Source organism: Neolamprologus multifasciatus, chromosome 4 (assembly GCF_963576455.1).
Source record: "Neolamprologus multifasciatus chromosome 4, fNeoMul1.2, whole genome shotgun sequence".
Lineage (NCBI taxonomy): Eukaryota > Metazoa > Chordata > Actinopteri > Cichliformes > Cichlidae > Neolamprologus > Neolamprologus multifasciatus.
In genome coordinates this window covers 21,751,805-22,011,202 of record NC_140442.1, presented here as the reverse complement: position 1 = coordinate 22,011,202, position 259,398 = coordinate 21,751,805, and the positions used below count along the sequence as shown (strand labels likewise).

General features: G+C 40.8%; 13 protein-coding genes and 2 long non-coding RNA genes across 28 annotated transcripts; 6 read left to right on the top strand and 9 right to left on the bottom strand.

Annotated features, from left to right (window-relative positions):
• Positions 1-33,527: 33,527 nt before the first annotated feature.
• desi1a (desumoylating isopeptidase 1a) lies at positions 33,528-40,165 on the bottom strand. Of its 4 annotated transcripts, XR_014873625.1 has the most exons (8): positions 39,965-40,165; positions 39,645-39,666; positions 39,112-39,181; positions 37,788-37,897; positions 37,542-37,664; positions 36,735-36,852; positions 36,054-36,123; positions 33,528-34,082 (listed from the first exon to the last, which is right to left on the bottom strand). XR_014873625.1 is itself a non-coding variant. In XM_085156276.1 (7 exons), exons 1-6 carry the CDS (start codon positions 40,053-40,055, stop codon positions 36,762-36,764), a joined length of 507 nt encoding a protein of 168 aa, XP_085012402.1. In that variant the 5' UTR covers positions 40,056-40,165; the 3' UTR covers positions 33,528-36,123; positions 36,735-36,761. The 4 variants fall into 4 exon arrangements, 2 of the variants coding, with proteins under 2 accessions (XP_085012402.1, XP_085012401.1); XR_014873624.1 differs by having other exon boundaries at positions 36,054-36,852; positions 39,965-40,164; XM_085156276.1 differs by having other exon boundaries at positions 33,528-36,123.
• A 1,370-nt stretch (positions 40,166-41,535) lies between these two features.
• On the top strand, positions 41,536-54,815 carry flii (FLII actin remodeling protein). Of its 2 annotated transcripts, none has more exons than XM_085156264.1 (31): positions 41,536-41,689; positions 42,746-42,856; positions 43,362-43,433; positions 43,591-43,671; positions 43,802-44,049; positions 44,203-44,306; positions 44,390-44,565; positions 44,755-44,912; positions 45,044-45,128; positions 45,432-45,579; positions 45,707-45,837; positions 46,849-46,956; positions 47,391-47,495; positions 47,634-47,813; positions 47,902-47,984; positions 48,172-48,246; positions 48,427-48,510; positions 48,606-48,777; positions 49,091-49,198; positions 49,314-49,505; positions 49,631-49,729; positions 49,817-49,906; positions 49,994-50,133; positions 50,226-50,445; positions 50,573-50,727; positions 50,865-50,925; positions 51,023-51,151; positions 52,258-52,364; positions 52,487-52,592; positions 52,671-52,736; positions 52,815-54,815. In XM_085156264.1, exons 1-31 carry the CDS (start codon positions 41,627-41,629, stop codon positions 52,947-52,949), a joined length of 3,792 nt encoding a protein of 1,263 aa, XP_085012390.1. In that variant the 5' UTR covers positions 41,536-41,626; the 3' UTR covers positions 52,950-54,815. The 2 variants fall into 2 exon arrangements, with proteins under 2 accessions (XP_085012390.1, XP_085012391.1); XM_085156265.1 differs by lacking the exon at positions 41,536-41,689 and adding an exon at positions 41,718-42,230.
• llgl1 (LLGL scribble cell polarity complex component 1) lies at positions 54,406-88,927 on the bottom strand. 2 transcript variants are annotated; one of them, XM_085156266.1, is made up of 24 exons: positions 88,641-88,927; positions 84,658-84,755; positions 72,155-72,236; positions 71,862-72,022; positions 71,558-71,704; positions 68,584-68,746; positions 68,334-68,469; positions 67,522-67,576; positions 66,983-67,137; positions 66,667-66,887; positions 65,944-66,011; positions 62,669-62,846; positions 61,228-61,332; positions 60,684-60,976; positions 60,384-60,534; positions 60,161-60,299; positions 59,679-59,992; positions 59,338-59,529; positions 59,173-59,245; positions 58,779-58,893; positions 58,198-58,262; positions 57,279-57,414; positions 57,125-57,207; positions 54,406-56,254 (listed from the first exon to the last, which is right to left on the bottom strand). In XM_085156266.1, exons 1-23 carry the CDS (start codon positions 88,719-88,721, stop codon positions 57,129-57,131), a joined length of 3,207 nt encoding a protein of 1,068 aa, XP_085012392.1. In that variant the 5' UTR covers positions 88,722-88,927; the 3' UTR covers positions 54,406-56,254; positions 57,125-57,128. The 2 variants fall into 2 exon arrangements, with proteins under 2 accessions (XP_085012392.1, XP_085012393.1); XM_085156267.1 differs by having other exon boundaries at positions 57,125-57,204.
• A 1,347-nt stretch (positions 88,928-90,274) lies between these two features.
• On the bottom strand, positions 90,275-147,127 carry myo15aa (myosin XVAa). 4 transcript variants are annotated; one of them, XM_085156260.1, is made up of 64 exons: positions 146,693-147,127; positions 127,826-127,908; positions 127,404-127,467; positions 126,087-126,196; positions 125,807-125,881; positions 123,932-124,022; positions 123,424-123,527; positions 123,235-123,298; positions 123,035-123,148; positions 122,763-122,924; positions 122,407-122,520; positions 117,822-117,880; positions 117,420-117,543; positions 116,239-116,334; positions 115,680-115,811; positions 115,465-115,590; positions 115,269-115,346; positions 115,020-115,174; positions 114,884-114,929; positions 114,676-114,800; positions 113,296-113,413; positions 112,898-113,073; positions 112,452-112,536; positions 112,164-112,217; positions 111,925-112,006; positions 111,482-111,612; positions 111,202-111,297; positions 110,209-110,444; positions 109,880-110,070; positions 109,362-109,434; positions 109,042-109,233; positions 108,836-108,948; positions 107,011-107,102; positions 105,752-105,887; positions 102,549-102,613; positions 101,180-101,317; positions 101,009-101,069; positions 100,575-100,722; positions 100,389-100,482; positions 100,145-100,265; positions 99,924-100,039; positions 99,742-99,801; positions 99,402-99,477; positions 99,171-99,286; positions 98,954-99,072; positions 98,599-98,740; positions 96,707-96,818; positions 96,525-96,599; positions 96,192-96,394; positions 95,801-95,925; positions 95,614-95,677; positions 95,413-95,485; positions 95,148-95,221; positions 94,963-95,045; positions 94,737-94,867; positions 94,562-94,656; positions 94,219-94,296; positions 93,994-94,090; positions 93,716-93,876; positions 93,320-93,453; positions 91,999-92,132; positions 91,493-91,626; positions 91,060-91,200; positions 90,275-90,388 (listed from the first exon to the last, which is right to left on the bottom strand). In XM_085156260.1, exons 1-64 carry the CDS (start codon positions 146,768-146,770, stop codon positions 90,287-90,289), a joined length of 7,047 nt encoding a protein of 2,348 aa, XP_085012386.1. In that variant the 5' UTR covers positions 146,771-147,127; the 3' UTR covers positions 90,275-90,286. The 4 variants fall into 4 exon arrangements, with proteins under 4 accessions (XP_085012386.1, XP_085012388.1, XP_085012385.1 ...); XM_085156262.1 differs by lacking the exon at positions 146,693-147,127 and adding an exon at positions 142,434-144,340; XM_085156259.1 differs by lacking the exon at positions 146,693-147,127 and adding an exon at positions 128,267-141,263.
• LOC146520408 (uncharacterized) lies at positions 90,368-98,303 on the top strand. Its single transcript, XR_014873626.1, has 3 exons — positions 90,368-90,470; positions 91,511-91,683; positions 94,241-98,303. It is a non-coding gene; the product is annotated as an uncharacterized LOC146520408 (long non-coding RNA).
• Positions 147,128-149,186: 2,059 nt separating the features above from the next.
• On the bottom strand, positions 149,187-156,360 carry drg2 (developmentally regulated GTP binding protein 2). Of its 3 annotated transcripts, none has more exons than XM_085156269.1 (14): positions 156,248-156,360; positions 155,818-155,913; positions 155,414-155,574; positions 153,974-154,063; positions 153,826-153,886; positions 153,438-153,528; positions 153,260-153,332; positions 152,288-152,378; positions 152,078-152,175; positions 151,816-151,892; positions 150,175-150,263; positions 150,000-150,058; positions 149,841-149,894; positions 149,187-149,549 (listed from the first exon to the last, which is right to left on the bottom strand). In XM_085156269.1, the coding sequence occupies exons 2-14, from the start codon at positions 155,879-155,881 to the stop codon at positions 149,463-149,465; spliced, it is 1,095 nt and encodes a 364-aa protein (XP_085012395.1). In that variant the 5' UTR covers positions 155,882-155,913; positions 156,248-156,360; the 3' UTR covers positions 149,187-149,462. The 3 variants fall into 3 exon arrangements, with proteins under 3 accessions (XP_085012395.1, XP_085012394.1, XP_085012396.1); XM_085156268.1 differs by lacking the exon at positions 156,248-156,360 and adding an exon at positions 156,131-156,230; XM_085156270.1 differs by lacking the exon at positions 156,248-156,360 and adding an exon at positions 156,184-156,202.
• A 74-nt stretch (positions 156,361-156,434) lies between these two features.
• On the top strand, positions 156,435-158,336 carry gfer (growth factor, augmenter of liver regeneration (ERV1 homolog, S. cerevisiae)). Of its 2 annotated transcripts, none has more exons than XM_085156273.1 (3): positions 156,435-156,623; positions 156,897-157,108; positions 157,303-158,336. In XM_085156273.1, the coding sequence occupies exons 1-3, from the start codon at positions 156,435-156,437 to the stop codon at positions 157,463-157,465; spliced, it is 564 nt and encodes a 187-aa protein (XP_085012399.1). In that variant the 3' UTR covers positions 157,466-158,336. The 2 variants fall into 2 exon arrangements, with proteins under 2 accessions (XP_085012399.1, XP_085012398.1); XM_085156272.1 differs by having other exon boundaries at positions 156,435-156,656.
• A 3,640-nt stretch (positions 158,337-161,976) lies between these two features.
• On the top strand, positions 161,977-170,579 carry syngr3a (synaptogyrin 3a). Its single transcript, XM_085156271.1, has 4 exons — positions 161,977-162,198; positions 164,056-164,290; positions 165,750-165,895; positions 166,525-170,579. Exons 1-4 carry the CDS (start codon positions 162,097-162,099, stop codon positions 166,738-166,740), a joined length of 699 nt encoding a protein of 232 aa, XP_085012397.1. The 5' UTR covers positions 161,977-162,096; the 3' UTR covers positions 166,741-170,579.
• Positions 170,580-176,744: 6,165 nt separating this feature from the next.
• Positions 176,745-185,873, bottom strand: znf598 (zinc finger protein 598). The gene is made up of 12 exons (XM_085157761.1): positions 185,483-185,873; positions 184,041-184,153; positions 183,355-183,484; positions 182,463-182,674; positions 182,137-182,354; positions 181,952-182,045; positions 181,385-181,572; positions 181,204-181,282; positions 180,211-181,097; positions 179,161-179,326; positions 178,915-179,062; positions 176,745-177,933 (listed from the first exon to the last, which is right to left on the bottom strand). Exons 1-12 carry the CDS (start codon positions 185,654-185,656, stop codon positions 177,559-177,561), a joined length of 2,784 nt encoding a protein of 927 aa, XP_085013887.1. The 5' UTR covers positions 185,657-185,873; the 3' UTR covers positions 176,745-177,558.
• Positions 185,874-186,922: 1,049 nt separating this feature from the next.
• slc25a17 (solute carrier family 25 member 17) lies at positions 186,923-190,373 on the bottom strand. Its single transcript, XM_085155901.1, has 9 exons — positions 190,162-190,373; positions 189,678-189,738; positions 189,517-189,583; positions 189,213-189,364; positions 188,899-189,015; positions 188,636-188,784; positions 188,229-188,324; positions 188,004-188,092; positions 186,923-187,258 (listed from the first exon to the last, which is right to left on the bottom strand). Exons 1-9 carry the CDS (start codon positions 190,213-190,215, stop codon positions 187,105-187,107), a joined length of 939 nt encoding a protein of 312 aa, XP_085012027.1. The 5' UTR covers positions 190,216-190,373; the 3' UTR covers positions 186,923-187,104.
• A 3,725-nt stretch (positions 190,374-194,098) lies between these two features.
• On the bottom strand, positions 194,099-199,440 carry litafd (LITAF domain containing). 2 transcript variants are annotated; one of them, XM_085157541.1, is made up of 5 exons: positions 199,289-199,440; positions 195,700-195,749; positions 195,510-195,599; positions 195,214-195,415; positions 194,099-194,983 (listed from the first exon to the last, which is right to left on the bottom strand). In XM_085157541.1, the coding sequence occupies exons 2-5, from the start codon at positions 195,743-195,745 to the stop codon at positions 194,866-194,868; spliced, it is 456 nt and encodes a 151-aa protein (XP_085013667.1). In that variant the 5' UTR covers positions 195,746-195,749; positions 199,289-199,440; the 3' UTR covers positions 194,099-194,865. The 2 variants fall into 2 exon arrangements, with proteins under 2 accessions (XP_085013667.1, XP_085013668.1); XM_085157542.1 differs by having other exon boundaries at positions 195,510-195,596.
• A 2,798-nt stretch (positions 199,441-202,238) lies between these two features.
• Positions 202,239-203,892, bottom strand: LOC146520400 (uncharacterized). Its single transcript, XR_014873781.1, has 2 exons — positions 203,479-203,892; positions 202,239-203,389 (listed from the first exon to the last, which is right to left on the bottom strand). It is a non-coding gene; the product is annotated as an uncharacterized LOC146520400 (long non-coding RNA).
• Positions 203,893-204,969: 1,077 nt separating this feature from the next.
• On the bottom strand, positions 204,970-215,580 carry slc2a6 (solute carrier family 2 member 6). The gene is made up of 8 exons (XM_085157539.1): positions 215,028-215,580; positions 213,234-213,505; positions 211,595-211,691; positions 210,589-210,688; positions 210,196-210,389; positions 209,902-210,077; positions 209,430-209,725; positions 204,970-208,347 (listed from the first exon to the last, which is right to left on the bottom strand). The coding sequence occupies exons 1-8, from the start codon at positions 215,070-215,072 to the stop codon at positions 208,037-208,039; spliced, it is 1,491 nt and encodes a 496-aa protein (XP_085013665.1). The 5' UTR covers positions 215,073-215,580; the 3' UTR covers positions 204,970-208,036.
• A 496-nt stretch (positions 215,581-216,076) lies between these two features.
• Positions 216,077-220,655, top strand: ptx4 (pentraxin 4, long). Its single transcript, XM_085157538.1, has 4 exons — positions 216,077-216,426; positions 217,405-217,583; positions 217,811-218,814; positions 219,107-220,655. The coding sequence occupies exons 1-4, from the start codon at positions 216,301-216,303 to the stop codon at positions 219,784-219,786; spliced, it is 1,989 nt and encodes a 662-aa protein (XP_085013664.1). The 5' UTR covers positions 216,077-216,300; the 3' UTR covers positions 219,787-220,655.
• A 521-nt stretch (positions 220,656-221,176) lies between these two features.
• On the top strand, positions 221,177-238,653 carry clcn7 (Cl-/H+ antiporter 7). Of its 2 annotated transcripts, XM_085157480.1 has the most exons (25): positions 221,177-221,426; positions 223,710-223,787; positions 226,497-226,562; positions 227,019-227,084; positions 227,226-227,358; positions 227,504-227,613; positions 228,002-228,082; positions 228,169-228,231; positions 228,359-228,442; positions 228,615-228,708; positions 229,646-229,710; positions 229,929-230,045; positions 230,140-230,194; positions 230,693-230,753; positions 232,497-232,638; positions 233,395-233,488; positions 233,569-233,741; positions 234,029-234,080; positions 234,167-234,294; positions 234,938-235,023; positions 235,136-235,268; positions 235,550-235,609; positions 235,695-235,871; positions 236,905-236,985; positions 237,124-238,653. In XM_085157480.1, exons 1-25 carry the CDS (start codon positions 221,313-221,315, stop codon positions 237,208-237,210), a joined length of 2,400 nt encoding a protein of 799 aa, XP_085013606.1. In that variant the 5' UTR covers positions 221,177-221,312; the 3' UTR covers positions 237,211-238,653. The 2 variants fall into 2 exon arrangements, with proteins under 2 accessions (XP_085013606.1, XP_085013607.1); XM_085157481.1 differs by lacking the exon at positions 223,710-223,787.
• The last annotated feature ends 20,745 nt before the right edge of the window (positions 238,654-259,398 follow it).

Below are 259,398 nucleotides of genomic sequence, written 5' to 3'. Positions count from 1 at the left end.
TTTTGCCGCTTCACTGCTAGTTTATCTACTATTACACCAAAGGACTACTGTATTAAAGGCAGAGTTAAAGTCAACAAATATCTTTAAGAATGATTCTCTCAAAGCACTTCATAATGTTCAGGGTCAGTGCAACAGACACAGACTGTGGCACGCTGAAGGGACAGCTCTAAAATGTTCAGAAAAACTCCTGCCGGTTGGTCGGCACATGACTTAAGAGCCAGAGCTAGCACAACATTGCTCTGATCCTGCAGCCTTTTTGGTGTTGATTTTCCTCTCTGTAGAGCAGGGGCACCTCCAGAATTTTTTCATAAGGGTGGCACTACACAGCAAATTCAAAAGTGTTAAATGTTTTGGTGTTAGTAGTCTTAGAGTTAATTTTACTCTAAGTAGAGTCAAATTCTTTTAATGTAACTCTGAGGTGTAAAATGCTAGTAGTTAAAATTGAGTGTTAAAAATGAGTGCTTCTATGTCAAATCTGGAGGTGTTACAATGGAAACATTAACTCTTGACCTCTTAACTCTGAACTCCTACAGGGGCTATGACACCAATAGAGTAAATTCACAGACTCTGCCCCCAGCACCATAGGCTCCAATCGAAGCTGAAGTGAAGCCGTTTCAGAACATTTTGCTCTACATATTTGAGTTGTTTGCCATGCTTGGTAAGTCATTTTTTCAAAGATTGTTTCAATTATTATTATTAGCTTTTACTTCTGTGGCTCTTTGGAGTTGAGACAAAGCTGTGTGAAAGGCATTAGCCATGTTGCTCGCTGATAGCATAATATTCTGTTTTAGCTAGCTGAAAGGTATTGTTTGCGGGCAAATACCACAGCCTTGAAAAAAAGCTTGCATGTGAATTTTCAGTCAAATGTTTTGGTCAAATACACCTAAAACAATGTCTAGAATGCGAAATGTTGGTATAATGGTGCTACTTGAAGCCTGAAAATGATCTCCCATAAAAAAAACGAGCAGACAGCAGTAGCAGACATCCTGACTGGGTTCTACGTTAGCATTTAGAACCCTCCAGAGTTTTGTGCACACGGTTTAGGTAAAAATGAAAAAGATTGAAGGTTTACATTTAGTTCAGTATTACCTGTTGCCTGTGTCCTTTACACAAGTAATGGCTCAAAAAGGATTCCTTTTTTTTTTTTTTTACTGTGCTGCAATTGATTTGTGCCATTAATTAGTGTCAACTAATTTTTATTCAATCTCCACACAGGATGCTTGTGAAGATGGAATATGGGGGAGAGCAGAAGTGCGTTGAAGTTCCACAAAGTGATGAATGAAGGACATGCATATTGTATTGAAGAAATAAGTGATGAGAATGCTGTTATTTGCATTTACCAGCTCACCTATGTCTGACCTTTTGATAAACAAAATTCTAATGAAAGTGAGAACATGTACACTGTTACATCTTTCAGAAAATGTTTTGAAATTGTGGTGCACAGTTCAGAATAAATGTTTTTCAAAAACCATTGCGTCTTTTTAGTAAGTGTTTATTTCCAAAAGAAATTTCTAGAAGTTCAGAACAGTAAAATTCCCGCTTTTTAGAATTAATTAGAAGATAACTCTTACGTAGTTAAACTAAAATACTCTTTGAGAGTTTATATATAAACTCTTAACACCAAGTGTTAAATTATCAACTCCAGACAGATTTGGTGTTTAACACTAAATCAGAGTTAACGTACCAACTCTCCAAAAAGAGTTAAATTAACACTCTCTGGTGTCGACCCATATAGACACTTTAATAGTGTTGAAATCAAATCTGACAGTGTTAATTTGGACATGCTGGATTTGCTGTGTATGAGGGCCACAAAAAATATTGGGGTGGTACTCCAGTAACATTTTCAGTTTTATTAAGCTGTTGTGAAATATAGGTTACTTAAAAAATATGGGGGGGAAAAGAGAGAGAGAAAAAATATCTACTTGCGTAGTTAATTTTCTGCTATTACAGTCGATATCATTGAAAATAGGTACATATGAAAACCTAATAAATTTTAAACAGGAAGACATAACAAGATAATGTTTGAGCTCATTGTCGGGTGTCTTCCTGTCTCTTGCGCTCATGTTTATTAAAATTATTACCAACACAGGACAGTCGTGTCAGGGAGGGGCCACTGAGAGGGACAGCAAATTTTGGCGGATGGCCAGTGCCCCCCCTGGCCACCCCTTGGTGGTGCCCCTGCTGTAGAGGTCACCTGGTGAAACTCCAGGGCAAGAGGCCGCTGCTGCTCCTCAAGCTGGGTGGATCGACTCGCTGGTGACAGATGTGTCGAAGCATGCAAAGAAATGGCTTAACTGTTTGTCACACTTATAGTCACTTATTGTTATTATTCATTGAGCTTTTGTTGTCAGTGTTCCTGAATGTGCTGTTTGTATTTGTGTTTAAATGAATAATTCAGTGGGAATAACTGATGAGAGGAAAGATAAAATTAGGAAAAGAGCAAATATTTATTTAACTAATGACCACTGAAGATGGTTTTCCCTAGACAAGACAGTGTGTGTGTGTGTGTGAGTGAGAGAGAGAGAAAGAGAGAGAACGCCACTGATGAAGGCTCTAACAGGAAAGGTCAAAACCCTGTGTTCTTCACATCTGCCACCCACCTACTACTACTGAGCCACTGGACCAAAGGTAATAAACAGGTCAGCACAAATACACTGAAAAGTTTTGTTTTCACTGTTACTTATTGAATTTTGGTTTGAGTGTTTGTAAGTATTACACATTTTGGTGTACAGAGCCGATACTCTTTGTTTATTTTTAGATTAGGCAATGTCTTGAAATCAGAATGACACAAAACTGTTACTCTGACAGTTTCACATGGTTCGACTGTTTGGTGGGCAGCATAAAGAAGCAGGGGAGGACAAGCCAGTCATGGTAACAGACAATCACTGTAATCGACACATAAATGGCAGTAAATACAGTACTTCATATGGGGTTATTAAATTATCACTTGTAAGAATTCAGTGTTTGAAACGGGTCCATTATGTTGACACACGTGTAAACCTTATGTCCCTTGTAATAGATTTTTCACATCAAAGCAATTGCTTTGTATCACTAATAAACACTAATGCTATAATATCCATACAATATAGAATCTACTTTCTGGGCATAGCATGCCAGGAAAATGAATGTCATGCCAGAGGAACAGCTCCAAAGGCGATGAGGGAGTAAGACAAGGAGAGAAAGGTCGCTTACTGTAGCTGCCTGGTTGTGGAACTAGTGCCTTTCTAGTGCCTTACTAGTGCCTTTAAGATCTTTTCTGATTGTCTGGGGTTAGAGTTTGGTTAAGGGCTGAGGCTGACACTAATGATGACTCACAGCTCAGGGGGTGCTGATATATTCTAGCATACCTGTGTTTATGTGACCACCATTTATATATGTCCAAATTGCATTAATGGAATATGGTGGTGATTAATTCTTATGATGTTATAGCCATGTCAAAATTGAGCAACTGTATAAGCTGCCTTTATTTATTTGTGGTACCTTAGAGACATTATGACTTTACACATTTTCAGTAGCCTGCATGCATTCTATCAGATATCGATCAAAACATTAGACACACGCTGCAGCTCTGTCACATTCAGCAGGCACGTTAGGGAGGATTCCACCTTTCATGGTAGGCTGCCTGATGCTTCTGCGAGGAATGGTTTTACCGTGTCCGTCACAGTGACATCAACCAATCACTCACAGGACAAGCTAACCGAATTTCAATTAGCAATTTGCATGAACTGTCTGTTAGCTATGGTCAAATAAAACAGAATGATTCTGCACTCCAATAACCAATTTTTTCTTCATTTTGAAGAACAAAATCGCCATGAATACATAACGTGCACGAGATTATAAGGAGCATTAAGCGAAACAAAACAGTCAGATAAGTCAAACTTTACTCAACTCATTCTTCTTGCTTCCTCCACTTCCGAACCATTGATTCCTTAATGCTGATTTCTCTCATAGCTGCTCTATTCCCATGTTGTTGCAGTATATTAATGACTAACCTCGTATTGTGGATGGATTATCTCAGTTGTTCTCCTGACTGAAGTTTGGTCCGTTTACAGCATCCTGCCATGTGATTACATTTGTCCCTAACCATTGGGAACCCTCACGTTAACTTTTATCGAGTGGAAAAAAGTTAGCACTCATCCTCCAGCTTCACTGTGTTTATGTTATGCTAACATAGCGGTGTTGCTAGCGATCATGTAGCACATCATTATATACCAGCTAGCCCAACTTCAGTAACCCTACAAAAGTCACTGCTGTTTAGTTTTCTGTCTTTATTTATGTTGGAAGTGATAGCAGAGCTTTATGTTTTAAATTTTTCAGAAATCTCTCAGTCAGAACATGCTATATCATGTTTAGGTGGAAACTAGCGAGCTAACTTAAATTTAGTAAATTCTGTTTTCATGGATTCCTGGATGTTAAACTTAATTGTTACACCTGGTAAAGCAGCAACGCTGATCATTTTATTAAAGATGAAAGAATTTAGACAGTTTTTAACTCTCAGTGATGCCGCAGTGTCCGTTTAACTTTGGGACCTGAAGCGGATGGCGTTTTGGACCCAGATTACTCCGTGAGCCATAACACTCTGACAATCCATCAAGCGGTGGGACTTCGTAGCTTACCAACATTGTAGTAAAACATTTTTTGACAGCTTTTTGAGCACCATGTGCTACATAAAATCAGTTCGAGGTCAGTAAGCACAACCAGAATTCATTCATAAGGCGCACCGGATTATAAGGCGCACTGTCGATTGTTGAGAAAAAGGATTTTAAGTGCGCCCTACAGTGTGGAAAATACGGTATTTTCACAACTTGGTTTGACCGCTCAGTGAATCGCTACATTATTGTGGTGGAGGGGCTTGTGTGTCCCGGGGATCTCAGGGGCTATGTTGTCGGGGGACTTCCACCCCCTGGTAGGGTCTCCCATGGAAAATTGGTACCTGGGTGAGGGACCCAGGGACCTTGGGTGGGGAAGGAGCCAGAGCTAGTGCGTGAGATTGAGAGGTACAATAGGCAAGGCAAGGCAAGGCAAGTTTATTTGTATAGCACAATTCAACAACAAGGTGATTCAAAGTGCTTTACAGAGACATTAGAAACAAAAATAAATAAAAAGCATGATTTAAAATTGATTAAAACAAGAAAACAAACTAACTAATTAACAAACAAACAAACAAACAAACAAAACAGTATATAAAATCAAAACAGATAAAATCAGAACAGTAGATAAAATCAGTAGTTAAAATGTAAGTTTTGAAGAAAAAACATAATTACAGATTCAACAGCACTTCTTCCTATAGTTACTTGGATTCAGTCCTCACTATATTTAACTGAAAAACTGTAACTAATTGCTTCTACAGTAGGTTATGTCCTTACATCCTCAAATCCAGTTAAGAATGTCTGATTCAATTTATTTTCAACCCAAAGCACCCACTGAACATCTTTTAAATTAACAACTTAATTAATTTTGACAGTGATAATACGATCGCACATTTATCCTGGGAAAAAAGGACATAATGTAGATTAAACCTTTCATTATTTTCGACCTGAAGAAATGTGTTACGGTACATAAAGAGGATTAAAGTGACTTTGAGAAAAACACGATTATGACGACATATGGTGGGCAATACTCTAACAAGATTTTGTATTCATAATGTTGCCCCGTGTGCATACAAACATTCAGCTAATGTGGTCCTTTATGTTCAAGGCCAAAAGAAATGGAGGAAAATCAGCATATCAAATGTGCAAGTAGCAAAACAGACAATCAATTCCTACACCAAGTAACCCAGCCGAGAGGTACAGCAGGATGTAGATAAGTTACTGAGGGACAGGTTGTCTTATAAAATAAATGAAGTTTTAACAAAGCACTCTCCACAGAAATAAATGACTTCCTCCTCCTGCTATTCCAAAAGGCTTAAAAAATTTAGTCGTAATTTATTTACATTAAGTGCTGTTAACCCTTGTGTGGTGTTTGGGTGCAATGAACTCTTTGTTTAGTAAGCAAAAATGGCTGGTTTGTTCAGATACACAAACCAAGCATACCTAATAATCTACATTCCAATAAAGGTAAATATTTGGTGCACTTGGGAAAAAGTCAAGTGTTTGATGAGGGCATTTCTTCTGTGCAGCCCTCAGTCTTGGCGTGTGAAACTGGAACCCAGTCCTCAAAACTGACACTCCCTGTTTAAATCTTCATTTGTCACATCATTTTTTTAATGTTTGTCCCTGTATGTATATAATCACGTAAACTCAATCCCCCTTTGACTGATTTTACGTGACTATAATGTTTTTTTCCCTTACAAATATAACAAATCAAACAAATCTGACTTTTATCTATACATGTGAAAAAATGGAAGTTATAGGAAACTTTCATATTAATGAAATCAGAGACACCACATCTGTGAATATGACAACACAATAATAATCTGTCATCGATATTGCTACTAAATAAAGATAAACATTAGAAACATTAAAAACACCACTGTCACATGGCCAAGTTAAACTTGGGGCTTTGAATTAGTCTTAGAAATTGAAAACAGCTGTCCAGAGATAAAATATTGTGTGTGTGTGTGTGTGTGTGTGTGTGTGTGTGTGTGTGTGTGTGTGTGTGTGTGTGTGTGTGTGTGTGTGTGTGTGTGTGTGTGAGTGAGCTGGCAGGGCAGTGGGCATCATCTCCAGCTGTCATAGGTGTCACAGTTCATTTGTGTGTCTCAAGGGTTTGGACCAAATCCATCACAGAGAGCAAAAAGCCAAATGCCACAAACCATGTCCACAATCTTTCTCTCTCTCTCTCTCTCACCTCTCCTGCTCTTTCTTTCGGCCTCTCTTGCCCCCGGCAGTCATCCTGGGGCTCAGTACCAGTGTATAAATGTTCTTATTCAGGTCAGAGGATGCTGGAATATTACATTACCATTACTTATTCAGCCGCACTGCTAATGCTAATGCAGGGACTCTGCACTCTAGCAGCAAAAGCGAAACTGTGCAGCGACCCTTTTTCCACAGCAGACGTTCAGAGCGGTCACAGTCGGTAAAAGTACGGGTGTTACAAATATTCTGCTCGGTTCAAGTGTCCCATGTAAGCCACAGTGAGGCAGCATGCACAGCGTAAGGACAGCAAAGCAGAAGCTATCGTTAATTTTATCGTTGAAAGCTTTGCTTTTCCTGGTGTGATGTGTCAGTTTGTTTTCTGTGAAAAAGGACACTTATTTTAAGTTTAGTTACAGAGGTTGTTGGCCACGTTTGTAAAGAAAGGTGCATTGCACTTGCTACCAGGTGCTCCAAAAGCAAAGATTGCTAGCTCAACACCAAGCAACCATAAGTATCTCAGTAACATGGTTAACAGCTTTTCAAGCTGAACGAGTAAGTACTGTTAGGCTATATTATTTATACATCTCTCAGCTTATTGTTTTTACCTTTACACTCCAGAGCAGCACTGTTTTGGCTGTTAATCTTGCTACTGTCATCGATTAGCAGGCAGTAAGCAAAATGTTAGCAACAACATGATGATTATCTTTGAACATTTGGAGACCAAAGTTTCAGGGACTTACATTTGTCATATATTTACCAGAGACATGGCTGAGAAGCAATGCAAATATTCTTAAGACCCAGCAAAAATATGTTGTGTTACCCTTGCATTTTGTCAACAAACTATTAGTTCGTGCTGGTTAGCTGCTAGTTAGCTGCTGTAGCGCGTTCACACTGATTGGTTTTATTTAGGAAAGCCAATGTAGCATTCATATTTTTACATTTATGGGTAAACTTAAAATAAAGGAATGCCTAAGAGCACATCAGCAGGGATACAGTAACAGTCTAAGAATCGATAGTCAAATAAAAAAGACTGGAACTGAAATAGAAAAAATAAAGGCACGTTTAGTGCAGTATGTCCAGCCAAAATAGTCTTCCCATTGCAATATGGAGGCGGCACATGGCATTTTACCAGCTCACCTTTGTGCATCCCAGCAGAGAATGGATTTTAACCAGCACCTGAAAGAATGTGATAAGACAGGAACTGTCACTCACCACAGCTGATAATGACTGGACAGAAAACCAAATGAATGAAGGAGGAGAAAAAAACATCAAAAGGGCAGAGGAGGTGGAGAGAAGGGTGGGAGGAGGAAGTAGAATGGGTGGAAATACTCCCTCTCTGGAGAAATATTGTTAAAAAAGAGAATGATCTCAGGAATGAAACTGCGTCGGATAATAGCAGGAGACGAAAGGAAGGACAAAAGAAATGTGAGAGAAAAGGGAGATGACATTTCCAGCTCTGTAGAGGGGGAAAAGGCAAAGAGGTATGCAGAACTAACAGAATGTAACATTAGAAAGGCAGACATGAGAAGAACCAGAGGAAAGATTTAAGTCTGGTGCTGCAGGAGAGAGACAGACAGCAGGAGTGTGTAGGTTAATCCAGCTAATGCTGTGGTTTAGTGGGGAGTACGCAGCTGGAAATAGGGCCATGGAGATCTGAGGAAGTGCTGAGCCTGGTGATTCAGTAGGCTAAGTGAGAGCCAAAAGCATGTGGGTTTTAGTGCCTTTCATTTCCAATCAGTGGGCAGTCAACAAAGCTGTTTCATAACACCTTCAGACCCATACTACTTATTTCATTTTTTTACTCCCACTGTTCTGTTTTATCATTAGGAGCATAATTATGATAATTTTGCCTTTTTTGTTTTGACTGCTCTTCACTGTTTTGTAAGACCCAATGAAACAAAGTTTAGGTTTGAATGAATGCATATTGGCAACTGCTTTATCAAAGCAAATGTATGCAGTGCGGGGCCCTATAATCACATGAGCAGCAGTGGGATACTGTATGTCATCATCTGTCAATTCATGTGCACAAACAAAAAGAAAGACACTCAGGGCAGAAACGTTGGCATTTCACACATACATACACACATTTGCAGCTCTTTTATTCATGCAATATGCACTCATTAGCATATCATTTTCCCTCTTTCTGGCCCAAACATACATTTCTTTTTCCTTCTTTTTCTTAAGTCAATCCATTTTTCTCTTGTAAAAGCCCACACACAGCCCAATCAGTCACACACACACACACACACAAGCATCTGCAGCTCTGCAGGCCTGTCCAGTAAGTGCTCCGTCAATCTGGTGTGTCTGCAACCAGCTGTCAACACACAGTCTGGAGGGTAACAAGCTGACAAAATAAGTTCAAGTGTGCGTGGGTGTTGCATGGATTTGTAATATTACTGCAAAACAATACAGAATAAAATATGGAAGTTATTCAGTGCATGTGTTAAACAATACAGTAATGAAAATACCTAATGGAGACCTATACCGGAAAAAGAAAGAGGAGGCATTTATGTATTTAAAAATTACTTTGAAATTTCCCTGTAAGTGGACTGTTAATTATTGACTAGCTATTTTATAATTACTATAATTAAGTATAGTAAGACCAGATCAGACAATATTGTAATGGGTTGAGATAGCTAATTTTGCTTTGGACTAATTAAAAAACAATAAGATATTTCTGATTTTTGAGCAGACGTAATGGCACAGCATTTTAGTGAGAACCTAAACCTAAAAAGACAAATTAGTACAGCTTCAGCTTTACTGAATCATTGTTATAAGGTTGTTGTTTTTTTTGTTTTAAATCTCTTATTAATGGTTTTGAATAACATAAGAATGTCTGTTTGATAGTACTTAAGGAAGGGAAGGAGGGAGAAAATGCTGATGTATGCTAAATGACACGAGAACTGAAGTGAAAATCAGCAGCAACAGATAAATCCAAATGTAAAATTTTTAAACAAATTAATGTCGATTTAGGTTCAAATCATCATCAGCATGTATGGGAGAGGTCAGGAGAGAGGTACAAGAGTAAGTTTCTACAGCCATCTGTGAAGACGGAGGCTTCGGAGGCGGAGAACAAAACAAAATGTAATTACAAATATATGGAATATGTAGCTCTGGTTAATCTGCTGTATTTACACAGATGTAAATATAATCAAGGAAATCTTTTCCTTGATGATATATAACCATGATGTAAGTTTCACAGTACATCATGGTTAAAAAAAAATATATATATATATATATTAAAAAATCTCTTCTTTTTATTCCTTTAATCCTCAAATCTAATCAGAATACGCATTTTTTGTTTGGAAATTATTTTTGCCATGTCTTGGCGATCAGGTAACACGGGGGAAATTCTGATTTTTTAGGAAAATCTTTTTAGCCTTTCTCTAAACTATAAGCTTTGCTTCTGTATTAGGAATAAGGTTTCCAGCTATAATGACTGAGACCTCGGGGCGTTGAGTGTCATTATACGTGATAATAAAAATGGTAAACTTCTGTAATATCATGTGTATAATCAAATACTAAGACTGTTACTTTACCATGAAAATTGTATACCTATAAAAAAAAAAGATTACTTTTATTATAGATTATAAAGAGAGGACCTTTGATAGTACAGCTGGTTGAAAAAGTATAAAAATCTAATGCACTGTTATGTGTATCTGAATCCATACAAAGGACACGAATAGAGCTTGACAGATATACACAAAACTTCAAAATCTGCACTAAAAAAAGGCAGGACAGTAAATGAGATGAATAGTGCTAGAAAAGGGAAAGTTAGCAAAAAAAAAAAGATCAGGTGAAAGATGGAAAGTGAGGGATCAGAGGTCTCTTAGATAGATGTCCCCCATCAATCTGCTCCATCCACTGCTTCATAAACTCAATTAAACTGCAGGCCTCCTGAGGTGGAACGATCTCTTACTCCATCTATCTATCTAAATCTCACTCTCCAGCCATCGCTCCGCTCTAACGGGGAAATCTACCGTGCTTTGCCACTAATTCGCTGCCCTATCCCTCTTCAATGCCACACCATGCTTAAATTGTCAGAGGGACTATAAGATAAGGGATTAAAAACATCACTAGATCATCTGTTTGATACTAATTATCAAATATTAGATCCTGTTTGTGCAGCAGTTCAGTTCTGATGTATGACCGTTTCATGTCTTTAATTGTCACATTAAGGAGTTTATATTAAGGAAGCTGGATTTTTATTTCCACTATGAAAGGTCAGATTAAATTTGTATTCAGGAGCTGATTAAAAGCAATATAAAAGAAAAATAGAGACAAGCTCTCATGACGACTGCATAAAAGGTTTAAAAAAGAAGAAGAAGCTAGAATCTATACATGTCCTTTAAAGGAGAAATGATAGGAGATGGAGAGGTGGGCAAAGGCAGCACATAAAACCTGATGGATTGATAGAGTCAAGACTTACTGCACAAAATTAATTAAACTTAAGGAAATTCATGGCGATTGGACACATCCATAATTGCTCTGGCTGGATCAGCGCATGAGCCAGCAATGGTGGAGGCTTTATCACAGATACAGTGTAAGAGGGTTTGTGTGTGTTTTTGTGTGTCTCTCTGATGGATGCTCTTTTAAATCAGCTCTCCAAAGTGCCTTATTTCCAGTCAGTCAGTAAACCACCAGGGAACAGCCCACTCTCTGTGACCCGATTGTCAGCTGGAGGGGTTCTTCCCATATGTTACCGGTTATTCTTCCAGTAAGTGGCTTTTTTGCTAGCCACTCTTACTTCACGCTCGTATTGTGTGACTTCCTGCTGACTGGCTGGGAGTTCTGTCCTGGCATCCTTGAAGTTGCTGGTAAATCTCCAGCTTCTACTTGACCATCATGACTTGCTTTGCGGCAGCGTGGCTTTAAGGATGTGAGTCTGGTCCCAGAGGATGAATCCTATTCATTTCTGATTCTTCTAGTATCCGCATTATGTCCACTTTTTTTCCTCTAGATCAAGCTGCCCGGACAGAATTTTATTTTGCCGTATGTACCCAACTACCTGCCATGCCTCATTATATGCCGGTGTGCATAAGTACAGCATCAGCCACAAAAACAGCTGTATCCTCATGTATTCTCTTATTTCTTGCCTCGGTACAAAACGTACAGCATAAAAATGTATTTGATACATCTCATTTACTTTACTGCTAATCCTTAAGTAAAGAAAAAATAAGGAAAAGGCCGGAAAAGTTCATTATGACATCACCGCCTGACTGCAGAGGTTCTTATTACTAATGTTAGCAAAAACTGGAAACTGGAAACAGAAAGAATCTCTCAGATTTAATCTGAAGATTTAATCTAAATGTTTTACTTCCTTAGATTTAATTTAAAGAGAGACCCAATGCTCTTACTCTCGTCTAACCGACAGAGCAATTCAATACATTCAACAACAAGTAAAGACAATGCAATCATAATTGAATCCTGCCAATCTCCGCAGTCTCTTTAGTCTCCTGGTGAACTGATATACCACCACTACAGCTCCTCAGTAATGCAGGAGCAGTGACTTTTCCACTCAATTGCCACCATTTATCAGCCTCATCTGAAGCTTTTATGTTCCTTCTCCACAACAGCTAACCTGTCTCCTATAGTGATTAGTTAAAACTGCTCTTTTTAAAGACTAAAGTGCAAATTACAATTGACTGAATAAATACATTTAAAAAAACAAGTAAGTTTACAAGTCAGGGGTCAAAAACACACACAGTTTTTCTTTTCTCTCACTAATGATTTGCTGAGACCACCAGTTTCAGCATATCAAGGTTGTAATTAAATGAAGTGAAAATAAGTTTGCGCATATAATGTTAATTATCTTTTTAACTACCAATGAAATGTACAATATCATACATTTACCTTGTTTTCCTTTGATCTTAAAAGGTATTTAATGAATGTCATTTAATGTCACATTTAGAGACATAGCCATATTCTCTATTCCTATTTGTACTTTAAAGATAATTAAAATTCAACATATACAAATCAATATTTCCATAAATACCAATTCTATCACTGTTTATTACTTACATTTGTGTTAACACAAAAAAACATAATTTATACACTTAAAAAACCAATTTTTTCAATATTCTTCACAATATTAGTTATTTCCATTTATGTTCAATAAAGAAAACAAAGAAAAATAAACACAGTCAACTTTGTGCAAGTTAAAAAAAAAAACATATGTTATCAAAGCCCAAAAGTGTGGAAAAATGTCTAATTTTAACAGCTAAAGAAACTGATCAAGACAAAACACAGTTGTAAGAGTTTGTAATTGTGACATCAAGTGGTCAAAAACCTCAACTGGAATAAGTTTAACTTCATATTTTGTCTTGGAGTATGTCTCTTTCGTGGTCTTGTGTTTGTATAACGCAGAGGTTTGGTTTCTGCTTTGATTTTATCGTTTTACCTTATTGTGTTTCTAGTTCTGTCAGTGTTTCGAGTCACTCAGTTTAAGATTAGAGGTACGAAATCACAGACTCCTGGAACATTCACTTTCTTTCTGCACTTCATACATTACAATAACTTGTGAATTGGAATTGATTATGAGCCAGATGAACATTCAGGCGCTCAACCTGACTCTGTGCCTAAGTTCTTGCATTAGACTTCATGACCATTGTTCACCAAACAATGGTCTAAAGCAGCAACTACAACCCACTGCAACAAGTTTCAAAAGCCAACAGGGAAGTCACAAAAGCTAAGGGTCATCCATATTGGCTCAAATAGTCGAGGAAAAAGGTCTGCTTGGTAAATAGAAAGGCCAAAGTATGTGGAGGCGGACTCAGCAGGTTCGTAAACCATCCCATGCATTTGTAGTGGTTTTGTTTTTAACAGTTAGCAAGTAAGTTAACTATAACGTGGTATTTAGCAGTACAAATACCACACTCTAAGCATTATTGAAAAGACATATCCTAGAAGGACATTACAATTGCTTTCACATCTACTCTTCCCTACTACACCAGCACAAACACGCAATAAAAACGTCTGCATGAACATCAGAAATCAGTAACTTCAGTAAAGAAGCAAAAAAAATCAACTAATCAAGAGTTCTGAACACCGGGCTGAGAGACTGTAGGCTCATAATAAACCATCTGTCACGTTTCTTCCACACATTTTTCATTCAGAGCGCTATCTGTTTTTAATGGTACGTCAGATTAGATTTACATTTAGATTTACAAAGTGCCGTTGCTCTGATTTCCCATGCAGGTCCCACCTTTTAATCAGCCACACCTGACAATACATGTGGCACCTGTGAACAGCTGAATTCATTTATTACACTCAGCGTTGCCATTAGTTGGCCTGCCGCTCCCTCTGTGACACAATGAACAACCCAATCCAATTCACCAGACTTTAAATCAATTCAGGCCAACTGTCTTTGTGATTGCTAAATGGGAAACAATATTGCCAAGGCTTTCAAGCACATAATTATCATTGTTTTAGAAAATAAATGGATGCCATCCCCTCTCATAGTTGTGGATTGGGGCTCAGAACACTTTAATACTTGATGCTTTAGAAAATGGATGGATGAATGGATGGAACATGCCATTATATAAGTCGAAGTCGGGCCAATACTATTGGAGCAGTCATCTAAAACACGGAGAGCTAGCAGTGAGTGGAGTGAAGGTAACGAATGTAGCCATCAAATGTAGCCATCATCTTATCAGCTGGTAAATCCTGCAATACGTTTGAGTTTTTTCCAACTTTCTCTCTTCGTCTCCATCTTTCCTGACTTCTCCGCCTCTTCTGGAGCGCGTGAGTGCAGGAGTGTGGGGGCGGCTACGTGTACAGGCTGAGAGAGTGAGTGTCTGCTGTTTTGGGGTCAGATTGAGAAGAGCCGGCTGCTGCGTTTGGCTGAGTTCAGTTCCAATTAAAACAGCAGCATTTGACAGCAGCAGAATACAAAGTCAGAGATACTGCAGCTCACTGCCAGTCGTATTAACCCTGCCATCAGATTCTCTGTTTGTTTGTTTTTCTTCTCCACCCTCTGTCCCTGTAGGAAGATCGGTCTTTCATGATCTTGGCTTTGGCGAGGGGGGAGAACGCCACAATGCAGCAGCAACGAGGAAATGACTAACGCGACTAAAGCGTGAACATTGTTAGAAACGTTTAAAGCAGGGAGCCACGTTGATTAAGTCTTTGGGAAAAATAGCAAAATAACAAAGAAATGTGAAGATGTGCGGGGCAATGACAGAGCCATGCAGCGTGCGGGAAGCCTTGCATAAATACAGACAGCCAAACATAGCATGAAGACTTGAATCTGTGCAACACTGGCTGTGTTTTTTACATATGCATCTGCCCCCTCAAGTCTGTTTGTATGTGCGCCTCTCTTAAATTCTGTTTGTGTGTCCCCCTCTTCTTGTTCTCTTGAGTCAGCTCCCTTTTTGCCTCTCTCTCTCACTCCCTGTGTGTGGCTCTGTATCTTTTGCTTGCTGGGCTGACACTTAGTTGCTCAGGGCTACTTGTTACAGCTCATAAGGAAAATCAACTTTACAGCACAGGCGCGCTCTCTGTGGCTCCCTGGCTCTTTGCTCACATTTGAGAAAACATCACACATCTCCATGGAGCCGGTTTAAAGTTTCATACATTCTGGGTAACCACACCACAGTTTCAATTACCTTGCTCAGCTGTCTAAAGTGATGGCTTTCAAATCCCTTTCCTTAACCAGTGATTCTGCAGTCATGGATCGGTAATTTAGAGATGCTTCATTTTTACCAGTGCATAGTGCAGTGTGGTCTTGGATGCTTCTACAGGGATAATGTTCAGGATTCTAACCTTGCAAAATGTTCTCTGTAGCTTATCTAAAGGTGGCAGATATCCTAACCGTAACAAAACATTGGAGATATTCCTGAACAATCATATTTTGGTGATTAAAACTGTTTGAGAGGAATAATTAATGGAGGATTCAATAAAAGCATATGCAATTTGATCTGCATTGTTCATATAATGATATTCCTAATATGATTTGTGAGGAAATTTTGAGTAACTACCCGATTTGCACTCCTCTTTCATTGATAGTTTATGTGAGAAAAAATGCTTTTTAGGCCATCGTACATCTTGAGATGAATGCAGTCAGCAGCCACTGCCCTTAAATCACTTCAAAGCCCAGTTTTATTCCTTGGGGCTTTGTTGTCATGCAAGAATGAGAAGCTAAAGATGCCAAACAGAGTAAGCAAAAGGTGGTTAGAACAGGGTCAGTTGTCTGACTGAAAATATCTTTTGGCTTCATAACAAAACTTTTCTCTTGTCAGTTGAAAAGTGTCATAACGTTGTCAGTGTGGAAATGCATTCGTCTTGACTAAAGGAGAATACCTTCAAAAAGATCAAAGTGGTTGCGAGATCATCATCACTCATTCATGACTGCTGGAAGCCTGTCTGAGACTTTTTCAAATGATATACTTTGGATTAACGCCTGTGCGGTTTCCTGTGGTAAGACGATTGTGGCTTGTAGCACAAGAAGATACATATGAGACTCCAACTTTTCTAACCATATTGTTTTGGAGTTTATACTCAAGAAATCTAGGATTCAGAAGAATGTCGACTATCCATTGGGAACAGATGTTCTCAAAAGTTGTTTTTTTAATATTACAACTTGTCTTTACACTATTTTGGGAACATACTTTGCCTCCAACAGCCAGGACTTCTCCTGCTTCTCACTTTTGCTTTTTTGTGCATTCTTTTTTTTCTTGTCATAAGGACATTTCTTTATTATGAATTGTTTTCAGGTGATCTTTTTAATGTTCTTGTGATCAGTCTCTACTGCTTTTTAGAATTAGTTGCCTACCACTGCAACCCATGTGGCACCCATTTTTGCTCATTTGCTCATTGTCTTCTTTGCTTTTTCATTTTTTCTTCCATATTGTTTAACCTTTGAACTCAACACCAGGACTCGCTACTGTAATTGTTTCTCAAAGGTCAGAAAACGTAGTTTGCTTGAGTAGTCAAATGCTGCACTTATAATCCAGCAGTTCTTCTTTCAGTTCTCTGTTGACCCGGTGAAACGAATTCTGTCAGGATGTTGTTGCGTGTCATGCCCTCATCTCTCCAATGGACAGGCTCCAAAATGCTCCACTGCCCACCTGCCCATGCAAATGATTACCTTTGGTCCTAACTCGACCTGCCTGTAACAGAAATTGTGTGTTACCTCTGAGTGAGAGCGTGTTCAATGGCTATAACACTTCAGTTAGCAATGATGTTATTGTCTTTGTCGGGTTGACACTTTCTCTGTGTGTATGTGTGTACTCGTACACTCTACTAGACTTGTAGTGAAGCCCACCTAAACCAAGACCAAGACAATACCAAGACCAGAGGGTATCGAGACCAAGACAAGACCAAGTTGAGACAAAAAAGTCTTTAAACTGCAGGGTGTCAGGTATATTTATGTGTTTTTGCTTTCGCACAGCCCTCCTCACCGCTGTCTACTGTCTCACTCACTTACTGAGAGGACAGATGCACGCTCCACTTGACTTTTGCGTCTCTCACCCTCTCTGTTTTTCACATAATGATGTTATCCTATATCCTCGCATGTGATTGGCCACAATATGGAGGGATTGGAGCATAGCTGAGCCACTGTGTGAGAGCTGAGCAGCGAAAGAAATTAAGTGAGGAGCCGGCTCTCGCTCAATAGGCGTCGACTCTTCTGATTCACCACAAAGCACTCTGTAAGCACGGCTCTTAGAGCTGATGCTTTTGAAATGAATGAAAGATTTATTGGGCTGTGTTTAGAGTTTTATTCAAAAAAGAATGACTTCATATAGGAAAAAAATAAATATCACATATGCAGGACACCTTAAACTAGTTGTTTTAATTAAGCAGCAAGGCAGAACAAAATCAGGGCTGGATCAAGACACGAGGACTAAACCCCAACTCAACCAGACCCAGAACTGATCCGGAATTAAAACAGGACTACAACAGTTCAAAAGCAGGACTTCTTAGGACTTAACCAAGACAGAACCAGAATCAAAACTCATTCTGTCATCATAGACCATCATAGACCTGCACTACACTTATTTTTTGATTCTAAAAGTCCACTATTTAGATTCTGAAAGGTTTATATAATTATTTAGCCTTGTTGTGCAAACAAGCCTGCATAACTTAATAAATATAGAATTTGAAAAGTAACAAATGCTATCTAAAAAGATATGCTAGGTACTAGATACATGTTCTGATGAGTTTTGGCAAACAACCATTTGACTAACATGTCTGTCTCATCTGTTCTTGTTCCATCTCTGTTCTGTCCTCATTCTCCATCTCCCTCTCTGCCCCTCTCTCTCCCTCTCTGCCCCTCTCTCTCCCTCTCTCTCCCTCTCTGTTCCTCTCTCTCCCTCTCTCTCCCTCTCTCTCCCTCTCTGTTCCTCTCTCTCTCTCTCTGTTCCTCTCTCTCCCTCTTTGGGTTGACAATCAAGCCAAACACCAACATCATCAAATATACAGTTGAAACCAGATATTTACGTACTCTTTAGATAAAAACACAAACACTTTTTTAATTGTAACTTTAAATCAGACTAAATGTTTATTTTTTTAGATTGATAAATATAAAAAACATATTTGTTAACTTTAAGAGTAAAGAGATAAACTATCTGTATTTCTTAATTGCAAATGGACCCAAATTGTATTCAAAATTGAGCCACACTTATGGAGCTCCACAATTCTTTTCCTGGTGTTTTGGTTGACTTGATTCTCCCATGTTAAAGAAACAGGCTCTGTGTTTTGCCTTATATGCATCCACAGCTGTGCCACCAATTTACTCACATGGACTCTACTAACCAATCAGAAGCTTCTTCAGCTCAGAATAGAATCGTCTGGAGTTTTCTTATTAATTAACAATAAACTTAGTGTATATGTACTCCTAAATTTGATGAAAGTGATAAAAAAAAAATAGACAGCTCTCTCTCTCTATTCTGACATTTAACTAATTCAAAAGATATTTCAATATTTATTTATCCAAAACAAAACAAGTTTACTCTAAATTGATGTTGTACAGTAAAAAAAGTGTTCTTGTTTTTTCCCTAAAGTGTATGTAAATATCTGGTTTAAACTGTGAATATACTGCTGTGTATTGAAATTCCTCTTGTTTTGCATAGAAATATATTGAACAACATTCAAAGCATAATATATAAAATAACATCTACCAGAGTTTTTTCTTTGAAAGAAGCTCCTTATGTCCATTGTTGTGTTCATCAGTACATAACTGAAACCGATTTAGAGTGCTTTGTTTAGCCGTGGAGGGTAACAACTGAAAATATGAAATAAACACACGTGTAAGCTAAGACTCTCTAAAAAAACAGCATTGTTGTTGTTCAGCTTTTCATTTCGCATTTGTTGATTCACTTGAAGAGCAAGTAACATAATATGGGTCAAGTGATCAGATTGATATCAATCTTTTGTGATACACTGTCATATTTACATTATTTGTACAGTATGAATGATTTGCTTTGGTACCTGGTCAAACTTATGCTCTCCTCTGTCTGCCTGGCTGCGTTTCTCCTACAGCAAACTCGCAGGCAGCAGCTTCTCCTCCCCTCGCTCGCTCACATGCACAGTGTTGCCAACTCCTTAGTAAGGAAAATCTGTCCTAAAAGTCGCTAGAAGTCGCCAAATGACGTCATCACCTAATTTGCATAATTTGTCATGCTAATGTAATTGTAACCTATGTTGTTGGAGAGAGAAATAACATCGTGGAAGAAACATAAAGTGAGTAATAAACGTCCTAAATGCAGTTAGAATTTATATTTAGAACTACAAATTAAATTTCTTTTAGCAATTATTGTTTTTTAATGTCACAATTCCAACCCTGCTCCTTTACCCGGGCCTGGACAGGCAAAAGTGACCCGAAATTGGCACTCTGGTGAAGTTAATTTGTGTGTGAAAGTGTGTGTTTATAAGTAGTTTTTAACCTTGTGATCCACAAAACAGCATAACAGTAAAGGAAGAACTGTTACAGTCAGTGCGGGAGCAGCGGCTTCGCTCATGTGCGATTCATTTGCAGTTTGGACGCACAGGGGTGAACGTCTGCTGCCCTGATAGCAGCTGGGGGAGGACTATCCTCCGCCTGGGAGTGCTTTGGCACAGGTGAGGTGCCCACGGCAGCACCGCTGCTTGTTGAGAGTAAGAGCGATACCCGCTTTCACGTCAAAAAGTCGTCATAAATAAGTCTCCAATAATACCAGAAAAATACCAGATTTTAGTCGCTTTTTAGAAAAAAAGTTGCTAAGGGGGTCTGAAAACTTGCTAAATATAGCAACAAAGTCGCTAAGTTGGCAACACTGCATATGCTAAGTGCTGTGCTCAGTCGCCTAGTGCCTGAGCTCGGATCATACCAAAATTAGGGAGAATTTACGACTGTGCGCTATGTGCTTCGAATAATGTGTGCAGTTTTTGTTTTATACAGTTGTCAGCAGTGTTGGTCAAGTTACTTGAAAAAAGTAATCAGTAACTAATTACTGATTACTTCCCCAAAAAAGTAATCCCGTTACTTTACTGATTACTTATTTTCAAAAGTAATTAATTACTTAGTTACTTTGTTACTTTTTAAAACACGATTTACAACCTGAACAGGTGATAAAGCGATAGATCTTTCAGCCCAATTCTACTTTTTCTGCATAATCCATCATACAAAATGTAATCAAATGGAAAAGTCCCTTTTTAAAACTTGTTTTATTAGTTTTAATACTTTAACTTTATGCATCAAGCAAAAAAATATTATATGTAACATTCTCTGACTGGAAGAAATTTATTTAACATTTAAACCTATTTTCTGCACATTCCAGCACATAAAATATATATTTTTTTGTGTGTTTACACTCACTCTTTCAAATAGATGCAAGTAAAACACAGCAGAAAATAAATAAAGTCCTTTGGTCTAGTGGTCCTTTTGCTCTATTTTCACCTGTAAAGCAGGAGCAGGATGGCGGAGGTTTACCCTGGTGCAGGTGTGCCGCAGCGGTCAGTGGAAGAATCCGCGAGTTTCTCTGTGAATTTCCCATTACGTCGTAGCGCACTCGGTGCTTGCTTGGAAGTTTAGGGGTGTTTTTTTGCTGTAAAAAGTTTTCTTCCCACGCACAACGGACACTAATATTTTTGTCATTTTTTATGGAATCAAACTTAAAGTAAGGTCAGTACTTCCACGCTTTAAACGCTGCACGCTCATACTCTCTCCGCACTCGATATATTATCCATTGTTGATCTGCACACAGCTGTTGTCACTAACGTCACACTTGCTTATGTCACTGTCATGAGACATTCTCGCAAAAAAAGTCACGGTTTTAGTAACGCAGTAACGCAGCATTCCTACGGGAAAGTAACGGTAATCTAATTACCGTTTTTGCAATAGTAATCCCTTACTTTACTCGTTACTTGAAAAAAGTAATCAGATTACAGTAACGCGTTACAAGAAACGCATTACTGCCCATCTCTGGTTGTCAGTAAGGCATCTAACTATGAAACAAATTACACTCCAAAAGACCCCGAGCTTCTAAAAAAATGACCCTGCCTTAAGCCCAGTAAGCCTGAATCCAGGACCTTCTTGTTATGAGGCAACAGCACTAACCACCACGCCACCAATCCAGGCTGAATGAAAGTAGGAAAGCTATGATTTCTGTATGTTTTTGTCGTTGACAGGTTAAACCACAATAAATACCAATAGCATACATTTGGTGTGTGTGTAGTTGTCTGCGTCTTGACTTCAGTGATTTCCTTACAGTTTAAAATCTCATGTGATCTTTTGAGTTTCATGAGTCCAGCAGCTAACCACTCTTACTAGATTGTATCACGTTATCTCAACAAGAACAAATTAAGTTGTTGAATTTCTTACAGATCCTACATGATTAAATTACGTTCACCATAGAAACATGAAATTATTTTATTCAAATTACAAGTTAGACTTTTGTAAATGAAACAACCACCCAATGTCCTTTTTCGGTGTACCGAAAAAAAAGTAGAGATGGCTGCTCGACTTGACTGAGATGGAAGCCTTCCTCAAACCACGATCCAAAGCGCGCGAGATGAAATCACATGCAGTGTCGCGAGATTTAAGATTGCTATATTATTGACTTACTTCACTCGAACATGAAAAATTTAATATACCCTCTCTGCATATCATGTAGGTTCTACACTATATAGTTAAACTTAACTTTAAAGCATGAGGCAATTGTGTTAAATACACACAAGATCGTTACATGAATCCAAGAGATGACCAATCCATTTTTTTCAGTGTACAGAATAAAGTACCTTAAGGAGACTTGTTGTGATTTGGCTCTAGTCCATTCTTTAATGGCTGTTTTCTCTTTTTTGGACCATTCGACTCTAGAGATGGTTGTGTGGGAAAATTACATCTAGTCAGTCCATTATGTGATTGGCTGATTAGATATTTGCATTAACAGTTGTAATTACACCATGTGAACTCACCCTCAGTTTCTGACATCTGCAAAGTTCTGATTGAGAGGTTAAGACGGTCATCCTTTTGACCCAGCGTTTTGTGTTTTCCATTAGTGTGATTGTTGGTTCTGTTCTTCCTCTGTTTAGTGTTTACTCTGTTCTGCTCATGTATTCCTGTGTTTAGTCCGCGTTTCTTAGTCTGTGTCCTTGCATGTTTAAGTTCCTGTTTTGTTGTGAAAGTCTGTGTCTTATGTAAGTGTGTTCTGTTTACGTTTCCCCTGCCTCGTCAGCTGTGATGTCTTCCAGGTGTGTTCCCCTCCTGTTTCCCATCCCCTGATTCCTGCCGTGTGTATTTATAGTGTGTGTTACCTCGTCCTCGTTGCTGGTTCGTCTGTGTTGTTCCCCTCGGTCTTCCTGCGTCTCTCCGTCCGTCTCTCTGTGTATTTCGCCGTACCTCCCTGCATCTTCGTTTCTGGTTTGTTTTGTTAGTTTTACCCAGTTTAGGTTTTCCAGTTTCATGTTCACCCACCATTGCTGTTTGTACCCACTCCTGTAAATAAATACTCACCTGCACCAGAGCTGCCGCCTTTTGGGTCCTTTCTACAAACTCCACACGTCTGCCACACCGGACGTGACAAAGACTTTGTAGGTCAAGGTGTCCACTGTACCAACAAGTGTGCCAACACAGACAGGAAAAAGTTGAAACACTGACAAGGTATATTTATTATCATTTATTGATGTAGTAGACTAACACTGACTATAAAACATGACTGAGGCCACATTAGATCCAGCAGTGTTTGATCTATCAACGTTATGAATGCAGTTTCAACACAGTTAGATGTGCAGATTTCAAATAACGTAGGCGTTCAGCATGAGCAGATACTCTGAGCTGAGGCATTAGGGTTGGCTCTGTATGTTCCCATTTGGGTTCATGATATGAATGATGCTACGGGTCATCAAGAGCAGTGAAGTCCCAGAATCAACCCCTCGAGAGTTAATTAGAAGACCACTGGGTTGTGTCATGTTGTGATGTGGATGAAAAATCCTCTCAGCTAAATGTAATGGAGGGAAAACTTGTGATATCATCTTTTAATGTTTTACAGCAATAACATAGTGACTCCCATTCATATATATATATATATATATATATATATATATATATATATATATATATATATATATATATATATATATACATGCATACACACAAACAGTTGGTACAAAGTTTGTTTGAAAAGTTTCCATTACCCGTAGCCGTTTCTGTCTTTGATTGTTTTGACAGTTCGGCATGACAGTGATATCTTTTGTTACTGAGGCTGCAACTCACACTACCACTTACAGAAGAAAGAAGAGCAGCGAAAAAGTGTCAGCGTGGATGGTTTTTATTTGCTACTTTTCTGCTTTTTTTAGTTGGTGATGACAAGCACAATTACATATCTGAAGTTGCAGCGTATATGAAAAAAGTGTCTTTGTATTCTTCATAGAGGATCTGAAATGTAAATGCGCTCTATCACTGACAGCGACAGACAGTCTATCTTTCATTCTGTTTCCAGCCTCGGTGCTGAGGTGTATTATGTGAGCTGTCAGATTCTGTGACCTCATTTTGGAATTAAAGCTTTATTGCCTCCAAAATATCTTTACAATCGTCACACACCGGCGAATCGACTCTGACGCAGCGATGCATAATTTATTCCTTAAAAGTGCGTGCTAATCTGTACGCCTGTGTTGGCACCTTCCATAAAGTGTGGTAATTACAGGTTGGGGACTTCTACGCATTTGTAGGCAGTATTTATGTAGCGGATGCTGCAGGACAAAAGGAAACACAGTGTGCAATTTTTCATCCTTATTCTATTTTCAGTGACAATCTTTTCCAACCCTTCTTAAGGTTTTTTCATATGCGGGGTTGCAGAGATTGTCCTCAAGAGGACTCCTACCCTACTGAACAGCTCATCGTGTCTCCAAAATCTTGTAAATTCTGTCTTTTTGACTCTGGGATGTTCTTCCTGTCAGAGATTCACTTGTCTTCAGCTGTTTTTCAAACCTCAGGGCTCAGGGAACATTTTCTACAGCTCCTTCACTGTATTTCATATATTTTTACCAGTCATTACAGGATGACTCATCAAACTCTCTACATGTTTTTGTGGTAATCCACCAGTCCACAGCTAACTGTGGAGAGACAGCTGGATCAGGTGGCCAAGTATACCATAAGTAAACCATGCTACTTAATGTCCTGCATTAGTTACTGGTTCTTATTTGCACATTAGCCTTCCCTGTGTGGTATGATTCAGTTCAACTTTGCATGTTTATGGTAGTAATGGCAGCAATTTTCTCTATATTCCTTCTGCTGCAGACACTACCCCCTCAGTGTAGGTGGGAATCTTAGCTGATCGTCACTGCAGCGCTGTTTGAAAATGTCGTGACATAAACACAATCCAGACAGGAAAAATGAAGGTCATTGAACAGGTGGTGTTCCTGATTCGCGGTCTATGGCTGTTTATCACAGTAAACAAACAAGAAAGGGTAAAGGCAGGAAAACACAAACACTGGAATTTGATTTCGCATATCACACATCCCACACATTTAACAGCAGTCCACTTCTGAATGACGATTCTTTTTGTCCTGCCGATGGTCTGCAGCTGCACCTAAAAGCTGAACTATAGTGGTGCCAAAAAACAAGAACAAAAATGAGGGAGGAAGCAAGCCAGCAAGTAGATATAAGGCAAAAATATGTAAGCTACAATGCTACAAATGTGATTATTTTATAGCAAAGTTCCTGTCAAATTTCTCCTTTTTTGCCTTCTCTGGCCCAACCTAACATCATGTTTTACCAGGACTACTTCTACATTCAGAGTGCTGCTTCTTCTTCTCCCAACATCTTCACAGCTGACTCTCCAGTGTGCATTCATCCGATGCATTCAAGTTGAGGGTACATGTGTCACATCTTTTCACGGGGTCTAAAATTTGTACTGACATCCCTAGTTACAGGTTGCATGAGTGCAAAGAGATCTTTCTCAGCCTCTCTGGCTGCGTCCACATCAGTGAGCACAAGGCATGAATGCTGTTGATGTGTCAGGTTATGGCGTTGCTTTAGAATGTAAGTAAGAAAGTCGGACGACTTAAATGAATAAATACTGTGCTCTTCCAAATTTAAAGCACACATGTATAGAACTGTTGTACTGTCCTCTCATAAAAGAACAGGTTGGCATTTCTGGAGACCTTTTCCCCTTTTTGCCAAGAATTAGACAATAATGTTCAAATTACATTTAGGTCTATGGGAAAAGTGTTTTCAATTTCAGGCTCCAGCTGTAATACAAACATTACCCTGCCGGGTTGTTCTGTCCTTTAAATCTGCCTCCAAAAGCATTCAGTGGCCCTTATCAAAGTAGAGATTTTACAAATCCCGAGGACACATCGCATCTTATAATGATGCCATAAAAGCACAACCCTGTTCTAATGTAACGATGACTATAGCAGCTGCAACGTCTGTGCCCAGAACATTACATGTGGGAGCTACTGCTCTGAGCTGGTGCCATCAAGTGGAAAAGGAGAGTAATGAAAAATGATCTGCTGCTCTAATCCTACAAAGTTACTCTGTGGATTAAAGCACATTATTACTGGGTCAACATGGCTGATACAGTCTTGTTATTTTTTATTTTTTCAATCTCTGTTTAACTACATAAAACAAGTTGTTATGTATTGTTGGTTAATTACAAAGCAAGTTTCAGATACTGTTATACTTTCTTTTTTGAACTGCATTGGAAGTTACACTGTATATTTTCAAAATAAATTTTTCTTTTCTTTTCAAAATAAAATTAGCTACATACTGTATTTAAGTATAGACTGCACATAAAAAACTGACCCAAAGTTTGTGGATTTTACTCTAAATGATAACTGAGGTTATAAATTAAGTGAGCAGTAGGGTCATTTAACTTCCATTTTTTAAATGTTTCCAGCCTTTTGTAGCCAACAGTCACCTCTTGCTGGATGTGCAGAAGCATGCAAGTTTAAAGCAAAGTATATCCATCTTTTATATGCAGTCGATGACTGACTGAGTGTTTATTCTGCCCTGGAGCATTTCCCCCTTGCTCTCTGTCTACTTTCCTACTATTCTGCCAAATAGAGGCAATGAATATCTTTGACATAGTGGGAAATTGGTGCAGAGCTACATGAGGACATGCTTGCCCATTTATTAGGAAGTTTGTTGGGGTAGCTTAGCATAAATAGTGGAAACAAATAGTGCTCAAATGTATCAAGCTTCACTAACCATCATATCCAATGCCCTCTTATTAACACGTTTATGTTTTATCTGTAGAAGTACGGAGCAGCAGCTGACTGGCTCCTGGCTGAAGCACGTTATCAATGATTGCATCAGTGTTATTTCTTAAAGCAAGATTATGATGATCAAATTTCAAGATGGCAAAATAGGACACAAAGCACACAGAATTAATCTCTTGCACACACAGATGGGTATACAGGTAAAAACACCTGAGTTCATACCCATTTTCCACTTGGGACCAACCAAGGGCGTTCAAGGAACCTGACTGATGCAGCAGAAGGCCTTGAGGACACTTCACGTGTCCACGTCTTTATGCATCTATGTATTTATGCGAGGACATGGCACTTATCCTGGCCTTGGTTTTACATAGACAAGGAGCACACAGATGCTGTTGACCCAAGTGATTTCAAATCCGTGACCTGGCCAGCTGGTGGGCCTCCCCCCTTTGGCTGCCCTCAGAGGGAGATGACAAGGTGGTTAAGGAAATAGAGAAGGTGGATAGAGGTGGATTCAAGAAAACCTAGAGACAAACAGCATCAGAGCATGATGGGTAAAAAGCAAAAAGGTCACACGTGTTATTTGGCTTTCCTGTGGAACACTGTGTCAAACTCTGGCAACATGCTTTCATTTCAGTGTTATTCTAACAGAAAAAATTAATGTCTTAGCGCATTATGCAAACACATAAGACGCAATTTTGTGCAGGACTCAGAAATGAGCTAACTCTGCATTTGACCATGCGACAGCCATAAACCCAATGACATTCAGAAACTCTCGACCTTAAATGCTTGCACTTTTCATAACTGCACTTCTCAGAGTTTTCTTTTAAAAATGGTGTACTCCAGTACTTCATAATAGCTGAAAAGTCTTAGGCCATTAGAGCTACAAACCAAAATGGATAATGGAAAATGATACAGGTTAAGGAACAAGGTCAAGGAATTTAAAGGAGGAGAAGGAGGCATGTAGAGAAATGAGAGGAGGCTCAGAAAGCGAAGGAGGTGCAGCGAGGCAGAAACTCACGGGTAATTAAGGATTTTGAGAAAAAGTCAACTAGGATGGAAAAAGAATGGAGTTGGGGAAACAAAGCAAAGGAAGGGAAGGAAGGTCTGAAGAGAAACAGGCAAGAAATAAAGACTAAGAAGGTAAGTAATCCACTGTTTGCTAAAGGTAGGAGAGGTTATTTAAAAAAAGATGCCGGTAATAAATAGATGACTGATGAGATGCTGAAGAGCGAATTCAGAGGGAGACTGTTGTAAACACAGGGATGTATGGTAGAAAGAAAAGAATTGGAGAAGTGGAAAGAGGGATATCCAGTTTTTGTATATGCCAACAGGGGCTGCTGCGACAAACTGACAGTCATTTAAAGTGACACTTACAGCAAAGATGAAACCATGTCTGGTCAAGCGTGGCCAGACTAGAATAATCATCGCACTTACTGATGTGGCTACAGCATTTAGCCTGATCCCTCTGAGAACAGGCTAATAAATGTGGAGAAAGCTGTTGTAACCACACAATAAAGTACCTACAAGCAATACACATTTTAATGAATAATTTCAACACCAGACATATTTTTTCTACTGCCTCAGCTGTGTAGAAGTAATTTGGTCCAGTAATGCAATATTTTGTTGTAGGTGTCCGGAAATACTTGAGCCTGTCGCTGGAATGTGGTGAGTCAGAGATTCAAAGCTGCGCTGTGCAGACGATTTTGCAACACGTTGTGTTTTTTAAGTGCTCCAGATAAGATTTGGATTGCCTTCCTGCAAAATACCACATTCAGTTACCCCCAAAACCAGGAACTTGGTATTCCGCTGCTCTGTTCATTAATTATTTCTTGTAGGGTAACCTTCAAAAATGGTACATGAATCCCTTAATTATGCATACCCATGCTAAATGAAACATTAGGCCATGGGGATCTCCCCTGCACAACCTTCAGGAGAGCTTTTACAGACTTGTTCCCTGTCTCTTACTTTTGCTCACACCCTGATGCAGACATCAGCTCTCGTGTATACTTGGTAGAGCAAATCAGGGCCCTGTACTACAGAGTGAGTTCACCATATCCAGTTATGGATAAGCAGTCACAACTCCCAACTTTGATTAGAGATCTGATCTAGATTGTCATATTAATTTTTTTAGTTTTCTACAGTTTATTTTCTTCTATCTATTCACTGCAACTGAGAAGTAATACGTACCTCTTTAACATTCATGGAGCCTCACTTCTTCAAAGGGATAGAATAGATGATAGAGAGAAGTAAGACAAAAGGGACACGATAGGAGAGAGCAGAGAGGAGAGCCGGATCTGGCTTCCCACACCTCCCCCTGGATCGGGCTGTACGCCCTACCTCCCCACTGCCTCCCAGAAAAGGGAAGAAGAACAGAGGGGAGAAGAGCGGAACATTTTTCTTTTCTTTTCTTTCATTCCTCCTTTTAGTTTCACTACCATGAGGTTAACTGCACAGTCCCCAGGAGGCCCTGATACAGCTGTATCAGTCAACCAGCAAAACTTCTAATGTTATGTTTTACCCTTTCGACGCCCCCTGTTGAGGCAGACCAGCCACGGGTTGATCAATCCTGGGCGTGTGTCTCGCGGTTAGCTGACTGCCTTAGCTGCCCAAGTGATGTCAGCCCTTTTTAGCCATAGCCAGTGACTGGTCCTCTCAGCAGTGTTAGCTAATTCTCTTATAGCCTGCCGTTGCACCTGTCCTCTGATCCCAATCTCTCTAAGCTTAAACATCACAGATCTGTAATGATCTGTGATGTTTAAGTCTATGCAAAATCAGTTCGTGTAGTTTTACATCTTACATGTTTCATTTGCACTTTACACCTCAAACTGTCAAAAAAGCAATTGAGAAAATAGCGTCATTATATCTAAATAACTTTATTTTTGCAGTGTTTGATCAGCGAGATTAAACACTGTCCTCCTCTCATTGTCATGCGGAAAAAGAAAGCCATTACCAATCAGACATTTCAAATCTAATGGAACTACAATTTAAAATCAGTATTCTGCTAGGTTTTCTGTTATATGACATAACATTGGTTCATCCCTTGAGTTAGGTGCCTTTTTTTAATGCATGAATCATTCATAGATTGCTGTTAAGCGGCAACCAGAAAATGATCAGGTACAAAGATTGGACTGAAAATGAGTGAAAAAGAAAATTAACCGATGTTCAAAGGAAAACTTTGAAAGAGCTTCAGAAAGCCTGGAGAACTATTGCTGAAGACGACTTTAAAAAGTGACAAAGTTTTGATCCTTGGATGCATATTCTGACAAAAGGAGGGGTGGCTCAGGTCTTTTGTGCAGTACTATATAATGTGTTACTTTATTATAAGTCATATTTTCTTTCTTTTTTTAAATTTTATCAGCCACATTAAACATATTAGCTTTTTGGGCTTAAAATCTTCAGCCTTATCATTTCATATTTTAATGGTAATGGTAAAATGAACAACTCACAGTTAGAAGAGACCCTAAAGAAAGAAAAGCTAAGTCACCCTTGTATGCCATGGAAGGATGTGTCACCACAGCAGGAGGTTTGGTGTGACTCACCAGCTTTTATCACACAGGTGCCATGCTTACAACTTTGGCCTGGCCTGAGAGTATCCTTGAAGTAAAAGAGAAGGTTAACGTTTGTCAAATGTCACACGCTCTCTTATAATTGTGTCACTAACTCAACTGATTCAGCTACTCAGCCGCAGGGAGCAAGGACGGGCTAGGTCTGCATGCATTTATTTTCCTCTCACTTAGGAGGGATGCTGGTCGAAAGGCCATAGAGAAAGTCTGCTGCACATCTGTTTGCACAACAGTTTCGCTCCACAGCGAGAAGTCGGCCATCTGGAAAAGTGATATCTTTTTTTGCGATCGTAACACACAGCACAGGGGTTAGCTGACAAACTGACAGCACAGTACAGAGGTCTTGTATATTTTTGTGCTGATGGTTAAATTGCTGAAGAATGATGAACTTTAATTGTTGCATATGAGTTTTGTTTAAAAGTTAAAAGTAAATTACCGTAGCGCTTTAGGTGTATAAAGCTCACACATTACACTTGAATTTAGAGAGAAAAGCAGTGTTCTGTGCATTTTCCCGTTTTCCAAGAAATGACCCACAATTGCTGAGGATTCACTGACCTTCAAAGCTCACACTTATGATGGAGAGCTTGCTCAGTAGGACATCAGTCATTTGTTAGTGGTTGAGGGCCTTTTACGGCAATTAGCAGTTTAATTGCCATGCTCACCCCAACGCTAATTCACTTGGCAGATGCTTGCATAACTGCAATGAATTGCAAGAAAGCAATTTACTTTAAAAGTCAGTTCATTTGTTAAATATATAATATGTCCAAAAATCATTAGCATCACACCTGGGAGCTTTAGGAAATAAGTGTATAGCGATATCTCGCAGTACTGTTAGCTCAGTGGGGGTCCAGTAACTGCTGGGGGGTCTCCATGGAAGTTGATCCCGCCATGATGATGATTGTGGGTGAAGAGAAATGGACAGGAATCCAATGAAATATTTAGATGAACTCAAACATTTTAATAATAATAATAATGGATTGCATTTATATAGTGCTTTTCTAGGCACCCAAAGCACTTTACAGTTCTACTCTCACATTCACACACTGGTGCAGGCAAACCACAGCCACACCAGTAGGCGGTAGGGTAAAGTGTCTAGCTGGGGGATCGGACCGACAACCTTCCGGTTACAGATGAGCTTCCCAACCCCCTGAATCACGGTCGCCCCAATTTTACAACACAAACTGAACCATCACTGAATGACTTTGATAAGCACTGACATAGATGGTTTTAAAATAACTGAAACTCGGGTTGCTTAATCTAAACAAATACACTTGATTCTTTTAACTCATGATTAGGGTTTCTACAAAAATATTTCCTCTAAATCTTGTGGGTGGCTGTCCAAGTGCAGCTACACCTGCTTGGGATCAGCTCCTCCTCTGTCTCAACAGCAAGTTCCACTCATGGTTGCTCCCATCACTATGCTGCCATCTCACATGTACAGTCAGGCAGGCACAGATAGCCAGGGACAGGTGAGACACTTGGAGGTAGTGACAGGTGTAATTAGACTTTTATTGATAAAGGTGCTTGAAACTGTTGGATGCTTCAGGCCAAATGAAAGAAAAACTTCTTTTTGAGTCTAAAAATCAATCTGCTGTTACCTTCTTTGTAGTTTACCTTTGTGTAACTGTGCTGTGAAGCTTTGCTGATCAGTGAACTTAATCACTTCCAGTGAATCGTAATTCCAAAGACTCAGGCGAGCAAAGTCCAAGTAAAGACCAAATGCTTCATAGGGAAATTATCTCCAGAGGAACTGTTAGTGTTTGTTCATGCCATTATACACTATATTAGTATTTGCTCCTGTACCGTCACACGTATATGAACTTGAGTCACACCCCATTCTTATTCCCTAGGGTTTAATATGCCAGCTCAGCTCTTCTGGGAAGGCTTTCCACAAGGTTTAGGAATTTCTTCCAGAAGCACATTTTGATGTTAGACAATGACGTTGGACTAGAAGCCTGGCTCGCATGTACAGTCAGGTTCCCAAACTGTTCCCACAAAGTTGGGAGCATGAAATTGTCTAAAATGGTATGCTGAAGCATTAAGAGTTCATTTCACTGGAACTAAGGGCCTGAGCCCAACTCTTGAAAAACAAACCGACACCACAATCCTCCCTCCACCAAACTTTACACTTGGTACGATGCAGTCAGACAAGTACTGTTCTCCTGGCAACCACCAGAGCTTCGTCCCTCCAGTGAACGCATGTCCCCTGCTCTACTGTCCAGTGGTAGCGTGCTTTGCCAACAATGATAGGCAGTGAGGAAATTTCCTGACTGGACTTGTTGCACAGGTGGTCCTATCCTGGTATCATCCTGGATTTCAATGATCTCCTGAAAGCGACCCATTCTTTCACAAAATGTTTGTAGAAGCAGTCTGCATGCCTGATTTTATACACCTGTGGCCATTAAAGTAATTGGAACACCTGAATTTAATGATTTGGATGGGTGAGTGAATACTTTAGGCAATATAGTACATCTTTGCTGTGAAGCATCTAAAGTACATGAAAGCAAACTGAACAGTCGGTGTAGCACGTCTTAATAGAAACTTAAATGAATGTAGTTTCTGCACATGTTCTTCTCCCACTGATCACTCTACTTTGCGTAGTTCATGCAAAGAGATTACCGAAGGTTTAATCACTCCACACTTTCATGTTTGTGCTGTTTATCATTATTAGTCTTTGAAATGCCGGCCTAAGTGTCAGTATTACGGATTTATGCACAGCGGCATCAACAGCAACTGTTCTTTCTGCTACTCCTTCAAACCCAGTAAGCTCTTGTTCGCACACTGTAGTCTCCCAGCATTCACGTGAATGTATATTATTGCCGCACACATTCAATTTTTATATGTAAAAGAGGGTAAATTCTACCACCTAGTGAATAGATGATAGCATTGCAGCTTGTCTGATAGCCATCATCATCATTTCAAGCGTAATGTGTTGAAGATTGCTGACGACATGGTCCAGTACCTGCATCCTGTTTACTGTACGTAAAACACAAACACACGAGCAAACACAGCTGCTGAACATCTGTATATTCATAAACTCTTTGTTATCTTCTCCCATCTGTGTCTCTGCATGTCTGATGCTGTCTGATTTTGCCACTCTGGCTCCTCCACCCAACAGTTTGCTCTGCTGCTTCTTCTCACTAATCTGCAGGTATCTGTCATTCATCTGCAGATGTGTGTGTCAATTATTGTAATAAGCCTCCTTTAATGGTGCCTCCTTACATTCAGTTTTACAGCGTTAATCATGTTTTTTAAAGCACTTTCCTCACAGATGTACACAGTGGTACCACGTGCTCTCACTCTGGGTTTTATTCCTGTTGAAACAGAAAGCATCAAACTGAATAGGGTAAAGACCAGGCTTACATTAAGCCCCCAGAGGCCAAAGGTCAAAGCTGAAATGAACATCAGCAGCAGTGCAGCTGTGGGAGAGAAAGGTCCTATGAATCTATGTATGCCTATGAAAAAGTATAAAAAAGGCAAAATGCTACATTTATGGGGTAAAATTAAAAAAAAAAAAATACAACTAGTATTTTCAGTCAATGGCTTTATGTATAGGTAGAATTACAAAAAACAATCACACAAACAATACAAACAATATGCATAAATATATCTATCATAGTCATTAGTTAAATCAGGAAATAATATCCATAAACATCTGTTGCAAGTTCACATTACAGGTAGCAGCCAGCAACAACAAAAATCAGAGCAACGAAGGGTGACTTTTAAAAACATTTCAGCAGTCGGGTTATTATATGAGTTAGTTGGTTAGCAGAAGGCAGATTTACAGAACCCAGAATCACCTGAGTTTTCAAAAGTTTGCTGAAGAGAAATATTCCAAACGTGTACGGTTAAAGCTTTGCAAAGGTCAGCTTAAATTTTAAAAGAAACTTTTAAAAAGCCTGCAGGTCCGGTTAGCTTGTGCGCGTGCAACAAAGAAAGAGTCGAGCCACAGGTGCCGTGCCAAAGTGATGGAGATAGTGTGTGCAGGGTTTGTTTATCACAGGAACACGTGAGCAGAGTTAATGCTGGTTTAATCACTCGGTGAGAATTTCTTGTTTTTTCTGTGCTTCTTTCACCCGTCACTCTGTTTAAGCAGAGAAAAGTTAGTAAGTTCAAATGTGGGTTACGTGTTTAACATCGGCTTAACAGATTGACACCTACTAAATGCATTATATTGAAGTTAGCTGTGTGTGCACTTACTGATATTAAATCTGAATATTTCTGATAGTTTACGGTAAATGTTCTGAGTGTTGCTTCTTACTACTTTTAGTTCTTTTCTCTTCACGTAGGATCAGATGCTTATAACGCAGCCTGCACGGGGCATTACCTTGCGTGCTATATGGAAACCACGCCAACTGCCAACAGTGTAACTACAGCCAAGCAGAGGGGAATGAAGGCACAGAGGTGTATTGTATTTTTAAACACACTCTGGTGGTTGTTAAAGGACTCGAGCGGGAAGTTATTAAGAGTACAGGTCAACTTTGCCTGCAAATGTGGATGTGCTATTGTTTGGAATTACTGTCATGGCATCTGGATCACAGGCAGTTGTAAAAATATATCTATATAAGAAAATGTATCTATGATCAGCATCTATTTCTAGAGTTAATTCAGACCATGAAGCACCTATGACAACTTTCTGTCAAAGCGGGACTGAGACGCGCATCGCTTTCAGTAGACTCGACACCAAAACAAGGTTGTTTCTCAAAATGTTTCGGCCTAATCGGAAACAGCCAAATGCACTGCTTTGTTCTTTGTTTTTAAGAAAACAGAGAGAGACTGTGTGGAAAGTTAGTTTACAGCACTGTGGAACTCCGCAGCCTGTAATCATCTCTGCAATTAACTATTGAAAGCCAGAGATTACTTGCATATACAGAGAATTTACAGTCCTGCTGTAGATAACATAAGAACAAGTTTAAGCAGTAGTCAACTCCATAGACTGTATATAAAAACAGATGTAGCCTCCAGATCTGACGAGTGAAGCAGACCTGCATTTCTTTTCTAATCGCCAGCAGGAGGCGACTCATAGGCTACGTTCACACTGCAGGTGAAAGCGCATCAAATCCGATTTTTTTGACCCTATGCGACCCATATCCGATCATGGTATGACAGTGTTAACGGCACAAATCCGATATTTTCAAATCCAATCTGGGTCACTTTCGTATGTGGTACTGAATCCGATACATATCCGATATTTTAGAAAGCGACTGCTGTTTGAACGGTCAAGTCGCATTAAATCCGTCTTTTACGTCACTGACACAAGACAGACGCTAATTATCAGCTCCGGTGAAGCTCCCGCAAAGACATCGTGAACGCTTCCTGGCCATCCAGTGTAGATGTTAGTGAAACTGTTGTGAAGACAATGTGAACATTTTATTTGTACTGTATAATCTGCAGATTCTGACAGAAATCTGCAACTATCCTTTGAAGCACCGCTCCTCTAAAACAGCAATAAGGATAATTATTAGGTTATCTACATTATTATGTAAATAACAAAATAACTTAAAGCAAAAGTTGGGAAACGTAAAGTCCAAAGTCTTTATATTAAGGGCCATCAGTCAAACAATACTGTTTGCTCTGGGTCTAAACAGAGCGCGTTGTGTGTGACGTCTTCTTTTGCGCATGCGGGCCGCTTTGAGCGTTCACACTAGAGCGCGTTTGCTGTCGCATTTTATTTGTAGTGTGAACAAGCAGACAAAAAAAAATTGGATTTGATCAAAAAATTGGAATTGAGCATTAAGACCTGCAGTGTGAACGTAGCCATAGTCAGGTAAAAGAAGCCTGACTGTGTAGAATTATAGTACTGATCACATCATCTATTATCACAGTAAACACTGTCTGAGGAGTTTATAGTCTCATTTACGGTCTTTTTAAAAAACACCAGGAATTTAACTGTTAACAAGTCTGGGTACAAAAAAGGGCGTGGCCAAAATGCTCAATTGGAGGCTTCTACTGGTGACCTCTCAAGCCAATCCACCACCATGGCTACATTCACATTTTATATACAGTCTATACACTCTAGTCTTACAACCTTGGCGTGGTATAGACAATCAATCACCTGCTGTATGTTACATCGCACTCTGTGACAAATGGAGCGATCATGTAAGTAGGCATCCACATTAGTTGACCTAAATACAAACAAAGACAAAGATTACAGGTACAAAAGAACAGAAGATGGAAAATTAACAACATAAAAGTGCAAAATCAAAACATGATTGACCAAAATGAAAAAAATAAAAACCCTCTCCATTAATCAGCCATTGTGTTCATGTCAGTCTTTATCCACTGGAAATTGATATGCTGAGATTTAAATCCACTGTAGTCAGCAGCAGAAGATCCTCAGAGGTGAGTGTTATTAAAAATATTAGTGTGGCAAACGGAGTGAGAAAATTGTGATCAAACATGTGACCAAATGAATTTCAGCTTTAAGATAAAAGAGCATTTTGTACCTCAGTACAAAACTAAGTTATGTCGTAGGTGGATTAGTTACAGCTACCACATGAGCTGTTCTTAATACTACAAAGTCTTCTTCAAGTCAAAACAATGTTTCAGTGCTTCAAACCTCTACTGTACAAAACATGACTCAACATACTCGACGGCTTTTCACTCCTGAAAAGCTAAAGTGTCAAATAATACCCCCCCAATCCCAAGTCATTCATTATATTATATATTAGTGATGTATATGAAGAAAGAAAAAAGAACGATTGAGACTTCACACTGACTGACTACACTGGAATACCTCGAGATTACTCTGCACTCTCTCAGGTTACATGTTTCGTCCCCCGTTGATGACGTTTCCTCCCGGAGGGGCGATGTGAATAGAGTCCAGGATGGGCCGCAGTATTTGGCCAAATGGTCTAAAGATGGAGAGATTTCATTTAACATTTTAAAAACACATATGCACAATGACTGCCCCATTTTTAACCCAATAACTCCCTCCAACATATTTACTTTTATGCATCAGCAGATGTGAAGCAAATCTCTGCAGGGATGTTTAAAGTATAGGAGCAATAGCAACAGCATAAGGTAGTGCTGCCTGTTCCCTTTTCATGCAGTCACACTTAATTTGTGGTAAAAGCTTGTGACTCTGCTATGACTGCCCTTGTTGTTGGCTAAAAAAGGCTCAAACTGAGCTTTCATAACAGTTAAATACCACAAAAAGTTCAACCAGGGCAAAGTACAAACAACTCCACTGCAGGCTGCACTATATTAACATTTAGTGGCCAAATTTAAAATTTCTTCCTCTTCATCCAAGACTGTATGGCAACATATCAAAGCTACACTGTATTTTATAATTAATGATTAATAATAAACACAACATTTCATAATTTAGCTGCGATCATGACTAATAGTACGTAACTTCACTGCAATTGGAGGTCTAGACGACTAATGTGGCGTTCAAAGACTTGCCGCTGAACCGGAGCCTTGTTCAGATTTCAATGGGACACATTCACAGTCATGGGGTGAGCAGTGGTAAGCAGGGACATTATTAATACCACAGACTCAAATGAAGCGAATGTAAGCTGACAGCCCGAGTTTCACTCACGTAGAGAGGACTTCAGATGGAAGGTCGGTAATGTAGGACGGGATAGACCTGCCTGTCAGGAACTGAGCCACCTCGTTGGTGAAAGTGTTGCAGTTGTGCTCAAACAGACGATACCTGTCACCTCTGAACAACAACAAAAAGACTCAGTAACATGCAAAGTTCAAATAATAAACCTGACTATCTCCTGATTATACATTACTTATGTAAGGAGCTTGGAGGTTTTCTGTATGCGGGAAAGAAACTAACCTGTATGTGCTTTCTCCCAGGGAAGAGAGGTAATCCATGAAGATCTCCTCAGAGACTTCAGTCTCACCGAGCTCCACCACTGTGTCAGGAGGCCCCAGCATAGTCCCACCCTGCCAAAAACCAAGAAAATGTGTCATAAAACAGAAACATAATTAAAGAGTAAATCAGTGATGGTCTGAGGAACTGCTGCACTATTAGCTTCTATTGTTTTAATTTTATTATGCATGTCTGAAACAAGTCTTGCTAGTAAGTGAGACATTGAGCATAAAATGGGATTACCTGCATAAAGAAATGTTAGATAAATAATAAATAAAGAGGTCTTCTTGAGTCAATTTTCTGTATTTGTGATACACGCTTAAGTTAGTTAGCATTGGCTCTGTGGCTTGCTAACTTGGCCAACTTTACTAGCTACTTTACCGTGTTACCTTACTTCCAAGGTGGGAAAAAATGCTAAGCTAATTGTTGTGACTGAGGGTTTTTTTTATTTTTCTTTTTGGAAAAAGAAATCAGGAAAAGATGATTGAATTCACATCATTTATTTGGTCTTGGAAAAAAGTAAAATACTTCAACTTACATGTAAGAATATGCAACCAGCTAAAACATTAAAACAACCCATTTATATTATTTTTAACTAATTTATTATTATTTTTAATAGGTGGACTTTTGTCATGATAATAAAGCTGTGGTAGCAGACCATAGATGTATGAAATGTATATGATACGATATACTATGATCTAAATTATTAGGCAAATTTGAACATTTCTTTACTGATAGTAGTATATATAATGGTATGTACTACTTTCATATGTACGAGTAGTACATATAGATATAGTTAAATTCTATGTAGGTATGAAGCGTCTCTCTGTGTTAGCATTGTGCAGGCTGGTGACCTGCTTCTCCCCCAACAGCAGCTGGTATAGGTTCCTCAACCCATCACCCCACTTTTGTAGAATATCACCTACCCAATTGTACTTTCTCTTTCTTGATAAGTGTCACACTGGTCTCCGGTGTTATGATTTGCCTTCTTTGCACAGCTTTTGTTTGTTTGTTTCCCCCTGCTCACTATCATGACATCACAAACATCTGGCCGATTCATTTGTGGCCCCAAGGAACAAACATACAAATGTTTGTTTCGGGACAAGAACCATTTCAAAACTCAGGGTATACTTTGTAAGTCCTGCAAAAACGAAAGGTACTGCAGAAATGAGAGGCAGCCGACACACGTCTAAAACACCTTCAAAACTTATTTTCCACATGTGTGCAGCAGTCTGGGAGAAGGCTGAGGTGTTTGGTGATATAAGTGAAATGGGCGTTACATCCTTACCGGAGAACAGCTGGAGATCCCCTCCCCTCCAAAGAAGAACTCATCACCATATGCCACTATAGCTGTGTGCCTGCAAAATTATTACATTGGTAAATCCAGGTCAGAGCATCTCAGTGGCATAACAGCATATTTAAAATTACATTAGCACCATTCATGACGCTTAATCCACTTTGGCACACCAAATAACACAACTAATACAGTCACGGTGCATTTTACAATCTACCGAATTCAACAATTATAAGGATTAAAAATCCATCCATAGACAGATGAGTGAGCAACTAGCTGTTTATTTAGTGTTAAAACATCATATGTATCTGACAAATCTTTTTAATTATAGCTCACTTGGTCAGTTCACATACATCCCCAGACGCCTTCATCAATAAATACAAACAGGCAGACCACCAGGAGGTGTTTTGACAATTTTTAATGCCACTGCTGTCTTCCCTGGGACCAGAATTAGGTCAGTGGCCTACACCACACCTGATGTATCTACAGTAAAAGCTGTGTTTTCGTGATAAGGAGGTTACACTTACCAAATACCATCCAGCTGCTTTCCTGCAATAGAAAAGGGGGGGAATTAATGCATGCAAGGCAGGAGATGGTCGCTAATGCAAGAAGCCGGTAAAACAAGAGATGAGCCATTTCTAATGATGTACGAGTGCAAGTCGGTTAAGTTCGCCATTTATTTTAAACCAAACAATATTTATAAAAGTCCCTTGACCTTGATATTTTAACCAGAGAACAGCAACATCTGCTTTAGACGACCGTCAAAGAAGGCTTCTCCAGCCGGTTATCATCACTTATTTGTCCCCCAAGGCCAGACTGCATCAGTATTTGTCTGCAGGCTACTTACCCAACATTATAGGACTAAGGCTCCGAGCCATTCCTCTGGACAAATCATAAATATACAGTTGTACATTGTATCGCGTAGGATTCTTGTCCATAACTCAAACTCAGAAATTTTATTTTTCTATTTTTTCGTTAGCTAGCTAAGCCACAGAGCTTTCTCAACATACGCTCCTGCGAGGTTCTAAACGAAAGGAATGATGTCAGGCCTTTAAATAGCCCAAGCACTTCCGCCTTCACTGCTTTCAAAATAAGAACGGCTGGCGAGAATCTTTAATGAAAGGTTGACTGTTTTCTTGTGAGATTGCTTTATTTTGAAGGATCTCTGTGGCTCTTCCGATTTTAGTTCGCGGTCTGTGAATGACTTGATAGAATTTTAATTTGATAACACAAAGCTTGTGTTTTTATTTCGAATAGAAAATAATTACAAGGCTTATCAAGATGAAATAAACGCTTCGGTAGCCTGATAGCTGACACTAATATCACCCAGAAAAGGGAGCCATTTTTAAAAAGGATGTTTTTTTCCAATTCGTTTATTTATTTAAACAAAAATAAAGACCACAATATATAAATATATCACCTGTATACAGAGGTTTCTACAGGTTACAGGCTCGTTAGCGAGAAAAATGTGGAAAAAGTGGGACACAAGTGAGTCTGGATTTGTTATGATCAGTGGTGACCACTGGAGGGCGCTGTATTCCGAGACAAGATATGAGACGATGGGCATGTGTGCAAAGGAAATGATGATAAATAAGAAGTTTAGCCCCGAGGGAGCTGTAATTTGTTTACATTCTTTAGCTGACCACGTTAGTTTAAATCCAGCAGAAATAAAAGGAGATGACTGACTGGTGGATATTTTTCTCTATAATGTAGAGAATATAGCTTGTTGGAGGTTGCTGCGTCCTTGCCCCTTTTTTTCGAGAAAGCAGGTGAAATTATACAAAAAAAAGTGCTGCAGTTTGGAGGAAGGTTGAAATTATGAAGGTTCTCTGTAGAAAATTCGACCTGGTTAAGAAGAGAGGCAGTGTGGGATTCCTGGCAGAAGAAGTGGGACCCAGATATTAAACAAGGGCAACAAACAGCAGGAACTGGGATGAAGGGTCTAAAAAGGAAATTAGATTAGAGCAAATGTTTTATTTTCACTCTGCAATAAAGACTGTAAAGAAAAAAAAGTACTTTTGTGGGTTACAGTGAGCCATTTTTATGTTGACTGATATTTGCCTTGCTTGGTTTTAATTGAATACACCAAGTATTATATTTAATTTATTGAGCTATTTCACTTTATAATATACAACTTAGTTTTTGCATATTATTGTTTTTAGATTTTCACTTTTTAATTGTTGACCTTCTTATGTATTTATTGAGGTTGTGTTTGACTTTTTTTTTTTTTTTTGACTGTTTTTGCAGCAATTTCACAATTTTGGGGATTTAATCATTTGATGATCCGCGTATTAGATTTGGCGAAGATTTTTTCCTGGATGCCCTTCCTGGTGCTCCACTCATCCAGGCTTGGGACAGCTGTTACTCAGTGGGTGTACGTTAGGTGGCGACATGCCACTCATCGCGTTGGTTTGCGACACGGAAAAAGAATAAGAAAAAGAAACAGTAGTCTTTTCAGCCACAACCCTCTTTTGACCAAAATAGAGCAGCAGACATCAAATAGTTAGAAATGGCTGCCACCGGAGTTCTTCCCTTTATACGGGGGGTAGACCTCAGTGGAAACGACTTTAAAGTAAGGATTTTTAAACAGCATTCGCTGATTTTCACACCCTCCGATGTTTAGTAAATACGACGTTAGCGTAGCTGGAGCGACTTCAGTCATTCTCAGAGCAACAAACGGCAGGGCTAGCTATAAACTAGCTTAGCTTAACGTTACTAGCATTGGGCGTTAGCCAGTTGTCAGAGTGACACAGTCTGCTCTCAGCCACCACTGCCCAGTTTGGTGGTTAACACTGTTCTTATTTGACGTGTTGGTTTGCGAATGGTATATATTTTTTAGCTCGTCAGCTAGCGTTAATATTATTTTTGTGAAGTTGTTGATGAGCCAGGTCTTATTTTCACCGTCATGTTAGCTAAGTAATCTAGCCACACTTATGGCTAACTAAATGTTACAGAAGCCCAAGCTCCGTGTTGTAACTTGTCAGAAAGCGAAGTGGACAAACAGCGTCAGCTAACTAATAGAGCTTGCTGTTGATTTTAGGTTGTGACACCCTTTTGTGAGCTTATTTTGGGAGAGTGGAAAAAGCAGCCCAAATGACAGCTGCGATCACCTGGCATGTATTTGTCCTCACACAACTATTTACGTATCCCCGTCAAAGTATTGGAAATATGCTGTTTAAACAACTGAGTTATCTGTTAGTCGATCAGTAGCTTTTGATTGAAATCTGCCAGTACATGAAGAGATCATTTCCTTATATTCCAAATGCTTTAGCATATGTAGCCTTAGCATTTCTCTTCCTTGATGTGTGCACTTTTCATCTGTTAAAAAAAAAAATCAAGATTAATGCTATCTGCCCATTTGTATGCAAATGTACTACTGTCACTCTTTATGCAACCTGAACATTAAAGTGCAGTTCGTTCCTATAATTGGCAATGAAATTGTTAGAGTATCTTTTGGGGGAAGTTGTTTAAAAATATAATCTGTCTCTGGTAGCATATGTGGGATTTTGTTTCAGGTGTTTCAGTACTTTGGTAAATGCTGACAAATTCAGCCCCCCTGCACTATAACAAAGTTAGTTCTTGCATCGTTGCTGTCAAAAGTCATGTATTTTTGTGTCATCTCACTCAGGGTGGATACTTCCCAGAGCACGTTAAGTGTATGAGCAGCCTGCGATGGCTGAAACTGAACAGGACAGGACTGTGTTACCTCCCAGAGGAGCTGGCCTCTCTGCAGAAGCTGGTGAGACATCCTGACTAGTTAGGAGCATCTTCATACATAAAGTCATTTATGTCATTATGTGTGTGTATGTGCATCTAAAATTCCATTTAAATAAGAATTTGTGAGTAGACCTCATTGTAATGGCCACAGTCTTTTTGTTTTACATCTGTACTGTGCAGTTTTCCAAAGATAAAAGGATCAAGGAACTGTTTATTTTATCAAGTGAGGTAGATATTCGTGCAAGAAAATTATTTATACAGGAGATGAGACATAGATCAAAGCTCAAATATATTTTCATTTTGTCCTTGCTGGATTCACTTTGTATTTGTGGTCACATGAACAAGTTTAAACTGTGTTTGAAGTCAAAACATAGAAGTGTTTAATCTGATAGGAGCAGGTAACTACAAGGGTGCAATCAGCAGATGGATTTACTTGTGAAACACACACACATACCCTGTATTCTCATGACTTGTGAAGACCAAAGTATAGCAGTGACATGTGTCTGTGTGTATTTTCCCTTTTTTAGGAGCACCTTTCAGTGAGTCACAACAACCTGACCACTTTACATGGGGAACTGTCCAGCTTACCGAATCTACGGGTAACTAAAAAAAACATAAAAACCGCATGCCTTTAAAAAAAATAAAAAAATGGAAATGATGTTCCACCCATACATTAAAAAACAGAGCTCCTGCCACATGATTGCTTCTTTCTTTGTACACCAGTGTGTAATCTAGTATTCTAAATTCTGTCTGCAGGCGGTGGTAGCCAGAGCCAACAATCTGAAAAATTCTGGAGTCCCAGATGACATCTTTCAGCTCGATGACCTCTCTGTGCTGGTACACAAACGTCTCTTAACTATCTCACACTTTCAACACACCCTTAAATTTAACACTAACATTTTGAGCATGAATCATTTGCTTCCAGTCCACTACTTTTGCTTTATTTATTCACTTTCTCCTCCACCAGGACCTGAGCTACAATCAGCTGACAGAGATCCCCAGGGACCTGGAGAACAGCAAGAACATGCTGGTGCTCAATCTGAGCCACAACAGCATCGACTCCATCCCCAACCAGTTGTTCATCAATCTGACAGACCTGCTGTATCTGGACCTGAGTGACAACAAGCTGGACAGCTTGCCACCCCAGATGAGACGCCTGGTGCACCTGCAGACTCTGATTCTAAACAACAACCCGCTGATGCATGCCCAGTTGCGGTAAAAAAAATTTTTAATATTGCATCATTTTTTGCCAACCTCTGTTTCATTTACCAGTCACCTTATGCCTTTAAACAAACATCCAGAAAGGATGATTTTATCTTTTAAACCTCCTTACTGATTTTAGTGCTTCTTCTTTTATTATCTGAGCAGTCAGCTCCCAGCAATGGTGGCATTACAGACTCTGCACCTGAGGAACACCCAGAGAACACAGAGCAACATGCCCACCAGCCTGGAGGGACTAACACAATTAGCAGGTAACACCATAAACACACACACCTATCGGCGTTTTGCAAACATGTGTTCTCTGTTTCATATTCTATTCTTTTCTCCCTCCAAGATGTTGACCTTTCATGTAACGACCTGACTCGAGTACCAGAGTGCCTGTATTCACTGAGCAGTCTGAAGAGGCTGAACCTGAGCAGTAATCAGATTTCTGAGCTCTCGCTCTGCATCGACCAGTGGACCCAGCTGGAGACGCTTAACCTAAGCCGCAACCAGCTCACCTCACTGCCTGTAAGGACCATGAGCAGACAGCTGCCATTTTTCTATTCTGTTCTGTTAACTAACATTAGAAGCACAAGCAGAAACAAATTTGTTGCTTTAGTATCCTGCAGAGGGGAAGCGGAGACACAGGAAAAAGAAATGTATTTCATGTGGAATTTCCCATAATATAAAGGGTTTTGTTTTGTTTTCTCCAACCAGTCTGCCATCTGTAAGCTGTCCAAACTGAAGAAGCTGTACCTCAACTCCAACAAACTGGACTTTGATGGGGTTCCACCCGGAGTGGGCAAACTGTCCAACCTCACTGAATTCATGGCTGCTAACAACAACCTGGAACTCATCCCTGAGGGACTCTGCAGGTCAGTTTAACCCATAAACAAACACACAGTTTTTGGGCAATCAGCTGACACTTAAAATAATTTAGTTTACATTGCTCATTCCAATTTACACCAAGAAATGTTAAAGCTTCTTGTGTTTTTGTGTTGTCCAGGTGTGGCAAGCTGAAGAAGCTGGTGCTGAATAAAAACCGTCTGGTTACATTACCTGAGGCTATCCACTTCTTGACAGACTTAGAGGTACAGTACTCTAAAGTAATCAGATTATATTAGAATTAAGTACCATTAAGTTTTAAAGTACCTTTACACACAATGTTTGTAATAGTTGGCTAAATGGAGCATAACAGTGGTTGTGATCCTTTTATTGGCGGACTATGTATGTAACTATGTAATGATATTTTGCAACAAATTAGAATTATGATTGACCTTGTAACAAACAAATGGTTCATTAAATATGCCTTATTTTTTTTCCCCTGCTGTAATTTAGGAAAAGAATCTCTCCCTGAAACGCACTCACAAACACACTCCCGTCTCTCTCTGTAGGTGCTTGATGTGCGTGAGAACCCCAACCTTGTGATGCCTCCTAAACCAGTCGACCGCGCAGCAGAGTGGTACAACATTGACTTCTCCCTACAGAACCAGCTCCGTCTGGCCGGAGCCTCCCCTGCTACCGTTGCAGCCGCAGGAGGAGGTAAGACAGCTTCTAAATATGAATGAATGTATTGGTAACAACAGTATGTTTTGTTGTTTCCTTCTTTGCATACATCTTGATTATTTCCTGGAGGCTCAGATCTGCATCTTTGTACACATTTGTCCAGGTGCCAGCCCCCGGGATCCCATGGCAAGGAGGATGCGACTGAGGAGGAGGAAAGACTGTTCTCAGGATGATCAGGCAAAGCAAGTGCTGAAGGGCATGAGTGATGTCGCACATGAGAAGAAGAATTTGGAGGTAAGGCAAAAGACAAGTTAAGGACATCAAACAGATCCTGGAACTTCACAAAGAAGAAATAGGGATTTAAGTTCTGCATGACAGTTATTATTCATGTTAGTGGAAGCTGTTGGAATTAAATTTACTAGTAATGCTTCAGGATTATTTGGCCTGTGAGTTTAGTCATTAATCATCAGTTGTTAGGTGGTTGCTAGGCAACATGATGGCGTCTTAATATATTATGTAACATGCAAGTATTGTGGATATAAATTAATTTCATTTGTTAAATATGTGTAAAATGTGCTATTTAGGTTAGCAATAAATGTTTTGCAGGTCCATAAATATTATAAATGAGTTGTTTTAGCCCTTTGGTAGGTTGTTACTAAGCAACATGATTGCATCAGAATAACGTTAGGTGGTTATGACTTAGATTTTATTGTTGGAAGGTAATACGGGATAAGTAAATACAACAGAAGGGTATTTTAAACCTATTGATAGGTGGTTGTTAGGTAACGTGATGACATCATGATTTGTGATATAGATAACAACCCGCAGTGGTTCCCTCAGATTACTGCAGCCCTGTGGTGTAAACACACCTAAAGCTGGGGTTATGCTTCACACGTCCACAGGTCCACTCAGAGCCACGTGATTTAAATGTAATCATCAGACAGGGAGCTCAATGGTCAGTATGGATGTCTGTTTTTTTGGACTTATCTGCCAAGAATTTAATGACTCTGTACCAACTATACATGTGGTCCAGGCGGTGGACTTTGTATGGTAGGAGTGAATGCTCAGCTGTTGGGTCTCCAACTGTTTGTCTGTGTCCACAGCAGAGTATAATCAAGGCCTAAGGTTTACAGTAATCTGCTAAGTGAGTAAGATCAGCCTACTCCAACTTAAAGTCATGTTATTCGGCTCTATTAAGTAATTGTTGTCGTGTGAATGTCTTTATATTATGTTTAGATGAAATATAAACGACTGGTAGAAGAAATGGCTGCGTAATCCTTACAAAGAAATCCTTTAATTTTGCAGGAAAACGGGGATTTGAAATATGGTGATTTAAAAGTCCGGCGCTGGGACAAGAGCCTAGAGAAGCCTCAGCTGGACTACTCGGAGTTCTATATGGAGGATGTGGGGCAGGTAATGTGTGTGTGTGTGCGCTCAACTACACCCAGTCAAAATGGCCTTAAAAAAACACCTAACTCCAACAATCAGCAACTCTTACTTCCTATTCGTGTTTAAATGACTGTGTTTACAGTCTGCATCACATGGAGTCCTGCTGGCTCCTCAGAGTGCTGCATGCTGCACTTCACATTCTCTCAGAAGGCTTTCTCTCCACACTCCGACACAGCTGGGGGCAGTTTTAGGCTGGGTTTCTTGCCAAGGACATGCAGACTGGGCGAACTGGGGATCAAAAACCCCCTGTTGAGCCACATCCTCCTTTAATGTTTACACATAATAAAATCCTTTTCTGTCCAATTTTCCCTCCAGAAATGGGACAGAAAAGTGGTCAGTCGACAGTTTAGAGGTCTAAACTAAATGTAACCTTACATGTTTCTGTTGTTCTTCTCCAGATTCCAGGTGTGACAGTGTGGCAGATAGAGAACTTCATTCCCCTACAAGTGGACGAAGCTTTGCACGGCAAGTTCTACGAGGCTGACTGTTACATCATCCTCAAGGTAACGTGTCATTTAAGTGTGTTTGCCTCAGAGGAGTCTGATCAGCGAAACAAAGCGGGAAAAACTCGTCTGTTTGGTCATGGTAATGTGCAGTATAAACAATATCCCAGTCATTAATCTTACAATTTTCAATTACAGACATATCTGGATGATAATGGGGCATTAAACTGGCAGATCTTCTACTGGATTGGTCAGGAAGCCACTCTGGACAAGAAGGCCGGCTCTGCCATCCATGCAGTCAACCTCAGAAATTTCCTGGGAGCAGAGTGCAGGACGATAAGGGAAGAAATGGGAGACGAGAGCGACGAGTTTACTGCCGTATGTAGAAACATTAAAACAACTACACGTACCTGTGTGAGCAGTTATTTGCTTTGTGCTGTTATAAAGGACCTTCTCTTGTGTTCAGGTTTTTAACAATGACATCTCCTACATCGAGGGAGGAACAGCCAGTGGATTTTACACTGTGGAAGAGACACAGTATCCACTAAGGTAGGCTGGAGCACCTTTTTACTTAGAAAATGACTCATTGCAATGTGCAGAAACACGTTAGCTTTAAACAGCTGCTCACATCTTTATGTTGAGTCTAATTTTGTGTGTCAGCTGTAAATTCAAAGTACTGCGTCTGCTCAGGCTCAGAGCACTTTAACAGGCTCGAATGCTTTCATGTGTTTATCAGGTTGTACAGAGTCTACGGCAAGAAAAACATCAAACTGGAGTCTGTTCCTGTAAAGGCCTCGTCCCTCGATCCACGGTGACTTTGAACACACTCTTACTGCTACACTGTCTGACACCCACCAGCTCTCTACACATTTCAGCACAGTTGACACACAATCATCATCCTCTTTATATCCTTATCTTCAAGCTTTAATTACTCCTATTGGAACTTCGGAGCATTGTGTCCATAACATCATGCATTTTTCCTTATCGGCAGCTTCGTCTTCCTGTTGGATTCAGGCCTGGAAATCTTTATCTGGAGAGGAGCCAACGCTACTCTCAGCGCCACCACGAAGGCCAGGTGAGACGCTAACCGACGATGTTAAGAGACACTGTACCAATTATTACAGCCCAGAAAGTTGGTGAAATGTCATGTGATTTGTTGTCATCCTCCAGGTTATTTGCTGAAAAGATAAATAAGAACGAACGTAAGGGGAAGGCAGAGATCATCACCCTCATGCACAACCAGGAGCCTCCAGGATTCTGGGAGACGCTGGGAGGGCAGCCGGAGGAGATCAAGAAACACGTGCCAGATGACTTCACTCCAATAAGACCTAAACTATATAAAGTAAATATTTATTGATGTTTACATGCTGTGTATATCTTTTAGTTGAACTTCACATTAAGTTTTAAGGTGGCACAGGTGTAAAGTGTGTTGGTCAGTGTTGTAGGGGATGCAGACCTGAAGCTGCATGTGTTTTTTTTTTTTTTTTTGGTTTGTTTGTTTGTTTACGTCAGGTAACCGTAACCCTTCTGTAGCCTGAAAAATCATCTGCATGACAGCCCATATTTAATTTACAGCTCTTAGACATTACTCAGATATGAGAAAGACTCAAAGCAAAGATTCATCAGTGGTTTTTACTTTTTAATCTCTCTTCTAGGTGGGCTTGGGTCTTGGCTACCTGGAGCTGCCTCAGATTAACTACAAGCTCTCAGTCGAGCACAAAGATCACAAGGTCAAACTGGACGTCCTGCCAGAGCTCAGACTGGTACGTCCATCTGCTGCAAATGAGCAGCATTAAAGTCCTGTTTCACCTTTCTTCCCTTCATGTTGCACTCCATAAATTCACCCTCCTTTCCTTCTATCTCTGCCCCTTTCCTCAGTTGCAGTCCCTGCTGGACACAAAGTGCGTTTACATCCTGGACTGCTGGTCTGACGTCTTCATCTGGATCGGGAGGAAGTCTCCCCGTCTCGTCCGAGCCGCCGCCTTAAAGCTTGGCCAGGAGCTGTGCTCCATGCTGCACCGGCCCAAACACGCATGTGTCACCCGCAACCTGGAGGGCACAGAGTGCCAGGTAAACATCTACTGAAGCCACTGCAGTTGAATACTGTTTAAATATCATTGTAACTTTTTATTCTACACTCTTTAAAACTATTTTCTTCCTGCTTAACCTCTCCTCTGCTTCATCCTCTTCCTCAGGTTTTCAAGTCCAAGTTTAAGAATTGGGATGATGTGCTTAAGGTGGACTATACCAGAGCAGCGGAGACTGTGCAACAGAAGGACAATCTGCAGGGCAAGGTCAGTGACACATGCTGACCAGGATCAGACTGTTTTTGGTTTGGTTTGTTTTTTTGATGCACAAGTTAAACTGTGCTCTTCTTTCAGGTGAAGAAGGATGCAGAGCAGAAAGACCAGATGAAAGCTGACCTCACAGCTCTCTTCCTTCCCAGGCAGCCACCCATGCCCCTCACTGAGGTAACAACGCAGTGCAGTTGATTTCTACCTTTGATTGTTGTTGACTTTGTATTTACATCTCACATATTTACGGTATTACCTGTGTAGGCTGAACAGCTGATGGAGGAGTGGAACGAGGACCTGGATGGCATGGAAGGATTTGTGTTGGAGGGAAAGAAGTTTGCTCGCCTCCCTGAGGAGGAGTTTGGGCACTTCTACACCCAAGATTGTTATGTCTTCCTCTGCAGGTAGACAAGTCTTTCTGGGGCTGTAATGCTGGAATTGATTTCAAAGATAAAGAAAAAACTCATTTTACTGGTGACTTTCTGTGCTTTGTTAGATACTGGGTGCCTGTGGAGTACGAGGATGAAGAGAAGGAAAAGAAGGAGGGTGAGCAGGGAGCAGGGGGAGATGGGGAGGAGGAGGACAAACAGCCTGAGGAGGACTTCCAGTGTGTAGTTTATTTCTGGCAGGGCAGGCAGGCCTCCAACATGGGCTGGCTCACCTTCACCTTCTCCCTGCAGAAGAAGTTTGAGAGTCTTTTCCCTGGAAAACTGCAAGTACGAGCAAAGAGTTTAATCTAGTTTCTGGAATTTTGTTTTTCTAAAATAAGAAAGAAATGTTTATCACACTACATCCGTTTACATCAGCATCACAATGACAGTCACGTCCTGTTTTGTTGTTTAGGTGGTGCGTATGACTCAGCAGCAGGAGAACCTCAAGTTCCTGTCCCACTTCAAGAGGAAGTTCATCATCCACAAAGGGAAGAGGAAACAGAACACCGACTCTGCCCAGCCCTCCCTCTACCACATACGCACCAATGGCAGCGCACTTTGCACCAGGCATGCAAAACCTGCTTCTTTTGTCCTCAGAAAAGTTTGAATGTTGTGATGCATGCCAGCTTTCACTCCCCCAGAAAGATCTTTTTTTTTTTTTTTTTTTTTTAAAGCTAAACATGTACCCTCCATCTCTCTCTTAGAACCATCCAGATTGGTACAGATTCCAGCAATCTCAACTCTGAGTTCTGCTACATACTCAAGGTTTGGATATAAAAAAAGAACTTCTCTCATTCAAGCAACTTAATAAAGACAAAGCATGATTTCATGTGGATCCAATCGCAAAATGTGCTTTCTGCAGGTACCGTTTGAGAGCACAGATAATCAGGGCATCGTTTACACCTGGGTGGGCAGAGCCGCCGATCCCGATGAAGGAAAGCTGGCCGAGGACATTATGAACAGCATGTTCGACGACACGTACAGCAAGCAGGTGAGATCATGTGCAAGCATGGATCTTCACGGGTATTGTCGTCACCCTTCCAGACAGACAGACAGGCGGTGTAGGCACCCAAGTTTGTGACTGCGGTAACTCAAGAGAAAGGCAAAATAGGAGTTTGAAATTGACAATGTAGGTGTGTCTACTGGGAGGCTGAGGGGGACCACTGGTACCCGCCAGTGTTTATTTATTTATTCTGCACACAGCAAATACAGTCAAGTAGAAACCTCTCTGCACACTTAACCTTTGATTTCAAGTGCTTTCATCCTTTACTACAGCTGCTCAGTGCTTTCACAGCAGATACCTTTTTATAAATTCTTGATTTATTACATGTTCCATTACATTATATAACATGATTTAATTTCAATTTAGTCTTTAATTCTTCGTAACCTGGCTGATATTTGTTATTTATCTGTATCAGCATCTGTAGAAGTGAGAAAGACGCAGGAGGAACACCCTTCAGCCATGTTACAGGTGCTGATGTTGCAGTTTGTCCACCAGAGGGCACTCTATAACTTCCCGTGTTGGCAAAATCTGTATACTATATACTGTAACATTATCTTATTAAGGACTCACAAATAACTACACCCAGCAGTTGCTATGGAAACCTATTTGTGTGTCGTGTGTTTGACAGAGGAAAACAAAAAGTTTGTGTGAAACAGTTTTTGTATAATGGGTCATAGCAGTCAGACAAATCAGCAAGTTCTGAAAGTAGGCTACCAAACAGCCAACTCACAGGCCCCTGTGAAAAGCTGGGACGAGTCATTCGATAAAACAAAATCCATCCTCGCTGAAAAGCAAGATAATGAATCTTTAATTTTTCTGAGACTGCTTCATACGTCTCCTCGGCAGTGATGAAACTTCACAGCATCGTCACTTTGAGATTTAGCTCCAAAAACTTGTTTGTAGCAGCTTTTGACAGTCCACCCCCCCCTCAGCAGCTCGGCAGGTGTGTTGGTAAAAATGATTATACAGGAAATGAGAGACTCACTTGTGACTAATGGAAGCATTGGCCTCTCTTTTAAACTCTCTAAAGAAGATTGTGTGCCTTCAGCAGTGAAAAAAGCAGTCACAGCACCATCGATTAATGTGTCTCCTAGGTGATTAATGAAGGGGAGGAGCCAGAGAACTTCTTCTGGGTCGGCATTGGTTCTCAGAAACCTTATGATGAAGACGCAGAGTACATGAAACACGCTCGTCTCTTCCGGTGAGTAACTGTTCGTGTTTTTACACATTACAGTATGAAACAGCTGCTTTTCTCTTTCATTCATCACATTGGTTCTATCTTTGTGGCGTTTTCCTCCTTTCCCCTCTACTCTTCTGCTTCAGGTGTTCAAACGAGAAAGGTTATTTCTCTGTGTCAGAGAAGTGCTCAGACTTCTGCCAGGATGACTTGGCTGATGATGACATCATGTTGCTGGATAACGGCAAAGAGGTAGAAACGGTTAAGGATTGGTGTGTTGATGGACTTTGTTAGATTTTATCATAATACTTGATATCATTTTTCCTTCAGGTGTACATGTGGGTTGGTACCCAGACTAGCCAAGTGGAGATCAAACTCAGTCTCAAAGCCTGCCAGGTGAGTAGGGGGAGTGCACTTTCTGTGTGCGTGCTTTGTGTTATCCACATCTTTGTAACTCCTCCTCCTCCCTCTCAGGTTTACATCCAGCACATGCGCTCCAAGGAAACCGAACAACCGAGGAAGCTTCGGCTGGTGAGGAAGGGCAACGAGCCTCACTGCTTCACGCGCTGCTTCCACGCCTGGGGACCCTTCAAAACTCCCCCTGCATAGGCCAAACACTATCCCAATCGCACACACACACTGCCAGATCAGTTCGCTACAGAAATCTATCCCAGCTTTACCCGAGACCCTTCCCCTCCATCCATGCTCAGCAGCCTTTTTGGTCAAGCGGCTGCTGGCTGCTAAGTATCTGATATAGACTGCAAATTACCCCCTCCCCTTTTTTCCCCCCCAAGCTTTTTTATTTTCTTAGTAAGTCTGAATTAAAGAATTATGTTTTGAGATAAAAATGGGCTTTATGAAAACCTAAGGGAGCTGCACCATCTAACATATCGATCTGTTCTGCTGCTTTCACGTGGCTCGTGCTGCATGGTCGACAGTCGTCAGCGGGGGAAGGCTAGGCGCTCATTGCTACAGGAGGCGCTCCTTCACGCAGCTTAAGGCAGGGACTAGTGTGTATTCTCGTCGTCATTGAGGGACTGAACACGAAACAGCACTATAATAGTTTTTCTGAGGAATGTCATTTTATATATTATATATTTTTCATGAAGTGTGAGTGTCTACCCTGTGCGCCTTGGCTGAAATGGGGTCATCCCCTTTCCTCTCATCATATTGTATACTTTTGCTCTCACCTCCTGATCCTGTTAAGAGCATGATGGACAGTAATTTAAGTAAAGTAACACAGTCACGTTTATTTGGCCAAAGAAATCTTGTCAAGGTCAAAGTAAAGGTTTTTTTTTTTTCTTTTTTTTTGTAATGTTTGAGGACGGATGTTTGTGCAATTGATGAACATTGATGAATACTGTATTCTTCATCACAGGCTGCATTTAACTTGTCAAATGTTTATTTTCTGGAGAGAATCAGAAGAAAGAAGATATTTCTTTCCAAAATAAAAAATAGAGAATGTGTACCTACATTTGAAAAAGTAAATGCATGATATTTAAAATGCTACAGGTTTAAAACTTTAGGCGCACGTTTGCTTTTCAAATAGATTCCTTATTGGGACAGAACTCTGAAATGGGAGAGCTCGAGCATTGTATCGTGACTTCTGGTTCTGCTAATCTTTGAGTTGTTAAAGCACTTTTTTAAAATCATTGCAGCCGGCGCCGTCAAACTAAACTGCTGCGGTGCTTCTAGTGATCATGTGACCTGTGTTGGATGTTGGCACTGGTGCAGGCCCAATCAAGTCTGTGTTCCCAGATGGCTGCAACTTCCATCATTTTGGTTAATATTATGTGGGGTGTATGCCTGTTGGTGTGTTTGAGTCCTGCACACATGTGTGTATCTGAAAATGTGCACATGCTCCTGATACCACCTGCAGATGCTTTATTTATGTATTTTATATAAAAATAAAATTTCACATCACATCTTTTTGTCCATCTGGTCTTTTTTTTCTTCTTTTTTAAAGCATCAGATCTTCAAACTGAGGCATTTTTAAGCAAGGTGTCAAACCTCTTAAGCTCTCTAATAAAGCAACGGTGATTTGTTAGCACAAACCAAACTCGAGTTTGAGTGTAAATAATTTTATTAACATTCAATTCTTCATCAGCCAAACTGCTAAATGACCCGATTAATAAATTCCTACACACGAAACTGACAAAAATAGAAACTGATTCATCTTAAATGTGGGATTAAGAAGGTAAATCGTGCCAGCTGTAGCATGAAAGGGTTAATTATGTGCATCAACCAGTACGCCGAGAGGGGAAAAAGCTAACATTTTAAAAAGGCATTAACATGACTCCTACCTGCTGAGCTAAATTAGTTAGTGGTGACTTGTGTTAAAGTGAGGGAACACAGAGTGGTTTTAAGGTTATGACAGTTTCAAATACTTCCCTCTTTTCTTGTGTGAACCCAGATATAGATGCTGTATACATTTGTTTCTATATACAGTAAAACGTCTTTTAAAAAAAAACACAAGGGGGGTAAAAATACTAGCAATCAAAGCTCTGTGTGTAACCAACACTACGTAGAATGCACCAACTCAGAGACCCCCCTCCAAAAAAGTAGTCCCACTCCACTTCCACGCTAACTTTGCTTAGCTTGCAACACTTCCCTGAGTCCCGTCCGAAGGTTTCTGCATGCTGCGATGAAGGAGGAGAGTTCAGGAGAGAGACCCACTTTCCACCTTCATCCACATGTTTGAATTATTGACAAAATATATTTTAAATTTCAAACAGGCTGACACTGCACAGTGACCTCACATCACGTGGCCCACTGTAGTCGAGGACAGTGATGCCACAGGGGTCCTTTATAAGAGGTGTTAGCATGGGAGGGAGAGCAGATGTTCTGCCACAGTCACTGAACACGAGGATGGTAATTCTGTGTTTATTACCCCTGTGACATCACTGCATCACTTTAGCAATAAAGATATTTCAAAAGTTAAAAACTAATTAACAAAATCTTCCCTCTGCCCCAGCTGGTTCCCTTTGTAGTCACAGTATGAATTTTTAATATTTCCTCACTCCATTCATCAATGAAAATATCTTCACTTTCTCCAAAAGCCATAGAAAAGTTTGCAATACAAAAACACCTCCACTGTCCCACACTCAGCTTCCTCTTCAGTACCCACAGAGTGGGGAGAGCTTCTCAGAGCCTGCTGCCGATTTCAGCGCTGCCTCGACCCCCACAGGAGAAAAAGTCAGCTGCCTTTGTTGGCACCTATAGAGAAATGCTACAACTTTAAGACTCATACTCAAAATACTTCATTTGCTAGTCTGTCTTCAACACTACAGTGCTCTCCTTCAGGCTCTGCTGGACAATCTCGGTTCTTTTTAAACGGGTTATTCACAGGACGCGTCAGGAAGAGCGGTCCATCGCATCCGCTCGTGTGCTGAAGAGATCAAGAAGGGAATTTGGCAACTGCAAAACCTCAGGCCGAGCCTGGCGCGCCACAGGCTGCAGGTGGAGGGAAAAAAAGTGACCATCGAGTCTCCGTTGTAGACTGTGACGGCTCTTTCCTCGAATGCTGAGCTGAAGGGGCGATAACAGATGAACACAAAGAGCTCAAAGACGGACGTTTCAGTTTGAGCTCTTGAAATCAGAACCATCAGCTCCAAGGCCGACCCCACGCCACACTGTGCCCACTTTGTGTCTCCACATCGGAGGAAACGTCATGTTTCCAAAGGGGTTCCAGAAGAAGACAATAGAGAATTTGTTCTTCCAGCAGGAGGAACCACAACAAGTGTTTTTAACGTTGGATTCTATGTCTGGAGTAAGACTTTCATCCCAGCTTGTGCCAGGTAAACGAGAGAGTGCAGAGTGCTGGCAGGGGGCTCCACTGTGGGCTGATGGGAGATGTTTGTGGTCCAGCACTGAAATCCAATCCATCACGACCACCTGAGCCCCTCCCTGTAATACTGAAATAAACAAATACATAATTACAAGCAAATTCACAATAAATCAGCTCAACTAACAAACCAAACACACAACACATTGAGCTCCATGAAGCTATGTCTTATGGCAACATTTACAGCAGTTTTCAGTCACACTGTTAGTACGACTGACAATCTTGCTTTGCACAAAAAAAAAAAAAAAAAAAAAAAAAAAAAAAAAAAAAAACTGAAGTCATATTTATTTATTTTGGGAGGGGTGACGACAGATATTGAGTTTCCTTTGTCAAATCTGTGTAAAGATTTTTTTTTGAGCACCACAAGAGGGAAGCAGAGACTTAAAATAAATACTATCCTGTCATAAATAATAACCTTATAATCTAAATTAAGTAAACAAGCTCTTATTTGTGAAACCCCAGTGTGTCAAGGAAACCCTCTGAGGACACTCGTGTTGGTCACAGCTGCAGAAAATCTGATTGATGTGAAGTAAAAGTTGCAAATGTTTGAAATAATAACCAGAACAGTGAGGAGAAAAAAAAGAAGAAAAAAGTTCATGAGCCCGTTCCGTGTACTTTATAATGACAGTAACCAAAAATACTGAGCTACAGCTTGAAGCTTCAGTGCGCCTCAGTGCAAAGGTTTTCAGCTCGACTGGCTTTCAGAGACACATAGTTTGGGTGGAAACAGTGTGGACGGCTCGTTATTGGAATGCAGCGCTCAGACAAAGCGGCTCTTTGAAGTTTGCACAGTCTGGATGCGCTCCATTAGAAACAGGTGTGTGTGTGTGTGTGTGTGTGTGTGTGTGTGTGTGTGTGTGTGTCCACTCGCTCTGATACCCTCACCATAGAGGTGGACGGGCTTCAAGGACTTTCAGGTTAATAAACCAATGTTTCTCACCTGTTCAGTTGATGAGGATGCCAGTCGATCGTCCTTCCTCTTCTTTGATATTCTTCAGGTTATTTTCTGCCTCGTCCACACTTCTGTAGCACAGACACGCAAATTATTTATCGTCTTTGCCGATAATACATTTAATAAGTGTGTGTGTACCTACGTTAGGAAATCCCTGACATCTTCCACGGTGAGTTCTGCTGTCGAGTCGAGGGTGAGGTCAGCACAGCTAAGGGGGGAGTCCAGTGGGGTGTCCAGGATTGGCGAGGACAAGCAGCTGGGAGGCTCTTCTGTTTGCCCTGCAAGGGACAAATCCAGAGATTCATCTACGTCTGATAGAGAGTGACAGATTGGTCCCCCCAGAAAACAAATGATTTAATATGGCTAACAGATATTTATAAAGCACTTTACTGTACTCTGTAGACTTGTAACCACAAGCCACATCTGAACAGCCGGAAACAAACCACCACCACTCCCTCCTCCAGTAACTTGCTCATTATTGTGTGTTGAGCTGGATTATACTGTTTTCTCCTCATTAGAAATATTTGCATGTGATCAAAACATTTAAACATCTGCGCCCTGCTACACTGTCTCAAGACACCGGAGCTGCTCTGACGTGCCAAAATTTTTACTGTCTTTGTACAAGACAATAGTGTGTCATAATCCAGGATGTGACCTTTTTATTTTAATATTTTCACATTTTTGAAAGAAAGATAATGTTTTGGTGCCTGCGTGTAAAGTTCTTAATGACCTAGTCCCAGGTGAAAGGCCTGCTGGTCTCCACAGCAACCACAGTTTCCTGCTGTGGAAGGTGGTTTTGGATAGGAGAGGCGAGTGGGGCATACTGAATGGTTACCGTGGAGACCAGAGGGGGGGGTACCCCTGCCAAGGCATGGTCAGGGTTGTAAGAGGTTTACAGAAAGAAGAGAGAGTGATGAAGAGGAAGAATAAGCGAGAGGAGAAAGAAAAAAAAAAAAGGAGAGAAGGGCAGGAGGAAGAAGTGTAAGTGTGTGTGTGTGTGTGTGTGTGTGTGTGTGTGTGTGTGTGTGTGTGTGTGTGTGTGTGTGTCCGTCCAGACCTACCCTCAGCCTGACCCATCTGGTTCTTGTGGGTTCCGTTGGCCTGAGGCTGCACTGTCGTACCATCGCTGTGGACACACACACAAGCATGCACCATTTACTTTGGCAGTCGATGGAATAAAAAAGCAATAACAATAAAATTATAATTTCTTTGGTTTCACATGAGAAATCATAATCAAACAGTCACAGCTTAGTGGTTTTCAGTGCGGTGTCCAGAGACCTCCCAGGGACTTAACACTGGTCCTGGGAAATGTTGCAAATCAGTAACAATGACACTGAATTTTTTAATTTCTTTTATTATTTATGATATATTTATTAGCACGTATATTCTGATAAAGGATTCATCCATATAGCCAACCCTAGTTTAACTGGATCCTCAGATCTAGAACCAAATTTCAGCAAAGGAGGATCTGCTTCCCTTTCACCTTTTCATAACACACCTGTTAAAGTTTTGAACACACTCGCTCATAATCACAGAGTAAAAGCAGCCTGAGATTTAATGATGCTTACAATCGGAGTGTGTGTGTGTGTGTGTGTGTGTGTGTGTGTGTGTGTGTGTGTGTGTGTGTGTGTGTGTTTGTTACCTGGTGGGTGTGGGCTCTAATGGTCGGTCGAGCTGAACGAAGCAGAGCGGTTCAGTGAGGACCTTGGCGGAGAGAGAGAACCTCTCGTATTCTGAAGGAGAGATCAGGTAAAACCCTGCAGAGAAGAATATTTCTTTATATCAGTGAGTGAAACCATCCTTTTAGTCATTCGCTGACCTTTCTGAACATACATAGCTTTCATTTTATGTTGCCTCCACATTTAATTTCATTTTTTTCTGCACTACCTCAGAGACAAGGAGGCAAATGTTATCGTGATGAAAATCTAAAAGCAAAAAATAAAAAATAAATAATAATAACGAAAGAAATCCCACTGTGCTCTTTAGGTGTCTTGAAATAACTTCTTTCACTTTAAATTCAAGCATATTCTTCTCACCCTGTCCATTCCTGGTAAAGACACATGATGCAATGCCACTGATGTCTTCCTTACGGATGCAGTCATAACGCACCTGAGGACACATAAAACACAGTTATGACTCACAAAAACACATTTGAAAGCACACGCTGCTGTCAAGCTCTTGATCAAACCCTAAGGCTGCACCTGTGGTCGGAGGGCAGGAATACTAAAGAGGTGCATGTCCCCGAGGTTGGTCAGACAGACGAGTGTGTGTTCGCTGTAATCCTCCTGAGCTGTGGAGCTGAAGACCACCATGGCAACCTTCCTCACCCGACAGCCTTCATGTGCAGTCAGCTTAAACTTCGTCTTAGCACTGACTTTGGGAAGAGAGAACACCTGGAATTGAGCAGAGGAGGAAGAAAGGTAAGATTTAAAACGATATACGAGTAACAGACCGCTTTTTAAGCCCAGATCCATTACAAACTTAAAAAAATGACAACAAAAAATGCAAATACAGACTTTGTGATGTTGTTTCCAGACGATACCTTGAGCTGCTCCTCCGAGGCGATCAGGACAGAGTGAGCGTTGGTCATATCAGGCGCGATGGCGAGGTCTTGAGAGGCTTCGTACGGGTCTGGTAAAGGTTTCCCCCGACCGTCCAGCACGCAGATTGACACCACAGGCGCTCTGTGCATCAGCTGAATCTCTTTACCCAACACTGCCTCCACGCACACACTGCTCTCACTCGCACCGCCACGCTCACACACTCGCCCCGAACCCACACCGGGCACCTCCAGAGCGTAGGCGTACACACTGCCCGAGTTGGTGCCTGCCCATAGCGTGGGGCCGTGGTGCGTACCTAAGCAAGACCGAGCGTGTTGTTAGCGCGGCAGAAACGATAAACGACAACCTTCCTTATCTCAATCCTGACATTTTCTCCAACAAACAAATGCAGTTCAAACAGTTTAAGAAAAAGTGAATGAAGTAAAGACAGAGTGGAAATATGTTGAAAAGTAAGTAAACGCACCATCACGTAGAAATGTGTCTGCAAAGCAGACACACCGGACCACTCCAGAGAGCGAGTCATCTGCTGACCGCGGCTCTATCCGCCTCTGCACCGGAGCTACTTCCTCCTGCTCCGCTAGAGCAGCATTTGCCTCTTGAACCTATACACACATACAATACATAGTATAAATAGTATAAACAGTGTTCTCTTTGGACAGTTTACTCTCAGACACACAGTCTCTCACCTTGCTGGTGGGCGTAGTGATGGTGCGTTTCTTTCCTGAAACCCTGCTTTTGCGGATGCGTCTGAAGCTCTGTCGTAGGGACTTCTTCAAGGACTTGACTCTTGACAGGGGACCCTCCATTGCTAAGGAGTCATTAGGGTGTAAGGTACACCTAGGAGAGCATAAAGAGCACCAGAATGAATGTAAAGTCAGTGGGAAAATGGGTTAAGCGGGGACTAAGTATATCTTCATTATCCCAAAAATACTCAGGCTTTGCCCGATAACCAAAGAATACAAATCACATGACTGTGTGCGCCTAACCTTGCCAGCACAGCATTTCGTCTGTGGTAGTCAAAAAGGCCAAATCCATGACTCGTCCCAAAGGCGATCAGGTTCCACTCGGCATGCAGTGCCACTGCCGTCACAGAGGCCGGGGGCAAGCACTGCACCACCACCAGCGGCTGAAAGCCCGGGGGGAAAGGTGCGGGTTTAGAGCGCGGTTCCAGCCTGTCGTGGCCCTTCCAGGTGAAGCCCTCCCTGTCGTACAGCAGATCAACCACTGACACGTCGACCAAGTGGTCCGAACGCTCATCACTCAGACCCAACACGATCACCTAGAAACAGTACAGAAACACAGTGGCTCATTTTGGGGTTTTTTTCAAGCAATTCAATTTTATTTACATATATCCCCAATTCACAATAATAAAAAGAAATAAACCAACAATCACACAACGCCCTATAAGCAAACACTTGGAAAATGGCTAAAATTTCAGTTTTTCTATGATATAATTAATGAAACAAACTTACTTAATGTTGGTTTTATTTTTTTTTTAATAACTTGTGACAGTGTGTTTTTGATCTTCACCTGTCCGGCGGTTCCGGCCACCACCAGCTTGTTGCTGTACTTGCACAGACTTATCTTCTGGATGCCAAGCCTGGGGTCGTCACTGTAGGGGTCAAAACAGCCCACCTAAACACACACACATTGGATTTAATTCATTTGAATATAAAACCACTTTCTTGCAAGTTGTTAACATTAAACCATTTTGAATACTGTGCCTTTCTAGACGATCAAAGCAAAACTGAACTATGCAGTGAGTGACACTAAGCCACGCAAGGTTACACTGAAGATTACTTCCCACACCCTTCAAGTTCATCATAAATATCCCCATGGAAAAGTGCTAGGTAGTGAGCTGCAAATCAGTTAATGAAATGTACCCATGTCAGAAATTATCTTATAAACTCGACCTGACTTCACAAGCAGACCTTTTTTGGAAGCTGGTAAAAACTGCATCATCAGTGTAAAACATTTTGTCTAAATGGCCCAATTACAAATTTAGTTTAATGCCAAACTGCCCTCCTGATGGTTTCCTCCTCCTTTAAAGGCCTCTCTCCTCTTACTATCAACCAAATGCCAGGACAGTCCCTACTTTACCCTGATACAGTCTCTGCAAATGCGCATTAATCTGTCCGTCACACACGCACACAGTAGGAATCCCTCTCACATTGGAGTTTTGTCTTAGCAAAACAAGGAGTAAGAGAAGCTTGTCACACACACACAGCAGAAAGAGTGGGATGATGGGTCTGGTTTTCATTACAGAGGAGAAAAAAGGGAAAGGCTCTTCATCCCATATGAGGGCCACATTCCTGAACATGCAGCTCTGTTACCACAGGATACACGAGGAGATGTGTTTGTAAGGCAGTTAAAGAGCGAAGAGGAAGAAAAGAAGTGAGCAGAAGGAACTTGCCATTCTGTCTATCTGCATGTACAAATACTTCATCTCTTTTCTACTGGTGTGATGCCTCTATTTTTTTTCTCCATTCATATCAAATCCCAGATATAATGTACTCTTATCCTGATCACATGCCCGAGCACTGAGAAACATTTCTGACTGTAGAAACCGTTCCTTTAAAATCTCCCGTCTCCGTTTCCTGACTAATGAAGCCAAACAGCTCAGCTAGATTCCCCTTGACACAAAATTCTGCCTCCAGACTGTGAATCACTTCATTTGAATGTATTTCTGCACAGAAAACTGTCCATTAAACCAGAAACAGACTGCGGTTTACGCTGGAGTCGAGTTTTAATAAGAGTAACAATTGGGTGGGTCAGTCTCAAATCCAAACATATGAAAACAATCAGAAAATTAGGGCCACAGATGCAGCATTACAGGGCTGCATGTGTGCGAAAGACAGATTGCTTTTATTCCCCCAGCTTGTAAAACCAGATCCTGTGTCTGAACTCTGAGGAGAGACTTATATTTACATCCATTTCACCTCCTTTCGTGAAAAGCCTCGTTGCTTCTCACCTTCCTGAACGGAGGCCATTCTTCCTCCTCTTGCTGCATATCGGGGTCGTTGCTGGGGTCCTGCGGGTCATCGCTAGGGTCGCAGTCGGTGTGGAAGACGTTGGCTGTGCTGAGTTTGTACAGCGGAGTGAGGGCGACACCCGAAGCATCCCAGAATCGCACCGTGCCATCCTCATGGCTGTAATCACAACAGATTTAAAATAAATAACAATCACAGAAAATTCAACAACTGCTCCCTTTAACAGCCATCTATAACAGCTAGTGACCAGTTTAAACTATTAGTCTATTATGTCCAGCTAGTCAGGTGCCATGTTCAAAGTGATGTTGTTGCATCAAGACAGCAGTAAAAAGGCAATAAGATAGCATATTCATCTGATTCCATCAGTTTATGACTAGGGATGGGTACCGGTATCCGGTGCCATGATGGCACCGGTTCTGACATAAACGGTAGTAACCAGACCGAAAAGCAGCGCACATTTCGGTGCTTTATTTCGGTGCTTTTTTTTCCTGAGCTGTGATACACTTTGAATTCTAGCCAATCATTTTACGTTTCCGAGGATAGTAGGCGGGTCCAGGTACGTACGTTCTTTTAGAGCAGAGCTACAGATTAAAAATGCCCAAGGCGAAGCGGTCAAAAGTCTGGCTGTACTTCACAGCAAAATATGCAAACTCAGCAGCCTGCAACAAGTGCTTTAAGCTTATACTGTGCAAAGGAAGTAACACCTCAAATCCGATGAAACACCTGGCGACAGATAGCGTTTTTTTTAAAGCCGAAAAATGCGCCGTATTTGATAGCTTGCTGCAAGACCTCACACCAGCGCATCTACTGCGGGTGTGGTGCCTGTTATCGGACCCGGAGTTAGCAACATCCCCCGAAAACCCGAAGAGTAGAGTCCTGGCCCCTAGCCCTGCCACTGTAGCAGAAATGATGACGGATGATGATGGCAGCAGCAGCCGTTCTTCTCTGCGTGAGTAGCTTAATGTTGTTCGTGTGTAATTTACGTTGTGTAAGCTAACCACGTTATTAAATTAATGCATGTAAGGTGAACTAGCAAACACCGTCGTAGTTACATGCAGCTGTCTTCTTGTTTGATGGCAGATACTCCCTTCACCCTGGCCAAAAAGGCTAAAAGAAAAAGTGGAAAACAGCTAAACATGAGAGGTTTTTGGACAAAGTTTGTGGTTTTTTCCATTGTTTAAGCTCTGCTTCCAGCCAAGAGTGATACCATATATGCCCCATAGCTGCAGAAAAGGCTAACATTGTTATCTTTTTACAAAAAAAAAATAGCTGAACATGAGAGGTTTTTGGACCAATTTTGTGTTCTCCATTCTTTAAGCACCGGTTTGAGCACCGTTTAAGCACCGGCACTGTTTTAAAAGTACCGGTTTGATACCGATACCCATCCCTATTTATGACTGAATGGGATCACATGATAATGTGGCGATTGACTGGGAAAAACTGGCATAGAAATGACTACATAAGGTGCCGTGTTCATACAGAGACATTCAAATTATGGGTCAGTCACACTGCAGTAAAAATTAGATGGCAACCTCATTATAACTAGTGAAAAAAATAAATTAAAAAAAGAAAAATCAGTGTCTGCTCAATGACTGAATTTGTTCCACTTTTACTGGCTGGATACGTAGTTGCTACTTTTCAGGTTGCCTGCTGTGGCAGTTAAAGCACTCGTGGTCTGACTTGAATCGATTGGAATCACTCTCAGACTGACTGGCAAAAGTTTGCAAATAATCACCATCTAATTTATAAATGCAGACAGCCTGCCAACACATTGCAGTCAGTCAGAGAAAATCCTCCACACATAGTGGTACAGTTGTTGCAGAATAACACAAGCACTCAGCAACTTTTATATAGGAACATAACCAAAATACAACCAGCTGGCAACTGGCTGAGTCGAGTACCCTGCAGCAAAGCAGCGCAGCCCAGACGAGTTGCGCTCATTAATGCAGAATCAAATTGATCGCGACATGTTGGCAATCCTTCCATGCTTGTAAATTGGCCAGCATTTATTTGATTGCCTTCACCAAACTGTATGAGAGTGACTGCAGTCAGTCCCAGTGTGAGCATGATGGTTTGCAGACATGTTATTTCTCAACGACCTGTGCAACCACGTTGCAATCCAAAAAAGTCACCCAGAGGTTGCTCAACCTCTGAGTGACCAGCTGGTCACTATGCTAAACAAACTTGTACGTAATAATTTCCTTTTTAATTCTGAATTTTAGGTCGCTATATAAAATGTTTAATAGATACACTAACCAATTTATCCACTACCCACTTCAACAGTTAGTTATACTCTTAGCTAGATATTCAAACCTGTCACTTTCTGACCCTCAAGTTTTTAAAATCATATAAGTGTTTATCTGCTGCAATCCATCTCAGAAGCTACCCTGCAGCTTCACAAGTACTCTGTTTAATCTGCACTGGTCACTTCACTTTATTGTTATTGATATTTATATTTAAAAGTGCAATACTGTAATTTTCTGCTGCTCATTCCTGTGCAATATCCCATCTGCCCTCCCATCATATTTCTTTTCAAGATTTTCTTATTTAATCACTAGTGTACATATATTTATAGATACATATATTTAGTCATCTTTTCTCTTTTACCATGTCTCTCTAATATTTTGCTCCTTACTATTTTTCTATTTTTTTTTTATTATATTATATTTTATTATATTTTCTCCTACTGTATCATGCTGCTGAGTGACTGCTGCTCGTCAAACACATTTCATTGCAATGTTGACCCTGTGCTAACTTGCATATGACAAATAAAACTGAAAACTGAAACTGAAAACATTGTTTTTAGTTAACTCATCTTTGGTGATGGAAACAAGCTCCTGTACTTTAAACAATGGAGAGAAACACAAAGGACAAAGACAGAGAAAAACAAGGATAACATCAGCCAGTTTGTTGCTAACAAAACTAACAGCGGCATCAAAATTCTCCTCCTGCTTTCACGCTATTCTCAGTTTTCAAATTGTCTTTAAACCACTTACTTCTATTACATAATTCTTTTTATTGCACTTTAGGCCAATGCAAGCTCTGCCAAGTGTGCGGTTGGCAACACCAACAGTTTCACGGGATTTCCCCTTCACCATTTTTTTGAATGCAGGATATCCTTTCTTCACACTGCTTTTAGTGACCTAATCTTACTAGAAGGCATCAGATTTACGTTGTGGGAAAAAACAAGAGACCTGAATTCACTTGCAGGGTAGACATGTGCAAAGAGTGTGTGTGTGTGTGTGTGTGTAAATACCCTGTCAATAGCAGCTCTTGTTGTTTAGGTGGAGGTGCCAGATTTTTCCCCCCACATATCGGCCAGCTCTGTACAAACAAACAAACAATAAATAAATAAATAATCATTCTGAACCAAGCTAGGACTCATCATTTTTCACATCAACATATTTTCTCATGAACTTGTCTTAAAAGTTAGAGCAGAAAACTGTACCACAGAGATTCACACTCTGATAAAGCGTCTGCCAATCTGATTTGTCCTCACATAGACAAACAAAGAGCCATGATGAAGAGCGTAACAGCTGTGTGTCCGTGTGTGTTGCTAATCTCCCACTGATCGCACAACCGATCTAAGCCACAAAGCTTTTGAAAAGCCTTTAACTGTCTACACCTGCTCTTAAAGCTCACACACTACCAGTGGCTCATGGTTACATTCCTGTTTGTTTCCTCTTCTCATTGCTGGGCTGAGAGCCTGTTACTTATTACTTCCATTTACATGCAAATAGCCTCATCTGATCAACTTACAACTGTTCTTTCATATAGACGCCTTTGAGATTTGAAGCAAGCAATTTTAATATAAATCCAAATAAAACGTCAGCTGATGGGTCAGACTTTGTCTAAGGTGTTTTCAGGTTAAGCCTCTTATGAGGATCTCGGATTTCCTGCGACTGAATATCCCGTACTGCCATGTATAAACCAATTTGCTAAATAATCCTGTCATTCACAGTGCCAATGAGCTCCTTACCCTGTGTGTGTGCTGCCGGCTTTGCTGTGCTTTGCCAGCGTTGACCAGCCTTTCCCAGAGTTTAGGAGGGACGCTGGAGATGTGGCAGGAGCAGGTGATGGCTGACGAGTGAAGAGGAGCAAGATAGGGAGTGGGCATAGAGGGCCATCCGGGGGTCTGGAGGTCAATTACAACCAGTTCTTCTTCTAGTAACACCACTAAAGCAGATGGCTCATCAAACTCTATAAGAAGAAAAGATCACACAGGGGATAAAGGATTGATACTCGTGAAAACGTTACGTTACATACACCATCTTTAACACAGGTCAGATTCTGACCTCTCTCTTGCTCCACACTGTGGACGGTGAAGAAATCAATCACTCGAGATGTGAAGTCAAGGGTGACGTGATCTTTGTCCTGTTGGATCGTTAGACAGTGCCGGTCACCATAACTGGCTCTGGGCATCCCTCCACTGTATAAAAGCACTGGAGAACTACAGAGAAACACAGATTAGCTACTTTTCTACCTCACAATTTTCTGTCTGGTTTCTATTTTCACTCTGCATCACTGCATTCTTTTACAATAACTTGCAAACAAAAAGTTAACTTCTCTCTTTATTATGTTTTAATAGTATTTTTCTCACCACAGATAATAGTTACATGCGGTAAATTATACCTTTTAGATTTACAAAACTAGGAAAATAATCAGCAATTGCATAAATATAGGGATGCAAAAGAAAAGACCAATAAAATGAAAATGAATCTGAGAAAACAGTCATAAGTGAAAATTCGCCAGTGCTGATTCCTAATGACCTGTTTGATAGAAGGACTCAAACATACTTTAACAGGAAGGTTGCAAAACGAGGTTTAACACTCACCCTGCTTGTGTTGTCCTCCACAGGATTTTACTGATGGCTTTACAGGGAAATGGACCTGTGATAGACAATCACAAAAGAAAGAAGACTATTAAAAGCTACCAGAGATCCTTTTTAGTCCAAGAGAGGGCAAATGAAAGGGGCCGTCTGTTAGACAGCACTCAGGGTACTCCACGGGAATATTAAATAATTTACAGCCAACACAGACAGAAACCGTGTACGCACTAGTAGTGGTCTGTTCTTAACATAGTATCAAATCTTAAGCAGCAAAACCATTACAGAATCCACCACAACTCGAGGAAGCTGTAACACTTTCCAGGAAGGGTTCTTCCGAGTTCATAACTGTAATAGAAGTACGGGTTCAGCATTCACACCCAAAGTAATTTAGTAAAAAAAAAAAGGGTAAGCATGAAAAGTCTCTATATGGTTTGTGGCTCTTCATCTATTCTCTACACGTCTGCAGCGTGGTAGAGAGAATTAACTAAGATGCAGAACAGAGTTTTATCACGTTAGAGCTCATTACTGAATAAAAGTTAAATGCTTTAGAAATGTATATGATCATGAAAGAAATGTAAAATGACAGGTAAAAAGATTCTGAAAACAATTTGCATGACTGGGAAAAATGCATTAACACAGCCTCTGTGTGGAGCCACAGCAAGCTCTCAGCTGAAGCACTTATTCTCATCACTGTGGAGTCCACTGTCCGTCACTGGTTCCACTCTGTCCTCCGGACCTGAGAATGTTTCACTCCTACACTTGAAATGCAAATGTGTGGAGTGTGTGACATGTGATGTATGCATGTGTGTATTTCTCACCGTAGGGGATAGTGGAGGACACTGGCTGGTGATTGCAGGTGTTGCCACTGGTAACAGCCCAAACTGAATAGCCTCCATCGTTATGGGAACAGACAAATAAGTTTCCAGAGCGTTCCCATACCAGACTCTCCAGTTGCTGGGGGAAGGGTCATAGACACAAAGACACACGGTCATCACTGCAGGTCATCTAGCTATAACATCACCCTGAAAACTGGGAGCAAGAACAATGAGCACCAACTGTAACAGGTACCTGTTTGCCCAGGAAGAGCTGCTCAGCGTGACGAATGCTCAGATCCCACAGGACCACCAGGCCTCGGCTGTAGCCAATCAGAATCTTCCCTGACTGTTGAGGGTGTTCCTGAAGAGCTTCCACCGGCCCCAGAGATTTCCCACATCTGTAGTCATCTGGCAGACTGGGAAAATGAAAACAAACATTATCCCACATCTGTAGCTTCCTGCTTTACTGTGATCCACAAGGCTGTAAATTACATTTATCTACACATCCTGACGAAGTCAGACATCTGTCTGATGAAACAATTATCCAATGATACGAGAGATACAAGAGGACAGAGTCACCTGGTTCCATGCGAGAGAAATTCTGTGTTTTGGTCACACTGTACAGACACAGTAAACAGCTGAGTTTGAAAAACAAAACAACAACTACATCCTCAGACTGGTTTAGTGTTTGTTATCATCTGAAATTATGGTGTGTGGAGGGAGAGGGTAAATAATGCAGCACACATACGGCGCAACAGAGTTTCAGAAACAGTGCAAGATTATACAAAATGTTGAAGTTACTGCTGCAAATACACAAAGCTGTTCTTTGCACCGAAACACCCCAAAGCACAAGTGCTAAAACATGTATAATCAGCACAGAGCAAAGACCCAAGTTGCTGAAGTTTGAGAACAAGACATTCCTCTGAGCCAGAGCAGGAATGTAGAGCAGGACACACCCTTGAGATGTCAGAGGATTCCCCCAGCGAAGGAAGAAGAAAGGAGACGAAACAGCCAAGACAGAGAGAGAAAATGAAGTGATAAAGAAAGAAAGTACTGCAGCTTTATGGACTTTAATGCATATGAAACACAAGGATCAATGAACAGCAGCGCCAGGTGAAGCGCACGCACACACACACACATATAACTTCTGTCTGCTGTTGTAGGCTTCACTGAGGAAGATCCTCTCCGGAAGCACAGCGGCAGAAACATTCCCAACAAAGCATTCCATTGTCTCTGTCGCCCTGTTCATAAGTATTTTTAGGGAATCCAGCATCCTGCCATAGAGTCCTAGAGATGATCCTGTGTACGCATGTGTGCGTGTGTTTGTGTGTGTTGAAACACTTCCCCAACCGGAATACTGCGTTTTGGCATTTGGTACAAAGCTTTACTGTCTAAAACCTCCCCTCCTTTGCGCACAAACACACTCACACACACACGCACACGCCTGCCTTATCAGCGCCCTCGTTAGGCTTCAGTTCTGCTTACTTCCCTCGACAAGCCTGGTTAATGAGGGGTTTGGCCAAGCAGTCACACAGTCACAGCAGAATGAAAAAGAAACAACAGTAGCACTGATACACAGCCAGTGTGGCAGCACAGCAAAGCTCAAGCACGAACCACAAAGCAGTCTGTGGTATGTAGGGAGGCAAAAAAATCACGTTTGTTTTCTGTCAGTTATCCTACAAAATTCTGCATTTCCTTTCTTCTATGATAACAATTGAATTCCTTTACGTCCGTGATGATCTGTGTTTGTACTCCACTCTCACTGTGTTTTGTTCTAGTTCACTGCTGAGCTCTCACATCACTGCTTGCCACAGTGAGGCTCCACCATCATTAAGGGGGAGGGGGTAAAAACACCTTACAAATAACAGCCCTGAAGTAACATAGCCATCTATCAAGTGTCTGTATATCTAGTTAACACTGCTTTGTTAGCAAGTTCCTTTGCAGCCTTTACAACTGATATCATGGTGCAACCCCTAGTCTGAAACAAGGCGTTTTTAACTTTTCTTTAAGGCCACCCTTCCTCTAAACCTTTCTAATTCTAATGGTTGGCTGCTATTAGCATAAAGAAGGTTTTCATCAGCAGGTGGTTGGAGCTACTGTGCTCACGGCCACAGCCTGAGAGGACCAATATTAACGTTATTCCCCTCACTATGATATCTTAGACAAAAGAGAGAAAAAAAACACAAAAATGAGGCTCAACTTTGGCCATATTTAATACCACTGTAATAATATTTATATGGCAGAAAATGAAGAATTAAAGCTGAAAAACCCTCACACATAATTAAAGAAGGTTTTCTAATCTGCACTGGTTTAAAACAAACAAACAAACAAAAAATCCATTATGTGACATTACCTTTGTTCAAATGAACTCTACACACTTGAGGCGAGAGAAAACACACAGAAACTTCCTATGTGAAAACAAAAGCGCTGAAGGGAAAAAACACAAGTACATTTTTAATAAGCTTCACAGAACATGTCTGTCAAAAACTGTGCAAGTGAGTTACCGGAACAAAGCCAAAATTAGGTAATAGGCTGCTTTGTTAGGTCAACTTTACTGTCACGACTGATTTGATCATTTTATTCTGCAAGTAAAAGCAGCACCTACAACACCCACCGAAAAGCAGCCATATCTTAATTTTTAGTGCTCCTCACTCACACTACGGTGTGTAATTATTTTTGACTTGTCGTTTTTTTTGTTTTTTTTAAAAAAAAAGATAAATAAATTAATATATAAAACATCTGACAGCGTTTAATGGAGCCTGAACCCAGTGAACCTGACCTGCCTGCTGATGCTAGGGTCAGTGGGGATATTTGTATTTGCACGCATGTGTGTGAGCTGCTCAGCTGGAGCTGTGAGTGGAGGAAGCTGAAGTGTTTACAGGAACGCTCACTGTGATTGAGGACGGAGAAGAGTGGAGAACAAGGATGGTGAAGAAAAGTCAATAAAAGATTTAAGCATGTGAATCTATTTACAAGGATAATTTGATATTCTCCAATAAAATATCTGCAATATAAAAAAATATAACCCTTCCACATGTGTTGACAGTTAGACAATATGGCTATGTATTCCATTCCAATATCAGCTTAGCTGCTGTATCCACCAGATCCTGTAGTTTAACAGTGTAAGTTAACGAAAAAGACACAGATTTATTGCTCGATCTGTACTTGGGTTGTCTCTTTGTTCATGTTTTTTTGTATTAATTCCTTCTTTTGTGTAACAATCTCACCTGTGTGTGATCTGATCCTGGAGCAGTGTCTGGTTATCTTTCAGCGAGAGGCTGGGCACCTCAAGGAAGTAGACGCCTCCTCCCTCTGTTCCAACGCAGAGGAGGTCACATGACTTCAGCAAGAGGAGGACAGTCACCCGAGTGGCACTGAGAGAAAGGAAATTAGGAAAACTTTATGATACTCAAAATTCTAACAGGCACAACCAACAACAAGTTGGGGTGTGAAAGAAGGTGAGACATGATTACAGACTTTCAAAAGTTCCCAATTTTCATTCAGGTTTCTGTAAAGAGGACTCTTGTGTACCTGCAGCTCTCGATGCCAGGTCTGCCGGGCAGACTGTAGGTGTTCACTTCCTGTAGAGAAACCACGCCCTCTTTCTTAACCCCACCGACCTCTCTCAGGGGTCCGGCCACCAGCTCCCACAGGTGGATTGTGTTGTCATCCAACAGTGACAGCAGACGACCCTTGGGAGAAAAGAATTAATATATGATGTGTGCCATGACTCACTGCTGAAACCTTAACTTAATTTTTAATGTTTTGGAGGGGTTTTTTGGGGTTTTAACATTTTTAAACATTCAGGAGAAAATTGACCTCACCTGTCCAGGCAGGAAGTGGATTTGTGTGACAGCAGTGGTGTCATTGTGCAGACCTGTGAACTCCACACCAGGCGCCCCATAGCTGCAGGTATCCCGTTAAAGAAATGCACAACTTGGCATTCAGACATTTAGACTGTGCAACGGCAAGAGCGGTGGGCTAAAGTTAAGATGTCACGAGCAGCAGGCATACTTACTGTCTAGAGCTACAGACATGTGATAAAAGGAGGGGAAAAAAACAAAGACTGGAAGGAAGGAATCTCTGTTCTTCTGTATAATTTGTGTCCACTACTCCCTTTAAAGAGAAGATTCACTGCAAATCAATAAATGTTTGGAACAATGGTCCTTCAACCCTCCAGAGACGTGCACTGAGGCTGTTCTGGCTGCACACCTTACCAAGACACTTTATATGTTTTGATTAAAGTTTCCACATTAATCAAAACTGAATGACAAAAACCTCTTTGTCATTCCACGCTTGGCTTTTTCCATGTATAATGTTTTTCTTTTAGACCAGGAGAGTCAAACATATTGCCAGAGGGTCCCGGCTGCTCCCTGGTCTTTCAAAAATATGGTCATTTCAAACAGAGGAGGATAAAATTTGAACCTTTAACTGCAATTTCACCAGTCTTACAATCATCTTGCTGACAAAGACATAACCCATGGCGTGTCATTGCATAAAAGACAAATTGCCATCATTTTATTTTTCGTGTTCAAACTCACAGAAAATCAGAAAAGTACATTTTTTTCAGTATCCTGAGATATCACATTATAGAGAAGATGCCTCTGGCCACAGCTGGTGCAGCAAGAAGACATAATATAATTTCTGCAGGCAACAAACTTACATGAATTATTAGACAGTGAGTGGTCTCAGCAGAGAGACGGGCAAAAGCACATTTTATTTTTTAAGTCAATGGCTAGTTATACACACGAAGAACACTCCTAAAACAAAGCTTGAGAGGTTTAAAAACATAAACCTGGATATATCTGCCTCTCTGTCACATGCCGTGTTTTCCATTTAATGCAGTTACCAACAATCCCTTCCCAAATTAACATTCCTGTTTAAAATACCATTCTTTTACTCCTTCCCATTTCCCTGCACATCAGTATAACACTGTGCACCAAGCGTGGCGCCAACTCTGCCAGGGCAAGCAATTAGACTCCCATCATGGTTTAAAAATATGCATGACTGGTACGGAACACCAGTGCTGTTAAAAGCAGATAACCAAACTGGATATTTTTAGTTTTTCAGAAAGGTCACGAGATAGAGGGGACCATAACATAGCCGTCCGTGTCCTCCTGTCTGTTTAGATGCATATGTTCTGTAGCAAAATTCAGCGTCCTCAGATACTACAAGACAACGTGAATACACAAAACAAACACGGCGCCAAAAAAAGATGCACGTACACACCAGCAGGCAGAGGGGAGTACCTTAAAGTATCTCACTTTACTTTTAAAAAACAAAAAAACCCCAAACAAACTGTATTTTAAAAGCATAAAAACAAAAACACAAAGAAACCAAACAAACAAAACTAGTGAGTAAGAGGACAGAGTGCTATAATTCTGAGCTGTAAACTAGACGCACACAGTTTAGGTGTAATAGAGGGGAGGAATTAGAACACTATAACAAAGCTCATAGCAATTATCAAAACCAGATGACGCAGATGCCTGAAACCACCACTGTGTACATATATGTATGTCTGAGCGTGTGTGTAATCAGCGGCAATCTCCGCAGTCACCCCTTTGTTAGCCCAGGAAATGAAGCCGAGCTGATAAAATAAAGATTACTCTCAAGATCTGTGACGATAACTGCACTAAATAGGGCTAAATTGTGAGTTAGCGCGCATACACACACCCCCCTCACTAGAAGCTGCACACATATACACACACACACGCGCGCGTGCTTGGAAGCAATATCGACACACTTCAGCACACTGCTTACATAAGCCTGTAGGAATGTGGATTAAAAATGCAGAAAAATAAGAGGAAATCTGGGGAGTGCATGTTTGTATTCTACTGTGTGCACAGCGGGTTTTCTACATTCCTGTTTTATCTGAGGAAAAAGAAAAGATCAATATTATAATTACATTAATTTATACGTTTTTTCCCCTCACTTCCTATTCCCAGGACTCCAAATCCCCATAGTCAGGAATTTGTTAAGAAAGTCACAGATATTCAATCATCATTCTCTCTGCTTTACTGCTCTACTGTCAGACGAGGGGGTGCAAAAAACAAACAAAAAAAAAATCCTCCTACAGCTTTCATAACTGTAAGTTCCATCCTCTGGTTTATGGAAGCCGTCTTCTTCCATCAGGAAGAACTTAAATCCCTCTTTTTCATTCCCTCACGACGCCGATCCCCTGCAGGCCAAGCTGGGTGTTATACTGGCATTCCTGAGTGCTGTCACTTCCTGTCCCTGTGTTTTATACACGGCAGTAACAAGTCTCAGACAGCTGGAGGTGGAGGTGTGAGGAGGGCTTTTATTTGTGGGTCATGAACTGCCAGTGCAGATTTTTGTTTTTTTTTTAAAGCCAAAGCTGTGAGTCAATTTGTGCGAGGCACAACAGCATGTGTGCTAAAATATTAAAAGGACTGAATTGCTGCATTACAACATCTGTGTTAAAAGCAGATTCAATGAGCAGAGTAGGCATCACGATCTGAAGAGGAGCAATAATGGCAAAAAGGTACAGAACCGTATTACTGCCAACGGGGAGAGGAAAAGAAATAATAACTTGAAATTTAAAGTTAGCTCTCCCAATCAGGAAGGTCTATGAAGATATGTCATCTCCTTGTCATCTGGAAGCAGGTAACAAGGAGGTGGCTGACAGTATTCGCTGCCCAACAGTTTGACATGAACACACTCATCCTGGTCTTTGTTCACGTTCACTGGTAGCTCTCTGATGCTTTTGGGTGTGCATGCGTCTGCTCAATCTGTTTTCCTTCGTGAAGCTTCCGGATTGAATTTTGTGTTAGCTCTGTCAATCTTACCAACTTAAACTTTTGAGATACCCAAATTTTAAGTTATGGATGGCATTTTGTTCCCCTCCAGCAGCAGAAATAAGCTTCCACAGAAAGGTAAGAGTTAAATTACCGAGAGACAAATTAAAAAGTGCTCTGTTGTAACTTAAAGGTAAAAGTGAAAAAGCCGACAGGAGAATAAGTGAACGGAGAAAAATCACAGCTGTGTGGGAAAGATGAGAAGGACTGAAAAAACAGACGGACAGCAGCGGTTTGTGCATATATTCCAGCTATGTCATGGTGACCACAGCTCATTCATCACAAATCTCGCCGCTCCCACACATTTAGGTTGGCTACGCAAAAATGAGTGCAAAGAAAGCTGTCAGCACATTGAGGGGAAAAAAAAAAAGAAGACCACTAATGAATATTTAGGAATCTGTCAGAGACTTGACTTTTGGCTGGTCTGTAGCAGCTCAGACAGAAACCAGCCCACCACCACATAACCAGGAATGAAAACGTTTATCAATCAGGAGCTGTTAGAAAAATTAATAAGTAAAAATGTGTACACACACACACACACACACTTCCTGCTCCTTGTGTGTCAGCAGACAGCTGGTAGAGGGATTCCCAGGGATGACGTTACCCTGTTGCATTGACCTCATTAAAAGTTTATGTGCATGTCTGAATTAAGCTCCTTCCCCCAAGAGGTCTGCTCATTGGCCAATAATACAAGCCCCCAAAAGCTGTGGGGTCATAATAAGTGAGTAAATGTGTCACCCTTCCTGCCTCTACAACTATGTGCCTGTGCTCACAGCTTTGTCATCTTCATTCCAGTAAACTCTGATTAATGACGAAACTTAAAATAAACATTAAGAAGTTTTACCATAAGAGTCTACAGGCATGGTGGCACCTCTGAGTACTAGCCAAAAGCTAACAGGCTCACAATTTCTGATGTCTAGCAGGTATAATGTTCACCATGATCATGGTCTTCGTTTAGCCTGTTAACATGCAAATGTTTGTCAAGAAGCACAAACCACAAGTGTGACTAAGGCTGATGGGAATGTCATTAGATTATTATTCAGGGCTGGACCATTAAAATGTTGAGAAATCGCACTAAAAAAAACACAAAGCACTGAGGGTAAAAGCAAAAAAACAGGTGAGCTGAAAAGAAAATATTAAAAACCTACATATATTATTGATTTCAATAAAAGGTTCTTTAAAATGTGTTTGAATTCAATTTCCCAATCAACTCTAGTCCTGCTCCCTTCAGAAGCATCAGGTAATTTGATATCCAATACCTTCATTTCCAGCAAGACAAAAGATAAAGCAATGTCAACAGGAATAAAGTGATCAGAGGGGAACTGATTAAACATTTATAGGAATAATGCACACACACACACACACACACACACACACACACACACACACACACACACACACACACACACACACACACACACACACACACACACACACACACACACACACACACACACACACACACACACACACACACACACACACACACACACACACACACACACACACACACACACTGAAGGCTCACTAGATATCCCTGGAGCTGCAGTGTTGATCCTCAAATGGTTTTGTATTCTGGGAAGTTCAAATGTGCTCAACAGATCAAAGACATGGCAATCTACCCATTATACACACATTTTATTTTTATATCTATGACTTGATATTGATGCTGATACACAAATAAGTAGGATTGTAATAAAATATGTAAGGATTTATCCTCTGGGGACCAGGAACATGTGCTGTAAAAGGTCATTTGGAAAGTGCTTCCTTTATCATGTACAGAATACCCTTCTGAGGCTCAGCTCTTTACCTCATGAAAGCTCTTTTTTGAACTGAGCAGCATCAGAAGTTGGTGAGGGTGGTCTCTGCTTATGGAGGTACCCTTGTGTGTGTGTGTGTGTGTGTGTGTGTGTGTGTGTGTGTGTGTGTGTGTATATATATATATATATATATATATATATATTTTACTGAGGTGTCAAAGCTTGTCATTAAGAGTACAGGGGGAGGACATCAAACGGCATCTTTATGGAGGAAAGAGTTAAACTATGTGCCTACCAAATGCAGGATAAGGTAAAGAGGAACGCCTGCAAAGTCTCAGGGCGCCTCACCAGATAAGGCAGAAGTTTCATTGACAGTTCGAACACACACAAGGCTCTAACAGCAAAAACTAAAAGGCAGTCAGACTTTAATACTCGTAAACAGAATGAAATGCTGACTAAAAGCAGAAACTTAAAGTCCTCCTCCATCCAGTCTGGAAAAAGAGTATAAACAGACACTCCAGCTGTGTAAAACCACTCCTAAACAGCATGCCAAGGGTTTAGAGAAAATTTTAAAGAAAAAAAGAACGACACCTGTTGAATGACAGACTGGTTGAACTGATCTATATGTTCTGTTTGTAGCATGCAAAGGTTTGCTTCACTGCTCACCAGAGGACAGAAAAGCACACAATGGAGGCCTACAGTAACTTATAATCACTGAATCACTGTCTCGTCCTCACACACACACGCGCGCGCGCGCACGCACGCACGCACAATTGCCCGCTGATGCAGAGAGAGTGCGTTAGCAAGGATAAAGCGATTTCACGGTCTGAATACAGACAAACAGAAGGCATTGTCTTCCATGTGGACACACAGGCAGCAGCAAACACACACCCACACCCACCCACCAACAGTGACAGAAGATATGTTCTTACTTCCTGCCTGACCCCATCACTACACCTAAAGATGAAGTACAAATTAATCACACACAGAAAGAGAATGAAGGCCCTAAAAAGGTTTAAAATATATATTCCTAAAAGGTTCAGACTTTCAGGGAAGTTGAACTGATGAAAGACATCATTTATGTGCATTTTCTAACTCCTTCACCTCCCTACATGCATAGCAACACATGCACAAACTCTTCAGACGTCTGGCAAAAAGTCTACAACAAGACAAGCCAAACAACTCCACCCACCCACTAGAGAAACAATCTTGTCTCATTTGCATCCTTTCCCTCTGCTAGTACCTCTCCACCTCCCACACTCCCCTTTCTGTGCAGCCCCCTCAGTGCACGTTCTGTCACATCGAGGCAGTCAAACCTGAAGGAGTGGATGTACATGTACATTGGAGAATCACTACAAAACAGTACACGGTTTATTTTAACACTGCAAACATTAATGGTCCCAAGAAGATCAGCTGAACAAAATAACATCATTAGCAGGAACAAACAGCACAAGTCTAGCAATTCGAGTAGAGTATTTCTACCTAAGCCACGTCTAGCTAGAGAAAACCCTCTACTAAAAGTAACATCAAAGAGAAATAGAAAAGGATGTTATTTATATGTACAACATATTGAGGGGTTTTGTTTTGCAACAATCCCACCACCACCTTTAAAAAGAACACAAGTTTAAGGCAAAAGCCAACAAGATACATTAGCAAAGCTAACGTACAGAAAACCTAAAATAAACTTAACTAAAAATTGTACAATTCCTGATGTTTAGGTGATGCAGGTCACCAGGTTTGCAGTACACTGACTGAAACTTTACACTACTCTGTTGTAAATAACACCTGATTTCGGACATAGTGACTATGGGCATGTTAACGTTATCATTAGTCTTTTTTTTTTTTTTTTTTTGCTGAAATTACAGCCTCAAACCCAGAAGCATAGCTGCCGATTAATTCACAAAAAAAGAAAAAACAAAAAAGAAAAGGAAATTTTAAAAAATTAATAAAAATTGTGCTTTGAGTGTTACTTATGTAAAGATGTAAACATAGCTTTAACAGGTTTATTATCTGCAATGCCAGAGACAGTAACACTGGGAGGTAATGGCTAACAAATACAACTCAAAGTAAAGCTACCAAGTAGCTAATGCTGCCATAATGCTCTCTTTAATTCAGTCACCTTACCCTGCTCATTCAGCAAATCAGACAACTTTGATTTGTCAGTTCAGATAAATGTTTTCTTTTTCATGCCTCAACTCTCTTATTATACAACCCATCCAATCTGCTCTACTTGGTAAGCCCGCACAGTCTTTATCCCCGCAGACAGACTCCTGCAACTTGTTGCCAACTGGGCGAGCAAGTGTGTGCACATTAATTCATGTGTGTGGGTGTAAAAGGGGTGAAGGAGGCAGGCAGGGACTAAAAGCAGAGAATGAGGCGTGAGGAGGGTGAAGGCAGAGAGAGCAGAAGGGGTGGGGTTAAAAGGTCCTGCAATTCTTCAGGAATATCAATGAGGAGCTAGGAATAGTCGGGAAACCAAGTGACACAGAAAGTGAAAAAGAAAAAAAGACAAAAGTATGATAGGAGGAGGGAGAAACTAAAAATATTGTAGAGAGAAAAGTACTTTATAAGACATCCGTATAAGCAAGCGGAGAGTAGGCTGTGTGTGGGTGATTGGGGGAGGAGAAGGTAGGAGGTAAAGGATAGGAGGAGTGTTCCAGATTAAATCAAAGTCTAACTTGATCTCAACTATACCAATGAATACTTGCATTGATTTGTTCAACAAACAAAAATAATGCAGCTTACATAAAATGGTATACCCTCTCTGCAGACTCCCCTGCAACACAGACCACACAGTTGTGCATGAAAACACAAATGCATATAACTTGATCAAAAGCTGGAGACTGATGACGGGGAAATGGCAGGAGAAGCTGAAGCTGTACTACAATTAGAAGGCAAACTGATGGCACCAACAAGCACAAAGGAAATGCACCGTTTTCACCGCCAACTACACAGACGTGAGCACTCGCATTAAACTAAAACAGCTGTCAAAATAAAATCAACTCATCATGAGAAGAAATTAAGAAAACAGGGATTTTTTTTTAAATCCAGTCATACATTTCAGTGCTTGGCGTCAGTGTGACATTGCAACAGCGCATGACTCATGGTGTTAAAGACAGATTTCTCTTGAATTCCTGAAAAAAGAAAAATCAGTGAACAACCCTGTGGTCTAAACTAAGCTGGACTATGGTGACTTCAGTACAGATAAAAATACTGAATAAAGATGCAAATATAAAGTGTCAGATAGGACTGAGGAATCAGAACAACAACAGGCAATTGACCAGCAGGATGCCAGCGAGACAGACGTAGAGCCATCAGCTGGAGCACACTCACAAACACACAGATCAAAGCTCTGCTGCCCGAGTGTGTAAATATTAGCTCGTCCTGGCTGCTGGATGGCCGGTCCTTTTGATTAATGGTCAGAGTGTCTGTGCGACTGAGCACGTACCACATTGTCTAGAAGTAATCAGAGCCCCGACTTGTCATTCTGAAATAAATGTGTTCATCGCAAAGAGGTTCTGTAATACTGTAGGCAGCATTTTCTGACCTTTTTACCCTTAACCGATGCATTTCTTACCACCAAACTCTAATGTCTGATGCGCTTAGCTGCAGACTTTTAAACCCCTCCAGTGTGCAAGTACTTCTCATCCCAGGCAACTGCAATGGTCGTCTTGGAAACCATTTCAAAAGCGCCCTTTATTAAGACTCGACTCAGCAACAAAGCTCTTACTCACCCGATCTGCACACACGCACACACACAATGAGGGAGGGTTAACCCAGGGCAACGCGACATGCATTCCATGACAGGAGACAGACTCCTAAGTCGCCCCACCACCCCCACAGATGATAGGGGAAAAAAAACCAACCAAAAAAAACCCCTCCACACTACATTGTCCCCTTCCCTCTGCTGAGCCCCAGTCTGTGGTCGAAGCAGAAACTCTCAGGGTGTAATATGACCCTGCCTTTATAAACACAGAGAACGAGAGAAGGAGAAAAGGAGAGGGAGCAAGTGAGAAACTTGAACGAGAGGCTGAATGTGAACAAGAGGAGAGGAGGAGACGTGGTGCCAGGACGGAGAGCATGAGTTCAAATGAAACGAGTACCTCAAATTTAGCAGTTTTCTACTCTTCTTTTGTGAATACTCTCTAGTCCTACTACTCAGCACGCTCTCCGCACAGTTCAGGCATCAGCGTCAGAAAGCAGGACTGCACATCTGGCTCTACAGGGCTGTGAATGTGTACTACAGTACAGGTATGCTGGCAACTACTTCTAGGTCAAACCAAAGTCAGTGAGCCTGTCAGATTAACAAGGAATGTGGACACACAGTCACATACACAAACCTGAAACTCATTCTCAGTGCTTGTCTGTCTAGTTTACCCCCAACCTTGAATTCAGAAGTGGAATAAAACTGTGTTGCTTTCTTCAAGTTTACAGTGACATACAACAAATAATAAAGGTTAAAACAAACAAGTAGTAGGCTTTGAGAGATTAAAGGGAAATTCCAATGAATTTCCCACTAAAGTGGCTGTTGTGGCTCAACGTGTCATGCAGATCCCTGTAGTGTCTACAGAGATTTGGGGAAATGAAGAGTTTCTGGGGAAACCCATAAGATGACCTTAACACCAGTGTATTCATTAGTAAACAGCAGTTAGTTTCACTCATAATTCTCAGAAGAAACCAGACCTCAGACACGCTGTTAAAATCAAACAGAAAACAAGATGCAGATGACCGGAGGCTGAGACTCAAAGACAACAGGACACTCATGAAAAACAACAAACCTAAGAAAACTGGTGCTGCTGCTCTCACATTGTTCTTATTGATACCAAATGTGGTGGATCTACAGATAGGAACACCACCAGATGGAAATCTACAAATAATTAACCTGCCACTTTGTTAAAAAATACCAGCTGGACATGGTGTTTCACCTCCACAAAAAAAAAAAAAAAAAAAAAAGCTCCTGCTCAGCTTCTCACGGTCTAAATAAAAGCATTTACCTACACTATTAAAACACCACGCTCAAATTCAGCGAGCTCTTAAGAACCACCCATTCTTTCACAAATGTTTGTAAAGCCAGACTGCATGACTTGGGTGACTGAATTTATACACCTGTGGCAATGAAACTGAAAACACCTGAATTCAAAGACTGAGGTGTGGCCCAATACTTTTGTCCTTATAGTGTATGGTTTGGCTCTTTTTTTCTCTTGCTTGAATGGAAAGCAGTGATTAGCCAGCGGGTTGGCCAAGTTTTCTGTGACCCCTCTTTTCTAAGAATCACAGCTGCCACATTACTGTAACTCCATCAGGTTAATATAAAAACCCTTAATCAGTGAAAATCATTAGCTGCAGCTCTTTGTGACAAACATTCTTCCAAGGAAAAAAAAAAACATCTCACTGTTATCAAGTGTTTAGTTTTATTACATTTAGGAGAACTCTCAGATTTGGGCACCATAAAACTTTTTTTAAACAACTTACAACTTTAGCTCAGGGGTCTGCAATTAATTCGCCCAAGGGGCCACATGAGAAACTGGGATGTTGTAGAGGACTGCACCAAAAAAGCTGAGCTCAATATTAACTTTATCTCTTTATTAGCTTATTGGTCCAGCCCTCCAAAACAGTGTCTCGTGTAACTACCTGGGAAAGTTAACCAGCTTTAGGTGGTCCTGAGCCACAGGCTGAAGTTCTAATGCAATGTAGGTAAATGTTCTCCAGCAGCTGGAATCTTGTTAAAAGGCAGGGTGATGGCGGGTTAGTTTTGCTAGATACAGACATTTAGCCGTGGAGTGGAGTTATTTTTGCCTCCCCCCACTGTCTGTTTCACACTCCCTTGTCTTCACTGCTGCCGTTTATCTCCATCTCACCATTCCCCCCTCGATCCATCCCTCTCTGCAGTGCAAGTGCCTGGTACCACCAGTCTCTCTCTCTCTCCTCCCATCTGAATGTGAAAGAGTCGATTCTCCAGCATAATGCACACACAGCCAGCAGCCTCCCTTCACACACACATCCATGCAGTTACTATAATCTGTGCAGAAACACCTTTAATGCAAGTTTTAACATATCCCAGCGTTTTGTTTTCAACCTAAGGTCTTACTCTGGTGAAGTTCACCTGTCTGATCGATGAAAGGGAGGAAAGCCCAACTCTGGGCAATCCTGAATACAACACCACAGCAGCAGACTGCTACTCACTCTAGAAGCTGCGGCGTAAATACGGCAGAGTTGAATGCCACAGAGATAACAGACATCAACAACACGTCACGGAGCTGCTGGTGTGGATGAAGCACTAGCCTCAGAGCTGCTGGAATTTCTGACACAACCGACACACTGAGCCAGATTATGGCTTTGTCATAATGCATATCATGAGCCAAACCCGATACAGATTCCCAGCACAGCTTCACTCTGCTCATCCGGCATTACTCAAACAGAGTGAACGTCGCACTGCCACTCCCTGAGTCGGGGGGTTAAGATTCCCCCACTGACCGCACACCAAGAAATGCATTTAAGGTATTCTAAGCCTCTGAGGATGAAATCCTCTTCAACGCCAGCATTTAAATTCTGTTGCAACAAAGATGTTGTTTATCAGTTTTTCTTTTCCAGGCTTTGTGTCATTCTCATACTTCTGGTTGACCATCCTTTTGGCTGTGATGACATTTTTCGCCAGCAACTTACTTGGGGATGCAAGTACATGTGACCGGATGATGCTACTGATGGTAAATAACCCCCCCCCCCCCCCCCCCCCCATTTCAATCATATCTTCTAACCCACTTGTCAGAATGTGTCAGTTAATTAGAAAAATAATTATAGTAAAATTGAGGGTTTCTTCACAACCTCTCTGGTCACAGACTGTGTCACATGGTAGGCTTCTTTCTAGAAACACAGTTGGCGTGGTAAAAATGTGACTAATGTCACAAATTTAAAAAAAAAAACAAAAACATGGAACATGAAAATCTAGAGACACACTGGTCCACCCACCCACCCACCCACACACACACACACCCACACACACACACACACACACACTTCTACCAAACTGATGTTATATAAACAGCTCTTCTGCAAATCCTGACTGATCAGACATTCCTCAACATTAAAAAAAAAAGCCAAAAAGTGGAGCTTGAGAAAGACAGACCATAAGATATAGTTCTATTGAAAAGCAATGAAGAGTATGATCACTGTAGACCTGGTGTAATAACAGCAGCTGAAGGAATGACTAGCTGTCATCCTACAACATGTGCATTTTCACTAAAGAGCATGAAAAAAAAAGACACATCCATGAAACACTTCTGCCACAAACCCACAGCAAAAGCACAACGGTATCTGCACTGCAGCGAGATAAGCATAGCAGCACTTCAAAAGATGGAAACTGACAGCAGTGAAAGAGAAACAGTCTCTGTAATCTTATCTGAGGTACTCCTAGATCTTTTCCTGTCCCCAAAATCTTTATCAGCTTCATGACACAACCTAAAATATGATAAATTATAATCTGTTTGACACAAACACAAGTCAGTCACCTCAGCTTTGTGTTAGCTCACTTGTAGTATGCATGCCTTGACTAATACAGCATGACCACTATGAGACTTGGACTGCAATATGATCTGTTAATCTAGTCTAAGCGATGTATTCATTTAAAAAGTGTGATGCTGTTGTGAGATTTCTTCATTTCTTGCCCTTCTGAGGTTTCTTATTTGAAAATGTCAACCCTTACCAAGCCCCCAAAACAACTTCTGCAGATGCATGAGCTCACTGACAGAAGGATACATTTTGATGGCTCCTGACTTTGTCCCGATGGCCATGAGCTGCAACTTGGGGTCAAAGGCCAAAGCACTGGGCTGATGGGGGAACCCATGCTCCACAGTCTGTGAGAGAAAGCCAGGCAGAGAAAGGGTAGAGAAGACAAACTGATGAGACAGATTTATCAAATGCCACAAGAAATACAACAACAAGTACACTTGCATTTATTTTTCCAGACTTTCCTCCATAAATGCACCCAGTTCTGTCTGAGAGTTTGCGTGTCGTTTTCTGCTCGTCAGACTCGCTGAATATAGTCAGCGAGGCGACTAAAAGGGAGGACTCCCTTAATAAAGTTACAGGAAAGTAGTTTAAAAAGTACTGATGGCAGCAGCATTGCTTTATTGTAATGCGCTGCAGACCTTGTTAAATTGGGTTGAAATAAAATCTCAGCTTTTTTCTCTCCCAGCCCATGTCAGGAGATGGTGAGACAGCTGGAGAAGTGTTTATGTCAACAAAGAAAACGGGAACAGAAACCAGTAGAGAGACACCTAAAACTGGTTTAAAAACAGGTTGTGGAGGTCTTCGAGGTTTCGGCATGGCTAACTGAAAAAACTGAGCCTGGCTGTTTGCTTGAACTCAGACATAACGTAAAACATTAACTCCTCCTGTCTTTAAAGTGCCGGTGCAGTGCGATCTGTCTCTATCACATAAACACACATTACAAAAGTGTGTGTGTGTGTGTGTGTGTGTGTGTGTGTGTGTGTGTGTGTGTATTTGTTACAGCAAAACAAACAGTCCATGGACTTTCATCAGAGATTCAGACAAAGAATCATCATTCGGCTAACATGAACATAAGCTGTTTAAGTGTCTCCCCACCTAAAAACTGTGAGGTCTGTAAGTATTTGAACAAAGACAATTTTTTTGCAGCTTTGGCCTCTTTACAACTCAAAGAAGATATGATTCAAGTGTAGACTTTCAGTTTTATTTTCAAGGCGTTTAACAAAAGTGTTGCATTAACTGTTTATGGATTACAGTCAGTTTTATACACAGTCCCTCATTTTCAGAGAGTCCAAATTAATTGGATGGCCAGGTGAAGCCTGTTCCCTCATTATTCCATAACAAAATATCAGTTAAAAGATCAGTAGTTTATGTCCCATTTGGTATCTGTTTATTGGAATTATGGGTAAGAGATAAATAGAGATGTCAGTGCAAGCGAGGGAGAAAGCTGAAAAAGTCAAATAAACCAATTAGAGAAACAGCAAAAACTTTAGAAGTGACCAAACAATCTGACACATACTTAGAAAAGCCAAAATGCCTCAAAGACCACAGAAGACAACTAAAATGTTTCATGACAGAACTACTTTCAACATCTAACCGAGCAACAAGAACACTCCTTTGGAAGGGAGGTGCATCATCGCCACAGTCTAGTCTGACAGAAACAGCAGGATGAACTGTGACATGTACAGGACCAGAGCCTCTGCTCAGATCTAGCTGAAAACTGACCAGATGGTACTTCACAGTGAAGACAGTTAATGACTCAAAGCAGACTGCAAAAGCATCCCAAGAGTTTGTCAAGGAAAATAAATATCAACTGATCTCATCCCAACAGAGCATGTCATTTTAGTTACTGAAGGAAGAGAGACCCTCGAACAAGCAGGAACTGAAGCTGGGTGCAGCAGAGGCTGAGGAGAGCATCTCATAGTGGGAAACGTAGCATTTCATGATCTCCATGGATTCCTTAAATCCTTCTTTTTTTTCCAATTTATTTCCAGTCTCTAAAAATGGATGACTGTGAATAAATATGGCTGTGAATTCTAAATAGTTAACGCAGCACTTTTGTTGAACCTATTAAAATGACCCTGAAAGTCTGCACTTCAATCACATCCCGGTTGTTTGATTTTAAATCCTCTGTGATGGTGTATGGAAGCAAAACGACAACAGAAAACGATGTCTTTGTCCAACAAATAATGGCCCTAACTGTACTCTCCTACCACAAAGGCATTTATCTAGTGGGAGATTCTCTCAGATGTCTCGTTTGATTAAACATAATACAAAATATATTTGTCAGATATGACTCGGCACTACACCAACTCTCGTTAAATCACTCTCGTCAACACATTTCTGATAGCTTTGTAATGGCAACAATGATGTCAAACTGATTGCTCTGGAGTTTTTGCCCACCTGAGTCACATTCACACAAAAGCTTACTTCCACATAGGATATCATCAGGAATAAGTAACAGAAAAACAAAGAAAAAAAACCAATAACTGATCACACCTCATTTTTGAGAAGTTAACAAGAGCAATTACTTTCAAATTTGTGAGTTGTTTTATTCCATAACTAAATTAAATGAACAAAACAAACACCTGATCATTCTATTACCAAAAGAGATGCTGATTAATTTTCAGTCAGATCCACCAGCTGACCAATCGACTATTTGCTGTGGCTCTAAGGAAAGCCACAATCTAAAACCGTTCAATGGCAAACTCAATGAGGGCCTCGACTGGAATGCAGATACTGAAGCGGGATGGTGTAAGGACAGTTTGTCAAAGCGCTCATGTCACTGTGCTGGCCACAGTGAGCCATCTCATTCATGCTACTCAGACAACTTAGGTTACCCAAGTCTGCAAGGTCATGCAAGTACGACTCTAGGAGCCACGAAAGGCTGATTAATATTTTCCAGGACATGCGCTGGTTCATGTTTTTTTATATTACTTATTCTTTCATTTGCTAAAATGGCTTAAAAGAGGACTCTTTTTACTTCAGAGTGCAAGTCAACTTGAAGTACTTAATTCTGGAGAAATAAATCTACTGTAGTGCTGATTCTTAAGGATCATCAGTCATCATCGTGTTGTTTGCACCACAGTCCTAAACAATCCTGCTGAGAAGGGTTAATGTCATTATCACATCCAGTGTGCAGGACGAACTTGATTCTTTTAACATTTAAAAGGTTCAGACAGCCCGGCTCTCTGGGACACTTTCTTAGACACAGCATGCAGACCGTGCCTTCATCTAACCTGAGTTCAAGGCCACTGCAGTGCTCAGTATGAGCTTAGAAACACCCTGTTAGGCAAGTTACTACAGCTGACACTGGATATGCAGAATTATCAGTACAATCCACAGATCTGGGTGGTGCAAGCTGCTTTTATGTCCCCACCAGCATAGCAACAGTGATCTGGGTGACGAGATTCATCTTATACTGAAAGTGGAACTGAAATGAGCTCTTACATTGACTGTCCAGAGGGGAAACCCACCATCACCACCACTGAATGTTACCACAGGACGCTCAGATTTACTGTACATGAACTGGTTCATATCCATGTGGATGTGATGCCAGCATGAAACCTGACACTCGTGGCTGCACCCAAAGACCCCCAAGAACTGGAACAAGGGGTATGAGGACTCTGCATAACAAAAATCAGCAGAGATTTATAAAAAAAAAACCTGCTCGCAGAGTTCTGGCAGCTTCTACTAAAACCAGACGAGAGGAGTAAAAAGTGCCATCACGCTGAGAGACACTCCTGCTCATTGCATGACAGATGGGTCACACCACACGAAGCATCAAACTGCTGGAAAAGCATGTATTGTAATTTAATCCCGTTAATCTGCATGCTGATAATCCCCAACACCCACACAATCCTCTGTTGCTGGTTAATTACAGCAATATTAGCGCTACAGTTTTCCTTGATTGCTGCTCGGTGCTCACTTTGAGCGAGGTCCTGGTTTGGGTGAGGGGTAATTAACACGCCGTGAAAACAACTCAACAGCCACTAAACACACATCAACAAAGCGCCCTGCAAACACACCACCCGCACTTCACAGCTAATCTGTTTTTCTGCCCGCGAAGTTGGACAGAAAACAGCAAGCGCAAGAGGAGTGGCCGGACTTCAGCTGCAAAGTACTGTCTTTTTTATATATCCATACTTAGAAAATAAGTCTTTTAGTTTACGGGAACCAGGCGAGAGGAGGAATACCATCTCCCTCTCTTTCCTCTTGTCCCGTTACTTTACCTTGTTGAAGGCGAAAAGCTCCTGTTTTATCTTCTCTCTCTGCGGGTCGGTGCCCTGCCGACGAAACCTAAACTTCATCATCCTCAAACCGGTCACGGGGGAGGCAGGACCGAGGGGACAGAGAGGGTAACACGGAGGTATCAACCCGAGCTTCTCGGCGGGACTAGAGGCGGTTCGGCGCAGTCGGAAGATGCTAAGCTAGCTAACGGACTAGCCCATGCAGGCTGAAAGCGGGGGTACAACACTACTGCCTCTGCTGCGGCTCTCCTCCCTCCTGGTGCTGTTTAGGTCCTGGTGGGTTTGACCACAGCAGCCCCCCTCCCTCTTCACAGTTCACACGGATCCCGTTATTGGTAACCAATAGGGACGAGGAAATCTGCGAGCAATTACTCAGCAACGCCTACACAACCAAGGGCTCGCGAGACGGATGCTCGGTTTGTAGCACAGGGTACACCGGCGGTATGTCCCAGCTGCTTGAGTTTGTACACTGCGGCAACTGGGAGTTCCTTTAAACAAAATGGAACGGCCAGAGATTAAATAGCCAATAACGGCTAACTTTTCTCACTCGAAACTGTGGAGAAAATGTAAATATTTTACCTTAACTATTGCAAATTTGTTTTTTTAAGATGTCAAAAACTGGGTTTAAGATAAATAATGGAAGCAGACAGATTCAATCATGTTTGAAGGACTACTTCAAACATGATTATACGTCCTGTTTAGGAAGAAAAACATGAAAAGAATGGTAACTCTGACCATGAATTGAAGGTTATATTTAGCATATATTTTATTTTAATTATATTTTACTAGTTGTTTTCTTTTAGTAGTATTGTATTCACCAATGATTTTCCATACTCTTCCACCTAACTTATTTACATTGCTGTGGATTTGCTAAAAAATAAGAAAGTACTCACACACCACTACTGTTATACTAAAGCTTTAATTTATTATTCACATGCAATAGTTATGTAAAACTGCTATTTGCAAAAAATTAATTGTAAAAATAAAATATTTAAGTTAGTGCAAACTCTTAGTGATGTGGCCTCAAAGCTTATGTGCCAAAAAGACTTTGCACCTTGGCAAAGCAGAGAATAAGAGATGTGTCAGAAAAAGTTCTTTATCCTATCAAACCAAAAGTTTCCATTAATGTCAAAACCAAGATGAGGTTATAAGGGTTTGTTTGTTATACAGCAATAAAGTGGCGCCACCATTACACTAAATTAATGTTGTCCCAAGAACAAAGCAAATCATACTATTCTTCTAAAGAAGGGGCATGAAAACAAGGAGACATTAACCCTTATAGTTATATTGGACAAGATCTTAAACATCTCTGGATGATTATGTAAAACTATAAACATTAAAGATTAAGGCATTCATTCAAGTTTCTCAAAAACTAGAATGTGACTGACATGAATGACATTTTATGTGCCAAATCATTCATTAAGAAAACAGCTGATCAATTAAGAAAAAATAAAATTTTCATGGCCATAATGGAAAAGCACTTTTTCAAAATCATCACAATAAACAAGTTATCAACTTACATAACAGTGCCTTTACATACAAAAATAACCTGTCTTACGAATAGAGGTAGAGTACATTTTTAAGGCATAAACTGGGATTTCTATGTATATGTCATCCTCGTGTTTGTGCTATAGCAGGGTGATTTCACTTGGCGGCAATGTGAGTCTCTTCTCTCTGACTGACAGCATGTTCTCCACGTGCATGGCGATGACTCGGCACAGCTCCAGGCCCTGGAAAACATCATATAGACCATCATATATAGAAGAAACAACACTGGACTTAAGATGAAGAGTGAATATAGACTGCACAGTGGTACAGTTAGGGGCGAAAGGGGCAAAAGTTTGTGGACACCTTTTCCTTTTGTAATTTTGCTTGTGTACACCATCAGAGTGAATTTTAAATGAATCAATATTTCATTGAAGTCCAGACTTTCAGATTGATGCAGATTCAAACTGCAGATTATAACACATTCACTGCAAAAGCAACCCAAAAGTTTCTCAAGGCAAAGAAATGGGATATCTTTCTGAAACCAATAAAGCATGCTCTTCAGTTTTCAAATGCAAAACTGAAGGCAGAGACCCACAAATAAGCATCAACTGAATGTGGTTGGAGTAAAAGCCTGGGGGAGCATCTCAAGATAGAAAACTAAGCATTTGGTGATGACCCTGGGTTGTAGACTTCAAGCTGTCGTTGACTGCGAAAGATTTTCGCAAATGGGGTACTGCGTATAAAAATCACTTTAATTCCTTAAAAGTTGATGCAACACTTTCATTAAACACCTTGAATTAAAGCTTAAAGTCTGCACCTCAGTCACATGTTGATTGCAGAAATGTGTCACTGTAAATACAGACACTGTTACACACACACATCTAAATCTTCCATCTATTTCTTATACACCCACCTGCTCCAGCTGCAGCTGTGTGACACGCTGGTTAAGCAAGTCTCCTATCATGATCTCCACATATGGGTAACTGGAGCCAGATGTTGGCCTCTGAGTGCGAGTTGATTGAATCTCCTTCAGAGGAAAACGCACCATAGTCTCCTAATCACACACAAACACACCAATGTGCATATAAATAGACATTAAGGGGACACACAGACATAAAATATAAAATTAAATATCTCAAGTTTTAAAGGTTATATTTTCTCTTGCATAGATTGTTTTTTCTTTGTAATTTAGATTTTATTAAAAAATGATGGATGGGAGAGCCAGTAAACACCATAACCAAGAGAGGGAGCCAAAAGCTTTGTTTAAATATAATAAAATTCTTGCCTTTTTTGTATTTTTAAATCACAATAGATCAGTAAAAGGGTAAAATGCTTATTTGACTCACATGTGTGTCCTTGTTAAGAAAATGAAGCCCGTTCAGATTAACAGCCAGGATGCATGGGGCGTGGACGGAGGAAGAGCCAGAACTCTGGATGTAGAAGAAGGAGGAGCCAAACATGGGGAAGGCACTGACCAGACCTGGGCAAAAACACACCAAAGCTCACTTCTGATAAGCTGCCGCATTCAAATTGCGAGGTAAAGATGTTTACAGAAAATGTCGTGACAAATCAGCGTGCTTTTGAACATTTTCTTTCCCACTGGTCCCACAAAAATGCTCTAAGAAGACACCTTGCTGCACTCATATCAACTTAGAACTGCTATTTGGGATCAGAATAAGCCTTTTTTTGTTTACCAGTTGTTTCAGATGTTTATCCTAATAGAATTGTGAGAGAATATGCAATGGGCTTTGCTATTAACAATACAAAAGTTATTAATATTATAGGACATATGTAAAAGTTAAATGGCCAAATTGTGAGTATCTTTCACACTCACAAAGAACTGTTGTCTTACCAAGGAACTGCGCACGGGCCTGGTGTGGGTTTAAGGGCTGGACCTGCTGCATGTGTTGTGTTGTCATGTTCAGCCACTGCTGTGAACCCTGTTTGCTGTAGAACTGCGGAGGGATACACTCCTGCACCTCACGGCTAACACACACGCACACACAAAGAGTGAACAAGGTGTAATTGAGAGACAGCAGATCAAATTATACATGTGCACGTTAGGTGTATTTTTCTGTGCAAGTCGACAATGTGCAAAGCAGAGTATGGTGGCCCTGAGAGGTCACAAAGACTGCAGCATAAGAAAAGGCCAGAAAAATACAAAAATGCTACAAAAGCACATAAAAAACACAAAAATACACAATGGAATTTAAACAGAAACACACAACAGATGTAAAGCAAAAATAAAAAATAAAAAGATAAATAGCACAGTGGAAGTTGGAAAAAAAAGCTCCCAAAACACAACAGAAGTGTTTTTTTAGCAGAAAATCTTACAGAACAGCTGTGGAAATGAGAGAAACAGAGACATCCAAAGGATTCGACTGAGACACAGAACCTGAGGATTTGTAGCTGTTGTGAGGAAGTAAAGGTGTAATTGGATGATACATATAACGCTGTAGATGAATGTTTTATATTAGTTGTTCAACATACCATCTAATGGTCTAACCTGATGAATTTTCATTGTGTTTTGTGTGCTTTTGGAACATTTTTCTATTTGTGTTCTTTTACGTTGCAGTACGTTTGACCTCTCAGGGATACTGTACATTCTCTTCTACCACTGCTTCTCCAATCTGTAGGTTTCCCCAAGGTTCAGCGCTGGGTCTACTATAATTGTCTTACTACATTTTAAAGAGCGTTGTTATATAAAACCCTTAGCTAACTAACTTAGTCCCTGGATGCAGCAGCAACCTTCTCAGCCCTTTATGATATAGCCACAATATCAGAAATAGTAGAAAAGGGATATCTGGGCAAAACATGCTCTTCTGTAAGTCAGCCATGTCTTACTGTTTGGAAAAAATTAAGCTACTAAAAGTCTCAATCACTGGTTTCTTTAGATAACTTTAATTTAAATCACTTTGAATCAATTTAATTCCTAAAAAGTGAATGGAACACTTTCATTAAACCGTTCAAATTAAAGCTAAAAGTCTGCACTTCAGTCACATGTTGATTGCATAGATATGATTAGATATGATGGGTGACAAAAAAATCAACATAAACCTACCTTTAATTTGTCCCTTGTATCACTAGTAACTTGCCCAAAAGTAATTGATATGCAAGTGTGAGTTGGTACATTAGCATGCAAAAGATTTCCAACAACAAATGGATATATTTACAGGGTGGGGAGGTAGATGGTGTCTTTGGCACGATGCTGTAGGGCAGCCAGCCTGGTAATCTGCTGCAGATGCTGTTCACTGGGCTTACCCTGAGGAACCACACTCAGCAAGGCCTTCAGGTAGTCTGGCAACACCTTCAAACGAGATGCACAATGTGCATTAGTCCATCTTGTTTCTATGACAAATATCAACTGATGAGAAGACAAAACAAGATATACTTCTATGCACACCGCCACCACAAAAAAAAACCCTCATCAGGTGGTGATGACGTATGTGGCCACAAAAAAAAAAAGGGTCAGCTATCCAATGAAATATTAGGATGTGACATATATTTAGCACGTGCGCTAAAATTTCAAGACTGCTTCAATCTACAGCTCTGTGAAATGAGATTTATACCTGGTTATAGTGCATGGTGACATAGAGTTCATTGTCAAGTTTGAGAGCTAGACTCCATATAACCCTTCTGAACCAAAGACTGTAGTTGGCATCCACAGGCTCGGCCTCTGTAGCGATGTCCAGGATGTACTCTCGCTTGTTCAGGGGACGTACATTCTGACCTACACAGAAAGACACTTTAGTAACCATCTATTATCCAAAACGTGTCACAAAATCTAACTCGGCAAAAGGAAATGTTAGCCTTTTAGAGCTCCACTAAAACAAGAGATCCTTGTTACCCTTGTGTGTGACCAGAAAGACGGCATGTTCATCCAGTGCCTCCATTCTTTGGAGTCCCATCTCAAAGCAAAGCTCCTCGATCACATCCAAAGCAACCTGATAAGGAAAAAGCAAATCTGCCACTACAGGCTACAAATTCGGCATCTGTGTTTTACATTTAGAGACTGCAGCCATTCTGTGTGTGTGTGTGTGTGTGTGTGCATGTGTATGTGTTTTCCACTCACAGAGCATGTCTTGATTTTTAAGTGCCTTTCGATGCCACCTGGGAGCAGGAACAGCTGTCTCTTGGAGCTACGCCCGGCCTGTACACGGACAACAAATCAGAGGGAAACGTCACACACTGCTATCCACAGCTGTTACTGAGAAGTCATGTAGCAAAGTCACATCTGAACATGACAGACAGACACCACAGTATGAAAGATATCGCTGTAGATTAATTAGCACGCCCTGATCTACCTGATAAAGGAGACTATACAGGACTTTCAGTCAATAAATGTTAGCAATCCCTACAATTTTGACATATTTCAAGCCACAAAGGAACACCGTGTATCTTATTTACAAACTAACCATCATTGCTTTGAGTTCCATGTTGTTGGGATACTGCACACGCCCGCCATACTGAAATGTCCTCCTCAGATTCTGCTCGCATGCCTTGGCAATACCTGTCAATTGGAAGAGCAGCTAGTAAACACTTTAGACCAGTGAAGATCAAAAGAGATGGACTGATGAACACGATGCCCACCTTGGTATTGCAAACCAGGGCTGGCACATGCATCCTGGAGAAACGTCAACAGAAACGGCTTCATAACATCAGAGCAGCGATGGAAAGATGTGAGAATATACATCAGCCGCCATCCTCTCTGACAGCTGTCCCTGCACACAGAGAAACGCGCACACAGCCACAGGTTAAAGCCTCTCCACGATCATGTCACCGCTCTTTAAGAACAAGCGAGTGCTGGAAGCCTTACGGTTTGGAGCTGGTGTTGACAGTAACTTGTTTCATCACTTGGCAGTAGGCTTCATCCTTCATCAGGCCATGGTCACCACTTAACTAGATTTATTTAAGCACATGCATGAAGAAAAACATAAAATCACACACACAGACCTCGTCTTAGTATTACGATGGATAGACAATTTGCTGATGTAAGCATACCTTTAATATAGTGGTGACCAGGTCCTGCTCGGTCTGGCCTTTCATTGGGAAGTCTCCCATAAACTTCATTATAGCTGGGCAAAAGAAACAGAAGGAGCTGGACCACATCTTTTCGGATGTATTTCGTTTAAAGCACATTAATGCTTTTATACTAAAAATAAACTAAAAATAAACACAAAGAAACACGAAATATATGCATATTTTATGCTACTATCTTCTGCTTCAACCTCCTATGTTTCTTTTCGTTTCCACACTCTGCTCTCACCTAAGAAGATGTCAGCAGCCACTCGGTTCATCCCACTGTCTGAGAAGTCAATCAGTGACTCCTGGATTGGAGACTAGAAGAGAAACAATATGTTAAACCAGAACACGATGGCAAGAAAAACATTTTAAATGTCTGTGCACAGGCACAGAGACACATATCCTACATATTTGAACACAGAGACGTGATTGTGATTTGAATTACCTTGGAGAATTTGACCATGTCAGCAGGGTCCCTGGGCTCCTTCCCCTTTTTCGCTTTCTGATCACTGTGGGGAAAAGCAGACAATCAACTCTTGGTTATTTATTTATCACTGTAAGTGCAAATTTTAGCTTTACACTGAACCCTTCTAACTCTTTTTTGTTTTTGACACTACACATGTGTGTCTGACCTCCTGTTCCTCTGTGCTTCTCTGAAGTATTTCTTGGCAAACTCAACCATGTGGTACTGGCTGCTGTGCAGAGGCAGGTCGTCCAGTTCGACACCCAGGCTGTCTCCATAGATCTCATTCACTACCTGAGATGCACACAAATCCACAGCATGAAGAGCAAAAGCAAGAGTGCCACTTACTGGGAGCACCAACAGTGTAATTATCTAAAAAATATTTCCATTTCTGCTAACCAAAGCATTCCAATGTATGCTGTATAAACACTGGCTAATACCATAATGTAAGGGTGCTATTCATGTTGAGCCCTGTAGGTTACACTAGCCTTTAACCTATTATTCTGACAGTGGGAAGCTTGAAAAAGCAGAAAAAAAGAGTAAAAAAATGCAGTTAGCACCTCGGTAGAGAGGTCGAGCTCATGAGCAGCTACAGCTGAGCCCATCGCAACAGCAACAGCAGCAGAGGCGGCGACTCGTCCCTGCCGGTCTCGGGGCTCCACGCGTTCAGGAGGCAGGACCAAGAAGTCCGGAGCAGCCACAGGACGGATGAACTCGCTGGGAAACACTCCAGACTTTCCATACACGGCGCCGAACCGCCAGCCTACACGCATGCACACACAAAATAAGTAAAAGGTTGCACACAAAATAAAGACTCTTCAATGTCTTCAATATTTTGCGTCACACAACCAACATAAATAAATTCCAAAATGTTAGAAGAAAGCCACACGCACCAAACTCAGCGGTGTTTCTCTTTAGCTCCTCCAGAAGCATGACCTTCTTCCTCACAATGCAGCCATAACGTTTACCTGAGATACAACCACACAATGAAATGGGCACTGTGAAATAATTCAGAGGCAGAACACAGATCTATCACTGTGACAATTTTCAGTGTTGGATTGTTCCTGTATCTCACCGGCCTCCAGTCCATCCATGTGCTGCAGTCTGATGATGTCGCCTTTGTGGAAGTTGAGCTGAGTCCTGTCCTCAGTGATGTAGTTCCTCACTGCCACCACGTACTCTGAGTCCTGACAAAGACAGGGCATGCTGACATCCAGCAGAGAGCCAAAGAACATTTGTGCCAAGAAAATCACTTTCCTCACTCACTGCTTAATGTCCACTTTGAATTCATGGGTTTGTCAGCGCTACTCACTTGTTTGTTTTAAAGTTTATAAACTTAAATAGTTATTCCTGCGTACTGATCACATCTCCATAAGTAAAAAATAAAGAAATAAAGGTAGTGATATTTTATAGTTAAAGTGCCATATAATACAGTACTGTATAAAAGTCTTAAGCCACACTTCATGGCTTTGTATTTTACAAGGAATCATCAGGCGAGCTTTGTTTAAGTAGTCTGCAGCTCCAAACCATGACGGAGCCTCCACCATGCTTTAGACGGCTGGAGACGCTCAGTGTTGTACATCTCTCCCGACCTCCTCCTCCGTACATACTGATGATGATTTGAACCGATCATTTGAAATGTGGATTCATCAGTGCATAACATCTGTTGTCACTGACTTTTAGTCCACTTCTTGGGTTATTTGGCACACTTCAGTCTTTTCTCCCCGTTTCCGTTCCTTAAGAATGGCTTCCACTCGGACCGTTTTTGATGAGGTCATGTGTCAGGACACACTGCACACCATACACCCAGGTTTCAGCTAGCAGCTCTTTGGGAAGGACCTGTTTGGTGTAAAATTGCTAATTGCTATTTCATGTCTTTTGTCTTTGGAATTTTTTGAAGATTCAGCTCCAGAAATGGGGATTTTTTTTTACAGGCTGCTAGAAACAAAGTGCCTGTTTTTTGTTTTTTTGTTGTTGTTGTTGTTGTTGTTTTTGCTAAGTTTTGTGTCACATGTAGACAAAATACGGGCTTATCCTTTGACTCAGGCGCCTGTTTTGGTGCTCGAATGATTCAGAGGTCAGTTTTAAGTGGCTTAACAAACAAAACAAAAATTCCTCTGAAAATGGTCAGATATAAGGACTGAAAATGAGGGAAAAAGAAGAAAATGTCCAAAGAAAAACTGTAAAATAGAAAGAAAGAAAAGTAATGCTCAAAACCACTTTAAAAAATACAAGAAAGTCTGGCTTCTTGGAAGCAAAATATAAAAAAAAAGATTTTTGCACATAATTTTAAGACACTGAAAACTGAGCCAATTTCACACGTGGATAAAGAGCATTACACACCCTGTGAACGCGCTTAGATGTCAATGTTATGGCATCAGTTTAAATTTGGATTACACCTAAAATTTCATCTTTTTAAAGTAAAAAAAAAATTAGAAAGTTAATAAAAAAAACACTTGTTACCCTCAAAACACAACAAATTCCGATTGTAATCAAAGAGGACATGCATACATATATTAAAAAAGGATTATATGAGACTTTTTTTACACAGTAATGTTATCTAATTTAATTGTGCCTATCATGGACTGATTGGACTGATTCTTATATAGCGCTTTTCTACTCTCCCGGAGTACTCAAAGCGCTCTATACAACATGCCACATTCACCCAATCACACCCATTCTCACCAGCACTTTATCTATACTTAGTGCTATCTAACTACATTCACATACATTCATACTCCGATGGACACATCGGAGAGCAACTTGGGGTTAGTATCTTGCCCAAGGATATTTGACATGCAAACTGGAGGAGCCAAGGATCGAACCACCAACCTTCCGATCAGTAGGTGACCTGCTCTACCTCCTGAGCTACAGCCACCCCACCCCACTATCAGTGTGCATTATAAAAACTCATCCATTCATAATTCACACTTCGTCACACGCAGACACTGACAACATTCCTCTGACCTTCTTAAGCTCTGTGAGGAAGTAGTCGATCATATGCTTGACGTGCGGGGCTTTGGCGGAGAACAAGATCAGCTTCTCATTAGTCAGGTTGAACTCAAGCATGTTCTTAGATGGAATAGACACAAACAGGATGTCTGAATAGCTGCAAAGGAAGTGATATGCCAAACCAGGAAGTCAACTTAAAGTCATAGTTCAAAGCAATCAGGCATTTGACATGTATACCCAGAAAGTTAAATAAGATCTATGGCCAGATCTTCTTTTTAGCATCTGATTTGTGTTTTTAAAACAAGAAAATGCATTTAAAACAATCTAGCTTACAGGGTTTTTTAACAGGAATATGTTGTATGAGACTCACCTGTAAGGCCTCAGCACTCTGAAGTAGTCTGAAGCAGAAGAGCTGCTCTTCACCATCTTCAGCAGCTTGATACCTTTATGAGACACGGACAACACCTGTACACCTGTCCCGACACTGCCCTGGAAAACACACACAACCATATACACACACCACAATATAAACACATGAAACTATTTATTAATTCAGTTTATCTATGCCAAGCAAAACAACAGCTCACAGAGGCTGGAAAGAGGCGAGAGAAGTAGATCTCCCATTCGTCTCTAGCCACGGTGACCACCTTCTTCTTCACGTTCTCATTGTATGTTCCTGAAACCTGATCCACCTTGTTCTCCGCTGTCACAGAAACAGAGGATCAGTAAAGGTTTGAACTCCTGAGAGCCAACAGAGAGCATCACATAGATGCAAGTAAGTCATAAACCTTAAAGCATGCATGCTAGTTTCATCATACCCAACAGGTCTTTCATCTTCTGTCTCTCCTCCTGCGTGATTCGTATGCAAGCCTCAGAAAAGGTGTCATGTACAATCTGGGAAGACACAGCCAGGAATAGGAATGTGCTAATGGGAAACACTTGGAGTGAAAAATAACTACATCATAGACACTATTTTAGCATTTTAATATTAATGAATGATGACCATCTGAACTACTGCCATAATTACTGTTAACTAGACCAGCTGGAAGACACCCTGAGGTCTCTATGATAATTTACACAAGTTTACACAAAGAATCGCATAAAAGCGAAATAAATAAAGATGATGAATATTGACAGTTATTGGATTTATAAACCAACCTGTCTAAAGATCAGATCCAGGATCAGTGGATTGTTCAAGTTCTCTTTAGGATAAAAAACCTGTAAATGGAGGACAGACATAAATAAACTGTATTTCTATGTAAATTATTATATTGACGTTGGGGTTTACAGCTCCATTTGTTTGTACTTAGCTAAAAAAAAAAACTGAGGTAAAAACATACCTCTTTCCTCATGTAGAGTTTCCACGGGACGTTGGAATAAGTGTAATATTCATCACTGGTTCTGCTGTGGAGCTGAGTCTGAATGATCTCCTCCTCAACTGGCAACTCTCTGGAGACTGGAAGCAAGAACATTCATTTATTTATTTATATCATGAACAATACACACCTGTATCAGTCTAATCTGGAGCTTATTCACAGGTATTTCTACAGTGTAAATTTACCTGGAGGAGGGGCGGGGCTTATGTTGGAGCTAGATGGCCCTTGGGGGCGAGGCTTGGCTTTCTGGCTAGTCTTGTGTCCCCTGTCTTCTTTAGATTGGGCGGACGAAGTCTTTCTGTGAGTCTGAGATATGGAAAATGGTTAGATATTGTTTTGCCGTGTGTGTGTGTGTGTGTGTGTGTGTGTGTGTGTGTGTGTGTGTGTGTGTGTGTGTGTGTGTGTGTGGCAGGTGTGGAGTTAGGATACCGGTTGTGGTGGGTTTGCCATTTGATCTTTAAGGATCTCCATCGCTTCATCATGAGGGTCTGACTTCTTTCCAAACAACTTTCCATCACTTCTCCTACACACACCACAGTAGTCAGAACAGATTAAATACCACAGAGTATGACAATCATCAATATCTCACATCATCGTGTGTGTGTGTGTGTTAACCTTTGCGTGGGAGATCCAGAGGAAGATGTTGTGCCTGCAGGCTGGTGCTGTTTGATAATGTCTTTGATATCATGGCTAGGGTCCAAGTGCTCAGTGTTACTCACAGTGGAGCGGACCACATCCTCGGAAGGGGGGCCACGTGATGGACCTGGAATAAAAAGTTTGATTACACACAAACCCGGTTTGTTCAGGGTTCATCCCTTACCCCTGTAGCCACAGGGGGAAACCCTTAAAGTGATAATCATATACTTATTTAAGGGCAGTTACTCAATTCCACATTTTCAATTATTGCAGTGGGCTTTCCAACCACAAATCACTATCCTGCAATGCATCAATATTTTTATTTCCACTCCTTTTTGATTCAGAGACTAAGGCATCCTGATCCCTGACTGAAATCACTGACGTTTAAACCGCACAGCAAGTGTACCACATACTCGTTTTCCGTTGAACAGCGGCAGCGCTCGGCTTGTGCGGAGACGCCTCACTCTCTTTGGTCTGCAGGAAAAACAACAATAAGTGATACGGCTTCAAGATTATATTTCAGATTTGCATGCATAAAGTGTATTGAACGTTATATCAACACAGCAGCATGTGTGTTTACTCACAGGACTGGCTGTGCGTGAGTGCTGTTGTGAGTGCGCGTGATAGTATGAGGGTGGTGACTGGGGGGCTGGAGCAGCTGGGGGGAAAGAAGATAACATTTGCTGCTGGATTGCTATGGCCTGCATCGTCATCTGCTGGGCCTGCAACACAAACAATCCAACATATATTCAATATTTAGTAAACAACAGTTTATACCTATGTTTAAAACATATTCATCTTTTATGGTTTAACTTAATGTTTAGGTTAACTGTGTCAATTTGTAACTTGATATCATTTGTTTAGGCAAGATAATTGATGTCAGGAGTCAGTAAAGTAATGTGGTACATTTGTAAAGTTGTCAATTTTCACTCAATAAATGAATTAACTGCTTAGATTATCCAAGTATTTTGGTAGTACAGCCTTTAGCTGTACTAAAGTGGTACTGATTATGGTATCTTTCACTTAAACATAGTTTTAGGGCTCAGAGTGCAGCATTATCTTTTTAGCATTTGACTGCATAAAGACAGTTTCATCATACTTCATTTGCTTGTACAGCCATGTGAAAAAGACTGTGCAGTCTAATGTTTCCATAGAAACTGAGAGGGTAAGTAGCAGCAAATCAAATGTAATGGATTAGCTGATCATCAGCAAGTGTGAGCACATCTATAAAATCAGATGTTTTGGCGCTTTGCTGCTCTGGTGCATTCACGAGTTAATTCAATGCCACAATCTCCCCTAGAGTGAACGACCCAGCAAATTCACCCCAAGGTCAGACAGTGCAATACTCAGAGGAACTGCAAAACACCCATGAGCTACATGTAAGCCTCTGCAGCCATCAGTTAGCATGTTAAATATGAAAATTAGGTAAGTTGGAAAGTTGGAAATATACTGAACAAGTCTAAAAAACAAACAAACAAAAATCTAGATTGTTGTGTCATATTTTTGGTGCAGAAAAAAAAATACAATGTGATGCCTGTCTACATGAGGCAGCTAAAACTTGGCCTAAACTGGGTCATTCAACAGGACATTGATCCCCAGCATAGCAGCACATCTACAACAGAATGGCTGAAAAAGAAAAGAATCAATGTGTTGCAATGGTCCAGTGAAATCTGACTGAAAAGCTGTGATGTGACCTTAAGAGAAAGCATAAACAAACCCCAGTGAACTGAAACAATACTGTAAAAAAGAGTGGGCCAAAATTCCTCCACAACTATGTGACAAACCGGTCACACAGAAAATGATTACTTCAAGTTATTGCTGCTAGATGTGATCCTACAAACTACTGAATCATTAGGTGTAAGTGTTGCACAGTCTCTCTTTTACACAGAACTGTATCACCCAGTACGAACAGTGGTTTTAATATCAGAGTTGTTCAGAGAAATGATGTCAGACCAGAATGATGGCTTGCTGGTTGATGATGGCTTGTTGCTGCTGAGTCAGTACAGCTTGCTCCGATCCTGGAGAAGCACAAACATGTAACTGTTATGTTGTTGCTGCACTAAGAGCACAAGAAACAGAATTATCTGTTTAAAACAAACCACACGAATGAACTTTGCAACCCCACATAAAAAACAAACACAAAAAAACTTGAAACTGGCTTTAATTAAAGAAAAAAGAAAAAAAGGAGTCCATCATGCCCAAACACTTCAGGCCAAACATGCTGGAAAACCTAACGCACATCCTTTTATTCTACCTGGCACACCTGTCATCACAGGCAAGCCTGGAACCACAGGCGTGGCTGGGAGTGAGGGCGCCGCAGGCAGACCCGGGACAACAGACACATTGGAAGCGACATCGGTGTCAACAGCAGGAGTAGCTGCGGGGGCAGCAGCGGGGGTGCGAGTGGGTGATTGCGTGGGTGCTACACGACTAGAAGGAGTGGTGGCAGAAAACGATTGCTGACGTTGGTAGGGGTGTTGGGGTCTGTTGTATTGGTGGTATTGTTGTTGTTGCTGCTGTTGTTGATGTTGCTCGTGATGATGGTGGTGGGAGGGGATTGGCATAGCAGGGATTGGGGGCATCATTCCTCCTGCTACTGGAAGCACTGGCACAGCTTGAGGAGTAGCAGGCAGGGAAAAGGAAGATAGACAGGTCTTAAGTGGCAGTTAGTCCACACATTGTTAGTGACTAGGAAATATTTCACATTTTACGACAAACAAGGTATGATCAACTTCAGATTCAGAAATAAAATATGTCAGAGTGGTCGTTATTAGCCACACTGATGCCGTGGTTCATAGAACATCAATATTAATGTGTTTATTACTCCCCAACTTTGACCCAGACAAATCCTGCTGAGTGTGTAATGGAAAACCTGTTTCAGCTTTTCTAATCTCTGTGTTCTACGACTGTAACATCCTGTACAGAGAGTACAAAGTGTGTGAGTGTGTGCGTGTGTGAAGATGGGAAGCAACAGGTTCAAATCTAACTGTAAACTCTGTTCAAGGCCATGAGGCACTTTCCGTGTCTTTGTTATCAGGCAGGTGCTGACATGACTACGACAAGAAAAGTCCTTAAAGCTGAGCAAACAACGTCTGTATTCATACAATTTGTATGAAGAAGCTGTTATGTTTTTCTGTTCTGTATCAGTGCTGGTGTGAAGATGTTTGTGCTGTATTTATCGCTTTGAAAAACCGTGTTAATTATGTTGAAAAATAATTTTAATTATAGTTTTCATCAACAACCTTGTTTTTTCGAATGAGAACAATAACTTAATAAAAACGTATGCAGGACAACAAAAGCTATGATAAAATGTATTGATGCATTCAACAAATAAAAAACAAGATGAAAACATTCTGGAGAGACGAGATCCAATCAGAACTAATTAAGTTGTACAGAAAAGAGAGTTTGGAAGTGATCCAAGCAGAACTAATCTTGTGCTGTGAGGTTGGACACGCACGTCTGAGCCGCCCCAGGGAAACTACAACCAGCTCCCATGCTCCCTGATTCTCATGAAAACACGACAAAATGTCAACGCTTGGCAGGAAGAGAAGAGTAGACACATGTACACATTTTACATTTGATGTCAAGGAAAATAAGACACTTTGTAAATCGTGTTGAGCAAATCTCATCAGTGAAAACACAACCAACTTCCCCAATTTGCTGGGCAGCTTTTGACTTCATCATGAGATATTTAGTCGACTAAAACTAAATGACATTATAGTCAAGTCTGTGACTACAAATTAACACTATTGCAAAGGGTCTTTCTACAAATCTCAGAAATTAGTTTCATGTCAATGCTCGGTTTATTTTTCAGCTTTACGCTGGAACCATCGTAAAATTAACATTTTTACTATTGAGTAAAGTAGTAGTAACTGTTAGAGCACATCAGTGGAATGATATTACTGGCCAATATCAGCTATTTGTCACACTTATAACATAACGGCTGACAAATGAGAATGTAACAAAAAAGTAAAGACAGGTGAAACCTGCTTCAATCGTGTCCTGGGAGTTGACGTTGTTTAGGTCGTCCAGCAGAGGGCAACACACATGTTTGAAACACCACAAGCATAACAACCAGTTTATCCAATCAGACTCAGGAAATATGTAAATAAGCAAGCGCTAGGGAAATCTGTTTGTTTCATGTGTCTGAAAGGGGGGAAAAAAGCATTGGTGATATATCAGGATATCATATTTTTAAATCACCAAATATTGTTATCAGTGTTGGTCTTAAACGTCCAATATTTCTCTACGGTATATGCTGTTTGATACTGTATGGTTTCCCCTTTTTAGATTTGCATTTTGAACACATGTCAGGTCAAAATCTCAATTTGTACAATACCCTGCTTTAGAAGTAAAGCAAACATGCTTGCTGATGATAAACATCAAACCAGTATAACATCAGCATGTTGGCACTGTCACTATGTGAGTTTTGCTCAGTGCCGTAAGCCTGGCATCAGTACATTAGAGGGGAAAAAAGAGGAAACTGTGAAGGTAAAATAATAAATAAAAAGTCTGGAATTTTACAGTCGAGCACACAAGAGCCAGTAAAAATAGTACCAGGTACTAAACATTACTAGATGTGTGGAAAGTGATCAATTTGTAATGACTGGTGTTTAAGAGAAATAACAGTCACCTGTTAGAGTGAATGGCTTTTAATGTATTGTCTATGAGGACAGTCAATACAGCCAACTGCTCAAAGTTAAACTTTTAAAGTTCAGGTCTGTTCATTGCCTTTAAGATACCAATAAAGAAATACTTACTATGGGAATGAAAGTAGGTTGATAATAAAGCATCACCAAAACATTTTAAATGCGTTATTATTAATTTATTGAGGAGGAGCTTACAAAGGAGAAACAAAGGGAAACTCTATTAGCCTGAGACAAACGCCAATGATTTAGGAGCGCTTAGGTTAAGCTGAATTATTAATGTCAGTGCAGAGAGAGTGAGCTGTGAGGACAAAAGAAATGTCTGAAAATGAAAAGTCCAGCAAAATATTCACAGACAAAAAGGGAGAAAGGTGCCACTAATTCTGGAAACAGCAATATCTGCTTAGACACAAAATACAGGCAGCAAAAAAATAGAAGTCCAGAGACAAACATATGGCCAATCAGCACTGACACACATAACAACAAACACACACAGCACTCAGTGTTTACCTCCAGGATGTATTCCTGGTGGATAAGGCCGGCTGGAAGCTGGACGACTCTCTGCCTCTTCCCTTCCTTCTCCTGTGATGCCTATACCTCCTCCTCCCTTCATCCTTTCTGACAAACTTCCACTCTTCTCCATGTCCTGGTGAGCAAAGAGCAGCAGGAGACTCAGCAGAAGGAAAGGGATGCTTATAGTTGAGAAACTGGAGTTTAAGGGGCATGAAGTGGAAAAAGAAAAGGTGTCAGAAGCAGGGAAGGAGAGGGACTAAGACAACAAGCAAGAGGGAGTGAACTGGATTGGTTGATTTAGACCCTCTCTGAGCCAGAGCTGCAGGAACAGTATACGCTCCAGGAAGTACCGTACACGCAGGAGGAGAGGCTCCAGCATAAAGACACGCTAAATGCACTACAACAAAATTCACCACTACATAACAGACCTCATTCTCCTGAGCTGACTGAAATTCTCAGCTACTTTGTTTCCAGTGTCAGATGATTTTAAAGCCAAAACCGCTCAAGAAAATCTAAACGGGTCTATCAAGACTTCTGCCAAACACAGATATTATGTTTTTATTTTAACTATTGCCATTGATATATACCACTCAAAGCCCTAAAACATTCCTGATGCAACCTTTCCTGTGCAACCCGAGTGATGAGGACACTGAACTCGTTTTGTTTCCACTAATAAACAAAAGATGAAGCTATGAGCGGAATCTTTTCCCCACACGGTGACTCGTTTATGCTGACTGCTGCTGCGGTCATATACGGTAGGTCACTCGGTAACCTAATCAGCCGTCCTGTGTGCTCCATTCATACCCAAACACAAGCCGAGGATCACATGCTCAATTCCTCCATCAGCACTCTTCTGTTCACACTCAGATGACAGATCAATGACACAGAGCTACAACTATCCACCTGTATTATTACTTTTCTTTTAGGTTGGCAATTAACTGATTGGTCTTATAATATAATTAATATAACTGAACAAAGAAGTAATAAGCTTTGAGTTGCAGTGGCAGGAAAGCACTTGCAGCTCTACATAGACACATTTATAGTGAAAAGTCTTTGTCAAAATGAAAGCAGTGGTAATGCAGTAATGTGGTCATCTGTCGAGTATTTCACCTGGTAGATGACTTAAAAGATTATACCAAGCAATCATTTATTACTATTTTGCGTGTTAGTTTCATAGCACTACAGCAATTTTAAAAACGAAAAGGAAATAGTTGGTTGACATGTGTAGTTTATGAGAAATCAGGACGAGCACTCACCGTGCTGCTGTCCGACAGCACAGGGTCAAACAGGCTGTCCAGGTAGCGGTCCATCCCTCTCTGAGGCTGACCCTCGCTGAATGTTTCTGACTCTGAACACAGACAAACAGCAATAATGCTTTAAACATTGTATTTTGAGTGTTTTTAGTGCACAGAAACTGTCATGTTTTTGATTTAATTCAAATGCAAAAATCTTAAAGTCTGTTTGATATTTTTTTCTTTTAATCAAGCATGTTTTCAATCAAGCAAAGGTTGTTAGTCACTGATCAAAATGTCTTATTCTCAAAAATGTAACCTAAGTCAGTTCATTGTTTTTTCACGGTTTTGATTGTCACATTTGTTGCAGAAACCTTGATTAATTGATCCAGCTTTTTATCTATGTCTCTCTCTCTCTTCGGACAACACACAGGAAACTGTTTTAAGATCACAAGACTTTCAAACTTTCCCAACTCTTCCATTTTTGTTGCAAAGTGCAGCTCTGTGACAGGCAGGACATGGACCAACATCCAGGGCTCGTGCAACAGCATGTAAACTCAAACAGCAGCTGTAGTGCTGAATGCTTTCAAATAATACAAAGATACAAAACAAAAGCACAGCTGAAGCAAAGGGCCCAAAACTAGGAAACGTAGGGGAAACACTGAACAAAGGAACCACACAACCTGGATGATGCGACAAGGAACAGATGGAGACTCACACAATACAAACACACCAGATAATGTGGGAAACGAAGACAATAACCTAATGAAAACCCAAACACAAGACACAGAAAAACAAGTGCTTGCAAAATGAACCAGGAAGTAACTAATTAGAGTTAGAAACATACAACACAGTGGTGAGGATTATGGTGAGCATACATCATAACCAAAACTCTAATAAACAAAACTACTTAAATACAGAAACTTTTATTCAACTGAAACAATGTAAGAGACATTCCGGTCATGTGATTAAAATTATTCAAATTAAAGCTTTAATACAACTTAATAAGCTTAATGGCTGCACTAAGGATTAATCTTCTCCAAAAAAGGTTATCATCAACAAATACATTACTTTGTTGGGCACCTTTTAACTCTTAAAATCTACAATAAGACATTCCAGTAATTTCCTAATAAGAAGCCAAAAGCATCCAGCTCAGTTATGAATCCACTGCTTTCTTTAAGTCCCATCAAAGAACATCAGAGGGATTGGCTGTCATGATGGTCAAATAGGGCCTGCTTTTCCTACACCACACACGTAGCCCATCCAAAGGTCAATACAGGTCCACTGTAGTCTCATCAGTCCATAAACAGACTCACAGCACCCTGCAGGCCTATCCATGTATTTTCTTGCATATCTAAATGCAGTGGCAAATATGCAAGGATCAAGCTTGCTTCCTTAGTGTTCCTCTTATAGTCTGTGTACTCAGACTAGCACAAGTTTTAAATTTGCATATAATCCTGCTAACTGTATCTCTTGGAACCCAGAGTGAGTTGGAAACCTGAAACCTCTGATTTCACGACTCAAAAAAGCTATTTCCTAGTGCCATCCTTGGTACTCAGCTTTAAACATCTGGACAGGTGGGATTAATCTATAACACAGCTGAAGCATTTGTTAAACACAAAGAGCATAAAGGTTTTGGGTTCAGCAGTTTGGGAGTGATACACGCTAGTAAGTAGTTAAAAACAACAGCCAATGGGGGCTTCAATTCACAGAAAGATTAGTTTTTACATTTGATCAGATCATTTGAAAATCTTTAATTTGTAAGTGCTTAAAAATTCAGTTACAATACACAATACACAATATTTATATGTATTTATGTGTGTGTGTGTGTGTGTGCGTGTGTGTGTACCGTGGCTGTAGTAACCATCTGAATCAGGCAGGCTGTAGGCTGGTCTGCTGCTGCTGAGAGGAAGGGAGGAAGGAAGCTCCTCATCTGAGTCAAAGCCACTGCCAAACAAAGCACTGAGAGATGAGAGGAGAGAGGTGTAATGTGCCACGTGGTGTAGCTTTAGTCACGTGAGTAATGAACTGCATGTGTGCATCTTGCATACTGACAGGCTGGCATTAGCTCTGACTTTAGCTGGGTTGTCAGCGCTGATGATGAAGTAACTCTTCTGCTTTGGGAAGTCCATAGGAAGCTCCATATCTGCAATCAGGTCCATGACATAGTCATGACCAGCTAACTCCACCCACTGACCCTGCTCCTTCATCAGAATTGAACTCCCCCTCCACCAGTCAGACACTCCCCTGCAAGATGCATGATTCAGATGTTCAAAATATCTATACACACGTGTTAAAACTGCTCTCTAAACATTATCATGGCATGTTCAGATGTTTACATTAAACGTTATGGAGCTAAAAATACAAAACCAAACCTGTGACGCAGAATGTTTCCTGCTAAATCCTCTCCATTGGTCCAGGAATGGACAGGACACAGGAAGGACCCTCCTGCAGGGAGAGATAAATGAATAAACAAGCAACAAATAGTTCCTTTGCTGCTTTAAATTACACTCATTAACTAACAAACTGTGTTAATTGCGCAATACAAAGCACATGAGCCCCACAGTCACATCACCTGATCCTGAATAACAATGAATAATCAATGATCTGGGGATGTAATTGATCCTACACAATAAAAGCAATGCCAGGTCGTCCCTCTTTCTTTTCTCTGAGGTGTGTGCCAGTTTAGACCCCGGGTGTGAAAGACTTCCTAAATATTTGAACAGCTCTTGGTTTTTTTCTGTGCACCTCAAAAGAAAGATACTGATTTTAAAGGAAAATGTTGTGAATTTTTTATTTACTTTGCTTGAATCGTTTGGAGTTCTTGGAAAAGAGCAAAGAAGCAGACCGATGAAAAGTTGAACAATGCAACATTAAGCAGGTGAGATATTACCATCAAGACAGTGCACGTGCAGCACCATGTTAGCCTTCTTCCTATTGGCGGTCCACTCAAGCAGCGACAGCGGATACGTCCGCGCAGTCTCGGGGGCGGAGCCTGATCCCAGCTGCATCTTCTGATTCGCTTGGATGAGTCTGTGCTGCAGCAGCACCTGCCAGCCAGCAGGAGCGTGGTCCGACACGAACCTGGAGCAGAGGTGAAATGAGGTTCAAGAGTGGAGTAGAAGTCTCTTACTTACAGCATATAGCTTCTTAACATGTATTTTTTACCTCTCAAACTATTTGCTAAATAATTAGTTGTGAGGTCATTTTATGATTTCTCACTTGAGCAGATATTTGTCCATCTTGGCCGATGGGGCGAAGCAGCAGACACATGCCAGCAGCAGCAGCCAGCCTCTCTCTGCATTCTCAGAGTTTATGTTCCTCCACACCTGGTTGACAACCTGAGCCAGGATCTCATCTCGTAACCCTGGAGATGACAAGCCTCTCTGGACAATGTAATTCCCAAACATGTTTTCCTGCGCCCCATTCAGATGAGGGTCCCCCATAAACCGTAATACCTGAAGAAAACAGAATCCAGGTGAAAGCTGTAACAACTAACTCTGTCGGTTTTACAGATTTATGGCAGTCTGGTGACGTATTTGTGTGTTTTTGTAGGTTTGTCTTACGAACACGAGAAAATAGAAGAGACTTCTTTATTCTGCTGTTAAATCTTTTACAATGTAAAAAACATGTTCCAAATTTCTTATTTGCTTCCCAGTTAGTAGCAAAACCTCATAATTAGAGGATGGTTTGCTTCTGTGTAACAAGAGTAACATAATGACATGATGCAAGTGTGTCTCTGTGAAACTGTTATCATTTTAAATTACTGCAGTGCTCAAGAATATTCAGGGTAAATGGGCAACAAAAACTGACATTTTATGATGCTTTTATTACAACCTGTTAGTTGTGACATCATAGGGCGTTGCATTAAAAAAGTGTATGACACTTGATATGATTTATTGAAGTTTGTTTTCAAGGTTAAATTTGACCTTCGGCACTAACAATGAAGATTAAGGTCAAATACTTAGCTAACTTACATACTCATTTCCCCAAGACCTGCTATACTGTTGAGAGGTTTGAAGACGATCCATAAAAACTGGGTAATATGAAGGTTTTTACTGATTTTCACATTTGACCTTGAGGCAATTTCCACCCAACTGAAATCAGCTCGAGCTCTTTGATGTTTCAAAACTGTGCACGACGGACAGACAAACAACCAAAAAGAACAGTTTATATAGTCTCTCCCTTTTAAGGGGAGAACAAAGATCAGTCTACCATGTTGAAAAGCTCCAGAGCCTCCCCTCTCAGGTCGTCCTCCACACGGGTCAGAGGTGACTCCAGAGGAGCCATCAACATCCCAAACTTTGGCTCCTACAGCAACAAAAGATTTGCTGTGTTTAATAAACAGCTTTTCAAACAAATCTACCTAAAACCTTTCAAAATGCTTTTATAACCGATAAATCTAAACACAAACTTCAACAGCTGTCCTCAAATCTGAGTAACCACGCACATACACAGTATGTTACACACACATGCTGATGCACGCGGATCTCACCCTGAAGTAAATCTGAACATAGCGGAAGAAAGGGTAGTTGTTAATGTCCAGAGGCAACGTGAGTTCTGCATCATCCTGGATATGAGGAGCCTGAAGCAGAGCCAAGCAGTCTGAGTGCAACTCCCTCCGGACTGAAGAGAGTAACAGACAAGGTTAAACGAGGAGTCAGCCGGGAGTAATGCAAGAACCAAAAACTTACATGTATAAAATCCTAAAACTTTTTTACATTCCATGACAATTTTTCAGTGTCTGGTTTATTTATTAGGTGATGGGCCTCCTGCTCCACCCTGTCAGAACTGTTCATATCATTTCTTAATTTGATACTGTCAGTGCTGATGAGATAAGACACATTCATACAGCTGACTGGAGCACTCACACACACATGAATAATCTATGTGCATGTGATGCACACTGACGGGAAAGACGGACAGACGTCTACACACCTCCTGCTGTCTGCAGCAAAGCGCCCAGCTCTGCAGGGATCACCAAGTGGGTCACATTAACCACCTCCCTTTTGGTCAGCTCCTGAAAGAATCACCACTTTTAATCTATCTGCAAACTAACAATGAGGTTAGAAGAGATCTAACATAGGCTGCTGGTTTGAACTCATGCCAGTGTGCAAAAACAAAAACACAGATGCTTTTCTCATTGAAGTCTTGTCTTAGCTAGTCCTTCATCTTACCATCTCTCTCCTCCTCCTCTTCTCTTCTGCTTTCCTCCTGGCTTCAAACTTCATCTTCAATGAGATCCCAAAAACACACGGTCAGTGTTTTAATGTAAATCCAGAGCAGAAAGACTCAAAAGCACAAAGCAGGATTATGAGTGGGTCATATTTGAAATTATTTTCTTAGAAATGAAGAAAATATGAAGATGTTTGAAAGGACACTGCATCAAATACATGTGTTACTTAAAAAAATCACAGGCAGAAAGTATAAACATCAGTCCAACAAACCACAGTATCTCAGTGTACCTTAATGTACTGCTTCCGGTTGACATACATGTGGACCAGAGAGCGGAAACGGACCAGACTTTCCCTCATTTTCACATAGCGTTTCCTAGAAAATTAAGAGAATCTCAGTACAATGAATCCTAACGCACTGATTGTTGATCTCGTTTCCTAACATTTGCCACATTCACAGAGGTAAACTTCACAAGCATGCTACAAGCTCAAGCACAACAGTTCACTGAAAGCTTTATTTCTTAATTATAGTGATTTTAATGTAACGTTACCCTAAAGACACAATTTACATTTTCTTTACCTCACTGCCCTTTTAACCTTAACTATGTGGTTGAGCGCATACTGGAATTCAGAATCATTATATTGAAAGAATGCAGGACTCCAATCAGAATCTGAATTTGCATTTTTTTTTGTAATAAAATCTACTGAAAATGTAAGATCTCTGTGGGACACCTCACCTAACGAGGAAGCCTAGGCAGTGTGCCTGAAACCTGCTGATTTTGTTGCGGAATTCAACGTAGCGTTTCCTGACGAAGAACATGCGAGTGTAACGCTGCAGGGTGAGGGCGGCAAGATGACGAGAGCGCTCTCGCTTACACTCCAGCAGCTGGTAGATGTCCTCCTTTAGGAACAACTGCCATTCATGCACACACATATAAGTTTATTATTTATTATTATTCAGATACATGTGTGAGTTCATGCAAAAAAAAAAAAAAAGATATAACATTGATCCAACAAACCATAGTATCTCAAATTTCAAGCTGCAAAGCAGGAAAACAATCTCTACTCAGCCATTAGACCAGCAGTTGGTGCTGGGTCTGTCTTTAACTGTGAGACTTAATGTGAACAAGCTCACCTTTGTGACTCCAACATGGTAGGCTCCTGGTCGGAGAGGACACAGTTTACCGAGCAACAACACACAGTTCTCTCCATTTGCCACAGGAAGTGTCTGTATCCCCGCCAGGGACTTGTACCTGACAGAGACACACATTCAAATTAGGGGTGCTCAGTCGATAATAGTGGTTTTTAAAAAAGAAGTACTGATATAAATTGATACTGACTGTGTCGCAATTCAGACACGCAATATGGACAGAGGTATTGGGTCACAATCAACTGTTAAACTGTTGTTTAACAGTTGCATTGTTTAGGAGCCAAAGTAGCTCAGACCATGCAAAGTTATAGAGCAGGGTCGCCAGCTTACACCAAAGCTCTTGGAGTACTGGCAGCTTCACTTCATGGCTCTCCATAGCTGAAGGCCATGCTTTAAGCATTAGATCACCAGACACAATGCCAAGTGCTAGGCGGAGTAAATCATGCCACCACTGAACTCTGAAGCAGTGGAAACTTGTTCTGTGGCATAACAAATCGCATTCCTCTATCAGGCAGTCTGATGGATGAGTCTGGGTTTGAACACCAAACTGCATTGTGCCAACTGTAAAATTTGGTGGAGGAAGGAAAACGCATTATGGACGCATTAACAGACACATTATGAATGGCTGTGGATTTATAATGGGATGTAATAAAGGCTACTGTAGGTGTAATGTGTAGGTGTCCTTATAGTCAATGTAGTGTATATTGTGTGAAATGTGTAATTATTCTTTTTGTGTGCTTTTATACATATGGTTACAGAATCTTCCATAGTTCAGTTTTTTTTGCCAAAGACAACACCATAAACAAAGTTACACATGAATTAAAATTTTAAACTCCTATGGATGGACTTGTAGGTAAACAAACATAAATTAATGGGTTTCATATATATAAATGTACAGGTATAGAACTTTAGCCCAATATAGTCCTTATTTATTATTAATTTAATTCAGTTATTTGCATCTGCATTCATTTTTATTTGGTAGCATGGCTTTGTACTGGGAGGGCAGCAGCAAGACCCCACCAAAGAGCAGCGCATTGACAGCAGCTATGACACTGATTAAGTCAGACAAAGCATGAGAAGAAGAAAATTAGTTCAAGTTGGGTTGCAAAGTGACTTGCAGAGGCACGTGCAACTGTGGACCGGTTGAAGTAGCTTAAATAAGGCACGACATATGATATTTGCAAATCAGAAGAGCATCAGCTATGAGTTGCCACTTTGCGGTCTGCTCAGTTATTGCTGGGATTTCCTGTTATAGAAGGTTCTCCTCTGCCTCAGCTGTGAGATCAATTATCTTAATTTTTTTGGGAACACGAATTCCTGAACAGCTTCACAAACTCAACAAATACGGATCAGAGTTCATGTTACCTGAACAGGAAGACATAGAATGGCATTCTGATTGGATATCCCTCTTTGCGGATCCTAATGGTCTCCATGACACCAGAGTGCCGCAGCTGGCTGTTCACCAGCTCGTCCTCAAACACACCTGGTTGCTAAAGACAGGTGTCCAAAAGCTCAGAAACACTGATGTATGTGCAGGTAAATAACTTTAAATACATGACACTTCAAGATCTACCTTCATGTTATTTGGCTTAATGCAGCGAACGAAATAAGGATTGCACCTGTAAATGGAACAACAAAAACATGATAATTTTTTTCAATGAAAACAATAAAAAACATTTATGATCTGAGAGAGAACATGTGTACTTCACCTCTCCATCTTCTCCACCAGCTCCAGCAGGGACTGTTGAAACTTGCTGCTGACGGTGGGAGCTTGGTATTTTCTGGTGACTGTGCTGCTCTTCCTTATGTGACCTCTCTGCTGACCCGTGGCCTCTGCATGAACCAGGAAGAGGTTCGATACCATCTGGAAACACACAAATGCACAGATTAATACAGACTGTACAAAAACATTGCTTAGCGATTATGTCGATTAGATTGAGTTTTAAGACCAAGCCGACCTTGTTCTTGCTCTGAATGAACAGGTCCAGGACATCCTGACGCACCTGATCGTAGTTCTTATCCAGGAATTTGTAAACCTGCATCAGTGACAGATGATCACTCTGTTTCTCATTACAGTTCACCACATTTTCAATACTTCAATGAATTATAATACAATGGAACTAGCCAAGAGAATCTCAGTGAGGAGCTTAGTACCTGGTAAGTGACCCGCCCGGCAAAATGCTTAATTGTGAACTCTGGGACCGGCATCTTTGGCTTCATGTACAGTGGATTACTGCCATGGTGATAGTGACACTTTTGAAGAAAAGTGTTGTCTGTTGCCTGGCAACAAATTACCACACCAAAAGTCCCAGTTTTATAATCCATATAAGGAATCTGAAAGTCTGTCAGTACTTCCTCCTCATCCTCACCTGCGGGAAACCGCTCTGGTCATCCAGAATCCTCAGTATCCCATGAGGCTTAGCGGCAATGAGTTCGATGCAAGGCTGGTTGTCGTTGAATGTGATGTCCTGCCATGGGATCTGCTCCCTGCTGTACTCCTCCTGCAAGAGGATCACAGAAAAGATCATAAAATATTAGTTGCATTATTACCTAAGCCAGATGTTGGCAACCTGCAGCTCACGAGGTACAGGTTAGGGTTACCTAATAATACATATACTATATGCAATACATTCATTTATCCTCCCCCAGTTACATCTGTCATCCACCCGTCTATCCCTCATCCCCCAAGTGCTGCTCTTTTACTCCTGCTGTTTGGTAGAAGGAGGTAAAATGGCTGTTTTGATGTTGAAAGTTGCCAACGCCTGAAATAAGCAAAGGATTCACATGTTTATATGCCACTAATCTACACTTAATGAGATCCATTTGCGTGCATATGATGCCTCAAATATGTGCATTTTTTGTCCTCAATTGTTATAGGACAAGTGCGTGAGTGTGTGCTTTTTATCGGGAAGTGTGACGTGGACTCACCTGTTCCTCTCTGAATACGATCCTGTTAAAGAAGAATTGCAGGTACTCGTTTGCATAATTAATGCAAAGCTGCTCGAAGCTGTTGAGGACCAGATCCTGTTGTCCCACACACACACACACACACGCACACACACACACACATATACAGTAATTCTTATGGTAATTTTGTCTCATCATCATGCCTACAAAGTGATTATTTGGACGTCCCTCTGAGTATCTTTAACGTGCAACATTGTTAAGCCCTCCTTCCTTCCTTCCCTGCTGATAATAATCTGAATCTTTTCTCTTATAGTTATAAGTTATGTCAATAACTGCATTACTGGGAATGCAACGGATTATTTCAAATGCTTTAGCTCTAGCTGTCAGTCTTACATCTGACTTTAGAGTACTTCGGTATACAGAGGAGTTCATAGTCAGCATAGTAACTGCAAGGCGTCCAGCCCTGGAAAACAAGCCGAATCATCACCCCTGCACCACATGTTTAACAGCTGGTATCAGGTGTTTGTGTTGATAAGCTGCTTGTGCACCGCAAATCTGCACACCTAAAATGTGCTAAGAGAAGAGGCTTCCTTCTGTGAGCCTTTCCAAACATGCCACACTTGTTAAGTCTTTTTTCTAACTATATTGTCATGAACTTTAACATTCAACATCCTAACTGAGGCCTGTAGAGTTGAGATGGAGCACTTGGGTTTTTGCAGTTTTTCTGAATATTGCACGGTATGACCTCAGGGTGAATTTGCTGGGTCGTTCACTCCTATGTCGATTGGCAGCAGTTTTGAATACTTTCCACTTGTGACTAATCATTCTCATGATGTATTGTGAGTGAAAGGTTGCTGCTTCATTTCCAGCCAAAGCCACAAATCCCCTTTGGGGTGGTGTCATGAAGGGCATCTGGCGCAAAACTCTAATGAATCAAAGATGTAGAGCTGCCGGCTGCAACGACCCCATGTGGCAAAGGAGCAGCTGAAAGTAGCATTCCTATAATTCCTATAGAAGAAGTAAAGCTGCCTCTGCATTTTGGCTTAATAATTATTAAATAAATAAAGACAAGGTGCAATATATCATGCACTGTTATTCATCTGTGATTAAGTTTAAAATAATTTTAGAACCTACTAAGGATTCATTGCATTCTAGTTTTTTCTGAGGGGTTTAAGGTCAAACATACAACAAGGCTCCGTTACCTCAAATCCGTAAATGTCCAGGATGGAGATGGAGAGGGTGTGTTGGTGAGGGTACACCTGACCATTGATCCTTTCTGTTAACCAGCGGAAGAGCAGCGAATATAGGATCTTGGCAACAGCATCTCTAGATGTGTGTGAGTGGTGGGCAGCGAGTGACACAATGATATAAGAAATTAAAAAGGAGAAAGAAAACATATGCATTGTTATTAGAAAGAATTTTATTAGGTAAAACTTTAAGACTAAAGGGATTTTAAGATTGCATATGTGTTAGTAATTTAGTGCACATGTATTAGTGTGCATGCATACATAATGATAAAGATGCAAACATGTTATTTAAATAAATTAACGGTAATAAATGTAATGATTTTGTAACGGCATGTTCTGTGTGTAACTGTCTCTCACCTGGCATCAATAGCACTTTCTACACTCAGAGGGGTGTAGATCTTGTCCCTCATTGTTTCCTGTGAAAAAACATTAAGTCAGCACGTTTTACGCAGACGTCTACCTGATAATATAGAGTCTCAAACCTCCTTTCATCTTGGTTTGAAGTTGAAAGGCTTTAAGTTCAAATTAAAAATGGAATTGCACCCAAATTTCCTGCTAATGTGCCCCTCATTGGTGCCTGTTCAGTAACTGTGGTGAGGCTCTCATCTTGGGCTGACAGATCAGGTGGTCTTATCCTCCACCTGCTTCCTGCTCCTTCCAGTCTGTTTTTCCTTTTTTTTCCCCTGCACTGTAATATATATTTTGTAGAAGCAGAACTTTTTCTTCTGCAATTGAAGAATCACAACAGGACGCCATAAGTTCTGGGGTGAAGAGTTAGGCTATTCACCCTGTTTACTGAACTGCTTCCTATTTAACGTCTTTTCCTATATTTGTATCCACCCCTTTGCATCCTTTCAGCTCTTCCCTTCTTCCCTTTCTTCTACTCTCTTATTCATTGATTCGGGTGTCTTAAACTTGAGATCTGATCAGATAAAGAATGCTTTGAGACTTGAGACCCTCTCTTGCCTAAACACACTTAATTATCACACACACACACGTGTGCGCTCACACAAAGACACTAATGTGTACACATGATTCCTCCAGTGAGAGGAAATGAGTGGGTACGACTCACCCCTCTCCTGTTACTCAGGCGCCTTTGTAATTAGGAATTCAATTATACAAAAGGTCCTTGGTTAGTGTATAGGAGCATGTGTATGTGGAAGATATAAGGTGGGTGATAATTAGATGTTTCTTTCTTTTAATTCTCCCATCCCCCTCATTCCTCATCAGAGTCAGCACCAGAGGGGTCGGGATGAGTTGAATCAGCCCTTAAACCGGACAGAGAAACTACTGGACACTTATACATAAAAGAAAATGGATCCAAAAAAGGAATACTAAGAGGAGAAATACTTTGCTTAACAAAACAAATATGTTTTTTTTCTGCTTTGTTCATGGATATGATGGAAATTAAGCAAACAAGGAAATACACAAATAGGTGGATGACCAACTGGAACACTTGTATGGACAGTGGGATATTTTAATTGTTCCTTTCCTGGATTTGGTTTGGATTCACTTAATTCCTAGCTGGATGATAATGACCACATTAATAGCTCATGTACTGGTAATCAAGGATAACAGAACAGCAAATGCGATGGAGGATCCTCTCTTTTTTTGGTTATCGTAAGTCACGTGCAAGTCCTTTAACTGCGCTGTTAACACTGACAGTTCCTTCAAAAGCTCCATTAAACTTTCTGGAGCTGTGAAATCTCTTATGCTGCTTTAAAATAATAAAGGAGATAAGTTCAAGTAAAGCCAGGCATCTGCAAAGGTTTTTATGCTCTCTGGTTTTAATACTTACTGGCAATGTTCCCTCTAATTTTTCACGTGTCTGAGCGAACACACAAACTCCCTGAGCGATCCCTTGGACCACTGTGAGCAACAGTAGATGTGTGCACTGTGGTCACACCAGCATTGAATCCATCCAAGTTACATGGTTTATTAAAATAATCAAATTACAGCTTTTACATTTATGTTAGACTACTTTTAATTAACTGCTTTAGCCCACTTACAATGAAAATTTTAAAAAATCTTGTTGTTCATGACCTGTGTAGTATGTAAACACTATTGGGGAAAAAAAAAAAAAAAATATATATATATATATATATATATATATATATAGATAGATAGATAGATAGATAGATAGATATAGATATATATATAGTCCTGTAACTCTCTGTCTGCAAATTACAGTATATAATGACCAATGTTGGGCAATTACTTATATAGTTACTTCTTCAAAAAAAGTAACTGAGTTAAAACAAAGTTTTTTGCAGCTGTTTACCTAAAAATGCAGCCAAGGCGTTTTCTTAAATAGACATTTCAAACTATTTACAGAACAATCAGCTGTTCTGCATCAAATTTGATGCCACACAAATTATTTGTGCCACTCCAAAAAATAATTTCTCTCCACTATGAGATAAAGGAGAACAACAGCCTGAAACCTGCCTGACAACAGGAGATGTATCACTCCTGTAACACCTGTAACATTCAGCAGTCGCCTCATTGTTCTGACACACACAACAAAACTATTGACTACACTATAGTGTAGTCAATAGTTTTGTTGTGTGTGTTGACTGGGTTATGAACACTAAATCAGCTCCATAAATCTAATGAGACTTAACTCGTTCTTGTAGTGATCAATAAAAATGGCAGCTTTAAACAGACTAAAAGGCTTTAACTTGACTTACTTGGCTAAATGTGGGCAACAATAAGGAAAAATGGAACCAAATTTATTTATTCGTACTGCAAACAGTCTAGGTTTTAAAATTGTCACCACCTAACTGTTTACTGTTTTTAAAGAAGTTCCTTCAGAGCATAAAAAAATTACCAATTTACCATCCTCTCCCAGTTTGAATACAATGGACCTCAAGAAAGTTCACATGAAAACAAAACAGCATTTCTTCTTTATGCAGGAGAATGTGTAAGGTATAGAAATGAAGACACTAAGATGCAAACAGCAAAGCCTCGTGGAAATAAGTAACCGCGTTCTTTGGACAAAGAGGATTCCCAGCTGGTTAGATGCAAAAATCAGAAGCATAAAAAGCTGAAATCACAACAAAAGCATGACTGACAGATTCACGCCCTGAAGCTATAAGCTGAATGTGGCTGTTCATCTCTGCGGCACACTAAAAATAAAAGAAGTAAAAAGATGCTTTCCCTTTTAAAATAGCATAGCTCAGTCTAAATACTATATATGATTTTTTTCTGTGTCCTCTGATGTATCGAGGATGTGTGGATGTGTGCAGCCATTTACTTTCATGCTTTCCCCCTTGTATATTTCTGCGAGTCTCCAGAGCTGTGGGCTGCCTCCTGCTCAGAACATAGAAAGTATAAAATATGGACGCAGCTTCTGGGTTGGAAAAATTAAACCAGTGTGAAAGTGCCCTCAAATTGCATTCTAACTGCAGACCACCAGATGGCTGCAAAAAGACATTCAGACCTATAGAGGCCTATGAGAAAGAGGACTTTCTGACTTTACCACTCTATACAATTTCCTGCTGAGTTGATGATTTCAGTCAATCGTTTTAGGAGTCTCCATTTAATGATTAGTTATTAATAATCTCTGGCTCTCTTCCACAGTCTGTCTTTTGTCCTGTCTCCACCGCTCAGGCCCAAACGGTCACAGCAGATGGCTGCTCCTCCCTGAGGCTCTTTCTGCTGGAAGTTTCTTCCTGTAAAAAGGGAGTTTTCCCTTCCCACTGTTCCCAAGTGTTTGCTAACAGAGGGTTATTGTTGTTCTCTGTTTCCTCTGTATTATTGTAGGGTCTTTAGCTTACAATATAAAGTGTCTTGGGGAAACTGTATTGTCTGTGCATCATACTTTTTTGCCCCTTTTACCTTCACTGGCTGAGGCAGATGGCTGCCCTTCCTGATCTTGGTCCTGGTGAGAGACATTTCCTCCTCAATGATGTCAAGAGCTTAATCAAATGACACCATTGTGCTGTTTGTGTATAATGTTGCAAAGTCTTGTTTTCACCATGTGAAAGTGATACAGATAATTAAAAGTGACCTATCAAAGGCACATCTGCATTTATTTGAATACCACTAATACACCAACAAAGGTAAAAGCTAAACTTGCAAAACTCAGTTTTAGACTTTTTTTTCATGCTGTACATTCACTTGAGGATGTCTGTCATTTTGCTGGTATTTTATCAGCTGGGTCAAAAAAGTTACTGGGTTGAATGTTTGGCTCTTAATAAAGGAGAGGGAACAATTTTAATCAGACTGCTCCAATAAATCTTTGATAAACTGAGTCACTCGCCTGCACTACACAGAGCTATGAGCTGTCCTAGATTTAAACTAAATCAGCAGTGAAGTCTTTCGATAAATAATCATGCACCTCCTTCACAAATGCTCTCCTAGTTTACAGGCTGCTATATGCACATGTTTGATTTGTTTTTCAATTCTTTCACTTCTAAATGTATTGTTCTGTTTAAGGCCTTAAAACGCAAACATAAACAAAGTATCTTCCAATGTTTTGCACTCCAATATATTTAAATTCCCCTTGAAAAACATGACATGGTTCATTGGAATTGATAACCATATACTCCACAAAACCCCCTGCTTTATAGAAATAGTCAGCTTGGATAGAAACGATCCTAATAACCGACCAGAGGAGGTCAGGATGAGAAAACAACCATCCAAGCAGGTCGATGACAGCAGTTTGCCTCTTTCTTGTCTTTCATTCTTTCACTCTGTGTGTGGCATCGACACATGTGTCTCCTTTGTGTCTGCGTAAGTGACACTCTGGGCAACACAATGCCTTTAATGTAACCACAGCTGTGTAAGTAAGGCAGAAACGCTGGCATAGTGCCACATCACCTTCCTGTTGACAATGTAGAAAAATCACCTCCAGGTTCAGGAATGTCACAGACTGCAGTGCTATGCTTGTTGTTTTCAAGCACTGAACGAACAAAAGACAGAACATCGGTTTGATACTGACTGTGACTTTGTAGGTGACGGCTTTCTGTAGTCCTTCTGGTGAGATCTGCAGCAGCTCTGCGACTACTCTGATCTCCTGAGTGCTAACCACTGACGCCACCTCCTGGCCATCAGCCTGCAGTTCAGGAGGGAAATAGAAATGCAAAAAGAAAAGAAAAAAGAAAAGAAGAATTACCTGTGGGAAAATCTTTGCTGCTTATCTTACATAGTTTTTATTGTCCTGATAAAGTTTAGTTTATTTTAGAATTTAACTCATTAGTCTAGGTGACTGAACACTTTGCACCTTATTATTATATTAATCAAAATAAAAAAAGTGATGACATACGAGAAAAACCTGAGAAATAAAATAATTCACACCTCATGCCTCTGAAAGTAAACATTGCCCAGGTGCAGTATGGAAGACAGGACTCTAAAGATGGACGACTGGTCATCCGCAGTGAAGTGAAGGATTTCCATGGCAGAAAGCAGACGTAGGAAGTCCTCTGCATCGTTCTTCCCTTTTATCCCACAATCCTCTCCCTGTGTGCAGAACGAGAAGACCAGCAGTGCTAAACGTGACCCGAGAAGGGTTTTTGGAAGGGTCGTGACCCAAAATCACTGACAATGATGATGATCAAGCTATCTTCTACCTGGTTGAGGTAATAGTAGGTTTCAGCTTCTTGTAGATAGAAGGCCTGCTTCTGCTGCGAAGGAAGACCTGCCAGCATCTCGTAGAAGATGTGATAGTTCCTCTCATTTTTGGCCTGAAGCACACACGCCACATTTACCGCAACACTTCCATATACAGAAATAAACAAGCTATCGAGACCTTTGTGTCAGCTTGCCTCACCTGAAAGACGATGCGGGATTTTTCCAGCAGATACTGAGAGGTTATGGCACCACTGATTCTACCACTGGGAAAACAAGGAAATAGAAAACACACGTGAAAAAGAAGCAGCTTCAGAAGTAAAAGAAGCTGGAGTGAGATCAGAGCAGAGGTCAAAGTTTTGCTTGTTGCTTTTTTTAAAAAAAAACTCACTTCTCCATAAAGACCTCAATGTACTTCCCAAAGCGACTAGAATTATCGTTCCGCACGGTTTTGGCATTTCCAAAAGATTCCAGAAGAGGAGCTGCCTCAAGTATCTATCAGGGATGCCAAACACACAAACTATAAATAAACCTTTATCAGATCGCCTTATAAAGGGAGCGGTAACTGTAACTGTACAACATACAGGAAAGAAGCTGTTTCAGTGGGAATGTCTGGCCAAATGAATCATAGAAAAACACACCACGGCAAAACACAGTAACCTGATATTCTTATGGCCATTGATGAAAATTACTTGTAAAATATAAAACACGCAGCATGCAGAAAACCCCAACTACCTCAATCTGCACCCAAGGAAAGCCACCAGAGATACAGGAAAATAAAAAATATGCACAAGCACATTAGTCGTCATTACAAAAAGGAAAACTTTGAGTGTCTTAGTTTGCAAATACCCAACTCTGATGGCAGGTCTTTATTCATGTCAGGAAGTGTGTGTGCATACCTGTTGCGCAAGATTAGTTTTGTGAAGTACAGCTGCTAGGTAGCGAAGGATGAGTTTGGTGGACTCAGTTTTTCCAGACCCACTCTCCCCACTGAAACACAGTAACAGAGTCTCACTGGGAATACAGAAAACCCATCAACACGGCAATGAAAACAATAAAGAACTGCCCCAGTGCTCAGCTGAGCTGGAGACAACTTTTTCTCAGATAACCAGCACCTGGAAAGTTTGAATATTAGTGCATACAAACTGAGCTTATGAAACATTCAAATGCCCAGTTTTTAAGGTGCAGTCTTGAGGTGCAGTCTGGCAGCGTTGGATGGACTGAAACATAATGTCCCATAGGTGTTCTATTGGATTTAGGTCAGGCAAACGTGGGGGCCAGTGAATGGTATCAGATCCTTCATCCTCCAGGAACTGCCTACATACTCTTGGTACATGAGGCCGGCCATTGTTGAGCAGCAGGCGGAATCCAGTATCCACTGTCAGTGCCTAGCCTGTAGAGGTGTGTCCTCCATGGATTTGCCCCCCCAGGACCATCCCTGACCCACCACCAAACATCCCAGAAGTTTAACTAACTTGATGGTATACTCTGAATAAAAAGTGTTTTATTTTTGAGCAGTGTAAAAGATTATATTCTTTAATGGTAGGCAAAAATAACTCTGAACTATTTTGATCACCTGTATTCTACTAGTGGAAATACAAAAACAGGTTTGATGCAAGGAAAAACTCACCAAGTGTGAACATTACCCTGAATTAGAGCACAGTTTCTCAGGACTTCCAGAAATCATTTAGAGCGTCTATCATTTGATCCTTTTCACCTCTGTGGTGGTGCTTGCAGAGTGTTTGACTTAATTGACTAAGTGATGTGAGACAAGGCTAAACTTGCATTAGGCAAGGCTTCGGTTCCACTTTTGCATTAAACCACCTGAAAGAGTTTCACACACATGCACACTCAGGTCCATTGATCTACCACTGCCAAGCACTAAATACCACCATTATGTAAGCTTGGCCAAAGGGTGGGTGGGGGGGTGCATTTAGGGACGCTGGCACCTTCACCGCATTCCAGCATAGGGTTTCAGCTCAATGGCTGCTTAGCTAAAAACGGGACCATTATTGGTCACTGTACACCAGACCTCAGTTACCCCTTAACACATACTAACTGAAACACAAAGACACACTTGCAAGCACACAGCCCGCACAAATGTACTCACACACAAACACACACACACCTCTGAAACATAACCTGCTCCAACCCAGACCTGGCTGGGCTTTCCTTACAGGTGTCTCCTTCCGAATACGGCTAAAGTGTTCCAGGTTTGTGAGAGCGTGTGCATGTGTGAGTGTGTGTTTATGTGTATATTATGAGTGTCTTTTGTCATATCTAAAAGCATAGACCTATGTTTGTGCAAACCTCTGGATGTCGGTGTGTTTGTTTTCACAGATGAGCGCAGCCACTAAATGAAGTCACACTCAAGTGTTTAACTTCACTGGTTTATGTGCATGTGCATGTGCGTGTGTGTGTGTGTGTGTGTGTGTGTGTGATTGTATGTGTGTTTTCTCTTCCAAGAGATCAGTTCTGACATGGACCAAAACACTCCATCTTAAGTTTGCTGGCCAGTAAACCACAGACAGACACTCATGAATTTACAAACACTAATCCATCTGCAGATGGAAACCTTTAACCAAGAAGCTTCATGGACAACCTTGAAAGGTTACCAATGACATATCAAAGGATACAAAAGAAAAGCTTCACATTGCAAGACTCAGATGTTAAAAATACAATGCACCGTATAATTAACTGCATGCACGTCTCTGTTGTCTGATTTATATTTACAGAGAAAGTGACTGAAGAGAAAATGAGAGTCAGCCTCTTACCTGATTATTATGACCTGTTTTTTTTTGGCATCCATCATTTGGGAATGAGCAGCGTTTGCTATGGCAAACAAATGCCTGAAGGAGAAAGAGATACACAACAAGCCTTCAGACTCTTAAAGGAAGCGCAACAAAGTATTCTGCTTCCCTCTTTCTGCACTTTGATCCTCTGTTGCTGCAGCTGTCAGCATGGATGAAACATACTTAATAATTTGACATTTATTGTTTTGTTTTTTAAATATAAGGTTCACGGTTCAACAATTCTAGAGTGAAAATAACTTACGGAGGGTTTTCTCCCAAGGCACAGCCCTTGTACATGAGCACCATGTCTGTCCCATAGGTGTTTTGCATCTTATAGGGGTTCACAGAAACCAGAATGCTGCCTATGTATGTCTGGAAAAAAAAGAAAGAAGAGGTTCACAAAGAAAGTAATTTTACCATAATGATCGTAGTGTATGTGTGTAGGAACATGTGTCTGTGTGTACCCTATCTATCCCTTAACACGTGGACCAATCTGAACAAAAACTTTTCATGAACATTGTCACACATACCACAATTATTAATATATGTTTTAAAAACACTTATTATAAATCCCAATTCTTTTGATTTTCTGTGTTACTATATATGATTTTCACCATCCCCCTGCAGATGCAATCTTTCACTGTTTGTCACGTTCAACATACATCACCTGCGCAGAATTTAAAAGACATCAAAATTTGTATCTGTCGTATGGTGGCCCTGAGAGGCCAAACAGGCATCTCCGAAAACATTAGAGCAGCGGTCCCCAACCCCTGGGCCTCAGACCGGTCCGTGAGTTGTTTGGTACCGGGCCGCGAGAGTTGAGCCTCAGGTGAGAAATGTATGGTTTTCAGGGGTTTATCGGTTTTCAGTTGAGTGCGCACAGGCAGAAATGTTGAGAGCACGAGCAACACATTGCGAGCGAGCGCAAATGCAAAAACAGCGCGACAGGGGCTGCTATTGTGTGTGTGTATGGATAATAGCAAACACTGAAATACATTTTTTGCACGCAGCAATGAATTTTGTTCACTCAAATTTAGCTTTTCTTCACTCAAAATAAATTTCTCCTCAAAATGCAACACTTGCACCTGCAATTTTTTTTTACGTGCGCTCAGAATAGTGGCACAAAAATAACGCCATACACAGCAAGTACTGCTAAAGACAGCAGAATTAGGTTAAATGATCAGCCTGTGGGCCAATTTAGATGTACAGCCAAGATGTAAATCCATCAGGCTACAATGTGTACTAAAACTGGTATCTAAAATTATTGACCAAAGAAATAAATACACGCACTATGTCCCTTTTATAACTCTTAATTCCAGGTTAAAAATGTACGCTTTTTGGTGTAACCCAAGGTTTACAGGTCAGGTTTTGTTTGTCTTTCAAACTCAATGTAGTTTGTGAAGTAGCCATAGATGTTTATAGACAAAGTTTTTGTCATCCAACTAAATAAAAATTAAGGAAAATTTTAAGACAACAAAATAACTTGACCATACATGAGTGCGGCAAAAAAACAAACAAAAAAACATCCTTAGGGTTATTTTTGCAATGTGTGCATTGCTTAAATACTTTAAATACTTACATAAATAACCTCTCTCTCAAACCTTTTCCTTATGTTCAGCAGAACAGCCACTTCATGCATGTCACTAGGGGAAAGAAGAAATTAGAGTATTATTTATGGGGTTATGAACAAAAAAAGCAACCCAAAACCACACTATTTTTTCATGTTTGAGTTCAACTGAATTTAAATTGGGCTTTTTTTTCTTACAGCCAAATACTTTCTCCACCCTTTCATCATTCTTTAGTTATAGAGGTTTAAAATGTGTTGTGCAACACTGCCTGCTGAGCACAATGCATTGCCTCCATAATCTGATAACCAAAAATATGACTTAAATATATACAAATCCTGAACAGCCGGACAGTGTTCAAGGTCCCCACTGCAATTGTAAGTCTTTGTTCTAAGTGTAACTGTGGTGTACTGTGGCATTTTTGTTTTTAACTTACTCTAGCTGTGTCATATCTTCAACGCCATTTTCCTCTCTTTGCTCCCGCTGAACCATGGTGGGCAGGCTTCTGATTGCATACATCTAAAACAAGCACAGACATTCAGAAATGAAATGCAAGTACATATTACAAGAACACATTCACTCACAAGGAACTGTTGATTCTCTTACTTTTGAATTATTATTAGTTGCTTACCCTCAAACTTTATGAAAAACATTTCAGAAATTTTACCTTTTTTGCTGCTTAGCAAAACATTCTGCTTTTTCAAAACAAAAACATCAAGACATACCTAATAAGTTATGGAACTTTTTCACTCTAATGTTACACTAGATATTTCGAACTCACTGCATAAACAAAAGCACTTCTCAGGTTGACACCATGACAATTTTAGCCATTGTGGATACTTAGTTGTGTCATGCCACATTTGTTTTTAGAAATTACCTTGTCAAACCACTGCCCATGTGGTTCCCCCTCCCTGCTGAGATTCCATTCTCCTTGCTCATTCCCCAAGCCTTCCTGTCCCATCAAGCTGCGGGGGTCCAGCAGCTCCCCTTCACCATACATGGACCACTTATTTAAGTTTTGGACTGTCCCATGAGGTAAAACCCTCTCTGCCCCCCACACATCTTCATCTTGTTGGGCTTCAACTCCAGCGTTCTGTGCCCAGTGCTGTCTAGGGCCAGATCCTTGGACCTGGGGTGATACTACTGCATATGAGGAGGGTAGGCGAAAGGAGGCCCCCCGAAGGTGAGGGTTCTGCAAAGCACCAGATAGGTTGAGTGATCGAGGTTCTGGTGTTTTGGGGGCACCGAGTCGTGTCATGATATTGCCATCAGGGAGGCGGTATTTTGCCCCACGAAGGTTTGGGTTTTTTGATAAGGCATTAGATAGGTCAAGCGCTTTGGGTGCTGAAGCCGGCTGAGGGCGGGTCATGAGAGTTCCGTCTGGCAAACGGTAAGTGGCAGATCGGAGGTTCTGGTTGCGAAGAGCATTGGAAAGGTCAAGTGAGCGCGGTTGAGAGGCATCAGTAGATCCAGGCTGCTTAAATAATGATGTGTTTGGAAGCCTATAAGAGGCACCACGGATGTTGGTTTTTAACAATGCACCAGAAAGGACAGGGCCGGAAGAAGCAGAGGAAGAAGGTTGAGCTTGGTTCCGTGAGAACAACGAAGATCCTTCTGGGAGCTGAAACTTTGCCTTACGCAAGTTAGCATTCATCAGGGCGCTAGAAAGTCCAGGGGAGGCTACTGAGCTCTCTGCACTCTGCGTCTGCTCTCCTGGACGTGTGAGAAATGAACTGTCTGGTAATCGATAAGAGGCGTTACGAACATTAGCATTGAGAAGAGCAGAAGAGAGTGTAGAAGAGGAAAGGGAGGGTGCAGATGTGGACTCTGTCCTAGTAACAAGTGTACCATCAGGTAAACGATATGTGGCTTGTCGCAAATTGGGATTGAGCAAAGCAGAGGACAGCATAGGGGAAGACAGTGGAGATGGACCTGAGACATGTTCAGCAGGTTCATTTCTTGTGACAAAAGAGCCATCGGGTAGTCTATAGGTCGCCTGATGTAGCCTTTGGTTCTGTAAGGCATTAGAGAGCATCCCACTGCTACTACCTACACTATTGATGTTAACTGGAGTCTCAACAGGGCCCCGGGACATTGTCAAAGTACCACCTGGAAGCTTGAACATGGATCCCTGGATGTGTGAAGTTCGCAATCCACCTGAGAGAAGTGGGGAGCTACCTCTGACACCTCCTTGTTGTTGTGGGGAAGGTGGAGGAGCAGGTGAGCCTGGCAATGTGGGGGAGGGTTGTCGCTGAAATGGTGAAGCAAAAGAAGCATTACGTAGCTGAGAGGTCAGCATAGCAGGGGACAACTGTGGGGAGGAAAGGACAGAAGGGGCAAGAGGGACTGCTGCTTCAGGTGGCGTGAGAACTGTTGTATAGAGGTTGGCATTGCGTTGCAGAGGAAATGAGTAGGAGGCACTCCGTAGGCGTGAGTTCTGCATTAAAGCATTGGATAGACCAGCAGTGGGATACTGGGGCATCATCTGGCTCTCCTGTACATTAGCTGATATCTCCTCCTGTCCACCAGGCATGCCAGGTAATGGGCTCCTCTGAAAAGCTGTGGTGTTGCTAACATTGTGCAGGTAAGGGTTCTGGAGTGTGCGTCCAAGATTAGGTGATGAGGGTGTAAGTTGAGGGAGGCTCTGAGGGTAAATCTCATGCTGTGTTTGTGGGGAGCTGGACCTTTGTAAAGGTGAAGTGTGAGCTATAGTGGAGTAAGGGAGAGGAGAGGTAGGAAAGGGTGAGCCTACAATTTGACGGTTTGGTAAAGCATTTGTAAGCATTGGAGATGGGTCTGGCTCCATCAATGTATAGTCATACTGAGTGATATTCTGTGATGGTGGAAAAGTACCAAGAGAAATATTAGCATTAGGAACAGGAGGCTGAAAAGATGCTGGTCCGAAACCATGGGGACTCATTGCCCTGTGAGGCAAAGGGGATGGTGGATGAGACAAATGGTGCATGGGAGATGCAGAACGGGACAGCATTGGAGATTGTTGCTGCAAGGGCTGTGGAGATGAAGGTGTACTCTGAAGCCGGCGCACTGATGGCTGGGAAGAAAGAGGGCCACTCTGTTTCAATGATTGCTGTGGAGGGGCAGGGGGACCTGGAGGAGGTGCTCTGAATGACTGCCTAGACTGAAGAGAGGGCTGGTTTCTGGGCATTCGGACTAATGGCTGCCCTCTACCCACAGGTCTGTGGAATCCTCGTTGGGGGGTACCAATTCGCTTGGACTCCCTTAACCCTGTAGGCCGGGAGCCTGCCCTGGCTAACATGGGTGTTCCAGCTATATCCTCTATCTGACCTGAAAGAGGAGCGGGACCACTATGGATGGAGGACCTAAATGGGGCAACATGCTGAGTAACAGGGGCCCCGTGTCGACTGTGTCTCTGTAAGTAGGGGTTGGCTGGAGACGGTTTCACAGCCCCCATGGGCACATGGCTTCGAACCCCTGCACCACCTCTCATTCTGCGAGTAGAGGAGCGGGTGGGGAGGGGTCTACTGCTGACGCGCGACGGTGATGGAGAAGGAGGGCGATGGGGAGAGGTGGGGCGGAAGGATCGCGGAGGCGACTCAGCTCTTTCAGGTTGAGTCGGGCTCCTTCTTTGTGTATGTGGCTGGAGTGGAGAGGGGGAACGCCTCATCTTAGATGTCTTTTTTCTTCCTCTGAACAATTGCGGTCTGGTAGAAGGCAAATGGACTGCATCTGGTGGAGGTTGCTGTCTAAAGGAGAGTCTTGGGGAAGGTGGTGGGCTTGCTCTCTTCCTTAACGATCCCCGGGGAGAAGCTAGCGGGCTGGAAATTGGGGATTGGGGTCGGACAGATGAAGGAGCTCGACGCAACCGAATATCTCCCCTCTCTTTAGTCATTGAAGGCTGAGTTCTTACTGACATACCTCTCCTATGTTGTAGTGGAGAAGAAGGTGGTGGGCTGTGTGGTCTGCGCCTGTTAACTGGGGATGTTGGCCTTTGACCTGGCACTGGGGCCCGCTGACTGAGCACCCGCCTATGTGAGTGAGGAGAGAGGTGTAGGTCAGACTGGATGCCTGTTTGGAAGTCCATGTGATGTGGTGAAAGGCGAGATGAAGGAGGCGCCATTGCCCTAGTTGATCCCAGCCTCAGTGATAGCTGTGGGGATGGAAGGGGACTCATTCGGCGCACTGGCCTAGGTGAGGCAACAGGTGAATGTAGCTGTGAATGCATCATTGGCTGCACTGGTGGGCCCAGTGGTGTCATTTGGACCATCTGGAATGTCTGTGGGTCTTGTGTAAGGGGATCTTGATAGACTTGTGACGAGAACTGAGGTGGCAGGGGAGATGGGGTCAGGTGACTAGGAGAAACAGGGAAAGGAGGGTACGTGTGCTGAGGGAAAGGAATGTGTTCTTGTTGAATGCTTGCGGCTGTAAGAAAGGGGGCGCGTCCGGCAAGAATGGAAGTGTGTTGTTGGTTCATGACAGTAGGGTAATTTGGCTGTGTAGGATGATATGAGTGGATGGGTTGCTCATATTGTATATCTGACATAATCTCCTGATTGTTGAGGGCCAGAACTGGGGAGGGAGGAGGAACCATAGGAGATGGGGGACGAGAATGAAGAGGAGGTGGTGGCAATGTTTCCACCTCTAGTCTGTCTTTGCCAAATAACCTAACCTGGGGCCTGGGAAACCTGAACTGCTGTGTAGGAACTGGCTCAGGTAGAGGATAAGACAGCTGTTCTTGTCCATATAGCTGCCCAATCTCAACTGGAATCAGCCCAGAATCCATATGGAAAGGTTGCTGATAATGATTATAAGTAGGAGCAGGCTGTGGATATCCCAGCATTGGGTCATTATATAGACCGGAAACAAAACCATTTCCACCGTTCATCAGTCCATAAGAGTCTGAAAGGCCAAAGGCAGATCCCACATTGTGGTCAAAGTATTCTTCATATGGCCAAGGGTCATATGGGTCAGAGAAACCATTTATGGCATCACCATAATAGCCATATGGTTCTGACTCTATTGCATATAGCATTCCATCCTCACCATAGTAATACTCCACCCCTTCATCACCATAGTAATCGTCATACTCATCCTCATAGTAGCCATAAGGGTAATCATAGTAATCCATTTCATCATCATAGTAAAGCTCGTCATCGTAATAAAAGTTGCCTTCCTCATCATAGTAACCATATTCATCTTCCCACTCATCATCATCATAGTAATCCATTTCCTCTCCAAAAGGGTCATATGGGTCATAGGCAATTGGTTGTCTACCAAAGCCTCTAGGCCTCCACCTGTCATGGTAATCATCCTCATATCCATACTCATTATCATCATACTCATATTCTCCATTGTAATAATGTGTCTGTCTCCCTCTAGTGTCCCTGTTAGCAAATGACAAGCGCTTTCGGCCTCGTCCTCCAGCCCTTGCACCAAATTGACCATGGCCCTTTGAAGTCAGGAACCTCCCTGTCAACCAGTTTGTTGCTGCAGCTAACCTCCCTAACATCGAACTTTTAGCCTTAAAGCCTGGTGTGGTTTTCTTTTTGCCAAACATGCCTTTGAACTTCCCTCCTAGTCCCTTTGCCTCTTTTGCCATGTTTCCTTTACCCCCTAAACTGGATAGATTTATTGTCTTTTTAGGTGGTGTGGTTTCTTTTGCATTGTTGTCTTTTTTATTAAGCAAGCTGAAGCCAGACAAGCCTGGCTTTTTGTCAGCAGACTTTGCCCCAAAACCAGCAAAAAGCTTGCTGGTGCCTAGAAGTGGTTTACTACCAGCAGCTGGTTTCTTTTTTTTGGAGAGTCGTAGGAAAAGACGGGATGTGCTTTTAAGGTTTCTCTTTGGTTTTGCCTTCTCTGGCTGCTGTTGTTTAGAGGGAAAACTGAAAGGGGATGCCTTTCCTGTAAGGCCTGTTATGGCTTTGGAAGCTCCTTTCAGGTGAGATTTCACATCGGGTGTCTTCTGTACTTTTGCTGCTCCTAAGGTCTTCTTCTGCCCCTCTGTAGCAAATCCCATCATGGCCTTAGACGCTCCTTTAATGTGTACATCACTCATCTTTTTCAGGTTTACTGCACCCATTCCTTTTTTGATTTGTGGCTTTCCATCATCACTCTCATCATCTGATGGAGGAGGCTGTTTAGAAGGAGGCTTAAAACCCTTTACAGCCATGGCCTTGGATGCACCTTTAAGAGCTGCTTTCCCTTTCCCTTTATCTGGCTTCTTGGTCACTACTTCTTCCTCACTGTCACCACTTTCTTCTTCCTCAGTCTTCATCTCCTCTTCTTCTTCCTCCGACCCCTCCTCCGACTCACTGACAGGTTTCTTTCCTTTTCCCTTCTTTCCATCATCCTTTCCTTTCCCCTTAGCTGGGGACTCCTCCACCTTCTTCCCCCCTTTCTTGTCATCTTTTCCTCCTTTTTTATCATCCTTCCCTCCCTTCTTTGGTTCCTCTGACTTGCCTTTCTTGGCAGCTGATTTTGGGTCACCTTTTTTGGGTGGCATGATGAATTCTGAGTCAAATCATTTCAAAGAAGGTCAGGAAGTTCCCAAAAGCATGCTGGACAGGGCAGCATTAATGTAAATGTTGATATGCAGCATTGAGAAGAGCAGTTTAAACAGAAGCGACATCTTCTCATCCCCAGTTGCTTTCATGTCTTCTCTCCTTTTTCCTCTATCCAATCTGTCAGTGTGACACCACAAACACACACTGCAGGATACTCTGTCTCGAGTCAGTTGTTCTATAATGCACACCAAGATAAACACAAACCACAGTCCTTCAAAAGACGATCTAGTAACGGAGTCAGAATCTCAGCCATCAGTGCTCGCTCGCATTACAATACGTCCTCAATCCTTGGCAAAACAGCTGTTTTCTAAACACAAAAAGAGAAACAAACCTCCTTTCCAGGAGTATTGCAAAAAACAAAACAAAACCCAAACTGCAGATGCTTACTGATTTTCAAATATCACATATGGAAAAAAAATCTTGCTGATTGTTTCCAAGTTTTACCCACTTACTGAGTTTTTCCACTTAACATCTAAAATAAGAAAAGAATCCATCATGGCAAGGCAAGCTCCTGGTCCCGATGGTCTGTATGGGTTTGTAAGTAATTTCCCAGGTTCACACGACAGATAAAAGACCCTGCTATCCCACTGACAGACTCTGTGTAGTCCTTTGTGTGTCTCCCATTGTCAGTTCGTCCTGTGAGTCCAGCAGTGAATCCTCATCTTGGCCACCGCACCAACTTTAGCGCAATGCTCCCCCCAACAAGGAGAGCCGATGCAAGTGCGTCAGAGTGAGTCTCCGTGTCCAGGGATGTCCTCTTCTTTGTCTCAGAATGAGCGTGCACAAGTGTTGCGTTTGCGGTTGTATCCACCCACAACCGCGTCAGCTTGCCTTTGTGACCTCCTGCAACCTTCTCCATCTCTCTCTGGTTACTGAAACTTCCACAGCCCAGTTCACCTCAACACGAGGCCTCTTCCGCATCTCAATCCAGTTGCATGACATAGGAGCATATATAGAAATATATAAATATATTTTATGTCTGTGCGTGCATGTCCATCAGAATATGAGTCTCCCCAGTTACAATTGCAAAGGGGAACCATAATGTCCCAGCTATACTGGCTTGGGGTAACACTATCTGCTGCCTCACTTCTGTATGAATAATGCAAGCTGGCTGAGCTGTTGCTAAACTGTGTCTGAGAGGCAAAGCTTCAAATAGCCTAACCACACACATACACGCACACAGACACACACACAAGAAGCAGCATGGACCACAGCTGAGAGTGATGCCTTCTATTAGGTTCCTACAGTGCATATGCACAATACATTTTATGGAAAAAGACACCATTCAGGGATCTAAAATGTCAACTAAAAAAAGCAAGTAAGGATTTAGGAAAGATTTAAGAAAATCAAGTCGCTTTGCTTCTAATTGATATTGCCCAGATCTTTTAAAAACTCAGTCTGCTTCGTAACCATAAAATGGCTATTATGCATCTTTCTAAATATTAATGATGGCTGCTATGAGGCAAACTAAAGAACAGCCAAAAAACAGAAACCTTTTTATTATTTTTCCCCTCATTATTGTGGCATGCTGGCATATTTAGACTGGTAAAAGCACAAACACATACATACATGTATGGGCTGTCAGTAGATGCGCAATGGGAAGTGCAAAAGACTGAGAGAATTACAGAAGTGTCTGTCGTGGATTCATTGATGATGGGCTGATATTCCAGGAGGTCATCTCAGTGGCAGATATGAATGTTTAATGACTGCCCTGTGTTCTTTCTACGCAGCATGGATAAAACATTCAGCAAGTGCTCCTCTAAATATATCACAAAGGGTCAACCCCGCCCAGGCCCGCTGCCCAACCAATATATTATACATACTGCTGTCAGGGGTTAACAGCCAGACATCATACAGCAGATGGAAAGTAATGGTTTAATACTGGCATTTACAACCATTCATCTACAAGGAAAGTTACAATGAACAAAATAAGGATTGTGGTTATTAATGCCAACCACAGTTAACCGGTTGACCTCTAACTTTTCTAACCACTGAATTGGAATGACTAATAGTCTTGACCTGAGAGTACATCCAAGCAGAAATGGGTATCACATTTCCTCGAAGGCAGTGACCATAGCACACTCTAAACTGTCTGCAGCCTGTGCAGCAATAACAACAGCAGTTGTCGGTATCATCTAACTGCCGGTAGAGATAAGAGGGTGAAGACAGGACAGAGAACAGGCTCAGAGGAAAGTTCAAAAGTTCCTTCCATGTGAACACTGTTGGTCACCAGGCAGGTAACAAGACACACAAAATGCTCTATTTGATATGTGTGATATGCATCTGCTGTCTGACTGATGTGGTCTGCTGACTGAGTGAATGTGCAATGAACAGAGCACAAGTGACAGAAATGACTGAGGTGGAAAAAGAGGGGAGGTAGAAGGCATGTAAGAGACAGAATCTGTAATAGTGTGTAAACTGCGGATTACTCCAAATAAACTATGGATTACTATGTGGTGATAGGTGTCCCTCAGAGAAAACTGTTATTGAGAAGAAGTGAAAACGAGGAGCGGCAGGAAAGGAAGATAGAGAGTGAACGAGAGATGACGGGCAAGTCTTTTCATCCGCGTGCCAACCACTGACAACAGGCTTTCAGTGAACCCACTCACTGATACAAGACTAATAAAGGAGATCACCTGAGCAGAGCATAGCCAACAAGCTCATTCAGTGAGTGGGGGCACATACACACACACACACACACACACACGCACACACACACACGCACATGTAGGTTATGTCTCATAATGAAGATTGCATGATCAGTGAATGCAGGATGTGAATCATACAGAGAGGTTAGAGATTGACAGCTACCGTATACACATTAATTTGGGAATTGAAAGCATGCCCCACACTAAAACACACACACACACACACACACACACACACACACACACACACACACACACACACACACACACAGTAGTGTTATAGGGGCAATTTATTTGCAGGAAAAGCAGCAGTGTTTATTATGATTGCATTTGCCCTCTTCCTGGAATTAGTTAATTGCTACATGCATCTACACCTCAGGGGTTTCAACCAACTGGACAGCACTGGAAACAGTGAAGAAGGGTATATGTTTTTGGACTTTTAAATGTATTTGAATAAACTTTTCCTGTTGATAAAGACTTCCCCGATGGCCATTCATATTATCAGTCACATTCATACAGCACTTTATTGTATGCACTTAAGAGCTTTATTTACCTTGCACTCACAACTATGGCATATTTAGCATCACTACCTGAGTACATGGAGGAGAGCATGCACACTAATAGGCCCAGAGACCAAGACATGTGAACCCTGAACCTTTATGCACATCATGTCATTTTCACAATAACAATGTTAATTATCTTAGCATCTTGGCTTAGCATGTTAGCATGTTAACACTTACCACATAGCACTAAACACAAAGTTTAGATGACATCATTAGTTTTGCTCACAAGCCATAAATATAATATAAACAGACCAAAGTAACGGATCTACAATTGACCTTTAAACAAACACAATGCTGGAGATGATCACACAACCTGCTATACGGTCAAAGTGACAGAATAATACTCCACAGTGACATATTTGCTTATGAAACATGGGTGTAAAACATAAAGAGGAAAATGACTAACAGAAAGAAACACAGAGTTAAGGAGGGAGCGTGTCTTTCAGACTGAAGGAAAGACAGGAGGATGAGGAGGCTGGATTCAGGTTTCCTGTAAGCCTTTAAGCCCCATTCAGGTCTTAACCTGCGCTGTCAGACTTGACAATGCAGGAAATGCCAGCAGCTAGTAACTCACTGAAGACTTGTCTCAGAGGATCAGACATCATTTCTTGGTTTGACTGCTTGAACAGACTCACTAAAGATAAGACACACACTTTGACTTGTTTAATGTTACTGGATATAATTGTTCTGGCTATTCACTTATGTACCCTGCCTATCGCTCTGTAAAAAACTGAGCTTTTACCACAAAGTGGTAAAGAAAATAAATGCATAATAAAATATGTACAAGTCCAGACTTTACACAAACATTTAGAAAATTGGTCAGAATTTTCACAAAAAGAATAGACCTCGAGAAAAGAGATAATACTCCACAGCTTTGTAAATATTTTTGATGAAGTAATACTGACAAACTTCCTGCAGTACATGCACGGATGTAGTTTTGAAGATTGTCAAAGGAGCTTGCAAAGAAAAGCGCCTGGACTTCTTTAAGTTACTTGAAGACGTTTCACCTCTCATCCGAGAAGCTTCTTCAGTTCTAAGGTCAAATGGTGGAGAGTCCCAGATTTAAACCTAGTGGGAGTATCCCCCCCACAGAGAGACAAAAGGACCCCGTGATGATCCTCTAATCACCTGAGCCAAGGTGTGAAACTGGGTGTGGGTCCCAATCAGCCAGAGTTTCGGGTGAGCTCATTGTGAAACCTGGCCCCACCTCATCATGCGAATTCCTGAGGTCAGATGGCCCAGGATGTGAGTGGGCGTTAAGGCGTCTGGGGAGGGAACTCATAACTGGATTATAGATGGCAGAGAGTTGGTGTCGTAAACCACCGCCTCTGTTCAAAGATGGTCGCTCACAGTGGACATACTGTAGATGGCTTCTTTCACTCCTCTTTCAAACCATATGTCCTCTCTGTCCAAAACGTGAACATTGGCATCCTCGAAAGAGTGTCCTTTGCAGATGCAGATGCAGATGGACTGCTGAGTCCAGATGCCTTAACGCCCACTCACATCCTGGGCCATCTAACCTCAGGAATTCGCATGATAAGGTGGGGCCAGGTTTCACAATGAGCTCACCCGAAACTCTGGCTGATTGGGACCCACACCCAGTTTCACACCTTGGCTCAGGCGATTAGAGGATCATCACGGGGTCCTTTTGTCCCTCTGTGGGGGGATACTCCCACTAGGTTTAAATCTGGGACTCATTTGACCTTAGAACTGAAGAAGCTTCTCGGATGAGAGGTGAAACATCTTCAAGTAACTTAAAGAAGTCCAGACGCTTTTCTTTGCAAGCTCCTTTGACTACGATGACCTGGATGACTGAGAACCTTCACAGACAGTTTTGAAGATTGCACATACTAATTATAACCCCCAAATCTCATGTTCAATAAGCCTAGAAGTCTAGAATTAAAGTTTGGGCCAATCCTAGGTCTTCAGTGTAAAACCAGCCAACTATGTTTTATATTTCTACATTCTACAGAGAATGAAACAATCACAAACATTGCGGTACAGACGCAGGGCCCAGGGGCTGTTGGCTAAACCCAATAGCTGTATTCCAAAACTGGGACTTTCGTATGAAGCCTCAGTGTGTGAGGCTTATATTAAATATAAGATGTAATTCTGTACTTGTGATTGATCCCTATGACCAGAATCAAGAGAAGTCATTAGTTTCTCAATAACAATAACTTTATCCTTGCAAACAACTAAAGTGAACCTTTGCATGTCAAAAACTGATAAAGGTTATGCAGGCTGAGAATATTCTGCTTTGATGTGAGGTTTTTTTAAAGCATTTATAATGTTATCTTTAAAAGAACTGAGCGTGAGGATGCTTTCTTTTCAGATAATAATTATATTATGTGGGCGATTATCCATGACCATGGAAAATTGACCAATTATAGCCTCCTAAGATCCAAGGAAAAAGGATCTTCCCATTGAACTTTTTGATTTCCTGCCTCTTTGGAGCTAAAAGAGGCCACCCAAACACATGAGATGTCAGTGGAAAGCTCAGGATGTCCTCTATTTAGTACATCAGGATCAGTATGGTAGCTCAAATAAGTCAAAATATATAGACCAAAAACACATGTCCATTACAGAGGACATGAATGAATAGACTGGTTCTTATATATACCATTTTGTCATCAGACCACACGAAGCAGAATGCCTGTGCGCTCTCTGACCTTATTTTCAAAAACATTCCTCATAAAGATACTTGCAATGACCCATCAGCTCATTCAAACAGCAACACTGACGTAGGTGCCCTTGATTCCTTTTAATGGTTTTAATTTCGTCATTGCAACACTATTGTTTTATTGAAATTTGTCTATTGAGGAGCCGAAAGACAGTTAAAAACTTGTTAAAAAAAACTAAAAAGGTCTTTAGTTCCTCCTACAGAAGGCATCAGCAGATCCAGATTTGCATGAGGACACACAAACACAAACTCACAGTGTTAAATCAACACGAGCCACTGTTACAGTATTGTAACTCCTCCAGTACTGTCACAAAGAGATCTGACACTTTGTGCTACAAATTTTACTTTAAAACTGTAACTGTGAAAATAACATCTTTTTTAACAACTGTTAGGTTCCTCACTGGGACTTCTCTTTAACAAGTTTTCCACAAAGTTGTAAAAGTTTAACCGACTAAAGATATACAAGTGCAAATATTTGTTAGTTGGAACACAAAAGCTAAAAATAATTCATTATACAGCGATTTGTGCCATGCCAAATTTAAAAACACAGTTTAAAAGCCTTAAATTGCATCTGCTATTTCACCGATCTCCCTTTTTCTTTTCCCACAGAAAGCAGCAGCACGAGTGGATAAAACATCTCATGTCAGTGAAGTTGATGGCCCTTCTTTACTTGCTTACTTTAAGCACAATAAGCCCCTGGCTTTTAAGTAGCTTACCTCATCTGTTAATCTGAGTGACTGCGACTGATATTCAGATCATCTGTTTGCTACGAAAATCCATCAATTTATGAATCAACCCACCCACCGTCTGGAATAAAACCACTAAACTCGCCAACTCCTCTGTGCATGGACCGACTCCTCTTCTGGACATTTATATAGTGGCCACACACACGCACAGACACACAAAGTCCACCTCACTTCTCTGAAATGAAATGAGCAGATCGAATGGTAAACATAACTTCTGATGCTTTAGTATCCACCTGTACATCTACAGAACAAAGGCACAACAGGGAGCAGAGAGAGAACAGCGGTGATTCAGACATATGCTTTTTTTTTGCTATCCCACGCATCATTAGCGCAGCGATTGGGTTTCTCGGTAAACACGCTGCACTTACAAATGTCTACGTGCAGCATTACCCCGCTTCCTGTCCCAATAAAGTGTTTAAGCAAACAACCGGGCAGATCCTTTGTGCATTAATGGCAGGACTGGCACACAAGCATCCTCTCCTTACCACACTCACACACACATATCACGCTATCATCATTGCCAAAGCGTGTCTCAACGTCAGAGCCCAAAGAGTTATAAATCCTTTGTTATAAATCCTGAGCGGTGACAATAGCTGTGAGACATTTGTGTGTTTGTGTGTGCGTTTCTCTGTTGGGGTGCCTTTTCAGAAGTCGTCTCTCTCTCTTTCAAACACATACACAGACATAAATCACAAGATTGTAGCTCTGATCATATATATATATATATATATATATATATATATACATATATATATATATATATAGATAGATAGATACATTCTGCAGATGCCAGAATAATAGAGTGCGATAGGATGCCTATGATAACAATAGCATCACAACAAAGCCTCACAGACCTGAGAATATCTTTCACATCAGATGATATCTGCAGAAGTAACGAGACTAATGATAAAATGACAAATTCTATGAACTCTATTTACAGGAAAATTATATTTTTGGGACAAAATATCAACATTGCATTGTTTCCTTCCACGTTTGGATTCTTGTTTTGAAGTTCAGCAGGTCATCTTAAACTGACTAGATATTTGCATCATCTGATTCACAGATGTACCTAATAAAGTGACCAATGGCTATAATTCTAACACAACAGTTCCTGCTTTCCATTTTCTTCTTTACTTAAATGTTTTTTTAAACAGGAAACGCGACAGTTATGTGAAAACTGCATTCACTTGGTTACTTTTTAGGTTTTGTTGAAATATTTCATGACTTTGTGAGCATTTCAAATTAAAATAACATTTAAAACGGGCCAAAAGGAATCAGATTTGCGAGGGAAATTACTAAGTGTGTTTAACTGTTAATGATTCAATCTGTGCTTTTAACAAAACAGAAACTGGGCTTGCGTGGGAGAAGAGAGAATACAATGCTGGATTAGTTTCTCTGTACCGGGCCTGCTTCTTTATGGATGTCACTGATGCTTTAGACAGAGAAACAACTGGACCACTTATTACTGGCCTTAAAAGGCATTTAAGTCACACAAAGGCAAATGTCTGTTAGCAGTCTGCCATTCTTTACCTTACAAAAGTACACACGATCAATGCAAACAATGTCTATAGAAACTAACATCCACAGATATTACTGCAGAGTGTTTTATATAACTTAGTGCAAAAGGTAAAACTCTATTCTTGTAGCAGCTGAGCAAACATTTTCTGACAACTGAAGTGTGTATATGAGTAGTTAAATATGTCTTGCTGTCTATAGAGACATGAAACTGCACAAATGTTTCTTTAACTAAGGATAAAAACATCCACAGCAATGAGACATTTGTATTTTGTAATCATATTCTTCTTAATCTTTCACAGCTAGAATATTTTTTCATTTTAAAAAGTATTTCAAAAAGGTGAACTTACATATTCTGTATCCATGAAAAGTCTCAATCCTTTTTTTCATGGTTATGCTGTGACAGAAACATGGGACAGGCTCCAAGTGGAAGAAAATGGCATAAGTCTCATGAAAACAAGAAATTCAATATCTCAAATCATTGGAGTATTTCTTAAGGTCAATGAAGGATCAAAATACAGAAATGTCCAACTTCTAAAAAGTTAATTTGGTTTGATCTCTTATGGTTGAACCAATTGGCTAAAACAATATAGACCTTTTCACAATGTTCATTTTTTTTATATCCGCCAGTATTGTCAGATAAATTCAACTGTTGTTCTCATTTGGCAACTTTTAAACATTTAGATTTCTTTGTAGGTGACATTTGGTCATCTTCTGTTTGTTAACTTTTCACTGCAGTAAACACTGTGATAACTGGACTCTTAACTCAAGTATGCAACTTCATGTAGTGAGCAAAATGAAGCACAAGAGGGCAGGAGAGACAACGTGATCCAGGCTCTCAGATCAACGCTTGAGTTCTGTATGTTGTTTTGTACGTTTGTAATTTTACACTTTTTGTCAAATGCGATTATTCACAGTGAGGTTTTGTCTGTAATTATTTTTCAAGGCACCCTAAAAAAATATTCATTAAAAAAAGCAAAGCTTGGTTCCACTAACTGCTATTCAACTTAGAGTCTCGTGAGACTTGCATGTCTGCTTACTATTTTTAATTACGTTTTCTCAGCCCATACAGTCAGGTATGTAGGTGTTTTGTAAAGTGACACATGTTTCTGTACTTTTGCCCCTGCACACCACCGCAATGGATTTTAAATCAAACAATCGTGATGTGACTGGAGTGTAGACTTTCAGCTTTAATTCAAAGGGGATAACATTATTGTTGGATTAACATTCATGAAGGCTCAAAATAATTTAAACCATCGACTAACGTGCAGCTTCATGGACAGACGAGACCTGTGGACGGTTAAAGACATTTCAAGTGCATTTAGCAGCTCTTCACTGGAATTTTTCAATGAGGCCCAGAGATCAATGCAAATGAAAGAGCCATCAGTGGGCTGAAATAGAAGAAAATAAACCTATTAGAGATAGATAGAAGAAGATTTAGGAGTGGCCAAATCAATAATGATGGGCTGAAGGACCAGATAAGACAGCTAAAGTGCACAATCACAGAGTTATTTTCATGTCAGGAAACACAATTTCACAGCATCTAACCAAGTCATTGTCAAAGTCTACAATCCACATCACCTGTTCAGTTCTGAAAAAAAAAACCATCTTTAGACAAATGAAACCACGTGTACCAGAACACTGGGAAGAGAGTATGGAAGATGACACAAACAGCTCCTGATCCAAACCATAATACATTATCTTTAAGTCATGGTGGAGGCAATATTATGGTGTGAATGCTAACTGAATCAAGTCAGTTTGGGTTTGTTTTTTTGAGTAATGTGACTGCTGATGTAAGTACCAGGAGGACTTGTCAAGTGTACAGAGTTATATTACTATTATTTTATCTGCTCAGATTCAGCCAAATGCTGCTAAACTGACTCCTCTTCACGGTGCAGCTGGATAATGACCCAAAGCAAACTACAAAAGCAACCCAAGAGTCTCTCAAAGACAAGGAAAAGAAATTAGATATTCTTCAAAGACCAAGTCAGTCACCCGATCTCAACCCAACAGAGCGTGCTTTTCAATTACCAAATACAAAACTGAATGCAGAACAACCTGCAAACAGGCAGCAACTGAAGGTGGCTATTTCAATTTATTTCCAGCTTCTGAAAATGGAGGAATTCCTAAATAGGCAATGCAACACTTTTGCTAAAATCCTTTGAATTAAAGTTGAAAGTTGGCACATCTTAAATGTTGGACTTCAAATCCACTATAATGGTGTTGAGATAAACATAGTCTACCTCATTTAAGGAGTTACAAATATCCATCCATCCATCCATCCATCTTCATCCGCTTTATCCGAGGCCGGGTCGCGGGGGCAGCAGCCTAAGCAAAGAGGCCCAGACCTCCCTCTCCCCAGCCACCTCCTCCAGCTTATCCGGGGGAACACCAAGGCGTTCCCAGGCCAACCGAGAGATATAATCTCTCCAGCGTGTCCTGGGTCTGCCCCGGGGCCTCCTCCCGGTGGGACATGCCTGGAACACCTCACCCAGGAGGCGCCCAGGGGGCATCCTTGTCAGATGCCCAAACCACCTCAGCTGGCTCCTTTCGATGTGGAGCAGCAGCGGCTCTACTCTGAGCCCCTCCCGGATGGCCGAACTTCTCACCCTATCTCTAAGGGAGAGGCCAGCCACCCTTCGGAGGAAGCTCATTTCTGCCGCTTGTATCCGCGATCTCGTTCTTTCGGTCACTACCCACAGCTCGTGGCCATAGGTGAGGGTAGGGACGTAGATCGACCGGTAAATTGAGAGCTTCGCTTTTACACTCAGCTCCCTCTTCACCACGACGGACCGGTGCAGCGTCTGCATTACTGCAGCTGCAGCCCCAATCCGTCTGTCGATCTCCGGCTCCCTTCTCCCATCACTCACGAACAAGACCCCGAGATACTTGAACTCCTCCACTTGGGGCAGGAACTCATCCCCGACCCGGAGTGGGCACTCCACCCTTTTCCAGCTGAGAACCATGGCCTCAGATTTGGAGGTGCTGATCCTCATTCCTGGTGCTGATCCTCATTCCTGGTGCTTCACACTCGGCTGCGAACCGCTCCATTGCGAGCTGGAGGCCCTCACCCGATGAAGCCAACAGAACCACATCATCCGCAAAAATCAGAGATGAGATTCTGAGGCCACCAAAGCGAAAGCCCTCCGCCACTTGGCTGCGCCTAGAAATCCTGTCCATAAAAATTATGAACAGAACCGGTGACAAAGGGCAGCCCTGGCGGAGCCCATCACCCACCGGGAACGAGTCCGACTTATTGCCGGCAATGCAAACCAAGCTCTTGCAACGGTTGTATAGGGATCGAATGGCCCGTAGCAATGGGCCAGACACCCCATACTCCCGCAGAACCTCCCACAGGACACCCCGAGGGACATGGTCGAATGCCTTCTCCAAGTCCACAAAACACATGTAGACTGGTTGGGCAAACTCCCATGCACCCTCAAGTATCCTCGAGAGGATGAAGAGCTGGTCCAGTGTTCCGCGACCAGGACGAAAACCGCATTGTTCCTCCTGTATCCGAGGTTCGACTAGCGGACGAACTCTCCTTTCCAGCACCCTGGCATAGACTTTCCCGGGGAGGCTGAGGAGTGTGATCCCCCTGTAGTTGGAACACACCCTCCGGTCCCCCTTCTTAAAGATGGGGACCACCACCCCGGTCTGCCAGTCCAGGGGTACTGCCCCTGATCTCCACGCAACATTGCAGAGGTGTGTCAACCAAGACAGCCCTACAACGTCCAGAGCCTTCAGGAACTCGGGGCGGACCTCATCAACACCAGGGGCTCTGCCACCAAGGAGTTGTTTAACTGCCTCAGTGACCTCGCCCCCAGAAATTGGCGGGTCATTCCCCTCATCCCCAGACTCTGCTTCCTCCTCGGAAGACGCGTCAGTGGGATTAAGGAGGTCCTCGAAGTATTCCTTCCACCGCCTGACAATTTTCTCAGTCGACGTCAGCAGTCTTAACTCGACTTGCTGACGTCGAGTTACAAATATATTACAGATTATTATAGTCAACTAAAACTAAACCAAAAACTGAAAGTGTGAATGAATATATTAAACTAAATTTTAAAAAAAAATCTAAACTAGACTATATATATATAAAAAAAAAAAACAACAAATTTGACTTTGTACTTACAATCTACCTAAAATAAAAATATACAATTCATCAACACAAGGTACCTGAAGATCCTTTGGTGGATTTGTTTATGAAGACTGGGACAAGGAAATTGTGAGTGAAGCCTTTGTACCTGTTAAAAGGTGTTCTGGACTTCTTAAATCCTTTCCCTGACAAATACCTCACTGTACCATCAGTCCTGCCTCTAAACACTTTGCCTTGGCCAGACTTTAGATAAATCACAGTAACTTCCACTGTCCAATTACAAACACCCAAGAAACTGAATAGCTTTGTCTTCAATATCTGTACTGTACATATTTATTATAAAATGCTGCAGTACTTTAGCTTATGTTAAAACAAGCTATTTATTGATTAGCAAGCCATGCTAGGCTAAAGGCTACTGCTATTCAAAACTAGCAAATTAGCATGTTAACGCTACACTCTGCTCGATAGCTAAAACAACAGACAAACATTTTCATCACATTAACTTCATTGTACCTCTGTCTCTGTTATCTTTTTCCTCCTCTTGTTTTCTTTTTGTCTTCTTATCTGTTTTGGCAGTTTTGACATTGTCATAATGCTTTCAGGGGTCACAAAACTCAATACCCCATTATTATATTAAAACTAAACCAAAAACTGAAATTGTGAATGACTATTATAATAAAATGAATTAGGAATAAATAAATAAATAAATAGATGCAGACTATATAACGTAATTTTGGTTAATAGTATTTTTAGTATATTTTCAGTATAAGAATAGTGAAAGTCACACCTTTTTTTTCCCCTTCCCTCGCTTGTGCTGCCCCCTGGTGGGCTGACTTTGCATACCATGGTTAAAAACTGTCTCTGACACTAATATAAATCACAATAAAGCTAAACGTTTCCAAAGAGTAAATACTAAACTAAAACAAACAACCTCAGTCTAAACTAAAAACAGAACAAAAATTAAATATAAGAAAAGAAAAAAATTACAGATTATGATAACTGCAGTAGAGAGACAGGAAAGACTTTTAGTGTGAAAAACAGCCACACTATCTCAGCAGGTCATGACCCTGGCCCTCATGTTATCATTGTCTTATCTCAAAGGTAAGATGCACTTTTGGTTTCAGTTAACCACAAGGTGCAGCAGTTGTGGAGCTATAGATGCGTTGGTGACTCATAGGTAACCCAGTCAAGTGTTATTCACCAAGCTGTGAAAAAAGTTATTTATATCCAGGAATTACAAGCTACTTCTTCCTGCTGTCTTTAACTCTCACACACTAAATGTGCTCTCTCAGCTCATTGCTTTAAACAGCTAATGAACAAGGACATAACTCTAGTTCATGGACACCTGCACCCCACACATTCACTCACGCTTAGCCATGCCATATGGAGCCAAACAGCATCAAGTGTCATACCTGCACCACTCAGCACACACCCAGCCAACAGTACCTTTGTTTCTGCTTCTGCACCACGATCATCCCACCATCTCACCTCTCCTGCTCAGGTAATTTCAAAGCAGAATATCTCTATCCATGACACACTCCGATGAGACATCTTTAAGGCATCTTGAAGTACAACCCTGTCAACTCATAGCCCCTCTCTCTCTTTCTAGTATAAAGCATCCACTCAGTCCTTGTCTCCTAGACTGAAGAGATGCTTGTGAATTTTTAATGGCCCTATTATGCTTGTGTGCGCGTGAGTGAATGGGGTCCATTGGCTGGGAGTCCACACTTTCTGAAAGACAAATGGTCAGCTCGCTTTGGAGCGTTGGATACAGCTATACAAACAATTCGGCTGCAAGGATGGAAGCAGTATGGGAGGGGGAGCTCAGAGGGGACATTCCCATCTGCTACTGTGCACCTGAAGGATTCATGTGACAAAAACATTTTAAAGTCACAGCTGGCCTTTTGTGATAGTCTTTATCATTGTTAGTTAGACCTTTGTAGGATTCCCATTTATTTGGGACTGTTTCTACCACTACGCCTTTCTACTTAAAAGGGAGTTGCCTGTGGCTTTAGTGCAAATCCAATTTGACACATATGAAGGGAAAAGACTTGCCTTTTCTCACCCTTGACCTTAAGCTTACGATGATGTAGGCATGCAGTTTGGTTCATACATTTTTGGACAATCATAATTTTCTCGACTTTTCAAAGAAGAGCTTTGAAGAAATGTGAAGAACTATTCCTGAAGACTGAGGTGGTCAAGCTTGTTAGAATTGTTGAAACACTGTTTTTGCCCTATATACTCCATTTATACTTATGTTTGTGCATAAATTACTGCAGCCATTTTACCCAGAAAATATGAAACTATTTAAAAAATAAAGGGTGGTTTGAGGTTTTTGGATAGTACTATTGCTTGCTTTAATGGTTACTACATAGCTTGAATTGCTTAATAATGCACTTAAACTGAAAACGATTAATTCTTTAAAAATAAATGGTATGAAGTCCAAAATACAATCATAATTACAACAGAAATATGAGTAAAAGCAGAAAGTAGAATAAAATAGAACAGCTAGTGCTGCTACAAGTTTGTTTACTCGGCATATAAATTCAAAGGCATCATTGCTCTGACAATGGAAAAAGTTCACATAGCAAAACAAGTTAATTAAAAATAATTGCATGTTCACATAATGAATTTCTGAGCCTCATTCTGCTGGATGGTCTCTTCCTGCTAAAAGGGAGTTCTTCCTTCCCACCACAGCCGAATGTCACTCATTAGGATTTTCTGATTGTTGGCGTTGTCTTTACAAATCACCTTGAGACGACTTTTGTGGTGAACCTGTGCTATGCAAATACAATTTAACTGGAGTATTATTGCTATAAATGACCAAATTCAAAGTCACAATAAAATGCCACAAAGTAATCTTTACTTTGACAAAAGAAGTGTAACAAAAAAAATAAAATAAATAATAATAATAATAATAAAGGACACAAAAACATACATGGTTTGCATGCGCCTCAATCTAAGATTGAGATAAGGCTACAAATAAAACACACATAAAAAGACTGGAAATGTTGTATGGACTTTATTCTATCCGTATTCTCTCTGAATCAATGCATCTTGTGTTCTCTTTATCTTAATCAAAAGGTAAAATGCACCATTTTCTGTCCTTATCCAATTCTTGTAAGGTCTTTGATTCACTGCCTCTCTTAATTTCCATATACAAAATAAGGATGGTGGGTATTATTTTGTTTTCATTCTCTACTAGACAGTTTATTTTTTCCTCCTCTCCTGGAGAGTTCCTCCTCTGTCCAAACAGAAGCTTTTCTTCTTCTTTTCTTTTCTTTTACTTCTTAACAATTTGGATGACGTCCTCGTGCTCCATGATGTGCGTTAGGCCCACTCTCTGAGGGCTGTACTTGGTACTGGTTCCCTAAAAGACCGAGAGACAACACATTTTAGTTCCCCTTCAATCAAAGGGCTTCATGTTCAAGTGTAAACTGTAAATGTATTTGGCTTCTCTGCTCTATGTTTCAAAATGAGAATTTTGCTTTACATCTCTAGTAGAAAGAAAGTGACTGTTCTAAATGCCCTGTGACCAGGACGTCAGCAGACTATGTTTACTCTAGTCAAGAGTACAATTGTACAGAGTTAGCTCAAACGGTTATAGAACAAGCAGAAAATGTGTCTCTGAAGATCATTGACCCTGGAAACTTGAACTTACCCAAACCAGGGCATATTTGAACTGGCTGGCTAAAGTTCTGTGGATTCGATGACACTGCAAGTATTTAAAGACAAACATTAGACTGTGCACATACACAAAGTTTGCTTCTAACTTATTATGCGTGTAAAAGCATCTGATTTGAAAGTGCGCTTTCCTTACCACATGTTCTACACTTGCTCCTCTTCTCATGATGATGGCATCATTAAAGTCGGGGCGCTCTAACAGAGAAAGTAGAAAAGGGTAAATTCATTTAGATCTAGTGTATATTCATCCATGTAAGACAAAAGTCTCACAAATGACTAAGAGAAAAATACATGTGTGCACATGTGGATACCTCCTCTTTTCTTTGTATAAATGCAGATCAGAGCCAGATATTCCCACAACCTTTCCAGAAGGTAATCCAGATTCAGCTTCATCCCACAACTGAAACATACAGTCAGAAAAATAGGATACTTTTACCTCCTTCATACAAACAGAAAAGGTGTGAAGTGACTGCTCTCATTTGGGTAAAAAAAAACCAAAAAAAAAAAAACCATCTCTGTGAATCCCTCCAACCTTCTAATTAAGCTGAAAATGGGACCAAAGAGGCAAAATAAAGGAATTCCTTCTGTGCTGCTGCAACTACACGAGCATGAGTGAATCACAATTATATAAGTTACATTGTTTTACTTAAGCCAGCAGGTTTCATGTGTCTGTTTCTTGTATTTTAAAAGTGACTAAAGAAACTGGACTGAGCCATATCATATCGTTCTCAATAATACCTGTATACATTTTTATATAATCTAAAAATGTCATATCGCAATATCATTGCTATAGCAACGTCATGTGTTTAGATTCCCAGGCATGTCATCATCATCATCATCGTTTATTTGTATAGCACTTTAAGAACACACCAGGCAGACCAAAGTGCTGAACAACACAGATCAAAACAACTACCAAATTAAAAATACCATAAAATCATTACATACAATAAAATAAATAAGAAGGTGTCAGTTTCCTACAGAGTTAAAAGCCAGGGAATAAAAATAGGTTTTCAATTTGGACTTAAAGACCTGCACTGATGACGCTTGGCTAATTTGGAGGGGAAGGTTATTCCAGAGCATCGGAGCCGCAATTGAAAACGCTTGGTCTCCTCTGCATTTCAGCTGCGACTTAGGGACCGACAGCAAATGCTGCTCAGCTGAACGGAGCAAGCGAGGAGGAACATGTGGCTTCAGCAAGCCAGACAAGTAGACAGGAGCCAGACCATTTAAAGATTTAAAAACCAATGAAAGGACTTTAAAACAAACCCTAAATTCAATGGGAAGCCAATGCAAGGAAGCGAGAACCGGAGTGATGTGATCAAATTTCCTACTACCGGTTAAAAATCGTGCCGCCGCATTTTGCACTAACTGCAGGCGTGACAAGGTGCCCCAACCCGACCCCTATTAAAAGGGAATTACAATAGTCCAGACGTGAGGTGATAAAAGCATGAATAAGAGTTTCCAAATTGGGTTTGGAAAGGAAAGGCTTAACCATGTCCCCCATGATTACAATTATTTAGTAATAAGGCACTTAAAGGGAGCCATTGTAAACAAAGGAGACGACGAGTGCCACTGGAGCACACACAAGCTTAGCTTCATGTGGATAGAAGTTACTAACACAACTTAAGCTGCTTTAGAGTTCACATTTGCATCATGCTCGGTCACTGGATATAATGCTGCTGCTGGCACTCAAATTAGGTGGTGTCATCAGTGACAGCTCACTGGAAAAGGAGGATGGAAAATATCCTTCATTTAATGACACGAACAAACACCGCTTCCTGCAAACATCAATAAAACGTTACGTTTTTTCCCCCTTCATTGTCGGAAATTGGCATTATTGCAAAGTTTCTTAAAATATCATGATTTGATTTGGACTCTACTCTGGAGCCAGTTAGCTAACTGACATTCATTATGGTGTTTAGTTCTTGTGAACCTGTGGAAAGATATCTGACCTGATGACAACACTGTGAGGTCTGCGTGCTAGGCGGTCCACTTCCTCAATGGAGATTTGATCCACCTTATTGTACACCTGTGAACACACATACACACACACAAAAGTCAAAGTTCAAGAGATTTGCCTAATATCTCAAAATTATTTCCCTTTGATAGAAAATGTCCAGGTTTTGTTATGAGTCAAAAAACAGAAAATCATCTCAAATCTCTCTAAAATGACAATGAAGCTTCTAAATAAGTCCAAGGCTTTAACTGACTCACATATAGGCAAGGCATGTAAACTCTGTTCCCAACAATGACGTCAATGAACTCGTCTGGTGTGCAATCCTCCCTGAAGAGAACCTCTGCATTAAAGATTTCTGAGGAGCAGAATTAAAGGAATAACCAGACACTTCTGCAGCCTACTTACAAATGATGTCACAGAAATGCTAACTGGGCTAAATGTACATCAAAGAGATCAACGAAGGATACTATATTCATGAAGTATGAGCTGAACGAGCTTCTCTGAGCACTGGGTGAGGGGAACTGTGGAGTTGAAGGAGAGGCCGCCACCTTTCTTGGGCTACAGGGGAAGAAAAAAAACAAAAACACATTTGCGCTGAAATTAATGTTTGTTTTCCAGTTTCAAAAATACCAGTGATACATAACGTGGTCATTTGTGGTATATCGTGATGTCTGTAGCTAAAAGCAAAAAGCAGAATCACACATCACAAAGAATCACTTAGAGGAAAACATCAAATCCCTGCTTTGTGCATATAGGGTATTATTAGTATAGTTATTCAGACTTTTGCAGAGGAGAGACAGTGGCTATACTGGACAAAGGATGCTGAATATGGAGCTGCAAGGCAGGAGGCAAAGAGGAAAACCTGAGAGGAGACTCAAGTGAAGGAGGACATGTAGAGAGTTGGTATGACAGAGGAGGATGCTAAAGACAGGGTTAGATGGAGGCAGATGATCTGCTGTGAACTCCAAAAGGACCAGCTGTACAATAATAAAAAAGATTATTATAGTTAAAGTATAGTTAGAGTTATTCGGTGTTAATAATATGTCAGTTCAGTTAGGTAACTCAAAGATAACGCTGCCGTCCAGGATGTTTGATATTTGCGCCATCTCAGAGAGTCAACTCAATTTATTTAATGTGCACCATGAAAGATTAACTCCGGTAACTCAAACTGGCAGGAATTTAGAACAGATGTATTGATAAAAATATAAATATCTCCAAATGTTTAGTGTATTGATAATGTATTGCAAGAGTCAGGGAAAGAGCAGACTCCTGTGTTGATATTTTTGCTAAACCCCTTCAGTAGTTATTGCCACCATCAAATCAACATTTACATATAGAGAACAAACAGCCAAATGGATGTTAGTGGATGCTGTTTACAATCTCCTTATTTCAGTTATTCCAACTGTGACACAAAAAAAAGACAAATATACACACTGTACCTTGAAATAAATATTTGGTTTTGTTCTGTTGAGTCTGATGCCCACTGACTCCAACTCCTTTTCTAGAAGTGCCCTAAAAACAAACAAAAAAACAAACAAAGGATATGTTTGGATAAGAATTCTAAATAAACACTTGTGTGTCCCTGAAACTCCATCCAAGCTCTCCAAACTCACAAACCTCTGAACATCTCCTTTGGTGGCATCCAACATCATGACGACAACATCTGCTGTCCTGGCAACAGCGATCACCTGTCGACCTCTACCCTTGCCTATAAGAAGTATAAAAGTTAGAGATCAGCTTAACACAACAACTACAAATTAAGGTCTTTTATTCATGTTTTTTTTTCACAGTTTTTAGAAGCACTTACTTCCACAGGTATGATTTGGTTTTCCCATTCCTCACAATATTATACACAGCAACAAAATACATGTAAAATCATATTCATCTGTTTATAGATAATTCTAACCACAACTATAAAAACCACACCCTTATACCTAAATATTAAAGTCTCTGTTCACTTTAAATTTAAAGTGACAAAATATAAAAATATAAATCCTAAGTGTACCTTGAGCAGCACCCTCAATGATTCCCGGCAGATCTAGCAGCTGGATGTTGGCCCCTTTATACTGAGGGAAAACAGAGTAGAAGAGTTTCAAGATGCAGCGCTTAACACACTGTATGTGTCAAAATATCTTTAATGTAGATGTGTGTACCTCTATGACACCAGGTATGCAGGTGAGGGTCGTAAACTCATAGGAAGCAGCTTCACTTTCCGTTGATGTCATCAAGCTAAGGAAGGTGGACTGCAGAACACAGCAGAGAATGAAAGAGTCAACGTTAGCCAAAGATGGTGTTTTAGTATGTTACGCAGCCTTTTGAAATGTTTGCAGTGTTACAAAGGCAAAGGGAGTCATTCTCTCTCACATGAAACACTAACTGTGTACCCCAGAGTTCTTCTGTTACTTGCTTCAGCCACCAAAATGCGCCAAGCCTTACACATGAATTATACTTCTGCATCAGATCTATGCCATAAACAAAACCCCATTCTAACCCTATGCTGCAACCTTCTACATAACCTGATGTTCACCTGCAGGGGCAGCAGGTGACCCTGACACCCTCCTCCAGCTCATCTAAGGCAACACTGAGGCCTTCCCAAGCCAGCTGAAAGATGGGCCTCAGACATCCTCCCATGCCTGAAACACATCACCTAAGTATGGTCCAGGAGGCAACCCAGTCAGATGCCTGAACCATCTGTCCAGAGCTTGTGGCCACAGTGGAGGATCAGAACATGAGCTGGTAAATCAACAGCTTTGCTTTCACAATCAGTTCTCTCTTCACCACAACCGACTACCAGTCTGTTATAGTACTGATGCAGCACCAATTAAACTGTCAATCTCTCGCCCCACTATTCCCTTACTTATTAGCAAGACCCTGAAATATAATTCCCACTTGTCCCAGCTTTGGAGTGAGCACTCCACATATTTCTGGCAGAGAACCATGGCCTTGGACTTGGAAATTCTAATTCTTTTTTCCATCGCCTTGTACTCGGCTCCCTGAACAAGCTCGAGGTTGCCGCTCAATGAAGCCGAAGAATATCATCATCCAGCAGAGACGAGATTCTGAGACCACCAAAGCAGAAGCCCTAGACCAACTAGCTATTCCTATGAACTCTGTCCATATAAATCACAAAGACTCCCCTTAAAACTAATTTAAACAACAAATAAGAGTTATGGCATGCAACTAAATTTTATTTTGGCCTTACCTTTGTCATATGGGCTAAGCAATCAGAACAAACTGGACTGAAGGTTTTTTTTTTTTGTTTTTTTTTAAAGAGACAGGGCTTAAATCTAAGCTCTTCAGAGGGTGACAAGAGGTGTTGCTACAAAGTACAAGCAAACATTAATGCTCAAAATTACCCTTTTTAAAGCCTTTAAAAGTTATTCCAGAAAAAAATCCAAAATAAATTAGGATCCAGCAAATGATCAGAATAAGGCATGCGTCAAGGAAACCTGAACATACTAAAAGTTACCCTGCTTTCTCGTGGTAGGATTATGGAAAAATAAAGACATTATTAGAGGAAGACAAGTACAAACTCCTTTATCTTCTACGTCCAGACCAGGAAACACAACCCACCGTCCACCATGTTGACATACCTTACCCACAGAGGGGAAACCGATGAGAGCGACACGGGCATCTCCTGATTTCATGACATCGAACCCCTCTCCTTTGGCCCCTGCTGACTTGGAGGGCTCCAGAAGTTGAGCTCTGTATTTGGCTAGCTTGGCTTTGAGCAAACCCAGATGGTACTCAGTGGCTGGAAGTAAGAGTGAATGGAAAGGGGGAATAATGGAGCTGTTAATGCTGCAATTAAAATAACAACAATTAAGTTGTTTTTAAATTGTACTTAACATATGCATAAACAAAAGGTGGAAATAAGACTAAATATTGATTCGTCATGAGGTATAATGCAACACTCATAGCTGACAAACACACACAGCTGGGTGCAAGTTGGTCCATTGTGGCGCTAACGGTTAGCGCTGCGACTTCTCCCTCTCACCTTTGTTTTTCTGTGTTCGAGAAATTTCTTTCTCTATTTCTGCGATTTTCTCCAGGATTCCCATGGCTGAAGCTCAGACAGGTGTCAACACTTACACTGTTAAAAAAATCAGCAAATAAAAAAAAAAGAAACGTGTCACTCCAGAGTTGTTAGCTTTGTTAGCCACCCGGCTAACCGGGCAACTAGTAACACTTTAACAGTTGAGAAACAACAACAAAAACAGCGAGTGAGGATATGTCAAAGCAAGCGAGCACCCGAATACAACACGGGTAATGTCAACAGCTTAAATTATTGAAATACTGTAGAAAATTACACTTTAGCAGAGGATACACTCAACAGCATGCACAGTTAACCGACATCACCAACCGGAACACGGTCCGTTCCAGTGAAATGTCCGGGAGGAAACAAGAAAACTCGGGGAAACTTTTACCGCATGTGTCGATGTCGTTACATCAGTCGGGGAAGTGACCGCTTGTGAACATGACACTGTCGCCACGGTAGAGGAAATATTAAAGAGCATTTACCCGTCCACTAAGAGGCATTCGCATTTTAAACAGATATACGTCCATGCCTGTAAAGTGTTCAGTTGGCGGTATTAGCTTATACGTAAAGCAAGCATGGCTGCGCCCACAGGACCGAAAGGATCACAGGTGCCCTCTGCGTTTGAAGGATTCCCCTTTCCAATAGCTGGCAGACCACCGGAGGACAGCTCCGGTAAAGAGCAGGAGCAGACCGGGGATGTGAAAAAGAAGCCATGCAGGGCTTGTACGGACTTTAAATCGTGGATGAAGATGCAGAAGAAGCAGGTGACAACTGCTAGTGGTGGTGGTGCTGCACAGGTGACACGATGGAGTCAGGCTGGAAGCTTGACAAATTACTTTGACGGTGTAAAGTTTATGATGTCATAACATTGTGATTCACTGTTTTAAGATTTGGTTGTGATGGCAGCCAGCAAACTGGAGCGATATCAATGATGTATTTGTGATAACCAAACAACCATAAATCATTCATTGACACGGGGCAGCAGGCCACTAGTCTCTCTTGAATTCATCAGGTGACTGTCTGTGTTGATCCTGCAGGAGACAAAAGCTGCAGATTCAGAGCCACAAGATTCCCAGTGTCCGCTGGACAGGGAAGAGCTGGGCCGCAGCACGTGGTCCTTTCTGCACACTATGGCCGCGTATTACCCGGATCATCCATCTACCACTCAGCAGCAAGACATGGGGCAGTTCATCAACATTTTCTCCAAGTTCTTCCCGTGTGATGAATGTGCACAAGACCTCAGGGACAGGTCAGAACCACACGAGTGCCACCAGATTTAATGTACAGGGCTGAAAGTCACATATCGGCACTTGCGCACATCTTCACACATAAAGGATCTTAGAAATGATTCGGCATATTTTACTCTTTTATTTACCACCCTCACACTTTCAGATGCTTTAGGATGAAATGCCACGATCACCAAACCACATTTCCTCTCCACAGATTGAAAACCAATCAGCCGGACACTAGCAGCCGCCACGCTCTTTCTCAGTGGTTCTGTCGTCTTCACAACGACATCAACGTCAGGTTGGGGAAGCCTGAGTTTGACTGTTCCCGTGTGGATGAGAGGTGGAGAGATGGATGGAAAGATGGCTCCTGTGATTGAGTGATTGTGCTGAGAGAGATTTGAAGACTCGAGTAAACCCCGTCGTTGGTATAAAACACCACTAAACTGAGCTCATGTTTGAGTGTTGGGTTTTTCTGGTTTTGTTTTAATATAGTATAATTAATCTATTAATAAAATTAAAGATTACATAATAGTTTTCCTCAGTGTTTCTTGAGTTCAGATCTTTTCAGTTCAGTTTTATTTGTAAAGCACTGAAACATAAAAACAGTTTTCTGCAATATTATAGAGAGAAACTCAAAACACTAAACTCAAGATTCTAGGTTATATTATAATCTTCTCCTTTTTGGAAGTGCTTAACCAGGTATGACTCTCACTTGACCCTTCGAGCAAAGACACCTGTGTATTGGTCTGTTATCACCAACCCTTAGTGCTGTGGAAACATCTCGAGTCATCATTTCTTTATATTTTGCTTCCCAAGAGCCAGATTTTCTTGAAATTTTTCAAAGTGGTCCTAAGCAATAGTTCTCCAGGCTTTCTGAAAGTCTTTCAAAGTTTTTCTTTGGACATCCAAAGTAGAGCTGTGAATGTCCTTCAAGAAACCTGGAGAACTATTAATGAAGACTACTCAAAGCAGGGGTGGGGAACTCCAGGCTTCAAGGGTCGGTGTCCTGCAGGTTTTAGATATCACCCTGGGTTAACACACCTGAATCAAATGATTAGTTCATTAACAGGCCTCTGGAGAACTTCAAAACATGTTGAGGAGGTTGTTTAGCCATTTAAATTGTCTGTGTTGGATCAAGGATGCATCTAAAACCTTCAGGACACTGGACCTTGAGGCCTGGAGTTCCCCCACCCCTTACTCAAAGAAAAGGCAAGAAAGCTGCCTAAGAGAGTTCAGACTGTGTTGAAGGAATAGGAATAGGAAATATTAACTTTCATTTTGTCTTGTATACTATATTTTCATGTATTTTTGCATGTTCCAGTATATCACTGCACCTATTTCCCACTTTCCCAGCAAAATATAGAGAAAAGAAGAGTGGTTCAAGACTTTTGATAAAGTACTGTAAATTTTGGACCAGTAAAATTTCTAAATTTCTGTGATTTATTTTTTTTACTATACACTATGCAGTGTTTTGTCTGCTGGTCTGACAAAGTAATCACTCAACAGAAATCACTAGACTGTGTAAACGTGTGACAGAAATGTGTCTGTTTTCCAGAGGGAATAAAACACGTCTAATCAAAATGATTGCATTTGTGAAAATTTAAACACACTGACTCAAAAGACTACATTAAAGCTCTTATTTTGAAGAGTTCTTATATTTGTTTTACTGATCATATAATTTTTTTCTCTATTTATGCCATATTCCCCTGCCATATCAATCTTTAACCTTGTCTAGAATTATTTCCTTTATAACCCTAGTGTCATCACACATTCAGTTTATTTCCTCTAACATAGACTATTAAACTACAGAAAACATTAGTGACTTCTAGTGGTGTCAGCCATAAATGCACTTCATTGTATAAATCAACACATCTACTGCTTCAGTGGCCTTTCTCAAAACACTTTACATAAAACAATTCACTGAATATTAAAAATGGCACATTTGTTTTTCTCCAGGTGTAATAATATAATATTTTTTAGTATTCACAATGCACTGGTTGTACAGCCAAGTTGCATTTATTTAATTTATGTAGTATTTATTGAATCACAAACCATGTGTCCTCAGGCAGTGTACATAAATTTACCAGGCATGACTTGTAAACCTGTGCTGGGATTTTTAGTAAGGCTGATAATGTTGATTTTTATGGTTCAGTCATCATCGAGGATTCATGAATGAATAAATATCCCATGATGAGACACTTGTGACTATACTTTCTGTGGTATTTGGCATTCCTGCACCATCATAAGACTTTTCTTTATTCCATATTTCATAATCGCAGAGTGTTTGTGACTGTGGCACGCACAGTCTCACCCACTGTATTGTTTATAGCCTGCTTAGCTGGATGCTAACTTATATGAAACTCCTGGAATAGTTGTAAAGCTGTAGATTTAGATGGTGCTCAGGACAATAAAGACATACAGTGGGGCAAAAAAGTATTTAGTCAGCCACCGATTGTGCAAGTTCCCCCACTTAAAATGATGACAGAGGTCAGTAATTTGCACCAGAGGTACACTTCAACTGTGAGAGACAGAATGTGAAAAAAATTCCATGAATTCACATGGTAGGATTTGTAAAGAATTTATTCGTAAATCAGGGTGGAAAATAAGTATTTGGTCACCTCAAACAAGGAAAATCCCTGGCTCTCACAGACCTGTAACGTCTTCTGTAAGAAGCTTTTCTGTCCCCCACTCGTTACCTGTATGAATGGCACCTGTTTGACCTCATCATCTGTATAAAAGACACCTGTCCACAGCCTCAACCAGTCAGACTCCAAACTCCGCCATGGCCAAGACCAAAGAGCTTTCGAAGGACACCAGGAAAAGAATTGTAGACCTGCACCAGACTGGGAAGAGTGAATCTACAATAGGCAAGCAGCTTGGTGTGAAAAAATCAACTGTGGGAGCAATCATCAGAAAATGGAAGACATACAAGACCACTGATAATCTCCCTCGATCTGGGGCTCCACGCAAGATCTCATCCCGTGGGGTCAAAATGATCATGAGAACGGTGAGCAAAGATCCCAGAACCACACGGGGGGACCTGGTGAATGACCTGCAGAGAGCTGGGACCAAAGTAACAAAGGTCACCATCAGTAACACACTACAACGGCAGGGAATCAAATCCCGCAGTGCCAGACGTGTTCCACTGCTGAAGCCAGTGCATGTCCAGGCCCGTCTGAAGTTTGCCAGAGAGCACATGGATGATACAGCAGAGGATTGGGAGAATGTCATGTGGTCAGATGAAACCAAAGTAGAACTTTTGGTATAAACTCAACTCGTCGTGTTTGGAGGAAGAAGAATACTGAGTTGCATCCCAAGAACACCATACCTACTGTGAAGCATGGGGGTGGAAACATCATGCTATGGGGCTGTTTTTCTGCCAAGGGGACAGGACGACTGATCCGTGTTAGGACAGAATGAATGGGGCCAAGTATCGTGACATTTTGAGCCAAAACCTCCTTCCATCAGTGAGAACTTTGAAGATGAAACGAGGCTGGGTCTTCCAACATGACAATGATCCAAAACACACCGCCCGGGCAACAAAGGAGTGGCTCCGTAAGAAGCATTTGAAAGTCCTGGAGTGGCCTAGCCAGTCTCCAGACCTCAACCCCATAGAAAATCTGTGGCGGGAGTTGAATGTCCGTGTTGCTTGGCGACAGCCCCAAAACATCACTGCTCTTGAGAAGATCTGCATGGAGGAATGGGCCAAAATACCAGCTACTGTGTGTGCAAACCTGGTAAAGACCTGTAGTAAACGTTTGACCTCTGTTATTGCCAACAAAGGTTATGTTACAAAGTATTGAGTTGTATTTTTGTTATTGACCAAATACTTATTTTCCACCCTGATTTACGAATAAATTCTTTACAAATCCTACCATGTGAATTCATGGATTTTTTTTTTTTTTTTTTTTTTTTTTTTTTTTCACATTCTGTCTCTCACAGTTGAAGTGTACCTCTGGTGCAAATTACTGACCTCTGTCATCATTTTAAGTGGGGGAACTTGCACAATCGGTGGCTGACTAAATACTTTTTTGCCCCACTGTATGCTCAGGGTTAGGAGCAAAGTTTACTAGTAATTCAAAACAGTAATTTTATAGACTAAAATCCAGTTCATCCACGTAAAATATTTGAGGCTGACCCATACTGAAAGTGCCAAAAGCTTCAAAAGCTCACTGATTGCATTACCAACAACCAAGCTAACCTTAACCTTTTTAGCAGACGATAAGTGGGTGAGACTGTGCTTAACATTACAAAACATGCCAAATTTAAACCTCCTAAACAGAGAGCTTGAAACACTAAAATGGAAATATTGTTAATTTAAAATTTACAAGAAAGGTTTTATACTTAATTTAATGTCGGACAATCCTCCACAGGCTCCCAGAATGCATTGTTGTTTGTAGAAGTTTACTGTATTTTTTAAAATACAGCATAAAATAATAATAAAATCATGTAGTTCTTACACTAATTTGTAACAGTGCTCTTTAATAACCTTATCCCAGATTGGGTTTCCTTTCTTTTAAACTTTTATTTGTTTACATAAAGTTTGGCCAAAGATTTGGGAAAAGTATGGCAACATAAGCTGTCCCACACGGGTATTGTGTACTCTGTTTTTGCCATTATTAATCCCACTAACCTACTGCAAAAGCCCTTTGAGGTCAAACATAAATGTGTATTTGATTAACCTGTTCTATTTTGAACCAACAACATTGGTCCAAGTGGCCTCCATCGTTTTGTCCCCGCTCTCACGTGCTATCCTCCTATAATTTTATTCCATTATCCTGTTTTATTCCTGTGTAACAACATTAAAGTGAGCTCTGGCATAAATGGCCTATCCCGCTCGTCCGTAGCGTGGGCACGTTCTGGCTCCTGCACGTTCTCCACCGAGCGCCCGCGCGCCGTTTGGGAGCGCGCAGGACCCGTCCCTACAGCAGCGAGCAGCAGCGCATCCATCCTGCCGTGGAGCCGGGAGCGTGGAGCCGCGAGGAGCGCACACACAGAGCGACAGAAGATGGACGGAGTGGGATCGTTCGGAGCGGGCCGGACCGGGTCCACTATCGACCCGATTACCTTCGCCAAGCAGCCGCAGACCATCATCAGAGTGCTGTCCTGGGTGAGAGCGGGTTTTCATGGTACTGCCGTGTGTGTGTGTGTGTGCGGGGGGTGGGGGGGTCCTCTCTGTTGTCGTTGCTGCGCGAAACCAGTGACGTGTTTTCCCTGTAAATACAGGCTCGATAAATCCACCAAAAGCTGATAAGGATGCGGTGTAAATGGAGACATGAAATCAATGTTAATGCTGGGGGTGATTTACAGAAATGTGCTGTACAGGGTGTAACCAGGGCCTGGTGCTTATCTGACACCGTGACCAGTGATTTCACTACAGATGTGTGTGTTTGTGAGGTGTAAACGACCTCTCCTCACCTATTCTCTTTCCCTTTTTTTTTTTAACATGCCTCCTGCCAGTTTTTAACAAACACTGAGCAGCAGACTGGATTGTGCTGAAAATAAGAGAGGCACATCCATATTCACTCATCAGCATTCACGTTTCTGGGCAATTGTGCTACTTATTTACGGTCCCATTCACCTACCACTTCTTATTTATCATTTCACCTGTCGTTTACACTGCTAAGTCACAATTTTCAGCTCATGATTTTGCTGATTTACCCCTACACTGCCGTCGCCGTTCGTCACCCCACCTGTGATTGGTCCGCGATCGTCGTTACGCACGGAGGGCCACGAGAAGCTTCGTGCCCTGACGTTTCGTGTAGGCTAAACGCATCACCTCTGGGTGACACGGAGAAGGTCTTCCTCAGTGGTGCCAGGACCTCAAAAGGAAGACAGTGGATCGTATGCAATTAATGTCATCATCATCACGTGATTTTAAAGAATTTGACTGGATGCAGAGGTTGCCACGTCGCGTTAAGATACGCGCTGTGATGTACTTATGCAGAAAAAGCTGCCTCACTTTATAGCTGTGGCCACTCAAGATATCAACTCTGCTTGATATACGTTAAGGTAGCCCTGTGCTTCCAGCCCCATGTGGTACTTTCCACCACTGCAGTGGCAGTTTACAGAAGACAGTATACCAGGAATCTATTTCAGGAGGAGGGGGAAATGAATTCTTGTCTGTAGTGGGAATCCACAGTAAACAGGCAATTAGGTTAATGCCTTTTCCTTTCATTTGTTTGACAGAAAAAAAGTTATTCGACAGTTAGAAATCTCATAGCAGACCGCAGGGATTTTTTTTAATTAAGGAAGAAGCGAATCAAAATTTAGAACAGGCAGGTAAAAGGAGAAGCCAACCCTTAAAAAGACATATTGTTTTTAAGCAGCTTTTACTTTTTTATCACAACGTTTCACTAAAAGCACCCGAGTGTGCGTCTACTCAGATTAAATCCACACATGTGATTAGTTTAAAATGTGGACCTGACATTATTCCTTTGTGTGTCCCCTCCCCCTCTGTCATATGACCTACAAGCTCCCCCAGTGGGAGTGCATTTTTTCTTTGTGAGTGTGTGTGTGTCAGTCACATGGCCCTACTCTGCCATGAGTGTTAGTCAGCTGATCAACAGAGGGAAGAAGAAAGGCTGAAAATGAACTTGAGAAATTAAAGTTGGAGTTTATGGTAGTAGGTTAAGTGCAGTTACACACACACTGCCTCGGGACTGTGCGATTCTTTAGGGGAAGCGAAGCATCCACCTCTTCAGTCGGTCAGAGAGAATGAGGGGAAATTAGGCTAATGCCTTTTGGTTTGAGTACGCTCAGAGAGATGCTTTTGAGTAGTGTAGCCACAATCCCGCTTCCAGTGAGTCTGCGAGCAGTGTTTGTTTGCTGGAAAGACAGAAAACTGAAACAGTATCGCTTTAAATGGTGATCTGTTTTTGTTGTTTTCTTTAATCTAGCTCTTCCTTCCTGTCGCTCACTTTGTTCTGACTCTGACTCCACCCTCTACTTTCCCTTCAAACAACAGATATTTTCCTTGGTGGTCTTCGCCTCCATCGTGAATGAGGGTTATGTCAACATGGGCAGCGAGCGACTCCACTGCATCTTCAATAAGAACACAGACGCGTGCAACTACGGCGTGTTCGTGGGCCTGGTTGGCCTGCTGGCATGCTCCTTCTTCTTCCTGCTTGACTACAAGTTCTCCTCCATCAGCTCTGTTAAAGACAGGAAGAAGGCTGTAATGCTTGAGATCGGCTTCTCAGGTGAGGATGCGGACATGTGATGGGAGGTCTTGTTTGCAGACACAAGCAAACAGGGAAGGCACAGAGCATTTCTTGCAGGCTGTCCTGGTGTGTCTGAGTTATGGCAGCAACAGGAAGTGATTTGTTTTTAAAAGGTCTTGCTGTGAGAAGAAATGAAGGAATAAAACAAAATACATCATCACTAGTATATAATGCCAAACTGCGTAATGGGACTGTGCACTGGATGTTTTTGGAAAATGTATTTTTGATCTAAATGGCCACCTGGGCACTTCATTAGGTCCACCTTTGCATCTTATCTGCCAATCGCATGGCAGCAACTTAGAGCATTTATGCATGTAGACATGGTCAAGACGACCTGCTGAACTTTAAGCCTAGCATTAAAATGGGTAAGTGACTTTAAATGTGGCATTGGTTTTGATGTCAGGTATCTACTGGGAGTTTCCAGCACAATCATCTCTCGGGTTTATAGAGAATGGTAAAAAAAAAAAAAAAAAAAGAAGGAGGAAATATCCAGTAAACAGCAGTTCTCTGGGGGGGAAAATGCATTGTTGATGTCAGAGGTCAGAGGAGAATGACAAGACCGTTTTAAGGTATGTGTAAGAGCATCTCTTAATGCACACCACATCAAACCTTGAAGCAGATGGGCTACAGCAGCAGAAGACCACACTAGGTGCCGTTTCTGTCAGCTAAGAACAGGGAACGGAGGCAACAGTTTTCACGGGGTCACCAAATTTTGACAAGGAGATTGGAAAAACATTGCCTAGTTTCATGACTCCAACATGAAAGCATGGCACTCTCCTGCTTTGTGTCAACTGTTGTGTAACGGTGTGGGGGATATTTTCTTGGTACTCTTTGGGCCCCTTAGTACTAATTGAGCATTGTAAATGCCACAGCCTACTTGAATATTGGTGTTGATCATGTCCATAACTTTATGACCACAGCACACTGTTGAATCTGTGCCAGGTAGAGTTAGGGCAGTTCTGAAGAACAAATGGGGTCCAACATAGTACCAGCAAAGTGTACCTAAATAAGTTGGTTGATGAGTGTATGAAACCAATTATATACAGTGTGATACATGACTAGCATTGATTTCCTTGCTCAAATCAGAGCTGCACTTTGACAAATCACAGGCTAACCACTGAATGCCTAAATGGTCTGAAACTGAAGTGAGTGAACGAAGCCTGGAATCATGATTCAAAAGGCCGGAGTTCCCCAAAAATACCAAAAATGCTACAGATACCAGCTTGCTTCTTTATTTCAAATAACAATCAAAGGAATGAAACCTGTCACCTGAATTTAAGTTCTAAATAGTATTAAGGAGCATTTTATGTTTCTAAAAGGGAACAAAGAAGTGCTTCCAGCCAAAAAATTGGAGAAATCAACACCTACAGGTGTTCTTTCATCTATGTGGAACGCTAACGTTGAATAAACTATTAATTGCTCTGCTGATTTCTGACAGGTTTCTGGACCTTTCTATACTTTGTAAGTTTCTGCTTCCTCGCCAATCAGTGGTCTCGGACCAGAGCTGAAGAGCTGCCACTCAACCAAGGAGCAGATGCCGCTCGGGCAGCAATCGCCTTCTCTTTCTTCTCCATAATCACCTGGGTAAGCCCCTCCAACCACCTAATAGCAAAACCACCTTTAACCCCAAGAGCTGAGGCTGGAAATCTTTCTATCTGAGTTGATTCCATGTCTAAAGTTAATTATGAAACTCCAGCAGCAACTGGCCTTATGAGGCATTGATGGACGTATTTATTGAGACTTTGGATGTCTGCGAGACTTTCAAAAAGTTTCTCTCTTTTTTTTTTTATTGTAATAGCTTTACTGATTTTCCTAAATGCTACCTCTGACATTGCCTTTATAAAATATAAATAAAAACTAATTATAAGTTACAAAACTGTAATAACTGCCTGGCTCACAGTATACCAAAACCTGCTAAAGCACTTCTGTGATTAGCGCATACTGCAGTGTAGCTAGTTTAAGTCTAACTATAGAAATGTTATTTGTTTTAAGGCTTTTCTTTTGGACTCTCTCTTGGCTTCTTCTTGAAGTTTTATTGGTTGCCATGATGGGCTGTTTTGTTAGCTGTAAACTCAGTTCACTATTTTCCCCTCTTCTTTCTGACATTTTGTTGGCACAGACAAGCTAGCTAGCTTGTATAACTAGCTAGGAATACCTCACACTGAGTCTCAGACTCACTTTTCCTCTCTGTGGCCCTTTTCCCGGTCCTCCAGGCTGGTCTAACAGTGCGTGCGGTCCAGAAGTATCTGCTCGGCACAGACATGACACTGTTCACCACCGAGCACATGGACGGTGGCGCACCCACCCAGCCATACCCCTCCAACTCTCCGGGAGGCGGCGGCACCACCATCGAGACCACGGAGACCTACCAGAGCCCACCATTCACCGAAAACAACGCAGCACCCACATACCAGGTTCCCATTTACTAGAAAGGATAGACCTGGTGATGGTGGTAGAAGACGAAGAAGACGACAGGGGAGAGGGATGCAGATAAGAGGAAACTGCTTTCTGTGATGTTACACGTGCAGTTGTTTATGTTGATCCGGGCTGAGTTTTCAGTAAGCGTTGAATTAGCGGCCTCTGATTCCTCATTTCTTCCTCTTGGTACCTTTTCCTTCCCGAACATTCCAGTTTTATCGTCACTTTTGTACGCCTCTCTGTGGAGCAAGGCCACAGCACAGGTACGAGAGCTGATAAATCAAAAAGAAAAACAAGTGGAGGAAATGCAGAGCAGGAGGCCACTTTTGCCGACTTCAAACGCATTATGACAAAAATAAGTAAGAAAAAAAAGTGATCAACAAGTCAGTGACTCCACCACAACAAAGCAGTATTAGATCCCTAAAAATAGTGCAGGAGGCACTCGCATCCAGAGAGCACCCTTGTCTTATTCTTTTCATTTATTCCAAATCCCCTTTCATGCCAAACACTGCAGGGAATCGTTTTTCTTTTTCTTTTTTTTGGTTGTTGTTTTTCTTTTTTAGCTAGAGTCTGGTCTTTCCTCGTATGTTCCCTGCTGCAGTTAGAAACCATCATCTGCATTAAATCTGCATGTTTCCAAACTTAGAGATCAACTAAGTGCCATACTGTACTGTGTGTTTCAGACAGTGACTTAATTTAGTAGTTTTCCACATGCTGTAAAGAAAAGAAAAACAAAACAAACAAAAAAAAAAAAACACAACGGCAATGTTTTTGTGACCAAGTGCAATATTTCACATTCTTATGTAAGTAGGTAGATGCAGTACTGTAGGTAAACTAGTTTAGGTCAATTTCAGGTGCTGTCTCAAATCACATGCAATTCTTTGGATTGTGCTGATAAGTCTCGACGATCTGACCACCCTGGTGACGTTTTGCAGGAAATGGAAGTTGTATCAGATGATCAAAGCGCTCCAGAGAGAGAGAGAAAGAGGGAATTTCTCTTCCATGGGAGCTGAGCTATTATATATATAATTAGAGAAGTTCAAATTGTGCTATATCATCCTTTCCAGACATGTTTTAGTCTCCCTTAATGAAGTCTATCGCACATTTTAAAGCAAACGGCACTCACGGTGCAAAATATAAATGGTACAGTGTCACCCTGACTGAGCCGGTGTGATTTTGGGGTCAGCCTGATTACACTTCAAATTCAGTGTGGAAACCTTCATCCTTATTGAATCACCATTCAATCTGGTATATTTCTGTACCTGGCATGAATGGATTATTAAATGGACATAATGGGCTCCTGCACTGGAAGTGATTATTAAACCTGGAAAGTCAGTTACATGACTATTAAAAACACACACACACACACAAACTGATCAGGAGTTTGGGGGGAGGGTGGGGGCTTTTACAGGCTGTGCCCAGGGGGCCTTTGTCTCACAATCAATCCACGGTGCCAGGGAATGTATTCAGTGTGTTATTTGAGACAGCGCCCTGTGCTGACTGCTGTGTGTACAAAAATCAGGAGAGTGGGAGATATTCTGGGTAAATTATGTAGGTCCGTTTATGTTTACGTTTTAGAAGCTGCCAAACTGCCCTGTGTTCTTATTGCTGTCTTCTGATTACCACGTTACTACTACGTTACTACTATGTTGTTAATAGGATCTTCTGGAGGGTGGGGGGCAAAAGAAAGAATACAGTTGGGAGGTGTTACAGATCGCTCGCTGGCTAATTCATTGATCCTGCAATCCTGCCATATTAAGGAGAGAGCGGCGGGTTGGGGTGTAATAATTAGTTGCCATGACGACAGGGTTGTGTGGATGTTGGTCACCAGGGGCCCTGATGTAGATAGTACCCATGCCAACCATGTCGGTGTGTAGCGGTGTCTGTGCTGTGCTTCGCGTGCACGCTCTCATCAGTGAATCTGTGGTGTTGTGTGGTGTGTGTGCGACCGTGCGAGTGTGTCCACGTGCACCATCATCGTGCACGAGGGACGTGTAAGTCTGCACGCTTGTGTCCAAAGCCGTGAGTGTGTGCAGTCAGTTGGGTTCTGTGCTGCATCAAAGTTTGTTTTTTCTTTAACGTGCATTTATCAGAGAGTGGGAATCACGAGCGTGCTATGATATTTAATCATTTTGCCTCAGTAAAAACACTATTTAACCTCAGTGTCACTGCTAAGGTATACATAATGCAAAGCAAATTAACTGGGCCAAATCTAAAAGAATTCTAGTTAAAGTGACACACATGACCAGTCGAAAGCCTTGCTTGCTGTTCTAATAGATCCAGTGTAAATGGTTATCTCTGCTGCGGCAGGACAACTGAAGCAATCGTCATAATAAGGAAAGAAAGTTGTTTGTTATATATCGAATGCTGTGTCACTCCGACTCTGATAGGATGTTTTAGAAAGACTGGCAGCATCGGTGAAGCTGACAGGATCATTTTATATGTTTGTAACCGCAAATGTATCCATACTTTAAATTACCTTTCTGATTCCTCAGTTGTAGTTTTGCTCAAGTGTGTACACACATTTAAAAAAAACAAACTTAAAGTATTATTAAAAATCCAGATCCGGCCCCTGATTTCAGGGACTGGAGCTACAGGAAGCCAACAGACTGAAAATGTTAACTACTGTAGATATGTAGTTATAGAAAAAAAACTCTTATTCTGCAATAATAGAATTTCTGTGTGTCCTCAGTTCCAGCACTCAAATGAATAACACTGATCTACCTGTGATCTTTAAAACAAACCCAGTTTTACTCACCTCGCCGTCTGTCAGCGAGTGTTAAGTTAAGCATGTCTTTAAAACCGTGGGATAATCCAACAGTCCTGTCTTTCAGAGTTTTATTTTGGGACAGGGTGCAACGCCACTGGCTGCTGGACTACAGCTAGAATAGGGGACAGGAGTTAAGTCTATTTGTAAGAGTTAAAGGACTACACTTTGTGTTTTAGCCCACCAGCTGCAAATTCTGCACAGATCCCCTACTTTTCACACGGGCTGGTCTTAGTTTATTTGGAAATGCTTTGAATATGTTCTCACAGACTCCAGCTTGGTTTACGTGTTGTTTGTTTTTTCAGATTTAACTGTTAAGGACGCCGGCTTACCATAAACCACAACCTGCTAATAAATAAAAACTTTGAAAGAATATTTAATCATAAATATAGTTTTTTTTAATACTATTTTTGACACCATTTTTCTAGAGGAGACATTTGACATAGTTGAAAGCAGCTTTGTTGCTGGTGGAGTCTGCCATTGCCATTCTGAGAAATCAGATTTAACCCTCTGGTTTCTATCTGGCCATTTTTGGCCACTTCACTTTTCGGTTTTCAACCATTTTTGTTCTGTTAATGCAAATGGAATGAAACTTTCCAAAGGTGTGTATTTTATTAAAATTTTTTATTTTTCAACATCAGCTCCTTAATAATGTCAATAATATTCACTATACACCAAATTGTTCCCATTTTACTGATTGTGGCCATTTTTGGCCAATTGAAACCCATTATAACCACCTTTTTTGATTCCTTGTTACTGGCAGTACTATATCATTCGATTTAGGTAAAATTGCTTTCATTCTAAACTCAACACATGAAAATTGTAGTTTTTAATGTTTTTCACCAAATGACATCCTTGGCCCATTTTGTGCCAAGCAAGCAATTTCATGTAATATTCTTGGTTTCCACTAGGGGCGTTTGATGGGTTACCACATTCCAATGGACCAATATAATGAAACAATTTTGACATAGGTTTGATCTTAAGGATCTGATAGTTTGTGTTTGTGCATGACATTGCAGCACAAACATGTATTTGCAAGATAGACTGGAATAAATAATGACGCATCAAACATTACATAGGCTGCAGTGAATTCCTGTGGATGCAGGATATTGAGCTTTGAGGTTCCCAGTCAAACTTAGCTTTGAAGCACATGTGAAAAGCACTTTTACTCTTGTATTTTTCATAAAAAGAGACCATACCCAAAATATTAACTCTAGAAACAAAAACAAAAACAAAAAAAAACCCCAATCACAGGACATTTTGCACAGTTCAAACCTGCAGCTGCAGCGCAAACAACAACAAACACTGTTTGTAAACGTGTCCTGGAGTTTATGCAGGTGCAGACGTTGCTACTGCTGTAAGTAAACCTAACAGCTTCCAGACCATTTATTCTGGCAATATGGCAAGAAGGTGGGAGTGTCCCCCCCCCCCCAAGAGGGACAAAGGGACCCCCTGATGATCCTCTAATCGCCTGAGCCAAGGTGTGAAACTGGGTGTGAACTCTGGCTGATTGGGAACCACACCCAGTTCAAAGCGTATAATATCTAAATTTTAATTATATTTTGGTTTTCATGACTAGGACTGGTGCTAATTTAAAAAATCAAGTCAATGAAAGTAGAAAAATGTTTTAATATATATGAATTTTATAGTATTTTGAAAACGTAAACATGGGTGGTCATTTTTGGCCACGAACAAAATGAGAGGGATTTTTTTTGTTTTTCTGTCACTGCACAAAAAACCAAAGATACATAAAACTCATTGATACTTTTAATTATTGCTATGCATCTAACCTCCATCATGGTTAGAAAATAAATCAGTTTGCATGTATTATTTAGAAAAAAAATGGGGATTTTATGCTTTTATCCCTTTATCCCTTTGTAAATCATTAAAATTATGTAATTTAACTGGTATTTAAAGGGTTAAAAGTCTGGATTTGAATTAAATTTTGGTCTTGATGAACAGCGCTGATACTAATCTAAAACATCAAGTCAATGAAAGTAGAAAAATGTTTTAATATATATGAATTTTATAGTATTTTGAAAACGTAAACATGGGTGGCCATTTTTGGCCACGAACAAAATGAGAGGGTTTTTTTGTTTTTCTGTCACAGCACAAAAAACCAAAGATACATAAAACTCATTGATACTTTTAATTATTGCTATGCATCTAACCTCCATCATGGTTAGAAAATAAATCAGTTTGCATGTATTATTTAGAAAAAAAATGGGGATTTTATGCTTTTATCCCTTTATCCCTTTATCCCTTTGTAAATCATTAAAATTATGTAATTTAACTGGTATTTAAAGGGTTAAAAGTCTGGATTTGAATTAAATTTTTTGTCTTGATGAACAGCACTGATACTAATCTAAAAAATCAAGTCAATGAAAGTAGAAAAATGTTTTAATATATATGAATTTTATAGTATTTTGAAAACGTAAACATGGGTGGTCATTTTTGGCCACGAACAAAATGAGAGGGATTTTTTTTGTTTTTCTGTCACTGCACAAAAAACCAAAGATACATAAAACTCATTGATACTTTTAATTATTGCTATGCATCTAACCTCCATCATGGTTAGAAAATAAATCAGTTTGCATGTATTATTTAGAAAAAAAATGGGGATTTTATGCTTTTATCCCTTTGTAAATCATTAAAATTATGTAATTTAACTGTGATTTAAAGGGTTAAAAGTCTGGATTTGAATTAAATTTTGGTCTTGATGAACAGCGCTGATACTAATCTAAAAAAATCATGTCAAAAAAAGTGGAAATTTTTCTTAATATATATGAATTTTATAGCATTTTGTAAATGTAAACAGGGGGTGGCCATTTTTGGAAGTTTTTATGTTTTTCTGTCACTGCACAAAAAAACAAAGATGTATAAAAGTCATTGATACTTTTAATTATTGTTATACATCTAACCTCCATCATGGTTAGAAAGTAAATCAGATGGCATGTTTTATTTGGAAAAAAATTGGGGTTTTGTGATTTTTTTCCATTTATGAGTTCCTAGGATTATGTGATCTAACTGGTATTTAAAGGGTTAAAATTATGAATTTGAATGAAATTTTGATTTTCATGAACAGCACTGGTACTAATCTAAAAAATCATGTCAAAAAAAGTGGGAATTTTTCTTAATATATATGAATTTTATAGCATTTTGTAAACGTAAACAAGGGGTGGCCATTTTTGGCCACAAACAAGCTGAGAGGAAGTTTTTATGTTTTTCTGTCACTGCACAAAAAAACAAAGATGTATAAAAGTCATTGATACTTTTAATTATTGTTATACATCTAACCTCCATCATGGTTAGAAAGTAAATCAGATGGCATGTTTTATTTGGAAAAAAATTGGGGTTTTGTGATTTTTTCCATTTATGAGTTCCTAGGATTATGTGATCTAACTGGTATTTAAAGGGTTAAAATTATGAATTTGAATGAAATTTTGATTTTCATGAACAGCACTGGTACTAATCTAAAAAATCATGTAAAAAAAAAGTGGGAATTTTTCTTAATATATATGAATTTTATAGCATTTTGTAAACGTAAACAAGGGGTGGCCATTTTTGGCCACAAACAAGCTGAGAGGAAGTTTTTATGTTTTCTGTCACTGCACAAAAAAAACAAAGATGTATAAAAGTCATTGATACTTTTAATTATTGTTATACATCTAACCTCCATCATGGTTAGAAAGTAAATCAGATGGCATGTTTTATTTGGAAAAAAATTGGGGTTTTGTGATTTTTTCCATTTATGAGTTCCTAGGATTATGTGATCTAACTGGTATTTAAAGGGTTAAAATTATGAATTTGAATGAAATTTTGATTTTCATGAACAGCACTGGTACTAATCTAAAAAATCATGTAAAAAAAAGTGGGAATTTTTCTTAATATATATGAATTTTATAGCATTTTGTAAACGTAAACAAGGGGTGGCCATTTTTGGCCACAAACAAGCTGAGAGGAAGTTTTTATGTTTTTCTGTCACTGCACAAAAAAACAAAGATGTATAAAAGTCATTGATACTTTTAATTATTGTTATACATCTAACCTCCATCATGGTTAGAAAGTAAATCAGATGGCATGTTTTATTTGGAAAAAAATTGGGGTTTTGTGATTTTTTCCATTTATGAGTTCCTAGGATTATGTGATCTAACTGGTATTTAAAGGGTTAAAATTATGAATTTGAATGAAATTTTGATTTTCATGAACAGCACTGGTACTAATCTAAAAAATCATGTAAAAAAAAGTGGGAATTTTTCTTAATATATATGAATTTTATAGCATTTTGTAAACGTAAACAAGGGGTGGCCATTTTTGGCCACAAACAAGCTGAGAGGGTAGTGATTTTGATGGAATCCAGAGGGTTAAGCAGCTATGGATAAAGTTTAAGTTCAGTTTATGGCATGAGTTTTGAAAATAGTCTGTCGTTATGTGTCAGAAAGCACCGATGTAGTCCTTTAAGTCTTCAGTGTTGCCGGGATGGTAGTGAACAGATAACTGTGGTTGGGTGAGAGGTGCTGCTGGGGTGTTACTGGGTAGATTGGGTTGCTGTCAGGTCAGGTTGTATTGATGTTCTCAGTGCTTCAGTCTCTTCTTCAGTCACTGTGGTAGATAATAATAATAATAATACAAGCATTCTCTGTGTTTTGTGCTCTGGCCCATGTACACCACCGTGGTATTGGTTTGATTGTAAAATTCAGTATGTTATTGAAGTAAATGAAATTATTGTGTGATGCTGTTCAGGGTCTGATGTGTCCACTACTACAGAAAATTTAAAAAACAACAACAAATAAATACATTTATGTCGATAATGCATATTTATAACTAGAAAGCACTCTCTGTTGGAAATACTTTGTCCAATCACTCTTAAAGGGGCTAAAATCAGTCGTTCGTGCCATTAATCTGTTAGACCGAGGTCGTAAAGAAGGCATGTCATATAGTACAATACGTTGCATGGATACATCAACCAAGAATTCAAGTGAACATTGATTTTATGGCGTGTTACCCCTTAAACGTTTCTTCTGAGTTGCTTCTTCCTTTCCTGAAGGTGTTTGACCTCTTCAGTGTAAAAATGCGTGTACAGAGATGTGTATCACTGTCTATTACCTGAATGTCTCTGGACTGCAGTCTGACCATCACTCCAATAAAAAAGAAACCATGTTCTGGACTGGCTGTTTGTGTCCCTGGGTTTTGTGGGTGAGGACCTGTGACTTGGGCTCCTTAGGGACTAAGTAAAGCGCTATACAAATACAGGCCATTTACCATTTACTTTATTTTATTTTCCATATACACACTGTTTCCCTGGGCTTTCCAAAGCTTTAGAGAATGGAAGCTGTGCCAACCCATACACTTCTTCAATAAGAAAGCTCTAATTGTGCACCAGATAACTTAACTTTAGAGGGAAATCATTCACAGGTGGATACAAGTACCACAATTGGTACAAAACCTGCTATATTATTGCTTTTCTGATATCCAGAGGTGTGGACTCAAGTCACATGACTTGGACTCGAGTCAGACTCGAGTCATTAATTTTATGACTTTAGACTTGAAAAAATGTTCTAAGACTTGTGACTTGACTTGGACTTTTACACCAATGACCTGGGACTTCAATTGGACTTGAAACGGTTTACTTGAAAAGACTTGATATTTCACCCCAAATATAAAATTTAACACGCATATTACATAGAAAGTGTGCACCGTTAATTCAATTCATTCATTCATTTATTCAAACCACTCTCCATACGTATGCGTGAGCTGTAGCACAGCCAATCAAATTAACCAGATTTTTTTTTAAAAGAAAAAAAAAAACCCGCTCAAAAATGTTATTTTTTTCAGGTACATAAACTATGAAGTAGTCAACAAAAAACCGAAACGCAATATGCAAAACATGCAAGAAGAGAATTACAGACAGAGATGGAACAACTTCAACTTTCTCCGACAGTTGAAGTTGCATAAAGAACGGTAGGTGGTGCTTCTCTTTTGCTACGATGAGATAGCTGACTTCATCTAACTAGCAAATGTTGTCCAGGCTCCGTTGGTGATACAGTTTTTGTTAATGTGTATGATATTTTTGTCATGCGATTTTAAAGCCGGCCCTACAAGCGCATCCAAGAATAACATGCAGCTTATCTCAGAACTGTTGGTGAAAATTATTCTTGGAGCTAAGTTTAATTGAGCTGCATTTTATAGAGGTGCAATTTCACAATTTCTGTATATTTTCTAAGTTCACTATTTTGTCATGTGTTGAGAAAAACAAAGATTTAAAAATTACATGGTCTAATATTTACATTTAGCATATAACTGCAACATTCTTTTTTAGTTTTTTTTTAAAGACTCAAAAGGACTTGAAATTCAAAGTTTCAGACTTGTGACTTTACTCGGACTTTTACACCAGTGACTTGAGACTCGACTCTGACTTGCCTGACATTACTTGAGACTTGACTTGAGACTTGCAAAACAATGACTTGGTCCCACCTCTGCTGATATCCATTTTCAGTATAGTTAGACTTGCACTGCACTTGTTTTTTATGTGATCTTGGTGTCAAATCAAACATGAAGACGTTTTTTGTTTGTGATTAAATAATGTGCCATCATGTGTGTGGGGTGTAGTTACCCAACTGTTACTCATGGCCCACAAAGATCTTACAGTGGTTCAGTGCGTGCAGTCTACTATTCAGATGGTCAGCGGTTCATTCCCCAGCTCTATCATCCATATACTGAAGTGTCCTTGGGCAAAATACAGCAAGCTAAATATTGGAACCACAATAGCACTACGATTCATAAAACTAAGGGTTAAAAGGTCATTCGTGAGCCTGCACAGCACTGTGTCAGCAGACCACTGGAGCAATATAATGAAAAATGGTTAAAAACAACAAACTGCCATCAAGTCAAACATGGAGAACTTTGCAGTGTCAACAGAAACTGTGTTTTTGGCAGCAGGTCGAAAATAGAGCAGTCTACTCTGTGAAAACTAGTCTGCCACTTTAATACACAGACGCCCTGCTGACAACAGTACAAACATGACAAAGAGATGAGTAGATAATCCATCACCTGTAAATTTGTGTCAGTGCTTGATTTTACTTGAGTACGCAGACCGAGTGTGGGTGGAAACAACGGTGCCTTCAGCTGAATTTGTTCATCATAACCAAATGTGTAGTCAGAAGTGGAGATCTCAATTGTTACCATCTTGTTTCTCCCAATTTTAAAAAGACAATTTGAACAAAACTGTTGAGAAATATACAACAAGACTCATTGTTCAGTTCTTTAATTTCCTTTTGAAACCTTGTGCAACATCATGGCCACATTTGTACCAGTCCTTAAACAAAATTATGAAATCTACTGGTGAGTTGTGCAAACGGAATAAAAGAGAATGGGGTTTATTGAAAGAAAAACAAAAAGCATTCAACTGATGAATCCATAATTTGTTCCAATTTCTGAAGCAGCTCACTTTCTGACACACCGTCCTGAATGAGGAGTCCATTCACTGACACTGTTGACAGGCCTGCATAGAGCAATGAACAATTAAAAGCAATTAGACAGCTATAAATATAAAGCTAAATATTCAAACTGAACCTCTTATTTAACCAAGCAGCACAGCTGGAGACTCATGCAGACTTTATCAACTTGCCAGAGCAAGGTAAAAAAGAAAGAAAGAAAAGAAAATCAATATAATATCAGCATTAGGGAGCATTGCATTCTTCAAGTAAAGCCCTGGCTCGTCTCTCCGCTTTCATTAAATAAATTTAGAGTTCTGATTAGACGTTGCCGGTGCCAGTGCCAGCTGGGGACGTCCTCAAACGATAAGAGTTGAAAGAAGATTTAAGATGTGGCGACCCTGTGCATCTTAAATTGTAAACCAATCACATAAACCTATCAATATTAATCCCCATCAAAGTGGAAACACCATGAACCATCTTCTTTTGCTACACTAGGCCTCCGACTCCTCCCAGAGGAAATGAGCTGCTGCTTTCCCACACCGGCTGCTGCGTGGCTGTGTCAGAACCACAAAACTGAATTCGCCTCGCAATGGCAAACGGACCAGAGGAAGGCTGAGAAAGGGGGGCTAGCTGATGATGCGGCTAATCGACTGCAAAGAGGGGAACTCCTCGCTCTCCGTGATGTGCAGGGTCTTGTGGGAGTTGAAGTCTTTGGGGGCCAGCACCTGTTTGCAAGTTGGGCACACCCGGCAGTCCAGCTCAGCTGCCATGTTAACCGCTGTAGCAGGCGTCTGCCAGGCGTTCTTCTTGTTTTTATTTTTCTTTCCTCCTCCAGCCCCAGACTGCTTCTCCAGTGCCTTACAGTCTCCGTGCGCAGTCAGGAGCTCCTGCTGCTTGCCCGTGTCTGGTAAGAGCACAAGCAGCTCATTGAAGATGCGGTTAAAGCCATCCCCAAGCAGGTCCTTACAGCTGCGGTGGTACTGGGCTGCTGATATCACACCCTGGAAAGACAGAGATGACATATGAGCAAAGTAAACAAACAGGAAGTGCCAAATGTGAGGAGCAGGTTCTTTCAGTGGGCTTCTTCTCGTTTGTCATTCATGTTAAATAAAGAAATATAGTCTTGGGAAAAGGTAAGCCCCAACAAAATAACCACTGGGCTAAACATTTTTCACTCAACACACAGAAGCATTATTATTATTATTATTATATTATTAATAATAATTAATATAATGCAGAAATCAGCTGCAGTTTTGTTTTACTGATTGACTACACAGTCCTACAACCAGGGGAGTGGCACTTTACATCCACATCTGTCCAAACTAGAGCAAAATATAGAGGTGAAGGCTTTAATGTAATCCAATCAAAGGTATTTAAATTTATTATGTTTGTCCAATAAAGCTGATTCAGAGAGAAAATAAAGTTGCAGCCATAAAAATCAGGTAGCACATGCACATACGTATTCACATTTTTAGCTGGCAGCACAGAAGAACTTTTTTTTATATAAATGTGGAAAATCATGACATCATTATAATAAATTCTCTTGATCTACGCTATGATAATCACGCACACAACCCTCCTGACTCTGAGTAACGGTGCTGAATAATGGTTGTGTTTATGCGCAACATTACGATGATGTACGTTAACCTTTGACCTTCATAATCACTTTATCCTCATTTGAGGATGATAAAGCAGTGACAGTTACTATTTATTATGTCATAATTGATGTATAAGGCCAAATACAACTAAATTCTAACTTACTCATTTAAGTCAAAGTGAACTAGAATTAAAAAATTAAAAAAATAAAATAAAAGTCTGTCCCTGAGATACTACTTTTCACAACACTTGGAGGGATGCACAACCTTAACACAGAGCTGTAACCACTTCAGGGGCATTTAAAGGGGATGGGGAACAAAAAACAAAAAAAAACCCAGACAAAATATCCATACCAACAGAGTATTCAGCTCTTATGTAGTGAGTACCTGTCTGAACTGGGCAGAGTAGTTTTTGAACTGGTTGAATTTTGATTCGTCATCGTCGAGGTACTTCCTAATGGACTGGATCAGCTCCAGGTTCCTCTCGCGGAAGTCCTCTGGCACCAGGTAACCATTGCTCGGCACTTTGGGAGGCCTGGGAACAGACAAAAAACACTAAGTACCGACAAGGCCAACCAAAAACCTTTGTGTCAAGCAGTGATCATGTAATGTAGAAAAACGAGATAGGCTCACAGGTTGACTACTGGGGGTGTAGACTCCACCACATTGCTGTTGAGGGGGATCCCTGTGAACCCTGGGGGAGGTTTAGGGGCTGACATGCCCAGGCCAGGTGGAGGCAGGGGCATGGTGGAGGATGGGGCTGGAACTGAGGCTTTCATTGGGAAAGAGGTCTTAAAGCCTGAAAAACAAAGAGAACGTGAACTTTGAATGATGCAGTACCAACTCTGAAAAACAGTTCTCAGGGTTTTAACTATAAAACCAACACCGCAGTGTTTAAACAAAATGCTTATTTGTGAGGCATTTATACGGTTTTACAATAGTATTACATCATTAATTTGATGAAAACCGAAAATTAAGTCAAATCAAAGCTCAGAGCTCGGGGTTTAAATATTCACCTAAGAACATTTTGAAGAGCATGTTCACAGCTGGGTATAAAAAAGTTTTAACCAGTTTCCCTCTTTACAACAACTGTGTTGGGTGACTTTTTTGTTGTTGTTGTTTTTTTAAATTTAGGGATGTGGGTGCTTTGTAGTAACATCTGGCTAAAAAACAAACAAACAAACAAACAAACAAAAAAACCCAAACCAAACCAAAACATTAGATTAGCCAAACCGTTCACTAAATGAGGAGTCAAACTCTATGGGGCTCTTCTTTTATATGAAGTCTATGAAAAACCTTAGCTGTCTACCTTTTTACCACTGCTTGCCGGACCACTCTCATATCAATCAAATATCATATTTCCTAATAATGAACAATTCCTGGTTTCCAATCAACCACACAATCAAAGAACAGAAATGACTTTCCATAATTCTTATTGACTCTGTTTATTGTAAGAGCTAAGTTGGAGAGTTTCCAAATGATTTCCAGGAAGTCCCCCCCCCGCTTCTTTGTGATGGCAGCTATCAGTCATTAAAGCAGCTGTACGTTCAGTTTTAAATGTATTAGTCGTTTGTAGTTTGAGGTCCTGTAAAAAACACCTGTATGGTGTATATATTGGATGGAAAGAAGCAACAGTACGTGTAAATTGACGATAAATGAATACTGTGGATTGTTATTCCGTACCTGGTGGTGGATTTTTGGTCATGAGGGCAGGGAACTCCTCCTCTTGTTCATCGGCAGGCTCCGTATTGGGATGATTTGTTACCGGAGCGTCATCTTTGCTAGTGGGTGGCGATTGCTCAGCGTAGCCGTTAGCCAGCCCACTTGTAAGTGCCGCTGTCACTGGACCGGAAAGCGGTTTGTTCCACGTTTTCTCAGGAACATTTTCCTTTTGTGCCGTCGTTTCCACTGACACTGGATTTACAGTTGTTCCCAGGTCTGATGTTGTAGTTGCAGATGTAGGGGGAGCAGTTGGATTCTTCTGTTTTTTCTTCTTGTTGGCTTTTGGGGTCGGGAGATCGGTGTTGGGGGTTGGATTTGAAGCGCTCGAGGTCACAGCTGGGTTTGAGGATTTGCTGCTGCCTGCTTTAACAGTTAGCAGAGAGGAAATATCCAACATGGTGGGCACTGAGCGGAACTCCTGCTGCGTCATTCCTCCGCTTTCATCGTCGGAATGAAGGGGAGAGTAATTTGACAACGCTTTCCCGTTCTCACCCACTTTCTTTTTCCTCCGTGAAGACGACGAGGATGAGGAGGACAGGAGCTGAGGGCCAGAGGATACAGAGGAGAGGGGTGGGGGAGGTCTGGAGGAGGGAGGAGGATGAGTGTTGGGTTTAGCTGTAGATGTGTGGTTGGACCAAGCAGAGGTGGTACCAGCTGCAGGTTTGGGGGCCCGGACTCTGGAGACGAGAGCAGGGAAATCCTCTTCTTGAAAAGAGGACGTCTTCTTAGGCTGCACAGAGTAAGCTGGAGTCATGGGGGTTGTGAGCGTGGCAATTGACAGGCTGGGGAAGTCGTCCTCCTTTAAAGCTACGTGGGATGGTGCAGTCACTGCAGGAGCTGGCTTTACACTGCAGGGACAAACAAAAAACAGCACAAATGACAGATTTGTGTCACACTATGCTCACACACACACTGAATGATGAGAACTTAACATTGTACTCTGATGAAGCTTACACAGGTGCAGCAGCTGTGGCTCCCAAAGCTGGGAAGTCATCTTCTACATCTCGCGGGTTCTGGCTCTTCATTGTTTTTACTGTTAAAGAGGCAGAAATAAATACACTAAAACTAGCAGACAAATACGCCTAACATCTAGCAACCATAACCATTATGTATGTTTCTTCAGTTTACTTTTTACCTGGAGGTTTGTTCGCTTGTTTGGCATGTCCGCTCGGGTGTCTGAGCTCTTCCGGTTCTAGTCTTTCGGCCCTCTCCTCTCTGCAGTGTTTGGGAGCGCTCCTCTCCTGCACTGCTGCTCTCTCTTCTTGTCTTCGCATTGCAATGGATGCCCTCAAAGCAGCTTCCACCTGCCTGTCTTCCTCATTTCTGTGCAGACAAGCAGACAAAACGGTAAAAAGCAAGAAACTACTCCCACTCGAACAGCTGCTGAAGTTTTTTAAAGTAATATACAGACACACGAGCACGCAAACACAGTAATAGCACAATGTGAGTCACCCAGGTGCAACAATGCTGTGCAGTCATTCTTCAAATGTTTTCCATGTCTGTCTCTCAATACAAGTGGATGCTCTGCAGTCCAGTACTCATGCATATAACTGCACCCATCCATCTTTTTATATCCTGCCAAATTTCCATGTCACAGACAAAGACGAATGTACCCTTTAACAACAGCCATCTCTTCCAATTCTGACAGCTCCACCACTAATGCTCCCTTCCAGTTAACTCAGAGCTGGTCATTTATACTCACCTTGAGTACCTCCAGCTTTTTTGTCCCCCGTGAGGCCTTCCCCTTCCTCCTCGGTTGTGACGCACCTCCTCATAGTCCTCGCCTGTCACCATACCTGTAAGGACGCATGTGTTCTGATCATCTCAAATGCCAAACAGAAATCCTGGTGGTATGGCAATACAAAAACACCATCTCGACCGACCGACCTTCATTTCGCCTCTGCTGTCTTGGGGCGTAGTTAAACTGCAGGTCGATGTGGCGGTTCTGTCGAGCCTCTGCTCGGTTCTTGCTGTGTGCTGCAGCCTTGTGAGCCTTGTAGTCAATCTCGGAGCGAAACGCGTGAGTGAACTGTTCTGTGGCGCAGCGACCTTCCTCGCACAGATAGTGACTCTCTCTGAAGTGCTCACTCAGATACTGGTAATCACTGTTGGTAGCACAGTTAAAAACAAAAGTCTGGTTTAATATTCTTCTACATTAGGTAACAAAAACAAAGGAGGGTTTGTGTGGATGGGTGAAAGGGTCTCACACACACCTGTAGTACTCCTGAGAGCCATCTGCGTCACAGAAGTGGCAAAAGTAGTGATCCCTGCGCAGGTGTTTCAGCAGCTCATCGTTATCAAGGTAACGGTCATCGCAGAACTTGCAGAGCGGGTGGCCTCTGTGACTGGTGTCATCTGGGTCTCCATGCGCTCTGTGACGTGCCAGCTCCTTACGATTATACCACTTCCGTTCATGGGAAAAGATCTGCAGGGAAAGAGTAACTTTTAAAGTAAATAACTATTCAGGAAATCAGCAAACAAAGCTCTTTATCGGGATATTGACATCTGTCTTCTTTATTCCTTCCTTGGCTTCCTTCAACCAGCCCTTATTTGCCTGAAAATGTAAGTCTGTCCAACTCAGCATTTTTATATGCAACAGCAGGTTTAAAAAAAACAACAACAAATGCATAAAAAATAATTGCAAAATTTGTAAATCTGACTTAATGGTACAAGCAAAACCGTTTAAGTTAATGACCTGATGCACAGCACTTTCAGTTATCGACAGACAACTTGAACAACGCTACGGTTTCTCATTGATTTGGTGTGAAAAGCAATACATCAAATAACAACCTTAAAAAGGGGGGTGAATTTAATATAATTCAACAACTGTATTGTGTAAGTGCTTTTGTTACCATTTAGTAGCAGATACTGCTGTCAAGGACAATGACTGGATGCCTTCAAACTGAAATAAAGAGTAACTAACTAAACATTCATATTTATATCTGAACACTGTTGGTGGTAGCTCCAGTAAATTAAAAAGAAAAAGACCAAAAAGAACCGTTTGTGCTACAAAGTTTCCATGTACATTTGTGCTACTACTGTAGTCATGTAATACTGAGAACCCGATCAGACACCCCTTTATTTACTCTTTAGGGATGATGATACCTTTAGATGCTTTGTGCAGAGCTTGCAGCAGAAAAGCTCATGCTGCTTCCTCATGTGCTGCTCGAGCTCCTCAAACCTGGAGAAAACCTTGGGCTCCGAGCAGCGGAGACACTCGGGCAACAGCAGATGCCTGACAAACACACATCGAGGAAAGGTTCAGTCGGCGTCAAGTAAAAATCAAAAAGGGCAATAAAACCAGTTGGATACAGCAGGAAAAACCCAAAGTTCAAGCCAAGTTTTTGTTTAGTTAAATGACAGATCAGATTGAGGATACTTACTGCTAAAGCAAGTCATTTACACATTTGCAAATAAAAGCGCTCACTTTAGTCATCACACAAACTTAGACTCACTTTAAAAGCAATCAAAACAAGAACACAGCATGGAGTGTTCAAGAAGATAACACTAAAGGCTTTAAAAGCCGACTTTTAGTTATACCGGTTTATACACATGCTTGTATACATTTACAATATGACCATATACTGAGACAGCAAGAGCACCATCTCTAACCACACATAACATTAGTTAATACCAGCATGGCTCTCTATATACATTTCCATTGTATTTTTCAAGCAAAAGTTCAGCTATATTAACTGTAATTCTCTTACTGCTATTTCTGGGTTTTGTAGTATAAATGAACTGAAATGCCAAAGAGCAACACAAGTACAAAGAATAGAGACATCTAGTACCTGTACTGGGCATAGATCTTCTCATCCACAAAATAGATGTCATACTTTTTCTCACAGTGGAACTGCTGATAGGGCAGAGACTGAAAGGCCTCCAGTTTTTTCACAAACACCACCTGAAAACAACATGACAGTCAGATTAGTAATAACCTGTGGTAACTGGAGGAAGATGATTGTTTTAGAAATAGAAAGCATACCAGTGATGTCTCACAAACACCTACTGTAATATCACATGAAATGATGCACGAGCAAAACCACGTCAGTACAGAGGATGCATACTTGGTACGCTTCTAATCTAGGCAATTCAACACGGTTTGACATTACAACATCCAGCTGTTGGGAAAGTTTACGTCCACTCAACATCGCCACGAATGTCATGTTAATTTAGAGCTGAAAGGTTGAAATGCTCTCTGTAATCCTGGCTGGATATTTGACTACTATTCTTGACAAAATTGTTAGACTTCAATCAAATTGGTCAGTCTCAGAGTTGTTTTCTAAGCACAGTCAACAAATGCTCAGTGGGGCTGAAGTAGGGACTTTGGGAAGGCCATTCCAGAGGCTTATTGCTAACCTGCTTTATCTATTCTAAATCCAGTTTTCATGTGTGTTTGGGATCATTGTCCTACTGGAACTGTGGTGTCCACATTTAACCCTATCTTGTTTTATCAAAGTCATTAAAGATGTGTGCTATACAATCATTTTACCCTGGAGAAAGAACGAAGTCATTTATAGCCCCAAACGACCATGACATTCATTCCCATAATGAGTGGATGTAAACTTCTGATCACAGGTGTATTTGGCCTTTAAGGGAGTGTTATGAGGAGGCCGGTGCCACCGTCCACCTGTTTTGACTCATTCCGTCATCTGCAATCAAGATTCGGAATTTATTCAGGGGTGACAGTAGGCAGACATCACAATGACCTCTAAAACTATATCAATTAAACATTTATCACAACCCAGTAATAACAGGTAGCATACCAGCGCCGCTAAAGCTCACGCTAAATTGAGAGGTGACAGCTAACGTGTTCAATTAAAGATGTATTATAGAGTTTACTGTCACCCTGGCTAAATGAGGTATAGCCATAAACGTCGGATAGACAAGCACTCTGTCATCAGCTCAATTATAAAAGCCGGCTTCTAAACCAACTCTTTCTGACCAGTGTCAGTCTAACAGATAAGCTAACTTATGCACTTGCTAATATTCGCTAGTTAGCTAAGCTAAGTTAATGACAGCGAGGAAAAAAAGTGTTCTCCACAGTGGGTACGCACAATGAGTTGCCACCTCTTTTTTCCCCTGGTGACTATTTTAATTGATTATGAACGCAGTTAGGATGCCAACACACAACTTGTGCCTATTTTTATAGAGTAAAAGCTATGAGAACGCTACGGCCTAGCTAACGCCACAAGGCTTCATCCCCGGGTTAAAGTAGCAGAAGAACGCGCACCTTGTCGAGCTCCTCCCGGCAGACGGCGCAGTACTTCTGATCGCACAGCACCCTCATCTTGGTGGAGCAGCGGTAACAAACGGGATGGTCGCATTTTCCCAAGGCGAAGATCTCGACCTCTTGGCAGCACAGAACACAGTTCTTCTCCGCGTCTTTTGTCGTTGTTGAGTCCATCTTGGTGAAAAGGCACAAGTCAAGCTTAATAGTTATTTGGGAGCGCCACAGAGCTGAAGTGCTTACGTAATTATGAAAGTCTACTGCCGCGTCACGAAACTGTTACACCAGCGATCAACACACCACAGGGATGGACCGAGCGCACGCTGCAGCGGTGCTTTTACCCATCACACCTTGTGGGATCTGTGCGAGCCCCACGTGCGTACCTTGGTGGGAACCGGTAAATGTGCTGATAGGAGGTGTTGTACTTTGGAAAACATTCATTAAAGCTGCGGCTAAAAAAGCAGACTGAAGCTACAATTCACGTCGGCCCACCTTGGAATATATATATATATATATATATATATATATATATATTCCAAGGTGGGCCGACGTGAATTGTGAATATATACGTGAATATATAACATATATATATATATATATATATATATATATATATATATATTTTTTTTTTTTTTTTTTATTATCTTAAATCGTTGTCTGGTCTGGATCATTGGGATGCTGGTGGTGTATATTTTCTTGCCACACTTTAGGTCCATTAATACCTACTGCTTCCAGTTCACCTATGCATCAACTTCAAGATCCTCCTTCCCACTTTCACAGACCTTCATAACCTTGTTCCTTAGTATTTATCTGATATTCAAGGTCTCTTGTCTATTCCACTTGTTCACCTGGCTACCATGGGACTCAGAACCTTTAGTTGCCCTGCCCAAATACTTTGCAATGCACTTCCACCTGATACAGTTTCCTTTAAGGCCTTCAATGTCTGTAAAATGCCCTCATCTTAAAAACTATACCTGCCACCAGGTCATAATAAAACTGCTGCTTAAAATGTTTGTTTGCTGAGGGTCATTCCAAACCAAGTCTGTCATCTGAATCAAACACATCCATGTTAAAAGTAGCTGTGTTAATAAAGCTTTGGTTTTTAACATGAGTTCTTGTGCTTATGTTTTGTAATCGCCTCTTTAAATCTTTGTATCCACACACTGATCTTTTTTATTCTGCTGCTGGTAAACAGGAAGTTATTCCTACAGTCAGGTCCATCAAGGATTTTCTATTTGTGTGTATTTAACTAAAGAGATGAGTCAATGCCGTAACCCAGATCTTGGTGCTCTCTTGTGTCTATGGATGACTTGGAGACAGAACCCAGAGAGACAGAAGAACTTTTCTGATTTAGCTGTTTCCAAAAAACACCCAAAACTTTGCACTTCTCATCTTCCACATAATCAAACATTACCTCTTTACCTATAAATTCCCAAAGGACTCTTTAGTTTGTAATGTTTTATTGGATGGCTTACGCAAGTTACAGTTTCACCTTTTTAAAAAAGTGACTGGTGTCCAGGCAGGTGAAGCCCCAGTCACTCATACAGTCTGTCAGCAGTGATTTCCATTGCTCATCTGTCCTTTATTGTGGTCAAGTGTGCAGGATTGTTAAGTGTCTTTGTAAGCTAGCGCCTCTTGTAGTGGTTGTTGCTCAGTCCCATCACTCTGAAGGTGCAGCTTGCGATCTTCTCGTAGAGAAGGAACATGAGAGCAGCAGTCAGCACCGTCTGCAGCAGCTTCGCTTCAAGGCCTTTAAAAAGACCCAACATACCATACTTCCTACAGAAGAAAACCAGCATGAAAACATTAAAGAACAAGAGGTGAAAGAGCAAAAGTATTAATATTCAGTAACTCAGGTGACATATCACGAGGGCCCAGTGATGAATGCCCATACTCCATATAAAGCACCTTTCAAATACTCCCTAATTCATAAGGTTCAATCAAGGAATTAAACCAGGGATCATTTGCTTGTTATGCTGGATATAATTAATCTAATTGTTAAAATATAAATGCAGAGATTATCCAGTGTGTTTTCCTGATGAGTTCTATAGAGTCTGACTGTACAGTTAGTTGTATATAATTATTACAGATGTGTATGATAATGCATTTGCAATGGTTTCTGTTGTAAATTAAAAAAAACAACGCAAAAAAACAAACAAACAGAGCAGCTTCTGCATGCATACAGATTTTTTTAAATACCAAATGGAGCTATTTCTTTTATCTTGTTCTTCATAGTAATTCTAACCCATGTTACCTAGTATGCTCTGTTTAAATGCGGACACCCAAAATCAAGCAGATTCTAATGTGGATGTAACAAAACCATATTTGGGGTTCCCATCCAGCCATTTTCCTCTCCTTATCCAATTCAATCACATCTTTTTCATAGAACGACAGCCAAACACAGGCAAAACCTCCAAGAACACGCTAGTCAAAGAACACGCTTCAAACCCAGGACCTTCTAACCCATACGTCATGGTGGCAATTTGCACTGCAAGTATGTTAATATGTGTGTGTAAACACTTACCTCACCCTGTTGACCAGCAGACACTTGATAGTTCTGAGACTGGACAGCAGCTTCGACTTCTCTGTTGATGTGTTGTTGTACTGTCCGAACTGTGGTGATTGAACAAAAAAGAAAAGCATCTCTGAGATTAATGTTTTCTTTGTTACAGGTTCATACAGTCACAAATCTAGCTACTAAAAGATTATATGTGTCACTTTAAAAGTGAACAACACAATGCAGACATACCCTAAGAATGGACTGTATGGTCTGCAGTGGGTATGTCACAGTGGTGGCGATAGCTTTGGCGATGGCCCCGATCACAAAGACCTCCAGTGATGACAGCTTTGGGCAGAAAGAAGAACCTGAATCTTTTGTGTATCATCAGAGCAACAAACATATCCCAAAGGTGAAAGTTTTGAGTTCAGATGACCTCAGTAACAGGTGAAGTGCAAAAGTTTTACTCTCTCTGCCTATCAGATTTTCCTTAGCTAATAAACATACCCACAAACGCTGTGGTAGTGTCCAAAAAAAAGTCTCACAACATGTGGTGTTCAAAAGATCAGGGAACACATGCAAAGCCACTGAACAAATCATGTAAACATAATTACCAACCAGACAATGTCTGCATACTTCCCTTCCCTTTTCTTACTCACCTCCCTGGGAATGCCTCTCCTCAGCTGCCTCTTCAGGCCCTCATAAATCATGAATTGGATAGCGGGGTTCAGCACCAGCAGCAGGGACGGGAAGGTCCCGTTCCACAGTGCTGCGACGCCCTCGTCACGGATGATCTGCACAAATGCATCTGCAAAATCAAAACAATTTGGAAACAAACGCGCGAAAGAGAGAACTTGTAGTATGCACATGTGTAGAAGGTTTGCACAAATACTCATTAAAAGTAAAATGTAAGGTCATTTACCCAGAATCCCAGAGTAGTTTGTGGGACGGATGTCTTCATTGTGAAACTTAGAGCCCTGGAGCTTCAGTCTGGTATTGACGACCCACAAAGGGGTGGTGACAAGTACATTTACAACCCCTGGAGAGACAAAGAGGCAGATGTAATTGAATCTTTACTATCTGTTTCAGCATTTAGAAATGTAAATAATGTAAACTGGTTTTATACACTGTGCAGAATAGGCTACTAAATAGGAGTTCACGCTAGTCATTCTTAGGACAAAGGTATGAGGGACTCGTCTGAAATTAGATGGCAGTTCTTGCCAATGACCACCTCACCTGCTGCGATGCCTATGATCAAGTCAGTGCTTGGTGCTGACTGTTTTCCTTTCAGCCAGCTAGCCTTGAGGCAGTGGAAGCAGTAGAAGTAGACAAAGTTGGAACAGCACAGGCTGCAGATGACAGGGAACCAACCTCTATAGGGTGCCAGTCTGAAGAAGGGTGCAGAGGTAAACACAGGAACACATCTTAGCAGCCTTCTACTGCTTGAAAGACTGTGTTTTAATGTTTGAGGGGATGCGTGCAAATTTATTAAAATAGTTTTGGCTTGAAACACATTGAGATTTTCACTATTTATACTCACAATCCTTCCTCTTTCACAATTTCTGCCAGAATGGCTGGAGTTGATTTGGCTTTCCTGTTTTCATCCACTGAACACAAACAGATGGGGATTTTCTTTCAGTAAAAACAAAACAAAAAAACCCAAAACTTTTGGAAATGAGACTGTGATTTCTGCTCTCTTACCCTGGAGCCGTAGTCTGGCAGTATCAAGAGGGAAGAACACTGTCATTGCAGTCACACTTCCCTAAAGGGGCAACAGTAAGAAATCCATGGCATGCCATTTTGTTTTCACATATGGAACAAACCCCCGAATGAACCCCATATAAAAAATCGAGCAAGTTACAGGAACATACATGTAAACGGTTTAAAATGCACACTAGGATCTAAAATAAGACGTTTTATATATGATTGTTATTCAGTATTCACTTCGGTGCGTTTAATAAGTTACACGTACATTAACATTTCGCCGAATAAAGAGGTTATTGTAAACACTTCCTACATTACATTATCTACTATTTATTGTTTTTGGTAAAGTTGGGAGTGGAAATTGTTATTTTGAACTGAGCTCTGTTTGGATATCTTTAAAGCATATAAGTAGTGACGCTACAGCAACTCCCATTTGTGACTTAAAATTAAGCAGCGCATACTGAAACTAAGATCAACTTACCACTGCTCCTGAGACAGCATGAACCAAACTCTCATACGAGAAAACCTCGCTCATTGTCACCGCCAAATTGAGTCTGTTACATTCAATAATATTCAATATTGCCTCGACAGCCTAATAATTATTATTACAGCCTCCCCTTCTCTTGCTAGCTGTTCTTGTGTGCCTCTCTCTAATAAACAGCTTGCTTCCTCGTTTCAGACTGGCGCGATGGCTTTAGGGAAATGTAGTTCTCTTCGCCCTACACGTTCCTGTTTGAACTTCAGGATTTTCTGGATTTTCAGCACCCCCGAAATGAATCAAAGCACCCCCAAAGATTTCTTACTTTTTTTTGACAATATTTGCTGTTTGTGTGACACACTACTAAAAATATAAAAAAGCATGCAGTACTTGGTTGAGACGTAACATTTTAACAACAAAAGTATAGATACCCCCCCCCCCCCCTACAGACAATGGTTTGTTCCAGCTCGCCTCTCACCTACTCTGGCTCCAGCGCCGTTGCTGCCAGAGCGATGGTGGCTGAGACGCAGCGGAGTGGAGGTGTAAGTGTCTGGCTTAAAACGGGACATGTTAGCTGAATTTAACCTTCAGTTACATTTTATATAGTTAGGTATGAGTCAGACCATGTTTCTTTTTAGCTGAAAAACATTACACTCAGGTAACCTGCAGTCAGTGGCGGTCCTAGCCTGTTTGGCGCCCTGGGCGAACACTCCCTCTGGCGCCCCCCCCCCCCCCCCCCCCCCACACACACACACAGACAAAACATATTAAGGATTGTACATAAAACTGTTGTACACACACACACATATGAAGAGAGAGACCGTATGCATTGTATGCAAACGGCTACCAAACAGCCATCATAATTCATCACACAATGAGAACAGGACAAATCAACAACTGACAATTAATATTAAAATCTGTAACATAATGTATTGTTTGGAGTTTAGTCTGTTACTGTTGCTATTTTTACCATTTCTTCTTGGAGCAACTGTAACCCACATCATTTCCTTAGGGATTAATAACGTATTCTGATTCTGATTGTTTCAGGATGACCTGCCATTATCCAATCACACATCTGCTTACCTGCATCTTTTGCTCGTTTCTCCTCCTCTTCTTTTCTCTTTTTTCTAAACTGAGCACCTGATGGCTTTGAGCTTTTCTTGTCCATCTTGGTTTTAATGTTGCACTCCAGTATGAACACAAATCCCCCAACCCGAGGATCACCACAACATGACCTAACACACCTACACCTTAGTTCACAGATTCACTTTGTCTAAGGTGCATTTCTGGGATTTCACACAACCCAGGATTCAAATCATGAAGAGATAATGGGCTTGGATTTACATCATTATAAATGAAATGCGCTCTATTTGGAAGCAGCAGGCCCCTCCCCTTTCGACAAGTTGTGTGTGAAACTTTAAATTATAAATTTTAAATTGTTATTGATCCCTTTACCCCGAGTCCTAAAGTGTATATTTATTTTCTTACTCTTCTTATATTTATTGTTTGTTTACTTGCACTGCTGTAACTGGTCGTCTCGTCGTCTCGTCTCTCTATATACTGGACTGTATGTAGCGGAGATGACAATAAAGTTTACTTTGACTACAGCAGCGAGCAGGCGCACCGAGGGCTCTCGCGCTCACTTTTCGTGTACAGAATTTCGAAAAAAGACATCGGTGCAAATTTTAAGTCTGTATCATGATGTCTGGTGTTTTCGTGTTTGTTGATTTGTTTTTATTTTGTGAGTTGGTTATTAGATGCTGCTCCAGCCGGTCAGAGAATCCCCCGCCGCCCCGCCCTCTCCTCTCTGTGCAGCAAGCAGCAGGCGCACCTCGCAAACGGAGGGCGTCCTTACTCCCAGCAAATGGGCGATAGAAAACCGATCGGTGCCTATGACATTCCCAATATGCGCTGGCATGACGTCGGGGCAGCATGAGTACGAGCATTTTTTATTTTATTTTTTTTTGCCGATGCTCGTGATGCCGCCCCCACCACGATGCCGCCCCGGGCAACTGCCCGTGTCGCCCGTATCTAAAACCGCTACTGCCTGCAGTGTTGAAAACGTGTTTTGCGACAATGTTAGCTACCCTACAACCCATCCTACTGTGTAGTAAAATCAGCGATATTTGACTGTCGTTCCCATTGAAATTTATACAGCCTATTTAAAATCTAAAACTTTAAATTGTCCGTAGCCTGCTGTTGTTACCACTGTCCTGTTTGAAATGGAATGAGAGAAGCTGGTTATTTTGTCATATGTGCATGTGCCAAGATTAAACCCTGAGCAACATTCAGGTAAAAGTGTAAGAACAAATGATCCGTCAATAAAGGATAATGTTGGATCAGTGTTTCAATATTTATATATTTTATTAGATGTTCATGTGGTTTGGTTATTTGCCTTTTGGTTGAAAGTACACTGAGAGAGGACTTTTTTATTAGTGATCTTAATAATATTTTTTTCATATTAATGTAATTTTTTCATCTAATTGAATACAATCTATTTGTGTATGATTATCAGTCCAAAGAGGGAGAGAGGAAAGAGGGGAACATGAGGAGAAAGTGCAAGGTCAGGAAGAACCAGGTAAGAAAACAGACAGGGAACAGTGACAGGCATAACAGAAACTGCTAAACTGCTTGAGAGAGTTGACCACCAAAAGTATTTGCCAACTTCAAGGTGAGGCGACACAGGTTAAAATGAAAGGAATAAATCTGCAGAGCCATAGTAGTATCTGCAGTAGAGATATTTTCATACATTGTACCATAGGCAAAGTTGCCTCCATTTTTATAATTTTTTTTAATCAATAATTTGTACATTTCAAGGACTCTATTTTTGGAGTCTATTTTCATATATCTGTATTGTATTATACATACAATGTAGCTTGTCATCACCAGTGTGTGAATGTGTGTGTGAATGGGTGGATGACTGGATGTGTAAAACGCTTTGGGGGTCCTAAGGGACTAGTAAAGCGCTATACAAATACAGGCCATTTACCATTTACCATACACATTAAAAGTGAATCTCTGTCCAAAAAATGCATTCAGTTTAATTCTTACTTACTATGATCACCATTCATCATTTCCCCCCAGTAAAGTAATTAACGTTAGGATATGTTGTTTGTTTGTTTTCTAAATTCCAATCCATTCTTCGTTTGCAGCATTTTGATCAGATTTGATGGTTTTGTTACAGACTTTTAAAAAAAAGTGTTTTGATTTTCTTTCACAAATGTGGGGATTAAATTGTGTTAAAATGTACAAAACAGCGATGTCGTGTTTTGTGACGAGGACCCAGGCACAGAGAGACTTGATGAATTTAAGAATCTTATGATTTAATAAAGAAATTTGCAGACTTGAACAGAGATGGTAAAATTATGATGACTGATAACGGAGATGAAGACAACAGACGATGAGGCCAGGGAGGAACAGGGGTTTAAATGCACCAAGGAGACAGCCAGAGGGAACTCAGGACAACTGGAGACATTTAAGGATGCAGGGACTGACAGAGACAGGGAAGAAGTCTCATCGTGACGAGTAAAGTTTATCTTGCCTGGCTGAGCAGCTCTGGGTGCTCAGCACCCCCAAAGCTCTGATCCTAGAATCGCCCCTGCTTTGAAGTGTCTTTGGTCTGGTTTTCAGCTGCTCTGTGTCAACACTAAAAAGAAAAGATTGTATAGCTGTCCTAATTAGCAAAGGGATTCATGTAAGTGTGTGGGACTAATGTTTTCATTGTTAACTGGTAACTGCGTGACAGTGCATTTCAGGGCATGTTACGAAGTAATGCAAAAGTAATAAAACAAGCACAGTAACAAATGACTTTCTCTGGCAGTATCATACTGCATTATGTTCAAGATGGGCAATGACTAAATGCATTACTTTTTTTGAGTACTCCATCAATGTAGATGTGACATTTCTAGAGAGAAGAACAACCAACACAAACACAGCAGAGTTCTGTAATGTCTGTTTTTATTAGAGAAATAATGTTATCATAGAGCTAATAGTAGTAAATAATAGAGCGATAGAGCATGCTCATCCTCCAGGGGTGGGGGGGGGGGGGGGGTTTACTTTTGCATTGTAATTTGCAATATAATGAATGAATACATTCAAATAGTCTGAACAAAAGGCTTAACTATATTTGCAGCACTCCACTGTACAGCATGTAAGCTTGTTTTTGCCTTGCCTGAGTGACAAATATGCAAATATGACATTAACCCAGTATGCTTTGTGTATCAGTTTACTGAGCAATGACTCATGAAACTGGAGATGAGCAAATATATTTATTTCTGCACCCTTTTATCGTTCAATGTGTAATTTACTGCCGTTGTGATTTATTCAGAAATTGTGCAATCCCGTTATGCATAAAACATGCAATATATGTACAAACCTTCATTTTAACATTACACATCCAAAATTTTCTGAGTATAATGATAACAGTTTCAAAGTGCATGGGGTGTTCTGTAACTTGCCAGAGCAAAAAAACAAAAACAAACAGAAGCTCGGACAACACAATCCCTCCCAGTCTGTTTCCTAATAATCTGATAGAAATCATTCATGTTTGGCTTTGTCATCCATAGAAACAAGCTGCATTTACGCCTGTCACCTTTCTCTGCCAGTTTGAGAAAATGCCAGTTTTTTACCGGTTGACCATAAGACACAGACAAAGGTAACAGGAGGCTATTTCTTATTTCTACGGGGCCATATCAGCCCTGGTGCTCATCATTTACAGCATTTCCTCTTCTCAACGTGCAGCACTCTGTTGCAGCGTGGGCAGGTGTGGTAAGCATCCTTGAATCTCTTCATGAAGAACGGAATCAGGCAGCAGCAAAGGACTAACCTGCGACACACACACAGAAGGTTAGAGTCGTGCTATCATACACCAGATGAGATCATTCTTTGTTACATTTTTACATTCATATACAGACATGAAAAGAAAGAACGTTTCCACTTAAGTGTATTTACAAAAGATAAAATCGATAAAAATCAAGTAACAGAGTTGAACAAAGAAGACCTGTGTTCAAAAGCCTTGGGGCGCTAAAAAGAAGCTAACTGATTAAAACCACTCACCCACAGCAAATGAAGAGTAAACACATGAGCCAGGCGTACGTTCCTGCCTTATAGGTGACATTGGTCATAACCTGTTGCTGGCAGGAAGCGCAGGTCGTCATGCCGGGCTCAGTCCCCAGTCCCATGTCGTAGCTTACAAACTTTTTTTTGCCTTCTCCAGAGTCCAAACCTTGACCCGCGCCTCCCCCTCCGCCGGTGTACACTGAGAGAGGACAGGAAACACGCAAAACAATGAACAACAATATGTTTACCTTAAATCTTCTAAAAAGTGTGAGACTCAGGTGTGAGAAGAATACCTGGGGTGACAGTTTGCTGTGTCTGCATGGGGGGTGGGGTGAAAGGAGTGTGGGGGTGGTAAACTCTCACACCATCACCTTGACTTTCTACTGGACCATATGAAGAGGAAAAGGGAAAGAATCAAGCCGGTGAGGAGATGACGATAATGATCATGAATATTGACTGAGCATGTGTGACCTGTGGGCTTACCCGGTATGATGTAGGGAGGGGGTTCCTTTTTTCCGTCTGCACTCATTTTGCTGCAAAGAAACAAAAAGGACTGTAATGAAGGGTGCGGTCAGGGCCAAATACCTGAGATCTCTCCTGTGATACTGCTTTCCCTTTTTCTTTCCAATGCTCAAGACAAACGCAATGCTGCATTGTGCCACAAGAGGGAACCAAAGCCTTGGCGATTGAACTGAAACATTGCCGGTTCGGTCACCATGAAAATGTCTCTCATTCCTGTCTGACACATATCTAGCCCTTCACTGTAGGGACCTTTCATGTGAGCAGCTTTTGGGAAACGCCTAGGAGCGTCTGTGTGCCAGTTGGACTGTTTCAGGTGTGGCCGCTCACAGAAACTTCTTTCTGACCTCCTTCTAAAAGAAAATCCTTGGAATCGCATTAGTGCTTTGTTTCCCCATTTCAGGTATAATATCAGGCTACCAGAGAAATTACAGTAGTACTGACTTAAATGCAACATAAACCCAAAGATATTTGTTGAATTAATTAATGTTTCATTTGTTTGTACGGCTAAAATGTTACTCGTAAGGCATTTCGTGTGCACAGCCTTCTATATGTACTTGATAAAAGTATATGTATCATATGTGACAATATATGTAGTAGCAGTAGGAAATAAATAACAGTGGAATCTGCTGCTTGGAGAATTTGATTGTATACTCTGAGATGATACTGAAATTCCGACTTTAATACTTTAAAAAACAGATGTTGAGACTAACGAACTTTGAGTGAAGTCTTTCTAATTATATTATAACAAAACGCTTCCACATGTGAAGCAGGTGCCATCCCCCAAGGTACATGCCAAAAGGTAAAGAAATCCAACGCTGGCTCTGATATTTAAAGTATTAGATTGAATGAGTTACATGGATGCTGTGTGCCAGGTGTAACACAACCTTATTGTGATTATTTATATATTTCATGAGCGTGTAGAGCACATGCTACATAATCATCTCCCATACACACTGCTGGTATCCAAAAAGTGCTCCTGGTGTCTCCGACCAGTGACCAGTGTCGGCTGTGATGATAAGACGAGCCAGAGGAAGTGGAGATAAATGATAAGATAAGCTAAGAGAATGTGAACATAGATTGAGTAAAAGTCAAAATCAGAGCTGAATATCTGCCAAAAAGCATCACTGTTCAATCAGTCGTTCCACAGTTACTACTATATCAATCTAAAGCTCAGAGATGGGATGTGAAAAATCTTTTGATGTTACATCATTTAAACATAACCTGTATTCTTATGATAGAAGGCACAAATGTGATGCTGCATGGCTCACAGTATTGTACACAGTACAGATAGCACCGGAAACAAACAGTTTCCGGTGCTATCTGGACACCTCTCCCTCTGGAAGAGCATGCTGTAATTTAAATGTGTCCATATACAGCTGTCAGACGTATTTTATAGATTTGGATGTTTGCCTGTAAAATTTAATCCACTCTACAGAGTCATTCCCAAACTGAACACATTCATTTATTCACTCTATTACATCCTCACTGTGCTTCTGAAGCTCCAGCAGTGTGAGAAAGGCCCTTTGACAGTCAGAAGTCATGTGACTGGTTTGATGGAGGATCACAGTGCTTAAAGTATACTCGCGCATTCCTCTCTGCGTTCAGCTTATTTCCTTTTGTCTCACTTTTCTTGTTTCTCTCTTTCCACACAGACATGCACAATAACCGGGCGCTACCTTGACCAACATTTCATTCTCTGAATGGTTTTCTCTGTTTCTGTTACACAAACAGTTTTGTTTCCCTCACTACATTTGCAGGACACTAGCCTAACCTTAACCAAGACACGTCACCCTAAAATGTATTATTTACATTATTGGGTCTTGCTTAATGTCTCCACCTGCTACACCAGCCTAGGTAAGTCCGATTCAGAACCTGTCACCGGATTCACAGAAGCTGATCGACCGCTTTATCGTTGTGTCACACATAGACATTGAGAACTTGTATACGCCCCATTTGATGGCGCAGGAATGCGACTGAGCTGCATGCTTCCCTCTGGGTGTGCCAGCCAAAACTGTTACAACACCCTCTGAAATTGGTCATGAGAGAGCAGGATTGTTATTGTGCGTTTTTTTTTGCAGAAATACAATATGTTTGATGACTGTTAACAAGGAGCACTAACGTTATCTAATGTGCTGCTTTTTCTCTTGCTGGATCTCTGTGCTCGGAATAGCCGGTGGGACATTAATTGGATAAAGTTGGGTGATCTGTAAAGATCTTCCCAGAAGCTTCCCAGAGTTTTTTCCTTTCACATAAGGACCATTTAGCATGGGATGTACGTATACTTTAGGGGGGAAAAGGAAATTCGTGGAAATTAAGCAGGTAGGTTTTAGGTAAATATGCAGTGCAGTCTTGGGCTTATGATGAGTTCAGTGAAACTGAATGAGATGCGGAGTAGAACTTTTTGTTACATATGAGTTAACACCCTGCTGCAGGCGTGGCTTCACCGAGACTCCGATGCCGGTCAAACCTGTGTCTCCGTGTGAGAGAGGGAGGAAACTTTGTTTTTCATTTTTTTCCATGATGCATTTTAGTATTCAGCTGATGAATCAGTGGGCAGTTTAAATCTGGAAATTCCCAGATTAAACAATCATCACATTCTCTGACCTTGATTTTCAGTCCAACCTTTGATAATCAGCCAAAACAATCACAGAAATCCCCTAAAAACAAAGACTCACTCTAACTGTGCATGCAATTTGAAAATGAAATACTTGGATACAGAACAAATGTATATATTTATTTACAACAACATGAACGAACTTTTTCCACTATGTGCACATGCATGTCCTTTCACTGCATTCAAAATGCAATCTTTCACATTGTTTACATGTCAGCCATAGCAACTGCTGCAAAGACCGTCCTCACTCTCACTCTGAATCAGTTACTTATAATGATTTTTCAAGACCCAGCTAAGACCCAACTGAATTATGTCAAGAAATCTATAACGTAACACCTGAAATTTTACCCATGAAGGTGATTTGAATCCTACACCAGACCCCGTCTCTGTCAAATGCTTAGTTATAGTCTAATTTAATATCCCTGCAGGTCCAGAATGTAAGTCAGTCAGACAGTAATGTTCATGGTAAATCCTGAATTAAAGCGTTTAGAGGGAACCCTTTTTTGTAAAGGTGCAGTGTAACACACCTTTATAGCTGCATTATGCTGCACAACCTCAGTCTTTAAAGTAACAACATAAAAGTCAAGAAAACGTTGGCAGATTAGCAGAAACATGTGCATAAATAAAAATCAATATTGGCTCCTGTGTATTTCTGTTCCCTTGTGTGATTTATGCAATGTTTTAATTTTAATCATGTGATATTTGATTTCCAATTGGTCTCTTTTGTGCGATATAACTCACTTTAAATTCACTTGTTGTCAGAAAATCCCAAACCTGGCTTTCTTATTCTTATTCTTGTCGTGTCCTTTTATGTCTTCAGTTTTCAATTCTTTGAATCCTTCCCATTAAAATAACCAAACCCGATTCTCCACTCCGTCAGCCTGAACACAGTTCGTTGTTCTCTTCCTATAACACACAAACGTCTGGCAGACTTACCTTGGCTGGGTTGTTGCAGTCAAAATGCAGAGATGAGCTTGTTGATGATGCAGAGTCCAGACAGATTCTGGTTAAGATCTCCACCTGTTCCTCTACCTGTAGGTGAACCTCTCCCAACACGCCCAAAGCTCCACCTCGACCAATTCAACCACGAACATGCTGTGGTGATGAGTCACTCCATGGTTTTGATTGTAGCTTTCAAAGGCTGAACCGGTCGTCATCTTTGAAATGTTCTTTGTTTCCGTGAGATTATTGAGGGTGTATGTGTGTGTGTGTGTGTGTGTGTGTGTCACTTTAGTAAGAATAACCTGTTTCCCTGTAAGGCAGACTGAGCTGTAGAATTGTTTTTGTCCTGGAATTTGATCTGTTGGCCATCAACAAACTCTAAGTGACACATATTACAAGAATTTAGAGAATACTAAAAAACACAGAAAAGTTGAAGATGAGGATCAAAGGAAACCTTGAGAGGTTTAACAGACTTTATTTCATCAATCAATAACACTGAATCGGTTATTATCTGACAGCCAAAAAGACTCAAAGGGGTGGCTGGAGCCTCTTCGCTCTCATAGGGCAAGAGGCAGGGTTCTTATGCTGGACTAACATTTTAATTCAGCTCTTTATCTCATGTGCTTTTTATCATTCATATTCACACACTGACGGGTGTATAGAAGGCAATTCCAGGCTCTTGTCCAAGGATATTTTAACATACAGACTCAAACAGTCTTACACCAGTGACCTCCCCTTGGTACTCACTCTGCATCCAGGAGGATTGTGACCATAAAGAAATCTAACCAGGCCTGAGGCTGTAGTAATGAGCATTTCTAGGAGTCTTTTGAGAGGACCAGTCAGTAGGCCTAATAGGAAATGAAAAAAATAAAATAAAATGCCTGTAAAAGCAGAAGATTTGGTTGATTTGAAGGATTCGGGTGTATGGTAACATGATGTCGCAATCTTCACAGGAGAAAGCAACCCAGCAAGTTCCCCCAAATCTCAGACTGTGCATTGCTCAACATAAGGGGATGCACGGTGGCACGGTGGTTAGCACTGTTGCCGCACAGCAAGAAGGTCCTGAGTTCAATTCCACCATCAGGCCGGGGTCTTTCTGTGTGGAGTTAGCATGTTGCTTGTGGGGATAGGTTAATTGGATAATCCAAATTGCCACTAAGTGTGAGTGTGAATGGTTGTCTGTTCCTGTCTGTTAGCCCTGCGACAGACTGGCGACCTGTCCAGGGTGTACCCCGCCTCTCACCCTATGACAGCTGGGATAGGCTCCAGCGCCCCCTGCTACCCTGAAAAGGATAAGCGGATGGATGGATAAGGGGATGAATGATGGGGTGTTGAGAGGTTTGCCAATAAAAATAAATAAAAAATTGCTCTCACAGCAAATGTAGTACTTTTTTCTCCCCCCGCGGGCCTTTTTTGTAATGCGGGTGAAAACCTGAGAACCTTTTTCTTGTTTTTTTTCATGTTGGCGTCATGTTGGCGTCATGTTGGAGTCATTTCAGCTTACAAGATGTTCTTAAAGATTTGATTTGTTTTTTTTTTTTCCAAAAGCACCTTAGAGCAGTTTAACCACATTTTTATGTTCGTCACTGGGTTGCAGAGTACACCTGGGGGTTCAGGGACATGCCTGAGTGCACCTTACATGTCTGTGGTATGAGCTTGTTTCCCAACACAGAATGTTTCAGTTTTGAAGCATGGGAAGATGAATTATTAGGGGAACACTGATAACACCTGGGATTGAGAGGAATCTGAGGAAAATCTGCACTATAAAGAAAATCCCGGGTTGCAATGCAAAATCAGAGTTTTCATTAAAACTATTACATATATTTATTTGGGTTTGTTTATCCCATCCTCACCCCAAAACAGTCGTTTGGAACGTCAGTCATACAGGTATGGGTGAGAGTGCTGGGTGTGTCTGAATTATGACAAGGTAATTGTATGTGTATGAGTGTGTATGTTTCGATGGGCCAGATGAGCAACATTCCAGTGATTGACCAATCCCCAGACAGTGTGACATTCCTTAGAAAGAATGGGTTTCCAACATAATTTGTGTTTGTGTTTATTCCCTGTTTTATATAAACTGAGAGCAGGAAATGCCCGGGCAGGGGTTTATCCAATTCGATCCTTTCTTTTAGCCAAGCACAATGTTAAAGATGATAATAATGACAATGGTAACAGCCCATTTTGCAATTCCAGTTTTAGAACTGAAGACTGCAGGGAACAAAGGGAAGTAAACTCTGTCAGTTAGAGCTGATTAAAATTTGTATGACCTAGTATTATAGTATTATAGTATTACTCACAAAATTGGTAATTTAAAGTGAGAATAATCTAAAGTGGGTTTGAGATGTAAATCTGCTAGTATCAGAAAGTTTAGATGTGCTGATAAAGAAAACAAGGCTATCAAGGTTTCAGCCTTTAAGTCTTTTGTTTTCAGTCTTAAGTAGACCTATAGGCCTAATAATCAGGGATCTAACTAATGAGAAATTCAGAACAGGTTATGAATCACAGCGTAGGAAATAATTATTTGAACCCCTGCTGAATTTGTAAGTTTGCTCACTTATAGAAAAAATAATTACAGTCTCTTATTTTTATTGTTTATTTGTTGTTTAATTTTAATGGCGGGAGACACAATTTTAGCCAAAAAATTAAGAAAAAAAAATTACACAAAAGTTAAACTGATAAACTGATTTTCATATGATTGAGTGAAATAAGTATTTGATCTCTTATAACCCAGACAGAATTTTGCCTCCCACAGAGGGGCTGTCTGCCCATGAGGCACAAAGATTACAATCTTCCATCCATCCATCCATCCATCCATCCATCCATCTGTAGCCAAGTACAGGATAGGGTAGGGAAAGTTAAAGTAAGATGGAGAGAATGGGCCAATAGCTAGATTCGTAGGAGGGAATAAGTGAGTTGCGTGGAGAAGAATGACTGGAGCCACAGGTAAAGTTGCTATGAATTGTATTAAACTATTTAGCAACAATTTAACAGCATTTCATGAACAGAAATGAAAACATAAAATAAAATACAGTGACAGCAATAATAATAACAATCAGAATCCTATCTGAGCTCAGATATGTCAGTCTTGCCGGCTTAATAGTCAGTGTTCAGTCAAGTCAAATCCAATAGGTCAAAAGTCTGTGATTGGTGCGATTTCGTCCTACCGCACTGTTGCAATTGTTCGTGAGAGAAGAGCAACCTGCCCTTCTGGGCCAACTCGGAATGGCTGTGGTTCGGTTCAAAGGGAAAGGCTCGCCATCTTCCTCGTCAGGAAGATTTCCAGGTCTCACGATCCCAAAAAAAAAAAACCTAGCCTGTAAACAACAGGACTATTACTAATTCAGTTCACACTCTAATGATATACATGGCCATATGTGTAAATAATGCAAGTGCTATAACAAAACAAGCACAAAACATTAATTCTAATTTCTAACTATAGTCTATACAGTGCATCTTAATCATGAATGCAATCTTTAAATCACAATCAGCTTATTCTATCATCAAGGTACACATTTCTATCAGAAATCAGAAATAAACCATAAACTATGGTAGATTATATTTTACAGTATTGCCCTTTAACTGAATTACAGGAGCATTGCTTTACACTGCATAGCAATGAAGCAATATATTATTTACACTCAATGTACAGAATAAAATTACCAAAAGAATATACAAAAACCCACAGGCTGTAGTTTTACAGTATGTGGTAACGTATCAGCACAGTAAGAATACACACGGACATCTATCCAGTGCCGCTCGAGCATCAAATGTAACAAAAATAAAGTAGATTCATGACCTTTAAGATCAAAATTAACTTATTCCATCATCTTATTTTAGTGCATTTAATATTCAACAAGTAATACTAGAATATCATCAGCACACAAGCTGAGTGCTCAGAATGGCTGAACTCCGTGGGAAACCCCGTGTGTTCTCCCACAGTGAAAACGTGGTCAGCTACAGCTACAGCTATAAGCACCAGGCTACTTAGCTTTTCAATTAGCCTGATTCGCCCAGTCCCAGTTTAACTCACCAGCACACTTCTAATGTTCAACTCTCAGAGAGGATCTTGTCCACTTCATCCGCTCCCGTGCAGATCTACAACATTGAAATTGGGCCATTATATTCCCCGTTAACTTCTTGTTAGCTTTTTAGCTTCAAGGTTAGCTTAACAGCTTCTGACTCACCGCGATGGTTTCAAGGTCCAAAATGTTCACAACAAATCAGGTCCGTTTCTCCAAGGTACATGCAGATCTCCGGTATGGATATTTGCTCAATTTATCAAGTTAATAGTTCTTTTCCAGCAAAAAGCTTGGCGGTGAAAATCAGCGATGGTCTCGTGCACCTCCGTCTCTCTCTGTGTCTGAGCACGTGACGGTACAGAGCAGGGGAAGGCGGGGCTTGTTCCTTCCTAACCAGTAGGGGTGTTAAATATACTCTTTGGGTTTTATTCTTATATTTATAGTATTTATCTTTTATTATTGATTTACTTTTGATCAACTCAGTGATTAACAGAGTAATGATGAATCACAATTAACAATAACAATGTTGTAGTGCGTTACTGAGTTGTGTAAACTCACTGGGTTACACATCCATCCATCCATCCATCCATCCATCCAACACCAAGGTGTTTCCAGGCCAGCCAAGAGATATAATCTCTCCAGCGAGGAGACCCAAGACAGGGATGTGCCTTCCCCCCAGTGGCACATGCCTGGAAAAAGTACATCTATCCACAGAATCGGTTTCTTCCATTCCACCTCTCCACCACCACCGGCAAGACCAAAAAGTTTCAAAGGACATCAGGGATAAAACTGTACACCTACTCAAGGCTAGAATACAAGACCATCAGCAAGAAGATTGGTGTGATTATTTGGAAATGGAATGAATCTAAAATGACCATCAATTGCACTCTCAATCAAACTTCATCCAAGATCTTTTTCATGAGATAAGAATGACCATGAGAAAGGTGGTGGATGATCCCAAACCTTTCAAAACTACACAGGAGGAGCCTGTTAATGATCTGAAGGCAGTTGGGACCATAGTCATCGAGAGCACCACTGGTAACATACTGGGCCATAGTGGACAGAAATCTTGCAAGCTCCCAAGGATCCCCTGCTCAAGACAGCACATGTACAGGCCTGACTTATGTTTGCCAATAAACATATATATGGCTGAAAGATGGTTGGGAGAAAGTACTGTGGCGAGATGAAAGCAAAATTAAACTCTCTGACAGCAACTTGACCTGGCATGTTTGGAAGAACAGAAGTGCTGAGTATTACTCCAAGTAAACTCCCTCAACACTGAAGATGGATACCATGACAAAACCCAAAACATACTGCCAAGGCAACAAGAGTGTCTAAAGAAAAATTACATTAAGGTTTTGGTCTTCAGACCTCAATCTGAAACAGCATCTGCATCTGTGGAGCGAGATGAAACTTCAAGTTGTCAAGTGGCAGCCAAGTAAAAAAAATGTGTGCGAACTTGACCAACTATAAGAAACGTCTTACAACCCCCGACCAAAAAGGTTATTTGAGGATCAAGTATTAATTTCACTCAGTGACATGCAAATGAATTCTTAACGTTTATACAATGAGTGTTTTTTGAATTTTATTTTTGGTTGATATTCTTTCTCTCCCCAGAAATATGAAACTACCAGAAAATGTAGAGGCTGTTGATTTCTTTGTAAGTGAGCAAATGTACAATCATAGAACTGTAGTTTGTCTAAATCATAGTTTGTTAAAGCAACAGGTACCATTACGTATATGTATTTTCATATGATAATAAAAACCTAAAATAACATTACTGCCGTCAGTGTACAGCAAGTCTTAAAAGAAGGTGAGACACATTTAAACCTCCCTGCGATTGCTGTGGTTGCTAGCAGATTGTCAGCTATAGTTTGCATGAAAGACGCAAAGTTGTCTACTAACGACTTGCAGAGTGGTAATGAAAGGTGAAAAAGTGTGACGCAAACTAGAAACAGGAAAAAAGTTGTGCCGCAGCGCTGCTGCCAACATGTTTGAAAAGGTGCAGCTTTTACTTTGAAGGTAAATGATCCCTGTTTCCAGTTTGCGTTGCATGTTTTACAGCTGGTGAATATTTGCAGTAAAGTCACTACAACCAAATACAACCGTGGCAATCTGCTAGCAACCAAAGCAATCCCAACGAAGCCTTCTCCAATTGATTGGGGAATACATGTTCTTCCCAAGTGACTGGTGGTTGCCAGGAAAGTCGCTGACTGGTCTCTAGACCTGTGTAACCGAGGCTTGTCCATCAACCTCCAATAACCACTCGCCAACCAGACAGGGAATATAAATTGCTCCATTGTTACTGGCAGAGATGGGCAGTAACGCGTTACTTGTAACGCGTTACTGTAATCCGATTACTTTTTTCAAGTAACGAGTAAAGTAAGGGATTACTATTGCAAAAACGGTAATTAGATTACCGTTACTTTCCCGTAGGAACGCTGCGTTACTGCGTTACTAAAACCGTGATTTTTTTGCGAGAATGTCTCATGACAGTGACGTAAGCAAGTGCGACGTTCGTGAAAACAGCTGTGTGCAGATCAACAATGGATAATATATCGAGTGCAGGAGAGAGTATGAGCGTGCAGCGTTTAAAGCGTGGAAGTACTGACCTTATTTTGAGTTTGATTCCGTCAAAAGTGACAAAAACAATAGTGTCCGTTGTGCGTGGGAAGAAAACTTCTTTTTACAGCGAAAAAAACCCCTAAACCCCTAAACTAGGCACACCTACACCAGGGTAAACCTCCGCCTACCCTACTCCTGCTTTACAGGTGAAAATAGAGCTAAAGGACCGCTAGTCTTTGACTTTATTTATTTTCTGCTGTGTTTTACTTGCATCTATTTGAAAGACTGAGTGCAAACACACACAAAAAATATATTTTATGTGTTGGAATGTGCAGAAAATAGGTTTAATTCGATACAGCAGCTTCCACAAAGCTTTTCTTTGATTTTATAAGGAGCAAACCGTATGTGTCACCTAATTGGACTCATTCGCATTGGAAAAAACAATACCTCAGTTATTAAACACACCTGTAACCTTCCTCGCAAATGTGGGTGTTGAACGGCTCTAAACATCCCTACAGAATCGCACACTGTGTCACACACGTGTGTCGAGGTGTCCCTACCACTCCCAAGCATTCTTTGATCGCTTGTCACGGCCGCTCAAGTTGGGCAGTTAAGATGCTTTAACAACCTTCATGGAAGCATCCGGTTGGTCCCATTTCACCCTGCAGCATGACAAGAAGAACAAGAAGCCCTGTGACCTACGGTGTCCCACTCTTAGAGTTTGGGTCCTAACACAGCGAGGTCAATGTGAGATTTCATGAGGAGACACTGAGACAGCTTCCACAGAAGAGGTTCACGCTTAATTCAGAGCGCCTTAAACTTTTGCAAAGCATCATGTGTGTTCGTTTCTCTGATGTTACTAAACAACTGGGAGGATGTGGTGACACTGGACGGTGAGTCAGACCCAAACCTTGAACACTGACTGCGCCCTGTGGCATGTGACTCGGCCTGCTGAGTCACATCCAGCCTGATGCCATCGTTTTCTGCCCTTAGCTGACAGCCCACTTTTTCAATGCTTTGATTAATAAGTTTTCATGCACATGCTCCCACTTATTATTAATACCGGAGCTCTATAAGTGCCAACAGACCGTGTGTGTGATTTCAAGAATGATTCTTCCACGAACAAAATAATTTTTTAAGGTGGAGTTCCTGCCCTATGTTTCCTTAAGTCTCTGCACCACACCTGTCACTGCTGCACTAAACCAGGTGGCAGTGTGCTCTTCTTCTTTGTCAGACGTTCTGCCGGTCAACTTTTTTGGGGGGTTAAAAGGCTACCTACGTGGCCTTTTTAGCCAAAATGTGTTCAAATAAATAAAATGCATGGATTACATCAGGAATGTCAAATTCATTTTACATCGCAGGCCAGCTTTGATCTCAAGTGGGCTGGACCTCTTAAACTCGCTGTTCATGCCAATGTAAAGAAGTTTAAATGCACATTTAATCCCTCAGATATTTTTAATAAGAAAACAGAAGGGCATCTTCAACAGTATGTCTAAATTATTCCAGTGATAAGACAAACATTGCCGTCAATATTACTCTTTGGGCTGGAATTGTAGGAAATACATTTGTAAAATGACAGAAAAAGCACATCAGACTGTCCCGTGATTAAAAACAGAAGGTTTTTGTTCATTTGTAGAAAATTGTCTTTTTTTCTAGTAAATGTTTCTTTGGACCTACTGCTGTGCTCTGGCCACTTCCTCTGGGAAGTTTAGTTTAGAGCTTTGTTTGCTCATTGTTTCAGTAGTTTCGTCTCTCTGTATCATACAGTAGTGCTTCCAAGCTGTGCTGGAAGTCTGACATATATAAATCTACAAAATAACAATCAGAGGTATATTATTTGTAATTTGTAATTATTCTAGACTAGTGTATAAAAATTATTACCACAATTAGATGAAAAATAGATGATTAGATAATAAAGTAATCATATGATAAAATGTAGCTGTTAAAATTGTCAGTTATGTGTATTTGCTCTGACCTTTAATAAAGGTCCTAAATGGAAACCTACTTGAGCTGGTGATAACTATTTTCAGCTAGTTGAAATCAGTCTTAATGATGGTTAAGTTTGATTGATTGGAATCTCTCAAGCTCTCAGATCATTTTTCTAAGACCCCCATGCCTGCTTTATAAGAACATCATGTGAATGAGACTGATGCAGGCCTCAGCTGGACCGGTTGATGGTGAACGTGCGTCCCGTCCTGAAATAGTTCTCTATTTCCTCCAGCGAGCGCTTGCGAGTCTCTGGGATGCACACAGCATTGAAGAGCAGGGAGACGACGCACACCACCGTGAAAAGCAGGTAGGGCACATACAGGCCGTACGTGTCCACTAAGTGTGTGAAGCCGTGCGTGAGCCCGAAGGCCGTCAGCCAGCTGACGGTGACACACACACCAGAAGCTTTACCCCTGGCAGCCAGTGGAAGCACCTCTGACATTAGCAGCCATGTGATTGGGCCCCATCCCAAGGCGTATCCTAGGAGACAACCAACAATGTGATAATAAAGCTAACAGCCCACATTAAAGAAGATGACATCATGAGACAATGAAAGCAGCAGACGCCCTTTGTCAGGCACAGCACAGAGACAGCATATTTTAGGATGTTCAGACTGGGACATTTCTTTAAGGTGTGATTAACGACGTCTGAAAACAAAACCCCTGAAGGGAAGAAGCACAGTACAGCATGCTAATGCTACAACATATAAATCATTGGGGGTTTTCTCAGCTGAGCAGGTGTGACAACATATTTGTCCATCATATTTTTATGAGGATATAATGTTGACACGTCATAGTCTGTTAATGAGGCTCCAAGAGCTAAATGTAACAGAGCTGATGATTTAACACCTCTGATGCCTGACAGGTTACTAAGTTTCTCCTCTACAACCCATAAAAGTATACATGTATTTGTTTAAATGCTAACTTAATTGTTTATGGCGTTTGTTACCAAGCAGTAATCTCTGCTGCTGAAAAATAAAGCTGATGCTTAAGTGTCAAAACCTGCAGTTCCATAAATGACCACTTGAGGCTGACACTAGAAAAACAACGACCTAAAAACCCCAAACTGCTCAAGTCCATCTTTGATATACAGTCATTGGCGCCGCCATAGCAAATTCAACCATATTGGCAGAACTGATTTTTCAGGTACTTTCAGTGTATAATCTTACAGATAATATGACTTTCTGCATGGTCGAGTTTTTAACACTGATAAGCAGGAGTCTATGTCTGTGTGACGCACTCAAATACTTTATGGATGCAGCTTGCAAACCAAGGTTTTTAGCTTTCCGATAAGTTAAAATTTTGTCCAAGTCATTCTGTAACTAATGTTATGACAATCTATCCCTTAATCTTCAGCCTGTTATAATCAGAACCACTGAGAAGAACCATGTGGTCAGTAAGCCATAGATCACAAGTGTACCAAGTGTCATACTTGTCCATCCAAGAGCTGCTGAGCTGTTTACTATAGCGGGAGACTCACAGCTTCCCCCTTGGCACCTCTCACTACCACGTCACTGACTGCCAGAAACAAATAATCAAATATCTGTTGCTTTCAGAACTCACCAAATATAAACACCACGGTACATATGATCGGCAAGATGCTCCCTGCAGTTTGGGCATTGCTCATAAAAGTGCTTCCAAAGTCATTATGGGAGGTGTAGTCCAGAGCGGTGTGGTTTGGAGGAGCAGGGCCAGGAGGGCAAGGTGTGGTGTGAGAAACCATGGTGAGAGTCAGAGTGGACAAAAACATCAGCATGCTCGATGTGTACAGTAGAGCCTTGCGTCCTGCTTTGTCCATCAGAAAAGCTGCCACGGCAATAGAGCAGAGGCGCAGCAAACCCACGATGGCAGCATCATACCTGGCAGATACAGAAACACAGATATGGAGTTTAAAGACGAACTCGATGTGTTTCGTGATTATTCTTGAGTTTCAAAGTCAATTTAAATGATTAATTAGATGTATCATTTGCGTTATTATCATTAAAGCACAAAAGGCTAAAAACAATAAAATCCACATGGGAAATAAACCACCAACCTGGGTGGCAGGGGGACATTGCTCTTTTTAAAGATGGGCTCCATGTAAACCAGGATTGGTGTGATGCCTGTCATCTGCTGCAGGAAACGCATCCCCACTGAGATCAGGATTGGCTTGTAGTAGGTTGGTGTTCCCAGCTGAGACCATGTGATTTTGGGCTGTGTGTCGATGCTGTGCTGCATTAATGGAGTTACAACAAATATGTTAATGTCTATGAACCCTGTAGGATGTATACTGAGGTGTCTCATATTCATCTCCAATGAAACCCAGTAAATCAGCTGCTTGCCTATTTACCTGTACGGCAAGGAGCTCAGTCTGGACGTCATACTGATTTCCCCTGAGCCAGCGGAGCACCCTCTCAGCATGCTGCTGCCGGCCCATTGAGAGGAGCCTTCTGGGGGAGGAGGGCATGAACGCCAGCAGCACAACCATCAACACAGCTGGCACCTCGCCTGCCACAGCCAGCCACCTCCATGGCACCACCAGACCTGTCCATTGGATACAAAAAAAGAGAGAGGCAGTTCCTTTTTTTAAGATACACCACTTAAAACATCACAAAACACGGTTTTATATGAGAATACCATTTAAAGCAAGAAAATTAAGATGCACAACCAATTTTAGCAAAGACAGCTAACTATGTATAAAGCTGGCATAACTGGGTATGCACCAGCACTGGTTTGTTCCTACCAAGAGCATAGAGCACCAGGGCCCCAATTACAGATGTGATCTGAGGGCAGGAGCCAAGAGCTCCTCTCACTTTTTGGTGGGAGATCTCTGAGATGTAAACCTGTAAACACACATAATATTACAGTTACATAAAGTCAACTAGTACAAATTCAGAGAGTAAGTCAAAAGATGCCAGTAGTGTCCCCAAAAAACAACTCAACTACACTGAGATGACTCACAAAGATGGTACAAGCACACTTGCTAAATAAGTTATTCAGCATAAAAGGAATTCTGGAATTCATGTAAAGTTTACATGTAATTTGTGTTACGTAAAATGTAAAATGTTCAGTAAATTTACTTGACTGATATACATTCAGTTTATATCAAGTGCATAAAGTTTAAGTGTTTAATTAAATATGTAAGAGAAGAGAAGAGAAGAGAAGAGAAGAGAAGAGAAGAGAAGAGAAGAGAAGAGAAGAGGCGCTTACCATTATAATAGTTACGTGTAGTTTCTTTAGTATGTGGAAATTCTCAAAGTTGTTTTAGCTCATGCATCCATGCTCTGTGGGTCTAGGTGAGATTCAGTACTCCATGTTTTTTTTTAACTTAACAATATTTCCAGCTTTACAGGACTAGATTTTTCCTTCCTGACAAACCCGGTTGCTCTGATGATGCAAATTTATTTTAAGCTCACTTGTCTTTTCAGTTCTGCACTTGTCATAAAAGTAACCAATGGTGTAGCTTATCCCATTAATGAGGGTCATGTTAGACAAACTATGTTCATGCTTTCTCACACATGACTTATTCATTTTAGTAAGAAGTGACTGTCTATCTAGTTTTAATGCAGTGTTTTTAAAACTGGATGAATTAACTGCAATCTCTTAATACTTTTCTGGGAACACTGAACACTTTTGTCAACATTTTTATAGGATGCTGTAGTCAGGTATCCATATACGTATTAGGGACTCAGAGAATACAAAAAATTATAAATAGGTTTTTTTAAGCTTATATAACCATGGTTACCTACAGGAATGGATGCTGCAGTCATCCCCGCGGCAACGCCATTTAGGAAACGGCCCACCTGGAGCATGGACAAGTTTATAGCTCCTCCCATCAGCATGTACCTGAGACACACATACACAGTTTATTCATTCAAAAATAAATAATCTACAGTGTAATATTCATGAAACACATCACCAGGTGCAACTTAGCAGACCTAAGCAATGCTGCCAAGACAAGAAGATTACTCCTGGCAATCCTTCCAAATAAACCATAATTTTTCAGCCTTGCTCATTTAACATGCTGACTGAGGCCTGTCTGAGGTTTAGCTCTTGGGTTTTTTGCAGTTTCTCTGAGCAGTGGAGTTAATCTGCTGAGACATTCACTCCGGGGATGGTTGTGGCATTGTGTTCTTCTTCTTCTGCTTTCATAGAGGTGTTCCAATCTTTCATCTTTGTAATGTTAACCATCTTCGTCCCTCACTCACACCACACAGTACCGCCATACTTGTCAATGCTCTTGTCACATCTCGTCTGGATTACTGTAATTCTCTTCTCTATGGTTTACCTCATAAATCCCTCCATAAATTGCAGTTAGTTCAAAATACAGCTGCTCGTATTATTTCCAGAACTAGATCCACTGAACATATAACACCTGTTCTTAAACAGCTCCATTGGCTCCCAATTCACCTCCGTGTCAATTTCAAGATCCTGCTTCTCACTTTCAAAGCACTTCATAACCTTGCTCCTCCATATCTATCCGATCTTCTCCATACATACTCGCCCCTTCGTACACTCCGCTCTTCTTCAGCTTCCCTTCTGTCTGTTCCACCTGCTCGCCTGACTACCATTGGACTCAGAGCCTTTAGTTGTTCTGCCCCGAGACTTTGGATGCACTCCCACTAGATCTCCGGACCAAACACTGTCTCACCACTTTTAAATCACGTCTCAAAACTCATCTATTTAAAATTGCATACACCTGATCTGTTTTAGGCCATTTTTATGTTGCTCAGTTTTTATATTTGTTTTTATACTTTTATGACTGTTTATGTCTAAATTTTATCTACCATGTTTGCTATATATACATTTTTCCTATGTTTTTTATGGTATTGTTTACATGTTACTGTAAGGTGACCTTCAGGGTCTGAAAGGCACCTATAAATAAAATGTATTATTATTATTATTATTATTCCAATCTGATATTTATCAACTAATCAAGTCCATTTGATTAATTCATTTTTAGTAACAGCGTACTTAGTGTTTCCAATCAGTCGTACATGCTTTTAAACACACCAAATTAAGTTCTAAGAGTAATGATGTTGTGTTTCCCAGTTTAGTGCATTATGTGCTTTCAGTGGTATTTCAGGTTTTCAAATGTTTAAAGTTGGTATGTCATAGTATCAAAGTACAGAATTTATAAATAAATGATCTGCTTACACAATATTACCGATGTTATAATATATGCTATAATCTTCCTGTTGTTCTGCTGTCACTATTTCACTATTTATATTTTATTCCTGCACAGTTTGTGTGGAGCACTCACAATTTTGTTGTATGTGTACTATGATAACAGAGCATTTCTATTTTTTCTATTCTATTCTATGCAAATCTATCTGTTAAAAGTGTTGAAGAGGGCTTCATGTTGTGTATGCTGTGACTGAGACCAACCCGATAGTTGAGGGCAACGCCGACATCATTATACTCAGCTTTCGTCCAATCATGTCGTTGAGCAGTATGGCCCCTAGCCCCCCGGCTGCAGCACCTAGGGAGTAGATAGATCCGAACCAGGCGGCCTGCTCGGTGTTCATCCTGAGCCGAGGGTCGGCGTCGGGACTCTGGAAATATGGCAGCACGGGAGACGGGTAGACAAGGGAGTAACCAGAGTTGAAGTTCCCCAGGACCGCTGCAAATGCGGCCAGGTACAGTCCAGAGTTTTTAATCTAAGACAAAGAGGTGTGGACACGTTCAAACACAAGATCAACTGCACATATAGAGTTGAAACTGATCTGGATGTTCAGTGAATCAATGACAGGTGTGGAAGTGTACGAGAGGTTTGTGATCTCAACTAATTTAAAAATCAGCATGTTGTCCAGAGAGTAGATATGGGGGGGGGGGGGGGGGGGGGGGGATTATATATAATAGTAAAAATAATATAATATTAATATAAATAATAATGAATAATGAAAAGTATATCTAATATTTAAAAACTATATTTGCTTGGTTGATGTTTTGAGTTTCAAAGATAAATGAAGGATGAGATTATTGCCTGCATGACTGGTGACAGTTCTTCTATTGACTGTAGAATAACTAAAAAGCAGTATTGTGGAAACTATTTTAGATTGAGCGTCTCACAAAATACAGATGGAAGGAGTTTAGGTATAGGAAGCAAACCTATGTGAAGCAGTTTTGTTAATTAAAAGTCACATACCAGTAAGAGTTGCAACTCAGCTGGGTTTTTTGGGAGTGACCACATGAAACAAAAGGGTTGAAAAGCAGAAAACGAAAGCTTTGGTATTCAGTTATCATCAATCAGGCCCCTGCCATACAAAAATGTGACAAAACCCATCTTTCTGCACCTCCTCTATTCAAGTGTGCAATCATGTTTGCATTAGCCGTGCATGACAGAAAAGGGAGGTGGGAAGTGTTGAAAGGAGTTAACTTACAGACGAGAAGTCACGCACAGAAAAAAGTAAAAAGCAAAAAGTAATCAAACCAGCTGAACAAATGCATTAAAATTATCAGGTGATTACTTAGTTAAGAAAAGTTCTGTGATGTTTTCCAGAAGTGGAGGGAAAAAATTCAGAACAAGAAACTCTAGATTCACCCTTAACTGAAATATTCTTGAGTAATCAGTTAAGAAAGTGACATAAAGCAAGTTGTCTGGAGTTCACAAGCTTCTTGACTTCTGTTTCGTTTTCCTGTTGAGGTCATCCTAAAATGCAACACTGCAGTCAGACTAAGCAAAGCTATGAGCGGTTTGCTTGGAATGGAGAAAATCAACATTTCAGCAATGAACAAATCAAAGTCAGAGGATGGGATGTTTGTGTTTCTCATTGAAAGTTAAATCGGTATAGTAACAGGTGGGATTTCTTTCACTCAGGCCAAGTTTTCATTTATCATCAGAGTTTTGAATCACACTGTAAAATAAATCGTGCTTTTTATTTTTCACACATGTCAACTTTACCGTCAAACAAAGAAAGATTTGGACTGTTAACCGTCAGGCTGCAGATAGACATCTCCATTCAGCTGCTGCACTGAACGGTTATTTTATTCACATAATTTGCATAAACTCAGAGTTTAAAACAGCTCGACACCCACACTATAAACACAGCTTAAAAATCACTGTCTGTCTGAAATGAGAAATGAGTTAGACCATAAACAAAGCGATGTAGACATGATCTTATTTCTGCATTAAATCTTTTAAGCTTATAGGATTTTAAATGACAATCAGTGAGCTCAGACCTTGGATGTTGATTGTCTTGGCAGCAGTGGAGTCACTTCATCCATGTTTGCTTTATAGGAGGTTTTTATAACCGGACTCGAGATTCTGACCGTTGATGATGCTCCGCACGAAAGAAACTGAAGTTGTTGTTTAAAGGAAAAAAAAAAAACTGATACAAAAATCCACAAAAGCACCGTGTGATAAAACGTTATCACAGTGTGCCAAAATACACTGCACAGCTTTCAACAAAGGACTTAAAAAACAACTAAAAAACCAAAAACCAAAAAGGGCTGAATAAAAGTACAGCCAAGTTTGTTTAAAAAAGAGTACGGCACAGCATCTAGTCTGATCTAAGCATTATCTCAATCTTCTGGTGGACAACGAGCTGTGTAGGGCTTTCCAGGGTGAGACAATGAAATGACAAAGGCACTGACGCTGCATGTGGGACTTGTGGGAGGTCAGAATGAAAGCGAAAGTAAAACCTCTGTTTGCACTAGACTTTCACATGTGGAAAACAGTGTAACTTTTGATGGAACACTTCACTTTAACATGAGCGTGTATTTAAAGTAGTATATTGGCATCAATGCAATGAGATTGTCCATGTTTAGCACTGCAGATTGAAGCTGCAGTGTTGCAACTGAGTCATAAGAATTAAAGCAGAAGGGAGGGCTCTGCAAAAGGATTCCTGGATTGGGTCATTTGCACAAAAAGCAGAAGATGAAGAGAGCCAGATCCCCCCAGCAGAATCAAGGGGGAAGAAGAAAGTACAAGCTGCTTCTCCCTCAGCCCACACATCATGAGTTTTACAGCCACATACACAGTTCACACATAAAAGCCTGCGAACTTACTTCAGTTAACCGAAATCTGTTTTTATGAAAATATATTTTCAGATTGCTGTGTTTTGAGGAAGTTTGTGAAAGCTTTTAATAAATCTAAACTTCATATCCAAAGCTGAATGACCATTTCCAGCACTTTAAATAAAAATAAATGTGCTTTCATAATAACACACTTAATAAATATTGTGTATCCGATTATTGCGGGCACTTCATTTCTCTTTTGTGTTTGTTAATTTGTATTTGACAGTGAAAGAGGGAGAAAGACAGAAGCAGAGCACCTGCTGAAGCCATCTGCATTTCCTCCCAGCTCCCCAGTGATTTTGTGGAAAGTGTTGTTTTCACATAGTGTGTTTCAAGACCAACCCTTTTCAGCTATGTCGTTCTCTTCTCCTTCAACTACACATTCCCAGACAAAGACCGACAGCTTGCATCTATCCTTGCTCCACTGCCCAGCACCATGCGCAGCTTCGTGGTGGGCATCTGGATGCAGGTCCTGGTTTACACGCTTCTGCTGCAGCTTCAGACTGTAAAGGTGCAGGGATTTGATCCAGTTTCCCAGAAACTCCAACGACTTAATGAGCAGGTCAGTCTCTTATTACCTATATTGCAAATAATATACAGTAGTAGTTATTGCAGTATCATAAACTCACATTTTTACTTGCCTTTGCATGCATGCGGCTTATTTTAAATGACTTTTTATGTGCTAGTTATATCCTATGCTAACTCAAATCCATCCCTGTTCACTAGTCACAAAAACTGTGGTACTATCATTTCAATATTGCCAAAAATGTTCTTGTTTTCAAAGAATCAGGGCTGTGCTGAAGGTAAAGGAGCTGGGCCCATGGGGAGGTCTCCACACAATCTGAAAATCATCATAATTTTCAGCTGATCCAAAAGAGTTTGGTTTAAAATATAGGACTACAGCCATATGACCAAAAATAAATCAAAATCAAAATAACACCTCACTTGTGAAATGTTCTTCCATGTTAGTTTTGGCATTTCTTTCATTGCAGCATCAAAAAGCATCATCGCGGAATTTGACATTTTTGTACAGGAATGACAAAAACAGTCACCTCAAGGTGCTTTACTGTATAGTGCAAGGTAAAGACCCTAAAATAACACAGATGACCACTTATGTGCAAGAACTTGGCAACAGCGGGAAGGAAAAACTCCCCTTTAAGAAAGAAACAGAACCAGGCTCAGGACCGAGCAGCAATCTGCTGCTCAGTTGAATGTTGTTGAATAAATGCACGAGGGTTAAAAAAGAAACATAAACATTTGCTTTTTATTAGTTTGTTTACTTTTTATGTGACGCTATCAGATTAAAGTTGAATATCTGTTTCGCAATACTGTTTCTCTTCTGCTGTCATACATGTTATTAGTCATGCTGTAAAAGCACTGAAATGATGGAAAATCTCTTGCGGCACCCGATGATCAGTCGTCACGACCATGTGACATGTGTTTTTCAGTATTTACTGGAGATTTTCAGTATTTTCCTGACCTTGAGGTCAGTGAGCAAACATCTGCAGGAAGACTCATGAAAACGTTTTTTCCCTGATAGTTCCAACAGTTCCAGGCTTTGACTCGAGCCCGTTTGAACATGCTGGACCTGAACCAGAACAGGAGTTCCTTGCAGGCGCTAAAGTGGCGTGTTCAAGCCCTGAACGACCATTACCACCATGTATCACAGGACCTGGAACACCTAAAGCAAAGCACAACACAGGAGATAGAGGATCTCAGGTCAGAGCAACCAGGGGTAAATGTTCTGTTCAGGGAGACTTGAAGGGCTGCACTGAGGCCCGCTATATGAAAAGTAATATTAGTTTTGAACTGTAATTTTTCAGGTCATTCGGCTATTTACATAATAAAATGTAGCAGTTCAGCCTTAGTCTGATACTAAAAGCTGGATTTGAGAAGCAAGAACACAAGAATACTTAATCAAATATTTTCTCACACTGTCACCACAGGGAGACAAACAGGAAGCTTGAGAAGAAAAATAAGCGCCTGATGGGTCGCCTGACTTCAATGGAAAGAAAGTTAAGGGAGAACTGCCACCAGACTGAGAAAATGACAGCCGATCCTGATCAGGACTTCTTCAACCTAACTCTAGAGCTCCGAAGTCAAGAGGAGAGACTGGCTGCTCTTCAAATCCAGCGTGATGAGTTGCTGATTGGACTAAAAGGGTTGCTGGAATCCCTGAAAAACCAGGCAACACGCTTGGCCCAACTCGAGGGCCGGCTCAGTGAAGTCCTAGACAGGAATGGAAGGCAGAAGATGGGAGAGCCTGTTAGCTCCAACATCACACCTCAGGAATACAATGAACCATGCAGAAGAGGTCAGACAAATAGAGGAGGAAAGCGTAGAAGGATTCTGGAAGGACATATCCAACCCAGAGCGCAAGGAAGCAGCCAAATCCAGACGGACACTGATCATGAAACTAAGCCAGACCAACTCCATGCAGCAAGGCAGCCTAAACATTCAAAAGCTCAGATGCCAGAGTCTTATCTACAAATACAAGTCCAAAAGGAAAATCCTAAAACACATCAAGACCCTTCCCAGCCCCAGGCCCAGATCCACACTTGGGCACAGACACAGCCCTATCCTTCCCAGCATCAGCATCAGCTAACTCTCCCCAGCATCAACACCACCCACCAGGCTCTGTCTCAATTACAGGGCCAGACTGTTCCCCAGGTACAGCAACCATCCCATTCCCATTCACATCCTGAGGAAACCCCACATTTACAAGACCCCAAACAGCATTCTAGGATGCTGCCCCGTGTTCCAAACCATTATACACCAGAAGACATACAGAACAGGACCAGTCCGGGGGCTCTACGGCCTTATAAGCCAAGTGTTAGTGGATGGGATGAAGGAGAGGAGGACAAAAGACATACAATGATTCACAACTTTCTGCAAATTCCTCTCAAGCACAAGATCCCAGCACAGCCAATTCCTAAGAGGGATGCAACCAGTAAGTAAAGTACCTACTCAGATACTGAAAAAGTCAAAGAAAGAAACATTTCAAAATTGTATCATGTTATCATCGAGTGAAAAGCATCACATTTACTGTTTATAGATTTGCGTAAACCCTCTTTTATCTTTCATGTACTGCCTCTCATGCAACTGTTTTTGCTGTTTAGCTCAGTTTGATGTTGCATTCATACAACATTTTAGCTTTTCCATGCACTGTTCAGTTTGTTCATGTGTATGTGTTGGCACCATGTTTAGATGGATTTGAATGCATCTTCTTTCTCTGTCTGCAGTTTGTAACGTGGACTCCATGGTGTTGTTCCCCTCGGCCTCAGCAGAAAACTATGTCACCTTCTCCCTGAGTCTACCAGCTCTTCTTGAACTCTCTCTGTGCCTGTGGCTTCGTGTGGAGACACCACATATTGGCACGCTGCTCTCATATGCCACCGGTGACAGTGACAATCAGTTAGTTCTTTACGGACATAGGTCCTCGTCGTCTACACCCTTTTCTGTTTCTTCTCCATCCTCACCTTCTTCCTCACCCTCTCTGGACTTTGTCATTAGAAACCCCGTGTATCGTCGTCTCCAGGTGTCACCGCTTCTGGACGCTCACTGGCATCATGTCTGTGTCCTTTGGTCCTCTATCCATGGTCGATTCTGGCACTACAATGACCACCTCCTTGCCTCCTCAGGCTCTGACTTCGGGAAGGGTTGGGAGGTTCCCGGAGGTGGATCTGTGGTGCTGGGACAGGAGCAGGACTCTGTTGGTGGAGGGTTTGATCCTGCAGTTGGTTTTGCTGGGCAAATGGCTGGGTTCAGGTTATGGAACCGGGTGCTTAGCCCATCAGAGGTAGAAGGAGTAGTGGCAGGAAGAGGTGTGCCCAGAGGAGTGGTGCTTGGTATGGAGGATATAAAGGAGGTGCATGGGGCGGTGCATCATGTGGCCTGTGATTGTTTAGAGTACTGTGGCTGATGATATAATCAAGGAAAAAAGCAGTGATCATTTAAGCAATTCCTTTTCTTTTTTTGTGCAAAGGTTGTGTTTGTGAATGTAAACACTACCGTGCTATCAGTTTCTACTATAACTACAGCACTTATAGAAGTATTATTATTCATGGACTCTGTAGCAGGGTCAAGCCTGAGACCAGGACAGCTGGAGAATGCCAGAATCCACTCTATGTGATAATGATCATAACTACACAAATATAAAGGATGCTTTGAAAAAAGATTTCAAAGTATCCTTACTGAAACAAAATATAATATAATTATAATGTTAAAACTACTTTCAAAACTAGCGCTGTAATAGCGAGTGTCGCAAACTAACTAAGAGACTGTAACTAAGAAATTAGCTCAGTTTATATGCCTACTCACGCCTCCTGCCTTTGCTGTGTGACTCTAAAATTAAAATCTGTACACAGTATGATACATGCTACACATATAATTATTACTCATTACTATTTACCTTGTTTCTTGCCTGTTTTTCTAATAGCCAATGTATCAAGCAAACTGAACTTTAGCAGCTTATGTGAATGTCAATAATGTTGTGTTCTTATGAATAAAAACTCTCCGCTCTCCATGACTCTCCATAAATCCAGTGCTTTCCCTCTGCAAGTGCAAGTCACATTTTTATAGCTAAATCAAATGAAACAATGAAGTTTATGGCATTTCACAAACTGATACCCGTTCCATTAGCAATTCTTTTATGCCCCTATTCCTTATTAATTACTTTTTAGCTTTATGTATTTTTAAAATCTTCTTATTTATTTTCCTTTGTTTTCCATGTGGAAAAAATTTGAGTGACAGTTTTTCAGGTTCATCAAAACTATTTACATTACATGTAAGTTTGAAATAATTGTAGTGCAGAAAACATTGATAAAAAGGAACTGATATGCTTGGAGGTATGCAGGATTCAAAAATCTCGAACTGGTTCTTGATTCAGAACAATTTTTTGCATCTTACACCTCTACCACTGCACAGGTGTAAATAACAGGCATAACCTCTACGTTCTTTGTAGACATGTTAACTAACAAGTATTATTATTATATATATTTAAAATGAAGGGAACAGACTTTGGAGCTGCAACAAGTTAAAGGCACTCCCATTTCCTCTGAAATGGTAAAGTCTGGCTGCATTAGAGTTCAGATGAAAATAATACAGTTTACTTGCATATACTTTAGTATATGCATGTCTTTAGTCACCTAATTATTGTTTATAATATAATATAATATAATATAATATAATATAATATAATATAATATAATATAATATAATATAATTTTTTGCCATAACTTTCTGGAGTCTGAAATACTGAAAAACGTCAAATCCCAGCAGCCAACGCGGCCCAGGTTTGTTTTTGACCCTGCACGCGAACCTTACAAAGCGTCACGAGTTGCAGGAATGATCATGGGGAGTTGAGAGACAATAACAGTTGTTAGGCAACGACGGCTGAAGTTAATGAAGCGAACTATCGACAGCTCGGCGAATTAGCGGGGAGCCACCATGGCTAATATCACCAAGAAAGTGTCGTGGTCCAGCCGGGGCGACGACTCCGGTTTGACCGGGGAGGGGACACCGTTACTCAACGGCACCGAGATACCGAAATCTTCCAGACAGGTTAGCATGGTGGCTAATTTACCTTAACAGCTATTACCTCCGCTGCTTCCCAAAGAAGATGCTGTGTCATGTTTTATTAGCTATCCTAGGCTTATGTTGACTCATGTTTATAAATCGTGCATGGGCTATGAATGCTTTTAATCATTTTAATGCACGGCCGCGCACACAGTTTTTACTGAGGTGTTGTTGATGTCTGGTGACTGTTACTCATATAGCAGCAACATGACTTGACCCAGAGTGCATGTGAGCATAAAGTCAAATGAATTGAGGATGGAAGTGTGCAAGAATTCACGAAGACGGCGAGTACACATCAAAACAAGAGAAAACCACCAAACATTGTGGTGTGTTTTGGTTTGCAATTCTGGATGGTAAATGCAACCACAAGTTTTGTTTGTGACTGGGTTTAGAGGGCGAAAGTAATAGAATTAGGCCTATTCAAATTAAGTACATGATGCTCATAATTTGTTTCAGTCCTCCTGGAAAATAATGAGATTATAGCTAGTTATTCGCTGATACTTCCATTATTTCCTAACCTGTTTGGCGCTGGAAAACATCCTGATGGCGATGGGGACAAATTGGATTACCTGGGCTACAGGTAGACTGTAATGTGACTGCTTTAGGAAGTGTGATTATCCCAGCACGATCCAGTTACAAGACCTGCAGACGTCTGCCTGTCAGAGTAATATTGAAATATTCTGGGAAATCCAACTTCCTTTTTTACTGTTACCGTTTCTGCCTGTGTGGCATTAGCCAACATGAAAGTAGACTCTCACGTTAATCCCCTTCCAAATATGCACATCCAAAAACGGATGTTTTCTCATTTGCATCAGAAAATGTACAGGTATGGAAAAGAACATGCTTTTTGTCTGCATTTTCTGTTGTAGATTTTTTCTTTGTTTTGAAGTCAAATATTTCTTCAATAAAGGGAGCAATTGACCCTGTGCACGAGAAAATGCTAACTTCCTGGTTTGAGACCGGATGTGGGGTTGTACATTTCCGGTAGCTTTACTTTGCGGTCAATCGCTACTGCGAAGATATACTCCAAAATTGATGTCCAAAACTCGAAAACGGAACGATCGCGTTAAGTTACAAAGAGGAGAAGGTGGGAACACTCACCACTGTTGTGTCATAAAAATCTATTGATCAATTTTGACGTTTAAAGAGTTTAGATCGATCAGTTGTTTACATCACTAAACACAAGCAGAACTGCATCACTGCAGCAGAAGACACATCGTCCACATTCAGAAGCACATCTCTGTATAGTGACTGGTCTTATGATTTAAACAGGCAAATGTTCAGCATTCAAACTACAGGTGAACAATAGTCAAACCAGATGTTTTCCCCGTTATGTCGATATCAGCTAGTCAAGTACACACCTACACAGCATGTTAACAAACCGTGAAAAAAAGCCACACAAAAAATTAATGATTGCTGGTAACGGTTTCTATACATTAGTATTTACGAAGGGTATGTTGTGACTTACCTTCAAAATTACAGCGGTCCCTCGCTATAACGCGGTTCACCTTTCACCTCGCTGTTTCGCAGATTTTTTAGTGCAAGTTTGCATGCTTTTTTACGTCCTGCGTCCTGATCGCTGCAGACGATCTCCTCCGTCTCTCCTGTACAGTACAGAATCGCTGCATCATGGCTAGCAGTGTGACTCTGAAGTGCAGTACTGTATGTCCACGATGTACACGAAACGTTTTGCACCGTCAAAAAATAAAATTGGCTACTTGATTTCACCTATCACTGGTTATTTTTAGAACGTAACACCCGCGATAAACGAGGGACAGCTGTGAAATATAACATTTGAATCCATTTTCTCTTTTCCCCTGAGGCGTGGGGGAAAAATATCAACAAGTCGATGAATATCATTTACAGATATATTGGGTAAATGCCCGAGACATCTATAGAAATGTAAATCGCCGCTTTATTTATTTATTTGCTTAACTTGTTTTGGACCATAAACAGGGCGCGAATAGGACACCGGAAACAAAGCTCCCCACAGGAGTTTCCGCACCGGAAGTAGCATATGCTAACGTGCACATAGTCAATATAGCGTTTCTTACTCTTAAAAATCTTACCCAACATGTATAACCTTTCATATGAGTCCAACATCAAAAGATGTCCAAAAATAGACTTTAGTCTCCAAGTAGAGGAGAGAAGACTCTTGTGTTAGTTTCTTAAATGGATACCAGCAGTTAACAATGTAACATATCACCCTGAAAAGTGCTACACATGGCCATACTCATATATTTATGTTGCTGTCTGTGATGTCTTTAGCTGTCCGGATCAGGCAGTGTATTTCGGATAGGCAGATTCAGCACGGTGGATTTGGAAGATGATATAACATCAGAAGAGGTAAAGTTTGAGCTCCCAACATCTCTGCTCTCTCTTTGTCTTTTTCTCTTCTATTTCCCTTTATTAGCAGTTCTTGTTTTAGCCTCTTAGACCACGATAATCTTTCCCAGCATTCCCCACCAAATCACTGCAGTTGTAACTAATGCGATTCAGCCACATGCTCATATTTGTTTATTTGCCAATGCCTTGGCTGAGATAAAGTTGAAGGTTGACACTGAGCTGCTTCCCTCTGAATGATTTGGGAAAACTGACACTGAAATTAGTCGCTCACCAGCCAGAATAGTCCAGTGATGCTTGACTCACTAGGGGCACGTGATTGGAAACTGTCTGCTGGTTTCCACTGTGAGGCACTGCAAATGGCAAATTGATCAAGTCCATGCATTTGAATATATGTTCATTACATTCATTCATTACATTTTACTTAACTACTTCTTTCCAGGCTTAGGATACTTAAACCAGAACAAGAAATCCTTATACATACATTCTGACACACAGGACCACATACTGATACTTGAGGCTCCGTTAGCGCGACAGGATGACCCATCTGTTCTGCTTCTTCACACAAACCATCTGATTCAGTTATGTTTTCATTGGCTGACTGGCTGGAATATGATTTCAGGCTTGTGATTTGCTTGAGTATGATAAACAAAATGTTATTTCCAGCTTGTTTGCAGCTCTGTGAAAGTAATTTCTTTACTTAGTTGCATGCTGCACAGATGGATGGCAAGCTAAAGTGTAATTTATGGTGCTGCAAATGTGTCCGTCTGCCTACGTGTTTATATTTGGACAGGGAGAGGGGTTTTCACCCATCGCAGATGTGCTCTTGTGTAGCCTCACAAGATTCTGTCGTCTTGCTGCGGGAAGCGGATGATGTATGCGTTTGCTGAGTTTGATTAGCTAACAAGTGGGCTGGAATAGGGAAGGGAGTGACAGTGGAGGTCACTGAATATCCCAAAAAAAACCCCATCTAAGTAGGTTCTCAGTCATCCAGGTTAGAGCAGGGCAATATGACCAAAAATATTTATCTCGATATAGATTTGAAAATTTGCGATAACGATATAACTTACGATATAATTGACACTAGACAAGATACTTTACAACTCCACAACTTTATTCGTGCAACAAAAAAAAAAAAATCATCAAGGTATTTTCAATTAAACGAGCAGCTGTTTTTTATGTGCATTAAAGTTATATAAAAATGTAACAGTGCAAATTCCTTGCTGACAGTTTAACCAAAAGGCATTTCCAGTGGAAATTGGCCGACATATCCTCAGCATAACCATGTATAATATCCACAAAACTTAAAAAGAGGTTATACACACACAATACTGTAATACTATGCTGAAGCACAGTACGTATCACTCCGCGAGGCTCCTGCCTACGATAGCCGCAACGCTCTGACAATCCATCAAGCGGTGCGGGTTCGTAGCTTAGCAAAGTTGTACTAAAACATTTGACAGATTTTCGAGCGCCATGTACCACATAAAATTGTTTTGAGGTCAGTAAACACAACCAGAATTCATACATAAGGCACACGGGATTATAAGGGGCACTGTCGATTTTCAGAAAAACGAAGGATTGATTTTAAGTGTGCTGTATTTTAAAAAAAAACACGGTAATAACGACGGCCCGCTAGCATGCTCTACCAAAAATAGTGCTTTGTTGTGTATCTGACGGACGAAAGCTAAACCAGTTCATCACCACTGAAGTTGCAGCATTTTTACAAACCAGTTCTGGTTCATCCGTTTCATTCAACAATCCGCTTTCGCCCTTCTCATTCTCTGTCGCCGGCACGCTTTTTCCGCCATGTGCGTATGAAAACAAAGGCACTGTGCATGCGCGTTTTACCCATATTCTATCGTGATATTTCATTTTCTTATCATTGCCCGACATTACACCGGTATTACCGTGAACGGTATGATATGGCCCAGCCCTAATCCAGGTCATGGTAATCTAAGGAGCTTGGAAAAAAAAAAGCGACTCGACTTTTAAGTAATGATGGAGACTCCCAGCTATCATGTGATCAATAGAAATGTCTTCAAGAAACTTAAAGAGGTCCAGAGCCTACAGAACCTACATAAGTGGCCTCCACCATTGCTGGCATTGATGCTTGTGCTAGTGCACAATATGTGTATAAATTACCTTGTGGTTGTGTCCCAATTTTAAATTTCTTTTTTACTGTGGTCATTTAAAAAAAACAACAACATATTTGTCCCTTAAGTTTTAACACTTCTTTGAACATTCCTTCACATCCATTCAAATAGTTTCAGCAATTCATCCACCAGGAATTTACTGTCATCTGTGATTCCTTGTATTGATGCTAAGATTATGATTGATGCTACAATTATTGTTATTGTTGTAGCTTCATTTCTAGAGAAGCACGTGTGGTTATGGCGTAGGTTACACTGTAGTGTTTCAGAGGGGTTTGTGGTTACAGCTATGATGTAGACTTTCTGGAGAAACTGGCTGCGATTGAGTTGTTGAAGAGGAAATTCAAAGACTTGTACAGCTATGTGATTAACTTTTGATTGTCAAACCTGTCCCCTAATTTTCTTCTGAGTAAGAAAAAATGCATCTGATGCTTGTGATTCATTGTTCCACTCCCTGCTGCTGTATGTAAAATATTTTAATGGCAGGAAAATAGTTTCCAGCCATATAACTGAGGTCAGAGGTGATGTGTTAATGCTTTTTTTCCCTCGCCCCCTGCAGGACCCTATTAGGGGCCGACCGAAAGAGATCCCACACAATGAGAAGCTGCTGTCACTTAAATATGAGGTAAAACTGCTGTTAACCAATCAGAATCCTGTGTTTCAGATAAGTCTTGAATAAGCTGGATTACACTTGGTTACTTGGGTGTTTTTAAGCCTGTATTCACAGGAAGTGGAAATGTCCTTTTTTGCCATCTTACAGTGGTAACGCCAAGTTCTAGCAAATAAAGGAAGAAACTAAAGACTGAGCCAGCTATAAAGATGCAACTGTTTATAATGTTCTTAAGCAGAGTGGAACTGTCAGTACTTGAGGAGATATGCTTTGTATTGTCTTTGAAAATTTGTATATACATCTAAAAAATGCACACAAAAATTGGTCAGATTTTTGGATGTCAGTTTCTTTAAATAGATTATTATTAGATACAATTGAACCTAGCAGGAAGAGCTTTTGTGTTGTTGTTGTTTGTTTTTTGCAGATGTATTTGATGAAATTAAATGTATTCATCTGTCTGTTTCATTGTAGAGTCTGGATTATGACAACATTGAAAACCAGCTCTTTCTTGAAGAGGAGAGAAGAATGAGTCACATGGTGAGTGGTGCAGGAATCTTTTGCAGAAATGGTAGCTTGCCTGGGATCTGTATAAACTCCATTATTTTCTTTCTGTCTCGAGTCTTGTGTCTGGCTGCTTTATCCTGCATCACTTCTTGTCTTCTCATCTTGTGTTTTTAGGGTTTCCGCTGTCTGGAGATCAGTCGTTGGGTAATCTGCGGTCTGATTGGCATTCTAACGGGTCTCATCGCTTGTTTTATAGACATTATGGTGGAGAAACTGGCTGGGTGCAAATATCAAGTTATTAAAGAGAGTATCCTTTAGACTTGTACAGCTTTTTAGTCCTATTTTTTAGTACCAGGTAAATATGCAAGGCTTAAGGAACTTTAATTTTTCACCAAATCACTCAAGTGATTTCAGGAAAAAAAGGACACTTCCTTGACTCTGAGCCTTCACAGACATTGAAAAGTTTACAGAGGTGGGTGGGCTGTCTATTTCTCTCATCCTCTGGGCCGTTCTCAACTGTGCCTTCGTCCTGGTGGGGGGCGTCATGGTTGCATTTTTTGAGGTAAGACTGAAAGCAAAAATATTCTTGACCTTTTCTGATTAGCCTAAATTTTGAATTGGAACCACTTCTTCCCCATTTGTGTGGTTTAATAATAACATTCCTCAAGTGCAAGAATGGGTTTTGGAGAAGTGTGACATAAAAGCTTTTGCTTTTTTTCCCCTTTTTTGTTGCTCTGTTACATATTCCTTAGCTACAAACAATTCAAATCGTTGTGGAAGTGAAGATTTTTGGTTAGTAATAGCATGTCTGTCAATGTCTGAGTCCTTCTTTGAAATACTGGTAATTTAAGCTAAATGTGTTTCTGTTTTTGCGGTTTATTAGCATGTGATGAGGCACTGTGTGTACCACGAATCTTCACATGTATCTTTTCCTGTTCTTTCTCTTGTAGCCAATAGCAGCTGGAAGTGGTATTCCTCAGATAAAATGTTACCTAAATGGAGTCAAGATTCCCAGGGTGGTACGGCTCAAGGTACGGCCACGTAAAATACCAGTAACTTAGAATAATGGATACATTAGATCCACGTTTACATCTTTATGTCCCGTTGTTCTTCGTAGACGCTGGTGGTGAAAGTGTTTGGCGTTATATGTTCAGTAGCTGGCGGTCTTGCTGTTGGAAAGGTAAACCATATCAAAATCCTTCATCTTTTTGTAAACATACACTTAAACTGTGTTCTGAACACATTTGAAACACATTTTTAAAAAAAATGCTTTTAAAGCTGTCCTCTTGTTTGCCCACGATCATCAGGAAGGTCCCATGATTCACTCTGGTGCTGTTGTAGCTGCGGGAGTCTCACAGGGCAGAAGCACCTCCTTAAAACGGGACTTGAAGGTAAGCGTGTGTTGAGATCCTGAACACTAACATGCTTGTGGGTCACAGTATATATTTAGTGTGTCACATCGATTGACATTGTGACAAACTCCATATATCATAATATACAAAGTTTGTGTGTGTTTGACAATGGGAGTGGTTAATAATATGAAATATATGTGTGTTTGTGTAGATGTTTGAATACTTCCGGAGAGACACAGAAAAGAGGGACTTTGTTTCTGCTGGAGCTGCTGCTGGAGTTTCTGCCGCTTTTGGGGCACCAGTTGGTAAAAACACATAATCTGCTTTTGCTGTGTGTGAAGTTTAGATGTTTTAAGCTCTACAATAGTATGATTATATATGCCCACACTAAAAGCAAACAAAAAATAATATTTTGCATAACAAGATCTTTAGAAGTCTTAAATTTGATGCACTGGGATCTACAGAAACCCTCTGACATACTCTTATTAGTCTGTTGATAACTGCGTGCTGTGATTATAAAGCTGCTGTGTGCATGTTGAGGCTTTGTTTTTGCAGAACTGTTTCTCACAAGAGTTAAAACAAACCATGCCTCACTCTGTAGACTGTTGTTATCATGTGAAGAGTGCTGTTGTGATCACGCTTGCTAACTCTGGATTAGTTTAAGGGTGTTATCACACCTGTAGTTTGTTTACTCTGGTCCGAATCAGCTGAGTAAAAATTTGTAGATTAACCCTGTTGTTTGGTTTGTTTTCACACAGAAAAATCCAAGTGAACCGAAATGTGTCACTAGAAACCACACGAGAATGTTCAGTCCACTCATTTGCCAGATGTGTCTGTGGCAGGGTTAATAAAAATTAAATACAGGAAGAAGGTGCTGTGTGAGAAAACCAGTAATTTATGTTTACTTAACAGCTAGCCGTTAACCGTACAGACGTTTGCACATCTTTAGCACCTTCTTGTGTTGAGAATACAAAGCACACGGGGCAACGGGACATTTTTAAGCTCAAACTTTAACATACACCTGGTAGTTGGCTTGGATTGGGGTTGGATCATGTTCACACCATAAACAAACAGACACTACCTCCTCCAAAGGGTCTCTGTGTGGTTGTTTTGGTCTGCACACAAGTGTGTTTTGTCACTTCTCCAAGTCACATTTTCAGTCTAAAGGAAAAAACAAACAAAATGAATATGTAAACATGTAATGCCATTCTGGTTTTTAAACTCTCTTTCTGTGGTCGACAGGCGGAGTTTTGTTCTCTCTAGAGGAGGGAGCTTCTTTCTGGAACCAGATGCTCACATGGAGGATAGTAAGTCATGAAATGAGCATTAACCCCTATTAGTGAGCACAATATGTTGAATCAACAGCATTTCATCCAGAAGTCTAATAAATTGAACTGAATATCTTTACTGTCATTGTCGCTTAAACAACAAAATTAAAAAGTTGTCTAAAAGATTGATTAAAACACAAGTGGATAAGTTTTAGTATTTCCTACATCTCCTAAATGTTTGCCCTCCTCCTCTGCAGTTCTTTGCCTCCATGATCTCCACCTTCACGCTGAACTTCTTCCTCAGTATCTATCATGGCAAACCAGGAGACCTTTCCAATCCAGGTCTCATTAACTTTGGACGCTTTGAAAGTGATGTAAGAGACTTACATTAAACACAAACAGTGTGCTTTTTGAGGTTAATTAATTTTTGTGGTCAATGTAAAAGCACTGACTTTTGTCTCTTTTCAGAGTGTGGCCTATTACTACTACGAGATTCCTTTGTTTATGTGTATGGGAGCTTTAGGTAAAGTTTTTTTGTTTTGTTTTTTAATTTCTACAAATATGCACAATTCTTCATGTGGTCCATTTTGGTATACACTATCAGCTACAACCTAAAACCAATGATGGCCAGAGGTGGCATTTCCTGCCACTAATCTTCCCTAGAAGCACAGTGACCCCCAACACATAACATGAGCTGCTCAGGAATAGTTCACTGCATAATCAGAGACCCCAAACACTGAATAGGAATGAGAATCATCGTCTAATTCTTTACCAGTTCCACATTAACTCATCAGTCACACTCATTTGCATCCAACCTTGTCAGTTTCTTTGATCAATATTTTTCTTTTCTTCTTCTTTTCCTGAGAGTTGCATATTGCAAATCGATCGTCAGTCCTGCACCCAGTGGGCGTCACTTCTAAACGTTTCTCAGACTGATGACAATACCACTGTTCTATTTAACTTACACTATCGCTCCTGTTTATTCATTCCATTAATTTGTTTCTGTTCCTGTCCTGTGCAGGTGGGTTGTTGGGAGCGCTCTTTAATGCACTCAACTACTGGCTGACTATCTTCAGGATCAGGTAAAGTTTAGATAGGACTCAAGCAAATGCAAACCAAACTGTCATTAACTCAGAAAGGAAATATTTCAGCAAAGGTGAATAAAGAAGAGCATGTGTGTGCATTGTGCCAACAAAAACATCACATGGAGAGCATGAAAATGTTGTTGGTTGACACAGACAGGGTGGGGTGCGAGATGAGGTTTTTTTACGAGAAGCCTTAAAATGGATTCTCAGAAGTTTGTGATTGACATGTATAAAAATAGCCTCAGTATAAGAACAGGTACGATCACCGGGAGGCTGACTAATGTGGGAGACGACTCGTACTAAGAAGTGTTCCTGGCTTCCTGTTCTGGAGCTGGCTGATATAAATGTACTCAGATCTTAATATAATACACACAATATATATATATTAGGGGTGTAACGATACACAAAATTCACGGTTCGGTTCCATACTTTGGTGTCACGGTTCGATATTTTTTCGATACAAAAAAATGTTCATGCCTTTTTAATTTGTCATTTATTAAAATTATAAATATATATTTTAACTCAATTTGCCATGTTGCAACGAGCTTAGCTTCTGTCTCGCTAGCTTGCCCTGCGCTCAGTGAATCTGCGTTCGACTACCCCGCCTAGGCTGCACTGTCGAGCGCAGATCCACTGAGCGCTCAAAACAGACAGCATCGTCAGAAGAAAAGTTGATAAAATAAATTAAAAATTTTGTATTGTTCGATACATATGCGTACTGAACCGAAAGCACTGTATCGAACGGTTCAATATCGATACGAGTATTGTTTCACCCCTAATATATATGTGTGTGTGTGTGTGTGTGTGTGTGTGTGTGTGTGTGTGTGTATTTATCTGTCTTCCAACTACTCCTTGATCAGTTGAGGAATCAAATTTGGCACAATGGCTATAAATTAGTCACTAATAACCAGATTTTTAATAAATGAGTGTCAGTTTATTTACAATATTAATTGACAGGAAATGGGAAACAGGTGGTCTGAGGATTTGATTTCATGTCTGCCCTTTTTATACTCTTTCCACGGTGGAAAGTCTGTATTAAGAGAAAGGGAGAGAGGAGGCATGCCCGATTTGGTCACGTCAGTCACACGGCTCTGTCTGTAAGCACAGAAACCCGACCTACCTGCTGTTCCTTCTGTGTGCAAGAGTAACCAGTAAGACGAGAGATGACTTGTGGTGAGGAGCTAAAACTGCTTAATGGCTTGTTTCGAGGCTGTGAGTGCACTGAGGTGCTGCACAGGCCCAGTATAAGATTAATGAGGAAAATTTTGATATGCAACTCTTAACCCTCCAAATAAGCCTAATGGAGCCTTTTAAAAAACAAACAAAAAAGAAAGACTTAATTGAAGCAGTCTGAAAACAAAACAAAGTTTATATTTAATATTTCTTTAAAGATAAACTTGAAAATAAAATATTTGCCTGGCTGGGCGGTCTTGTTTCTAAAAATAACTCCTCTGGTCTGAGTCTAAGGAAGTCTGTATTTCTGTCACATTTCTGAGCAGTAATTACACTTGACATTTCCAGTCACTTGGCCTGAAGAGACACAAAGTCTCTCACCTGTTTTCACAAAGTCAAAGAAGCTTTGTTTCCCTCTTACCTGTTGTTATTGGACTAAGAGCTGCTTTTTTTTCATTTGGGAAAGTCCAGACTGAGAGATCAGCAATGTGTCAGCATTTTAGCCCAGAGCAGATTAGGGCGTGGCATTGTACATGAAAATGTCTACATTTAATGTGTCTGTGTTAGGTATGTGCATCGCCCATGTTTGCAAGTGATGGAGGCCTTGTTGGTGGCTGCTGTGACTGCAGCAGTGTCATTCACCATGATTTATTTTTCCAACGACTGTCAGCCTCTGGGGCCCGAGCACAATGAGGAGTACCCACTGCAGGTACACCCAAATTTGTTTCCACTTGACTGAAAACACTCTCTCGCTGCTTTTTTCGATTTAGATGATGATGCATAATAACGCTAAATATGGGTCACAGTGTTACAGCAGAGCCGGGCAGGATTAGAGTTTTAAGATGGACGGGGAGATGGTGAAATGTGTGACAAAGCAAATTCAGACCAGCACGTGCAGATTTGTAGAGGACCCTGCTCATAATGATCCTTGGCACTTCCTACTTTTTAACCTCACAGTAAAGTTTCATTTCAATAAAGTTTACCAGCATGGCGTAAAAACGGTACTTTAAAGGGATCTAAGGGGATGCAGGATGTTTCTCTCATAGAGTGCAACATTTTAAGAATTTATGTATTACCATGAAAATTGGTTGAGACATTCAGATGTCTCTTTTATATTCAATCATTCCCATGTTTGCTGCTAATTAGAAAACAGAATGTCCGAGAACAGTTTTGGTTCAGTGCACTACTGTGACTAAGACTAGCTGTAGATTATAAGCTCAGATGATGGAAGCAATACTAGATTTAAATGTTATAATAGTTTATGCTTTTATAGATTTTTCTTTTCACTTCTGATTGGGTAGCAAAATTGTGACATCGTGTTTGCATTTAGGCACTGTGGACAACCGATTCCTAATAAAATCAGACGTGATAAGCAGTTTTTTGTTCATCTGTTTCTGTCTAAAGCCCTGCATTTTGTGGCTCTTGAGTATTTTGTGCCATGCATCATTTTTCTGTCTCTGTTTAGTTGTTTTGTGCAGATGGCGAGTATAATTCCATGGCTACAGCATTTTTTAACACTCCTGAGAGAAGCGTTCGTAGTCTCTTCCACAATCAGCCGGGTAAGATGGTGCACTATTGTAGTGACTTTGTTTAAACCATTACACTCTCACTAATTACTTTCTTTGTTTGTGTTTTAAAGGAAGTTACAACCCTCTGACGCTGGGTTTGTTTACTCTGACCTATTTCTTCCTGGCGTGTTGGACATACGGCCTGGCAGTGTCTGCTGGTGTCTTCATCCCGTCTCTTCTAATAGGAGCAGCTTGGGGGAGGCTGTGTGGGATACTGCTTGCCTCTTTCACTCCCACTAGCCCGGTTGGTGCTCCTCACAGTGACATTTGTTTTAGTTCCCATTTTGAAAACTAGCTACATTTAATGAAGCTGACCCAACAAGTTAACATGACCGGTATCATGGACAGTATTACCAAAGCAGTGGAAGAAGAAGATTATTGTGTTATTAAAAATATAGGATAGGGAAATAGGTGTTATCTGAAACATGTTAAATGCATATTTTTATTAATTAATTTGTCTAGATTACTGTTACATTAAGCTAATATGCCAGATAACGTGTGTTAAAGACTTTGCTCCATGTATTTTCATAGATTTGGGCTGATCCTGGTAAATATGCTTTGATTGGAGCTGCAGCACAGTTAGGTGAGTAACTGTCACAATTTTATGTATATTGTTGTAAATATTTAAATTTGTTCTACAATGTGCTGCATACTTCCTCCTCTCTGCAGGTGGCATTGTAAGAATGACTCTCAGTTTGACTGTCATCATGGTGGAGGCAACTGGAAACGTCACGTACGGCCTTCCCATCATGCTCGTTCTCATGATTGCCAAAATAGTGGGAGACTACTTTGAGGAGGTGAGTGAAGTCACAGACACAACCTACTCCTGACTCCACACTGCTGAAGTTAGTCCAGTGTAGGGTGATCAGATCCCAGCATAATAAATGCTACTGTATTTTATCTGAATGCAAGTGCTTAGTAAATGCATTTAGCGTAAATTTCAATTTCATTTAATACATTAGTCTTTTGTAAATCTCTATATTTTCCTTTTCTGTTGAGAGGAGATAAAAAATAAAGTTTATTTTGTTTGTCTGACAGCAGACACTTTGTCCTAACCTGCTGGAATAATTGGAGATTTATCTGAACGTCACGACCACTTACCTTCTGGTTCCATACCTATACATTGGCTTCCTGCACTGTAGGCTTTTTGTTCTCATTTTCGTGCCCAACCCTCCCCCCTCTTTTCTCAGTTCTTACACCACTCATTTGTACCCGGGGGTTTGGTTGGCCTGGAAGTCCTCACTGAGGCCTTCCACAAATCCTCAGTCTCAGGCTTAGAGAGTAGAGTCCAACCAGTGTAATCTTTCAAGAAACCTTGCTGATTGAATTGACGATGTTGTCCTTGCTGGTGTAATTGCAGTTGGATCTACTGTGTACAGTTTATGATAGGAAAGTAAGGCACAGACAGCATCTCTAACCACTCTTATTTTCCTGCTTTAGGGTTTATACGACATTCACATCAAGCTGCAGAGTGTTCCCTTCCTGCACTGGGAGGCTCCTGCCACCTCCCACTGGCTGACTGCCAGGTAGAATGGATGGACTTGTGTTTGTTTTTCTCACTGTTTCTTTTATTTTCTAATCAGTACTTGTACTCTTGTTGTTTACCTTCTTATCACCATTGTCCTCCTCACTGTCCAGAGAGGTGATGAGTTCTCCAGTCACATGCTTCAACAGGATAGAGAAGGTGGGAACAATCGTGGACGTCCTTAGCAACACATCAACAAATCACAATGGCTTTCCTGTTGTCGTGCAGGTTTTGGATAGCGATGAGGTAACCGTTTGAATGTTTTTTTTCTGTTGAAAGTTTGTGTTTGAGGTGTTAAAGTAGTTGGTTTTGTTTCTTAACAAAAGGTCGTGTTAAGGTGTTTGTAGTCAAATCCGTGGAAAGCGTTGTTTTTGTGTCTCTTTGTGTCAATATTTAGCACCACTTTAGCAAAGAAATTTTTAGTACATAAGGTACTTGAAGAGCAGATTGGAGTTGACGCAGGAGAAAAATGTGAGACATGTTGCCCTGCAGTGTAAGAGATTATTAACACCTTCCTCTTCACTCAGCCAGCAAAACTCTGCGGTCTCATCCTGCGCTCTCAGCTGATTGTTCTTCTCAAACACAAGGTAACAGCTGATCTGAGATCTGATACAAGAGCCTGTAAAACCTGATTGCAGTTAGGCCAGTTTGCACCGTCTTCTCTCCTGCCAGGTGTTTGTGGAGTTGGCCCGGTCCCGGCTGTCTCAGAGGAAGCTCCAGCTGAAAGACTTCAGGGACGCCTACCCCCGCTTTCCCCCAATCCAAAGCATCCACGTCTCCCAGGACGAGAGAGAATGCATGATGGACCTCACTGAGTTTATGAATCCAACACCTTACACTGTACCACAGGTAACAGATGCAGTAACTGCAGTTGTGCAAGCACCAACAAATTTGATTAGACTTGTAAGTTGAGACTGCTGCTGCAAAATGTTAAATTTGTGGGTTTCGTTTTCTTTTCATTCTTTCATTAAAATGCTTTTCAGGATTGTTTTTGATGTTTTGTTTGAATGAAGTCAAACTAGGGCTGCTCGATTATGGCAAAAATGATAATCACGATTATTTCCACTGGAATTGATATCTCGATTATTTGACGATATTTATTTAACAATAACAATGTATTGAATAATGGCTTTAAAGATTGTCAAAAAATAATATAAAATAGTGTGCAAATACTGATAACAGTGCAAATGTTTGCAATATAAAAAATAAATGAAAAATGTAAACATCTATGTTTAGTGAACTTCAAAATACTGCATAATATTTATGCATACAAATAATCAAACATCAAGGCAAGCTGTGTAGCCACATAGTGCACAATTGTATCAAACTGACATTGAGGTATGTCAACTAAAGCTGCTGCTTGAACAAAAATAAAATGAAACACTGAAAGTAGTAACTTTTATAAGAAATAAATAAAAACTAGTAGGCTCAAGTCCCATACAATCTCAAAATGGCTCAACAAAACATGGTTCCTGCAACCTCTCAAAGGTTTTTAGCCAAAAACACCAGCCTGTTGACATGATCAGGCTTCAGGGATGCACGCAGGCAGTTGACAACAATTCCACCAGTGCTGAAGACCCTTTCTGATGAGGCACTTGTGGCTGGGATGCAAAGATATTCTCTACTCTCCTCTCCAAATAACTTCTGCTTAGCTTTCCGAGCTTCCCTCGGGTCCTCTTAATTGTTGCGACGCGTGTTCGAAACGCAGAGAGGTGCGCTCGATTTGCCACACAGAGCAGCGCGAGAGTAAAGCACGAGGGAGGTGCTAATAATCGGCTCAGTCATTGTTAATGATCGTTGAAAGCCCAGATCGTAATTTCGATTAAAATTCGATTAATTGAGCAGCCCTGAGTCAAACTTTAACAAAGTGTTCTGTCTGCAGGATACATCACTCCCTCGTGTGTTTAAGCTGTTCAGAGCACTAGGACTGAGACACCTGGTGGTGGCAGATGATGTGAACAGGGTAAGACGGTGTGTTTATGTTTCAGTGTAAAGGATTTTTGCTTGGTTGTATTTCCCCACATACTTCACATTTATTTTGCTATGATGATTGTCCTGATTAGTTTTATTATTTTTTTCTTTGGTTTGTCACCTCCTGCAGGTGATTGGACTGGTGACAAGGAAGGACTTGGCCAGATATCATCTGGGCAAACATGGGCTGGAGGAGCTGCAGCTTGCCCAGACATAGTGTGCCCGCATACACACGCCCATAGACTGACCACATGTTGCCTCAGAAGCTGTTGACCATCAGTTTGGCAGCCTTCAAGGGCCAAAGATCTCTCTCTTTTTTTCTTTTTTTTTTTGTGAATAATTCTAAAAAACATCCGCCCCTCTGTTAACGCTGAATGACGGCATTTTCTTCTAAAGGATTCCAATTAATAGTTTTTCCAGGATAATTCCAGGAACTGTATTTTATTTAATAATTCACCAGATTTTTGTGCTGAGGCAACAAATGATTGTTTGTTCTTAATCGTTTTGGTTGTTTAGTTGTTTTTCACACACTTTTACAGAGTTTTACATACACACAACACACAACACACACACACACATCTGTGGCCCCAAATAAAGTTGGACTGGATCAGTTAGAATGAAAATCAATTTGCTTATATTCTAAACAAATCTGTTTAATTTTTGTTAACTTGGAAAATATTTTGCGTTGTTAGCCACAGCATTTAAACCAGTGATGGATGAATCACTCATCTCAGCAGCGTTATGCTGGGAAACCTTGGGTCCTGGGTTTTATGTGGAAGTAATCTTGACACCTACCAAAACACTGTTGCAGACTGAGCATGCTCCCTCATTGTAACAGACCCCGACTACATGGAAAAAGTACTCATGAGCAGCATGATAAATAACCCGAGGTGTTGACCCAGCCTCCAAACTTCCAAGTTTTTAATCCAGTCAAGAATCCATGGAACGCATCGGATCACCCCTGAGGATCCACTCCCCAACCATCAGCTCCCAAAGGATTTTCCTAGTGCATTTCTACTGTTGTTAGTCCCATTCTGCCTCCCTACTTTCATAAACTGTTAAATGTTAGTTCCTTCATGAGGTGGTGTAGCTGGATGCTTTGGAAATGCAGGTGTACAGGATGGTAACTTGCTTCAGATTGTGTGAGACGGGTGTTTTATATTCCTGCTGCTGCGCTACAGGATACTTTGAAGTGTTTTGCTTAGAAAATCTGATTGTGAGTTGTCGTGTTCAAGAGCTGGTTTAAAGCACAGCTACCGACCACTGAAGGTTTGCAATGATATCTGTGTTTGTGTAGTTTTGCACTGAAAGACTGCTGTTATTTATTGTACTACTTAGATTGGTACTCAAAGGTACTTTTTCCACCTCTGAAGGTTTGCACTTTGACCTGCTACTGAAGACTTCCCACGAGTGTCCCTATTGGAGCTCTGTATGAATGTAAACAATAGTGTGCCACATATCTTCTTTGCTACCCTGACAACACATTTTTCTTATTGATTGTAATAGTGTCTGTTTGTATTTCTAACACTTGTCAGCAGTGTTGTCGATTTCTTTGGGCTTTTATTGTTTTTACCCTTCCAGATGTAAACATGCAAATGTTGCTCTATTTTATGGATAAACCTTTTTGTGAATGAATAAAGTTTTAACTATTATCATACAACTCTTTTGTACATTTAAGAATGAGTCCAGACACTTTTCTTTTCGAGCTCCTTAGACCGGTGGTTTTCAACTACTGTGTCATAGTAGTACACCAGTGTGCCATCGGAAATTATTTAACTTCAATTAATTGGCCCAAAAGATACAATTTAATAATTACTGCCAATAATCATTGTTGGGCATCTGTGCTTTCACTGCAGTGACTTGTAGTAATTACCACCCACCTGACATGAACGAGTAATTACTAGTCAACTGTTTGCACAAAATACTAGTCCTTAGTTTAGTTCTGTATTATATAAGATGTCCATCCCAGTCTACAAATGTTTGTCACAGGATCCCAGACACAGAACAGCAGCACATAAACCCTCTGTCCCAAAAATGGACATCAGGGAAGAGCTGGATCGTATTTGGGAAAGAATAAAGTCAGAAAGGTTGCCTTGCACTCTTGAAGATGTGTTTGTTAATATTTTGGGGGAAACATCCAACCCTCCCACTCCCTTTTCCCCACCTCCTCCTCCTGCTTTCCCTGCTGGACCAGCTGCCTTGCCTCACCCAGCAGCAGGCAGAGTAGAGGATCTGTTACCTACACCCTCCTGGGATCCGCTCCTCTTCTGTCTGAGCACCAACGTTCATGTATAGTTGCTCCAATCACCATGCAGCCATCTCACATGTACAGTCAGCCAGGCACAGCTAGCCAAGGACAGGTGAGACACTCAGACAGTTGTCGTTAGATTTTTATTGATAAAGGTGCTTGAACCTTAGCCTTCAGGCTAATGAAAGAAAAACAGTTTAGTTTACATGTTTCTGTGCTGTTTATCATTATTAGTCTTTGAAATGCTGGACTAAGTGTCAGTATTATGGATTTTTGTCCTTCTCCATCTCTCCACACAATCTACTGTATCAGTTGCCTGTAAACAACATCCCATTGGCAACAACAGCAGCTGTTCTTCCAGCTCCTCCACCCCACAGCTGCGCTCCAAAGTCAGTTTCTCTGCTGCGTTTTCTCACTGATCTGCAGGTATCTGTCATTTATCTGCAGATGTGTGTGTGAATTATTAAAATCAGCCTCCTTTAATGGTGTCGCCTTACATTCAGTTTCACAGCGTTACTCATGTTTTTACAGTACTTTCCTCATAGTTGCACACAGTGGTAACACATGCTCTCACTCTGGGTTTTATTCCTGTTTAAGCAGAAAGCATCAAACCAAACAGGGTACAGACCAGGCTTACATTAAGAAGCCCCCAAATGCCTTCATGCTGTACCTTAAAGAGCAGAGGCCAAAGGTCAAAGCAGAGCTAAATATCAGTGACGGTGCAGCTGTGAATGCAGCTGTGGGAGAAAGAGTAAGTGTAACTCTGAATATATTTATGCATCTGTTAATGTGCATGTGTACCAGCTGTCCTGTAGTCATGTGTAGTAGCAGTGTGGCTGTGTATACGAGCTGACAGTGTGTTCTTGTGATCTTCTATCCACAGTGGAAGTCGCTCTCAAAGGAGGAGCAGAAAATAGATTTTTCTGAATCAGTGTGAAGCCGTCTCCTTGCCCACTCAGCCTCAGTGTCATTCCTCTCACCAGGTAACCTCTGCACCGGTCTTCAAGAAAATCAGACCAACCCTTCTTCTCATGAATTCATCTGCATTATTGGCCTCCTCTGCTGCACCCAATGCACTCCAGACAGAGGCCACCCTCTTCAGGAACATTGAAGAAGATCCTCTATCAGTGCTTGAACGTGTTGATCTCCTTCCTGTTACTCCACAATCTCAGCAGCCCTTCTCTTGTCATTCAGATCTTGCTTATGGGGGGTCAGTTAAATTTAGATTTAACTGGCCTTTCTTTAGCACTGCACTTTATAAACTTATGTTACTGAACTGTGTTATCATTTCTGTAAATAAATTAAAAACAACAACAAAAAAGGCTTCTGTCAGTTTGTACAGCAGGATGGGAGGGTATAGAAGAACTTGTTCATTACTGATCCTTTGAAGTGGCCCCACAAAACAGGTTTTTTTTTACATTTTCAAACATATACCACACATCTGTCTGTGTCCACTAGGTGTAAGGGAAAAGCTAGATATAAACTAGCTTAAGTAAATTGTCTCAGGCAGTCAGAGAGGTGTTACTGTTAGGTGGAGCTGCCCCTCACATAAATGCTTTGCAACTATTTTCACGAAAACCTTTTTTTCCCAACTGAAAATATTTGTGAAAGTTAAATGTAATGCAATCAAAGTTCATTTCCATGTGAGCATTGCTAGACACTGATAACAAAAACATAGTGCCAAGTACGTTGCAAGAGCCAAACATCACAAGTGTCCTTAGAAAATCTGGACTGATGACATCTCATAAAGCTGAGAACTGCGAGAAAGATCAGGTAACAAGAAAGATAAAGGTCCAGTCCAACCATCTTCCTGCAGAATCCCTGACTCACTTCCTCCCAGGCTGTGCCTTTATATTTACTTATTTAGGATTTCCATTAGTTGCAACTGATAATAACCATTTTCTGTTATTTCAGACACATTGATTGGAATTTGTTTTTTTAACTAGATGGACAATTGTGTTGGACCTAAAAGGAAGGAAGTTTTTAATTACCTCAGCAGCAATTTGTTGGGAAACCTTGGGTCCTGGGTCTTATGTGCTTCTAATATTGACATGGACCACCTACCCAAACACTGCTGCAGACCGAGCAAACTCCCAAATACTGACAGTCCCCAAGTACATGCAAAACATACTCATGAGCAGCTCAAGCAACATGACTGTAAACCAAGATGTTGATGCAGCCTCCAAACTTCCAAGATTGAAAGCCAGTCCAGGATCCGTGGAATGCACCAGAACGAGCCTGATCCACTGAGGACGCCACAGCTCGGGGTGCAGTGGCGTGTCTAGAAAATCTTTGTTGGGGGGGCCAGGTAGGGGCATAGATTTGGAGAAGGGTGGCAGATGTAATTGGCAGATAATGTTTAAAAAACAATTCTACCAACTGTCTTCTCACAAACTGGTGTTTGATTTTAAAACAGGAAAAAAGTGGGGAAACAAATGAAAAGACTAACATTTGAATGAAACCTGAAAGCAAGTAAATACTTTATATGCTGCCTTATGGTAAACTTTGGTAATATTGATGTATGAAGAACAACACTGGCTGATGATGAAATACAGTCAGCTGGCATGGTGACACTGCCAGTATTAACCTGCAGGGCTGGACTGGGACAAAAAATTGGGCATTTTCACTACAGACCGGCCCACCAGGTATTAAAGCCATAAAGCCTTTGAATGAAAACAAATGCTGTTGTGACAGTGATGTACACTGTCTTGTTGGTATATGTATGATTTCTATACATTTTACGTCAGATAAAAACTTCAGATAATTATTTAATAAAAGCTAGATATTTTAAATGAGAATAAGAAAGAAAAGTATTTCTTTGTGCCCCCCTCTCTCTGTTGATGCCCTACCTGGCCCCCTGGCAACACTTTGCTAGACCCGCCCCTGCACAGTTACCAGCTGTCAGCTACTTAGAAAAGGATCCTGGTGTTATTTGTCTCTCAGAAACAGTTCATAACTTCCCTTCAACTCATTCATGTCACCTAAAAGGTAAACCTGTTTCTCCATCACCTGTTCAGCTCTGATGATTCAGTAAGGACATCTCCTGGTTTCATCCTCATGTTTCCATCTCAACACATATCCAAACCGATATCATGACCAGCAGCTTTTACAGCTGTGGCTCCAGCAAACATCAGCTGATACTAGAAATTAATATTAAATACATTCTAACAACAGCTGATCAAGCTTAAACGTGCTGCTGTTGTTTAGAGCGACATTCGCTAGTTTCCTGTTTCTGGCGCAAAGTGGGCGATAAATAAACAAGAGAGAAAAGCCGATCAGCTGATCATTGATCAGTTTCATGATTGAAGTAGCAACAGGGGAGGGAGGGTGAGAATGAGAGAAGAAGAGACAGCTGTGCAGCGTAAACACACAGAATAACTCCAGCTTTGTGTCTTTTTTCATTCTAGCTAAAGTACGGGACAAACTGCGTCTCTTCTCAGCTCAATACCAAACGCATAATATTTTCTCTGAATGAGGGACCATTCCATTTTTTAAGGAGCCGTTGGCAACTCTACTAACTAAACTTATGAATAAAATAAACTTCACTATCAGTAACATCATAGCAACCGAACAGCTGTATAGAAACTCCGTCATGCTAGCTCACACAGTACGAGTTATTGTAACTGACTGTAAAAAGTCAGCACAACGAAAATAAACTCCACCTAAACTTTGTTTATATCTGACCCAGATAGACTGCAGGTCATAACTTCTTACCTGAAGTTCAGTTCACCTGATAGTCGGACCGGCGGCTGCCTCGGGTCTCTCCTCCTCCTGCCTCCCCTTCCCTCATCCACCTGTTGCCTCTGTGGAAGGTCCGCCATAGCCACCACCAAACAACTGAGTTATTTTTACACATCGGCCAGCATCTGGCCAATCCACCACCTCTCATTGTTCATGCCGTTACAAAATAAAGAAATAAATAAGTCATCAGCCCACCGTGCAAATGTCCGATGGCTAGTCCAGCTATGTTAACTTGTTAATCTTTCGCTGAAAAAATGTTTTCTGCGGTGCTGTCTTTCGTGCTTGGCTCTCCTACCTTTGCTAACATGATGCTCATAGTGCAGAAGCTGGTGCTGCATTCACTTACCCTCGGATATCTGAGCTTCACTGTGAAACCCTAATCGTATATTTGATATTTCATTCAATTTTAGTGTTTTAGCTTCGGGGTAGCACCTGGGGTGGCCAGTCTGGTTGGGGGGGTGGCCTGTGCCCCCCTAGGCCACCCCGCTGGACACGCCACTGAACCCATCTCGTGTCCTGTGTCTTCTAAAGCTGTCTGTACTTTTACAGACAAAAGTTCATCAGCAAACAGTTTGCAGGCCTCTAATTATCAGGCTGTACTCAAGCACTTGAATTCAACCTAAAAGCTGTGCTGTCATACAGAACCAAGTACCCTCCGCGGAAACTATAGCTAATGTCACAACTGGATCTGATGAGACAGCTATGATTTCTGGACTCGAAGTAAATAATCCTGAATCAATTTATACAACATCAGTTTGTTTGTTTTGCTTTCATAACAAATAGTTTGAGCCATAAAAAAAATAAAAAAAATAAAAAAGAAAGTATCATCAAGAGAAAGACAATAAGCTGCCTAGTTTGTTCGAAATACACCGCAGTATAATATTATATCACATTTTTTATCTCTAGTTTTTCGTGTCCGGTTATTTACAAATGAATACTGTGTAATGCTTGTGTAAGTGAAAACCTGTCCGGCTACCTTGATCAGATTTTTACTGCACTACAAACTTCTAGTATGATTAAAAAGAACAAAGAAAGCACAATGAATATAAACAGAATATAATGCTTTTCACTTAAAAGTAAATACTGCCCAGAGAGTGAACTACTGTGGTGGAGTGCTTCTGGTTTACGATATAATTTACACGTGAGCCTTGAATTCCAGTTTATGAAATGGCTCTTGCTGATCATGCAAATACCTCTGCCCTGTCCTCACTTTCTTATATCTTTGTTCCATGAAGTTGGGACATATTAGTGATATTTTTTCCTGTAAAATTCAGTAACTCTTCCTTTAGCTAACAGTTCCAAAATGTACTGATAAACATTAGACTTTCATATATTTTAGATTCATTACACACAACTGAAGTAGTTCAAGCCTTTCATTGTTTTAATATTGATGATTTTGGCATACAGTTCATGAAAACCCAAAATTCCTATCTCAAAAATTGAGCATATCATGAAAAGGTTCTCTAAACGAGCTTTTAACCTAATCATCTGAATCAACGAATTAACTCTAAACACCTGCAATCATAGAATGATTACAATATTGAAAAGAACAAATGCCTGAATCCTAAATTGTGGATATCCTATTGTTGTGATCTAAAATGTAACACTAAATGTGATTAAAACACTAAAAATCTGGACTCCTGGGCTCATTACTGGAAGGATCACCAGCCCGAGGAAAACACAAAATACACATGACCCCGTGACAAAGACAATTCATTCTTGAATGAAGACATTGATCTGACTTTTTAAAATTTTGCGTATTGTGTTTATTATTAATTTGGGAAATAGAAAGTGTGTGTGTGTGTGTGTGTGTGTGGGGGGGTTGTAAAGAAGAAGGGAAAGGAAAGGGATAGAAAGAAGGAAAGAGATAGAGGAGAGAAAACCCCAACAATCCCCTCTGAGCAAGCACTAGGTGCGACAGTGGATAGGAAAAACTCCCTATAAAGGAAGAAACCTATGACAGAACCAGGCTCTAGAGGGGGCAGTCAACTGTCGGGACTGGTTGGGGGGTGAGGGTGAAAAGAGAGAGGGGGGGGGGGAGATGGGACAGGTGTTAGGAGTTAAAGGGAGATTGGTGAGGGAGAGGTGTCAGGAGAGAAAGGGAGAGAAAGGGACAGGAGAGGTGAAAATTAAGATGGAACAGAGGTGGAGGAAGACGAGGTGACATCAGCAGTAGAAAAAGTAGAAAAAGAAGAAAAAGCAGGAGTGTTCCTCCTCCAGAAGAAGCGGAAGCGTTTTTTCTTCTTTTCCACAAGCTTTTCCACGAGCACTTTTTTCTCTAGGATGAGGGTTCTCAGCTGATCGATTGTCTCTGCATTCTCCTGCTCAAGTCTCTTGCATGTTTTCTCCACTTCTTCTAATTTGGCTTGTTTGTCTTCAAGCCTTTCTTCAAGCCTAACCCTCTCAAAGTCCTGAAGAATTTCTTTGTCTTCTTTCTGCTTTATCTCCTGTTGTTCTTGGTCTTGAAGCAGCTCTTGATATTTGTGCAGTGTTTCATCAAGCTTTGCCTGCAGCGCTCCGTATTGTTCCTGCACACCTTGCATGTCTCTCTGGTTAATGTCCAGTTTGTCTTTCTCTTCAAGGATTTCTTTATTCTTTTGCAGAGCTTCATCAAGCATTACTTGCAAGCCTTCGTTGTGTTTCTCGATGTTCTGAAGCTTGCAATCCAGATGTTTCTGTTTCATGTCTTGCTGTTCTTTCTCTTGAAGGAAGTCTTTATTTCTCTGCAGAGCTTTATCAAGCTTTATTTTCTGCGCTGTGTATTTTTCCTGCACGTCTTCAAGCTTGCAGTCCATCTGTTTCTGTTTAATTTCTTGTTGCTTTTGTTCTTGAAGCAACTCCTTATTTTTGTTCAGTGTTTTATCAAGCTTTACCTGAAGCGCTTTGTATTTTTCCTCCACGCCTTGGAGTTTGTTCTGCTTCATGTCCTGTTGATCTTTTTCATGGAGGAGCTCTTTATTTTTTTGGAGAGCTTCATTAAGCTTTATTTGCAAGCCTTTGTTGTGTTTCTCCATGTCCTGAAGCTTGAAATCGATTTCCTTCTGTTTTATCTCCTGTAGCCTTTTTTCTTGAAGAAAGTCTTCCTTTGTGTGCGGTCTTTCATCAAGCTTTATCTGCAGCGCTCTGTTTTTCTCCTCCATTTCTTGGAGTTGGCACTGCATGTCTCTCTGGTTAATGTCCAGATTTTCCTTCTCTTCAAGGATTTCTTTATTCTTTTGCAGAGCTTCATCAAGCATTACTTGCAAGCCTTCGTTGTGTTTCTCGATGTTCTGAAGCTTGCAATCCAGATGTTTCTGTTTCATGTCTTGCTGTTCTTTCTCTTGAAGGAAATCTTTATTTCTCTGCAGAGCTTTATCAAGCTTTATTTTCTGCGCTGTGTATTTTTCCTGCACGTCTTCAAGCTTGCAGTCTGTTTGTTTCTGTTTAATTTCTTGTTGCTTTTGTTCTTGAAGCAACTCCTTATTTTTGTTCAGTGTTTTATCAAGCTTTACCTGAAGCGCTTTGTATTTTTCCTCCACGCCTTGGAGTTTGTTCTGCTTCATGTCCTGTTGATCTTTTTCATGGAGGAGCTCTTTATTTTTTTGGAGAGCTTCATTAAGCTTTATTTGCAAGCCTTTGTTGTGTTTCTCCATGTCCTGAAGCTTGAAATCCATTTCCTTCTGTTTTATCTCCTGTAGCCTTTTTTCTTGAAGAAAGTCTTCCTTTGTGTGCGGTCTTTCATCAAGCTTTATCTGCAGCGCTCTGTTTTTCTCCTCCATTTCTTGGAGTTGGCACTGCATGTCTCTCTGGTTAATGTCCAGATTTTCCTTCTCTTCAAGGATTTCTTTATTCTTTTGCAGAGCTTCATCAAGCATTACTTGCAAGCCTTCGTTGTGTTTCTCGATGTTCTGAAGCTTGCAATCCAGATGTTTCTGTTTCATGTCTTGCTGTTCTTTCTCTTGAAGGAAATCTTTATTTCTCTGCAGAGCTTTATCAAGCTTTATTTTCTGCGCTGTGTATTTTTCCTGCACGTCTTCAAGCTTGCAGTCTGTTTGTTTCTGTTTAATTTCTTGTTGCTTTTGTTCTTGAAGCAACTCCTTATTTTTGTTCAGTGTTTTATCAAGCTTTACCTGAAGCGCTTTGTATTTTTCCTCCATGCCTTGGAGTTTGTTCTGCTTCATGTCCTGTTGATCTTTTTCACGGAGGAGCTCTTTATTTTTTTGCAGAGCTTCATTAAGCTTGATTTGCAAGCCTTTGTTGTGTTTCTCCATGTCCTGAAGCTTGAAATCCATTTCCTTCTGTTTTATCTCCTGTAGCCTTTTTTCTTGAAGAAAGTCTTCCTTTGTGTGCGGGCTTTCATCAAGCTTTATCTGCAGCGCTCTGTTTTTCTCCTCCATTTCTTGGAGTTGGCACTGCATGTCTCTCTGGTTTATTTTCAGGTGTTCGTTCTCTTCAAGGATTTCTTTTTTTTTTTTTCTCTGAGACATGTTTGAATCTGTAAACTGTCACTCTCAAAAGGATCCAAATGTTTTAAAAGATTTCTCTGGCGAATGTTTGAACGCTACGAACATAAATGCTGCGAATAACGGACTAAAAGTGGTTGTGTCTCACCCCTATTTAAGGATTCTTTAGGATCAAAGGACAAAGTGGTCATAAGATTCTAAACGTGTCATAGTTGCCATGGCGGCAGTTTAGTTTCCTTTTTGCATTTGAAAATAAACACTGGGCTGATTTTAACACCATTACAAGAAGTGTTGTTAATCATTCTTTTTAAATCATAATCAGGTTACCACAAATTGTTTTTTAATTTAGTAGACCTCAAAATGTTTGTCACTGGGTAAACAATTCATAATGCACCTTCAGGAACATCAAGTTATTCTTAGTACAGCATACTTGCAATGAATAAGTTGTCCTAACAGTCATCTTAAGTAAACTTTACTCAATTTTTTGGAGGTAACAGGTTTGCATAGTTTTTTGAGTTCTGGGAACTAATTAGATTTTACAGTGCAGTAAATGGTAAATGGCCTGTATTTGTATAGCGCTTTACTAGTCCCTAAGGACCCCAAAGCGCTTTACACATTCAGTCATCCACTCATTCACACACTGGTGATGGCAGCTACATTGTAGCCACAGCCACCCTGGGGCGCACTGACAGAGGCGTAGTAGTTTGAACATTTGTAATAACATTTCTGCACACTGGAACAAACCTGTCTCCTTTTCTAGAACTGTTGCTAACACTTATGAGATGAAAATGAATCTTCCATCGTGAAGATAGAGAGTGACAAATGTTACTTTTCTTTTTTTCTTTATATCTAAACTTTAAAAACAAAAAACTGTTGAAATTACTTGGACTGCCTCAGCCCAGGTGATGTAACATTAGCAGACAGAGGGTTTGATGTTGCAGAATCTTTGGAGCTGTACCATGCTGAACTGAAGAGCTCAACTTTCACCAAAAGGATAAACTAACTGGTGTTATGTGTTAAATTAACTGACATGTTAGCTGGTGGAGTACCTACTGCATTATATATATATATATATATATATTATATATATACATATATATATATATTAGGGGTGCAACGATACACAAAATTCACGGTTCGGTTCGGTTCGATACTTTGGTGTCACGGTTCGATATTTTTTCGATACAAAAAAAATGTTCATGCCTTTTTATTAATTTGTCATTTATTAAATTTTCACGGCACATTCTGCACCACATCTCTTTGCGTTCATCATTTGTTTGAAGCCAGCTCACCTCCTGCAACCACTTTTCCGAGAATACGTGCTTCTTTTGTGGTTCGGACTCCTTCTGACATTTCTTTGGAGGTGGAGGAACATCACAGTAATTGCTTAAAGGAGCTTCTTCGACATCTTTAAGAGTTCTAAACAAATGTCTGTCCTCCTCCTGAAAATCTTATGTACGCAAACACGCGTTGCAACTTCTTATCTTGTGCGGGTTTTTATTTTGACAGCGAATGCGCACCTGCGGACCACTTATGTGCAGCCCTGGTTATTTAGCTCGTCATATTGCAGCCACAGAAATTCTTTTGTCCATGAAACCATAAAGCTGCACTTTCTTTTTGCCTTATAGTCTGATTTGTCATAACTTTTCCGTTTTGTCACTTCTTCACCCTGACCTGTCTTATTTGGCTCAGCAGAACTAAAATATATATCCTGCTGCTTTTACACACGCACTAACATAACGCTCAGCGATTCTCTGCGCGATCAACCTCTCACATGTTTAAGCTGCGGGAGATTTCACTTGTCATGTTTGCATAGTAAGCTAACGATTGATAAGACGATGTCAGAGGAATTGGTGCGCAAATTATCATCACTCCCCAATCAGTACTGTCGCTCTCTATACACAGTTCACGCGATTGCAAAGTGAAAGCAAAAAACAAGCGCAAATTCAAACGCGATTTCAGTATGTCACATATTGACAGTGGCCGATGCCAATGACATAATTACCCAGCTACATTTCCGAAAGAATGCAAAAGCATTGACATATATTTTTCCTTCCTACGATAGGCCGACGGGCAGGGCAGAGATAGATTTTGGTAGCCCGACTGGAAAAAAGCCCCAGGACGTCGGGCTAGCGATTTTGCGAGCCCTGTATCTGATTGAGGAATCACTCATCTTTGGAAAAGAGAGTTTATTATGGAGAAATGTCTCTTTCCAAAATAAAAGCTATACTATACGCTTCTTCTGGGCTATATTCTCAGCAGCATATTAAACATATCAGGTCCCCATAAGGAGAATCATGTGCTAACGGCTGTCTAAATGACTCGGGTAAAGTTTGTAGCATGCGTGCTTGTTTTTGTCTGCTTCCACTTGTCTTTGCACTAGGATGATGTTGGAGTAAATGTGCAGTCATATTGGTTGTGTTCCCACTAGTGCTGTCAGCGTTAATCTGAAATGACGTTAACGTCACAACACGGCAAATCTCCGTTAACGAGCTACCGCGGATCGCCTCATGAGTGGGGCTGGAAGACGTCAATACATTAACGAGCTAACTGCGCTAACACACTAGTTCCCACCAATTGAGCATTGCTGGCACATCCAACATACTGTTTTACTTTTGTCCATGACAAGCTTACCTTCAGGGTCATATGTCACATGAAAACCAAAATAGTTCCAAACGCCAGATCTGAATGAGGGTGAGGGAGGTTCAATTTGCCATGTTGCAACTAGCCTAGCTTCTGTCTCGCTAGCTTGCCCTGCGCTCAGTGAATCTGTGTTCGACTACTCCGCCTAGGCTGCACTGTCGAGCGCAGATCCACTGAGCGCTCAACACAGACAGCATCGTCAGAAGGAAAGTTGATAAAATAAATTAAAAATGTTGTATTGTTCGATACATATGCATACCGAACCGAAAGCACTGTATCGAACGGTTCGATATCGATACGAGTATCGTTGCACCCCTAATATATATATATTAGGGGTGCAACGATACACAAAATTCACGGTTCGGTTCGGTTCGATACTTTGGTGTCACGGTTCGATATTTTTTCGATACAAAAAAAATGTTCATGCCTTTTTATTAATTTGTCATTTATTAAATTTTCACGGCACATTCTGCACCACATCTCTGTGCGTTCATCATTTGTTTGAAGCCAGCTCACCTCCTGCAACCACTTTTCAGAAAATACGCGCTTCTTTTGTGGTTCGGACTCCTTCTGACATTTCTTTGGAGGTGGAGGAACATCACAGTAACTGCTTAAAGGAGCTTCTTCGACATCTTTAAGAGTTCTAAACAAATGTCTGTCCTCCTGAAAATCTTATGTACGCAAACACGCGTTGCAACTTCTTATCTTGTGCGGGTTTTTATTTTGACAGCGAATGCGCACCTGCGGACCACTTATGTGCAGCCCTGGTTATTTAGCTCGTCATATTGCAGCCACAGAAATTCTTTTGTCCATGAAACCATAAAGCTGCACTTTCTTTTTTCCTTATAGTCTGATTTGTCATAACCTTTCCGTTTTGTGGTAAGCTTTTCTTTGGCTGTCACTTCTTCACGCTGACCTGTCTTATTTGGCTCAGCAGAACTAAAATATATATCCTGCTGCTTTTACACACGCACTAACATAACGCTCAGCGATTCTCTGCGCGATCAACCTCTCACATGTTTAAGCTGCGGGAGATTTCACTTGTCATGTTTGCATAGTAAGCTAACGATTGATAAGACGATGTCAGAGGAATTGGTGCGCAAATTATCATCACTCACCAATCAGTACTGTCGCTCTCTATACACAGTTCACGCGATTGCAAAGTGAAAGCAAAAAACAAGCGCAAATTCAAACGCGATTTCAGTATGTCACATATTGACAGTGGCCGATGCCAATGACATAATTACCCAGCTACATTTCCAAAAGAATGCAAAAGCATTGACATATATTTTTCCTTCCTAGGATAGGCCGACGGGCAGGGCAGAGATAGATTTTGGTAGCCCGACTGGAAAAAAGCCCCGTCGGGCTAGCGATTTTGCGAGCCCTGTATCTGATTGAGGAATCACTCATCTTTGGAAAAGAGAGTTTATTATGGAGAAATGTCTCTTTCCAAAATAAAAGCTATACTATACGCTTCTTCTGGGCTATATTCTCAGCAGCATATTAAACATATCAGGTCCCCATAAGGAGAATCGTGTGCTAACGGCTGTCTAAATGACTCGGGTAAAGTTTGTAGCATGCTGCTTGTTGTTTTTCTCTGCTTCCACTTGTCTTTGCACTAGGATGATGTCGGAGTAAATGTGCAGTCATATTGGTTGTGTTCCCACTAGTGCTGTCAGCGTAAATCTGAAATGACATTAACGTCACAACACGGCAAATCTCCGTTAACGAGCTACCGCGGATCACCTCATGAGTGGGGCTGGAAGACGTCAACACATTAACGAGCTAACTGCGCTAACACACTAGTTCCCACCAATTGAGCATTGCTGGCACATCCAACATACTGTTTTACTTTTGTCCATGACAAGCTTACCTTCAGGGTCATACATCACATGAAAACCAAAATAGTTCCAAACGCCAGATCTGAATGAGGGTGGGGGAGGTTCAATTTGCCATGTTGCAACTAGCCTAGCTTCTGTCTCGCTAGCTTGCCCTGCGCTCAGTGAATCTGTGTTCGACTACTCCGCCTAGGCTGCACTGTCGAGCGCAGATCCACTGAGCGCTCAACACAGACAGCATCATCAGAAGGAAAGTTGATAAAATAAATTAAAAATGTTGTATCGTTCGATACATATGCGTACCGAACCGAAAGCACTGTATCGAACGGTTCGATATCGATACGAGTATCGTTGCACCCCTAATATATATATATATATATATATATATCAATCAATCATTTCTTTTTTATAATAAATAATCAAAAACTTTATTTAACTTAAGATTTTAAAAATATGTGCAGTGATTGATGTGCTTTCAGGCACATGCTTCAATCACACGTGTTTGTGACACGTACAACTGTTTCACAAACTCTATAAAGCATTCACACTCCAACGGATGCATCAGAAAGCAACTTGGGATTACAATCTTGTCCAAGGATATTTCGCCTGCAGATTGGAGCAGCCAGGGATCAAACCAGAAAACTTTCTGATCAAAAGCTGTCTTGTGCTAAATCCTGAACGGCAGTCACTCCATTTTAGCCAGCCAAGATTAAATGGCGCATTCTTTAATTACAGAGTTAGGGATTGTTACATGGAACTCAAAAGAAATGTTGAACCCATCCAGTGGCGTGTCTAGAAAATCTTTGTTGGGGGGGCCAGGTAGGGGCATAGATTTGGAGAAGGGTGGCAGATGTAATTGGCAGATAATGTTAAAAACAGTTCTACCAACCGTTAACCATAATTCAATAACTCTATAAACCTAATAACCAAATGCGCTTTTAACTCTTATTGGAATGAGATTTTAACCACTACGGTGCAAAGTTGTTAGATACTGCGTTGATAAAGTACAAGAGATACAATCAGTCAGTGTTTATTCAGCAGTCAAGGACATCAATATTTGCATAGTATTTTTACTGATGTGTAGTGCACATATGTTTTGGGCAAAAACATTTTTGAATATTAAAATACGAACATTTTTAACATACAATTGCCAAATTAGCCAATGCAAAACCAATGGCTATTAAAAAAAAAGAAGATAATCTTCTCACAAACTGGTGTTTGATTTTGAAACAGGAAAAAAGTGGGGAAACAAATGAAAAGACTAACATTTGAATGAAACCTCAAAGCAAGTAAATACTTTATATGCTGCCTTATGGTAAACTTTGGTAATATTGATGTATGAAGAACAACACTGGCTGATGATGAAATACAGTCAGCTGGCATGGTGACACTGCCAGTATTAACCTGCAGGGCTGGACTGGGACAAAAAATTGGGCATTTTCACTACAGACCGGCCCACCAGGTATTAAAGCCATAAAGCCTTTGAATGAAAACAAATGCTGTTGTGACAGTGATGTACACTGTCTTGTTGGTATATGTATGATTTCTATACATTTTACGTCAGATAAAAACTTCAGATAATTATTTAATAAAAGCTAGATATTTTAAATGAGAATAAGAAAGAAAAGTATTTCTTTGTGCCCCCCTCTCTCTGTTGATGCCCTACCTGGCCCCCTGGCAACACTTTGCTAGACCCACCCCTGCACAGTTACCAGCTGTAAGCTACTTAGAAAAGGATCCTGGTGTTATTTGTCTCTCAGAAACAGTTCATAACTTCCCTTCAACTCATTCATGTCACCTAAAAGGTAAACCTGTTTCTCCATCACCTGTTCAGCTCTGATGATTCAGTAAGGACATCTCCTGGTTTCATCCTCATGTTTCCATGTCACCACATATCCAAACCGATATCATGACCAGCAGATTTTACAGCTGTGGCTCCAGCAAACATCAGCTGATACTAGAAATTAATATTAAATACATTCTAACAACAGCTGATCAAGCTTAAACGTGCTGCTGTCGTTTAGTGCGACATTCGCTAGTTTCCTGTTTCTGGCGCAAAGTGGGCGATAAATAAACAAGAGAGAAAAGCCGATCAGCTGATCATTGATCAGTTTCATGATTGAAGTAGCAACAGGGGAGGGAGGGTGAGAATGAGAGAAGAAGAGACAGCTGTGCAGCGTAAACACACAGAATAACTCCAGCTTTGTGTCGTTTTTCATTCTAGCTAAAGTACGGGACAAACTGCGTCTCTTCTCAGCTCAATACCAAACGCATAATATTTTCTCTGAATGAGGGACCATTCCATTTTTTAAGGAGCCGTTGGCAACTCTACTAACTAACCTTATGAATAAAATAAACTTCACTATCAGTAACATCATAGCAACCGAACAGCTGTATAGAAACTCCGTCATGCTAGCTCACGCAGTATGAGTTATTGTAACTGACTGTAAAAAGTCAGCACAACGAAAATAAACTCCACCTAAACTTGGTTTATATCTGACCCAGATAGACTGCAGGTCATAACTTCTTACCTGAAGTTCAGTTCACCTGATAGTCGGACCGGCGGCTGCCTCGGGTCTCTCCTCCTCCTGCCTCCCTTCCCTCATCCACCTGTTGCCTCTGTGGAAGCTCCGCCATAGCCACCACCAAACAACTGAGTTATTTTTACACATCGGCCAGCATCTGGCCAATCCACCACCTCTCATTGTTCATGCCGTTACAAAATAAAGAAATAAATAAGTCATCAGCCCACCGTGCAAATGTCCGATGGCTAGTCCAGCTATGTTAACTTGTTAATCTTTCGCTGAAAAAATGTTTTCTGCAGTGCCGTCTTTCGTGCTTGGCTCTCCTACATTTGCTAACATGATGCTCATAGTGTAGAAGCCGGTGCTGCATTCACTTACCCTCGGATATCTGAGCTTCACTGTGAAACCATAATCGTACATTTGATATTTCATTCAATTTTAGTGTTTTAGCTTCGGGGTGGCACCTGGGGTGGCCAGTCTGGTTTGGGGGGGGGGGGGGTGGCCTGTGCCCCCCTAGGCCACCCCGCTGGACACGCCACTGAACCCATCTCGTGTCCTGTGTCTTCTAAAGCTGTCTGTACTTTTACAGACAAAAGTTCATCAGCAAACAGTTTGCAGGCCTCTAATTATCAGGCTGTACTCAAGCACTTGAATTCAACCTAAAAGCTGTGCTGTCATACAGAACCAAGTACCCTCCGCGGAAACTATAGCTAATGTCACAACTGGATCTGATGAGACAGCTATGATTTCTGGACTCGAAGTAAATAATCCTGAATCAATTTATACAACATCAGTTTGTTTGTTTTGCTTTCATAACAAATAGTTTGAGCCATAAAAAAAATAAAAAAAATAAAAAAGAAAGTATCATCAAGAGAAAGACAATAAGCTGCCTAGTTTGTTCGAAATACACCGCAGTATAATATTATATCACATTTTTTATCTCTAGTTTTTCGTGTCCGGTTATTTACAAATGAATACTGTGTAATGCTTGTGTAAGTGAAAACCTGTCCGGCTACCTTGATCAGATTTTTACTGCACTACAAACTTCTAGTATGATTAAAAAGAACAAAGAAAGCACAATGAATATAAACAGAATATAATGCTTTTCACTTAAAAGTAAATACTGCCCAGAGAGTGAACTACTGTGGTGGAGTGCTTCTGGTTTACGATATAATTTACACGTGAGCCTTGAATTCCAGTTTATGAAATGGCTCTTGCTGATCATGCAAATACCTCTGCCCTGTCCTCACTTTCTTATATCTTTGTTCCATGAAGTTGGGACATATTAGTGATATTTTTTCCTGTAAAATTCAGTAACTCTTCCTTTAGCTAACAGTTCCAAAATGTACTGATAAACATTAGACTTTCATATATTTTAGATTCATTACACACAACTGAAGTAGTTCAAGCCTTTCATTGTTTTAATATTGATGATTTTGGCATACAGCTCATGAAAACCCAAAATTCCTATCTCAAAAATTGAGCATATCATGAAAAGGTTCTCTAAACTAGCTATTAACCTAATCATCTGAATCAACGAATTAACTCTAAACACATGCAATCATAGAATGATTACAATATTGAAAAGAACAAATGCCTGAATCCTAAATTGTGGATATCCTATTGTTGTGATCTAAAATGTAACACTAAATGTGATTAAAACACTAAAAATCTGGACTCCTGGGCTCAACGACTGGAAGGATCACCAGCCCGAGGAAAACACAAAATACACATGACCCCGTGACAAAGACAATTCATTCTTGAATGAAGACATTAATCTGACTTTTTAAAATTTTGCGTATTGTGTTTATTATTAATTTGGGAAATAGAAAGTGTGTGTGTGTGTGTGTGTGTGTGGGGGGGGGGGTTGTAAAGAAGAAGGGAAAGGAAAGGGATAGAAAGAAGGAAAGAGATAGAGGAGAGAGAACCCCAACAATCCCCTCTGAGCAAGCACTAGGTGCGACAGTGGATAGGAAAAACTCCCTATAAAGGAAGAAACCTATGACAGAACCAGGCTCTAGAGGGGGCAGTCAACTGTCGGGACTGGTTGGGGGGTGAGGGTGAAAAGAGAGGGGGGGGGGGGAGATGGGACAGGTGTTAGGAGTTAAAGGGAGATTGGTGAGGGAGAGGTGTCAGGAGAGAAAGGGAGAGAAAGGGACAGGAGAGGTGAAAATTAAGATGGAACAAAGGTGGAGGAAGACGAGGTGACATCAGCAGTAGAAAAAGTAGAAAAAGAAGAAAAAGCAGGAGTGTTCCTCCTCCAGAAGAAGCGGAAGCGTTTTTTCTTCTTTTCCACAAGCTTTTCCACAAGCACTTTTTTCTCTAGGATGAGGGTTCTCAGCTGATCGATTGTCTCTGCATTCTCCTGCTCAAGTTTCTTGCATGTTTTCTCCACTTCTTCTAATTTGGCTTGTTTGTCTTCAAGCCTTTCTTCAAGCCTAACCCTCTCAAAGTCCTGAAGAATTTCTTTGTCTTCTTTCTGCTTTATCTCCTGTTGTTCTTGGTCTTGAAGCAGCTCTTGATATTTGTGCAGTGTTTCATCAAGCTTTGCCTGCAGCGCTCCGTATTGTTCCTGCACACCTTGCATGTCTCTCTGGTTAATGTCCAGATTTTCCTTCTCTTCAAGGATTTCTTTATTCTTTTGCAGAGCTTCATCAAGCATTACTTGCAAGCCTTCGTTGTGTTTCTCGATGTTCTGAAGCTTGCAATCCAGATGTTTCTGTTTCATGTCTTGCTGTTCTTTCTCTTGAAGGAAATCTTTATTTCTCTGCAGAGCTTTATCAAGCTTTATTTTCTGCGCTGTGTATTTTTCCTGCACGTCTTCAAGCTTGCAGTCCGTTTGTTTCTGTTTAATTTCTTGTTGCTTTTGTTCTTGAAGCAACTCCTTATTTTTGTTCAGTGTTTTATCAAGCTTTACCTGAAGCGCTTTGTATTTTTCCTCCACGCCTTGGAGTTTGTTCTGCTTCATGTCCTGTTGATCTTTTTCATGGAGGAGCTCTTTATTTTTTTGCAGAGCTTCATTAAGCTTTATTTGCAAGCCTTTGTTGTGTTTCTCCATGTCCTGAAGCTTGAAATCCATTTCCTTCTGTTTTATCTCCTGTAGCCTTTTTTCTTGAAGAAAGTCTTCCTTTGTGTGCGGTCTTTCATCAAGCTTTACCTGCAGCGCTCTGTTTTTTTCCTCCATTTCTTGGAGTTGGCACTGCATGTCTCTCTGGTTAATGTCCAGATTTTCCTTCTCTTCAAGGATTTCTTTATTCTTTTGCAGAGCTTCATCAAGCATTACTTGCAAGCCTTTGTTGTGTTTCTCGATGTTCTGAAGCTTGCAATCCAGATGTTTCTGTTTCATGTCTTGCTGTTCTTTCTCTTGAAGGAAATCTTTATTTCTCTGCAGAGCTTTATCAAGCTTTATTTTCTGCGCTGTGTATTTTTCCTGCACGTCTTCAAGCTTGCAGTCCGTTTGTTTCTGTTTAATTTCTTGTTGCTTTTGTTCCTGAAGCAACTCCTTATTTTTGTTCAGTGTTTTATCAAGCTTTACCTGAAGCGCTTTGTATTTTTCCTCCATGCCTTGGAGTTTGTTCTGCTTCATGTCCTGTTGATCTTTTTCATGGAGGAGCTCTTTATTTTTTTGGAGAGCTTCATTAAGCTTGATTTGCAAGCCTTTGTTGTGTTTCTCCATGTCCTGAAGCTTGAAATCCATTTCCTTCTGTTTTATCTCCTGTAGCCTTCTTTCTTGAAGAAAGTCTTCCTTTGTGTGCGGTCTTTCATCAAGCTTTACCTGCAGCGCTCTGTTTTTCTCCTCCATTTCTTGGAGTTGGCACTGCAAGTCTCTCTGGTTTATTTTCAGGTGTTCGTTCTCTTCAAGGATTTCTTTATTTTTTTTTCTCTGAGACATGTTTGAATCTGTAAACTGTCACTCTCAAAAGGATCCAAATGTTTTAAAAGATTTCTCTGGCGAATGTTTGAACGCTACGAACATAAATGCTGCGAATAACGGACTAAAAGTGGTTGTGTCTCACCCCTATTTAAGGATTCTTTAGGATCAAAGGATCAAAGGACAAAGTGGTCATAAGATTCTAAACGTGTCATAGTTGCCATGGCGGCAGTTTAGTTTCCTTTTTGCATTTGAAAATAAACACTGGGCTGATTTTAACACCATTACAAGAAGTGTTGTTAATCATTCTTTTTAAATCATAATCAGGTTACCACAAATTGTTTTTTAATTTAGTAGACCTCAAAATGTTTGTCACTGGGTAACCAATTCATAATGCACCTTCAGGAACATCAAGTTATTCTTAGTACAGCATACTTGCAATGAATAAGTTGTCCTAACAGTCATCTTAAGTAAACTTTACTCAATTTTTTGGAGGTAACAGGTTTGCATAGTTTTTTGAGTTCTGGGAACTAATTAGATTTTACAGTGCAGTAAATGGTAAATGGCCTGTATTTGTATAGCGCTTTACTAGTCCCTAAGGACCCCAAAGCGCTTTACACATTCAGTCATCCACTCATTCACACACTGGTGATGGCAGCTACATTGTAGCCACAGCCACCCTGGGGCGCACTGACAGAGGCGTAGTAGTTTGAACATTTGTAATAACATTTCTGCACACTGGAACAAACCTGTCTCCTTTTCTAGAACTGTTGCTAACACTTATGAGATGAAAATGAATCTTCCATCGTGAAGATAGAGAGTGACAAATGTTACTTTTCTTTTTTTCTTTATATCAAAACTTTAAAAACAAAAAACTGTTGAAATTACCTGGACTGCCTCAGCCCAGGTGATGTAACATTAGCAGACAGAGGGTTTGATGTTGCAGAATCTTTGGAGCTGTACCATGCTGAACTGAAGAGCCCAGCTTTCGCCAAAAGGAAAAACTAACTGGTGTTATGTGTCAAATTAACTGACATGTTAGCTGGTGGAGTACCTACTGCATTATATATATATATATATATATATATATATATATA

Coding starts and splice junctions, on each gene's coding strand:
- gfer (XM_085156272.1), top strand. CDS start 156,435: ATGGCTGCGCCCACAGGACCGAAAGGATCACAGGTGCCCTCTGCGTTT. Junction 156,657..156,896: donor GTGGTGGTGGTGCTGCACAG/GTGACACGATGG, acceptor TTGATCCTGCAG/GAGACAAAAGCTGCAGATTC. Junction 157,109..157,302: donor GCACAAGACCTCAGGGACAG/GTCAGAACCACA, acceptor TCCTCTCCACAG/ATTGAAAACCAATCAGCCGG.
- slc2a6 (XM_085157539.1), bottom strand. CDS start 215,072: ATGGATGAAGTGACTCCACTGCTGCCAAGACAATCAACATCCAAG. Junction 210,390..210,588: donor CCTGGTGCTCTATGCTCTTG/GTAGGAACAAAC, acceptor TCCAATGGACAG/GTCTGGTGGTGCCATGGAGG. Junction 209,726..209,901: donor AATGTCCCCCTGCCACCCAG/GTTGGTGGTTTA, acceptor TGTATCTGCCAG/GTATGATGCTGCCATCGTGG.
- clcn7 (XM_085157480.1), top strand. CDS start 221,313: ATGGCTAATATCACCAAGAAAGTGTCGTGGTCCAGCCGGGGCGACGAC. Junction 223,788..226,496: donor ATGATATAACATCAGAAGAG/GTAAAGTTTGAG, acceptor CGCCCCCTGCAG/GACCCTATTAGGGGCCGACC. Junction 228,443..228,614: donor CCTTAAAACGGGACTTGAAG/GTAAGCGTGTGT, acceptor GTGTTTGTGTAG/ATGTTTGAATACTTCCGGAG.
- flii (XM_085156264.1), top strand. CDS start 41,627: ATGGCTGCCACCGGAGTTCTTCCCTTTATACGGGGGGTAGACCTCAGT. Junction 47,496..47,633: donor ACTGTTACATCATCCTCAAG/GTAACGTGTCAT, acceptor TTTCAATTACAG/ACATATCTGGATGATAATGG. Junction 52,737..52,814: donor TCAGTCTCAAAGCCTGCCAG/GTGAGTAGGGGG, acceptor CCTCCCTCTCAG/GTTTACATCCAGCACATGCG.
- desi1a (XM_085156276.1), bottom strand. CDS start 40,055: ATGGACAAGAATCCTACGCGATACAATGTACAACTGTATATTTATGAT. Junction 39,182..39,644: donor AAGCAGCTGGATGGTATTTG/GTAAGTGTAACC, acceptor ATAATTTTGCAG/GCACACAGCTATAGTGGCAT. Junction 36,853..37,541: donor CCATCTGAAGTCCTCTCTAC/GTGAGTGAAACT, acceptor CTCCATCTTTAG/ACCATTTGGCCAAATACTGC.
- znf598 (XM_085157761.1), bottom strand. CDS start 185,656: ATGGACTCAACAACGACAAAAGACGCGGAGAAGAACTGTGTTCTGTGC. Junction 184,154..185,482: donor GCCGGGAGGAGCTCGACAAG/GTGCGCGTTCTT, acceptor TGTTGTTTTCAG/GTGGTGTTTGTGAAAAAACT. Junction 182,355..182,462: donor GGCTCTCAGGAGTACTACAG/GTGTGTGTGAGA, acceptor TGCTACCAACAG/TGATTACCAGTATCTGAGTG.
- syngr3a (XM_085156271.1), top strand. CDS start 162,097: ATGGACGGAGTGGGATCGTTCGGAGCGGGCCGGACCGGGTCCACTATC. Junction 162,199..164,055: donor TCATCAGAGTGCTGTCCTGG/GTGAGAGCGGGT, acceptor TTCAAACAACAG/ATATTTTCCTTGGTGGTCTT. Junction 164,291..165,749: donor GCTTGAGATCGGCTTCTCAG/GTGAGGATGCGG, acceptor GATTTCTGACAG/GTTTCTGGACCTTTCTATAC.
- myo15aa (XM_085156259.1), bottom strand. CDS start 133,870: ATGCCACCCAAAAAAGGTGACCCAAAATCAGCTGCCAAGAAAGGCAAG. Junction 115,591..115,679: donor ACCAGAGCGGTTTCCCGCAG/GTGAGGATGAGG, acceptor ATTTGTTGCCAG/GCAACAGACAACACTTTTCT. Junction 115,347..115,464: donor CCGGGCGGGTCACTTACCAG/GTACTAAGCTCC, acceptor TCACTGATGCAG/GTTTACAAATTCCTGGATAA.
- llgl1 (XM_085156266.1), bottom strand. CDS start 88,721: ATGATGAAGTTTAGGTTTCGTCGGCAGGGCACCGACCCGCAGAGAGAG. Junction 59,993..60,160: donor AGACACATTTCTACGTGATG/GTGCGTTTACTT, acceptor GGTCTTGCTTAG/GTACGCACCACGGCCCCACG. Junction 57,415..58,197: donor CCAGATGGGTCAGGCTGAGG/GTAGGTCTGGAC, acceptor TGTCCCTTGCAG/GGCAAACAGAAGAGCCTCCC.
- ptx4 (XM_085157538.1), top strand. CDS start 216,301: ATGCGCAGCTTCGTGGTGGGCATCTGGATGCAGGTCCTGGTTTACACG. Junction 216,427..217,404: donor TCCAACGACTTAATGAGCAG/GTCAGTCTCTTA, acceptor TTTCCCTGATAG/TTCCAACAGTTCCAGGCTTT. Junction 217,584..217,810: donor CAGGAGATAGAGGATCTCAG/GTCAGAGCAACC, acceptor CTGTCACCACAG/GGAGACAAACAGGAAGCTTG.
- litafd (XM_085157541.1), bottom strand. CDS start 195,745: ATGAGTGCAGACGGAAAAAAGGAACCCCCTCCCTACATCATACCGG. Junction 195,600..195,699: donor CCCTCCCTACATCATACCGG/GTAAGCCCACAG, acceptor CATATGGTCCAG/TAGAAAGTCAAGGTGATGGT. Junction 194,984..195,213: donor TTACTCTTCATTTGCTGTGG/GTGAGTGGTTTT, acceptor TGTGTGTCGCAG/GTTAGTCCTTTGCTGCTGCC.
- drg2 (XM_085156269.1), bottom strand. CDS start 155,881: ATGGGAATCCTGGAGAAAATCGCAGAAATAGAGAAAGAAATTTCTCGA. Junction 153,887..153,973: donor GCATACCTGGTGTCATAGAG/GTACACACATCT, acceptor GTTTTCCCTCAG/TATAAAGGGGCCAACATCCA. Junction 152,379..153,259: donor AACCAAATATTTATTTCAAG/GTACAGTGTGTA, acceptor CTTCCCCTGTAG/CCCAAGAAAGGTGGCGGCCT.
- slc25a17 (XM_085155901.1), bottom strand. CDS start 190,215: ATGAGCGAGGTTTTCTCGTATGAGAGTTTGGTTCATGCTGTCTCAGGA. Junction 189,739..190,161: donor ATGCTGTCTCAGGAGCAGTG/GTAAGTTGATCT, acceptor TTGCCCCTTTAG/GGAAGTGTGACTGCAATGAC. Junction 188,093..188,228: donor CCATACAGTCCATTCTTAGG/GTATGTCTGCAT, acceptor CAATCACCACAG/TTCGGACAGTACAACAACAC.